The sequence below is a fragment of the Jaculus jaculus genome, chromosome 14 (assembly GCF_020740685.1).
Source record: "Jaculus jaculus isolate mJacJac1 chromosome 14, mJacJac1.mat.Y.cur, whole genome shotgun sequence".
Lineage (NCBI taxonomy): Eukaryota > Metazoa > Chordata > Mammalia > Rodentia > Dipodidae > Jaculus > Jaculus jaculus.
This window is the reverse complement of record NC_059115.1, coordinates 24,098,475-24,386,832: the sequence shown is the minus strand read 5'-3', so window position 1 is coordinate 24,386,832 and position 288,358 is coordinate 24,098,475. Positions and strand designations below refer to the sequence as shown.

At 44.1% G+C, this 288,358-nt stretch overlaps 4 protein-coding genes, 2 non-coding genes and 1 pseudogene across 11 annotated transcripts; 2 read left to right on the top strand and 5 right to left on the bottom strand.

The window, feature by feature from the left end:
* Nucleotides 1-10,006: 10,006 nt before the first annotated feature.
* Nucleotides 10,007-30,723, bottom strand: Lyar (Ly1 antibody reactive). Of its 2 annotated transcripts, none has more exons than XM_045133862.1 (9): nt 27,683-27,721; nt 26,790-26,965; nt 26,077-26,191; nt 18,548-18,655; nt 18,355-18,438; nt 13,344-13,770; nt 13,000-13,086; nt 10,800-10,885; nt 10,007-10,319 (listed from the first exon to the last, which is right to left on the bottom strand). In XM_045133862.1, exons 2-9 carry the CDS (start codon nt 26,909-26,911, stop codon nt 10,185-10,187), a joined length of 1,164 nt encoding a protein of 387 aa, XP_044989797.1. In that variant the 5' UTR covers nt 26,912-26,965; nt 27,683-27,721; the 3' UTR covers nt 10,007-10,184. The 2 variants fall into 2 exon arrangements, with proteins under 2 accessions (XP_044989797.1, XP_004669883.1); XM_004669826.2 differs by lacking the exon at nt 27,683-27,721 and adding an exon at nt 30,610-30,723 and having other exon boundaries at nt 10,008-10,319.
* Nucleotides 30,724-30,825: 102 nt separating this feature from the next.
* On the top strand, nt 30,826-65,126 carry Zbtb49 (zinc finger and BTB domain containing 49). Of its 2 annotated transcripts, none has more exons than XM_045134359.1 (8): nt 30,826-30,903; nt 44,432-44,598; nt 47,692-48,779; nt 52,525-52,571; nt 59,222-59,295; nt 60,435-60,517; nt 60,605-60,766; nt 64,128-65,126. In XM_045134359.1, exons 2-8 carry the CDS (start codon nt 44,447-44,449, stop codon nt 64,796-64,798), a joined length of 2,277 nt encoding a protein of 758 aa, XP_044990294.1. In that variant the 5' UTR covers nt 30,826-30,903; nt 44,432-44,446; the 3' UTR covers nt 64,799-65,126. The 2 variants fall into 2 exon arrangements, with proteins under 2 accessions (XP_044990294.1, XP_004669885.2); XM_004669828.2 differs by lacking the exon at nt 30,826-30,903 and adding an exon at nt 30,969-31,362.
* On the bottom strand, nt 37,128-37,305 carry LOC123454982. Its single transcript, XR_006633618.1, has one exon. It is a non-coding gene; the product is annotated as a small nucleolar RNA SNORA81 (small nucleolar RNA).
* Nucleotides 65,127-76,722: 11,596 nt separating the features above from the next.
* LOC101614548 lies at nt 76,723-77,450 on the bottom strand (annotated as a pseudogene).
* A 34,162-nt stretch (nt 77,451-111,612) lies between these two features.
* On the bottom strand, nt 111,613-111,716 carry LOC123454906. Its single transcript, XR_006633558.1, has one exon. It is a non-coding gene; the product is annotated as a U6 spliceosomal RNA (small nuclear RNA).
* Nucleotides 111,717-128,114: 16,398 nt separating this feature from the next.
* Nsg1 (neuronal vesicle trafficking associated 1) lies at nt 128,115-152,278 on the top strand. 3 transcript variants are annotated; one of them, XM_045133451.1, is made up of 5 exons: nt 128,132-128,423; nt 129,523-129,677; nt 132,898-133,014; nt 144,719-144,829; nt 150,992-152,278. In XM_045133451.1, exons 2-5 carry the CDS (start codon nt 129,549-129,551, stop codon nt 151,190-151,192), a joined length of 558 nt encoding a protein of 185 aa, XP_044989386.1. In that variant the 5' UTR covers nt 128,132-128,423; nt 129,523-129,548; the 3' UTR covers nt 151,193-152,278. The 3 variants fall into 3 exon arrangements, with proteins under 3 accessions (XP_044989387.1, XP_044989386.1, XP_004669886.1); XM_004669829.2 differs by lacking the exon at nt 128,132-128,423 and adding an exon at nt 129,087-129,172; XM_045133452.1 differs by lacking the exon at nt 144,719-144,829 and having other exon boundaries at nt 128,115-128,423.
* A 1,153-nt stretch (nt 152,279-153,431) lies between these two features.
* On the bottom strand, nt 153,432-283,795 carry Stx18 (syntaxin 18). Of its 2 annotated transcripts, XM_004669830.2 has the most exons (11): nt 283,557-283,795; nt 211,054-211,121; nt 192,826-192,941; nt 190,867-190,944; nt 190,638-190,704; nt 175,831-175,943; nt 169,704-169,792; nt 159,325-159,383; nt 157,725-157,794; nt 154,555-154,635; nt 153,432-153,907 (listed from the first exon to the last, which is right to left on the bottom strand). In XM_004669830.2, the coding sequence occupies exons 1-11, from the start codon at nt 283,722-283,724 to the stop codon at nt 153,812-153,814; spliced, it is 1,005 nt and encodes a 334-aa protein (XP_004669887.1). In that variant the 5' UTR covers nt 283,725-283,795; the 3' UTR covers nt 153,432-153,811. The 2 variants fall into 2 exon arrangements, with proteins under 2 accessions (XP_004669887.1, XP_044989385.1); XM_045133450.1 differs by lacking the exons at nt 211,054-211,121; nt 283,557-283,795 and adding an exon at nt 205,559-206,100.
* Between the last annotated feature and the right edge of the window lie 4,563 nt (nt 283,796-288,358).

Here is a 288,358-nt window from a genome sequence, read left to right as displayed (position 1 = left end):
GAGGCAGGAAACTGTGGAGAAGGGACAATGACAGTGACAATGTGGCCCTCACAGAGCACTTTACACATTGAATCCTCACAGCAACCAGATGAGATCTTCACTGCTATGATTCCAATTTTCCACATGTGGAGACTGAGGCACAGAATGTTTTTTTTTTAATATTTTTTTGTTCATTTTTTATTTATTTATTTGAGAGCGACAGACACAGGGAGAAAGACAGATAGAGGGAGAGAGAGAGAATGGGCGCGCCAGGGCTTCCAGCCACTGCAAACGAACTCCAGACGCGTGCGCCTCCTTGTGCATCTGGCTAACGTGGGACCTGGGGAACTGAGCCTTGAACCGGGGTCCGTAGGCTTCACAGGAAAGCGCTTAACCGCTAAGCCATCTCTCCAGCCCACACAGAATGTTTTTTTCATGAAACCTAGAGCTTTCACTAAATCCCTTGGTCTGAGGGATCAAACTGCATCTTTGGACATCTGGTTATAATTGCCAAGTGATCCCAGAGTAGGTCAGTGTTTGAAGGTCTTTTTATCAACAAGAGATCAAGTGAAAGCCAGGTGTGGTGGCACATGCTTTTAATACCAGCACTTGGGAGGCAGAGGTAGGAGGATCACTGTGAGTTGGAGGCAACCCTGAGACCACATAGTTAATTCCAGGTCAGAGACCTTACCTTGAAGAGAGAGGGAGAGAGAGAGAGAGAAAAAAAAAAAAGAGAAGAAGAAGAGGAAGAGGAGGAGAAAGAGGAGAAAGAAGAAGAGGAAAAGAAAAAAAGAAATTAAAATGACGATGAATGTTGATGACATTGTGGGGGAAGAGGAACTCTTATCTATTGTGATTTGGAATGGAAACTGGTGCAGCCATTATGGAAATCAGTATGGAGATTTCTGGCCTAGTTATGCCACTCCTTGGCATGTAACCTAAGGACTCCACTTTTATCAAGTCACTTGTTCATGCATGTTTATTGTTGCTCTATTCATAGAAGCTAGGAAGTAGAATCAGCCTAGGTGCCCATCAACTGAGGAATGTAGTACATGTATACAATGGAGTTTTTAAAAAATGAAACAATGAAAGTTGAAGAGAAATGGATGGATCTGGAAAAGATTATACTAAGTGAGGTAATCCAGGCTCTGAAAGACAAACACTGCATGTTCCTTCTCATATGTGGATCCTAGCTTCACATTTTTAGATTTCTATATAAGTTGGAGTAAAAGTCAGTCAGTAGTAGGGCCAGGTGTGGTGGTGTGCCTTTAATCCCAGCACTGGGGAGGCAGAGGTAGGAGGATTGCCATGAGTTTGAGGCCAACCTGAGACTCTATAGTGAATTCCAGGTCAGCTTGAGCTAGAGTGAGATACTAGCTCAAAAAACCAAACAGCAACAACAAAAAGATTTAGCAGTAGAGGCTATGAAGCTAGAAAGGGGCTATAAGGGAGGTGGGAGAGGAGAGGGTGAGGGTTTAGTAGATATGTATGTGGTGGGGTGGAATACTGGGGTGGATGGTCTCAGTGGGGTCAGGAAAGGAGAATGGAGGAAAGAAGGAGTAGAAGAAAGGTTAATCCAAACTGGGGACATTATGAATAAGTAATTTAGAAACCTACTTTTTTGCATATGTGTGTGTGTATTTAAAGGGAGGGAGTTTGAGCAAAATTATCCTGTGGGGGTAGATAATGCTGCACCTAGAAGCCATAGATTGTTTCAAAAAAATTTCAGTTCCAGCAGTGGAATACTTCCCAGTGAATTGTTGGTCAGGGAGATCCTTCAGGGCCCCCAAACAGTGCAGGCTTTTCTCAAGGCACTAGGTTACCCACCAGAGCTAGATGGCAAGACCCTATTGCTGAAGATAGCACATGCTTTGGTTTTAGAACATTGAGAAATCAAGCTAGAGCTGAGCTGGAAGCCTCCACCCTCTTTAGTAGCTGTCTTAATGCTTCTTTGGAAGAAAAGTCATCAGCGGTCTTAACCAGCAGTGGACCCTGCAAGCTACACAACTGGTCATCCAGGAAAGATGTACCAACTCATGCCAATAGTGGCATGTCTGTTACAAGAAAAACCAATTGCTCTCTGATTGGATTTAAGGCCCACTCAATGGCTGATACTGGAAACCTAGTCAAAAGCCTATGGCAGGCATGAAGAAATCACTCAGTGGTTAAGGTGCTTGCCTGTGAAACCTAAGGACCCAGGCTCAATTCCCCAGTACCCATTTAAGCCAGATGCACATGGTGGCACATGTGTCTGAATTTTGTTTGCAGTGGGTAGAGACCCTGGTGTGCACATTCTCTCTCCCTCTCTCTATCCCTCTCAAATAAATAAATAATTTAAAAAAAAAAAAAGCTTATGGCTTGGGAGATCATAAGCCCAAGAGAAGTTATTACTGTTGCCTGACTACACGGATATGTCATGCCCACCAAAATGCCCTCTAAATACTTATGTTTATGTCCATGTGTTAGTGCTACTCTCGCTTTTAGTTAAACAGCTCTCTCTTTTTAGATTATGGTGATTGCTGGCACACTCAAAGCTCACATCAAGCTCTCCAGGTACAGTGGTTGCTGTCGTGACAATTGTAGGGGACTACTGCCTGATTCTGAAACTCTACCAGACAGTAGTGGGCAGGTGCTTTTGTGAGGCATCATGCAATATGGACACCTTAAGCTACAAATAAACAAGTGCTATACATGTTTATACCACCTGTCCTAGCACCTCAGCCAGTACCAACAAGGGCTTAGGGCATATTGTGGTTTAAATGTAAAATGCCTGTCCCCTATACACTCATGTGTTTGAAGACTAGGTCTCTTATGATACTATCTGGGAAGGGAATGGAGCTTTTAGGAGGTAGAGCCTTGCTCGAGGAAGTGGGTTACTGGGGACAGGTTTTGAGGTTTTATAACCTAGCCCCTACTTCCTATTCCCCCTCTGCTTCCTGACTGTAATGTGATGAGCTGGCTCCTGCTTCTGTTGCCTTGCCTTCTCCACCATGAAACTTCCTCACATATTTGCTCACAATAAGAATGAAACTGATAAGGAAAGGGAATGCATTATACAGGAACATATTAAAATTGCAAAATTCTCATGACCTTAGTGTATCCCTGAATTCTGCAACTGAGATTGCCATTCAGGTTTAGGGGCTTAATACCTCCCTATGTGCATGGCACCAGTGTGCACTGATATCACAGGGTTATCCTATGACATGACTGTTAGTCTCCCAATTCAAAATTGATGGCAAATCTCCAAAGCTGCAGCTAGACACTACCCAGCAAAACTAGATCTTTTCCTCCCTTTGATCTGCAATGGAGAAATCTAATATGTGTGCCTCAGACAGAAGTCGCCTTGAGGTTACCAGAAAGGGTGGAGAGAAGCAAGGGAGTATTTTACCAGTTCACAATAGCTGCTCTGTGGGCCAACAAAAACCTGACCTCCTGAGCGATGTCTGACCTTTCAACTCCCACAAACATATGTATTTACTCAGCAATTACACTTTAAACTACCAAAGGGACAGTGTAATCACATGTACCAATGGGAATAAATTAAAGCTTGTCAGGATCTCATAACAAAAGAATGCAAAGTAACATTTGCACTCCAAAGAAAACAATAGAACACCTCTCTTCACTGGTGTATGTGCTTTTTTTCCCCTCAGTTTCCCTGTTTTGTAACTAAGGCAGACAACAATAAAGCCCAAGCACAAATCCCAGAAGCTGAAACACCTAAGCCAATCGGATGAGCAAGATCTCAAGTTTCTTTCTTTTTTTAAAAATTATTTCTATTCATTTATTTTGAGAGGAGGAAAGAGGCAGTGTGTGAGAGAAAGAAAGAGAGACAGAGAATGGGTACACCAGGGCTTCCAGCTACTGCAAACGAACTCCAGATGCATTCGCTACCTTGTGCATCTGGCTTACGTGGGTACTGGGGAATTGAACTGAGGTCCTTTGGGTTTGCAGGCAAGTGCCTTAACCACTAAGCCATCTCCAGCCCCTCGAGTTTCTTTCCTTCCTTCCTTCCTTCCTTCCTTCCTTCCTTCCTTCCTTCCTTCCTTCCTTCCTTCTTTCTTTCTTTCTTTCTTTCTTTCTTTCTTTTTTGAAGTAGGATCTCACTCTAGCCTAGGCTGACCTGGAATTCACTATGGAGTCTCAGGGTGGCCTCAAACTCACAGCAATACTCCTACCTCTACCTCCTGAGTGCTGGAGCTAAAGGCGTGCACCACCATGCCCAGCTTTCAAGTGTCTTTAAATATGAAAAGGACCATGGTAGTGTGTGCATGCACGTGTGTTATATGAACGTGTGTGTGCAGATGTGTACATCCTGTGCAGAGGCCAGAAAACTTAGAATGCTCTTTCTTCACTCATCTTCATGTCTCCCTTCTTGAGACAGAGTCTCTTACTGAACTCAGACTGGTTGACCAGTGAGCCCCAGAGTCTCTGATCTCTGCTTCCCACAGGACTGGGATCTCAGCTGTGTGTTGCCACGCCCAACTATTTCCACTGGTACTAGGGAATGGAACTTAGGCCCTCAGAGGCCCTCATGCTTGCATGGCAAGCTCTCTTACCCACTGAACCATCTCCCCAACCCTATTGTCTCATTTTTAACATCACTCAAGAAAAATGTGCTGGAGACATCCCTTTCCTCACAGCATAATGATGTTCCCGCCCCATGACTGTATATGGCAGCATTCAAGAACAGAGCTGTTTTGAGCAGGTAGACATGAAGATGGAAATCTGAGCACTTCTAGATTTGGAGGCAGGCAAAGTTCCCTCCCAGTGTGAGGATAATAAGGTAAACTGGTAAAAAAAATCTACCAACCGACCATATTTGGTGAAGCTGACATGTATCTGAGACTCAGCATTGCCTCACTTGGTCATACTTGGCAACCAGGAGGCTGTACAGGGTACCAGATGTGCCAAGGCTGTCAATCTTATTGGAAACCCAGACAGAAAGATCTGGAGGTCTCAGTCAGAGCAGACAGGATCAGTGAGGTACTGCACTAAGCAAGTGTGAACTCTAACTACAGAGCCACATAGATGGATCACATGGGATATTGGGTGAAAGATAGTAGCCACAATGGGTACATGTTAAAATGGTGATCCAGGGCTGGAAAAATGGCTTAGAGGTTAAGCACTTGCCTGTGAAGCCTGAGGACCCTGGTTCGAGGCTTGACTCCCCAGGACCCACGTTAGCCAGATGCACAAGGGGGCGCACACATCTGGAGTTCATTTGCAGTGGCGGAAGCCCTGGCACGCCCATTCTCTGTCTCTGTCTGCCTCTTTCTCTCTCTCTCTCTCTCTCTCTCTCTGTCACTTTCAAATAAAAATAAAAATAAATAATTTAAAATGGTGATCCAGTTGGGCTGTGAGTTCACCCTCCACTCTCACACCTGGTAGAAATGACCAGTCACTGTAACACACTATAGCCAACATGACTTGTGCTTGCCTCCCACTTCCTGGAGGTTTCTATGCCAACTACCTGGCACAGAGCCTGGCCCAGGGTAAGTATATTTTATGAGGTCTGTGACTTGAGACAGTTTTAGTGACAAGGGAACCCATGGACTCAGTACTGAACATAGATCCCTGAGGAGAAGTGAGGCTCAGTGTACACGAGACAGAAGGGCTTTGAAGAGTACGCTCCTGCCGCATGCTCATGATCACTGCTCTCAAATGGACAGGGGAGCAGTCTCACGTGGACCAAAGCTTTCACCTAGTTCTACTCTACTGGAAGGAGAACAAGGACTAATCACACCAAGCTCTTACCATATGTAATTTAGGAATCACTTTCTAGTAAATGGGAAATATAATCTCACTCCTTGGCTCAGCAAGCACAGAAATATAGAAGGCTTATTTCATCCATTTCTTGAAAACTTAATTGGAAGATGAGATAAGGGCTGAATACATCCTGAGACATAGTAACCACAGGTGCTGGTAGAACATGCCTTTTCTCTTATCTTAGACAAGGCCAATAACGTGTCTCTGGTTTCCTTGTACAAGAAAAGGACTCACAATTGGGTTTTGCCATTGTTATGACTACATGAAGGCAGAAGTCAACAACATGCATTTGTCTACTTTATGCTGGAGTCAAGGTTCGTCATGGACACGAAGAATTAAAACAGTGGAGAAGCTTTCAGTGGCAGAATAAATAGCGACATGCTATCCACAGCTTTCATTATGGAGATGACCTGTATGAAACACTCACCCCCAAACTGCTCCTTATTCAGGCACAAGAAGGCTTGCTTCAAAAGATCGTGTTTTGTCCTTCCTCCCATCTAGAAATCTGTTTTGCAAAAGGAGTAATCCTGTGTTAGTGAGATTAGCAGAGGAAGCCATTTACATAGGACCCAGCTAACTTGTTTTTGCTTTGAAAAACAAAAAATGAGATGCTCAAGACATTGTGACTGCTTTTCAAAGCTCTTCTAACAATGTGCAGATCTGTAAAGACACTCTTCATCTAGGCTTTTATTAACTCGTTCTCATAAGCATCCTGTGAGGCAAGTTTAAATAGAGAAGAGCATGGTTCTGGAAAAGCCATCTCCAAAGAGTGATCAGCCTGCTTTGCTGAGGAAGAGCAGAGGTTTTGTAGTCTTCCAGCATTCTCCATACAAATGTCCCTCTGCCGATAGCTGCCAAAGCTCTTTGATTTTGGCATCAGCCTGAATCTGTCTGTCGCAGCAGCTATAGAGGGGAGGGCAGCTTGCAGTGGCTTCCATCCATTTTTCTCACCACAGAGCCCAGTGCCACCCCCCAGGCCCACTGCCCCAGACAAAGCCTATCTCTTCCAAGTCTTGACTAATGCCAGGAACAAAAAAAAATTATATATATATATATAGAAGGACAAGGGATGGGGAAGGGCATTAAACTTCAGTGTGTCAAAAGGGTACCAGACCCAGCAGATGAGCCTGAGAATGGGCAGAACATGAAAGCATCTAGCTTTATCTTCAACTTGGGCAAAATGGAGCTCCAAAGCCATACAGAATGCCACCGGACTATTGCTAGGGTCCCCAAGAGCTTTAACGTCATGTATGTGCAAGAGTCCAAGTCAGACAGGTAATCAGAAAAGGGCTGTGTAATGACCATGGGGACATCCTGTGGGTCTGCCTGCTGTGCAGCCAGACCCGGGGCAGGTATAAGACCAACTCTTCCCACCATCAACTGCAATGTAGAGACACCTCATGATGTCAACTACCAGAATCACCATAGCCAGCTTTGCTTTGGCCCACGAGATCACTGATCTGCTTCAAAGCCCTGGCTTTTGAGGGCCTAAGTAAGGCTGAGAAAAAGACAAGGACTGAAATACAGTATCAACTTCATGTTCTAATTGACACATTTGACTTGATCTTTGGTTTTGTTTTTGTTTTTCAAGGTAGGGTATCGCTCTAGCCTAGGCTGTCTTGGAATTCACTATGTAGTCTCAGGGTGGCCTCAAACTCACAAACTCCTACCTCTGCCTCCCAAGCGCTGGGATTAAAGGTATGCACCAGCCACCACACCCAGCCTGACTTGATCTTTTTAAAAATATATATTTATTTAAATTTACTTGAGAAGCAGAGAGGGAGAGAGAGAATGGGCATGCCAGGGCCTCCAATCACTTCAAAGTCCAGACTCATGTGGCACCTAGTGCATCTGGCTTATGTTGTCCTGGGGAATTGAGCCTGGGTCCTTAAGCTTCACAGGCAAATGCCTTAACCACTAGGCCATCTTGCCAGTTCAACTTTATCTTCTTTTTTTTTTTTTTTGAATTTTAAAAATTTATTTGCGGTCTGGAGAGATGGCGTAGCGGTTAAGCGCTTGCCTGTGAAGCCTAAGGACCCCAGTTCGAGGCTCGGTTCCCCAGGTCCCACGTTAGCCAGATGCACAAGGGGGTGCACGCGTCTGGAGTTCGTTTGCAGAGGCTGGAAGCCCTGGCGCGCCCATTCTCTCTCTCTCTCCCTCTATCTGTCTTTCTCTCTGTGTCTGTCACTCTCAAATAAATAAATAAAAATTAAAAAAAAAAAGTGTGCACCACCACACCTGGCTTCTAAAAAAAAATTTATTTGCAAGCAGAGGGGGATAGAAGAGAGACAATGTGTGCTCCAGCTGCAGCAAACAAATCAAGATGCATATGCCATTTTGTGTACTGAGAATCAAATCCAGATCATCAGGCTTTGCAGGCAAACACCTTAAGTGCTGAGCCATCTCTCCAGCCCTTACCTTTTTTGAAAACAAAGAAATTTTCTATGGTTTTATTAATTTAAAAATATTTTTATTGCCGGTGTGGTGGCGCACGCCTTTAATCCCAGCACTCAGGAGGCAGAGGTAGGAGGATCGCCATGAGTTCAAGGCCACCCTGAGATGACAGAGTTAATTCCAAGTCAGCCTGGACCAGAATGAGACCCTACCTCGAAAAACCAAAAAAAAAAAAAAAAAAAAAAAAAATTATTATTTGCTTGCAGAGAGATAGATTTAGAATGGGCTTACCAGGGCTTCTGTTCAGGGCCACTGTAAACAAATTCCAGATGCCTGTGCCACTTTGTGCATCTGGCTTTACATGGGTACTTGGGAAATGGACCACGGCTGGCAGGATTTACAAGCAAGTCCCTTTAACCACTAAGCCATCTCTCCATCTTCAACTTTCCCTTTTAGAAAAAAAATGTGTGTGCACGCATGCATTTACAAGTCATGGCATGCATGTGGAGGTCAGAGGACCTTGAGGTGTCTGTGTTCCACCTTCTGAGACAGGGTCTCTTGCTGCTGCAGCCAAAGCTTCAGATTGCCAATCGGCTTTATGTAGGTGTTGGGGAATTGAACCTGAGCCATCAGATTTTGCAAGCAAACATCCGTAACCAATCATCCATCTCCCTAGCCCCAACAAACTTTACAGTATCACAGTGAAATGGACAGTTTTGACAGAAAAGTGAGAATACACCATTCATAAGTCAAGGTGTGCATGGATATAATTACTGACTTCTGCCCATCATGAGGACAGTGGGGTACACCTCTGCAGGAGTGGAGCAACATGTTGGCTGGCCTCAGCAGTTACAGTTGAATCTGGCTTTTGTTCCTCATTGCGTGTGTGTCATCTAGGCCAAGCTCCACTTTATTGTTCTCTCTGGAGAGTGCAAGGATTCTAATAGTTCAACAGTAGGTCCTGACAACAGCCACCAAATGTAGGCTTTGGACCAGCTACCAAATTAGCCCATTCAGTATAAACTGAGAGGATCTTTATACCCCACCACTCAGAGGACAGGTTCAGCAAGGGTGACTGGCATGCCAGACCCTGACTCTGTTCAGGCACAGGACCACCCAATTCTTCCCTCAGTACCCAGGAAGACACGGGTCTGCCTGCCTCTTCCGTGCTATACACCCTGTCATAGCACTTCACTTGCTTTCACTCCTAGGATGTTACTAATGACACTGGTCAAGGTGCAATTCTGCATTAAGTTTAAGGGGTTTGTAGGCGAAACTTTAAATAAACTCTCACTAGGGGGTGGAACAGGGTTCACTCCACACAGTAGGCCGGTACTTAGGATGCCAGGGTAAAAAAGCTTTCAGTCCAATGCAAAGCAGCAGGCAGCCTAACAATGGATTCATCTCAAGGAGGCTGTTTTCTGTGCTCACTGCCTCCCTCACAGGCCTCACTTTGCAATGTTGTCCCGACAGGCTGGTTCAAAGAACAGTAGGCACAAAGTGCGTATATATTAACCTATCATAGATACCTCCTCTAGAGTGTCCCCTCTGGGCGTGGGCTAACCTGTCAGAGATGCCAGCATCCTCTAGACTGTCCTCTCTGGAGAGACAAAGATCTTTCCATGCAAAAGAATCATCACAACCATTTGTGGATCAAATGTTATGACTCATGTATACATTTTAACATAGAAAATAGCACACAAGTAAATCTTTAACTGTAAACATATAGAATGATGTGGTTAATATGAAGTTTTTAGCCCTTATCAAACGAGGGATTAATTTCTGACTTGTACTATATGTTTAAGTTTTCCACAGTTATTTTCTTAAAGTACAATAATTTTTGTTAACAAAAATTTAGAATTTGACAAGAATATATTTTATTTTTTCATAAAAGTTCTTAACAAAAATATATTGTTCCATTAGCTTAAAAATACAGTTTTAGAAAGCAAAACTTGAGTTATTATATTATAATCCATTACAGGTTTTACAAACAGCAGTGAGAGGAACACCTCAAGAGAGTGGATTTCCTTTAAAAACCAAAATGTTCATTTCAATAGCTTGACTTTGTCTTTTAGTATCTTAAAGGCAGGATTCTTGCTGATTTTCTTATTGAAGATGGCCAAGAGCTCCTCTTCAGACATGTGCTGGTCCTTTGTTACTGTGTGATACTGAGCTATAACCTGTGCAAAGAAAACAAGTGTCACCTGGGTATGTTTACTCTAGAAATTTACTCTCTTTGATTCTTCACCCAGAAGTGGGCTAACACTGAAAAGCAAAGTAAGCGGGCGCAGGTCCCACAGGACTGCTGTTTGTGCAGACAGACCCGGCAGCAGCCCGCATATATGCACATAGCTATGGCACAGAAACATGCAGCTCTAGCCTCATGGAAGACAGCAAAGTATCTTGAATGGTAATTTTCAAACAAAACAAAATTTAAATGAATATGGAGTCTCCCTTCCAAGAGTCCTTAGGCAAGACCAGAAACTAAGGGCTCTCCTGGCTGTTGTGCAATGGGCTTGGTCCTATTCTGGCCCCAGACCCTTCCTGGGGTGGGAAATATGAGAACAGTTATGAAAATTTCAATGTGTGTGTGTTTTAGACTAAAATGACACAAATACAGATTTGCAAACAAACCCTCCCAAGCTGTTCTATACCAGTACCTTTTTTTTCAGCTTTTTGATTGCTATTTTGTTGTCCGGGGCCTGTTTGAGAACTGCTTTAATGGTTCCCTTCCAGTTGAATTTACCTACAATGTCAATAATAAATACTATGTTAGATGTTTTGCTGTGTCACCAGAATGAATGACAGAGAAGCATCTACACATCTGTCTGCTTCCTGGGAAATAACCCAACCCTTCTGTGCCAACTGTCCTTCAAGGCGCTCACCACACAAGCACCACCGCTGGGAAAGGTCACGTGTGTAATGGACTAACCCAGACGTACCCAGCCGCATCAGAGAGCAAACAAGGTATGTCCAAGCTGCTCAGTCTGTTCCTGCTCTTCCCACTAAGCCCAAGGAGTCACTAACAGATGCATACTAAACCCTTTAAGCAGACTTGGAAGGTGGCAGGAGGCAGACAACCCAATGACAGTGACCCAAACGACTGCCAACAAAAGCCCTGAAAGCTTGTGGCAGTGATGGTGTCAAAGAGGCTGAGGAGAAATTTTGGCAAGTAATGGGTAATGGCAGACTGGCTGTGGTGTCAGGGGCACAGAGAGGGCCCTGCCAGGCAGTAATAAAGAGCAGTCATCTCTACCAGTCAATGGTAATGCCTCTCCAACCCATCCAAGTTCTGACAAGGGCCAGTCATTAACAAGAGTAAATAAGAAGCAGGGTGTGGTGGCACAGGTCTGTCATCCCAGCTACTTGAGATAGGAGGATCATAAGTTCAAGGCCAGTCTGGGAAACTGTGAGACCATTTCAAAATGAAAATAAAAGGACCTGAAGATGTAGCTCAGTGATGGAAAGCTTGCTTGGCAAAGGGAAAGCCCCGAGTTCAGGGTCTGGTACTACAAATATTTTACATTTGGGCTGGATAGATAGCTCAGCAGTTAAGTCACTTGCTACAAAGCCTGACAACCCAGGTTCGATTCCCCAGTACCCACATTAAGCCAGATGCACAAAGACACACATGCATCTGAAGTTTGTTTGCAGCTGCTGGAGGTCCTACCATGCCCATTCTCTGTCTGTCTCTCTTCTATCTCTTTCTGTTGCAAATAAATAAATATTTCACATTATATATATGTGTATATCTATGTAAGTGAAAGTCTCAAGTCTCAACAGTAAAATCTTGCCAAATTCCAAATAATACAATTGGAAAGGATCCAAAAAGCCAAAAACAAAACTACTAAGTTTATTTAAAGCCTGCTGTAGGGCCAGGGAGATGCTCAATGAATAATCCACCTCACCCAAGCTGGAGTACCTGAGTAGTTCCAGGTCAGCCTAGGCTAGAGTGAGACTGTATATTGAAAACAAACAAACAAAAACACTTTGAAGCTTGCTGTCTACAAGCCTGGGAGGATTTCACGCTTGGACAGTGACTGAGCCTCTACTGATTAAGGTGTGACTCCCACGTGTGCTCTTGAGCTGTTCTTGCTGCCGAGATAGGGTGGGGAACTACAGGAGAGCTCTGGCCTCATGAAGCAAGAGCTCTGTGTGAGGCAGTATTTAAGAGAGCCCACAAGGCCAGAGCTTGCATTGTGATAGTCCACACAAGGGATTAAGGGGTGGGGACCATGGAGCTCCATGCATAGAGACACTAGGAACAGACTGAGAGGTGAGGGGACAGCCACAACTGCTTGCACCACAGGGCATGTTTGTAGAGCGACGAGGTAGGACATGAGAAGTGGGGAAGATGGGGAGAAAACAAGGTTTCAAAAAGCAATCCTGGGTTTCTCTCCAATACATATTGCTGTAGTTTGGATCTGGAGTTTCCCCTAAAGGGGCCCCGCTTGGTGCTGTTGGAAACAGTGGAACCTTTAGATATGAGGAACTGAGATCCTCTGGTCACTGGGGCCGGTGTGGGGGGGGGGACCTTGAGGGGAAAGGTGGACCTCAGCTTTATCTATTTCACATCCTGGTCATGGGATGAGCAGCACAGCTCTATCATATTCCCTACCATGAGGGCCTGTCTCACACTACCCACATACTTGAAAGCAAGGTGGGCCTGAACTATAACTTTTCAACGTCTAAGCCAAAATAAATTGTTATTATAACTTCATTATCTAGTTTTACATTGAAATTCTTACATATCCTTCTGGAGGGCATGACCCTGGCAGAAGTGTCAGGTCTATCTCTGGAAAGGGGCATCTTTCCCCCAAACTAAGTAAAGCGGTGCTTTGAAAATCATGGCAGTGCTACCTTTTGCAGGGACTTCATGGTCTCTGGGCTCTCCATCCTCAGGATGTCGTGGCAACTTCATCTTTTTCTTCTTACAGTCTGATTCAACTATTTGGGAACATTTAAAAATTAGAAGAACAAAAAGTTTTGGCCATTTTATGCTGACTGCTATTATTTAATAAAAGCCTTACTTAGTTAGACACACACAGAGCACCTTCTCCAAGCACCCTCTCCCATCATTCATGCTACAGACGAGGAAGGGGGTGTTGAGGGGCAAGGTCAGAATGTCCACAAAGCTCACGTTCTTTCCTGTAACTGGCCTAGCTTTCCTGTTCTAATGCAACAGCACACAAGGGGCCACACACCTTCCGCATGCTTCCGCTTCTTCCCCGCAGTTGTCTCCGTGTCTTCCTTGTCAGCATCTGCAGGGCCACCACCTGCATCTGGTCCCTCTGCCGAGGCCTGGACCTTCTTGGTCTTCTTCCCCACCCAGCCATTGGCCTTCTCAATTTCTTCCCCATCAGCCTCAAGTTTGGCCTCCTGACCCTTCTTACGCTTCTTGGCCTTCTGGCTGCTTGAGTTTCCTTGATGGTTTTCTAACTTCAATTCTTTCTTTTCTTTTTTTCTATTCTTCTGCCGTTCTTCCTTCCTTTCCCTTTTATTCTTCTTTACCTCTGCCTGCTCCTCTGTGGTGCCATTTGCTTTTGAGGATGGAACTTTGGGAGGAATTTCTGCTTGGGTCTTGGTTTCTTGGCCCAGTGGCTGTTTATCTTGCTCCCTATTGGCTGGCTCCTTATTGAACAAATTAAGAAATATATTCAGTATTTAGTCTAAATATACAGAGAGAGATATTCAACTCCACTGTGTGAATCTATGAGATATAAATATGGTTTATTGAATTTTATAAACTGTGACCCCCAGCGGCTAAAATTTAGCAGTAAAAATACAAAATGGGGAAAAAATTTCCCCAAGCCCACACCCCTCTTTATATAGCTCAGATAAATTTTCTTATACTGGAAGATCAAAGAATGAAGAAATCTTGGCCTAGGGAGATGGCTTGGTCAATAAAAAGCCAGGAGTGCCAGCTTGTGCATGCATTCCCAGTACTCAGGAGGTAGAGAGAAGGATCCATGGGATTCACTGGCCAATTAACTGGTCTAGATTACTTAGTGAATTCCAGACTGGTGAGAGAACCTATCTCAAACAAAGGTAGACAGCATTGCTGAGGAACAAGAGCTGAGGCTGTCTCTGGTCTCCATATACACATGTATACGCACACAAACACAGAAATCTGAAGTCACTTAAGCCAGAGCTTTGGTTCTTGCTCACTACGCATCTTTCACCTAGAGAAAAGAGCACTGAGGCATGTTGTCTGTAGGCCAAGGCTCAAGATGTTATTCTGTTCTTTGCTCCTCAGGGAAAGTTATTATCTGCTCTGAAACTACTTCCACCTACTGCATTACCTAAACAGACACCCGTGAGTGATGTGAGCATAACTCAGTCCTATTTCCTGCTGTACCACTTTCCTAAGAGATACAGAAAGCAATGTACCATGAGCCCTGGACCTGTACAGGTGGGCATAGGGCTACTCAGTGCTTGGAACCTCTGGGTTGAGGGTGATCTCCAGTATCACTCCTACCAAACAGATGACATATGATACACCAAGTTACACAGTCTAAATAAATAAAGACAGATTGGCTGTGATGGTTAATCTGTTATCAACTTGTGGGATTTTGAATTACCATGGAAATAAATCTCAGGGCATGTCTGTGAGGGACTTTTTTTTTACTATTAGGCTAACTGAGGTGGGAGGACCCACTTGGTGTCATTCCATGGGTTGAGTGTACTGTATAATGAGGAACTGAGCTGATCACCAGCACTTTTCCTTGCTTCCTCACTATGGACTGAATGTGACCAGTAATTCATGCTCCTGCTGTCATGCCTGCTCTACCGTGGCAGACTGTGTGTGTCTTCTGGCAAGGTATTATTATAAAGCATTAGTCAGTTTCCCATTGCTACAATGAATACTTCGGGCATCTTATTTAGAAAAGGTTTATTTTTTAAAATATTTTATTTATTTGCAAGAGAGAATGAGAATGAGAATGAATGAATATGAGTGGGCACATCAGGCCCCCTAGCCACTGCAAACGAATTCCAGATGCATGTGCCATCTCCAGTCCTATAGAGATTTTTTCTTCCTTTCACTAGGCCCCTCCTCTAAAGACTCCATCACAGCATCACACACTGACAATGCACCATCAACACATGGGTGTTTGGGGACAGTCAACATGCAAATGATAGCACACAACTGTGGAGAGCCAAAGTCCTTAGCCTCTCTTTACCAGCCAAGACCACATTTCCATTCATCTAGGCATCCAAACCAGCTGGAATGTGCAGGACATACAAAGGCACACAGCAGTGACTATTTCTGCCAATGTCCTCTCTGCTGCAACACCCCCCAGTGATGACGCCTTGTCTAACTCTACCCTAGTGGACCACCCACCTTCCTTTCCTCTACAGCTACCACCTCAGACTCATCACAGTGCTTAGCAAGACCTGACATTCTATGTGAGTTCTCACGTGCTGTTGCTATCTCTCACTAGATTCAGCTCCATCAGGACAGCCTATGGCCTGATCCCACAGTGCTCTGTGCTAACTGCCACAGAGGACAAGTAATACGGTAGAAATGAACAAAACCTGTCCCTTGCCATGCCTGGTGCAGTTACAGGATCGGAAGTCTGGATGATTGAAGCCACCAGGTCTTTTGGTCCATATGAACAATTACAAAATGTGCAGAGGCATAGTGTACCATACCAGCCATGATTCAGAGCTCAGACCCCAGAAGATGTCTGCTAACTGTCTTCAATTTTGAATGTTTCTAACCTCTAAAGAACTGGAAAAAAGAAATCTTAAACCCTGCAGTTTAACTAAGAAATGTCAAATCTTTATCTTTTTATTAAAATAATGGAAATAACACAAAATAGGTGCCAGGGTTGGAGAGAGAGCTCACTGGATAAAGTGCTCACTCTGAAACTATGAAGATTCGAGCTTGATCCTCAGAACCCATGTAAGAAGATGCTGGATGTGGTGGTGAATGCTTGCAATCCCAGGACAAGGAAGGTGGAGACAGGATTCCTGGGTGTCGGTGGCCAGCTAGTCTCGCTAAATCTGAGTTGTAGGCCAATTAGAGATCCTGTCTCAAAGGAGGTAGATGGTGTTCCTGAGGAATAAATCTAAGACTCTTCTGTTATCTATATGCACTGCACACATGTACTTGCATGCAAACATGTATGTGCATACACAAACACAATGCATAAAGAAGGTGACACATATAAATTAAATGATACCTGGTGATAAGGTTTCAAAGGTCCAATTTATATTCTGTGAGGCAAACAAATGCTAGAAAGACTGCCAACATAGCTTCAGTTGGATCCCAATTCACTACCCAAACTACTTCCTTCATTTTATTTATTTATTTATTTGAGATAGGGTCTTGCTCTAGCCCGCCTGACCTGGAATTCACTATGAAGTCTCAGGGTGGCCTCAAATTCATGGCAGTCCTATCTTTGCCTCCCAAGTGCTGAAATTAAAGGTATGCACCACCATACCCAACACTATTTCTTTTTTCTTTTTTTCTTTTAATTATTAGAGAGAGTGAGAGAGAGACAGAGAGAGAGGGAGAGAATCAGCACACCAGGGCCTCAGCCAGTGATATTGAACTCCAGACCCTACTGCCACCTAGTGAGCATGTGTGACCTTGTGCTCACCTCATATTTTATTTACTTATTTGAGAGAGACAGAGAGAATGGACACACCAGGACCTCCAACCACTGCAAACAAACTGCAGATGCATATACCACCTTTTGCATCTGGTTTACGTGGGGACTGAGGAATCAAACCTGAGTCCTTAGGTTTTGTAGGCAAGCGCCTTAACTGCTCAGCCATCTCTCCATCCCCCAAACTAGTTTTCTACATAAAACAAATAACTCCTGAAAATAAGATTCCTCAGGGCTAGAGAAATGGTTCACTGGCAAAGCGCTTGCTGCACAAACATAAGGACATCAATCTGATCTCTCAGTACCCAGGTAAAATGCTGAGTGTGCCAGCTCACATCCATAATCCCACAGTTGGGGAGGGGAAGACAGGAGGACTCTGGGGCTTGCTGGCTAATTTGTTTAGACTGATGGGGCTGGAGAGATTGCTCAGTGGTTAAAGGTACTTGCTTGCAAATCCTGTCAGCACCCACATAAAGCCAGATGCAAAAAGTAGCACAAGCATCTGGCATTTGTTTGCAGCAGCAAGAGATCCTGGTGCAGGTACACAGACACATATGCAAATAAATAAACTAAGGTGAAGAGTAATGTTGATACCCAATGTTGACCTCTGGTCTCCATATGCATGTATACCCACACATATCACATGTAGCCACACACACATACCTTCCTTCCCCCAAGACCAGTCAAAACCCCACTGTCTTTTTTTCTCTTTTTTGGTTTTTCAAGGTAGGGTTTCACTCTAGTCCAGGCTGACTTGGAATTCACTATGTAGTTTCAGGGTGACCTCAAACTCACAGCAGTCCTTTTACCATTGCCTGAGATTAAAGGCGCACACCACCACAACCTGCTGTTTTTGTTTTTTTTCTTCAAACTATTGACATAAGCTTCCAAATAAGTATGTTAAGAGGAACTGAATGAATGTAACCAACAATGTGGGTGAAGACTAGTAAGCAAAGACCTTTTGCATCTATAACCCTTATCTGTCATCTCTGACTACACATAATTTTCACTAACTGGCGATTAATGTAATGATTTGATTGGAATTCTCCCTCAATAGGAAATGCAGGCTGACCTACCATAATGCTTCAACACTGAGAGGATTTCAGTGGCCCCTCACTCCTAGCTGAAGGACCACCTAGTATGATGCCCTCAGCCTTTTTTTTCCTCTTTTCTGTCACCAAGCCACTCCTCAGATATTTGAGGTCCCCGGTAAGTAAGGAGTAAATGAATAAATAAGTAATGTCACTCACACAATTTGCATTCAAAGTCTGGGGCTCAGAGGTAAATACATGCCTTACATGCCTATGACTAAACACTCGGATAACAGCATTACAAGGGCTGGAACCAGGTCTGTCAGAATCCACACCCTCAATCTCACAAATGCACCCTGCCTGACTCATGCACCTATCATTCTGTGCAAACTGGTCCCAGTGCTGTGCATGGGGACTCTCTGCCCCCAAAGATCCTGGCCCCTGCATTACACTCAGCTCAAGGAGGCATACAGAGGCTATTTTTTTTTGGGGGGGGAGGGGTCTGTTCTATCCTCCAAAGACAGAGCATTCCCATTTTGTTATTAACAATTGTCTCTGATGCGACTTACACTGCTGGAAGCTTCTGAGAAGATATTCCACACCTGCTCCAGGATAGATTCATTATGAACCTTCAAGCTGTTTTTCATCCAGTTCTGTAAGTAACAATAACAAAATAGTAACTTAGCCATCTTGACAAGTGCATAAGGGCCTAGTCACACTGATGAGCCAACCCCCTATTAGAAAAGTCGATCACATCCATACCTGAAACTTTGCCTTTTTTCTGGGAACGTTGTCAAAACCACCAATTTGCTGTAAAAGTTCTCTTACTTTGGGGCTGACATTGGGTTTCTTTATTAATTCATTAATTTTCTATTAAGAAAAGAAAAAGGATGATTGTGCACAACTGACACATGACTTTCATGAAGCTGAAGGAAGGGTTTCTAGTCCAAGCCCAGGGTTTAGACTCATGTCTATGCCTAACCACACATATTCTCTGATAAACAATGTACTGGAATCCCAGCCAGAAATATGACTCTACAAAGCAATATGGTCTCACACGTAGAAACCTCACATGGAGAAAAGGGTCTACACAGATTTCTAAAGATAAATTTATAAGAAACCAATTCAGCAACATTGTAGGGATACAGAATTAATCCTTAAAACATCAAGCTGCATTTCTATATACCAACATGACTAATTCAAACAAATTTAGGAATATAATTCCATTCACAATACAACAGAATTAGGAGGCTGGGGGGATGGTTGAGTGGTTAAAGGATTTTGCTTGCAAGCCTGCCAATCAACATTCAATCCTCACCAGCACCTACATAAATGCAAAGTGGTGCATGTGCTTATGATCCCAAAGCAATGGGAGGTAGAGTAAGGTAAATAGGTAAGCTAATGGGCTAGCTAGTATGACACAGTGGCAAAACAGGAGAAACCATAACCTCTAAGAAGGTGAAGGAGGATCCCCTGCTCCAGAGGGTAGAGTGAGTAGGCCAAATCTTCCTGTTGCCCGCCCCCCCATACCTCCCAGTTCCCTGGTCCCAGTCAGTTCCCCTGCTGCTGGCTTGGGGCTGCCTAGACCCTGCAAGCTGGCTGTGGAAGCAGGCTCCCTGCTCTGCCTTTCCTGATTGAAGGGCCCCTGGTTCCCCAACTCACAGATGCCCTGCTCCAGAGGGGGTAATGCGCTGAGGGAGTAGGCCAGATCTCCCTGTTCCCTTCCCCAAGTTCCCTGGTCCTGGTCAGTTCACCTGCAGCTAGAGCAGGCCCCTTCCTCCACCTTCCTGATTGAAGAGCCCTTGGGTTCCCAAGCCCAGATTCCCTGCTCCAGAGTAGGCCAGAGCTCCTAGTTCCTGTCCATTTCCTTGGTCCTGGAATCCCAGCTGTTGCCTGTGTGTGGGCTGCCGAAGCAGGCCTTTTGATTGGGTTTCCTGATTGATTGGCCCGTGGGTACCAAATCCCTATTCCCCTGAGTTAGAGGGAGCACAGGCCACTGCAGGAGCTGGTCTCTTGCCCCTGGCTGTCCAGCTTCCTGACTCTATTCCTGTGTGCTGAAGAGTACATGCAAGTGGAGTGAATAAGCCACAGCTCCCAGTTCCCCACCTCCCAGTTCTCCAGATATCTCTGATGTACTTGCAATCTCCACTATCTGTGCATCTGAAGTTATAACCCCAACATACACCAATCTGTTTCGTATTTAAAATAAAACACCCACTGAAGAGCCTACAATGACAAATACTTACTTCCCCCCTCAACAGAAAAAGTCTCCCCAAGATGGGTACAACAAAATGCAAAAAAAAAAACAACAAAAAAAAAAAAACAATGAAGGCCAGAAAGCTGAGAGAACTTCACCAAGGATGCCTAACCCCACAATGGAAACCTCCAATGAAATCAGAGAAAAAGCAACAGAAATTGAATCCCAAAATGAAAACACAACAACCAATGTGACCCTGATCAAAAGAACAAATGCAGAAATGAAACTGCGCAGGATCACTTCTTAAGAGCGTTTAGCTTTTGACAGTAGGTTTAACTTAATTGAAGAAAACCAGAGAAGATATATAAGAGATATAAATGAATTGAAGATGAGTCAACAAATGGAAGATCTCAATAGCCAGTTGATTAAGCTTAACAAAGACTTCATCAAATGCAATAATGAATTTCAGGGAGCATCAAGAAAAATCAGACCTCAAACTGAAAAAAATTATACCTCAAAAAAGGGATGGGCATACTGAAAACACAACAGAAAACAAAAATCAAGTAAGAAATTATAAAAACCTCACTAGAACCCTTCACCAAAAGTTACTCATGTGGAAGACAGAACCTCTGACCTGGAAGACAAGACAGAAGAAACTGATTGGGAGGCAAAAACTTTGCTAAGTTAAAAAAAAAAAAAAAATGAAATGAAGTGAACAAAATACAAAAGTCTGTGGGATATCTTAAAACGAACAAACATCTAGATCATGAGTATATTAGAAGGAGAGGAAATCCAGGCCAGAGGCATAGAGGACATAGTCAACAAAATTACTAAAGAAAATTTTCCTAATCTCTCAAAAGAGAAGCTCATCCAGATACAAGCAGCTCATAGATCACCAAATAGACAGGACTGAAAAAACTCTCCAAGGCACATCATAGTTAAAACTCTTAACAATGAAAGCAAAGAGAGTACTAAAAGCAGCAAGAGAAAAACAACTCAGTACACACAAAGATAATCCCATCAGAATTACCTCACATTTCTCAATGGAAACCCTGAAAGCCAGAAGGGCCTGGATGGAGTACTACAAAGTCTAACTGACTGCTGCTCCCACAATGCATAGGCCACAACCCCATAGGGAATACCTACAACTCCATTGAGGAGGGTCCCCAGTGGAATGGGGACAGGGAAGAGGGTACCAGCACAAGATGTATCCATATAAAATATATTATTGATAATAATAATAAAAGAAGGTGGAAGGAGAAGATGGACACCTTGAAGTATCCTCTGACCTCCATACATATGCCAAGGCATGTACATATACACACACAAATAATGCCAGATGTAGTAGCACATCTGTAATTCCAACGCTAAAGAGGTGGAGACTGGGGTTCACTGACCAAATCCATGAGCTCTATGTTCAGGAAGAGATCCTGTTTCAATAAAGAAGGAATCTGAGGAAGACAGCCTGTGGCTTCCACATCTACCCACACACATATGTGCACATATATGCATATGCACAAACACCAAACAAACATATACATGCAAAAAAGTATGAATCACTTAAAAGAAAAACAGAAACACATTTCATGTTCTGGATTGGGACTTAACAGTAAGATATCAACCTGCAAGTGCTGGCACACTCCACTGGGGAGTGGGTAGTCTTTAAGAGGAACCCGTACGAAAATCCACATGGGGGCTGGAGAAATGACTTAATCATAGTTACGGCACTTGCCTGCAAAGCCAGTGGCTCAGGTTCAATTCCCCAGGACCCACATAAGCCAGATGCACAACGAGGTACACGCATCTGGAGTTCATTTGCAGCAGCTGGAGGCCCTAGCATGCCCATTCTTTCTCTCTCTCTTCCTATCTATTTTTTCTCTCTCTCAAATAAATAAAGGAAAAAAAATTTAATTCACATGGACTCTAGGTACTAAAATCCTGAAAAAGAATCAAGTTTTTTATTTTAGAATTTACTACATAAAGGTACAATTATCAAAACAGTGTGGCCCTGGCCTAGTCACATAGCCTCATAGATAAGAACAGAAAATCTAGAAATAAACCCTTGTATGTATGATCAAATGTTGTTGTTTTTTTTTCCCCCTTGAGGAAGGATCTCCCTCTATCCCAGGGTGCTTTCAATTCATGGTGATACTCCTACCTCAGCCTCCCAAGTGCTGGGAGTATAGATGTGAGTCACTGGGCCTGGCCAATCAAATGAATTTTGAGAAGGATGTCAACAAACAGGGCTGGGAATCATGCATCTTCACATGGAAAAGAAAGTGGACTCTACATTGTGTACACAAATTACCTCAACATGGAATAACGACCTAACTTAAGACGTAATAATTTCTTGCATGTTAACACTAAACATACAGACAGCAAAAATTTAAGAATGAATTAACTAAAGAAAAACAGAAACAAAAAACCTTGTGCACCAAAAGACACTAGCTACAGAGTGAAAAGGCAGCCCAAGGAATGAAAACATTTGGAAACCACACTGGCAAAGACAGGGCTGGGGATGGTGCCTGTGGTAGTCTTGCCTAGCATGCAGTGCTGAATTTGGTTAGCAGAACTGTAAGGAAGGTAAAGATCTACAAATGGCAACTACACACATTTAAAAAAAAAAAAAAAACATTCATTAAGGAAACACAATGGCTTGTATAAAGAACCAAAAGAAACAGAAAATTGTAAACACTGGTAAAAACGTGGAGAAACGGATGGAGAGATGGCTTAGAGGTTAAGATGCTTGCCTGAGAAGTCACAGAACCCAGGTTCAATTACCCAGTACCCATGTAAAGCCCAATGCACAAGGTGGCAGACGTGTCTGGAGTTCGTCTGCAGTGCCTATAGGCCCTGGCTCGCCCATTCTCTTTTGTCTTCTTTCTTTCAAATAAATACATAAATGAAACTTTTTTGAAAGAATGTGGAAAAACCGAGGCCTTGGTAGGCCCGGCAGGGTGTAACCGGTGGCGCTGCACAGAGCAGAGCAGGAAGAATGCGGCCTGCCGTACGACCCTGCCGTTCACCTCTAGATTTAAGTCTCAGAAGGCAGGAATTTGGACAGACTCCTCCAATGCCTGTTCTCAGCAGGCATGGGTAGAAGTAATAAGGCGCTCACAGCAGATGGATAGATGAGTACAAATATGGCATATCCATACAAGGAAACAAAATCTTAATTCTAGGAGGAGGAAATTTGGATACATGCTAGATCCCGGATGAACCTTGAAAGACATGTTAAGTAAAACAGAGACTGAACTGTGTGTTTCTACTAATGTGAGAGAGATGGCAGTAATGTCTACTTAACCATACATTTGCTGTCCACGCTCCATTAAATAGCCCCCACCCACATTCATGGCAACAACCCTAGCTAAACTCAGGGGGTCTCTTACACATACACACATCAAAGTAGACATGGGGGCTGGGGAGATGGCTCAGCGGTTAAAGGTGCTTGCTTACAAAGCTGACAGCATGGGTGTGATTCCCTAGTACCCACATAAAACCAGACGCACAAAATGGTACAGGGACCTGGAGTTCATCTGCAGTGGCAAGAGGCTCTAGTGTGCCCATTTCTTTCTGTCTGCAAATAAATAAAAAATATTTTATAAAAAATAGGGCATAAACTGAGAAACAAAAAACCTTTTTTGGCCCATTAAGGCATTATTTGCATGTGTTTTACATCGCTAGAAAAGAGTTCCAGGCCCTTCCTTTCTGTTTTCATCAGCGGAGTTCAGTACAATGAAACCACACTGACGGATAGGAGCAGACTGTGCAGCCTTTTCTCTAGGTCTGAGCCTCCCATCCACTTTGGGACTGATCACTCCACACTATTTAGACCACTTGTCAGGTTGATAATGGCGACCCAGCAGGTCTGGGACTATCAGTAACTTCAGAGCCGCTAGTGTAACATGCTCGTCTTCACTCAGACCTAGCAGCACCTCTCTTGCAGGCATTACAGATGCTCCTGAGTCCATCACCAAGTGTACACACACCATCATGGTGTCACTTTGACGGAAATACAGTAGAAAGAGCATAGACCTAATAGATAAGTTTCAGACAGCAAGAACAAAACAGAAATGAAACTAAATTAGTGACCTAAGTACACAAAACAAACAGGAAAAGCCAACCAAGGCCACACTTGCTAGAGTGGTGGTCAGTGGCACTGACCACAAAGCTCAGAGCCAAGCACCAGGAGTGGGCTACCGCCTATCTTCTGTGGTCCCCGTGAGCCTTGACACACCCAGAGGGAAACCCAGCAAATGCTTACTGGGCTTTTGGCCGGAAGGTTTTGAGATCATATGTCACTTTCTTCACTGTATTTTTCTGTTATCAATCAACTATTTTTAAAAATTAAATATCTATTTTGAATTAAGGTGATAAAGTTATAAAAATTAACAGAAAAAAGAGAAGCAGCAGGGAGTAGTGTTGGGAGAGAAAGTAGGTAAGGTCTTATGGAATATGACCTGGTTGGGAAATGGATCCAATGTGACTAAAGAGAGCAAATTTCTCAAGCCTAGGTAGAAAACAAAGTCAGGAGGAGCTAGAAGCACGATGTATCAAGCCTACCTGAAGAAAGCAAAGTCCCCTCGGCATGAGTGACTTTAGAATACCCAACTGAGTGATTACAAAGCACTTGGAAAACATGGATCCCTTCTGATTGAACTCTATTTTAAAACAAGGGGGTTAGAATTAATGGAAAAAAAACCACTCCTCACATCCACTTTGGTGAGTGTTTTCCTAGTATGACTCATGTCCTTTCACATATGTCTATCAACCCAGCGGAAATAGGCCAGAAAGCCCAACAGAACCAGAGTTCTGACAATCTAGAGCCAGGGCCAGCAAGCCTTTTCTATAAGGCAATAGCAGTCTAGGCTTTTCAGGTCGTCACAACTCCTTAACATTGCCCTTCATTGCACCAAAGCAGCCAAGACAATACAGAAACCAACAGATATGGCTGTCCTCCAACAATCTTATTTACGGGTGGGCAAGGTCCCACCTGGCCTGTGAGCTGTAATTTGCCCAGCCCTACTTTACAGCACTTCATACAGGCCTAACAGCAGCAGATAAAAAGCCATATACCCTCAGGGGCCCAAGAGTGCCATGTGGTCCCTAGGAAACTACAGCATGTGGCTCACAGTCACTAGCTTAAATATCTTAAAAGGTTTCCAAAGCTTCTCAAACTGCACTGAGCAGACACCATGAGGCCTCCGTGAAGGCAAGAATTGTCATCCCAGGAGTCTATGGCTTCAGAAATAGCCAACAACAAGCTCTTAGGCATAGAGGAGACTGTCAACACAGAGAGGAGCCATGAATTCATTCTTCATGACAACATGTCACTTCCACACAGATGACACTTGAACCCTCCTGCTCCACCCTCTCCCCCCAGCCTTTCCTCCTGCTTTCTACTCTGTATTCTGTATTGGTCAGCAGCATTTTGGAAGCTGTACTTCTTAGCCAAAGGGGGTTTCATTGCTTTCACTCTTTCTTTCTTTTTAATATTTTTATTTATTTGTAAGCAGAGAAAGAGGTAGAGAGAGGAGACAGACCAAAAATGAGCACAACAAGGCCTCCACCTGCTGCAAACAAACTCGATACACGTACCACTTGGAGCATCTGGCTTTATGTGGGCACTGAAACCCAGGTTGTTAGGCTTTGCAGGCAGGCACCTTAACCACCAAGCCATCTCTCCAGCCCTACTTTTGTTTTTTATATTGCACACATTTTCATTTTTAGTTATGTAGTAGAAAAATCCACTTAGAAAAATGTCTATTTTGCTCAATTCTGATGGCAGATTAACAAATGAAATGTTTGAAATGTAAGAGCTGCTTCTCAATGGAAGGAGAGATTTTTTTTTAAAACTGTTTTTCAGTTATATAGCCAAAAGAAAGTTAATGGGAATTCACAAATATCTTTGAGAGAAATCTGTGCAACATATCCATTGAAGACAAGCAGAAAATAGAGAACAACTCTTTAAGATGTTCAAATTCACCCTGAACCTCTACTGAGACCTGCTGTTTCCTGCTGTTCTAGGCCTGGTCTGCACAGGTGACAAGGAAGGTGTCAGACAGAGCGACATGATGGGTCAGGAAGATGGTACCTGGATCCAGGCCTGCTGCTTCTCATCTCCTTTATGGGTCTTGCCTTCATAGCTCTTACCGCCATACTTCTGATCTTCACTGATGCACTTCACATGAAGTTTGTAGTCATCACCCCTGCAAAGGGATCAAAGTGGCTCTTACTGCCTGTTTCTCTACTGCACAAATGCCCTGTTTCTGTTTTCACATTCCTTTCTTCAGAGTGAGGGAGGTACATCACAGCTCTGCTTTAACAAGACCACCCCAAAAGCCCCTCAGCCTTACTCTAAGTGCTACAAGTCCCTAGGCTGGGCAATGGTAGCAGCAAGATGCCAGCCAGCTCAAATGCTCTAGCCACACCTACCCTCCTTTTAAAATGACCTTAAGAAGCAGATGGGTGCTGAGTGTGGTAACATATGCCTTTAATCCCAGCACTCCAGAAGCTGAGGTAAGGGGATTGCTATAAATTCAAGCCCAGCCTGCACTACAGAGTAAGTTCCAGGTCAGCCTGGCTAGAGTGGGAGCCTACTTGGAAAAAAAGGTTCAGAAAGAACTTTGTAAAGAAGCACACCAATTTTAATCCTTGGATCTTGCAAGGCTTGCATCTTAGTTTTTTTTTTTTTTTCTTCTTCTTCCTTAAATCTGCCCTCTATTGTCCCAAGCTTTGTGGAATAAGGCCTTCCAAAACTGGTTGGGGACTTTCATTGTGGATCTATGTGAAGTACGCAGAACTTACCAGAAGTCCTTTCCACAGTCAATGCAAGAAAGACATTCACAATTTCTGCAAACAGACACATGCTTTTCCACTTGTATTTTCTTCACTGATTCGCCACATGCATTGCATGTAAAAAATACCATTTTTAGCTAAATGATTAAATATTCTATTATTTAAGATAGGTTGTAACTCTTATCCTAAGGGGAAAAGATAAGAAGGGATAATTATGGTAAGCTGAAACCTCTCCTCTCAACAAACACAATCCACATAAAAGCAGCAGGCTGAACTACACAAGTGAGCCACTAACACCCACACCAGCACTGGCTGAGGGCACTCAGCAAGCACCAGGCACTATTTGCAGGTATTTTCACCTATTATCATATTTAGCCCACAAAGCAAACCTATAAGGGAAGGAATGCTTTTGCTCAAATTTTCTAGGTGGTAATGAAGGCACAGAGATTACAGAACTTGCCCCAAGACAGGACTTAAGCCTGTACAGATCAGTTGTACACTTATGAGTTGATAATTCTTCTTTTTCTAATACCCCTAAGCTACCCCCCATGTAAAACACATACAGTGAAACTGGTAAATGGCATCACAAGGTACGCATGCACTGCACATTATTATTTCAAGTTCAGTAGGAACAAGAACAAGCCACTTTAGAATAGCGGAGAAGCCAATAATTCCAACAGGGATAGGCATTACAATGAAGCCACAGGTGCTAAAATGAAGACATCTTCTTCAGCCTGTGGACAGGGAGCTGATAAGGGTCATTTCATGCAGACTTTAGATCAACCAGGAAGAAATGGAGCTATATGTGGGCCAGCTGGTGCTCAACAGCAGGAGCTTCCAAACCCAGGTGAGCTGGTCCCCAGCACCCCAACCAGCATGAAAGTGGCTGCACATATACACACCTCCACTGAGCCTCCTCTCCTGTGGGGTACTACTGTGCTCTGAAAAACCAAACAACAAAAAAACACAGAAGCCACAGTAACTTTCCATGCCTGCTATTCTGCATTACAAATAAGCTTCTTGAGAGCAAAAACCCCAAGAACTGCTTTACCACGTACTTACCCACATTATTTGCTCCCCCACACACCCAATAATTTGTCAGCACAGAGACCTTACACTTGACTTACAGTGGATTCTTACAGATAAATTACCATGTCCCTCCACCAACACGTTCCAAATCACCACTGATGAGGTCACACCTAAGCAAGGACCAGGGCTGTTCTCTTCCATTTAGCCTGGAATGGAAATGTACACACACCCTGCCTGGGTGTCCAGGCTATTCAAAGGGCCAGCTAATCTCGCATGAAAGCTTATTTCCTTATGGGACACTATAGGATATCAGATTGTGTTATATGCTAGGTACAAACTACAGGCCCCTGACCCTGGTGTTCTGGGTCTCCCTCCTCAGCTCATAAAATGGAGCCAGTGAATGAGGGGAAATATATGGGCAGCTATAGCCTGGCATCTATGACCACCCTAGAGCATGCTCCAAAAAGTACCATCTTTCAGTCTGTGACAATCACAGCTCTAGGAATTGATACCACTTGTACCACAGCCTGGGCCCCTCAATGCTTACCACTTTGTGCAAGGCAGACAGAGTTCAGTAAATGTCAAGCAACAATAGCAACATATACAAGGAGAAAGAGGCTGGACAAGAGGGAGGTGTGCTTTTATGTAAGAACAAGAGAAAATCATTGATTCATTTCCATGAAATGGCCTGCCATCGTATGCACAAGGGAGAAACTAGTGCAAGGAGGCAATTATGTGCTGAAAAACTCTGCAAGTATTTTTATTTTCAGTTGACCCCAAAAAAAGAAAACAGCAAAACAAAACAAGCAGCCACGAGTTATCCATAGAACTTGTCCCTGTGGAGATTAGCTGCCTAGTGTGGACACCAATCTAGCAGTGAGTCAGAGATGAGCCATTTGTCCATCTGAAAAGTCTTTCTCCACTTTCATCTATGTATTTTAAGGTCTAAATAGGCAGGTTCTTAGTGCCTTCCTTGGGATTTTCACATTTGACATGAAGTGGAACAGTGTCTACCGGCTTGGTTAATGAGATAACATTTGTAAGGAGCTTATTCAGAGCTGGGGAGGACAACCTAGCACCTGCTAAGGTCACCCTGACATTGGCTCTCATCCAACCCAGTCCCCCTGGGAAAAGTGCTTTTCACTTATACAGTAAATACTTCATGCATGGGTCGGAGAGCAGAAATATCAAAACAAAACAAGTCCAACCACCCAGCAGGCAGGAGCCCACGCCTTAGTTCAGGCTTACTAGCTGCAGAAGTGTGAATGCTGTAGACTTCAAACTGCCATTATGAGAGTCAAAGTGTCAGGCACGAAGGTGCACACCTGTAATCCCTGCACATGGGAAGCTAAGGCAGGAGGTCTCTGGTTTGAAGCCAGCCAGGCTATATGAGGCTGTCTCAAGAAATAAAACTGGTGAATATTGTTCTTAAAAGTGTCATGCTTACCATTTATGCTTCTGAAGGTATGAAAACTTAAAACTGCATTGAGCACAGTAGGCTCGTATGTCATATATTTCAACTCTTAGCCCCAAACATAAAAAGACCGCAATTTTTTTTTTTTTTGGACTGTAGATATTGTAGTGGCTAAGTGTGCTTCCTGTGCAAACATGAAAGCCTGAAGGGATCTAAAATCACCCCAGTTTGAATCTCCAGAACTCAAGTTAACAGCTGGGCACCATCACGGGTGCCTGTAGGCCCAGTCCTGCAAAGGAGAGCAGAGACAGGGAATCCCCAGGGTTCACAAAAAGCAGCAAGCTCTAGTATGAGTCAGAGATTCAAACAGAAGTAGGATTCCCAATGCAAGAGAAGACAAGACAAATACACCTCCTCCCCCGGCCTGCCTGAACCTTTGCACATGGGGTGCAAAAGTTGCACAGCGAGTTCACACAGGGTCCTTGCTGAATTTCCACCGAGGTTCAGTGAAGTTAAGCCATGCCCCTGCCTCCTAGTTCCGCTCTCCCCAAGGCATCACCTACAGTTGCATGAAACAACAGAACTCCACTTGAGTGGGTCAGGCACTACGTTGAACAATGAGAACCTGGAACAGAGTAAGAGCAAGCCCTCTTCTCTACCTGAAAAGTCAGGTTTGCAAACACACACACTCTCACCTTCCTTCTCCCCCTTACTCTTCAAAGGTAGGCACTGTAGAAAATACTTAATTTGGGTTGCAGAGATGGCTTAGCGGTTAAGGCGCTTGCTGGCAAAGCCAAAGGACCCAGGTTTAATTCCTCAGTACCCATGTAATGCCAGCTGCACAAGGTGGTGCATGCTTCTGTAGTTCACTGGCAGTGGCTAGTGGTGCACTCATTCTCCTTCCTCCCTCCCTCCTTGTCCTTTTTAAAAATTAAGAAAAAAAAAAAAAACACCGCATTTACAGAGAACCTAAAATGTGCCAAGCCCACTCCCAGGGGGTCTGACCCTCACTGGTTCCCCTCCTCAGGTTGTACACTGTTTCCTTTCGTCAGACGCAGGACCAGGCACAACGAGGTTAGGTAGCTTGCCTTCCAGTCAGGGCTCGCAGTTCTCGATCTTTCGTCCCCAGCGCTCCCGACTTTGAGCCCTCAAAGATCGGGCTCCCGAGTGGGAGAGAAGGGTCTTGTCCTCAACAGGCAGCAAGCCTTAAGCTCAGTGCGGCGCAGACCAACCATCCCGGTTACCGGGACGAAACCGTCACCCCGACTCCTCCACTTCCCCAAGGGCGCCGGATTGAATGGATCTCCGTCCGGCTCCCACTCCGCGTGTGCACGCCGGGACGCAGCCTTCGGCCTCCCACCCTCCCTCCGAGTCGCCGCCCCTCACCTCCCAACCGGCGCCGCCAACGGCTTCAGCCGTCCTCGGGAAGCACGTGGAGCCGCGGCCCCGGCCTCCGCAGCCCGCCGCCCCTCAACTCCCTTCCCCGCCTCCGCGAGCGCCCGTGCGCCTGCGCGCCTGGGCCACGCCCCTGCCGGAAGTGACGACGCCGGAAGCCGGTAAGACTCGGAGGGGCGTTGTCGGGACGGTTCCGCAGCGGTTGGAGCCGGGCGGTCTTCGCTGAGGGCCCGACGTGGGGCGCGGAGCGACGAGGCGCGGCAGGGCAGGGGGTGGCCTCGGAGGGTAAGGTGGCTCTCAGCCCGGGAGGACGGCCTCGCGCGCTCTCGGGCAGGGCTGGTGCGGCCCCGACGAGGGCCGGCATCCTGAGCGCCTGGGCTGGAGCGCACGCGGGGACCCGCTATCACCTCGGCGTCGCGGGCGGACGGGGCTGGCGTGCTTCTGCTCTGGCCAGGAACCTGGGCACTTGGAGATGCAAAGAGCCGGGTTCCGAGCTTGGGAGCTGAGCCTCCTTTCCCGGGCAGCTCCCCAGCCTGCTACTCCACACCTGGTCCTCCCTGCCCTCTTACCCCGGGTGCTGATCGCTTGGTTCCTGTTCCCTGGGTCGCACCGAGGTATAGCGTGGTGCTAATAAGTTCATCTTCCTAACCTCGCTGGGCCTCGGCTTTGACCTTCCTGGACCTCCCTTTCACATATGTCAAATGGTATTACAGCTGCCTCAGGACCTTGTGTGAGTTGGTGAAGGTATGTTGGTGGGTTTGGGACAGCAAATCTGGTTGCTTTGGCTGCCATAGCTGTACACAGTAAATCAGATTGTGTAGACAGCAATATATTTTATCACAGTTTTGCCAGATAGAAGTCCAAGGTGGAGGTGTGATCAGGGTTGCTTGCTTCTGAGCAAGCTGGCTTCAGATTAACCCTCTTCCTGTATCCTCATATGATCTTGCCTCCATGCTCTTAAATCTGGCATTTCTGTTTGTATCCAGTTCTTCTTGACCGTGTATGGGGGTAAGAGCATGTGGGTGCATGCACATATGTGCATATGCATGTGTCGGCCAGAGCACAACATCGGGTGTATTTAATTGCTTCTCCACTTTATTTTTATGAGATAAGGTCTCACACTGAACATGGGGACCAAGCTAGCCAGCAACCCCCAGGATCCTACAGTCTCCATCTCCTCAAGCACCAGGATCACAAGACACCTCACCATGCTTAACATTTTATGTGTGTGCTGGAGGTCATACCTTAGGTACTCCATGACAAGCACTGTAACAGTGACTCATCTCCCCAGCCCCAGATCTCTAATTATAAGGACATGAGTCACATTGGAGCAGGGCATACCCTAGTGGCCTTAGTTTTGACCAGATTACCTCCTTATAGACACATTCTGAGGTGCTGGAAACACAAATATGCAAAATAACAGGGCTAGGAGGGAAACATTTTCCAAGGAGCAACAGAATGGCCAAGAGGAAAAGAGCAGGATACATACTGGAAATTCCCCCTTGTCTGTCTGTTCACATTTTCATTCACTCTTCAAAATGCTCAAGAAGGGTAAGGCCTCTTCATTCATTTGTTCTCTGGCCAATATGAGTTACAGGTTTCAGCACTTATGTCTCATCCTTCAAAAAGGTTTCCCCAGACCAAGTCCTCCCCCCCCATTAATCTTTTTCTTCTATTTAATAATGCTGATACATTGTTTCACTAGAATGATGGTTTTGAAGGCAGGGCTGACCATCTTTGAGTTGGTTACCATTACCTGGAAAGTAGTGGGTACTCTAAAGTTAAGGTGAATGATGAAAACCTGAGGCACAGCTGTCAGACAACAGCTTGTTCATTTTGCCAGCATTCCAGCCTCACCACAGTGTCTTGTATATATTGGCCTTAGCACATCTGCTTAACTGTAGCGGCCTTCCTAATGTCAAAGGAGTTCCAAGGTAAGACTGGATGCAAGATTTGTTTGCTTAAGGCTAGTGCTTCTCTTCATGTAGAGGGAGGGTGAGGGTTTAGGAGTTGCCAGTTGAAAAGTACAATGGACTGAGAGGATCACATTTGCTCCATTTTACAGCCAGGCCTAAGTTTCAGTTTCCTGGAGAGGCAGGCAAGACTTCTGGGAAAAACCATGAACAAGGGGCTATTAATCAACAGTGACCCTGGGGAAGATAGCCACCCAGGGGCCTGAGTCCATTCCTGCAATACCTCTTGATTATGACCAAAAAAAAAAAAGGACTTGCCCGAGATAGCGGGCTCCAGGGCTGAGTCAGTTCCTGAAAAGTCTCTAAAACATGTCTAAGCATGTCCAAGGATGATAAAATCTGGGCCACAGCCAAAGGGTACAAATGTAACTGCTGCTTGTTTAACCAATCACATTAGAAGATGACCTAACCCTCCTGAAATTCCCCTAGCTGTGCTTAAAAGGGGCCTGCGTGCTCCTCTCAGGGTTGCCATTTTGTATGAATGGTTGACCCCCGCATGCTGGCTGTTTCTGCAGAATAAACACTCTTTGATTTTACATACTATTTGAGTCCGGGGTCTTTTTTCAGCGATTATCGGACTCTTACAGGACAAAGACCCCTGAGGAGATGTGGGAAGTATGGCCCCTGAGAAATAATCACTTAACAGCTGCACTAAAAACTCCCATAAACCAGGCGAGGTGGTGCATGTCTTTAATCCCAGCACTCAGGAGGCAGAGGTAGGAGGATCACCATGTGTTCCAGGCCACCCTGAGACTCCATAGTGAATTCCAGGTCAGCCTGGGCCAGAGTGAAACCCTACCTTGAAAAAACAAGCAACAAAAACAAAAAAAAATTCCCATAAAGTTATTGGCCAGTAGGTGGAATCCAAACGGACCTTTGCATAGGAGCTTCCTCTGAAGGTTAAAATGTCACCTCGCTTTTTGTTCCCTTCAGAAGCCTCTTTTCTTACCAGCCAAACTTTATCTTTTGGTGTTTTTCCCCCTTGTATTTCCATTGTTTGATGCCATTCACACACAGCCATATTTTCTTTTGTTGATTTGTGTATGTCTTTGCATGTGGATGGTGTGTCTGTGTAGGGTGCATGTGTGAAGGTTCTTGTGGGAGACAGAGTTGTAATGGGGGAATTTGGGTTCTGGGGTGCTTTCTGGAACCTCAAGCCCTAAGTTCATTTCTGTAAGCTAAGCAAGGAATTGGCAATTCCAGATTCAAGAAAATGATTTAAAAAAAATTTTTTTTGTTCATTTTTTATTTACTTACTTGAGAGCGACAGACACAGAGAGAAAGAAAGATAGAGGGAGAGGGAGAGAATGGGTGCGCCAGGGCTTCCAGCCACTGCAAACGAACTCCAGACGCGCGCGCCCCCTTGTGCATCTGGCTAACGTGGGACCTGGGGAGCCGAGCCTCGAACCGGGGTCCTTAGGCTTCACAGGCAAGCGCTTCACCGCTAAGCCATCTCTCCAGCCCAAGAAAATGATTTTTAAAAGACTACATTTTATTCATATCTTACAAAGGAGTGGGGAAGGGAGAAAACTGGGAGGTAAGGGAAGATAAAGTGGGGAGAAGCGAGGTACACCATGTGGATCCCTGGGCTACCTAAACGTACACGGATCTTATGAAAAAGCATTAAAAACAAACACAAAGTGTACTTCCAAAAAAGGATTAAAAGTGAAGACAGTAATAAAAAAATAAAACATGTCTCTTCCCACCCTGGCATGGCTACCAATGTGGGTAGAGAAACCTTTCCCATCTGTCTGAGGACCCAAGAATGATGCACCTTACTCTCCTTAGATCCAGGGCCATATACTTTAGAATTTACCCCACTGTCCCTGGGCACACCTACACCAGGTATCCCAGCCCATCTGTCTGGGATTAGTGAAAAGATCCACCCACACCTGGGCAGGGTGTGTCCTCAAGAGAGATCCAACTGGATGGGATGAGCAAGCACTAAATCCCTCCTCTAACACAGGCAAGGTGAAGGAGTCACTTCTTAAGATCCCTCCCTTTAAGGTCCATCCTGGTCCTGCCTAATTAACTGCCTACTCTGGAACCCCCAGAGTCTCTTTTGTTTGCTTCTGCAAATAAACCCAAAGTACAGTGAGCTTTGGGCTTCTCCTGACCCGACCTCCCATTGCTGTATGCACATTTGCATTATAGAAATGTGTACTACTTGCATCCAACTTTATATGGGTTTTGGTCACCAGGCTTGTGTGCTTTTAATCACTGAGCCATCTCCCTAGCCTAAAGCCAGTCTTTCTACCATTATATTCTTGATTTTGATTGTTAACTTTAAGAACAAGCAGGAGTCTTAGGTCTATCTAGCTTTATTAGAGGCCACTGCACTTTTACAGATGAAGAGTTGAGGTCCATAGTGTCCATCCAAATGCTGCATATTAAGCACTAAGCACCTACAGAGTTGAAGACATTTTTAAGGTCAGACATGTGGTCCATGTCTTCACAACAGAAAACTGACTTCTTGTCACAAAGTGTGCTGTAGTTGGGGTTGTGTTGATGGTCTTCAGATCACTGGAGGTGTGCCCTTAAGGGTAGTGGGACTGTAGTCCCTTCCTCTGTTACATCTTGGTCATAAAGTGAGTGGTTTTACTCCATCAAGAGCCCCCATCATGATACACCCTTACAGGCCCAAACCAGTGGGCCAACCAGTCATTAACCAAAGCCTCTGAAACTGAATGAAAGTGAGCCTTTTTCTTTAAATTTTGTTATCTCCGGAAGTTCTGTAATGATAGAATGCTGACAAGCACAAGTTAGCTTCAGAGACTGAACAGAATCTGTTCTTTCTGTCACTCCAACACCTTGTATACCCTATGTGTATGAGTCAGGAATTCAGGCACATGTCCACTGGGTAGTTCGTGAGCTCTCTAGGGTGACTGGGGCCACTTCATGGTGTCCAAGTGCAGGAAGGGTTGCCCTTAAGAGCTCATGAGTTCCTTGAGAAGGGTGGGCCCAGATAGCTCCTCTCCTTTGCATTTTCTCACACTTGGACATCAATATAGGTGTCCCAGGCCCTCAGAACCAGAAGATGGAAAGTATAAGCTGTCGGCTCCTAAGCCCTATGCCTGGCAGTAAGCACAGCTTTATGCCTCACTGTCACTGTTCTACTGATGAGGGCAGAGCTTGTGTAGTATGAAAGGTGATGCCCTGAACCCCACCACCTCATGGGAATTGTGTCAGGGAACCTGAGCAAGTCTCACGATAAGATGCAGGTAGTAGTGTCCCCTGTCTCATTGTTCCTGTGGGAATTAAATGAGCTAAGTGTGAAGGGCTAGGATATGTCTAGCATATAGGAAGCAGTCTGAATAGTTGTAATTATTAGTACTATTAGGTACAGGTACAGTGCTCTTTGTACTAGTTATTTATAGGACACGTACAAAATGAAAGAAACATTCTTTTCCAGAGCTTTAAAAAAAAAAAAATTATTGGGCTGGAGAGGTGGCTCGCTCTCTATCTGCCTCTTTCTCTCTCTCAAATAAATAAATACAATGAAATTATAAAAGCATTTTATTTATTTGAGAGAGACAAGGTGGGAGGGAGGGAGGGAGAGAGAAAATGGGCACACCAGGGCCTCCTGCTACTGTAAATGAATTCCAGGTGCATGTGCCACTTTATGGCTACTTTTAATCGAACCTGCCATCATCAGAGTTTGCAAGTCAGTGCCTTAACTGTTGTACAATCTCTCCAGCTCTGATCTCCAGAGAATTTTTTATGACTTTATTGGGGAGTGGGATTGACATGAAGTTATTTAAAGAACTAGATGAGACAATATGTTGTAATTAAAATGTATAGTCAAAGTCAGTTCTAGAGCAGTTCATGATTGCTTGAATATCATAGCTCTGGGACACTATTGCTAGAAAATGTGTTGATTCAGACTACTGGCTGCATTTTCACTATTAACTCAGGGAGGAAGATTGCAGATTTACTTGTCATGTCTTTTGTCCCACGGGAGATAGTACAGGGGTTAGTGTGGGCTCCCGGTCTTGGGAACCAGAATTCTAGGCCTGGCTTTGGCAAAGAGAGTTGAGGTCCCTGTAGAATTGTTTGAGCTTGTATGTATACTATGCTTAGCACAAACCTGCAGTAAGAGGTCTGTGGAAAAGAGCTAATGATGGTAATAAATTAGGAAGTAATTTTTTAATTTGTAAATTTTTATTATTGACAACTTCCATAATTATAGACGAGAAACCATGATAATTCCTCCCCCCCACTTTGTCCTTCACAACTCCACTCTCCTTCATCTCCCCTCTGCCTCTCAATCATTCTTTCTTTTATTTTGATGTCATCTTCTTTCCTCCTATTGTATTGGTCTTGTGTAGGTAGTGCTGGGCACTGTGAGGTCAATATCCAGGCCACTTTGTATCTGGAAGAGTGCATTGTAAGGAGTCCTACCCTTCCTCTGGCTGGTACATTCTTCCCGCCACCTCTTCCACAATGGACCCTGAGCCTTGGAAGGTGTGATAGAGATATTTCAGTGCTGAGCATTCCTTTGTCACTTCTTAGCACTATGGTACATTTTTTTTCTTACAATATTGCACCAAATCTTAAGACAAAGGACACTGTACATTAAGAAAGAGGTCCACCCCAGTCTTGGGGATCTTGTGCAGTTACTCTTCTTCCTGTGTGTACTCTGCTAGCATTATTACAAAAACCATGATAGGATCATAATTTTTATAATTTTAGCACAGTGCTTATACAAGAAGGAACTATGGTGCATTTTGAGTCATCCTAGAGGTCATTGCCATCTGAAAAGAGAAGCTTCTGAAACCAAAAATGGGAGTAGCAGTGATATATGGGTATGAACACTAAGAAAAGTGCTTACCTGGGCAGTTTGGTGAGCATAATAAATGTCTTTAGCCAGACACCAGCAGGTGTTGCACCACTAGGGCTTATGACTTTCCCTGTCATAGGTTTTCAGTATTAGGCATGTATTCCCTCCTGTGGAGTGAGCTCCCAGTCCAATTCGAGAGTAGTTGGTTTCTTCCATAACAGATGTGTCACTATTGCACCCATTGGCTCATTTGGCCTGACTGGCCAAACTTAAGGCTTGCAGTGTCCACTGTTGTTTATCTCCACTGATGACTTGTCTTTCCCATGGAGCTGCATGCAGCATAGCAACTATCTATGCTAGGAAGTCTTTTTGCAGGCAGCCTGTGGGTCAGGCTAAGGAATTGACCACTCATTTGCTGTTTACTTCTAGAGGATTCAGCTCTGGAGACAATGCCCACCACTCAGCATAACATTCAGCACTCACTCAGCGTAGTGTTGACTTCTTTTTTTGTGTTCTTGCTTGGAGCAGTGTGAAGCATGCCATGCCTCAGTGGTACTCTGTAGACAACTCCATCTGTAGTTCCAGTTCTCACTGAGTTGTAGCCTGATCTCATGCCAGGAGATTGTGCTAGTTTCCAAGCACTGCACATCATAAGTGGAGCTTCCCACAGAGAAATGGAGTTGTAATAAGCAATAGATATGCAGGCTGAGATGATAGGGAGGTGTTAGAGACTCTACGTTGAGGGCCATCAAGGATTGTAACCTTGAAGGCATTCAGCAAAGAGCTGGAGATTGGAACCCATGTCCAGTAAAACTTTCCAACTTAGGGACTGGAGAGTTGGCTTAGTGGTTAAGGCACTTGCTTGCAAAGCCTAACAATCCAGGTTGAATTTCCCAGCGCCCATGTGAAGCCAGATGCACAAAGTGGCATGTGGGTTTGGAGTTTGTGTCCAGAGTTTCCAGATTAGTATCTGTGTATCAACTGCTTAGAACTGAGGATCCATGGGATGGTTAGGGAAGAGGTGAGAATGTGTTACTGCCCCAGAAGGAAGAGAAGTGTCTGCTGGACCTGAGGGGGGAACAGTAAAGCACAGAGTGCACAGATGGGCATAGGGAAGAGCCCCAGGAGAGCGGGAGGCTGTCGAGATGGGTCTGTGGTGGTGTTGGGGATTACTAGCTAGAAGACTATGCTTCAGATATGGTAAAGTAGAAGAACAGATTAATGGGGGTGAAAAGGACTGAGTGAGGTCAGCGGAAGAGATTGAGTAAAGGAAAGGTGGAGGGAAGGCTAATTAAAGTCTAAGGATATAAATGAGTCTTATAGAAACCTACTTTTTTGGACAATGGAACACTCAGGAGCCATAGATTGTTACTAGAAAATTTTCAGTGCCAGGAATGGGATACCTTTCTGCAAGTTACTGGCCAGGGAGGTCCCTGATACCCTCAAAACATTACTGGCCATTGTTGCGGCCCTTGGTTTCCCACCAGGAATAGATGGCAACTCTTTTGCTGAAGACTCCACATACTTGGACTGCAAGGTCATTGAGAAACCCTGCTGGAGCTGAGCTGAAAACAACCTCCATGTAGACCAGCTGACAGAAAACTGGAAAAAGCCATGCTGCATGCAGTTCAATGGAGAGGGAGAAATCACCAGTGAAGATACCTAGTAGTGGGGGAAACAAACTGCCCTCTAATTTGACTGAAGGCCCTCTCCATGGGAGGGAATACATCTCTGATACTGAAAACCTACAACAGGGGTAGTCATGAGCCCTGGGGATGTAACGTCTGCTGCTCTCTGGCTAAATGTATATACTATGCTCACCAAACTGTCCAGTAAGCACTTCTCTTAATGTTCATACCCATATATTAATGCTACTCTCACTTTTGGTTAGAGAAGCTTCTCTTTTTCAGATAGCAATGACCTTGGGATGACTCAGAAGGCACCATGGTGCTGAGAAGAAGTGACAGAGGAATGCTCAGCACTGTAAGATCTCTATCACACCTTCCATGGCTCAGGGTCCATTGTGGTGGAAAGAATGTCTGAGAAGAAGTGACAGAGGAATGCTCAGCACTGTAATATCTCTATCACACCTTCCATGGCTCAGTGTCCATTGTGGAGTATGTGGCGGAAAGAATGTAAGAGCCAAAGGGAGGGTAGGACTCCTTACAACTCCTGCAGACATAAAATGACCTGATTATGACCTCAATGCCTGATACTACCTATACAAGATCATCATAATAGGAAGAAAAGATCAAGAGATCATGACATCAAAATAAAAGAGAGACTGATTGAGGGGGGGGGATATGATGGAGAATGGAGTTTCAAAGGGAAAAGTGGGGGATGGGGTGGGAGGGAATTACCGTGGGATATTATTTACAATTATGGAAGTTGTCAACAAAACTGGAGTCAAGTTTGGGAGCACACACTAAAAAGGTGCTTGGAAAGCTAATGCAGGATGATAGAGATTTTAAGGCCATCCTTGGCTACATAGCCATACCCTATCTCAACGGGGGAAAAAAATTGCTGGCTAGCACTCATAGCCAACAGAGGTTTGCCAGTATAAATTTTAATGGTTACGTATCCTCTGTGTGCCATGCCAACGTGAATCACATCTTCACAGCAGAGTTGGAGATGCTAATAGGACACTATGGTAGGATACCACATGGAAGTATGTATGGGTGCTATGACATTACAAGGTAATGACTGTAAAGTCACATGTAAGACTTGAGGGAGTATGGTGAGAATGTCTGGATAAAAGGTGTCAGTTAAGCTCAGCCTGATCTGGAAGATGGAAGGGTCGGGTGTGAGGAAGAATTGCCAAGACTGAAGAATACTAAGTACCAGAGCCAAAGGCTTTTTGTTTGTTTGTTTTTGTTTTTATTTTTGTTTTTTGAGGTAGGGTCTAGCTCTAGCTCAGGCTCACCTGGAAATCACTATGTAGTGGCCTTGAACACACAACAGTCCTCCTATCTCTTGCTCCTTCTGAGTGTTAGGTTTAGAGATGTGCACCACCACTCCCAGCCAAAGGCTTTTCTTTAGCAGTTCTGGAGATAAAATCCAAGGCCTTGGGCATGCTAGGCATGCACTCTCCCAAGTGACTACACCTCCCAGCTGTAGAGCCGGTGCCTTGGAAGAGAGAACAGAGGATACAGACATGCAGACCACCTGCTCCAGAATCAGATGTGTAAGATGCAGGTGCCCAGGCCCTATTGCAAGACTGGTGTGGCCTTCCAAAATCCATATTGCATAGTTTTCCCAGGTGATCCAGAGAGATTACTTATAATGGCCAAATACTGTTGTTAGTTTTGACCTGGGTTGGCAATCTGTGAGGCAGTATGGGGATTATAGGACACAGTCATTGGCCCAAAGTGATTGGTGCAGTCAAGGCTTCAAACCACTGGCCAACAGCTAGTGTGTCTGGTGAGTTGCAAGTAGTTCATTCTGGCTACCATGCATGAGCATGTGTTAGCTGCTTTTAATTACAGCACCTGAGAAAACAACTTAAAAGGAGAAAAGGTTAATTTGGGCCCCTGAGGTTTGGATCCAAGGTCATCTGGATGTATTGCATTGGTCCTAAGGGGAGGCAGAAATATCATAGTACAAGGTCTGTGTGTGTGTGTGTCAGAGGAGACTGCTCAATGAAGACAGACAGAAAACAGAGAAGGGGCTAGGATAAAACAGACCCTTCAAAGTCAGGCCCATAATGATCCCCGTTTCTGCAGTTGGGTTCCACTTTCAACATTCCATTCAGCTATGAATTCATCAGTGGATTCAACCTATTGCTGAGGTTGGTGCCTGTGGTAGTTTGAATAGATGGCCCCCAATATATTTAGTGTTTTATTAATTTGTAGTTTGCATCTACAGCCACCTGGCTAGAGGCAGTGTCACTGGGTGGATCTTTAAGGTCCAGCTGTAAGGTGTGGTGGTGGGTTTGAAATTCCAATCTAAATTTATGCAAAGTGCCTACTTTCACCTTGAGTGCCTGAAGTGTGCTACGTGGCTTTTGGCTTTTGGGCTTGTGTCTTCTCTCTCTCTGCTTAGGCCTGTGAAGGCAGGCCAGCTTCTTCTGCCATTATGGAACGTCCCCTAGATCTGTAAGGTTCATTAAATCCCTTCCTCCATAACTGCCTGGTCTGGAAGTTCATCTCAGGGACCTGAAGCTATGTGCTACAGAAATTGGTACCAGGAGGTGGGGTGAGATGAACCTGACCATGTGGAGTTTGGTCTTTTGGAAATTTTTTGTCTTGGAGGAATGGGCATGGACTTGGTACTTACAACTGAAGACACCTTCTGGAGTGGTAAGCCAAGTTATATGGACTATTTGGATGAGAATTTGAAAGTGTTATATGCGGAGAGAACCAAATTTGGAGGCTTGGCTTATGGAGGCTTGACATAGGAACTTTCTAAGGGGAAGGAAAGATTGCAGAGAACTTTGTTGGAACTGTGCTCCTGGCATAAGGGCTGGCTGCATTCTGCTGCTAAGGCCCAGAGAGTTTGATTAAGGTTAAATTTGTAATGGACTAACGTGCTTGGCTAAAGATAATTGGACTGAGGGGCTGGAGAAATGGCTTAGCAGTTAAGTGCTTGCCTGTGAAGCCTAAGGACTCCGGTTCGAGGCTTGATTCCCCAGAACCCACGTTAGCCAGATGCACAAGGGCACGCATGCGTCTGGAGTTTATTTGCAGTAGCTGGAGGCCCTGGCACGCCCATTCTGTCTCTCTCTTTTTCTATCTGCCTTTTTCTGTCTGTCACTCTCAAATAAATAAATAAAAATAAACAACAAAACAAATTTTAAAAAATTGTCCCCAGTCATTTGAAAAATAAAAATAAAAAGAGTATGGTTGTGTTCTGCATACCTGGTATTAGTTTTGGAAGCATGAGAAATGTGTGGAGTAGTCATGGTTCCAGGAGCTGCTGCTGAGACATGGTATATAAGTGGGTTTTAGGACCCTCATTTGTAGGCTGGAAGAGCCTTTGGAAGATGGACCTCATTTGCATGGCAACCCGAGGATATTTTGGATATATCAGGTGTGATGGTTAAGGTGTTGTCAACTTGATCTGTTTAGTAATCCACAGAAATCCCTTTCGGGTGGGTCTCTGAGGTTGCTTCTAGGAAGGATTAACTGCAAGAGGAAGTCCTTCCCCCAGAGTGAGCCCTTCCCCCAGAGTAGGCCTCTCAGCTGGGAACTTTATACATATAAGGAAGCTCTGGGTGAAAAGCACCCCTTCTTTTCACTTGGCTGCCAGAGCTGCTTGCTGCCTTCCAGCATGGACTGAAGACAAGTGTCAAATGAAGACCTGTGTGGATCGAAAACCAGTGGCTCCTCGGGAAGCCTCCAGGCTTTCAGTGCCAGGTTGGGACTGCTGAGGCATCTGGCCACGTGGACTGAACAGCTTTCGGGTTCCTTGACCCTTGGGCCTGCAACTGTTATTGGACTACCAAAAGCTAATCCAATAAATTCCTTTATAATATAATTCATTCTAGCAGTTATGTTCCTCTAGAGAACCCTGACTAATACACCAGGACTGTGCAAGGGCTACCATGGAGCTCACTGTTGTCCTGGGATGGAAGTGTTCCCTAGCTACTCTGCCCAGCTGGAGGGGTGGAACTGGAAAATCTGGAGACTATCATTCTCTGGTTGTATTGAACTTGAACTGCAGAAGTTTGATGTTTGTTTGATGCTGGTTGAGTTTGCATTGTTATAGTCTCTCTGCTATGTATTATACCAGTTGAAAATGTTTACTGTGTACCCTTATATGTTGGAAGTATTTAACTTGTTTGATTTTACAGGACTCACTATCTTAAGTTGGTCAAGACTGTGGGGACCTTTGAAATTGGACTGAATACAGTTCATAATGTGTGATGGTTTATGAATCAGTTGGGGGCCAGGGGTGGAAAGTGGTAGTTTGAATAGATACCCCCAATATATTCATTGTTTTATTAGTTTGTAGTTTGCATCTTCAGCCACCTGGCTGGAACCAGTGTCACTGGGTGGATCTTAAGGTTCAGCCGTAAAGTGTGCTGGGTTTGAAATTCCAATCTAAAGTGCCTAGTTTCACCTGGAGTTCTTGAAGTGTGCTGTGTGGCTTTTGAGCTTGTGGCTTCTGTCTCTGCTTGGACCTGTGAAAGCAGGGCCAGCTTCTGCCATTATGAAATGTCGCAGGATCTGTAAGCTTCAATACAATCCCTTCTTCCAGAACTGTGCCTGGTCTGGAAGTTCATCTCAGGGATCTGAAGCTGTCTGCTGCAGTGCCCTAATAATCCAGTCTGCTCTGAACTCTTTGCTACTTGGAGAGCCAAGCTTAAATCCATAGTCTTCAGGGAACATTTCATATCCAAACCATGAGTGTGTAACAGGGCTAGGGGAGAAGCAAGGACCTTGTTAAAAATCAGTATTTGGCTTTGTGTGCTGTGACTTTTCCAATTATAATTATGCACTGAGTGTGAAGTTGAGGGAACCCATAATGATGTTAGAGTTTTAGTGTACCATGCTGCCTGTAAACCCCCATTGTCTTCCCAGTCTGATTTGATTTCTTCCCACTACTTCTCTTCTATACATCCTCCCCTGTAGCATTGTGCACGGCAGCCACTGAGTAAGAGATGGGAAAGAAGACTCTGTTCACATAGTGGCTTCCCAGTCCCCTTTGGAGTCAAGAGTCAGAGTTGTCATAAGGGCCTGTGAGGTCAACATAGCCTGTCCCCCTGCCATTCTAGTATGCCATCTTCTACTCAGCCATGTTTTGGAGCCCAGCAGGCTCCTGCCCCTGAAACTTCTGTGCCTACTGGTCAGAGGCCCCAGAAACCTGTATTCCCATTCCCTTGCTTCTTCCAGGTTTGTGCAAATGTTACCCCTTGTCAGAAAGCCACAAAGGTGCATTTGAACAGACATACTGCTTCAGGACACCTCTTTGCTCATTGTCTAGTAATGCCAGTTCCACTTATATCTGAGCTGTAACCGGAGGAGCACCATTGATAGCAGCACAGGGCAGTTAGTGAGTGTGAGGACTTTTTATCCCAATTGTGTCCTTGAGAGAATCTGACCTGTGTTCTTTGCCACAGGTCTCATGGTCTGACATGGACCCTGTTGCTACCCATAGCTGCCATCTCCTCCAGCAGCTACGTGAGCAGCGGATCCAAGGCCTGCTTTGTGACTGCATGCTGGTGGTGAGGGGAGTCTGCTTTAAAGCACACAAGAATGTGCTGGCAGCATTCAGCCAGTATTTCAGGTGAGTACCACATGCCTCTTCCACTGCAGGGAAGGACTGGGCCACACATCACTGTTTTCATGGATTCCACAGTCCTTATCTTTGGAGTTCAAACAGACATGTGGATTTTCGGTTTTCTTACTCAGTTTTTTTTTCTTAGTTATTTTAATTTTTAGTGTATTTGCTTGTGTGTTTAGACTGACTTAAAAGGACAAGAGACTAAAAGAGCTAAAATGTATTTGAGGTGATTGAAAGTATGGTGTATTGGTCTTTCATGTTCCTATTTTAATTAATTTCAATCCTCTGTGTTTCTCTTTCTTTTAGGATATAATGATTGAGGAGTTGAATATGTGGTAGGAAGGTTTCTGTGCTGAGAAATCAGTGTTAATGTTGGGCATGGTGGTAGACAACTGTGATCCCAATAGGAGATCTCCAGGCCAGCCAGGGCTACAGAGTGAGATCCCGCCTGAAAAAGACAAAGAAACAGACAAAAAATCACAGTGGGGAAAGCATTTTGTGTGCTGTGTTCCTTTTTTTTTCCCCTTCTCTATCTTTTTTTTTTTTTTTTTTTTTTTTTTTTTTTTTTTGAGGTAGGGTCTCACTGTAGCTCAGGCTGACCTGAAATTTACTATGAAGTCTCAGGGTGGCCTCTAACAGAAGTCCCTCTACCTCTGTCTCCCAAGTGCTGGGATTAAAGGTGTGTGCCACCATGCCCAGCCTCTCTCTCTCTTTTTAAATATTTTTTTTTATTTTCTATTTATTTATTTGGGAAAGAGAGAATATGGGTGCTCTAGGGCCTCCAGCTGCTGTAAATGAACTCCAGACACTTGTACCACCTTGTGTGTCTGGCTTATGTGGGTCCTGGGGAATCGAAGCTGGGTCTTTTGGCTTTATAGGCAAGTACCTTAACTGCTAAGTCATCTCTCCATCCCTTCCCCATTGTCATTTTTTTCCTATTGTCATTTTTAAAAAGTATTTTATGTATGTATGTATGTATGTATTTACTTGATAGAGAAAGGGGGGCAGATAGAGAGAATGGGTCCCCCAGGGCCTCCAGCCACTGCAAACGAACTCTAGACTCATGTGTCACCATGTGCATCTGGCTTTATGTGGGTACTGGGGAATCAAACTTGGGTCCTTGGCTAAGCCATCTTTCTAGCCCCCCCCCTTTGTCTTTTAATTGAAGCATTTTCATTTTTGTTTCCCATTTGAAGGTTCTAAGATTATTATTGTATTTATGTAGTTTCAGTAACACCAAGCACCTGTGTTTTTAGCATTATTACAGTTGAGTATTCTTTTTTTTTTAAAAAGCTGTTTTTGGTTAGCAGGTTTGTTTTTCTTTAAGTACTCTGCCTCTTCTGTAAACATTTTTTTATTTCACAACATGTGTTGTTGTGTCTGAAATGTGACTTGGGGGCTCCAGTGGCACAATCAGTTAGGGTGCAGTACTTAATATGAAATGTTTTTACCCCAATGATCCTGAATCAGGATATCAAGCTTCTGTTCCTGTACACACTACACCACTTATTATAACAATTCAGCTCAGTGAGGCAGTTTTTGTCCCTATGCAGAATGATCCTAGAAAGAACCTGGCTCTGCTGTGGCCTGTTTCTTCTATCTTTCTAGGAGAGTTAGTTTGCCTGTTATGAAACATTGTCTGCTTTGAACTGAATTAAAGGCAAAACTGAAGGCTGTTTGGGTAAATGGGGAACTGAATTGACAAAGTGTCTTCCACAAGCTGTGAGACAATTTACCTAACTCAGCTTGTGAGGTTTTTCCTAATACCACTTCTGTCTGAACCTCATGGGATCTTTTTTACCTTCTTTAACTTATGTGGCACTTCTTACTGTTGATGTCATGCACCATTGAGTTGCTAAAAAAAAAAAAAAAATACAGTCAAATCATTTAATGGTTACAAAGTAAGTACATCTTGAAGGTTTATTATAGCTAATTTTATTTTTAGATGTATTTGAGGCACTTAGGTATAGAAATATTTATATATGTATTCTATGACCCAAAATACATAATTTATCAAACTAAACATGAAATAACAAAGTGGGTATCATTTAGTTTTCTTATCATTTATTAGTATATAATTAACATGTAGGGATAATTACATTTTGAAAAATTATTTATAGTAAGCTTACATATGTTAAGTAGATTGCGTGCAGAACAAACTTTGAATCTTCTTGATTTGTGGTTTATAAACTATGTTACTACTGTGGTCTTTGCCTGACTGTAAGTTTAATAAGCACATAAAAATTTACTTTGACATCTGCTTTGGAAGTTTGACTACTAAGGTAGCTGCTAGCTTTGCATTGCTACAACAAAATATCTTAGGAACACAGGTTTAAAAAGTGGGAAGGCACTTGGGAGGCAGTGATAGGAGGATCGCCATGAGTTTGAGGCCACCCTGAGACTACATAGTGAATTCCAAAAACCAAAAAGAAAAAAAACGTGGAAAGGGCTTTTTGGTTCATAATTTCACAAATTTCTGTCTGTGGTTGTTTGTATCTGAGGCAGGGCAGTAGAAGTATGTGGTGAAAGTGGGTGCTTACTTCATGGCAGCCATGAGGCAGAGAGAAGGGGCCTGAGATAAGATACAAGATCTTCCAGAGTTACTCCCCCAGCCAATTAAGCTATCAACTAGGCTAGCTAGACCAGCCTGAACCATAGTGAGACCCTGCCTTAAAACAACAAGGGCTGGAAAGATGGCTTAGCGGTTAATATGCTTGTCTGTGAAGCCTAAGGACTCAGGTTCAATTCCCCAGACCAAACACAAGCCAGATGTACATGGCGGCGCATGTGACTGGAGTTCATTTGTAGTGCCTAGAGATCCTGGTGTGCTCGTTTGCGCGTGCGCGCGCGCTCCCTCTCTCTCTCTCTCGTTCTCCCTCTCTCTCTAATAAATAAAAATAAAGACTTTTAAAGAAAGAAAAAAGACAAATAAAAATAATACATAAAAATAAAATTACTAAAAATATGGGATTAAACCATTTAGACAAATCCTTGGCATTCATTGATAATATTTTTAGTTTTTATAAATAACTTTATACGAAGAAGCAGAATGTCAGAATTGCTGACTCTGAAAATATCTATTCTTTCTTTCGTCAGGAGCCTCTTTCAGAATTCATCAAGCCAGAAGAATGATGTTTTCCATCTGGATGTTAAAAACGTCAGTGGTATAGGGCAGATCCTGGACTTTATGTACACATCTCACCTAGATCTTAACCAGGACAATATACAAGTAATGCTGGACACGGCACAGTGTTTGCAAGTCCAGAATGTTCTGAATATGTGTCATACATTTCTGAAGTCAGCTTCCACAGGACAACCACCTGGCATCCCTTGTGGTGGTGTTTTCTCCCTGCAGAGTGCCCTGACCCCAGACACCACCTGTGCAGTGAATGAGCACTGTTCTCCTCATTTACAGCCACAGTCAGCCGAGGCCCCTCAGGGTAAAGTTCTGGATCCATCACGTCCTCATGCTCTGTCATCTGGACTTTCTCAGTCCACAGGGGAAGTGTCGAAACAAGCTCCAGATGCTGTAGGTGGCCCTGAGCTGCCTTGCAAACAGCCCAATCACTATTACAAACTCAGAGCCCTGTACAGTAAGCAGTACTACAAGGAGCTAGTTTGTCCCAGCCACAAGCGTGCTGTGGAGCAGCCACTTGCTTTCAGTGCCTCCACAGACCTCACTGTGGCTGACTCACAGCCTTGTGCTGTCAGCCGGTCCGAATGTCTACTGGAGTCTTCAGAGCATTTGCCTTCCACCTTCCTGGTCCCACCTCTGAGTGACTCTGGCCCTGACCCTGAGGCAGACACTCCCTGCCAGCTGCCTGTCAGGCAGATGAGGCTCAAGAAGGCCATTCACCTGAAGAAACTAAACTTCCTCAAGTCCCAGAAATCAGCTGAGTATGCATCTCCTTCTAAGTCAGATGATGGGTTAGCAAGGAGGGAGGAATCTGCTGGGGACAATATAGGAGAGAGAGCTGGCAGCCAGGGCACTGAAGAAAAAGGAGGTAAAGAACCGAGCTCCAAGGGCTTTCATGGTATCAGTGAAACCAAGATGCCCGAAGCCCCAGCCGCACCTGAGGACCCATCCCAGACCCTTCATTCCCAGAGACATTACGCGTGTGAATTGTGTGGGAAACCTTTTAAACACCCAAGCAATCTGGAGCTGCATAAACGGTCTCATACAGGTACACTGCCCCAGCCCATAGGCACAGGGAAGGGAGCAGCACCGTATCCTTGTTTGTAAGGGATTTGACTCCTTTATGGGGTTGTCACTATTGTAGCAAGACTCAAGACCCTCTCTTCCTTTCACTTTTCACATCTAGTAATACGTCTTCAAGTTCTATAAGTGGTTTTATAGAGCTGCTTTTTTAAAAGATGGCATTCAGCCGGGCGTGGTGGTACACGCCTTTAATCCCAGCACTCGGGAGGCAGAGGTAGGAGGATCGCCATGAGTTCGAGGCCACCCTGAGACTACATAGTGAATTCCAAATCAGCCTGGGCTAGAGTGAAACTCTACCTCAAAAAACCTTTAAAAAAAAGATGGCATTCTTTTAGTTTTTTATTCCCAGTTTTATCTGATAAACTGTCCTTCTCTAAAGAAGATACTCAATTACTTTGATGTGCTCAGCACTTCTAACCAATTAATTCTAAGACACATAAGCTATATTTAGTTGTCTATTTAGAATTAGATTAGGCTTATTTTTTCAAAGCATAATGTGGGCTAACTGTGGACTAAGACTAAAGGTTCTCAGAAGTGATTTGAATATATGAATTGAAAACTTTTTTTTGGGAGGCAGGACTTAACATAAGAATCAGCTTTGGGCTTGAGAGATGGCTTAGTGGTTAAGGCACGTGCCTGTGAAACCTAAGGGCCCAGGTTCAGTTCCCCAGTACCCATGTAATCCAGATGCCCAAGGTGGATCATGTGTCAGGAGTTCATTTGCAGTGACCAGAGGCCCTGATACACCCGTTATCTATCTGCCTCTCTCTCTCAAATAAAACATTTTTAATTTTTTTTAATTATTAGAGAGGAAGGGAGGGAGGAAGAGAGAAAGATAGAATTGGCACACCAGGACCTTAGCCACCGCAAACAAACTCCAGATGCATGAGCCACTTGACCAGAAGCAGCTGATTGGAGAAAAGGGCTTATTTCATCTTACATGCTCAAGGGGAAGTTTCTTGATGGAGAAAGCATGGGAGAACAGAGGCTAGATGTCACATCTTGCCATTGTTACTTGGCAGCTGGCAGGAAGCAGCAAAAGTGAGGTTGCTAGCACTGGCTAGCTGGCCTAATAAATAAACCTCAAGGCCAACCTGCAGCGAAATAACTCTTCTAGCGAGGCTCCACCTCTCAAAGGCTCTACCAGCTGGGGATTGAGTATAAGGCTTAATCACAAAATGTGAGGCTGTGGGGTCATTTTACGTTCATACCACCACACTGTGAATTACCTTCCTTCTATAATGACTTTAGTAACACAGAGCTTATTAATAATTTTCACATAGTTACGAGAATAATAATACAAACAGGATGCTTTCAGAATAACTGTTTCAGTGTCTGCCCAATTGCTTTCAGCCTTCATTGGTGTGATATTTTCTTATCACTTTGGATTCCCAGTTTGCTCCAGTGATTACCACCTCATTGCATCATTGGAGACTTCATTAATATTTATGAAAGTCTGTTATAAATGCCAGTGTATTTGAATATAAAGGTCTGTCATTATTATAACTACTACTTCAAAGTTATGCCATATGAAGGCACCCCAGACTGAGTTGTGCTATGAAAATAAATTTTCATTATTTCCTATAGTTTAATAAATGCTATGTTTTTATTTTATTGTTGTTTTTAAACAATAAAATTACTGATTTTGGGATGGGAACCCTTGAGTGACAAATATAGAAATATAGTTGTATGGGAAAGATGCTTATTGGGATGTACATGTTGTATTAAGAACAGCAGCAGAGTATGTTAAGAATCTGAGTCCAGAACCTTTTTTTTCTTTAAGTTTTTTTCAAGATAGGGTCTCACTGGAGCCCAGTCTGACCTAGAATTCTCTATGTAACCTCAGGGTGGCCTCAAACTCACAGTGATCCTCCTATCTCAGCCTCCTGAGTGCTGGGATTAAAGGTGTGCGCCACCACGCCCAGCCAGAACTATTTTTAAGTGCAAGATTTGACTTGCCTTGCCTTCTCTTGTGAGTGTGCAGTGCAGGTTGCCCTTACTAAATAGTGTGTGATGTCATCACTTGGTGGCAATGAAGCGTGTATCTATGGATCTGAAAAAATGACTGCTTTAATTTCTGATGTAGTATATACTGATAGATAGACCCCACATAGTCAGAAGCTTCATAGGGCCCCAAGTATAACAGTGTGAAGGGGTCCTGAGAACCATTGGAGCAGGATTGTTAACCTTGGTCTCTTGTGAGTCATAGTGTTCCCTAAGTTCTCTTTTTACTGAACTCATTTCTCCTACAGGGTTTTAACTTATCACTACTTTTCATCCCGATTATCACAGACATAAAGGCAGCCCAAGAATGCAGACTTAATGTGATTAGACTCACTTAGAGCCAAAGAAACCATTGGACATGTTCAAGAAAAAATAAAAGCAAGGATGGTATGATCCCAGAAAGCTAACAAGTTGGAGTCTTCAACATTGCAAGCCCTAGCAGTATAGTGGAGGCCAGGGACAGAACATTGTGTGTGTGTGTGTGTGTGTGTGTGTGTCTCAATGATTCTCCAGTCTGTCTGCTGTGGTCTGGAGCTACAGACATGTGTCTCCGAGCCCAGCTTTTTACATGGGTTCTTGGGAGTTGAACTCTGGTCTCTGACTTAGGAGGCCCTCATGATTAAGCAGCAAACACTCTTAACTTCTGAGCCACCCCTCCAGCCCCTGTGTCATTATTTTTAAGGAGGATCTTAATAAAATTACTTGATCTGAAAGAATTGGGTTTATTGAGTAATGTAAACTAAAGACAACAACTGCTAAAGTATACTTGCCACCAGATACTGACTGCAAAGTGTGTCCAGAACAGCCAAGGCTTCATGTAGCAGTGTTATCTTCACTATAATCTCTTCTGTGCCAGAGTCTGATAACTTAGTTACTGAATTCAAAGGGGCAAAGGAGACAGCAAAGCCATGTGTCACCTCTCCACCGTGAAAACTCATTTCTTCCCCCACACAAACCTGCCAGCTTAATCACTTTACTGTACCTGTCATTGACTCCTTGCCTCCCCACACTTCCTGCATGTGATCTGCCCTGTCATCTTCCTGACAGATTGAACATCCCTCCAGGACCATCCCCACAGTACACAGGGCCTTTTCTTGGGCCACTTATGTTCAGGAGGTCCCACCTTTTGGGGCTCCCATGCTCACTGCTCATGTGGTGTACCTGGGATACCCTCTGTACAGGGAGTATGGTCAAGTGGAATCAGGCTGAAGAACAGATGCACAAGGCTATGTTGTACTATAAGAAAATGCCTATTTGATTTTTCGGCCAAGGAAAATTGGCATTTTTTGTAAGCACACATTTGCTTTCACTAGGGTTTATGCTTGGAAAACAGTTTGAGTTTTAGAGAAAGATAGAGATTTCAATTTATCTTTTCTATGTAAGATCTTAGGGTGAGAGTTGGATATTAGGAAGTAGAAATACCCAGTGTTCTGCTTTGAGGGTGAAGAATGGTTGGTCTGGGTGTGGTGACTTACCTGTAGTCCCTGCACCTGGGAAGCTGAGACAGCAGGATTGCTGAGAGTTCTGGACTAGCCTAGGCAACAGAGTGAGACCCTGTCTGAAAGCAACGACAGAATAATGTGATGGTTAGCTTTAAAAGGGAGAACACAGGGGATCTCCAAACATTTTAAACAAAAGAAAAAATACTGTGCAAAAATCTAGTACTGACTTGACAAATTGTTCTATTCTGTTTTGCTTTGTTTTAGGTGAGAAACCTTTTGAGTGTAACATTTGTGGGAAACATTTCTCTCAGGTGGGAATACTCTTATTTACTGTTAATAATTGGAAACCCAAACCCAAGTGTTTATTTTTATTACTGATAAGACACTTTGTACTTAGAAACCTCTGGTGATAACTGATTTAAAGACCTCAATCTGAATTTGGAAGTATTTTTCAAGAATACAAATCTAGCTCATTGGTGAGGGAACACTGGTTAGATGAGTGGATTCTTGCGGTGCCTTTTCTTTTTGTCCATTAATGTCGGGTCCTTCCCTAGTGTGTGTGTGTCTTTTCTTTTGTGCATGAGGTCTCCAGTGGCACATACTGAGCATGGCTAACCTGGAGCCACAGGTTATGTTGGGCTAGGTCTGAAACAAGTAGCCTTAAGTCTCACTGGGTCAAAAATGTTGGGATATTGGGCAAAAATAGACCAAGCACTTTGACTCACACTTATACTTATGCCGGTTAGATGGTTTCTGTGCGGGGCATTAGGACCTGTATCAGTTGACACACACATGTATTGTGCAGGTACTGTGCCAGTACTATAGCAGGTACTGTGCCAGGCACTGGACACAAAGACATCCAAAGTGTCCCCTTCTACAGAGTATTTCTAACCTGGCTTCCTAGCAGCAGCTTTTTTTCTCTGACAGAGATAATCCTTATGTTCAGAACCCTAGGCTTGCAGAAGTAAATCAGATGACAGCTGCTCCTTGGGCAAGAGAGCACGGCTCTTCAGGGGACAGAGCCAGCACTGCCATCCTGCTCCGCACCATAGAGCTGTAGTGATGCTATGTGAAATACTGTTCAGCCAAGAAAATGACTTGGGGCTGGTCTCCAACCGGGAGACCATGGCCTGGTTCTGGTATTGGTTGGAAAGGCCAATCATCTTATCAAATACTCCTTTTTCAGTTCTTCCAGGACCCCTTGCATCGATCAGTTGTCAGTTCAATCTCCCCCCACCAAACCTGCCAGCTTGATCACTTTACTGTACCTGTCGTTGACTCCCTGCCTCCCCACACTCTTCCTGCATGTGATCTGCCCTGTCATCTTCGCTGAGCACCTGACAGATTGAACATCCCTCCAGCCCATCCCCACAGTGGTTCCCCCTGCCTCCTATCATCCCAGTCTGGAGTGCAGGGGTTGTGTTTGAACCCACCTCTTTCAGAGCTTATTGCCTTAGGACTTTGAGCAAGATATTCTCCTTATCTTAAAAGATTGCCTTCCCCAGTGCAGTGCACAGGAGTAAAGATTGATGAGGCGAGTTCTTAGTAGAACAGGGCCCACATATAGACAACATTTGCTATGGAGTTGCCCTTTTCTCTCAACCTTCTGTACCCCAGCCTTACTAGACTCCTTCCTGCCCCCACCAGTTTCATCCTAACCACTTTGATGTGGCCAGAAAACCCAAGACTGGATTTATGACCATTGATAATGAGCGGCCATCCTCCTTTGGGCCTCGTTTCATTCTACAGTAGGCATACTACTACTTTGTGAGGTATTAGGAAGGTGAAGTGAAAAGGCAGGTGCCAGAGCCCTTCTCCCTTTCAGTTGTAAGTATAAGTTCTTCAGTCTACTCAAAGCCCTTTTCTGGCTCCCATTGGTAACTAGAGTAAAACCATATGCTCGGACATCCTCACAGCTGCCCCTTGCTTCTAGCCTGGCACTGACACCTATGCCCATCCTCAGAAATACCTATTCCTTCCTTTGGGGTGGGACTTGTGTTGGTTTTTAAAGAGTGATTTTGATGGGCAGCCAGACATAACCCCGCTGTAGACTTGCCTGTACTCATCCTCAAGTCCTCCAGAAGGTGGCCCTGTCTGGTTGGCCCCTCCTCTTTGTTTCTTGGTGCTGTATGTCTTTCTGTTAGGTTTCTGTGAGTATAGTTACCTGTAGCTGTGATTTTCATATGCATCCTGCTCCTTTATTTTCACACTGCACTGATGAACTCTTTGTGAACAAGGATTGTTCTAAAAACTATTCGTCTGTGTTGCAACTTCAGTGTGACTAAGCTGTCCACAAGCTCTGCCATGTGTTGGGATGGACCCCAGTAAGGAAGACCTTGAGGAGTTTATCCCTCAGAGGAGGAAATAAATGGCTGTGTGGGCAATTGAAGACAATGACATGCTGGAAATAGTGTGCCAGCATCTGTTTAGGAACAGTGTGGGCAAAGAGAAGAGGCATGGCGATTGGGGCAGGACAAGGGCAACTTCAGTGCACCTCGGCAAGTTCTGGAGGCAAGGGACACAGGTGGTATTTGCATGGAGATGCTTGGAACACAATGCCCCAGACTCCAGTACTTCTGCCAGCTGTCCCTCTGGGGATGACTGGAGAGAGCTTCAGTGCTTGTGGTGAATGGCAACACCCTCTTGGTCTGAGTGTTCGGCAGCAGTGAGTTTCTAAGGATTTTCCTCTGAGGAATCAAGTTAAAAATCATTTACCAGTAAGAATTTTCTGATTCTGTTTCCTGAGGATTGGTGTTTAGTAGGGTTAGTCTTACAGTGACTCAGGCACTGTGACACGTCGGCTCATGCGAGCCAGCGTCATCCTTGCTTGTGGTGATGGAGCACTCATCTGTCGATAGAATATGCCATGTGTGCCCAGGCCTTAGAGTAGCTGTGCCTGTTGTGCTGCACGTGGAGGCTGCTGTGGATGCAGAAGAGAGAGCCTGGCCTTGAGAGGAGCGGACCTGTTCCGTCCTCTCAGGAAGAGAGGTATTGGGCAGCTAGTTAGGGGAGTGTCGGAGAGGCAGAGGCACGGCTCAGAGGCAGTGCTATCTGGATGGGGGTGCTCCCTGCACTGCCCTGCATGCAGGGTGCTTGTGAAGCCCTCTGTGGTGGCCCTCAGAAGCAGGGTCCCAGGTTGCCAAGCTGATGCCTGAGTCATCCTTAGATAAACCAAAAGTAAGGACATTTTAATTGACCTACTTCTGAGTGACAGACTTTCAGCCCATAGTGTGATTTGTTGTGACAGTTTATCAATACGATTATTAATGGAAGTCTCTGTGTTAATCCTTAGATTCTTTCCAATTTCACTTTGTAAAATCCTAAAGTCTTAAAACTCCTAAACTATTTGTTAAGATTCAAGGTGCCTTTCCATTTGACACTAAACTACCATTGAAAGAGTTCTTGTGACAGAAAGTAGAGGCTGGGTGTGTTTTTATTGAAATGCTGATGTTCAGATCCATACCAGAAAGTTGTTGATGAGAATTGTTCAACACAGGTGTCACTTTTCTCTGGCAGAGCTGTTCTGTTAAATACTCTAATTTAAAAGTGTTTGCTTGGTAATAAAATTCCTGTCTTGCTAATATGCTTTGCAAGGTTAGCAGCACAAGCTTTGGAGTCAGCACAGAATCCTGAACTCATATTCAGTCCCAATCTTGTGATCGATCCAAGACCAGTTACTAAACTTCCCAGGCCTCAGCTGTCTTCTCTATAAAATGTAACACTCCTTTATAAGACTTGTGGCAGCTGAGTTCAATACTGTGTGAAGTTTCTTAGCAGCACATGTCTACCATCAGAAGCTCTGAGTGGATTTATGCCACTTGGCACAGTTTCTACAAACACAAAAGCACAGGTGGCTTTTTTTTTTTAATGCAAGAGTGGGAGAGAGAGGAGAGAGCTAGTGCACCAGGGCCTCCAGCCACTTCAGTTGAACTACATTTGTATGCAGCCCCTTGTGTTCATGTGCGACCTTGTGCGCTTGCATCACTGTGCATCTGGCTTATGTGGGACCTGGAGAGTTGAACATAAAGTGCTTAGGCTTCGCAGGCAAGCACTTAACCGCTAAGCCATCTCTCTAGCCCACAGATGGCTTTTTTATTGAATTATTTCTTTTGCACACATAGAGGGTTTGATTTGTTTCTTGACATTTTCATATTTAGATATTACATTTTGCTCATATATATCTCACATTACCCTTCCTTATCCCCTCAGTCATTTCTTACTAGTGGCTATGCCTTGGAAGAGAATGGCTACCCCTCCCAAGCAACCTTAAACTGTCATTGGCTCATTAGGAAGGGGAGGGGCCTGTATATAACGGAATGGCTCTGTCATGTGCAGATCTTATATAGGGAACTACTTCTGATCTGAGTTCACAAGTGCAGTGGCCTTGTCATGGCCAGACACCAGAGTCATTGATAGTTTTTAAGGCATAGGGTCATTAGATGTAGAGTATGGTAAAATAACAATGCTGAGAAAAGCTGAAATAGTTGCAGGCCCAGATCAAGTTTGCTGTGTGGCCTTATATAAATTATCTGAGTACCCTATGTTTTTCTGTTTGTTTCACCTGAACCATTCTATAGCCTATCAGTTTTACTTAATGTGCTTTTATAGTGCTTATCACACCAATGTGTGCTGCTCTATTAGGGGAAAGAACATTATTTTATTACATATTTACAGTATGAAATAAAGAAACATGTTAAGGTTGTTTTTTTTTTTAACTACTGATGTTTAGTTTTTGGGGTTTTTTGGTGACTTTTGTGTTTTTGCCTTTTTTAAAAAAATTTTTGTTTTTTGTTTTTTTCTTTTGGTTTTTTGAGGTAAGGTCTCACTCTAGCCCAAGCTGACCTGGAATTCACTCTGTATTCTCAGGCTGGCCTCGAACTCACTGTAATCCTTCTACCTCTGCCTCCTGAGTGCTGGAATTAAAGGTGTGTGCCATCATGCCTGGTTCTATAACTACTGATGTTTTGAAGGGAGGGGGAATGTGGGGGTTGTTTGATTACTTTTTGAGATAGTGTCTCCCTACTTTGCTAGCCTGGTACTTGCTGTGAAGCCCAAGACGCCCTTGAACTCACAGCAGTCTTCACAGCAGTCTTCCTGCCTCAACCTCCTGAGTGCTGGCATTTCCTTCGCAGGCCTCCATACCTGTCACTATGCTGATTATTATACTATTAACTAGAAGACCCTTGGATTAAATTTGCTTTGGAAACAATGCCATTTTCAAAAATGAAGCATTACTAAGAATTGGCTCAGACCATATTTCCATCATAGCACATAATGTACAAAACAACTTGAGCTAGAGGGGTCTGCTCTGCATTGAGCAGGTGGTGCTGTTCAGGTGTGTAGCTGATTGGCATTTCTGGAACTGTGACACTGCCAGTGAAGGGAGTGTGCACAGCCCACCTCTCCAGGGAACCCAGTCCCAGGTGGTAGTGATTGCTGTGCTGACTGCAGAACATCCCAGCTTCTTGTGGCTTTCTTCACCAGTAGAGAAGACTTGAGCCTCACAAAACCATTACCAACTTCTGGCCTAACCATGTAACTGGTGCAACTGCCTTGGTCACCTGAATCTTAGTTTCTCTTCTAGAAAACTGAATACCATTACCAATACCATGGCATGCAAAAACATAAGTAGCACTTTAGCAAGTAGGTGTTGCTGCTGACATTCGCTGTTATTTCATTGTTGCTGCTAGTCATCCCGTGAAAGGCAGGCCATTCTCCAAAGCTTCGCTAAATTCTCTTCGGTTATTCAAAGTTTCAGTTTTCTGTAAGCTGTTTTTATCAGTCTTGAATGTTGTATTTAACTGGGTGTGATAGACATTGAATTATCTTCAAACAGCAATTTTTGGTAATTGTGAGTTTCTACTTACAGATAGACATCAGATTTCCAGGTTAGGCCTATAACCACAACTGTTTTTGCATTTTACTCAAGATTTAGTTTATAAGTGTAAAGAACCAAGTTTCTCAGTTGGATGTCCATTCTTACTTTTGGGTGTTGTGTATTGTGCCTGCAGCAGAGTATGCCCATATCAGTGCTTTTTCTAATTTATGGTCTCACTCTAGTCCAGGCTGACCTGGAATTCACTATGTGGTCTCAGGCTGATCTCAAACTCAGAGTGATGCTCCTACCTCTGCCTCCCAAGTGCTGGGATTAAAGGCATGTGCCACCACACCCAGCTCAGTGTTTTGGGTTTTTTTTTTTTTTTTTTTTTTTGGTTTGTTTGTTTTCATTTGTTTTTGTCTTTGCTTTGTTTTATTGTTTGGCAACAAGGCACTATAAAGAAATAAAAGATGAAAATGATACCTTGCAACTTTTAAACTATAGCAATGAAAGGTTTTGCCTCAGTCCTTATTTAAAGGGTTGCTGAGGAGCTTTTAAAATATGAGGTATTTACAGTTTTGATCTCATTGTACTTTTAGCTCATTTAATATTGACTTCCTACTGACTAATACACAGAAATCTGTTTAGTGGTCTCCATCTTACTGTCACTCTTTTTCAAGTCTGCTCCTTTTGGGCTCACAGATGTTCCTTCAATGCTGCTGTTCTACTGGTTACAGTTTTTGCACAAAAATAAAAACAACAAAGTCTGCCAGGCAGAGTCAACTTCACTGTCAGATGAAAAATGCCTTTTGTAAATATTTTCCTTCTTTAGGAACAAAGCTATGTTTTTATAATGCTGTATCTATGAGGTCCAAATAAAAGTGCCTGAGGACACATGTAAGGATGGCCCCTTAGAGTGGACACTGCCATTCAGCCACAGCCAGGGGTCCTTATGCCACAGGTTGCGGGCAGAGGTGGAACTGGCTCCCTTTGACCTTACACATGGCTGCTTTTGAGTTATGCCACCCCCTTCTTCATTTGAAGTTGGGTAGGAACCTGGCTAAGTCTGTCAGTTTTCGTTTTGAATTTATCTAACCTTTAAGCTTTCATTATTGTGTGCTTTTTTTTCTCCTCTTTTTGCAGGCAGGTAACCTGCAGACGCATTTACGCCGCCACTCTGGGGAAAAGCCATATATCTGCGAAATCTGTGGAAAGAGGTCAGTGCCAGGCTTAATCTACTCATGTGAGGGTCCTCTTGCGGTCCCAGCATCTTTGCCAGCATTGCATTATCTCTGTGCTATAATGGAGCACAGGTACATCCCTCCCTCTGGCTGTTCACATGGCAAGTGAGTGAGAAGCCAAGTTCATTGAAAGAAAGAAAGTCCAGGTCAGGAGTCTTGGGACGGGCATGCTGCTTTACATGAACAGATTATTTTATTTTACTTATCATGCTAAGACATTCATTCATTTTAAAATGCCCAGGAAAGTGGATTAATGTCCCCAAGGAGGGGGCTTTCTAGTCAATGGAAACAGCACTTATAGACTAAGTGACTACACGTCCTATGAAAAGGTGATGGGAAGGTGCCTGAGCTGTGGATGAGGCCATCATTCCATAATAGGATGGTTGCGCTAGGACTTGGTGGGTGGGTTTTGACCCAGAAAATGAACGTTGGCATGGCAACAGAATCTGCTTCTTGGTGGGATGAGATGTGCAGTAGGTGATTCCCTTGCATAGCCTAGTATCCACAAGGAGCTCTCCCACTCCTCTTGTGTGTGCCGGCCTCAGCCTTGCAGCCTTGGCCCTCCTTTCCCTTGCTTAATAATGTGCTGGTAGATCACATCCCACGTCTGTTCCTTGTGCTGGGACTGCAAGCACCAACCACAGCCATCTTGGGCCTGGCAGGTGTCCCAGTTGGACCATTTGGATCCCATCATTCAGTTACTCGTCCACTCGACATTTGTTATGCTCATGTTGTCACAGAAAGATAGAAGTGAACAGTGTAGATTACCTGCCTCTGACAAGTGCGTGCTGCAGCACGTGGTCAGAGATGGACACAGGAGCATTGAGAAGTCAGAGTCCTCCACCACAGTGTACACAGCACATGCTATGAATGCCGCACAGGGACAAGAAAGCTCCCAGCTGGTTTCAGACCTGCTGGCCTCTGTGAAGGTGGAAAAGAACAAAATGAAGGCTGCCACATAGCAGAGCGACATAAAAACAAGATGCTCCATCATTTCTACTTTTCCCAAAGAAGGGGAGGAAAGACTTTTGCAGTGCACACTTCTGGTGGTGTGGGGCAAACCGTCCTCAGCAGTGTTGCCAGGCTTATGGTAGATCTTTGCAATTCCCTTGCAGGTTTGCAGCCTCTGGTGATGTCCAGCGTCACATCATCATCCACTCAGGAGAAAAGCCACACTTGTGCGACACTTGTGGCCGAGGTACAGTGGAGCAGCTCCCTTTCCTCTTGACAGTTTTTGCTTCAGGTGTCTCCACTATTCAGCCTGACCCTGTTGTGGTCTGTCTAGGGTTCAGCAACTTCAGTAATTTGAAGGAGCACAAGAAGACGCACACAGCTGACAAGGTCTTCACGTGCGATGAGTGTGGCAAGTCTTTCAACATGCAGAGGAAGCTGGTGAAGCACCGCATCCGGCACTCGGGGGAGCGGCCCTACAGCTGCTCCGCCTGCGGTGAGCTCACGGGCCCAGGCCAGGCTCTGTGGTGGGAGAGCCTCCCTGCTCCCTCACTAGCTAGTCGGTGTCTGCACCCCATCTCTTGCTTGCTCACAGGTCAAATGAAAGTGACTTTCCTTCTCTGCCACCTCACGTGGTCTCATAGGAATGCCATCACTGTCTTTGAAGGATCAGGAACTTCCTGATGCTCCAGATACAAAGATGAGTCGGGGCCAGAGCATGGCAGTGCAGGGGGATGTTGTGGGTCGTGGGAAGGAGCTAAGGTGTGTGGAGCGCACAAGGAGGATCACAGTGATGAAGCAAGGGCCCTTTCTAGGCTGTTAGCAAGGGCTTCAAGGGTAGAAATTGGAGAGCAGGTAGCCCTTCATCTTGGCATGTCTTGCTGACAAATGACATGGGGATAGAGCTGGCGACTCCAAAGCCTATGACCAGTAGCACTAGGCCAAGTCTCACACACCCTGACCCCTAGAAGAATAGGTGCCTAAGACAAAGGCTTGGTGATAGAGATGGGATTGTGGGGGAGTAACAGTGGCACAGGTCTTCTCATGGCTATTGTGTCCTGCTGTGGGAGCCTGGGCCAGGCTCTGCGGAGGGCTTGGTTGTAATTACATTTGGCAATTCACATAGGACTTTGGGGGTGCAGGCAGAAGGCAACTTGGAGTCTGCTCTCCATTCTAATTTATGCAGATTGGGGGAAGTCTCTGTTATTCTATCACTCCTAAGAGTCAAGTTTCTTCACTTTTAAATCACAAATTCACCTCGAATCAGTAACTTGAAATGTCAGTTCTAGCCAGGTGTGGTGGTGCACGCCTTTAATCCCAGCACTCTGGAGGCAGAGGTAGTAGGACCACAGTGAGTTCAAGGCCACCCTGAGACTACATAGTTAATTCCAGGTCAGCCTGGGCCAGAATGAGACCCTACCTCGAGGAAAAAAAAAGATGTCAGTTCTAAATAAGTCCCCCAACTGTGGACATGATTTAAAGTTAAATTTTTCCCTTCTCTCTCCAGCTAGCACTTAGTGCTGCTCAAACTTTGGTAGTAAAGAGAGATTTTCTTTATTCTCATACCCCCACCTTATGCTTTTACTCCTCCCCCCTCCTCACTAGTTGACCCACCCCACAAGGTCAGCTGTGTGGGAACAGGGGAGCAGTAAAGGTAATAGTAGTATTCTTACAAGACAGGTTAAATTTCCCCCCAAATTCTGAATATCAAACCTATATCCTGTGTATGCTAGGCAAGTCCTTCTACTACTGATCCCAAGCTTAATGTTTTATTTTTGACAAAATAATACCATAAAACACACCCATTTACAGTAGGGGTTACATAATTACCATATAGCATAATTCACCACAATCTGCTTTTCAACACTCCAGGAAGAAGCCCCAAACCCATTAGCAGTTACTCCCTATTCCCACCCCCAACCATCAGCAACCATTGGTCTACTGTCTCTATAGATGTGCCTGTTCTGGACATTTCTATCCATGGCATCATATGGTGCAGGGCCTTTGTAACTGTTGTCTTTGCTTTGGTAAATCTTCTGCAATCATTTATGCAGTGTTTTTGCCTGGATGTGTGTTTTCATTCCTGGAGTCTGTAGACAGGCTTGGAGCTTTGCAGTCTCTCCCTATCGTTCTTGGTTCTCAGCGTTGCTGTTGCTCCTCTACCACTGAATGACACGGACAGGAGGCAGATGTGTGCTATCCTCATGGCCCTGGGCTTTTCAGTAACTTCCTCCAAAAAGACTGGTCTTGGCTCTGCAGCTGTCTAGGCACTGCTGGGGGTGGGGTTGTCAGAGCAGCCTGAGCTTTGCTGAAGGGTATATGCCGCCCCCGCCCCCAACCTACCTGCCCCTTTCCCCACACAATCACACACACACACACACACACACACACACACACACACACACACACCAGCAGCAGCAGCACAGAACCTCCCAGTAACTCCATAGGCAAGAGTAATTGTGAAGGTACAGTAACGACACAAGTGTTTGGCCCAGGGATGGAGGGGAAGGAGAGAGTATCTTGTCTACATCAAGGGTGGTAACAGACAGCCAGAAGTAGCTGTGATGTGTAGAAGTAACTGGAGAGCTGACCCATAAACAGTGCTAATTCATGACACACCATGAACCAGAACAGAGACATCACAGAGAAGAGAGCTGTGCGAGTGTGCACACTGCCACGTGCAGAGCATGGCACGGCGTTAGCCAAAGGAGGCGGTGAATACAGAGCAGGGAGCGTTAACAAGCGGAGTGCTCTTTCAGGTGTTTTCTGTAGAGTCCCTCATGTTTCATGCATGGGCAGTCCCACCGAGCTCGGTTCTGGGCATCCCTGCTCTTGCTGCTGCTTGATGAGGGGTAGAGAGCTGGGAAATCAGGTAGTGGCCTACAGTAAGAAAGAAGTTCCCCTAAGTATGCTGTGACCTCTGCTCAGTTATTTACCCAGCTCTCATTTCTCATCATCCTTTCTGTTTTAATAGTAGAACTAGAGCTTCCTTTATCATATGCACAGAAAGGGGACCAGCTTGAAGGTGACACCAGTGTAGTGTTACATGTGAGATGCATACACACCTCAGGAAAAAGGCTTCACACTTCTAAGTTAGCCTTGTTACATGATTGCATTGGTTACTTTGACACTTACTGAGCACGGTACCTCTGGAACAACTTGAGGGAGGAAAGACTTGTTTTGGCTCACGGTTAATGAGGTAAGGTTTGGTGGACATCTCAGATCACGACAGCAGGAGTGTGCTGGAGGCTGTCAGAGCTCTGGATTAGGAAGCCGAGACAAAGAGACAGGAATCAGAGGCCAGGTCTAAGCTTGAAAGGTTACCCCTAGTCACTTCACTTTCCCTACCTCCTTGCAGTTTCACACCCTGCCTAAATAGCATCCTCACCCTCAGCCAGGGGACATATGTTCAGAACACGAGCCTGTACGGAACATTTCACAGTCACAACTATGTACATGTGAAGAGCTTTGATGAGAAATGGTTGCACTTCCCAGCTGGATGGTGGGAGCAGGCACACTGGCTGCCTGGGCGGACCCTGTGCAGAGGACACAGTGCTGAAACTCATACCTCACTACCTCCAAAGTTGAGTGGTACAATCAGATCACAAGCTGCCCTTACATAGGTCATTGAATATCTTAGGAGGAGAAGATGCTTCCAGAACGGTCTTTTTTTTTTTTTTTCTGAGGTAGGATCTTGCTCTAGTCCAGGCTGACCTGGACTTCACTATGTAGTCTCAGGATGGCTTCGAACTTATGGCGATCCTCCTACCTCTGCCTCCCGAGTGCTGAGATTGAAGGCATATGCCATCATGCCTGGCCAAAATGGTCACTTCTAAAACCTCCCTATGTCTCTGCAGGGAAGTGCTTTGGGGGTTCAGGTGACCTGCGCAGGCATGTCCGCACACATACCGGGGAAAAGCCATACACCTGTGAGGTATGTGGCAAGTGCTTCACGCGCTCCGCAGTGCTCCGGCGGCACAAGAAGATGCATTGCAGAGCTGACACCAGGAGCCCAGATGCACAGGATGAACCAAGCCAGGCCACGGAGCCCTCTGACCTAGACAAGTCCCAAAGCTCTGACTCCCTTTCCCAGGACATGTCTGTGACTCTGATGCCAGTGCCAGTCAAGCTTCCTGTACATCCAGTGGAAAGTTCTGTGGCAGAGTTTGAGAGCCACTCTGCTGGCTCCTACTGTAAGCTGCGCTCCATGCTCCACCTTCCTGGTATGAGTGACCAGGAGAGACTGAGCATGGGTTCTGCCAAACTGGCCAAGCCGCAGGAGCCACAGAGCCAGCCCCCAGCCTATGCTTACACAGACACCTCAGGGGGCGGCGAGCCACTGCATGCTGATGGCACAGGCATGATCCGCTCCTCCTTGGCCACTCTAGATAATCACTGCCCTGACTCGCTGGGTAGCAGGGCGCCTCCTGTAGCTTACAGGAGTTCTGAGGGGCAGTTTTTCTCCAGTATGACTCTCTGGGGGCTAGCAATGAAGACACTACAGAATGAAAATGAATTGGACCAGTGATGTGCGCTGTGGTCTTCCCAGTGTGGCCAACTGGTCTCAGGCCACAGGAGAACCATTCTGTCCAAGCATGTTCCCTCCAAGCCCTGGGAACTTGTACATCTTTCCCTCCTGATGGCTGGACTGCAGCACCATGAGCTTGGGAGTCAGCAGAAGGGCTGTGCCCCCAGAAAGGTGGACTCAACATGCAAGGTTCACTGCACAGTAGCCAAGGGGGTGGGAAACAGCTGGTGGATATAGTCAGTGGGAGACTGTGTACACCCTATGTCAATTACTGGATATTTTGGTCACAGTAAATGAATTGTATGTGTATAATAATAGAAATATTATTTTTATAAGATTGAAATTCATAGCATATTATATTTTTAAATATTTGCACAGATTCTATTTGTATATGAGACTCATAACTTAATTTGAATAAATAAACTTGCTTTTCTATATAATAGTATGTAATTACTCCAACATTTTTATTTATTTATTTATTTATTTTATTATTATTTTGTTTTGTTTTGTTTTTCTAGATAGGGTCTCACTGTGGTCCAGGCTGACCTGGAATTAACTATGTAGTCTGAGGGTGGCCTCGAACTCCTGGCAATCCTCCTACCTCTGCCTCCCGAGTGCTGGGATTAAAGGCGTGCACCACCACGCCTGGCTTTACTCCAGCATTTTTATTAATCTGAAGATGATAGTGCTATATAAAAAAAGTTAGATCAGTGCACAAAGCTCTGGGTTTGATCCTCAACACCCTAAATCAAGATAAAGATCAGTGATGACTCAGCCATAGGATAAAGATGGGGTCCAATCACCTGTCCAGCCAGCCTTAGCAGCTACCCAGCCCCTCAGGAACTGCTGTCAGCATGCGTGCTACATGTGAGGGAAACACCTATCAAGGCTCAAATGGCCTGGTGCCCACTTGCAAGTCTCTGCCCATAACAGAGCTCCTTAAGCATGCATTTCCTTATCTCCCAGGACCTGAGGGCTTCTATGAGATGTGAAGTTTCTACAGCACTGGCGCTGGGATAGCCAGGTGAGAGCCTAGCTGTGGAAAGCTAGCCACCTTTTAGCACAGCATGGGTCATCTACTAGAACATCTGAGAGCAACCTAGAGTTCTCTGGTTAGCAGCTGTAACTCAGTGTGGGAGACTTGCTAAGCAGTAGCAGCAGCTGACAGCCCATCTGTCCTATGTCAGGCATGGTGGTGACTGCTGAAAACCTGTTGTTTCCAGATGGGGGAGCTGACAACACCATCCAATCAAAAGTAGCAGTTAGATCCCTAGGTACCAGGATGCCTTTGGATGGCAAAGTCCACAGTCAGTGTCAGGTCCCAGCCCAAATGGAAAGCCTGGCCACCTGTTAGGCAGTGACAACTTGCTGTTGTGATATACTTGAAACTCATTCTCCTGCAGGAGTTGTCTGCTTGCTTTCTCTGGAACAAAATGTCTGAGATACATCAGCTTATAAAACAGAAACATGTATTTATGGTCATTTGGCCCCATCACCTTTGAACCTGTGGTAGGACAGAACATCCCTGTGCAATGGAGTAAGTAGCTTACCTCGTGGCATCTGGGGAGAGAGAAAGGGGAATAGGGGTCCTCATATCACCTTCAAGGACTCACTCCCAGTGGCTCTTGCAAAGTTCCACTACCTCCCAGTAGCACTACCAGAGAGCTTCTGAGGGGCATCTCATCTTACAACCTTCAGCTTTAGTTTAACTTCTTTAAAAAAAAAATCACTTACTTACCAACGCATGTGTCACCAGACAGCTGGACGAGGCTGCTTTTGTTCTGCCTGGATAGCCATTGTGGTGGGCCAGTAGAAGCTTTTTAAATGCTGGTTTCTGGCAGCTGTCATTTCCTTCAGTGCTTGGCAGCAGAGGACTATGTTAGCAGGTGGTCAGAAGCAGTGGAAGTGGCGCCCTCAGGTATCAGGACCCTTGGTCCTTTACAGTGACCCGTGTTACAGCTCTTAGCCTGGGTTCTAAGACGTAACCCCACAGATTTGACAGATTACCACAATTATTCTGGCTCCTTACAGCCCATTATCCATTTGTCAGATCTCTGCTCACACCCATCACCTCTCGATGTCTGCTTCCCTTTTTCTTCCTGTCATGATCACTCTCCAATTGTTTGCTGCCTGACTCATCATACCTACTGCTGGAATAAGGTACCTGCCTCTGTCATGACTACATTTAGAAACTGAAATGCTAGTTGGGGTATCTGGCAGGCCATCCAGGAACTGGGTACCAGGTGCATCTAAGATCTCTTGGGTGGGTGCAGACATAGGCTCCTTGTGGATGAGGAATTGCTAGGCAGCATCAACAGGTGGTTTGGAGCTGACTACCACCTATGTTACTGGGCTGATCCTATTCGTAGATACTTCTGGGTGGGTCTGAGGCCTCTGCTGCACTTCCTCTGCCAGGCGCTGCCTGCCTCAAGACCTCTGTTGCTGCTTCAACAGTAAGATGAGTATTGCCTAAGCTCTGTGCTGAGAAGCCAGGGCCGGAGGCTTGGACACAAGCTCCTGGTGGCAAACAGGGCTGTTTGGGATCCTAGCACTGGGGATTGGAAGCCAGTGTGAACCAATCCATAGGGATTGCCTTGAAGGTTGCTTGGACCTCTTCAGTTGTCAAGCCGCTGCTGCCACCAGCAAGTCACTGTCCTGCTGTCATTTGTACTCATCTCTACCCTCTGTGGCTTCTTTATTTTGCCAGCTCAGCTTGAACATGAAAATAGGCAAAGAAAGACCATTTGAGAAAAGTCTACTGGACTTGCTGTCCCAACACCTGGGAAGGTAGCATTAGATGTTTTCTAGCCAACTCATTGCCAGCCCAAGCCAACTACAGAACCTGACAAGGGTGTTTTGACCAATCATAGCCTTTTGTCTCAGCACCAATCAGTTATTGAGGCTTATATTTTAGACCAATCTTGGCCTTTTCTCTCAACATCAGTCACTCCTCCAGGGGAAGTGCTGCCCCTCTGGCCAAGGTTAAAACGGTTCATTAAGGTCAGTGATTGCAAAAGGTCTGCTGTACACTCTTTCAAACAGCTCTGGTAGGGACTGTGCCTTCAAGAGTCAAGACCGTCAGCTGCCATCTTTACATAGTGGTATCGAGGCATCTCCGGGTTATGGAAGATGCCTGGCACTGGCATAAGAGTAGCCTGGCTAGGACGTAGATAGATAGTCCGTTTGCTTTAGCAAGGGAGAGTCCAGTAACGCCAATTTGGAGTCAAATCCCCCCACTCCCAGTGTCTTTGCTTATTTATGGAAAAATGAACATCAGGAGTAAGTACAATATAAACAGAATAACAGAAACTATAGTGATTTTAACAGACCTTAACAATGCTTAACACTTGCCCAGTACCCAGGGAGAAATGGGTCCCCTGGCCTATCTTACAGGGATAACAGAATAAAAAAAGAGGAAGTATAAATAACGGAGACTAACTTCACCACCCAGAGATGATGATGGTGACCATATGGTACTAGGACTTCTATCAACAGCTAGGACTTGGTGACCCACCGGCCATCTTGCGCATGGCCTCATCAGCCCAGCTGACACCCTAGTGAAGCAATCCTCTGCCCACATCTGGGTTTCATTTCTTCTAGGCACTTTCCTTGGTAGTCACATATCAATGTGTTTAGACACACTTTCCCAGGTGGCTTGTGTCTTTCGTAAGCTTGGCCTGTGTGCAGTCGCCTTTTCATGTGGCGAGCTATCATTTGTCATCTTCCCTCATCAAAAGCGCCTGTGCATGGGCACGCACATCAAGGATGAGAATCTTAGGGACCATATGCTTACCATAGTTGCAAAATTATAAATTTGTAAAATTATAAATTTATATTTTTAAAAAAATCACTAATTGTATACTTGCAACAGGTAAATTTTATGATAAACAAAACTGTTAAAAAAAAAAAAACTTGAAGCCGGGCGTGGTGGCGCACGCCTTTAATCCCAGCACTCGGGAGGCAGAGGCAGGAGGATCGCCATGAGTTCGAGGCCATCCTGAGTCTACATAGTGAAATCCAGGTCAGCCTGGGCTAGAGTGAGACCTTATTTCTAAAAACAAACTTAAAAAGAAAACCAAAAAATATCTGTTGACATCATCTTTCTGAATGCTACTGTCAAGCTCCCACTCTGTGTCCCTTCAGTTTAGGGTGCTGTGATAACCAAAGCCCTCCTCCCTGCGTGATCCAGCACTCTTCCTGCTTTGTGCAGGTTTCCTTGTAGCCAGCAGGTGGCAGTATCACCACTCATCGTGGCACGGTAGCCAGCCAGTATAGGCCTGTGGAACTGCCTCCCTGGGCCATATGACAAAGCACATTCACACATCTTAACCTCCATAAACCTTCTTGGAAGCCTGTAGCCAGCTTGCATTCCTATACCCAGCCTGGAGGAATACATCCCCCCAAAAATGAAATTACTTCTGTTATTTGGTTGTTTTGCAAGCAAAACAGAACAGAGGTGGAAAGAAGAAGGGGTCCATTGGAAGGGAGCAGGGGAGAAGGAACAAAAGAAGGTAATAGGAGGGAGTCATGATCAAAATACATTGTGTGCATATACATGCATGGAAGCTGTCAAAAAACATTTTAATGAATTGTTATTTATTTTCGAGAGAGAGAATGGGCATGCCAGGGCCTCTGTTTACCTGTTGCAAGTATACTGCAAATGAACTCCAGACACATGTGCCACTTCATGCTTCTGGCTTTACATGGATACTGGGGAACTAAACCCAGGTCATTAGGCTTTGCAGGCAAGCACCTTAACTGCTGAGCCATCTGTCCAGTCCCCTCCTAAAAAAAGATTTTTTATTTATTTTTTTAAAAGTTTTTATTTATTTATTTGAGAGCGACAGACACAGAGAGAAAGACAGACAGAGGGAGAGAGAGAGAATGGGCATGCCAGGGCTTCCAGCCTCTGCAAACGAACTCCAGACGCGTGCGCCCCCTTGTGCATCTGGCTAACGTGGGACCTGGGGAACCGAGCCTCGAACCGGGGTCCTTAGGCTTCACAGGCAAGTGCTTAACCGCTAAGCCATCTCTCCAGCCCCTACAAAAAGATTTTTTAAAACAGAAATATTCCAGGAAGAAAAGGCCATGCAGTATTCAGCTCCAGAGAGAGCAAAAACAGATGAGTGACTGTGGTGGTTTGATTCAGGTGTCCCCCATAAACTTAGGTGTTCTGACTGCTAGGTTCCCAGCTGATGGGTATTTGGGAATTAATGCCTCCTGGAGGTGGTGTATTGTTGGGAAACTGGGTGTTATACCAGTTTCCCCATCCTAGTGTTTGGCACAGTCTCCTGTTGCTATGGTCCACCTTATGTTGGCCGGGGGGTGACGTCCCCCCTCTGCTTATGCCATCATTTTCCCTGTCATTGTGGAACTTCCCCTTGAGCCTATAAGCCAAAATAAATCTCTTTTTCCCAGAAGCTGCTTTTGGTTGGGTGATTTCTACCAGCAATGCGAACCGGACTGCAACAGTGATTGCCAGGGCCTGGGGTTGGGGAGGACTGGAAAACTTCTTAACAGATACTAGTGTTCTATACAGGAGGGTGAAAAGGTTCTGAAATTAGTGGCTGTCAAGGGCTGAGTTGTGATCATTCATATGCTGAAGCCCCATCCCCAATATATTTGGAGACCGGGCCTGTATTATGGAAATAAAGTTAAATGAGGTATCAGGAGTGGAACACTCGCCCAGTGTACTTTGTGACCTAGTAACAGACACCAGCACATATTCTCTCTCTCTTTCTGTCTTTATATCATGGGTTTAGGTTGGGCAATAGGTAACTATAGACAAGTACTTAAGTTGAGATCAGTTACTGCTGGACAGCCCTGGTATGATGAGCTCCGAGTACCCCTGCTGTGACCACAGCCCCCTCCCACTCCCGGCTTTCCTCCTCTGCAAGATGCAATGGTGTTGGCAGCCCACCTCACAGGGCTACTAATGATTACAGACAGTGAGCTGGGGGCCAGAGTAGAGCCAGCGGGGCAAATAGGAATCAGACATTTTGCCGTTACAGAGTCACAGGAGTGACAGGAGAACAGCACTTTCACCTGCTTTTCAGCACATAACAGGTAGTCCTCATGAATGGAGGTGGAGATGGAATTTGTATTAACCAACAACCCTGGCCATTACAGTTGTTCAAATGGCCAAAGATCAATTAGTGTTGTGGCTTGTACTACTTGCCCACTCTTCTCAGTTCCTACATTGAAGTCCTAACCTCCAGTACCTCAAGAGTGGCCTTGTTTGGAAACTGGGTCACTGCAGATGTCATTAGTTAAAACGAGGCCATGCTGGAGGAGGATGGGGTGTGCTTCAGTGGCTGGTGTCCTAGGAGAAGGACATTTGGACACAGAAACATGCACACAGCTAGATCCTCTGAGGATGGAGGCAGAGCTGGAGAGGATGTGCACCAAGTCAGGGAGCCCAGATGGTCACCCTAACCCTGGGAAGAAGCCAGCCCTCCCTGGCCTGGGCCAGGACTCCAGAGGCCACTGAGTCCATGCTTCTTAGTTGCAGCCACCCTAGCAAACTAAATTCCTGGTGTTTGAGAGACTCTGACTCACAGTATGCACTGCTGTGAAGAGAATTACAATTCCTTAATTCTTTTAGAAGCAAGGCAGGGCAGAAAAACAAAACATAGTGTCTGGCCCAGTTACCGGCTTGGGTGAGTGTGGAGTCTCTGCCCTCCCAGAGCTCCCCACTCGGATCCTGCTAATACGCACTCAGGGGCTGGAGACCTATGACTTTGCCACATCAGTGTGAGGAATGAGGGTTCCTGGGCCATGCCTCTGGTACCCATGGTGCTGCTGCTATTCATGTCTGCAGTTGGTGGTACATGCCTATAATCCTAGCACCTCAGGAGTCAGAGGCAAGAGGATGAGAAGTTCAAGATTATCCTTGGCTACCACAGCATGTTTGAAGCCAGCCTGTCAGAGGAAGAGGGTTGGTGTGCTCTTCTATCGGCTCATTCTAGGCTCACCATGCTCCCCTCCCCTCCCCTTTCCCTACATGGAACCTCCAGAAAGCACATGCTTCCAGGGACACCCCTGTGTGTGTACATGCAACAGAAGGCCATTCCCAAGCTGACGTTTGTCAGTGGCATTGTTGGAAACAGCAACACAAACCTGCCCTCCTGATATGGAAAAATGGGCTATTGGCTCCAGCCAAGCCACAAGACCTGGCAACCCTGTTTCCCAAGCACACTGTGGGAACTGTTCCTAGTTCAGAGGATGTGGCCATCAAGGGTGCAATGGACCAGGAAGAAGCCATGTATATGCTATGGACTGACCTCCCCACTTGATGAGAGAAATGTCACCCATGGTTTGTTCTGCTCTGTCCAATGGTGGAAACTTGGCAAAAGCCCCTGCCCTCTCTGGTCCTTGCAGACTTTCTCTGCTGAAGCCTGTAAAACCCGCATCCATCCAGGACTGCCACTTCCATCCCAGTGTCTTCTCACAGAGCTGAGGTGCGCATGGGGATCCTTTTCAATCCTGGGCTCCTTCTGGCAGAACTTTCCAACCTGACCAGAGGTTTGGAAAGGCCTGCACAGTCAGAGTCTAAGTCATATCAACAGCTCCTTTGGGGGAATATTCTAGAATGCCAGAATTTCAGTTATGAGCCACCAGACCTTGACTGTCACACCATTGGTGGTTTTGTTCTGGAAAGGGTAGGTCTTTAAGCACCTATCCCTCTCACTGAGCAATGAGTGTCAGGGTGGCTCTCCATCATGCCTTCAGTATGACAGCCTCTAGCCCTAGACTCTCGAAACAGAGCCCCTGAGAAGGTTCATGGAGGTCAGATGAAGCCACGGTGATTCTGGCTCTCCTGTCAGTGATGCTCACCGGTACTTGGTATAGGGAAGAGGCTGTTCTTCCTCCTCCTCCTCAGGTTAGTAAGGTCCATAAGAAGTACTCCCGCAGTTCTTTTCCATAGTTCCCCCTCTTTATGCATTGAAAAAGAAGCGAATGTGGGCCATCTCAGGTTGAGACGGTCTGGCTGGGCTGGAGGCCTCACCTGGGCAGCTCATCAGGAGAGGCAGCAGAGGCTGGGCAGGACTGTGACTAGGAGGCAAACAAATAGAGCCACTACTCCTGGGAAGAACCACATCTTTAAATTTAACCCAGAACATCAAGCAGATGGGTTTAGCCAATCAACAACTTTTTGAAGTTTGGATAAAGACACATTTTGTGCTGTTTCTTTAAGATTTTGAAGTTGAATATAAAGGTTTTTTGTCTAGAATGGAGATATTTCTTTCTAAAGGATAACCAAACACCATGGTGAGATGTTTAGAGATATTATTCCATTCATGAGTATAATTGGCAGGGAAGAGAGTGTCACACATACAGTGAAAGCCTGCGTCACACTGGGCTGTCCTGTACTTGGTGACGCAGTGAAAGCCTGCGTCACACTGGGCTGTCCTGTACTTGGTGACGCAGTGAAAGCCTGCGTCACACTGGGCAAATATATATATATTTGAGAGAGAAGGAAGGTGAAAGAGAGAGAGAGAGAGAATGGATGTGCCAGGGCCTCCAGCCACTGAAAATGCAATTCAGATGCATGCCTTTGTGCATCTGGCTTACGTGGGTCCTGGATAATCGAGCTGGGATCCTTTGGCTTTGCAGGCAAACACCTTAACTGCTAAGCCATCATCTCTCCAGCCCAAGTGTTCAACTTTTAATAGTAAGCTTATCCCTTTTTTTTTTTTACATAAGCCATATTTGATTTCCATTTCTAAAATGAACAAGACTTTACTGAGTTAATATTTTAAAAAATTTTTTGTTCATTTTTATTTATTTCAGAGTGACACAGAAAGCGGGGGGGGGGGGGAGAATGGGCGCGCCAGGGCCTCCAGCCACTGTAGATGAACTCCAGACACGTGCGCCCCCTTGTGCATCTGGCTCATGTGGGTCCTGGGGAATTGAGCCTTGAACCAGGGTCCTTAGGCTTCACAGGCAAGTGCTTAACCGCTAAGCCATCTCTCCAGCCCCTGAGTTAATATTTAAAAGATAGTATTTCTGTAAAATTATGTCAGAAAATAGACATTTGTTAAGATACATACAAGCTGCTGCGGAAAATCCTATTAAGTTCTCACATAGGTCTACCTAAGACTTGCCTTTCATGGCTTCCCAACCAAATAAGTCATTTTAGAATGAAAGTGGAGCTTGATGAGAATCTTAGAAGAAAAATACTTGCCAACTGTTTTACAGCCTTACAGATGCTTTCTAAGGATTCTCACACCATGTACCTAATCACAGAAGAATTTCCTAGCTACAGTGCCTTTCCTTGCCTGCACTCTATTATCTAGCAAAGTATGTGTTGAATAATGATGAAAACTAACCCAAGAATCTTAAGTGTCCCATATACATTAATGTGTCAAAGTGTGATTTTTGTTTGTTTTGTTTTTTTGAGGTAGGTCTCCCTCTAGCCCAGGATGACCTGGAATTCACATGTAGTCTCAGGGTGGCCTCAAACTCATGCATTCCTCCTACCTCCAGAGTGCTGGGATTAAAGGCGTGCGCCACCACACCCGGCTAAGAATTTTTCATTTCTTCCCTTATAAAATCTTTTTTTTTTGCGCAGTTTCACGTGTTTATCATTATTATTACTATTATTATTATTTTGGCAGGAAGGAAATCATTGATAGTGTTTGCCTCTGGACTCCTGCACATTCCACACATAGCATTTTCCAGGTTAGAGCTTCATGATCACATTCAAATTTCCAGCAGAAAACCCTGGCTCTCCAGTCACTAACACCTTCCCTGCTGGGGGTAGGGTCAGCAGTCTGTCTTCAGAGCAGCTCCTGGGAGACCTGAGGAAGAACAGAGCAATCGGATTTACAGGGCCGCAGGTCCAGAGGCAGCCAGACTGCGCAGTTTTGTTGGGCCGCACACCTTCCTCAAACCCCGGCTTGCCCACTGTCCAGCACAGAACCTTTAAAAGCACAGGCACAAATGTCACGAGTGTTTGACCATAGGGCTTGTGTGTTTCTGTATTTTATTAGAAATCCACCTTTAAAATACAGGGTGGTAAAAATGCCGCCAGGTTATAAATGTACAGAGCTCGTTTTTTTTTCCCTACCCAAATGCTGCAACCATGACAAGTTAGTGTCACGTGGACACCACATGCTTCCTCCTCCCGCCAGAGTCATCTAGCTAACTGACTTCGCACCACGTCAAAGGAGCGTCCCCACCGACTGCCATCCGTATGACAGGTGGTGTTTTATTTATTTACTTTTATTAGTATACAAATGCATTGTTTATACACAGCTAGTAGTGCGTGAAACCACAAACCCACACAAAGGATTTCAGAGCAACTGGAAGACTGCGTATTAACACACTCAGGAGTCAGGAGTCCAACTTGGGACTTGACAAGAGGTACCACAGCATCTTACCTTTGGGCTGGTGTCCACAAGCCCAAGTGATCCCGTCTCAGCTCTTAATGTAAAAAAAAAATAAAAACACTGTGGTGGTTTGATTCAGGTGTCCCCCATAAACTTAGGTGTTCTGAATACTAGGTTCCCAGCTGGTGGAGATTTGGGAATTAATGCCTCCTGGAGGGAGTGTATTGTTGGGGGTGGGCTTATGGGCTTTATAGCCAGTTTCCCCATGCCAGTGTTTGGCACAGTCTCCTGTTGCTGTGTCCCACCTTATGTTGGCCAGAGGGTGATGTCCACCCTCTGCTCATGCCATCGTTTTCCCCTGCCATCGTGGAGCTTACCCTTGAGCCTGTAAGCCAAAATAAATCTCTTTTTCCCAGAAGCTGCTCTTGGTTGGGTGATTCCTACCAGCAATGCGAACTGGACTGCAAAAAGCACTTGTCTAGAAATCCATTTTAACCTCCTACTGAGAGGACCATGTTAACTTGGGAGGTCAGATTTCTCTTTTGGCTAAAGAGTTTGATGTGTTTTGGTAACAAGGGAAATATATGGCACAGAGAAGTAGCAAATTAGTTTCTTTAGGTTTTCAAACCCATGATTTAATAAAAAGGTAACAATTAGAAACAGTACCCATATTTACCTTAAGAAAATAAACCCCAGACATTCATCTCATTTCTTGGCCTATGTTAGAATGCTATTGCTTCATTTACATGTAGATGATTAAAAATATATAGATATATAGATTTAATTTGGATGATGTACATAAAGCAGAATTAAGGGCTAAAAGGAAAAGAAAATGGCTTTTTTTTTTTTTTTTGGAGTGTGGTCAAATAAGGTGCCCAGACTTTTTCATTTCTTCCCTTATAAAGTCTTTTTTTTTTTTGAGGTAGGGTCTCACTGTAGAGTCCCAGACTGGCCTTGAACTCACAGGGATCTTTCTACTTCTGCCTCCCCAGTGCTGGGATTAAAGACATGTGGCATGAAGTCTTATTTAAAAGTGATTTAACTGCTTCTCAAAGAGGAAGTGAACTTAAAATCTGTTGGGGAGCAATTTAAATAGGCTAACTAGAAGAACATTCAAGGAAGTCACCGAATAAAGACCAGATTTCAATTATGAAAGACCACTGTTTCTTTGAGGGGAGAATTCAAAGCTGTTTTGGCTTGTTTCACGTTTGATTCTGTGGGAGGCAACAGAAAACAGCTAAGCAGGATATAGAAAAACCAGCCATGTATAATGATAATAAGCACATGGCCCTCTTCTGTAAAAAGTCTGCATAGATGCTGTGTTATGTTTTAATGTCCATGAACCTAAGCTACTCATGTGCAACTAGGATATGGATGGGAATTGGAGTAGTGTTCATGATTTCTATCTACATCATCATATGGATGTATGCTTAATAAAAAGTAATTACTTTAAAACAAACTAAAAAAAAAAACAGGAATAGATTCAACTGTACCCTAAAAACAAGGGTTTGCCTTCTCCCGATTAGTTTGTCAGTGTAAAACTGCAGCTTTAAACTATTGGTGACTTCAGCTCTCTGCTGCCACCTGTGGCTACTTCACGGGGTGTCCATAGATATGAGGCCACACCAGAGCCCAGGACAGGGGTGCCTGGATGTGCTTGAGCTTAGAGAAGCTGGCCTGCTCCAGGACCTTCCAGCTCTTTCTGGTGAGGTTGCATCCATCAAACACAAGGTACCAGACAGGATCCAGGACCTGTTGCCAGAAGTAATTCCATGTGGAGTGGTCAGCAGCTACATGCTCAATGAAATAAAATGCCCCTCCCGGCCTGAGCACCTGGAGCACCTCACGGAGGATCTGTTCTGGGCTCTCCACTGAGCATAGCACCAGGGTGCAGACCACGACATCCACTGAGCTGTCGGCCACTTGGTGCATGTCCTCCCGGCCACCAACACGAAGCGTTCAAACTGCAGGTGCCGGCTCTTGGCACTGCTCTTGAACAAGAACTTCTTAAAGTTGGGGTTCAGGTCAACACATGTCACTGTGCACCCAGACGGATAGAACTTGAAGTTGGCCCTGGTGCCACAGCCCACCTCCAGCAGGGAGAGCTTCCCGGAGAGACCCCCCAACTCCTGCAGGTTGCTGAAGAGCTCCCGCTTCCTGCCGGCCATCTGCTTGTTGTATATCACCGTGAACTGCAATAAGAAGTGGGGGAACCATTTTTTGCATATCCAGCTCCACAAGCCCAGAAAGCGGAGCACATAAATGGGAAGGGCCAGGATGCGGACAGCCAGCTAGAGGACTGAGATGGCGAGCTTCATCTCTGCACTGGGACCCAGTAAGCTTATCTTGATTGAAGAAAACATTAGAATCCTCAAAAGAGAATTTTCAACATCCCTAACCATTAGGGAAATGAAAATTAAAACAACTATGAAATTTCACCTTTCTCCAGTAAGGATATCAAACATTTAAAAAGTCAAATGAAAACAAATGTTGGCAAGAATGTTGAGAAATAGGAACACTCATTCACTGTTGGTGGGAATGCAAACTGGTACAACCACCATGGAAGTCAATATAGAGACTCCTGTAAAGGATAACTATAGAGTTACCAACAGTCCCTGTTTTCCCCTTACTGGGCATTTACCCTAAAAGCTCCACACCTCAATTCAGAGACATTTGCTCAACCATGTTCAATTCATAATAGCTAAGAAATGGAATCATCCCTGTTAGACATAGGCAGGGCCTTGGGTTAAAGCAAACCTAAGCTGTCTGACACAAAGGCTCCAGGCTAGGGAGAGGTTGCAGTAGCTTGAACCCCCGCTGGTCATATATCAGGGACCTGATGGGCAGGGGAGCTCCTCCCCACCATTCTCGGGGGTTGCAATGAGCCTGTACCCCCAGACAAAATCTCAGACCCCAAGATTGGCAGGAAGTAAGGCCACTCCATCTCCAAGCATGGGATACCTGGACATTCAGATAAGACTTGGGCTTTGCCCATAACCCTGTGGCCTTTGGCCAGATGCCTAGGAAACTCGTTGTCAGCCAGCAGCCTTCACCCTCTCAGGGTGTCAGCCCTGAGACCTTCTGTAGATCACCTGACTCTCTCCCTGTGTGCTGCACTTGACTCCCTACATGCTGGAATGAACGTCCCTGGGCATAGGCTAGTCACCTTTAAACCCATCAATCCCCTTAGGATCCTCTTCCCACCTTCAACTGCTTATAAACCCATTTCCTTGACAATAAACTGAGAGCTGTTCACAGAAACTTTCTCCCAGAAGTCTTTACTTTTGCACCCTCACCACCCTGGTTGTCTGGATGCCTTTGGGACTACCATGGCTGGCCTCAGAAGGAGGACCCAGGAATCCACAGCTGGTGCCTGAACAGTGACCCCATAAGATGGGACAGGATAGGTGAGTGCTCACCCAGAGGGACTGAGATACATCGGCCTATGCGGCCTTGCCTCTACCTTTTTGAGGGCTGCCAGGTTTCTCTTTTTCCTCCTTTATTTTTGGTTCACATCATCATGAGGGATCAGACACAATGCCTGGCAACTGACATCTCTTGGTCGAGGCCACTCTTCGGTATTGACTGAAGGCCAGCCATCCTCTGCCTGGACCCTGACAGCCCTTTGGGTATTGGCAAAAACCTTCTATCTATTTCTCTCCAACACAAAAAGCTGGTAACACATAGACCTCTTAAAAGCCTGTAGGGTGTGTTGCTGGTCTCTTGAACTTGTGGACAGGCTTATGTCCAGACTATTGGGGAATCCCCCATGGTGCTCTCCATCCCTTGGAAATGTTGCCCTCTGGTCTTGGCATTTCCACTCTTTTTCTATCATGGATAATATTGTCTGCCACCAAAAGGAATCACAGATTCATAGATTAAGGGTTCTCCTAAAAGTTAGGGGAATTAAACCCTCCCAGAGGGATGCTGGCTCCTTTTGGGAAAAAGCCCTCCAGGTCACCCCCTGGATGATTTCTGGGCATCCATGTGGCCCAGACATGTGGATCTGCATAGCTTATCTGGCTAGGAAGTGAAAACTTCAGAAGATAAACTTCCCCTCACTCCCTTTACATCTCCTTTCAAGTTTCTCCACTAGGGCAGCAGCGAAACTGCAAGCTGGCTTTCCAAGTGCTCCAAAGCAGCTTGGGTCAGGCAGCAGGCCGGTGGGCTGGCAGTCGTCTTGGCCATTCCCTCCATGTGTACCAGACCAGACTCCGGGTGAGTGCCCAGGAGCAGGGCGGGGCTATCTGAAGGTGTATGAGAGCCCCGCCCAGCCGCCGCAGTGCTGGCACCATGCAAAAAGAAAGGTCATGTTTAACTAAAGCCTATGGTGAATTGAAGTTTTATGTAAACAATGCCATATTTTATTACGTGATATCATAAATATAATTTCTGAGTGTATGTTCTAGGTCAACTTCAACGTACATAGAGTATTATTGAAAACAACAGAATTCTTTCTGAGGTGCTGACTTATAATTTGTCAGGTATTTTAAAATAAAAAAGATTATAATGTCCTGTTACTTAAAAGGAGGCAACTGACCTGACTTCTAGGCTACCTGCCTCAAGATAGAAACAAAAATTGCCTTAGTTACTCCTAATAAAATCATTTTCAAGTGTGTTATTGGTACTAATGACATAAAATTGTCTTTAATATAGACTAACTGCTTGTCAGAGAGTAATAGTATTAATCAGTTTGGTGTAGTTTCTCTTAATAGTCTTATAAAAAAAGATCGATAATTATGGGGTGAGATGAGTTGATAGAAGGAACTGGGAAAGAATTTGTCAATGTTGGATATAGAATGCTCGTTAAAAATGCTTTTTGAGGGCTGGAGAGATGGCTTAGCGGTTAAGCGCTTGCCTGTGAAGCCTAAGGACCCCGGTTCGAGGCTCGGTTCCCCAGGTCCCACGTTAGCCAGATGCACAAGGGGGTGCACGCGTCTGGAGTTCGTTTGCAGAGGCTGGAAGCCCTGGCGCGCCCATTCTCTATCTCTCCCTCTATCTGTCTTTCTCTCTGTGTCTGTCGCTCTCAAATAAATAAATAAAAATTTAAAAAAAATTAAAAAAAAATGCTTTTTGAGTGGTACTTAGATCAAAATGTTAAAGTATGTGGATAAAGATGTGTTTGTGTAGGAAAGAATTTTCAGGCTAAACCTAAACACCATGTCTAAAGTTAAAGATTTTTCAACTGTTTACAAACTTTTAAGGAATAAAAAAGTAACTGTTTCATTTTTGGCATATTAAGTCCAGTGCTTATAACAAAATTAATTCTTAAGACATAGTCCCTAATTTAGGGTGCGGCCTCATGCTCAAACAATGGTCCTCATCTGAGAGAAATAATTTCAGGTTCTTTGGTTCTGTTTCCGATGTTTTCAAACACAGGTGCTAAGACTTTATACTGTCTTACTGTTCTTTTCTACAAATTTCTAGGTTTATTAGTTTGTTTGTAAATTAACTGGTATTATTTTCAAGACTGATAACAAGTTCTGCCTGTATTTATAGCTATTAGCTATTTAAAGTGTAAGATAAGCATCCCTTCTATGCCTCAGATATGGCTTATGCTGCCACAGTACAACAAAATTTTAAAGGATTGGCCAAATGATTTTAGAAGCTCTTGTGCCATTTTTTAACTAAATCTATTTCTGTAATCAAATATCCCCTATATGTACATATATCCAGGCTGGCATAACTTCATTTCTAAGGGTGTTAATCACCTATATAGAAGCCAAAGCCAATTGGAATCATCGGAGCAAAAAGCGCCAATAAGCCGGGCGTGGTGGTGCACACCTTTAATCCCAGCAGTCAGGAGGCAGAGGTAGGAGGAGCACCATGAGTTTGAGGCCACCCTGAGACAACATAGTGAATTCCAGGTCAGCCTGCACTAGAGTGAATCCCTACCTTGAACCCCTCCCCCCAAAAAAATCTCCAATATTTTGGCCTGTGCTCCTGGGTCATGAGGCCACTGGAGATGATGGGACACTTCTATATTGGCCCCCTGGTAAGTCACCTGACTTCCTGAGCAGGGAGGATATGGAGCACCAAACAAAAAATGGTGTACAGGGCTGGAGAGATGGCTTAGCAGTTAAGCGCTTGCCTGTGAAGCCTAAGGACTCCGGTTCGAGGCTCGGTTCCCCAGGTCCCACGTTAGCCAGATGCACAAGGGGGCGCACGCGTCTGGAGTTCGTTTGCAGAGGCTGGAAGCCCTGGCACGCCCATTCTCTCTCTCCCTCTATCTGTCTTTCTCTCTGTGTCTGTTGCTCTCAAATAAATAAATAAATAATTTTAAAAAATGGTGTACAGTCTGAAACAGGAGAGTCACAATTGAGGAGCAATCAGTCCTCCTGACTTCCCAAAGAAGGGAAAACTACTTGGCCAGCACAGCTCTGACTTATCCCAACAGACAGAAAACAGTAAGCTATAGGACTACTTCTGGGTCCCTAAAGTCATTAGTGACCTCCAAAGTTAATCCTTAATTAAATTTTGGCTATCTGCATGGTATTAAAGCCTCAGAGATAAATGTATAACCGAAGATAAAAAATACCTTAAATATATGACTGGCCTATTAAGTAATACAAAAAGAGCTTTCCAAGAGAGGAAACAAACAAGACATTAAGACATTTTCCCCCATAGTTCTAATTCTATAATAAAGAAAAACAACTATAGATGTTAAAAGGGTTATTTTCAAATCCAAGAATATATAAGTAAATTCTGAGACCAAAAATATATATTTCCATAACCAGGACCACTTGTGTCAGGACACCCATTCTCCTATGGTAGGAAGGGCTAGCCACTCCATGCATAAATATTTCCTCTCCCACTCATTGTTCAACAGTCTTGATTGTTCCACAGGTGTATCTCTGTGAGGAAGAGGAAGCTGCCTATCAGCTCCACCTGCACCAACCAAAAGAGATTTTTCATCCCTCTGCTGGTGGGCCTCGGCCTGATGCTGTCCCTAGGTGCCTCTAGTGCTGCAGGAGCTGCTCTTGCCCAGACCAACTACCTCGCAGGAGACTTCGAAGACAAGCTTGACCAGGCCATGATACCCACCACCAATAGCTTCAAATCTCCTCAGAGACCATTGAACTCTTGCGGGTGTGGTACTTCATAACCACAGAGCCTTAGACCTCATTATTGCTGAATATGGGGGACATGTGTGGTCTTGAGAGAATATTGTTTTTCTGTTAAGGAATCAACTGTTGTTGAACAAGGTATTAAAACTCTCAAAAAACTCCACAAGGAGCTGCTTGACCACTACAATCCTGAGGACCCCCTCACCTGGTTTTCTAACCCTTTAGTCACTTGGCTTCTCCCCCTCCTTAGCCCCTTCTTTGCTGTAGGAACCCTGTATACTTGTAGCCTCCTGCCTCATCAAATTTCTCAGACAACAAAACTAATATTTCTAAGGTTGCTACTAATCAGGTTCTCATGCACCATCTAGCCCTATCTGAGCCTGAAAATAAGGATTTCACTCAATATGATGACACCTTCCCATTATAAAAACAAAGAGGGAGCTGTTGGGCATAGGGAGGGCCCTGGTTTAAAGCAAACCTAAGCTGTCTGACATGAAGGCCCCAAGCCAGGGAGAGGTCGAAGCAGCCTGAATCACTGCTGATCATATCTCAGGGACCAGACTGGGAGGGAGTCCCTCCTCCCATTCTTGGGGGTTGCAGTGAGCCAGGATCCTCCCCCATTCTTGGGGGTCAAAGTGAGTCTGAACCCCTGGAAAAAGTCTTGGAACCCAAGATTGGCAGAAAGTAAGGCCACTCCCTCTCCAAGCATGGGATACCTGGACATTCAGATAAGACTTGGGCTTTGCCCATAACCCTGTGGCCTTTGGCCAGTTGCCTAGGAAACTCCTTTATCAGCCAGTAGTCTTCATACAGCCCTGAGACCTTCTGTAGATCACCTGACTCCTCTCCCTACGTGCTACACCTGACTCCCTACATGCTGGAATGAATGTCCCTAGGCATAGGCTAGTAACCTTTAAGCCCATCAATCCCCTTAGGATTCTCTTCCCGCCATCAACTGCTTATAAACCTATTTCCCTGACAACAAACTGAAAGCTGTTCACAGAAACTGTCTCCTGAACCTCTTTACTTTCACACGCTCACCACCCCAGTTGTCTAGGTGCCTTTGAGGGGACCGTGGCCAGCCCTGGAGGGAGGACCCAGGAATCTACACATCCCGGGTGCCCATCACTGGATGTGGTATATCTACCCTATGAAATTTTACTCTGCAGTAAGAAAAAATGACACAATGAAATCTGTAGAAAAATGGTTGAACTTGGAACAGATCATACTAAGCAAACTCACACAATCAAAGAAAGACAGTTGTCGCATGATCTCACTCATCTGCAGTTCCTAACCTGGATTAGCCCAAGATGCCGACATACCTAAATGTCATCTTGAGGCTTGGACAATAGGGAGAGTTGGGCTTGGGGGAAGGGAAAGCATGGGGGGCACAAATGAGCCCAAATTAAACAGGTACCACAGAATCCTAATATCCTGGAAGTTAAACTAAAAGGTTGAACCCTCAATAGGACCTTAGGGGAAGCACCTGAATCAAAGGGCCCTGGTGAGGGTGAAATGAAGCCTAACCTTAAATTTCTCCTATTTCTTTTTTCTGTCTTTTTATTTATTTTTTTCTTTTCCCTTAGCGCTGGCCTGTAATTCCCTGTACCAGCATGTGGTTAACATCCACAATGAGCAATGGATCAGAGAAACCTACAAGGTCTCCCAAAACAAACAAGACAGACTTCTGTCAGAGCACTGGATTACCCATGAGAGGTTAATGGTAATGGTAAGACCCTACTGCTGAAGACACCATACACTATTGGCACAGAACATGGAGAGACTTGGTTGGAATCCGGAAGAAAGCCAGTCCCCAGACAGTTAGCCCATCTAGTGCTGGAAAGCACTACATGAGCAACCAGGGGAAAGTGGCCAACATCTGTCCAAGCAACTCAAAATCTAAGCTGCTCAGAAGCAAACAACCTGACATGATGCTCACAGAAGTGCAATAGTGGCACACAGCCATGATGGGTAACCAACTGCTCTTGGCTTGGCTAATGGATCTACTCAGTGGAAAGAAAACCATATCTGGAACTGGAAACAAGTCAGAGTCATCTCCAGATAACGGTTTGGCTTTCCAGTGTTAAGCTCCCATTAATCTTAGGCTATAAGAGTGTCTAGTGTCTATACCCTTAAATTCTCTCTAAATTAATAATGGTTATCCCATTTAACCAGTGCTGACTTCACTCTCCATTGGAGATTCTGCTGATGGGAGTGGTACCGGAGGAGATAAATGACCCAGCACACTTCATCCCAGCCCCACTGAAACCAGAGAGGAATTGGGGAAATGAGCAAGAGTGCTGCTTTCTCAGTGAACCTGATATCAGCACAAGGGTGAAGGAGAAATACACTGAGGACACTCAACACCTACCAAACCAGAGACCCAGAGACTCCTAGGAGCCCATCACTTAGGTAGACTTAAAATTGACCCAACATTGCTCAGGGAATTTTGTGGAAGAGGGGAACAGAAAGATTGTTAGAGTCACAAGTTGGAACATTATGCACAGAGACATTGCATCTCCCCCATAACTTACTGCTGCCCCCACAGTGGATGAGCCACAATCCCCATGGGGTTGACCTACATCCCCAATGAGGAGGACCTCTTCAGAAAAGGGGCAGGGATGAGGGAAACAATGGTACCAACATGTGTTGTTTGCATACTAAGTATGTCCATATCTAATAAAAATCTATTTTAAGAAGTATAATACTTTCCTTTTATTAGTAACCTAGAGCACAGAAGAAGAGCCAGGCACCAGAGAGAAGTTTTAGGGGAGGAATCATGTGATAGAAAGGTATCATTATAGTGAAGATGAAGTACAGGTCCAGAGTCCTGTATCCCAATGAGGGTCGGAAGAATTGTAATGATAAAGCTTTATGTAACTCCAGAACTCCAGGAGTCATCATTGGGAGAAACAAGATTCAAATTATCAGGTCACCTGTTTTCTGAAAGTTCCTTATTAGAGAGTATTTGTTCTTCATATTGAGGCAAGCTACAGAGATCCAAATCAAGACCAGGGTAGTGATATTCCTTTAAATTGGATGGAGGCAAGGCTGGAGAGATTGCTTAGTGGTTAAGGTGCTTTCCTGCAAAGCCAAAGGACCCAGGTTTGATTCCCCAGGGCCCACATAAGTCAGATGCACAAGGGGTACATACATCTGGAGCTCATTTTCAGTGGCTGGAGGCCCTGACATGCCCATATTCTCTCTCTCTTCCTCAGACTGGTCTGAAGTGAAGAGATTGAAGAATATGAGCCGAGTAAAGGTTTTGAGCTGAAAAGAGGTGATAGACAAGTGAGTAAAGCAAGAGAAATATCACCTATTTCAGTTACGAGAGTAGTGACCATGGCAAGAGAGAGATTTTCAGAAGTCATTTCAGATCCAATATGCTCAAGGATGCACTCAGTTGTACTGGTCAGGCTTTCGATGTCTCCTCAAATTGGCTGGTGAACTGTAGGTAGGAGCTGTTGATGTCACATCATCTCTTGTGGCAGCTCATCCCAGGTGGTGGAGCTCATTTCAGAGAAGGATCCTTTTTCTATTGCCCAGCCATGGTCTTTGGCTTCCTGCCAAAGTATGGCTTTATCAGCCTTGCTGATCCAAAAATGACCTGTGGGAGAAAGCAAAGAAGCAGAGCGGAGGCCCCAGGTGATGAGGGGATCAGGACCCAGTCATTGGTTGGGCCCTTGAGTAAGCTTATAGAAAACCATGGATTTTGGTAAAAATTTGTTATTTTATATGATTTTTTTTTTACAGATGTCAATGAGGGTAATTGAGAAGAGCAATTAAAAATATTTAAAGTATAACTTGCTTTAGAAAGTTGTTCTTTAGCAGTCTCATTATTACTATTACTATTATTTTAAATATTTTATTTATTTGAGAGAGAGAAGCAGATAGAGAAAATGGGTATATCAGAGGGACATACATGCCACCTTGTGCATCTGGCTTTATGTGGGTACTAAGGAGTCAAATCTGGGTCCTTTGACTTTGCAGGCAAGCACCTTAACCACTAACTCATCTCTCTAGCATGGGTAGTCAGTCTCTTACTACCTCCTTTTTTTGTTTGTGTAATTGATTTTGAGTAATAAATGGGGTCATTTTTGCATGTCTTATCCTTGGGAATGCCATGAGAGATATGAACTTCCCAGTTGACAAAACAGGTAAATTCTAGATATGTAACTAGGACTATTGTCTGTCTTAATTTATTATGGAATTCCCATAACAGAAAAATCCATAAGTAAATGTTTGCAAACAGTTCAGGCAGATTCATGTGACAGGAGTAATGAAAATGAAACCTGAAAAGGTATCAACACAAACATGAGTAAATTGAAAACAATCAGAGTAATTAACATGAGTTACATCCATAGGACAAAGACCTCAGGGGGTTACCTACCCCTGGGAGGGTGGGTCTTAACACTTGACAGTCAGGACAAGACCAGATAGTTTGTTGAGCTTGAATCTATGATGATTGAAATTGTTTTTGTAAGGCTTTGGCTCTTTGGTGTCAAAAAAAAAAATGAATGAGAAGGGGTTCCTTAAAAAAGAGGCATAACTAGTCTGTAAGGGGGTCAGGCAAGCCTGTATGGGATTGAATGTGTTAAATAAAAACAAGATCAGGGAGAACTTCCAGGCAAGATGGTGGCATAGTAGCCACACCAAAGCAGCCTAGGGAGGCAAATAAGCAGAAAAACAGCAACATACACTCTTCTACTGAACAGTGAAGGTGTATAAGTTATTATAAACCATAGCAGAGAAACAGGAAAGGTTCAGATCTTCTAGAAAGGAGGAAGCTGGCAGAATCCCACCAAGGCACCTGTGACCCAATCCATGTGCTCACCCAGCTGGTGCGGAGTTGCAGGAGCAGAAACCAGGTGGAGGAATTTTCCACTCACACCAGCCTCCTCAAAAAGTTAAGAAACCTGCAGGGGAAAAGAACAAGGACCAGGCAAGCAGCTGCTGAAGGAGAACACATATGGGACCAGCTGAGAAGCTCTGGTACAATTCCAGGCATCTCGCACAGCCTTCCATTCCCTACCCACCAGTGCCTCAGTGGACCACTGGAGAACTCATTCAGCCTCAGGCTGCACGGCATCTAGCACAGCTAACCAGAACACCAGATCTAGTGACCCAAGCAGCCTAACCAATCCACAGTGCAACAGAGAGAGATTGAGGTGGTCGCTCAGCATTAGTGAGCTTGGAAGCCACCCTCAAACGTAATAGGGCCTACTTAAACAAAGGCAGTTACATAGGCCTGCACTGGAAGTGCTAATCTCCTTTCCATGTCAGGGCAAGTTATGAGTTATATATTCTTGGCTGGCTTTACCATTCTCAAATAAGCTATATTTTCATTATCATTGCCTTTGATGCTTCCTGATTTATAGGGCCTTTGTCTTTTTCTTCTGTCATTACTGGGACAGGATCTGACTCAGCCCCAGGCTGACGTGGAACCCATTTCAGACCAGAAATCTCTACCTCCCTGTTGAAAGGATTAAGAGTGTGAGGCAACACACACCCTCAGGAACTTTGGCTTTATTAGATTATCTGTTTGTTTTAATCCCCACACTTGCATAAATGCTCTGTGCTGGTTTGAATGATTATGTATATTATTCACTTGAATTTTACAATTTGCCAGTAAATTGCACTACCCAGTCTACTACAATACTTGAATAGCGGGCAAACTCAACACCTAAGGTTACTTCTGCTGTTTCTTTTGGAGTATAAGAGCTACACGTGGCACCTTAAACACCTACACTGAAGATATATAAAGCTGGATTTACAAGGGACTTCCAGGTAATGTGGTGGCATAGGAGCCACACAAAACCAGCCTAGTGAGGGATTTAAGCAAAACCACAGCAAAATACATTCTTCTCTGTAAAGTGAAGGAGTATAGGTTATTCTTAGACATAGCAGAGAAGGAGGAGGGACCAAGTTCCACCAGAAAGGAGGAAAATGGCCAGAATCCCACTGAGGTGCTTGTGAGACCAATCTGCATGGTCTGCACACCTGCCCAGCGCTGCCTGCCTGGTACCGAACTGCAGGAGCAGAGACCAAACAAGGGGATTTTCCAACCTCATCAGCCTCCTTAAAAACTCAAGAAACTTGAAGGAAAGACAGCGGAGATAAACTAAGGAGCCCCTGAAAGAGAAACCGGTGGGACCAGCCGAGCAGTTCCAGTACAACTCCAGGCTTCCTGCACTCTCCCATTCCAACCATCAGAACTGTAAACCTCTGGAGAACACATACAGCCCCCAGTGAAAGGGCATCCAACACATCTGATCAGAACACCAGCTCCACAGCACAACACTGAGGAACCAAGGTGGGCACTCAACATTGGTGAGATTTGAAGTCTCCCCAAAAGGTAACAATGCTGACTGACAGAAAAGCAGGTCCATAGGCCTGCACTGGAAGTGATAATCTCACTTTCCATGTCAGGGCAGGTTATGGGTTACCTATTCTTTGTTGGCTTTACCATTCTCAATTAAGCTGTATTTGGGGGTTGACTATTGTCTTTGATGCTTTCAGATTTACAGGGTCTTTGTCTTTGCTTCTGTCATTATTGGGGGCAGGGTCTGATTTAGATCCAGGCTGACCTGGAACCTAATTCAGAACAGAAATCTCAACCTCCCAGCTGACAGGATTAATGGTGTAGAGCAACACACATCCTTGAGGATTTGGGCTTTATAAGGCTATCTGTTAATTTAAATCCCCACACTTGCATACTCTGTGCTGGTTTTTATTGAATGTGTATATTGCTCAGTTGAAGTTTAGAATTTTCCAGTTAATTGCTCCACCCAGCCCACTAGAATACTCGAATAGTAAGCAAACTCAACACCTAGGATTACATCTGCAGGTGGATTGGAGTCCAAGTGCTACACTTGGCACCTTAAACTCCTACTCTGAAGGTACATAAAGTTGCACTTCCAAATATGAAAGCACTGCAGATTATTAGAAAGCACAAGCATCAAATCATTTCAGGATGCAAAAATCAAAACATTATGATATAAGAAACACAAAGAATCAAGACAGTACAATCCCATGGGGGGAAAAAAATTAATTCCATCAAAAAGGGGCCTGATCAGACTATTTTAAATGAAATGCTTCACAAAGACTTTTAAAAAATGATTTATCTCTACTCAAAGAAACCAAAGAAGAAATCAAAGGGATCACAGAAGAAAACAAAGGAATTAAAGAAGAAAACAAGCTGGGCATGGGGGCACACACCTTTAAGTTTAGCACTCAGGAGGCAGAGGTAGGAGGATCACCGTGAGTTCAAGACCACCCTGAGATGACATAGTGAATTCCAGGTCAGCCTGGGCTAGCACGAGACCCTACATTTAAAAAAAAAAAAAAAAGAAGGAGAAAGCAAACTCCTGAAGGAATTCCAAGAGAACACAAGAAACCAGCTTAGTGAAATAAGGAGGCCATTACAAGACATGAGTAAGGAAATATAAATACTGAAGAAAGACCAGGCAGAAATTCTAGCTCTGAAAAACACAGTCAAATAAAAAAGTCTGTGGAAAGTATCACCAGTAAAATGGAAGAAGGAGTGAACAAAATAGCTAAACTAGAAGACAGGTGGCAGATTTAATACAATCCAACAAAGAGAAAGACAAGCTAATAGAAAGGTATGAATGAGAATTTCAAGATATCCAGGACAGTATGAAAAGATCAAACATAAGAATTCAATCCAAAATTTCAATCCAGAGGTGTAGTAGGCATTTTCAACAAAAGCATAGAAGAAAATTTTCCCCAAATTGCCAAATTGAGAAAGCAATGCCAATGCAGATACAGGAAGCTTTTAAAACACCAAATAGACAAAACCTGAAAAGAACCTTTCCTTGCCATGTTATAATCAAACTACTAAACATGCAAATCAAATATATTGAAAGCAGTTAGAGAAAAAAAGCAAGTCACCTACAAAGGCAAGCCCATCAGGATCACAGCAGATTACTCAGCACAAACTTTAAGAGCCTTCTGGGCTTGGAATGATGTATTCCAAGTTCTGAAAGATAACTATCAACCAAGATTACTTTATCCTACAAAGCTATGTATCGAAATTGAAGGTGAAATAAGGACATTCCAAAACAAAAAAAGGCTAAAGAAATGTATGAAAACTAAGCCAGCTCTCCAGAAAATACTTGAAGAAATCCTTCATGCTGAAAAGAAAGCAAAATATACACAGGAGGAAATAGGAAAAAATAAACCATACTCAAATAGCAGTTAAAACAAGCAAGTGAAGGGAGAAAAGAAAGCACTACAAACCAAGAAGAATGGCAAGAATAAATACATACCTTTCAATAATAATAATATCAATGGCCCCAATGTCCTAACCAAAAGACACAGCTTGCAAACTGCATTAAAAGGCAGGATCCTGCCATTTGTTGGCTCCAGTCATCTCTCTATTTTTAAAGTTTATTTATTTATGAGAAAGAGACAGAAAGAGAGAATGGGCACAGCAGGGCCTCTAGCCATTGCATTCAAACTCCAACCACATGTATCCTCTTGTGCATCTGGCTTATGTGGGTCCTGGGGAGTCGAACCCAGGTCCTTAGGCTTCGTAGGCAAATGCCATAGCTACTAAGCCCTAGTCCCCACATGCAGTCATCTCTTAATAAAAGATAAACACTGTCTTAGGGTGAAAGGATGGAAACCACTATTTTAAGCAAATGGGCCTAGGAAACAAGGAAGGGTTACTATCTGACAGGATAGACTTCAACATTAGTGAGGAAAGATAAAGACAGCCACTTTATACTGAGTAAAGGAACACTCCAACAGGAGGACATTACAATTTTAAATGTATATGCACCTAACATGGGGACTCCCAATTTCATCAAACACTATCAGGCTTAAGGTCACAGATAACACCAGACACAGTTGTAGTGATTGACTTCAATACCCCACTCTCATCAATTGGCCAGTCATCCCAGCAAAAAATAAACAGAGAGACACTGGATTAAATGATGTCATGGAACAAATGGACCTAACAGATATCTATAGAACATTGCATTCTAATGCTGCAGAATATACATTTTTTTCTCAGCAGCACATGGAACATTCTCTAAAATAGACCATATATTAGGACACAAAGCAAATCTTAACACATACAGAAAAACTGAAATAATTCCTTATACTCCATCTGACCACAATGGGATTAAACTACAAATCAGCAACAAGAAAAACTACGGAGTATATAGAAATTCATGGAAACTAAACAGTAAATTTTTGAATGATGAATGGGTCATGGAAGAAATCAAAAGGAAAAATATAATCAAATGATGATGAGAATATAGCATACCAAAAATTTTGGACACTATGAAGGCAGTCCTAAGAGGGAAATTTATAGCTATACATGCCTACATTAAGGAATTAGAGCATTCACGAGTAAACAATTTAATGCTTTACCTTAAGGCCTTGGAAAAAGAAGAACAAAGCAAACCAAAAATCAGTATATGGGATGAAATAATAAAGATTAGGGCAGAAATTAATGAAATAGAAACAAAAAAAATCTAAAGAATCAACGAAATGAAGAGTTGGTTCTTTGAAAGGATAAACAAGATTGATAAGAATCTTAGCAAATCTGACCAGAAGAAAGAGGGAAGGGACAAAAATTAATAAAACAAGGGATGAAAAAGGCACCATTACAACAGATACCAAAGAAATTCAGAAAATCATAAAGACATACTTTAAGAATATATATGCCTCTAAGTTTGAAAATCTGAAAGAAATGGATGATTTCCTTGATTCATACGACCTACCAAAATTAAATCAAGATGAGATAAACCAATTAAGTAGACCTATTACAAGTTCAGAAATCCAAGCAGTTATAAAAAGTCTCCCAATAAAGGAAAGGGGGAAAGAAAAGTCTCCCAACTATAAAAAGCACAGGCCCACATGGATTCACTGATGAATTTTGCCAGACCTTCGTGGAAGAACTGACACCACTGTTTCTCAAACTTTCCCTAAAATACAAAAGAAAGGAATTCTGCCAAACTCCTTCTAAGAAGCTAGCATCACCCTGATACCAAAACCAGACCAAAGAGAGAACAACAGAAAAGATAATTATAGGCCAACATCCCTCATGAACATAGATGCAAAAATTCTGAACAAAATATGGGCAAGTAGAATACAAGAATATATCAGAAAGATTATTCATCCCAACCAAGTAGGCTTTATCCCAGAGATGCAGGGATGGTTCAACATATGCAAATCAATAAATGCAATACAGTATATAAATGGACTGAAGGACAAAAATCACATGATCATCTCAATAGATGCAGAAAGAACATTCATCAAAATTCAACATTCCTTCGTGGTAAAAGTCCTACAGAATTGAAGGAATATATCTAAACATAATAAAGGCTATTTATGACAAACTGATAGCTAACATAATACTAAATGGAGAAAAACTTGAAACTTTTCCATTAAATTCAGGAACAAGACAAGGGTGTCCACTGTCCCTACTTTTATTTAACATACTACTGGATGTCTTAGCTATAGCAGTATGGGATACAAATTGGAAAGGAAGAGATCAAATTATCATTGTTTACAAATGATATGATTCTATAAAGGACACTAAAGACTCTACCAGCAAACTGTTAGAGTTGATAAACACTTTTAGCAATGTAGCAGGATACAAAATAAAGACACAGAAATCAGTAGCTTTCCTATATACTAACAAACATGTGGAGAATGGATCAAGGAATCACTCCCATTTATAATTGCCTCAAAAGGTAAGTAAATAAAATAATGTTCCTTGGAGTAAATCTAACCAAAGAAGTGAAAGATCTCTACAATGAAAACTTGAAAACACTCAAGCAAGAAATTGCAGTAGACACTAGGAAATGGAAAGACATCCCATGTTTTTGGATTGGAAGAATCAATATTGTGAAAATGATAATCTTACTAGCAGTAATCTACACATTTAATGCAATCTCCATTAAAATTCCAATGGCATTCTTCACAGAAATAGAAAAAACAATCATAAAATTCATTTGGAACCACAAAAATCTCCAATATCTAAAACAATTTTCAGCAACAAAAATAAGGCTGGTGGTATCACCATACCTGGTTTTAAGCTGTATTACAAAGCCATAGTAACAAACACAGCATGGTACTCACACAGACATGTAGATCAGTGGAACAGAATAGAAGACCCAGATGTTAGTCCAGGAGCTACAGCCATCTGATTTTTTACAAAAATGCCAAAAGTATTCATTCGAGAAAAGGTAGCCTCTTCAACAAGTGGTGCTGGGAAAGCTGGATATATATTTGTAGAAAGATGAAAACAGATCCTTGTCTTTCTCCACACACAAGAATCAAGCCCAAATGGATCAGGGACCTTTAATATCAGACCTGAAACTCTGAATCTGCTTGAGGAAAAGGTAGGGAAAACCCTTCAACATGTTGGCATAGGTAATGACTTTGTGAATATAACCCCAGTTGCTCAGGAAATAAAACCACTAATCAACCACTAGAGTCCTAAGGACTCTTCTCACTCACTGCCTTAGGGATACTTACACAACCATGTTTATTGCTGCTCTATTGACAATAGCTAGGAAATTGGAACTAGCCTAAATGTCCCTCAACAGATGAATGGATAATGAAGATGTGGTACATTTACACAATGGAGTTCTATTCAGTGTTTAAAAAAAAATGACATTATGAAATTTGCAGGGAAATGGATGGATCTGGAAAGGATTATACTAAGTGGGGTAACTCAGGCCCAGAAATCCAAATGTCACATGTTCTCACTCATATATGAATCCTAGCCACAAATGTTTAGACTTGTGTGTGAGCTGGAATGAAAAATATCAATAGCAGAGGCCAGTAAGATGGTAAAAGGGTATAAGGGATGGAGAAGAAGGAAGGACTTTGGGGGATAGTATTATACAAATTTAAGTAGAACAGGTTACAGGGAGTGGAATGGCCTAAGTGAGGCCAGGAGAAGAGATTGAGTAAGAGAAGGGTGGGAGGCAGGTCAATCAAAATTCAAGATATTCTCAACAAAATATTTGCAAACAATACAAGAATATATCAGAAAGATCATTCACCATGACAGAGTAGGCTTTATGCCAAGGATGCAGTGATGGTTCAACATACGCAAATCAATAAATGTAATACATTATATAAATGGGCTGAAGGACAAAAATCACATGATCATCTCATTAAATGCAAGAAAAGTATTTGACAAAATCCCATGTCCCTTCATGATAAAAGTCCTGCAGAAAATGGGAACAGAAGGAACATATCTCAATATAATAAAGGCTATTTATGACAAAACTACAGCTAACATAATACTAAATGGAGAAAAACTTGAAGCTTTTCCATGAAAACCAGGAACAAGGATGTCCACTGTCCCACTTTCTATAGGAAATCCTAGCCATAGCAATAAGTCAAGAGACACACATAAAAGGTATACAAATTGGAAAGGAAGATCAAATTATCATTACTTGAAGATGATATGATTCTATACATAAAGTACCCTAAAGACTCTACCAGAAAACTGTTAGAGCTGATAAACACCTATAACCATATAGCAGAATACAAACTAACATAAATCAGTAGCCTTCCTAAATGCTAACAGCAAACATGCTGAGGATGAAATCAGCAAATCACTCCCATTAACAATTGCATCAGAAGAAAAAGTACTTTGGAATAAATCTTTAAATTTTTTGTTTATTTTTATTTATTTATCTGAGAGCGGCATTCAGACAGAGAAAGAGGCAGATAGAGAATGGGCGCATCAGGGCCTCCTGCCACAGCAAACGAACTGCAGGCACATGTGCCACCTTGTGCATTTGGCTTACGTGGGCCCTGGGGAATCGAGCCTCGAACTGGGGTCCTTAGGCTTCACAGGCAAGTGCTTAATTGCTAAGCCATCTTCCCAGCCCACCTTGAAATAAATCTAGCCACAGAAGTGAAGGATCTCTACAATGAAAGCCACGCCCAATCAGATTTGTAACTTTTTTTCAAACAACTAGATTTGTACTTTTAGTAAATGAGGCTAGCAAAATATCATAATCCATGTGATGAAATATGTAAAGACTGAGAAAGTTGTCTAGCAGGATGCATTGCTTTATTTACCCACCACTGACAGAAGGTGGGGCTATTGGCCATACCTTCAGGAAGAACTTTCCCTTGAAAGTGTTTATGGTAGGCACTGAAAAAGCAAACCTTTATCATGAGGGTATAAGGAGATAGTGAAAAATCAATTTTTTAAAGTCAATAACAATAATATGATAATTTTATGAGATTGTGGTAGGAAAAGGAACACCAGGTTGAATAGCTCCATTGGGATGGAGGCAAGCATTAACTGCATGGAAGTCTTTGAAAAGTTGCCATTTGCCAGATTCTTTTGAATGAAAAAGATAGGAGTGTTCCAGTCATTGAAAGATAGTTCTGTGTGGTCAGCTTGAAGCTGCTTTTGAATTAGTTGCTGTGGATGTTTAATTGGCCACTGATCTACCCAGACTGGGGGACCTTCTACCCAAGAAAGTTTAGGTAGATGTTTGTCAGTGGCCCTTTAGCAAAATAGACTTTCAGCTATAGAAATGTCACCACTCCACTGAGACAGAAGAGCTGTACCGCAAAGGGAGGAAAGCAGAGATAAAATGTATGGTTGAAAGGGGGAAGTTTCACTTTGATAAACTGCACATAAAGTGTTAGCACTTTTTAGGAGATTACTTTTGCCACTGACCTCCCGATCCACCTAACTCTGTCTCCTGAGTGCTGGTATTAAAGGCATATGTCACCATGCCTGACTTTTCTTTACTTTCTTTTTCTTTTTTGGGGGAAGGGCTAGTATTGATTTCAACATTGTCTTAGTGTTTTAAGAAGGCCTAAGACCTGCCTGGGGTGGTGGGACCAGATGGGAATCTAAGATGCTCTCAGGTCTTGAGGGCTGTGTCTTCACGAGTGAGCTAGTCCATTTCTGGAATGACAGATTAGTGGTTGATGGCTTGATAGGTTGTCATGAAAGTGATATAAAGTTTGATTCTGTCTCTTGTATGCCCTCCTTTTGCTTTGTGGTATCCTTTGCCCCAGCTTTGTAAGCTGTGGGCTGTGCCCCATATGAGGTTACACAATTAGATGTGACGATCCTAAAAACTTGGTAGTAGTAAAAAGTTCCCGTCGGGCGTGGCGGCGCACACCTTTAATCCCAGCACTCGGGAGGCAGAGGTGGGAGGATCTGCCCTGCGCATGGCACATGCCGGATGGCAACAGCAAATGCTTCCTGAACTCCTCACCTCACTGTGACTACTCTGGATCTGAATATGAATTTGTGAATTTACAAGGTTGTTTTGCTATACAAAGTTCCCGGCTCTTATAGAAACATAGTTGTCCAATTACAGAAACCAAAGACTTAAGACTTTCCTAATGTTAGCAACTAAGTAGCAAGTCAGCCTTTGGATTGTATTGTGTCAGAATGTTTGATTTTTAAAACTGCTCACTTGACTTTCATAACATATCAAACAAATTTTGGCTTAGGGTTAAGACAGAAATTGCAACAGTTTCTGAAAAGGATTTAAATGTATTTCTGCTGTTTTGTACCTAACCGCTAAGCCATTTCTCCAGCCCGTGTACCACACATTTTTTATGAAGCAGAATTCTCAGCACTGACAATTATAAAGTTAAAATATCAATCATCTCTGAAAGACCCTGAAGATGTTCTAAGACCTGAAGTATCAACTGTAGCCAATATTTAATTCCTTAAACAAAAATAAACAAACATGAGCCTGGCTCAGTTGGCAATGTTCTTGCTTGCAATCATGAGGCCCTAAGTCCATTCCCCAATATCCACGAGTGGCATGGTAGAATGTGCCTATAACCCAGGCCTGCAGAGTCAGAGGCGAGAGGATTTCTATAGTTCCTGGCCAGCTGACCTAGCCTAATTTGTGAGTGCTGGGACAGTGAGAGACCCTGTCTTGAAGAATGTAACAGCATGCCTGAGGATGACACTTGGGGTTTTCCACATGCATCCGTCCACACACAGGCACCCACACATGCACACACACATACACCAACACACAAACACACATGCAAAAATTATAGATAAATAAACCAGCACATCCATCTGTTTAAAATACAATTTTGCTTTTCATCTTTAATTAATGGAAAAATTATATGTATACCAAAGAATTATTTTAAAATAATTTTCTTTATGATTACCAGTAAATGTACTTATTTTTTATACCTGTACACCCTGGATCATGTAAAAAGTTTTGGGGCAGGGATGGAGAGATGGCTTACCCATTAAGACATTTGCATGCAAACCCTAAGGACCTGAGTTCAGTTCCCCAGGATCCACATAAAGCCAGATGCACAAGGTGGTACATGCAGCTGGAGTTCATTTGCAGTGGCTAGAGGATCTGGTGCACCCATTCTCTCTATTTACCTATCTCTCTCAAATAAATAAATAAATAGCTAAATAAATATTTTTTTAAAATTTGTGGTGCAAGAGGGGGTTGCAAGTGAAACTAGTTCAAGATGCCCGGTCCTCTGCCACCTTGAGACTCTAGAGAGTGTCATCACCAGGAAGAAGGCTCTTAGCATCTGTGCCCCTGGCCCTGGAACCCAGCCCTCTAAAACCATGAGCTGAACAAACCTTTACTCTTCACAAATTACCCAGCCTGCAGTAATCATTGATAGCAACAGACAACAGACAAAGCCACATGGCTCCTCATAGGCCCTGGTGAAGACTAGCAGTCTCCTCTAGAAGTTATATGAAAAGCTTGTCCGAGTCTTCGGGGACAGTTCTGTATTGGACAAGTATGTATACTTTTCCTTTGTGACCTCTTGGGCTCTGTTTATTTTGGCTTTGACAGAAGTGACTCTTTTGGTCCTTACAGTTTCCACACAGATGAGCAGACAGACGAGGAGATGCACAGGCAAGGCATTCTCCTGTGCCTCCAGAGCTCAGCAAAGTTTTTGTTGCAAGTGTCCACTATCCACCTTCCCAAAGGACAGTAGGAGGGTTGAAAGCTACAGTCTTTGTCTCTCTAAGTCCAGCTCCATCCTTAGCCCTTTGGGAACTCTGCCCTGAGCCAGCTCATTTGCATAAACTCAGCCTGTCTGAAAGGGCTCCAAATTAAGAACAGAAAGCAAATTCCAAGGGTTATAGGCAGTCTGAGAGAGAAACCTGCACACGGAGCCCCACACACCTCCTGTTCTAGCACCGGCTCATGTCTGTCCGCACAGCCCGGCTGCCCTGCCAGCTCTCCCTTGTCTGGGGAGACGCGCCATCCTTTAATGAGGTCCATCCAACAGCACCTCAATAGCCTTTCCTCTGCATGATTCCGTACACATTTGTGGTCCCATTGGGCACATAATGTGTATCCTTTTTCGCAGCATAAGCATTCTCCCAAGTTAGTATAAACTCTTTGAATACTTTCCTTCCCCATAAATATGTTGTTGTTTATTTTAGTCATCCCTTACAGTTACACATTCAAATTATCTCTAATTTGTTTTAACCACTATTATTTTTAATGTTGTAACAACATCATTATGCAGAAATTTTGACCACATTTTCAATGATTTCTTTTTGGAGAGATTTTTAGAAGTGGAATCATAGAATCAAATGGAATGAGTCCTTGGGATACCCTTGGGGAACATGATCAAATCACTTTCTCAGAGGGGTTACAGCAATAAAGGAGAGTGATTTTATTGGTTTATTTTTGATTTTTGAGACAGTGTTTCACCATCTAGCTCAGGCAAGCCTGGAATTTGTGATCCTCCTTTCTCAGCCTCCTGAATGTTAAGATAACCCAAAAGAGGGCTTTTAACATCGAATTTCTAGCATTAAGCACAACCTTATTAAAAGCTAAGAATTATTTCCACTAATTTCAAGGCAAGAGATAACCTTTGGTATCAGCTTGTGTGCCTCTGATCTCCTAGTGCTGAAGACAGCTCCAGTCAGTTAATAGCAGTATTGCCTTGCTGCCCACAGGCCACGCTGGGCCTGCTGGAGAAATTCAAGAAAGGACAATGAGCGGGCCAAGAGGTTAAGTCCCTGTCCCATTAGGATCACAGCGCACAGTAGGTCCCACATGGGAAGGAGGGCCAGGGACTCACTTGGCCTCCCCATCTTCTTCTTTCAGGCTAGAACCAGATGGAGCATATGAGAAGTGGAACCAAGCAACCACAAGCCAACCAATGCCAGGAGGCTCCCATGCTGACAGGCAGGGAAGGGATCACTAGAGCCACTAGTAGGAACTTGGCTTCAAAGACACCTTGAGTTTGGACTTCTGGCCTCTGGAACTGAGGCAGAATGACTTTGATGTCTCACGCCTGTAGCAGGAATAGGTGGCAGGGGGAGCAGATCAGTAGTGGGCCAGTCCACTGGGAGACTTCAGCCCAGTACTCAAGCTTGATCCTAGCTTTGCTACCTGATTCTGACTGGCTTTGGGTCCTTTCTCTGCCTCAGTTTCTCCATCTATAAATTAACAATAGCAAGCACCCTGTAGGACTATTGTAAAGGAATTCAGACTGACATATAGCAGTCCAATGAGATGGATAGTCTTTATTTCCTTTGCTGCTTCTTTTTTTTTTTTTTTTTAATTTTAGCCTGGTGTGGTGGTACATGCCTTTAATCCCAGGAGAGGCAGAGGTAGGAGGATCGCTGTGAATTCAAGGCCACCCTGAGACTACATAGTGAATGGCAGGTCAGCCTGTGCTAGAGTGAGACCCTAACTCAAAAAAATTATTTTATTTATTTATTTGAGAGGGGGAGAGAGGGAGGGAGATAATAGATGTGCCAGGGCCTCTAGCCACTGCAAACAAAACTTGTGCATGTAGTTTATGTGGGTCCTGGAGAATCAAACTTGGGTCCTTTGGCTTTTTTTTTTTTAACCACCAAGCCATTTCTCCAGCCCCACTGCTTCTTCTTCTTCTTGTTTTTAAGTAAGGTCTCTTATAGACCAAGGTGGCATCCAACTGGCTATGTGGATAAAGGTGACCTTCAACTTCTGATCTTTCTGCCTTCTGGGATTACAGGTGTGTGCCACTACACCCAGTTTTCCTTTGCTTTCTTTTCTTTCGTGTATGTGTAATGTGGGGTGGGGTGAGGGTGTATGCACACGCATGTGTGCATGTGGTACCCTATGCATTGCCTGCAGTAGGATGCTCTCATTTGATGTGGCTGGAGAGGAACATCAGGCATCAGCTCCCATCACTGTTGCCCATTCTTATTTGAGTCTTACTGATCCTGGAGCTTGTCATTTTATTTATGAGCTCCAGCAATTCCTGGTCTCTGTTCCTCTACAACACTGGAGTTACAGACTCAGCTATTTATGAGGCTCTGGGGTCAAACTCGAGCTCTCAGGTCTCCTCAGGTCCTCATGTTTGCATATGAAATGCTCTTAACTGCTGAGTCATCTTTCCAGCCCTTCCACTGCAACCAAGATTCTAAGGTCAGCCTCATACATCTTAGTTCTGTGATTTGGCAATTGCTAATTTCTCTAAGCTTCTGTCTCCTTATTTGCCAAAGGGGGCTATGGAGAGATCAAATGAGATGTTTCATCCAGCACCCTTAACACATTCATTTCTAGCTCTTAGGAAGTGTTCTGCACAAGAGCATGGTTTAAGCACACCAATGCTACTGTATGGCAAGGGATGTAAGTCTGGTTCGTAAACCATGGATGGTGCGCCCACTTGCAACTCACATGCACAACAGAGTGTAAGAAGTCAGGTGTGATGAGGTGTTCCAAAGCATCCCCTTTCCTTAAACTTATCCAAAAAATGGGCTGGGGTGACAGATGCCCAGGTCACTACCCTGTACAAGATGTTGTGGCCCCCTTGGGTATAGACCAGAAAGCTTCCCAGCAGATTCTGTCACTGGGAACAGCTGAGGCGATACCTGGCCATAGACCAGAGTTTTTCCTCCAGCAGAAGGAGGCTGGCTCAAGAGTGGAGGCTAGGCATTTTGCTAATGGTGACAGTCTGCCAAGTGGATGGGCCTGAGAACCTGGGCTGAGGAATGAGGAGCTCAGAGAATGTGACAGATGACAAGTTCCCAACACAAAGTCAAAGTCAGAGTCCCCAAGAACTTTTTGTTGCTCTTGCTGACCAAATAATAACCGAAACCCAGAGAAAGCAAGAAGCCCTTCAGGAGTCCTGCGAGAGTGCTCCAGTCCCTCAGGAGTCCTGTGAGGGTGCTCCAGTGCCTCAGTTGTCCTTTGAGGGTGCTCCAGTTCCCCAGGAGTCCTGCAGGAGTGCTCCAGTCCCTCAGTGGTCCTGAGAGAGTGCTCCAGTCCCCCAGTGGTCCTGAGAGAGTGCTCCAGTCCCTCAGTGGTCCTGAGAGAGTGCTCCAGTCCCCCAGTGGTCCTGAGAGAGTGCTCCAGTCCCCCAGTGGTCCTGAGAGAGTGCTCCAGTCCCCCAGTGGTCCTGAGAGAGTGCTCCAGCCCCTCAGTGGTCCTGAGAGAGTGCTCCAGTCCCCCAGTGGTCCTGAGAGAGTGCTCCAGTCCCACAGTGGTCCTGAGAGAGTGCTCCAGCCCCTCAGTGGTCCTGAGAGAGTGCTCCAGTCCCCCAGTGGTCCTGAGAGAGTGCTCCAGTCCCCCAGGAGTCCTGCAGGAGTGTCAGATATAGGTCTGGGCAACATGTGAACTGTAGTTGTCTCACTTATCTTGGAGATGTTTTATTTACACACCTGAGCCATGTTTGGGGACATTGTGAGAGGGGGTACAGTTAGAGTGACTGGACCCCTGAAGGTAAAAAGGGCAGGAAAGTTTGCACTTGCTAGAAATCAAAGATGATTTGACTTCTTATCTCTTGCCTAGTTCCCTAGACCTGTTTTTCTATAAATAATGAGGACCCCTCCTGGGAAGGAGGTCTTTCATGGGACTTAAACATTGTGGTTGGTCAGTTCAGCCCCTGGAACTTGGTGTCAGGGCTAACCTCCTCCTGAGACAGCCCCTAGTCCTGACCAACCACCTGTCCCTCTGGTTCACTTGAGCAGGAAGACAGCCCACCACCCCTGAAAGGTTGTAAATAGCTTTGCAAGGAGAGGGCAGCTCTCTGACCACTTGGGAACTTCCAGCTGTGGGTGAGTTTTCCCTCTGCTGGGCCCAGGCTGGCTTGGACCAGGCCCAGGCCCAGCCAGGAGAACCCCTATCCTTTACTCTCCACATGGGTTCTTTATCTCCTCCAGCTCCCCACATAGCAGGAGCTTCTTGAACTTTCTTTTCTCTTTCTTTCCTTGCTTTTTGCCAGGCCCACCACATGGGTGCCTTTCTTTGGCTCCATACTTCCCTTAATAAATATAATAATTTAGTATTATCCTTCCCAGTCTTCTTTTTTATTCAATTCTTTGATTAATATTAAAAACCTAAAGTTTGGTGTTCAAACTTTCTTGGACCCCTAGCACAGCATTAGTGGGAATCTTGATAGTCTTATCAGTGCAGGGGAGTTAGGGAGTTAGAAACTGAAAGGTACCCTAGCAGGCGCCTTTCCTCTCATGAACATTTCATCTATAGGAAGCTTCACAGTGACTGGTGGCTTATTCTGGCCTGAAGGTGCATAACCAACCATAACTGCTTCAAACAGACCTTTTCATCACAAGCCTCAGTCAATATTTCCACCCAGCCAGAGGGGAGCATGTCCCCTGGTGGTCTAGAAGAGGGACTGCTATGGCTGGTGCAAAAGGGACAATGCGGTGATGGTTCATTTGCATGAAGGGCGTACCATGACTGTGCAAACACTCCTCTGGTCTGTACAGAGGCTGCTTGCTCAGCCTCTGCACTGCCTCCTGGTGTTGGAACTCGAGGCCCAATTAAAGGCTCTCCAGCGTCTTTCCTTGCCTGCTTTTAGTTGGCTGCTGGAGCTGGGAGCGGGAAGAAGTGGTGGTGGACAGTGAAGCTGCGGGATCCTCTGACAGCTGAAGGAGACGCACGCTGTGGAGGGAAGCTGGCGTGTGGAGCAGCGGCTGCTTGATAGCAGTGAAGAGGTGGCAAACCTCTCCTCCGGCTTGAGGCTGCAGTGGTGTATTTACAGCTGAGTAGACGTTTAGACAAAATGAGGGGTGAGCAGAACGTAAGGAAGGATGTGAATCGAGGAAAACAAGACAGGAGCAAGACCATTTCCTTTGCTAATGAGACAGTTAACTGGCCTTTCACTGAACAGGCGTTTGTTTCTCAGGCCCGAGCTCTGGGAAAATGTTATTACCAAGGAATGTGACCTTCATTCCCAAGCCTTTGTTTTAAGGCCAGCTTGTCTCAGAAACATAAAAACTTTATTAACCCTTTACTTCCAATCTTTTCCCAATTTCATGCCACTATACGAAGAATTTTATTTTTGAATGCCAATGAATGGAGCGTTTGAATATTTCAGCCTTGGCCTGCAGTTACCTGCTCTGATTCTGTGCAGAGCTGTCCTGAGGCGTTCGCTCTTGCACATGCAGTCCTCTGAGAGGACATGGTTTTCTTCCCATCCTTAACCATCAGAGCATGGAAGCCTGTCCTGCGTAGGGCACGCTGTCCCTTTCCCAGGGATTGAAATCACTGTTCAAGGTCGTCCATCTAACTAGTGCAGGATGCAGCTAGAGAGGTGAGCATGGCCCCCTGGACTCTCGCTTTATTTCCTTCTGAGGGCAGGACCTTCACTGACCTAAGGATGTTCCACTAAGACCCACCTCCTGAAAGCTCCAGACTTTCCACCTGGCCACACTAGGGACCAAGCCTCCAGCTATGAAATTATGGGGGACACATTCAAAAGACATTAGCCAGCTGGGTGTGGTGGCGCACACCTTTAATTCCAGCACTCAGGAGGCAGAGGTAGGAGAACTACTGTGAGTTCAAGGCCACCCTGAGACTACATAGTGAATTCCAGGTCAGCCTGGGCTAGAGTGAGACTCTACCTCAAAAGAACCAACAAATAAAAAAGATGTATTATCCAGGTGTGGGATATAGCTCATTGGAAAACTGCTTGCTTTTTGTTTTGTGTGATTATACGCTTAGGAGGTAAATTGTTTGGTAATATGGTGCCTATGTGGAAGAATTGCCCAGTCACTTTTCACTGTAGCTGCGCAGTGTGCATTCCCCCAGCGGTGCACGAGCGGCCTGCGGCACTTGCCACTATCCATGCGCCTGGTGGGTACAGTTCTACTTCAGTCACTTCAAATTATATTTCTTTAATGAGTAATAATGTTGAGATCTCTTTGCTTTCTTATTGACTATTTGGATCTCTTCACTAAAGTTCTTCTCAGATCCCTTGCCCATTTTAAAATTTCTTAATTTTTGATATATAGTGGTTCTTTATGTATTCTCCATACCATCCCCTTATCTCTATGATTTCTATGTATTTCTGTACATTCTTCCATTCTGTTTTAACATTGTCACTTACTTAACCACGTTATATGGGTGCATGTGCATGATTATGGAGGTCAGAGGAGTGTCTGTGGCTCCACCTGTTTGAGTCAGGTCTCTTGTTATAAAAACATGTCTGAGCCAGGTGTGGTGATGCACGCCTTTAATCCCAGCAGAGGCAGACGTAGGAGGATCACTGTGAGGTTGAGGCCACCCTGAGAATACATAGTGAATTCCATGTCAGCCTAGACTAGAGTGAGACCCTACCTCGAAAAACAAAACAAAACAAAAAACAAGTCTGGCCCAAATAAGAGCACATGGGCACTGAAAGGGCATGTAAACGTCCATACATGCACATACACGCACATGCACACACACGCCGTACTCCGCAGTACGCACATACACACAGTTACACACGAGCACAGAAAAGAGTCACTCACTGGTTTCTGAACTTGCAGCTTGGGAATGCTGGTGGTTCTCTGGGGCACATCCCCACAGGACTAGGGTTACAAATGTCAGGGTCTACACCCTGCTATTTGTGTTCTGGAAAGTCAAACTGAGGTCCCCTCAGGCCCCCTTCCTTGTGTGGGAATTGCACTTGACTGCGGAGCCATTTCTGCACCCAGTCTCTATTTTACAGAGCACAGACAGCAAAAGTGTATTGCAAGTGCCCTTTCTGATGTATTTTTTGTCTTTAAAAAATATTTTATTTATTTATTTATTGGAGAGAGAGAGAGAGGGAGAGAGAAAGAGGCAGATAGAATAGGTGCACCAAGGCCTCCAGCCACTACAAACAAACTCCAGATGCAAGCGCCCCCTTGTGCATCTGGCTTATGTGGGTCCTGGGGAATTGAACCTGAGTCATTAGGCTTCACAGGCAAGCGTCTTAACTGCTAAGCCATCTCCCCAGCTCTTTTTTTGCATTAACATTGAGGCTGTGCTCATTCAATTTTAAATAAAGACCTTCTATCTGGGTGATCCACTTTTGTTGGCTAATACTTGTCATCTCAGGAGGCAGAGGCAGGGTTGTCCTGAGTTCATAACCATCCTAGGCAGTGAGTTCAAGTCTAAACAAGATTATATAGCAAGACCCTATCTCAAAAAATCATAACAGGGCTGGAGAGATGGCTTAGCGGTTAAGCGCTTGCCTGTGAAGCCTAAGGACCCCGGTTCGAGGCTCGGTTCCCCAGGTCCCACGTTAGCCAGATGCACAAGGGGGCGCACGCGTCTGGAGTTCGTTTGCAGAGGCTGGAAGCCCTGGCGTGCCCATTCTCTCTCTCTCCCTCTCTCTGTCTTTCTCTCTGTGTCTGTCGCTCTCAAATAAATAAATAAAAATTTTGAAAAAAAAAATCATAACAAAACAAGAGTCCATGTTGGTGAAGGCTGTTTAGATTATTCTATAAAGTGATTTGACCTTATTTCTCACTAGTTTCTCAGCTAATAGTTTGGTGTTTCACGTGAGCACATTTAAGAAAGTATTGGATGAAGGGATTTAAATATTGGCAGCAACATAGTACAGTTGAACAGTGGTTTTAGTTTGTTCCTTATTATCTAGTCCTTAAGTTTGCTGCTTTGCTTAAATATTATAGTGATAGTGATGTATGAGTGCTTGAAGACTGTCCAGGAAATAATTCACGAACATAACAAGCTTGCTAAAAATTCAGATCATTGAGTATAATCTCAAAATAACTGTCTTCAGCTTCTAATTATATGCATCTAATTGGAATTATTTGCAATAATTTTATGTATTTCTGTGGTATTCCCCAGAATTCTCTACTGATGCAACAAATTAGTCTAAGGCTTCAACTTTCATCAATTTTTTTATTTTTTGCATTTCCCCTTGCACTTTGAAATATTCATTTTTTTCATAGAAAAGATGATCTGAAGGCTAAAATAAGAGATAAATTTATATTTATACATACTTGTTTTGTAGCTTATTCTCAGTCTGTGTCACAATTTTATAAAATGCACAATTTAGCTGGGCGTGGTGGCGCATGCCTTTAATCCCAGCACTAGGGAGGCAGAGCTAGGAGGATTGCTGTGAGTTCAAGGCCACCCTGAGACTCCATAGTGAATTCCAGGTCAGCCTGGGCTAGAGTGAGACCCTACCTCAAAAAACCAAAAAAAAAAAAAAAAAGCACAACTCGAGGAGGGTGGCATTAATCAATGCATACCAATTCAAAATATAACAGCTTGGGCTGGAGTGACGGCTCAGCAGTTAAGGCACTCGCCTGCAAACCCTAATGACTTGAGTTCAATTCCCCAGGACCCACGAAAAGCTGGTCACAAAACATGGGGCACATGCATCCGGAGTTCATTTGCAGTGGCTAGAGGCCCTGGCATGCCCATTTTCTCTCTGTCTCTTTTCTCTCTTTCTCTGCTTACAAGCAAAATAAAATAAAATGAAATAATGAATGAAAAAAATAACAACTCATTGTATTGTGTGACTTTTTAAAAAATGTAAGCTACTAAAAGGTGAAACATTCTACCTTCTCAATACACACACCAGTATTATATATGATCAAATGTGTGAAGTTTTCCCACACCAATCAATTCTCCAACTCTATGGGCATCAACTGGGTGTCTGGAAATTCAGTTATGGCACTAATTTCCTGGAGTTAGTGCAGACTCGTTAAATTAAGAGCTCTGTTCCTCAAAACTGCATCCCTCCTTCCCTTCAGACACCATGTTCCTAAGTTTTTTATTTTTTTTTTACAAACTCCAGACACATGTGCCACTTTGTATGTCTGGTTTACATGAATCCTGGGAGTCAAATCTGGGTTGTTTGGCTTTGCAGGCAACTGCCTTAACAGCTAAGCCACCTCTCCAGCTCTCAGACACCGTTTTCCATCCCAGTGAGTCCCCAAGGTACTCATACTACCTGTCCAAATTGCTTAACTATCTAATGTTCCTGCCACCCTCTTCTCAAGTTTGAGAGTTTGCTAGGATGGAGGCCATAAAAGTCTACTGGTGTATTATAAAGGATATAGATAAATGGTCAGATGCAGAGGTAGATAGGGAGAGTCCCGAAGGTTCTCAAGGGCAGACGTTTCTGTGTCTTTGGAGGTGAGCATGTTGTCTTCTCAGCAGAGGGAGGTGTTAGCCCTCCTGGAAACTCTGAGCCTTACTCTAAGAAGTGGTGCACCAGGGCCTCCAGCCACTGCAACTGAACCCCAGACACATGCACATGCGCAAACTTGTGCATGCGTCACCTTGTGCGTATGTCTGGCTTCCTTGGGATCTGGGGACTGGGGAGTTGAGCATGGGTCCTTAGGCTTCACAGGCAAGTGCCTTAACCAATAAACCATACCTCCAGCCCTGCTCTGGGACTTTTATGGTGGCTTCCTATAAGCGCCATTGATGCTTGTTCTCTGGACCTGCCTCCTACCTAGAGGAAGAGGAAGAGGGGTGAAGCTAAATGGTCCCAATCGCCTTGGCTCTTCTGGTGATCACTGCCTGACCCAAGAGCTGTGGAGGATCCACAGCTTCCAAGGACAAAAGATATTGTTAACAACCCTGTTGCTTAGGAATTTATTAGGTATTTTGAAGCTCTGTGCCAGAAATCAGGTTCAGGAACCAAATATATCTCCTGCTGTATCACAGCCAATAAGGACATATTTGGGACAAAACAATTGAACTATAATATAGATTGAGCAATTATTTTTTCCTTAGACAGAGGAAGGCACTATTGTTATGAGTAGGATTACTCTTACTAGAAGTTTATCCAAGTATTTAAAAGTGCCCTTTGCAACTGACTTACAAGTGGCTTAATAAGAAAAAAAGATTGTACATATACTTAGGTACCTGTAGAGAAATGAATGTAGCTAACAGTGAATAATATTTGCAATGTATTATGTATAGTTTTCATTAAATAGTGTACTTGCAAGTTTTCTGTAGTCTGAAATTTTTTGAATAAAACGTTGGGGAAATTTTTGAGGACTGTCAATCTTGTGTTCTTGGAAACAGTCAATTATAGGTAACAGTTTAGTATCGCCTGCTTTTATTCTTAGTAAATAAAGACAATACACATATGTTCATTCTCTTTGTGACTGAGAGGGGGGTATAGTTATGGTGACTGGACCCCTGTAGGTAAATGTAAAAAAAGGTAGGAAAGTTTGCACTTGCTAGAAGTCAAAGACATCTGTTTTCCTTTCTCTTGCCTGATTCCCTAGACCTGTTTTCCACAAGCAACCTGGACCCCTGGGGTGGGGGTAGGTCTTTCATAGGATTTAAACATTGTGGTTAATGAAATTTATTCCTCAGAACTTGGTGTCAGGGCTAGCGTCTTTCTGAGACAGCCCCTAGCCCTAATCAACCAGCTGTTCCTTTGGTTCACTTGAGCCAGAAGACAGCCCACCACCATAAGGTTACAAATACCTTTGCAAGGGGAGGGCAGGCTCTCTGCCCACTTGCGAACTCCCAGTCTGGGTGAATTTTTCCCTCACCTGGGCCCCAGGCCCAGGCCAGTTGAGCTGAGGCCCCCTACCCCTTATTCTCCACATGGGCTCTTTATCTCCTGTAGCTCCCCACATGGCAGGAGCTCCTTGAACTTTCTTTTCTCTTTTATTTCCATGGTTTCTCCCAGGTCCTCCACGTGGGATCTGTAGCCACATGTGTACCTTTTCTTGGCTTTGTACTTCCCTCAATACATGTAATAATTTAATAATTACCCTTCTCAGTCTTCTTTTTTAAAATTTTTTGTTTATTTTTATTTATTTATTTGTGAGAAACAGACAGAGAGAGAAAGAGGCAGACAGAGAGAGAGAGAGAGAGAGAGAGAGAGAGAGAGAGAGAGAATAGGTGCCCCAGGGCCTCCAACCACTGCAAACGAACTCCAGACGCATGTGCCCCCTTGTGCATCTGGCTAACGTGGGTCCTGGGGAAGAGATCCTCGAACTGGGGTCCTTAGGCTTCACAGGCAAGTGCTTAACTGCTAAGCCATCTCTCCAGCCCAGTATTCTTTTTTATTCAATTCATTGATTAAAATTAGAAATGAACCTAGAATTTGGGGTTCAAAGACTTTCCTGGATCCCTAGCACCCTGCTACAGTGACTATTGTGAAATTATATTAATTATAATAATTTTCTTGATTTTTATTCTTTTTAAAATATTTTATTTATTTATTCATTTATTTGGGAGAGAGAGGAAGAGGAAGAAGCAGATAGAGAGAGAATGGGCATGCCAGGGCCTCCAGCCATTGCAGATGAACTCCAGATGCTTCTGGCTTATGTGAGTAATGGGGAATTGAACTTAGGTCCTTAGGCTTTGTAGGCAAGCACCTTAACTGCTATGCCATCCCTCCAGCCCCTGATTATTATTCTTTAAACACAGAGAAAGCTTAAGTTCTTGCATGTCATTTATATTTATGTGATTGTTTATTGAATGTTTATGCAAATATAGTAACTATACACTGTAGCTATTTAGCTCAGAGTATTAACATTAATATCATAGTCACATACTGTTTTAGTATGAGGTTTTAGTTTACTTGCCTAAATTCTTTTTTAAAAAAACTTTATTTATTTGTTTATTTTATTTGACATAGAGAAATAGGGAGTTGTGGGGGGGGGAGAATGGACACACCAAGGCCTTCAGCCACTTCAAACGAACTCCAGATGCCTGCGCCCCCTTGTGCATCTGGCTAACATGGGTCCTGGGGAATTGAACTTGGGTCCTTTGGCTTTGCAGGCAAATGCCTTAACCACTAAGCAATCCCTCCAGCTCCTAAATTCTTTACAGTATATATTCTTACATTTTAAATGAAAAGTTGCTTTTCATATCTCATGCAGACTCAAAAATGTGAATTGATTCATACCTATCCAGTTTGAAGATAGCCTTATAGCAGATCATTCTAAAAAGAAGTAAATGTAGAGCTGAAGAGGTGCCTTAGCAGCTAAGGCACTTGCCTGCAAAGCCCAAAGACCTATATTTGACTCTCCAGATCCCATGTAAGCCAGATGCACAAAGGTGAGGCAAGCACAAGGTTGCACATGCCCACTAGGTAGCATAAGCATCTGGAGTTTAGTTGCAGGGTCTGAGGCCCTGGTATGCTAATTCTTTCTCTCTCTTTCTCTAAAAAATATTTAAAATGAAGTAAATATAAAGAAAAAATGGGAAAAAAGAAGTAAATGTAGCCAGTGTGGTGGCACACATCTTTAATCCCAGCACTCGGGAGGCAGAGGTAGGAGAATCACCATGAGTTTGAGGCCACCCTGAGACTACATAGTGAATTCCAGGTCAGCCTGGGTTAGAGAGAGACCCTACCATAAAAAAAAAAAAGAGTAAATGTAGATGTATTGGAAGAAGAGATCATTCTGAGTTATAATTAATGTGGATAATGGTAAGCAATAAAAGTTTCTGCTAATATTTCTGCCAGTATTTTCTGCTTAGAAAACATTTTAAAATTTCAAAGCAGTCCTGTGTGGGAATCATGTTGGTCATCAAACAAAAAGGGGGAAGAAAACAAGAACAGACTGGAAAGAATAATACATTTACATGTTCCTAGATAAAAATCCTGGAAATTTAACTTTTCTCCCTTCTAAAGCTTATGTCAATTATTAGCCTATTGTTTTTTGTTTTGTTTTGTTTTTACCAAGCAGCATTCCTTAGTATGTTTGTAAATGTCCTCCATGCCCACTCTTCACCTCTGGCTAGACAAGCTTTGGGAGTGCTTGTGCTGACCTTGTTTGCTCTGGTTAAGCTTCATGAGGTCCTGCCTTGCTAGTCCTCTTTCCCACCCTATCCTAGCTGTCCCAGGTTAGGAACCACAGATGAGAGAGAACATGTGTGGCATTTGTCTCTCTGAGTCTGTGTGATCTTGCTTAGTATGATTTTTTAAAAAATATTTTTTGTTCATTTATTTCTTTATTTGAGAGTGACAGACACAGAGAGAAAGACAGATAGAGGGAGAGAGAGAGAATGGGCGCGCCAGGGCTTCCAGCCTCTGCAAACAAACTCCAGACACGTGTGCCCCCTTGGCCAACATGGGACCTGGGGAACTGAGCCTCAAACCGGGGTCTTTAGGCTTCACAGGCAAGTGCTTAACTGCTAAGCCATCTCTCCAGCCCACTTAGTACGATTTTTTTCCATGTCCATTAATTTTCCTGAAAATTTCATTTTTCCTTAAAAATACGGCATGCTTCATGAATTTTCATATCATGCTTGTGCAGGGACCATGCTAATCTTTGTATTGCTCTAATTTCAGCATATGTGCTGCCAAAGCAAGCACAGAGTTTTTAGTAATTAAAGTTTACTAAATTAGCAAGGTTTGTTAAGATATGGGGATCTGTGGGGGTTTGAATGAAGTGTCCTCCATAAACACATGTGTTCTAAATGCTTGGTCCTAGCTGATGGAAATTTGAGAGATGGAGCCTTGCTGGAGGAGGTGTGTTGCTGGGGTGGACCTCGATGTTTATTAATCCCTAGTTTGCTAGTGTTATTTGTCTCACTCTCCTGTTGCTGTGTCCACCTGTTGTTGGCAAGGAGGTAATTCCAGGCTCTGCTCATACTATGTTTTCCTCTGACCTCAGCAAGCTTCTCCACAAGACTGTAAGTCAAAATAAAAACCTTCCTCCCTTCAACTGCTTTTGGTCAGATGCCTTATCCTAGCAATGAGGAGGTGACTAAAACAGCACCACTAAGTAAAGTGAAAGAATCTAGATAAAATCTTAATGAGGTAAATAAAAGCCTATTGGCATCTCATTGCTGACAGTTAATCTTGCTTTTATTGAACAACCACAGAAGGCAGGTTCCAGAGTCACATGCTTCATTCATATACTTAGCTACAGAGGAGAGGGTCATTGCGTGTCCTAAGCAGTTCTCGGCCCATTCTAGAGGAGTTGCCTTCAATTAGTGAAGGAGTGTTGCACACTACTGGATTGCAGTAAGTCTTGTTTTGAGACTACCATCAATTGGTAAGTAGTTATTGTGTTGTTTTGTGCTAAGATTAATGGGAAAGTGATTTGAAAGAAGTTGATTATTATTTCAAGTAGGTGAGTTTCCTGCAGTCCTTCTCAAAGAACTCTCTACCACTATGTACTCTCCTGTAGTACATCGTGAGTACGTACTGACAAGTGCCTGGGCTATCCTGAAACTCTTTATGCAGTTCACAGATGGGCAACCCAAGGCTCAGAGTGGGTGGTCGCTTGCCCAGGATGCATGGCCAGGATAAAGCAACAAGATTGGGACTGTACTTGGGCTCTTGGGTGTCATCCTAATTTGACTCCAGAATCTCTTGGCAGCCCATGAAGTATGCTAGGCAGCCCCCCACCCCCAAATGACAATAGGTGCCCCACAGAGCTTTATGGAGGCAGTAGCCACAAGGTACCTCTTCCTCAGATAAGGAGGGTGGGGTCCTTTTCCTGCTTTATTCTTGGCTCACTGCTGCCCCCTTGTGTCCTCATACCTGAGATCTATAAACCTCAACTGCTAGCCAAGTCCTCTAAGCATCTGAGGATGCCTCGTTCAAGGTCCTAGCTGAGACACTTGGGAGCTCCCTGCTTCACAGCTGCACTCCAGAGACTGGAAGGCCTTGAGTCAAGGGCAAATCTCTGATGGACTACCTAGCCCAGGAAGAGAAAGTGCATTTGTTGAATTCTGGAGTGTTTTGCACCAGGGTTGCCAGCTACTGCAAACAAACTCCAGACACATGCACCACCTTGTGCATCTGGCTGTTCTGGGGAATGGAACCCAGGTCATCAGGTTTTTCAGGCAGGCACCTTAATAGCTGAGCTATCCCTCCAGCGCCCCTCCCCCCATAACTTCTTACTGGGACTTCTGTCTGGCTCTTCTTGGCAAGAAGACTGACTCTTCTAACCCTGACAGGCTGTGTCCAAGAAAATAAAAAGCTGCTGCAAGGTGCTCGAGCATGTGAGATGCAGCCTGCAGTTTCTGAGCTGAGATCTTGTTCTGCCTCCACTCAGCAATGAGATGACTTCCTGTCCCTCCATTCCAACCACTTCTGACATGCCTGGGCCTCTCAGACAACAAGCTTCAGGATGATAGTGCCAAGATGCTATGTAAACTGCTTCCTGAAGAGGTTGTTATGTAGAATTGTCATCTTACAGAAACCTGTTACCAGGGGCTCTCTTCCACACTGACACATCTTGGCTTGGACAACACAGGCTGACATATCTTTGCTTGGCCAACAACAAATTTGGCGATGGTGGGTGAAAAATCCATTATTAGGCTGTGCTACATTGGGTGTAAACTACAGATCCTGGTGTTTCAGCAGTGCAAAATAATGAGCCATGGCTGCAAACATTTCTCAAAGCTCTTCCACAGAGGCTGCAGGGTGACCTGCTTGGATCTGGGTTCAAATTTCATAGCTATTAGACTTTGGTTGATATGCCTTAAGGAATCCAAATTTTATCTAAAATTCTTGGGGCTCTGGGGATGTTCCCTCAGTCCTTTGTACTGTCATGAACTTGCACCTGCCTTGCAAGCAGACAGAAGCTGGAAACTCTGGACCTGGGCCATCACTGGAACCAAGGTCCTGGAAGCTTTGAAAGCTGGACCCTGACTTTTCTCTAGCTTTATAGTAAATTCTGTATGTAATGTTCACTTCTGATCACAATGTATTCTCTCACAAGCAAATAAAAATTAAAGCACATAAAAAAAAAAAAAGCCCAGACAATACCTGGGCCCTTCAGCACTCTCTGCTCCAGGGACCCTCTGCCCTTTTGGCAGTGTATTCAAACCTTCACTATCTCTTGGCTACAAATAAAGTTTCTTGCTGCTTTACTACCTGTGTGCGCCTTTCTTAAATTCTTTGAGGAAGATGCCAAGAACCTGGAAACACTCAGACAGAGACCACTGTTAACTCTTTCATCCCTTTCTTCTACCACGTGCTCTCTTTTCCACCAGCCAGGAACAAAATGAACCTCCCACTGCTATCATGTGCAAAGCACCTCATTAGATAGCTCTGCACTTGTTGGCTAACTAGGGGAGTGTCACTCTGCCCTCTGGTCCACGGAACCATTGCATGCTGCCTACCTGGGGGACAGGATGGCTTGCACTGGCTTTGAGGCAAGATATCCTTGGTCCAGCTCCATGATTAGGTGGCTTCGTGTCCTACCATTCTGCAGAGGTGAAAGCCAGCCTTCATATTTGTGAAATCAGTCATGGTTCCAACTTTTTCCCCTCCTTGTCATCCCCACGAACACAACAGCAGCAATGACAGCACTAAGGCAAGGGCTGTTCTTGCTGGAGGCTTTCCTGGCTGATGGCAGGCAAGCCCAAGTGGGTAAAAGGTGACCTAATTGTTAATGAAAGCTCCAGAGAGGAAAGCCAAGGCATAAGCCACCCCTGAGTGGATTGAGATGGAGCAGATAATCAGACAGTAAAATTAATCTTGTAGAAAAACACAATTAGTGGTATCATTTATAAACCTCGTCTTCCACAGAGGGCAAGGCAGGGAGCAGGCTGAGCCCACTATCAATGGCACCGTCTCCCATTTCACACAGATGGATGCATCTTTTTCTGGGAAAACATTTCCATTTCACATTCAAGGGTCATTGTTGGAGGTTTCAAAACAATCTTTGGAAGCTTGATGACCCAAGGAACAAAATGATAGCAATGTGTCCCATTCTTTGTACTTCTTACCCATTTCAAGGTGCTTCCTTCCGTGTGATGGAAGCTGGCTCATGGAGAACATACCCTGCATGTGAGGTCCAGGGTACAGAATAAATGAGACCTCTTCTCCCTGTCCATCTCAGAGCTCACAGACCAGTGGGAGGACATCTGAACATGGAAGACCAGAGACAGACATCTCACCTTTCTGCCAGCTGTGCGACCTTAAGTGAATACTTAGTCCATCCTCCCTCCCCAGCCTCAGTGTCCATAGAGTTTACACACAAGAAACAAGGGGCCTTCCTGCCAGCCAAGAGGTTCAGTGATCAGAAGTTCACCATCATTTTTGTCCCTGCTTCTCTTGTCTCCACTTATTCTACCCCTGGCCAATGTACTAGTTACTTCTCTTGTGGCTGTACAAACTAAGTTACCAAAGCAGTTAATAAAGGGTTTATTTTTATTTTTTTATTTCAGAGAGAGAGAGAGAAAGAATTGGCGTGCCAGGGCCTCCAGCACTGCAATCAAATGGCAGATGCTTGCCCCACCTAGTGGGCATGTGTGACCTTGCACTTGCCTCACTTTTGTGTGTTTGGCTTACCAAGGGATCTGGAGAGTAGAACATGGGTCCTTAGGCTTTGCAAGCAAGTGCCTTAACTGCTAACCCATCTCTCCAGTCCATAAAGGGTTTTATTTTGACTCAGAGTTTGAGGACATAGTCCATCATGGCAGGGAAGGCATGTCAGCAAGAGCATGAAGCAACTTTTTTTTCTTTTAAAGATTTTTGTTTATTTATTTATTAGAGTCAAGAGAGGGAGAGAGAGACAGAGTGAAAGAGTGAGAATGGGTATGCCAGGGCCTCTGGCAACTGAAAACAAACTCCAGATGCATGCACTACCATGTGCGTCTGGCTTACGTGGTGCCTGGAGAATCAAACCTGGGTCCTTAGGTTTCGCAGGCACGCACCTTAACTGCTAAGCCATCTCTCCAGCCCATGAAGCAACTTTTCACATCATGTCTGTAGTCAGGAAGCAGAGTGATGAATGCTGAGGTTGACTCAACTTCCTTTTTCTTTTTATTTAGCCCAGGACCTCAGCAAAAGAATGGTGCTGTCTGCATTCAGGATGGGTTTTCTTACCTCAGTTAAACCTCTCTGGAGTCACCTCACAGACATGCCTAGAGGTGTGCCTCCCAGGTGATTCTCTTTTATTCTTTCTCTTTTTTTGTATTTTTTCTTGAGGTAGGGTCTCACTCCTGCCCAGGCTGACCTGAAATTCACTGTGTTGTCTCCGGGTGGCCTCAAACTCATAGCAATCTTCCTATGTCTGCCTTCTGAGTGCTAAGATTAAAGGTGTGCACCACCACACCCAGCAGGTGTGATTCTCAAGATAATGAAGTTAACAGTGAGGATAAACCATCACAACCCACTTTTTTTATAAAGACACAAGGCTGGGAAGATTGCTCAGTGGTGAAAGTCACCTGCTTGCAATGCCTGATGGCACAGATTCAATTCCTCACTACTCATGCAGCACTCACATAAAGCCACTTTGTGTATCTGGCTTTATGTTGACACTAGGGAATCGAACCTGGGCCATTGAACACAGGCCACTAGCCTTTGTAGTAAGTGCCTTTAACCACTAAACAATTTCTTCAGCCCCAAAGAGTTTTTTTTACTGACAATTTTTTATATGTGTAAGTGTATTTTTATCATAATTACCTCCCATTACTGCCTCATTTTCCCTTTCCCTTCCACTAAACTAGGCCTTTTCTTTCTTTCTTTCTTTCTTTCTTTCTTTCTTTCTTTCTTTCTTTCTTCCTTCCTTCCTTCCTTCCTTCCTTCCTTTCTTTCTTTCTTTCTTTCTTTCTTTCTTTCTTTCTTTCTTTCTTTCTTTTTCCAAGGTAGGGTCTCACTCTAGCCCAGGCTGACCTGGAATTCACTATGGAGTCTCAGGTTGGCCTCGAAGTCATGGCAATCCTCCTACCTCTGCCTCCCAAGTGCTGGGATTAAAGGTGTGCGCCACCACTTTGGGCTTTTGTCCTTTTCTATTTTGATGTGTATCTGTGTGTGAGAGAGACCCAGTGGGTTTAACTAGGGTTGCTTACATAAGCATAGTTGCATATGGGGGTGGGGGGTATTTATCTGAGCAAATGCAATTTACCAATAGGTCCACCACTGAAGAAAATCTCTCCCCCAACTCCGGCAATCATTAACTACCAGTAATTCCTCAGGGAGGGATGGAGCCTCATCCTCTTCTCCACCATCTATGATGGAATGTTGGTGGGTTCAATTGTTGTGGCAGATACCCACAAGGATCTTGTTCTTAATTTTTTGTAAGGATTTCACCATGTAGCCCAGGCTAACCTCAAACTCACAGTGCCCCTGCCTCAGCTTCCTAAAAGCAAGGATAAGTAAATTGAACTCACCTATACCCAGGATGACCACATCATAAGGTCCTCACAGTTTTCTGCCTGCAAAAACCTAATTTCAAAATTGCTATGAGGTTGTGGATGTGTAATGGGGTGTTAAAGTCCAGGAAAGCCCTTGAAACCTAGGTTCATTTATTTTCTTTCCCTCTTCCTTCCTTCCTTCCTTCCTTCCTTCCTTTCTTCCTTCCTTTCTTTCTCTTCCTTCCTTCCTGCCTTTCCTTTCCTTTCCTTTCCTTTCCTTTCCTTTCCTTTCCTTTCCTTTCCTTTCCTTTCCTTTCCTTTCCTTTCCTTTCCTTTCCTTTTCTTTTCTTTTTGGTTTTTCAAGGTAAGGTCTCACTCTAGCTCAGACTGACCTGGAATTCACTATGTAATCTCAGAGTGGTCTTGAACTCATTGCCATCCCCCTACCTCTGTGTCCTGAGTGCTGGGATTAAAGGCATGTACCACCATGCCTGGCTTTCATTTCTAATTTTTTTTTTGGTTCATTTTTTATTTATTTATTTGAGAGCGACAGACATAGAGAGAAAGACACATAGAGGGAAAGAGAGAGAATGGGCGCGCCAGGGCTTCCAGCCTCTGCAAACGAACTCCAGACACGTGTGCCCCCTTGTGCATCTGGCTAACGTGGGACCTGGGGAACCGAGCCTTGAACCGGGGTCCTTAGGCTTCACAGGCAAGCGCTTAACCACTAAGCCATCTCTCCAGCCCTTTCATTTCTAATTTTAATCAAAGAATTGAATTTTAAAAGGCTGAGAATGGATGGAGAGGATGGCTTAGTGGTTAAGGCATTTGCCTGTGAAGCCAAAGGACCCAGGTTCAATTCCCCAGGATCCACATAAACCAGATACACAAGGTGGTGTATGTTTCTGAAGTTTATTTACAGTGGCTGAAGGCCCTGGCATGCCCATTTTCTCTCTATTATCTATCTCCATCTCCCTCTTTCTATCTCTTTCTCATAAAGTTTTTTAAAAGACTGAGATGGACAATTATTAAATTATTATATTTATTGAGGGAAGCACAGAGCCAAGGAAAGGCGCCCATGTGGCTAGAGATCCCACGTGGAGGGCCTCGAAAAACTGTGGAAAGAAAAGAGAGAAAAGAAAGTTCAAGGAGCTCCTGCCATGTGGGGAGCTGTAGGGGATAAGGAATCCATGTGGAGGGTAAAGGATTGGGGCCATCTAGGCTGAGTCAGCCCAGGCCCCACCGAGGGAAAAGTTCATCTTCAGCTGGAAGTTCCCAAGTAGAGAGCCTGCCCTCCCCTTGCAAAGGTATTTAAAACCTTATAGTAGTGGGCTGTCTTCCAGTTCAGGTGAACCAGAGGGACAGCTGGTTGGTCAGGGTTAGGGGCTGTCTCAGGAAAAGGCTAGCCCTGACACCAAGTTTCAAGGGCTGAATTTGATCAACCACAGTGTTTAAATCCTATGAAAGACCTCCTTCTTGGGAGGGGTCCTGATTGTTTGTGGAAAAACAGGTCTAGGGAACTAGGCAAGAAATAGGAAGACAGATTAGGGCTTAGCAGTTAAGACCCTTGCCTATGAAGCATAAGGACCCAGGTTCAAATCTCCAGGTCCCACATAAACAAGATGCACATGGTGGCACATGCATCTGGAGTTCATTTGCAGTGACTACAGGCCCTGGTGCACGGATTCTTTCTCTCTGTCTCTAATAAATAATAAATAAATCAAAAAGCATTAAAAACAAAAGAAGATAGATTATCTTTGATTTCTAGCAAGTGCAGACTTTCCTGCTTTTTTCTTACTTCCAGGGGTTAAGTCACCCTAACCGTACCCCATCTCAGGTGGTTTGAGTTTTGGAGGACATTGCAGCACTGGGAAAGGGTGGTGAGGGGCACATATTACTCCACCAGTTCCAGTCCGAGCGGAAGACACAGGTGGCCACAGAAGCCCTCAGCAGGCCCTGCAGCCTTGGGTGTGGAGTGAAGGGTCCGAGCCCGCAGTACCTGGTCTAGCTTGGTAGCTATAGGATGTGGGAGACGAGCTGGTGACCTGAATTTGCAGAAGTGGCGACATTCTTTTCAAGATCCTCTGACTTGGAAGCAGGGTAGCATGCTTTGCATCTTATAGTAACTACTTCAAAAGGAGGAAGTCAGACCTCAGTGGCTCAGAATTTAATCCTCAGAGCATCTGCTTACAAAGGACTGACCTCACTTGTGAAGCTAGACCAGAGAAACAAGGTTGTACATTGGGGTTGTTCAAAAAAAATAAACAAGGACACCGTGGCCAGGCATTGCATGCTCATGGACTAGGGCTGGCCAGAAGGCAGGTGTTAATTTTCCTCTGTTGCAATGACCAAAGCTTGAGCTCCAGCTGCTGAACAGAAAAGCCCATGAGGTCACGGGCAGGCTGCCTGTAATGCAGTTCAGCCCTTCACTGTGTGATCTCCAGCACACTTTGGGGAGCCTGTGCCTTCTTCACACTCACCCAGGGACCCCTGTTCCTCAAAGCAGGCATTGAATTGCTATCATCCATCTGTGGGCCTTTAAGAAAGTCAATAATTAATTCAAGCATGTGGTGGTATTATTGTTATTAGAATTTGGCCTTTCTGTGGTTTTTACTTTGGCTCTGCACATTTCTAATCATTTACTGGCTAAATAATTTAATACAAGTTATTGCTCCAAGCTACAAACTGGTGCTTAGCTGGTGCAGGCTGATATTGGAATGCCTATGAAAAAAAGCAGGGAAGAGTCAAATGAAATTATATGGTGCTTGTAATTTATTCCTCAGGCTTCTTGCACTAGCTTGCCTGACCTCAGCAAGTTCTCGGTTTTGTTCTGCTTTATCCTAGGCCAATCTTGCCATGGTGGCCGTGAACAACATGACAGGAGACTGAGCTGGAGGGAGTTAAGTATATTTGAGCCCAACCTTATTTAGGAGAAAACTGAGGTCTGCTGGCTACATTTTGCCCAGGCCACGTGGCTAGCATTACTATCCTATCCACGATGAAAAATTTCATGGCTTGCTGGCAGATAGGACCAGGGAGAAGTATTTATGTACAGGGTATTTGCCCTCTCCATTGGGCTTAGATGGAAAAATTGTGTTGCAGGGGGTGGGGGGTATGGCAGCCTGAGCAGAAGAGTGGGGCTAGTCTGGGGAAGACTGGAGATTGTATATCTTAGCCCAGGAGTTCCCACTTAGATCAAGTTCTTGGTATGTCTGCTTGATTTCTCCAGTGTTGTGTATCACCTCATGTTCACAGTCCACCACAGAGTGTGGTGGAGGATCATTTCAGTGTCTTCTGTACTCACTGCAGCTCGGTTTCTGTTAGCACAGTCTTTTCAGCTGATTGCTGGTGCTCATTTATCTGCAAAATGGGTATGATCAAATCTGTCCCCTTCACTAAAATGCGCGCGCGCGCGCGCGCGCGTGCGCGTGCGCGCGCGTGTGTGTGTGTGTGTGTGTGTGTACAAACTTTGAGTCTTCACAGCTCCACCCCATTTGAGGCGGAGCTGCTCATGAGCTCACTCTGCTGGTGGCGCTCTTTTTGCTTCACTCATGGAGACCTTCTGGGGAATTCTCCTGTGTCCACCTCCTGTCTGGAGTCAGTAGTGCCGGGATGACCAAAACCTGCCAAGGCTTCTGGCTTTTTATGTGGGGTCTGAGGATGAAACGCTGGGACTCAGGCTTGTGCTGCAAGCACTTTATTCACTGAGCCATATGCCCAGGCCCACTTGACTGAATTTTTGTAAGGAAAGGAAAGAAAGAGAAAATATGGGCTGGAGAGATGGCTTAGCAGTTAAGTGCTTGCTTGTGAATCCTAATGACCCCGGTTCAAGGCTCGATTCCTCAGGACCCACGTTAGACAGGTGCACAAGGGGGCGCATGCATCTGGAGTTTGTTTGCAGTGTCTGGAGGCCCTGGCGTGCCCATTCTCTATCTGCCACTTTCAAATAAATAAATAATAAACAAAAAAAGAAAGAGAAAATATGATCAAAGGATTTTATGACCGGGTGTAGTGGCACATGCCTTTAATGCCAGCACTTAGGAGGCAAAGATAGTAGGATCACTGTGAGTTCGAGGCTAGCCTGAGAGTATATAGTGAATTTCAGGTCAGCCTGGTGAGACCCTTCCTCCAAAACCAAAAGAAAAGGATTTTATCACCTCACTTGGAAGTGGGTCTTAGTTTTCTTTCTTTTTAAAAATTAATTAATTAATTAATTTTTTATCTTTTCACAATTTTTATTAACATTTTCCATGATTATAAAAAATATCCCATGGTAATACCCCCCCCCCCGCACTGTCCCTTTTGAAATTCCATTCTCTATCATATTACCTCCCCATCTCAGTCATTCTACAGTTTTCTTTCTTGAGGGTCTATGAGGTTCCCTGTGTGCATGTGTGTGTGCTCAGTATTTGCATCAATCAGTATGCCAAGAAGGGGTTGCATGCTAAAATGGAGTGGCCGTGTGGGACCTTGAGGCGTGAGCCACTGCCATCCCTGGACCAGCAGGACAGGAGAGCACTGGACTTCAGCTGGGACTAATTGAGAGCCCACCAAAGAAGGCTATAATTCTAGAGCACAGACAGAGGGTCTGAGGACCTGTCTCAACACAGCACTGTTGGTCCATCCAGACAAGTGAGGTACTAGGGAAGGTAGCAAGAGGCAAAGGGAGTCATTTATCTGTCTGATGGGTAATTCTAGTGGTCAGATGCCTGGGTAAGGAATCTTACTTCTGCTGTGGGGGAGGCTGTGTGGGTGGGCACCTTACCTTGGTCACACAGAAGTGAGAAGGAGTTCTATCCTCTTACTTGCCCTTGGCCTATCTGGTTCTGGGCTCCAGGACTTGCACTACCACTCTTCCCACAGGTTCTCAGGCCATTGACCTCTAAGAGTCGCACCAGTGGCTTCCTGGGTCTGGGGGCTGTGGACTTGGACTGAATCATTGTTCCAGCATCCTGGGCTCTCCAGCCTGTCCATTAGGGGACTTCTCAGCTTCCACAATTTCCTGAGGCAATTCCCTTGAGAAGTTCCCTCTATCTTTTCCTACTTATTCTGGTGTTTCTCATTGCTTCTGGCTCACCTGGAATTCCTTATGTGGTCTCAGGGTGGCCTCAAACTCACAGCAATCCTCCTACTTCTGCCTCCCAAGTGCTGTGATTAAAGGCATGCACCACCACACTTGGCTTATAAATTTTTATGCACTTTTAAAAAATGTGTGTGTGTGTGTGCATTCATGTGTAGGCTAGAGGTTGATGTCAGATATCTTCCTCAATTGCTCTCAATCTTAGTTTTGAGACTAGACTAACTCTGGAGCTCCTCGATTTGGTTAGATGAGCCCCAGGAACTCCCCATTTAAACTTCCCCAGTGCTGTGATGACAGGTACAATCCATCTGGCTTCTCTGAGGATTCTGGGGAATCAAATTTAGGTCCTCATCTTGCCTGGCAAATGCTTTACCACTGGGCTGTCTCCTTGCTCCTCCATGTATTCTTTTTTAAAAAATCATTTTTAACGAATTATATACTTTTATCCCCTATCTCATGTTTCTGTTTCCCTGAGGCCCTCCTCAGTGGGGTTATGGGATTCACTGTAGGGTCATGAAGATTTTAATCAATTCCAATGGGATAGTGTGTGTGGGGGGGGAACCATGTCTCAGGGTATTCCCATCTACTCTGAGGCTCTTAAAATCTTTCTGCCCCTTCTACTACAATGATCCCTGAGCCATGGAAGGCCTGTTGAAAGTCCGAGTTAGTGTTGAGTTCTTTGTTGCCTCTGGATTTCTGCTTAGGTTTTGTTTGATCACCATGTCTACCACCATCTCCCTGAAGCTGGCTGTCAGGCTAGCGCTAAGAGCAGTGTTCATGGTGCTGCTTCCACTGCAAGTTCTCCTGGGCCCTGGCAGATGTGGAAGAGGTGGCAAGTCTCATATTGGGCAGTCAGTTATCTTCTTGTCTTGTCAATGGATCTCAATTCTCCTCCATTTTCTCTGCCATCTGTAATAAAGCAGATTCTCCAACCAAGAGTGAGAGCAGCCTGGAAATCCCCATGCATCCCTCTCTGAATGCCATTTGGGATAGGGCTGTTTCTCTTCCACCTCCTCCTGCTTCCAGCTAATGGAAAACCTCAGGATCACTAGCAGGGTAGGGAATACCTAGAGGGTAGTGAAGTCTCACTTCCGGGTTCTCTGGAGGAGGCTGTGTGAGTGAGTGGACTAAGTGGAGAAGTTCTCCCCTCAGTGTGGGTGGGAACTCTTTCCAGCTATACAAAGGTGACACTTCTTGTCCGAAATTCTTTCCTATTCTAATGTCCTAATTTGGGGCAGTTGGAACATTGGGAAATAGCCTGGCGGGTGAGAGGGTGACTGAGCAGACCACAGAAATGGAAGCTCCCAGCCTATAAGACAAAAACAAGCTGCTGCTGATGGAGGCTTACTGATTGCACACAAGCCATGGCTCTAACCTCACCCCAAAAACGGCTCAGGCTGGGGGCATCTGAAAATTCTCTTGCCTTCATACAAAATCTTGGAGCTGAACAAATCCAGAACACCTGTGTGGCCACTGCCACCAATGCAGAGAAAAGGAACCTGAGGTCCATAGGAGGCCTCTTACCACAGCCATTTGCTGTGTTTGTCTTGCTCACCATCCCCCAAAAGGTCAAGGGTCTCAGAGTCAGACCAAAACAGATTCTTTAAATAATGTGGGAAATTAACAATTATAGATTGGTTCATTAAGTCTATGACAAAACAACAAAAATAAGCAAAGTCCCAAACCCAAGACAAAGCACACTTACAGCCCACTCAGCATGCCTCTGGGCCCCATAATATTTACTCAGCTTCTCTGAACATAAATGAAGAAACACAAATCCTATTTATGTCTCGATCCCTTACTGACTGCTTTGTATGGCCAAACAGTAGGTAGTAAAGGGGGAAATCAAACACTAGGGACACTAGCAATGATATTCAATTTTCTGTCTACATATTATATATTTATTGTTAATTTATTTGAGAGGGTGAAAAAGAGGGAGACAGGGGGTAGGGAGGGAGAATGGGCATGCCAGGGCCTCTAGCCACTGCAAGCAAACTCCAGATGCATACACCACCTTGTGCATCTGGCTTATGTAGGTATTGGGCATCAGATCTGGGTCCTTAGGCTTTGCAAGCAAGCTCCTTAATCACTAAGCCATCTCTCCGGCCTTATATTATGTATTTTTAAATAATGCTTGGAGTTTTCCATGAATTAATACTTTCTATTTTATTTTTATATGTTTGTAATGTTGTCTGGTGTAAGCATGTGTGTATACAGATATGCACACCCGAAATACATGAGTGTGGAGACCATAGGAGAGTATCAGATGTTCTCACTCTGTTTACTTGAAGCAGAGTCTCTCACTGAACCTGGAGTTGCTTTTTTTTTTTTTTTTTTGGTTAGACTGGTTGACAAGCCTTCCCAGTGATTGTCTTGTCTCTGCCTCCTGTCCCTGACACTGGAGTTACAGGCATGCTTGGTCACACCAACTTAAAAATATTTATTTTTATTTATTTAGTTAGGAAAGAGAGTGGGGAGGGAGAATGGGTGTGCCAGGGCCTCCATCCACTGCAAACAAACTGCAGACGCATGTGTCACCTTGTGCATCTGGCTTATGTGGGTACTGGGGAATGGAAACTGGGTCCTTATGCTTTGTAGGCAAGCACCTTAACTGCTAAGCCATCTCTCCAGCCCAAACTTTTTTGTGTTTTGGTATTTTGAGGTATGGTCTCACTCTAGCCCAGGCTGACCTGGAATTCATTATGTAGTATCAGGGTGGTCTTGAACTCATAATGATCCTCCTACCTCTGCCTTCTGGGAGCTGGGATTAAAGGCATGTGCTACCACTCCTGGCTATGCTCCAGTTTTTACATGGGTGCTAGGGATGGAAATCAGGCCTTTATGCTTGCACAGCAAGCACTCCTACCTGCTGAATCATTGCCTCAGCCCCACGAAAGAGGATTTTTTTTTTTAGTAAGGTTAAATCTAGGAGAAAGAGGGAGAATGTCAAAATGGCGTCATAGGCAATTTTGCCTCATTTGAATTGGATTGTGAATTTCCTTATTGTATACTTGAACTTGGCTTACATACCTGACATCTAAGCCTGAATGGACTGAATCTAAAATACAAAGATGCAAATCTAATCACTGCCCAGTAGACAGAAGATATTGAAAGATGAAGTGGTCTGTCTGGATTTGCTCATGGTCTAGAATGAGATGGACTCACCCAGACCTCCAGAGAGAGAAGGATGAAGAAGGCTGCAGAGGTGGCTTAGCACTTAAGGCCCTTGCCTGCGAATCCAAAGGACCTGAGTTTAGTTTCCTAGTACCTATGTAAAACCAGATACACAAGGTGGCACATATGTCTGAAGTTTCTTTGCAGTGGTTGGAGGCCCTGGTACACTCATTCTCTCCCTCTCTGTCTCTCTCCCTCCCTTCTTTCTCCCCTCCCTCTCTTCTTCCTTCCTTCTGCCTTTCTCTCTCTCATGTGTGTGTGTATGTGTGTGTGTGTGTGTGTGTACACACACATATAAGAAAGGCCAGGTGCAAAGAGGAGGCACTGTTGGGTTTGGGGTTTGAAGGGTGTGGATTTTCCGAAGGCAAGGGGAATCATTGGGAAGGTGCTCTGGGCAGAGGAGACAGCACCCAGGGAAGGCCTGAGGCAGGTGGCACGTGGTGGGGAGCGGGCTGAAGACCAGTGAGATCCAGGGGAGTCATGGCTGACCCAGTGGGTTGATACAATGGATGGAGAACTAGTCCTTTCTTTACTTTGGCCTGGAGGATCGTGTCAGCATGCCCCAGCAAGTAGACTGGGAGCTGCCAGGAGCTGGGGGTGCACAGAACACAGGGGACTCTAAATCTAGTTTTCCAAACAGATCCATGGATAAAGGATCTGGTTCAACGCAGCCAGGCTGTAGAACATGGGGCAGGGCCTTCAGTAGGTGCTTAAGCTGCCAGAGCCTTCACCGCTTTTCTGGGATTGGGTGGGAGGAGACTGCCTGCTGGAGAAGCAGAGAGCCTGTAGTTCGTCCTAACCCTGCCAGGAACTCTGCAACCAGGAACCAGTCTTTTGGTATTGCTAAATTGCAAAGAGGATCACAGGACTCTGAAGGGCTCCTTAGCTCCTATGAATGCTAACAATACATCCATAACAACTGCCCATCACTTTGCCCGATTCCAACAGAGGCAACTAAAAATAGCTGTCCTGAGGGCACAGCATTATAAGTCAGAGCAGTTAATAACAGCCCTCAGACGTGTTGGTTCAAAAACTCATTTCATTCTCACAATACCACTGTGACGGAGGTATTACTTATTATTACCTCTATTTTATCAGTGGGGAAACTGAGGTACAGAAGTGTGGTAATGTTAGAGGTGGCGGGACCTTTGAGAGGTGGCCTAGTGGGAGAGTCACTGGGGCACTGTGTGGGGAGTGAAACAGTTCTACTGAGCCCCTGCCATAGTTTCTCCTGCTTGCTCAGCTTCCTGTCATGAGATCTTTCCCTTTGCTTCTGAGTCCTGCCATGACCTGTAGTAGTTGCTCTTCTCATTGTTACGACTAGAAAACCTGATAAGAACAACTTAAGAGGGGAAGGGTGTATGCGGGTTTACAGTTTAGGGGACACAGTCCGTCACCGAAGGGAAGGCAGGCAGCAGGAGCATGAGAGGGCTGGTCACACTGCACCCTCAGCAAGGCCGGAGTAAGAACCCAGGGCCTCATCTCGCTTTCTATCGTATTCAGTCTGGGACCCCCGCCCAAGGGATAGCGCCTGCCACAGGGTCTTTCAGCCTCAAGTAATTTAATCTAGCAACTCCCTTACGGATATGCCTAGAGGCTTGTCTCCTCAGCCAATCTAGATCCTGTGAGGTGGACACTAAGATTAACCTCACTGTGCCAGCTCACCTGGACTGCTTCAGCAGGGCTTAACCGATGTTGACACTACACTCTCAGAACTGTGGGCTAAATAAACTCTTCTTCATAAAATACTGAGTCTCAAGGATTTTCTTATAGTAACAGAAAAACATGGTTGAGCACTGTCGCTCTGACTCTTGTGATAGCATGGGCTTCAACCAGTATGGCAAGGGAGCCACTTACAGTTCAGTCTTGCAAAAGTCAGGGTGGCTCTAGGTGCTGAGCAGTATATGGAGGTCCCCTTAAAAGTCTAAGCAGTGATAGGATCAGGGTCCCTGAAGTATACCTAACACCCTCCTCTGGTTAAGCCAGTGACAAGATTCTGTGTGGCTCTTGAAGTTAAACTATTGGTTCACTTTAATCTGGGGTATCATAGCTCAGCTGTGCCCGTTCCTGGCCTTGGCCCCTCAACATAATCCCTCTTGACCTGTCCAAAAACATATGCAGCTCCCTGTAAATTATTTTGGTCCCTCAGCCACTGTGTTCTTGTGGGCATGTCTGCATGGAGCCCCAAAATATCTGCCTATGTCCTAATCTTGAGGCCCCGTGAACCTGCGTGGCAATGGAGGTTGAGCGGACCCTCGCTCCCCTGGGTGAGTAGCCTAAGTGCAGTGGGAAGAGACACAGAGGGACACCCAGGCGGCGAGGAGGGCTCTGCGGGGAGCAAGGCGGACGCGGAGAATGAAGTGATCCGCCCACCAACCAAGGAACGCCCAGGGCCAAAAGAGAAAGAGGCTCCGGGTTCTCTGGGAATCCTCGGGACCCCAGACCCTCCATAACGACATCGAGGGACATTTCCTCAGCGCCAGGGAGCTTGCAGAGCAGTGGGTCATAAGTGCGGGTCCTCTCCCAGTCATAGCCCCTCGCTCCCATTTTGGCCTCTCCTTCATCTCTGGAGCTTTTTGCTCCCACGTTTTGTTTTCGCCCAGCAGTCCGGCAGGCAGGGCTGCGTAGAGGTCTAGAGCAGGGCCTTCCCCGGGCAGCTGCCACAGTGGCCCCGCCGAGGGTAGGACTGCGGGGTCGGGAGGAGCGCTTGCTTCCGTCTGGGTCCAGGTAACCGTCCGCGTCGCCCTCCGGCGGCCGTGACCGCTGCGCGCGTGCGGTGGCGGCGAGGGAGGGGTCCCACCTCCGCTCCCGGCGGCCCGGCTGGGCTCCAGCGCTGCCCGGCTCCCCAGGGCCGGCTTCCCCCGGCGCGCTCCCATCGCACCCTCGACCGCCCCATTTCTTCAGGGGCGCGCCCTCCCCACACCTCCGCGCCCCGACCGCCGCCCCCAGCTTTTCATCTTCCTCCAGGGCCCGCGGCCCGCGTCCTCCCGTCTCCTTCCACCGCGGGGCTCACTCCTCCCGACCTCTCCGCTCCCCTCGCCTCGTCCTCTCCCGTCGCCCCCGCGGCCGCCGGGGCAGCGCAGGCCGCGCCCGTGGCCCCAGCCTGCGCGCGCGCGCCGCCCCGAGCCTCCGCCGAGCGCGCCCCGCCGCCCGCCCCGGCCCGGCCCGGCGCGCGCGGGTCCCGGGGGAGGTCCCACCCCAGCCCCGCGCCCTTTGTGCGGCGGCCGCGCGGGCGGGGCGCTGCGTCAGGAGGCGGCGCGGCCGCTCGCGCACCCGCACCCGCACCCGCCCGCGCGGAGCCCGGGCCGCGGCAGGAGGAGGCGGCGCGCGGAGGCGGGAGCCGCGGAGCCCAATCGCCGCTCCCCCGCCCGGCCCGCCGCGCCGCGCCGCCTCCGCCATTGCTGCGCGCGGGAGCCGGCGACGCGGAGGCTCGCAGCGCGCTCGGACCGAGCCGAGGTTCCCGAGCCGGGCGTGGGGTGAGTGCGGGCGGAGAGCGGGGTCGGGGCCGCGTACCCCGTCAGCGGGGGGCCGGGATGCACTGGCGGGTGGCGGGTCACCGCGGACCCGGGGCCAGGACGCGTCTGAGAGGAGGGACGGGGCGGCGGCCCCCCTCCCGGCTGCGGCGCGCCCTGCGCCAGGGGCTGCGAACCAAGGGCCGAGGAGCGTCCAGACGCCGAGCCCCATCCCCTCACCAAACCGGGAGGCGTTCGCCGTGGCCCCCCACCCTTCCTGGGAGGCGAGGGGGGACCCGCGAGTGCGCGGGTGGGCGTGCAGAGCCCGCCTCCCTTCGGCTAGCCTTGACCTCTTGCTCGGGCTCCCTCCGCAGGCGGTAGCCTAGGGTCTCTGGCAACCATGGTGAAGTTGGGGAACAATTTCGCGGAGAAGGGCACCAAGCAGCCGCTGCTGGAGGATGGTTTCGACACCATTCCCTTGATGACGCCCCTCGATGTCAATCAGCTGCAGTTCCCGCCCCCGGATAAGGTACGAGCCCTCGGCACTCCTGCGCGGCCGGGTGCGCACCCCTAAATCTTGGGCTGCGGCGGCAGCAACAAAAGGAAGGCGGAGTGGTGCGCTGGGGATGCGAGGTAGGGGTGGGCTCGGGCCTGCGGAGGAAGGCAGGGCGAGAACAATGTGCATTTGGTGATGCTGGAGGCTCCCTGCCCTTCATGACACCTTCGTAATGACAACAGAACTCTCTGTCCAAGGCCCCCTTGTGATTTTTGTGGGAGTCTTGTGAAGAGCTTTGCTCACTGGTAGCAAGAGCCTTGGGGTCTGAGGTGAGCCCAGGCGGTGCGACTACCTCTGGTGTCTTCCTGCATGGTGCAGTTCCAATCCCACTGGGTGTGTGTGCTCAGACGAGCCTCTTCTCTTTGTTCCTTTTGTTGAAATCTTCAGATCAGTGCCCTGCCTCCCTCCATGCATTTTGCTCCAGTCTTTCCCTCAAGCCTTTTTTTTTTTGAAACGAAATTTAAAGAATCCTTTCATCTTAAGTGAATCCACTGGAGTACTGTTTGTCCCTAAGATGATGTTTCCAGGAATTAAGACCTGAGGGTGAATCTGATCGTGAAGAGTGGACACTTCTGTTGCAACACCCCAATCTGAAATCACACACAGCACCCATTCCCTCCACGCTGCTGCTGCTCAGCCTCCTCCCCCCAAACACAGAGGAGCTGGTCTGCTATTCCCCAAAGTGCCTTTACATTTATAGTCTCATTTGGTCCCTGGTGAAAAGGCTCCGACTGTTAGACTCAGGGCTTTGTGTTCACTGGGTGCCAGGGGTTAGTGAAGTGGAGGATGTCCCTGTGATGGGTGGTTTCTGGTAGAGGCTTCCTTTATTCCCAAGATGGACGTGGAGAGGCTTAGCTCCTCAAAGTGGTTTTTTCCTCCTAACTCCATTGTTTGTGTTTTGGGTTGGGGGATCAGGAACAGGAAAAGGGCTGGGTGTTTGAATATGGCAAAAGGGGATCAGCTGGTCACACCTGTGCACCCCAGGCCACAATGGGGCCACTTCAGGGCACTGTTGGTCCAGAGTAGGCTTCTCAGGAGGTCGCCTAAATTCTTAGCCTCCACTCTTCCCCTCTCTCTGTTGTATCAGACTTGTCTAGTTAGCAGAGCCTGGCCAAGAGGTCCCCACTACTCCCTCCTGCCTTGACATCCCCAGCTGCTCTGCCTAAGATAGCCCAGCCTGTGCCAGGAGCTCTTTGTTCCCAAGCAGCACCTCTGCCAGGTCATTCTATCTGTGTGGCCTGAGCCTACTCTTGTGACCTCGATCTGTTCCATTCCAGAACTGTCTGGCACAATTGGCTCATATAGGTCGGAGGGATTCAGGTAGGACCTAGATCCTGTCAGCTGGCTACAGTGCCAAGGAGTAGCCCAGATGACTGAGAAGCAGACTTCCCCCTGCCTGGGACTGTTCAGACCAAGAGAATTAACTGGCATACATGCTCTAGAGAAGAGGGCTCTAGTGGGGACAGATGCTTGGGCTAGAAGGCTTCCAAGTTCACAGGATGTGCCCAAGGTCACTGTACTGAAGGTCACAGTCATCCAAGATACATAAGCTTCTGGTCATGCCTCTTCTTCCACTGTGCTTGTCGTCAGACACCTCTCAACTAGACCTCTGTCACCCTGAGCACCATGCTTCTCTGATGGCCAGGCCGCACAGGGAATGAAGCCATCTGAGAATGTGCACCAAGTGCCTGGCATTGCTGGGTGCATGTGCTGCACTGGGCACCATTCTGTGCACTTCATGTGTTGGAATTCTTTAACGTGGTGATGTGACTACCACCACTGTCCCCATTTGGCATAAGTGGAAATGAAGGCATAAGGACTTTAAAGTTCCTGCCTAGGGTTATCTGCCAGTTAGTGACAGACACAGATTGAATACAGGTGGCCTGGGCTAAGGGGCCACTGATTTCCTGTCTTTAGGCCTTATGCCCTTAGTCGGTGGGTGAGACAAGCCTTGGTAAGCAAAGTGGCTCCAGTGGCCAAGTGTGTGCTCAAGGTCACAAGGCTGCACAGTGACACACTGTGTCAGGGTGACATGCAAATGACTCTTTAAGAAGAAGGTGATGCCTGGAAGTGTGGACGCCTACCCTGTCCAGTACAGGAGAATTTCATGTAAGGGTGAAGACCTTGAGTGTCCAGCCAGGCTCAAGGATTCTGGCAGCCCTGACTGATGCAGGTTACTCTGTCCCCTGGGTCCTCTCCCAGAAGATGCTACAAGTCACAGCTGGAACCGAGTTTCCCAGCCGCCTGCCTAGGGCTGCCTCTCCCGAGTGGCTTGATTTGTCTTGTTTTGGCTTGTGTTACTGTTATGGAGAGCTCATGTCTCTCCCAGACATGTTCAGTGTTCAATGTGAGCAGTATGCAGTGGTTGGTGATGTCCTGTCTCACAGCCGCTACTGAACACTTGCACTGGGACTGAGTTTGGGGAGTAGAAGTGAGTAAACCCTTGGTTCCACTCTTGAACACCTCCCCAGCTAATGGGGACAGAAAAGCAACTAAGTGTTGAAGTCAGAAAAGCTGTGGAGGTCAAGCTGAGAACATCCTGGGAGCACAGAGCTCCTGCACTGAGGCTGGCAGGGCTGCCAGGAAGCACTTGTGGGGGCAGAGGCAGGTGGGTTTCCAAGTTTACAGGAGACAGTGGAGGAGGAAAAGGCAGGGGCAGGGCAGGAGAGGGCAGTCATTGTGGGGTGGGGTCAAAGAGGTTCTTCAGGTCCATGTCTGCAGGCTCTCTGGCTGAGTTCTGGGGTTGCTGAGTGATGTGTTCAAGTTGTTTCAGGTTATACTCACCATGAGCAGACAGATAGCACAGGGAGAGCCGTGGAAGAGCACAGTTGTCCTCCCCGTTCCCTGTGGCAGGGCTCTGCTGGGGGGGGGGGGCAGAGCCCTGGAGTAGGAGCCCCTGACCTGCCAGCCATTGGCCTCATGGCCTTGGCCAATAAGCTCAACTTCTTTCTTTCAGTTCAGTTAGGCTGTTTCCCCCAGGGCTGGTGTAGGTCTATGATGGTCAATTTCTCTGGGAATGCCTGCACAGAGGACAGTTTCTGTACATGGAGGCTGGTCTTATTTTATTTCCAAGTTACTACCTGGAGGAATAATGACTTTGAACTTGACAGTCCCAGACCTACTGGCTTAGAGAAAATGTATCTGAGAGCATCTGGCTTACTACGACTGCTTCCTTCTCTGTTTTCTGGCGAAGGTGGTTGTGAAAACGAAGACGGAATATGAACCTGACCGCAAAAAGGGCAAAACACGTCCTCCCAAGATAGCTGAGTTCACGGTCAGCATCACTGAGGGTGTCACCGAGAGGTTTAAGGTGAGTGGCCAGGGTCCGAGCTGTCATCTTTGCCCCCACCCGGTTGCAGAGAGGACCCCCAGAGGGAGAGAACAGGATGTAACATTGCTTATCTGCGCTGGCGCAGCTGTGCAGGCCCAACGGCTTCTGGCGCTTGACTCGCATGTTTTTCCCTGCAATGTTTGTTTTTCATTTCTCTTTTCTTCATCTTATTTTAAAAAATCACATGCTGTTTATTTTTTATAACAAGGAAAGCCCACCCATGAGTTTTCTTTTTGACAGTGGTAACACACATGAACACAACACTTACCGGACACTGTAATGGTTCTCTGTTGTAGTAAAGAAGCAGACAGTATTGAAAAGCTAACACCTGGTGGTACTTGCTACATGTCACCCAAGGCTTGGGGTTCCCCATGTCTACGGGAGTGCCTTTGAGGAGCACCATGCAACCTACTGTAGTCCTATAGCCTATATCACAGAAGGGAGATGCTGGAAATACGGGGACTGTTCGGTCCCAGCTTGGTGTGGTAGAACCTCAGTCCTGAGCCCGCCTGGCTGGAGTCCCTGTGTTCATCTTCCTGCCACCAACTGGTGGTCGGGGGTTGCCACTGAAGGAGGTGGCCTTCCAGCCTGCCTAGGTGGCCTCCCAAGTGGTGTCAGTTGAGGGACATGTTTGGTAAACACAGAAGGGAAAATGGAATCTGTCGCCCAGATTCAGAGAGGTGAATTGAATGATATCTGTGGATCCTTAGGCCTTGAAAAGTGGCCCTGGCTGACTTAGATATGGGAGCAGCTGGCTCATGGCTGTGCAGGCACATACCTGCTTCCCTGCAGATTCTAGTGTACCTCTGAACTGTCTCCTGTTTGATTTCTATAGCCTTTATTTTATTTTATTTATTAGAGAGAAAAAGAGAGGGGGGAGGATGGGAGAAGGGAGGCAGATATAGAAAGAGAATGGGTATGCCAGGGCCTCCAGCCACTGCAAATGAACTCCAGATATATGTGCCACCTTGTGCATCTGGCTCTATGTGGTTACTGAGGAATCAAACCTGGGTCCTTTGGCTTTGCAAGCAAGCACCTTAACCACTATGCCATCTCTCCAGCCCTATGATAATCTTTAAAAGTGACCCTTCCAGCAACCTTCCACTGCCTGCTAGTAGCAGGCACTGTTTTCTAGATGAGGACTTGGGGGGGTGTCCTGTGCACTGAGATGCTCTTCCCATAGTTCCTGGGTAGCTGGAAACGTGTGTTGAAGGTTCCTGGCCAGGATCAAGATGGTGCCTCCTCTGCTGCCACCACCCATCTGCCCCACCTACACCTGGGATCCCATCTGCAGGTCAGGGTTACAGAATCTGAGCGTAGCTTGGTTTCCCTGCTTGTCTGACTTTTGCTCCTTACTGCTGTTATTTCAGGTTTCTGCAGAGCAAGGAGCAGTGTGTCACCTGGACAGCCATTCCCTCATCTGTTGAGTGTCCTTGTGTGCCAGGCTCTGTGCCTCCTGAGGTCCTTGGTTTGAGCTTTCCCCACATGCTTACCTGAAGCAGGTCCCTTGGTCCCTTGCCTAAGGCATGGGTGACGTACATTTGTCCCCAGAGCCCTTGGCAGCCATGGCTCGGCTTCTGTGTAGTTACCTGGCTCCTGTTTCCCAGAACATTAGGGCTCAGAAGACCTGGGAAGACCGCATGCAATCTGTGTCATCCCCATGACAGGCTGGTTCTGGTGGCAGGAGTCCTGCTTTACCTCCGCCGCCAGCTGTTGGAGGGTGGTGGGTGCAGTGGGGACTCGAGGGTGGCTCTTCACTGGGCCGTTGCTTTAGTCTCAAAATGCAGCTGCCAGTATGTTCCTGGGCTTAGCTTCTGCAGCCTCTTTTATGAGTTACCCAACTCGTAGGGATGTTACTTGTCCTCTACAGGCGATATCACCGAGGCTGGAATTCCCCATGACTTTGGCTCAAAACCAGTGCCTTTCATGACTTCTAACGGCCCTAGCTGTACCCCTGTCAGAAAGCCACCCTGCTCTCTCCTGGGTGAGCTCACCTCATGTTCCCTCTGCCAGAACTCTCTGTAAGCAAACTCTGTTTTAGCTGTTAGCTTATTATCTCATTGACTCATCATAAACACTTCAGGAAGTAGGCGCCAGCACTATCTTATAGACTAGGGGAAACTGAGGCAGAGAGCCTGAACGGGGCAGCCTGCTTTTGGCTGCTGTACCAGAAGCCACAGGTTTTCAGGTGGTGTGTCCGTGTCAGTTACCCTGTTGGGCGGGTAAACTGCTCTTCTGTACCCTTTCCCTACTGGTTCAAACCCCTTCCTGGAACTGCCTGCTACATGCCACACAGAATCCAGGTCTCTGTCCTGCCAAGCTCCAGCAGCCCTGGTTGTGTGACGGACGGCTTAGCCCCAAGGACACCCTGTAAGCATCCTTCGCCTCTCCTGTTCTGTTTCTGTTTCTGTTTTGGGCTTCCAGGTCCATCCGGAAATCCCTGAGGGATGCTCTCCTATGGGGGGCTTGGTTGAGCCCATGACTAGGTGTGGGTATCTGTGACTGGGCTTCCCAGCCAATGCTCTGACCCAGCTGGTGACCTTGGGAAGGAAAAGAGGCCATAACAAACCCCTGAGACATGAATGTGGGCCAAAATGCAGGCGTGCTGGGTCTCTGTGTGCAGACAGCACTTACTCACAAGCAGCCGTGCCAGCGCCATTGGCACTCCAAATACCATCTCTCTGGCGCTTACTGCACACTCAGTAAGAGCTGGCTAAGTAAATGGATGACTCATCCATCATGCTGGTGGCTCCTGTGGAGGGGGCTTGGGGAGATTTCCAGGGTGTCCTCTTGGTCTCCTCAATGGCAGGCAATTCTCTCCTGCCCCAACCCAGCCTTCTCTCTGGGTGGGGTAGAGGTGTGTATTCTCTACAGGGGACACTTCACAGTTCGTATGGAGTTGGACAGATGATGAGTTCAAGTCTCAGTGGCAGAGCCAAGGTGGGCGGCAGGCAGCTTGTTGCTGTGGGCATGCTGAAGTGGCCAACCTCCTGGGGCACTGACGACAAGGCAGCAGCTGTACGGCCTGCATTCTCAGGGCACCTCTTGACCTTGTCAACTCCAAGGCTGTTCCAAATTGGGAAGTGTCACTTCCTCATGAGTGCCTGGGGCAACCTGCTTGGAAGTCCCCCAAAGCTCCACCCTGGTGACATACATTATAGGCTGCTGTCTAGGTGATTCCATGTCTGCTGGGACTTTGCATCTTTCTGGATGGGGCCATAGTCTAGCATAGCTGCAGGAGAGCTGGTGCCCTTTGGAAATGCTGCCTTTGGGAAAGCTCTCCGGGCCTTTCATGGCTGGGTGATGTTTGTGCTGTGCATGCACACTGATGCGCACATACATACATGCACACGCGATGGCCTATGTGGTTATTGTATGAAACTAACTGATTAAAGATTGGGAGCCTCTTCCTGAAACTGAGGCTAAGGGTGGTGGTAAGGAGCAGGAGCTTGGAATAGAGGACCTGCTCTCCTATCTGCAGTCAGTCACAGTCGTGGTGGGGACAGAACACCTTCCTCTTTCCCTGTGGATCCTGGGAAGGAGACACTGGTTTAGATGCTGAATCAACAAATAAGCAGCACGCGTGTGCCCCTGTGCTCTATAACGTGTAATTCAGGTGTGCGCACCTCTGCACCTTTGGATGGCATCCTTGAAACAAAGTGTCTTTTGGGATGTTGCTTTATGATTATCACTGGAGGATTAATCTCCTGGCTGTGAGGTTGCTGGGTTGGTTGCTAGGTAACCACTGGTGGGGAAGGCTTTGAAAGGCTGCCACACAGGGATAGCAGGAGGAATCACTCCATGGCTGCCAAAAGCATAGGCTTCTTATGTCACTGAGGAAAGCAGCCATTAAGTTAATTGGAGGGGCATTTATGCTAAGACTAAACATGGCCTAAGGTGTTCTCCAATTAACTAAATGTAAACTTTAAAAAAATTGTGCTTGCCCACTCATCCACACAGTATGTCAGTGCTTCTTGAAGGAGGGCATTACATAATGAGTCAGGATGTGGTTATTGGGACAAAAAGTGCTGCTTCTGAGGTCCACCTACCATCTGAGGGCCACACCCCTCACCTACCTTGTTGCCTTCCTGGCGTTGGGAAATTGTAAGGCTGGCCTTGCACTTGAACATCTTTCAAGGTGAGCACAGAGTTGAAGGATGTCTCAGGGAGAGACCATGTTGGTCTAACTGGTCCTCAGAGATGTCAGTCGATGCTGCAGGGGAGATGTTCCCTGGCATCCTGTCATAAATGATTCTGTGGGTGGTTTGTTTCCTTTTCTCATGTCCTTAATGACCTTGAGCTTCCTGTGCACCTGTTTTGCACACTCTGATAATCCCCTGGTGTGTTGAGTCACATTTGTTAAATATTTATGAATGGTAACTAAATTTTCCTAGTATTCAGCAATGTGTGGGGCTTCACTAGGGATGGCACCAGAGACTCTAGAAGCGGGCTTAGGACTCTGGAAACCTTTGGCTCGACTCTATAATCCTTTGGGATTTGGCCACCCATGTCTGTGGTGCAGAGTTCATGGACTCCAGGGCCAGCTGTGAGGGGGGGCTTCATCCAGACTCAGGTAGGACGTGGGTTGAGTCATCTCAAGGTGTGTATGTCTGTGTACACTTCTGTGTAGGTTACCTAAAATATTTAGCACTAAACACTTGAAGATGTCAGGATTCGTCTTTTTCCCAGATTTTCTTTTGTACTGCATTAGTCAGCAGAAATGCTCATTTCCCTTTCCCTCCTCCGAGGTGAGGAAGACAAAGCCAGCCAGCAAGCCACCAGCACCATCGACCTGCTCAGCCTCAGCGCTTCTTGAGTGCTTGTCTTTGCCCTTGGTAGCAGTTTCTGAGAGTTGACCTTGCTTTACTGTCCTGATTTTCCAGGTGAAGAGTTAGGGCTGGAGAGATTAAGGAACAGGCCCAAAGTTATCACCCTGTTTCAGTGATCAAAGTGGGACTCAAGCCCATATCCCAGGATAATGTCCTCCATGACTGTGAGAACACAGGTGGCTCTCTTGCTGTGGATGTCCCACTTCCCTGACCTCCCAGTTAGGCAGTGACCCTGGGAAGAGGCCCAAAGCAAAGAGAAAGCTCAATTCATCCATTCCTGGAGCATCTTGTTGGCCCACTGGGGATTTTGCTAATTCCTACCTCCTGGTGAGTGAGTGCTCTGAGAACTAGTCCTTAGCTAACACCTTGTCAAAGTCAAGTGACTGTAACTTGTGCAAACTGGGACACTGTGGTGAATGACAGTGGAGAGAATGGTTGGGTGGGATACTAGGCAGTAAGTAGCCGCTGGGCTATCCTGAGTATCATATCTCTTAACACCATCCAGACCATGTCCTGTTTGCATTTGTAAGTTTCTGGTTGTTTTATCCAGAAAGCTTTTTTCACACTCTGCTATCATTCTGCATAAGGCTGCTCTAGACTGGCTCACTGTCCCATGAAGACTATTGGAAGCTCGAGACACCTGCAGATGTCTGCCTCCCTCCTCTGGCCACTTAACATTGCGGTAAAATAGACGTATTACAACTTGCCCTTTCAAAGTGTGCGGTTTAGTGCCATTCGTTAGTAGCCACCACATGGGCCAACCTCATGCTGTCTAGCTACAGAACATTTTCATTATCTTGAAAGCAGACCCCACTCCCACTTCCCCCAGACCTCAGCCACCACTGATCTGTCTCTGTGGATGTCCCGATTCTGGAAATGACAGACATGTGTGGAACCGCGCACTGTGTAGCTTTAGTGAGCATGGTGGTTTTTGAGGGTCACTCATGTTGCAGCAGGTGTCATGGCTTCATTCCTCTTCACAGGCGAGCAGTGCTCTGTTGTGTGGATGTATCACATTTTGTTTAGCAATTTTTGGACATTTGGGTTGGCTCTACCTTTTGGAAATTGTGACTGTTTCCGTGTATAAGTTTTTTTTTTTTTCTCTCAAGATACAGTCTTGCTGTAGTCCAGGCTGACCTGGAATCACTATATAGTCTCAGGATGGCCTTGAACTGTCTGTGATCCTTGTACCTGTGCCTCCCGAGTTCTGGGATTAAAGAAGTGAGCCACCATGCCTGGCTGTATAAGTTTTTGTTTGAACCCATGTTTTCAATTGTTTTGAGTATATACCCAAGAGTAGAATTGCTGGTTGACATGGTGATTCTATATTTAATGTGCTGTGGAACAGCCACTGTTTTCTATAGCCGGGGAAAGCACCATGTTATATCAGGAATACAGAAGGGTTCCAGCCTCCTCATCTTTCCCTAACACCTGCTGATCTAGTTAGTCATCACAGCAGGTGTGGTGGTTCAATTCAGGTGTCCCCCATAAACTTAGGTGTTCTGAATGCTGGGTTCCCAGCTGATGGAGATTTGGGAATTAACACCTCTTGGAGACAGTGTATTGTTGGGGTCAGGCTTGTGGGTGTTGTAGCCAGTTTCCCCTTGCCAGTGTTTGACACACTCTCCTGTTGCTATTGTCCACCTTGTGTTGGCCAGGGGGTGATGTCCACCTTCTGCAAATGCCATCATTTTCCCCTGCCATCATGGAGATTCCCCTTGAGTCTGTAAGCCAAAATAAACCTTTCTTTTCCCACAAGCTTCTCTGGGTTGGGTGATTTCTACCAGCAATGCGAACCTGACTGTAACAGCAGGTGTGGCATGGGATCATAGTGTGGTTTGATTGGTATTTCCCTGATGCCTAATGACAGACTTGTCTTCTGAGATTTTATTATACCCAAGACTTGTCTGGGCTCTGGCCTCTTGATGGGGCAGTTGGACATCTCTGTCATGTACTTCTGGGGGGACATATTCAAATCGTAGCATAGATTAGGACCTAGTCATTTTTGAGGGCTGTTAACTCAGCTAGCTGGTCTTGTTCCAGTCATTTACATATCTAAGTCTCAGTTTCCCCATTTGTAAAATATAGTTGGAAACAGTGCATTCCCTGGACTCTAACAAAGAGCAAATAGACTGCTTAAACTGTCACGCAGGGTGGAGTTTGGCAGTCTGCCAGGCTGTGTCTGTTATTTGTCAGGAGCGTATGATGTCTGGGTTGGTAGCCATGTCAGCCACCTTCTCATGGCTGTGAGAATATAATGGAGAGAAGCAACTTAAAGGAGGAAGGAGTCATTTTAGCTCATAGTTTCAGAGGCTTCAGTCCATGGCCCCACGGCTGTGGGCCTGTGGAGAGGCAGGTTGTCAGGTAGAGAGGGTGAGTGAGGCACAGCTGCTCCCTCGTGGTGGCCAGGGAGCTGAGGCAGACAGGCAGAAAAGGACCAGGGACAAGATAAACTCCTTTAAAGGTGCTTTAGTACCCACATCTGACCACTGTGCAGTAATTCTGATGTCTGGGTCTCACCCCTGATGTTTGCTTTGAGTGGAGTGGACGCTGGGATCTTTAGAAATTCCCGCTATTCTAACATGCAGCCACAGCTGAAACTCTTTCATGTCCAGGCTGGGGCCATCGTGAGGGGCTGCTGCTGCTTTTCTTGTGTGGTCCCACTAGACTTTTAGGCCCATCTGGGTGTCCTGCTGGTCCCTCCGAAGGTGCTGTCTTTTTGGTGCCTGGCCCTTTGTCATGTGCCAAGGAAAGACACCATGATCTTCCAACAACTTCGATGTGGTGGCTGCAACATTGTGGGTAGAAGGGCTCTCTTTGCCCTGTGTGCCTTCACACTATTCTTGTGCATCCCACTGTGTGTGTGGCTGGGCTTGCTTGGCTAAAGGTACCACTCTCTCCATGGCGCTCTTCCTAGCCTGTGTCCACATGTCCCTTTCTGTAAGGACGCTGGTCAGGCTGGATGAATGACCACACTAGTGACCTTAACACTGACCACATCTGCAAAGGTTCATGTCCAGTGGGCTGGCTTCCAGTCACTTGGAGTTAGACTTCAGCATATACTGGGGGGAGAGCAGCCTGTGGGGCTAGCAGCATGTTCTCAAACCTGCCTCATTATTTTCCTGATTTAAGGGTGTGAACTATTGTTCCCTAACTTGAGATGAGCTGGGGCACCCAGAGAGGTCTGGCTGCCTCCTCACTCAGGAGGTCACAGAGCTAGGGTTTGGCTCTGAGCCATTTGGAGAGCCTTCTAAAGGTTGAGGCACTCTTTCTCCCCAGGTCATGGCTACCACGGGGCCTCAGTATACAGAGAGCACAGGGGAAGAATTTTGCCCACTTCACACTGCCTGCTGCCTCCTCAGGTTCTTCCTTTGGTCTTCTTTGTTTCAGGGACCTCCTGCTTGCATCCTTGCTTCTGTGAGACCCTTGACTGTACACTGGAATTCCTGAAGAAAGACCCCAAGCAAGTGGGCTCCTCATAGCCCTGCCCAGAGAGCTGGGGTTATTTTTAAACTCTGGTAGCTGGGGTATTATCATTTGTACTCCTCTGTGGCTCCCAAACTGAAGGGCACTTAGTGATATTGCTCCCCAAGGATTCTTGTCAGGCTTCATGACCTGTGATGGATATGGGCCTTTTTTTTATTTATTTATTTGCAAGCGGTGGGGGGGGGCGCAGATACAGATAGAGAGAATGGGCACACCAGGGTCACTAGCCACTGCAAATGATCTACAGATGCATGTGCTCCTTGTGCATCTGGCTTATGTGGGTCCTGGGGAATTGAACCTGGGTCCTTGGGCTTCGCAGGCTAATGCCTTAACTGCTAAGTCATCTCTTCAGCCCTATGGGCCTCTTTAGAATAGTGTCTTTATTTGTACAAAACAAAGTAGGGATGGGTCATATGGAGCCAATTAGATGGAAAAGCAGTTCCTCCCCACTGCCCACCCTTAGCGGTGCAGCCCTTTGGGTGGGGACTGCAGAGAAGTAGGTGGCTGGGTCCCTAAGCAAGGTGGATTTGGGCAAGGAGTGTTGGGTTGTGTAAGAGTCCTCTCTGCCATCTTTGTGACCTTGGGTGAGCCATGGAATAGCATTGGTGATAATAGCAGCATCAGGGGCCATATTCCCTTAGTGTCCATCATGCCAGGCACTATCCTCACTCCTAGACCCTCATGCTAACTCTAGGAGGTGGCTGCTCTGGGCTCAGGCATTGCCAGGTTTAGCAGCTGTCACTGGCAAGCCTGACTGTGTTGTCCCTTTTTTTCTCCCCTGCAACTTATAGCTTCCTTTTCACCAAGTTCCACACTCAGCCTCTGTATTAGTTACTTTTCTCATTGCTGTGTCAAAATACCTGACAAAACAGTTTACTTTGGCTCACAGCTTAAGAGGACTCTTATGGTGGGGGAAGGCATGGTGGCAGATGAAGCAGCCAGCTACTTTACATCTGTAGTCAAGACCGAGAGAGACGAATGCTGGCACTCAGCTTACTGTCATCTCCTTTTTATTCAGTGCAGGACCCCAGGCCCAGCCCATGGGTGCCCATATTTAGGGTGGGTCTTCCCACCTCCGTTAGTTTAGTCTGAAGAATTTCTCACAGATAATACCCAGAGATTTGTTTCCATGTGGAGTCTAATTTCTGTTCACAATGGAGATTGACCATTACAACCTCCTAGAGGCAGCTGCTGCTTGTGAGCTCTCACTGCCCTCAGACCCTGGTTGGTGCCATGGGCCCCGAGGCAACCTGGTTCCATCCTGTCTTTTCCAGCATCAATAACAATGTAGATTGTCCAGACACATGGGCGTCTCTAGGACCTTAGAGAGGGTGACAGGCCCAGTGATGAGTCACATAGGCTGGGGCAGGTGGGGAAGGGAAGGGGTGAAGTGGGAGCCAGCATGGCTCAGGGACAGTGGGAAGGGCCTCCTTTGAGGAGATGTAGAGATTGTCTAGGGTCTGAGGATCCAGTCTCTAAGCTGAAGAATATAGAGGAGCCAGATCTTGTTCTGGCCATAGTGGCTGAGATCTGGAGCTGGATTTGGCAAGTGGCTGTGCCAGAGGTATGCAGCAGGCAGATCTGTGATCCAAAGGTTCTTGGCACTGCCTGATCTGGGGAAAGAGGAAATCTGGGCAGGGTGGTCTGTATGCCTGGAAGACTGGCTGAATCTAGCAGCAGAGGGCACAGTAAGCTGGGCAGGAAGGTCCCCTTAGACATGGTCATGTCCCTCAGCTCAGAACTGCCTCACCCAAGTGGTCCTAAAGCTGACATTCCTCATAACCAACAAGATGTGACAGGCCCAGGTGCAGTTCTGAACAGTGGAGATTAAGAGCCCCTGGCTATAGAGATCAAAGTGCCTACAGCAACTGGCTGCAGTGTGGCTCTTGATGGTCATCTGCTGCCTTGTGGGGGCTGTGGATCTGTGTCCCTTCTTACAGGTGAGGAGACTGGCAAGGAGGTCGTAGAGCTTCCAGAATGGTACAGCCTAGAGAGCTGCAGGTGGGTGGAATTAAGCAGCTGGCAGGAGGCTGCAGGGGTCCCCAAAGTGAAGGCAGCCATGCGCAATGTCCTTAGAGCTCATAGCAGAGCCAGCATCTATCTGACAGGTGAACATGTCCTGTGTTTGGAACACACCTTCTTCCTATTCTTCCTGCTACCTCAACATCCATGGCCTTGGTACTGGAATGCTGGAAGGAGGGTCATGAAAAGGTGCCAGGGATGCTCAAAGGAGAGACATAATAGAGCATCCAAGGGTTGGAGAGAGAGGTTAGTGGTTAAGGTGCTTGCCTGTGAAGCCTAAGGACCTAGGTTTGACACCCCAAAACCCACATAAGCCAGAGGCACAGGGTGGTGCGTGAGCACAAGGCCGCACACACAAGGTGGAGCACACAACTGGAGTTTGATTACAGTGGCTAGAGGCCCTGGCGTGCCAGTTCTCTCTCTCTGACATATATACACACACACAAATAAATAAATAAGTAAAAAGTGGATCTAAGCATGGGAGCTACCTCCCAGGGCTCCACTGGATCCTCCAAAAAGCCAGGGTTTTTGAGGGTAGCTGAGCTCATGGTGCTTTGCTGAGACTGCCCAGATAAGCTGGGGCACACCTGCAGCGGAATTCCCTAGCCTCACATCCTTGAGGCTATGGGCTTCTGTATGTGAACAGGGTGGAGACAGGAAGCCAGCAGCATCTCTGCTTATCTAGACTTGTGTTCATGGTGCCTGGGCACTGTGCAGGGCCCGTCAGGGCATCTTCTGCTTCCCATCTTCCTTTCTACGTCATGACATGTTCTCACTCCACCAGGCTCCCAGCAGCAGGGTTAGCACCTCAAGGCCAAATGCAGTGCCACTTTGTGATCTCCAACAGTGGTGGCTTTCCCACCTGCGGTCTCTTTGTGCCTACAATCTTGGTTGACTTTGGCAGTAAGCATTGCTGCATCTGTGCTGGGTACTCTAGTGTGCAGCGTGCAACCTAGAGTAATTGCAAAGCCAGTTTCTGTCTTTTCTCATGGCACTGAGTGACCCAGAGGAAAGAGAAGGCAGAGTTGACAGGCCTGCAGTGCTTCTGTTTTGTCTGTTTAACTGGTCCCAACAGGATGGTGTCCTGGAGTTGAAGTGACAGTGTCCCAACCTGAGCCCGGGTTTGGGAAATGTCCGAGGATCAGATGCTTTGCAGGTGAGAGGTGCCTTAGTTCAGTAATCAGGGCCGTAGCAGTTCCTCTGTCAGTCACAGGCCCAAGGTACTGGTCAGCCCAGGTGGTCAATACCAAGGCTTTATTGTGCCTGTGCCCAGGCTGTCCTGGAATCCTAGAAACACATAATCTCTGTGAATGTGACATGTGGATATGATGTGTCTCTGCCCACAGGTGTCTGTGCTGGTCCTCTTTGCCCTGGCCTTCCTCACCTGTGTCGTGTTCCTGGTTGTCTACAAGGTGTATAAGTATGACCGTGCCTGCCCTGATGGGTTCATCCTCAAGGTAAAGCCCTGGGACACATTAGTATCCTTCCCTCTCTGGCCTTTGGAGCCCCAGAGCAGCTGGATCTTGGCTGTGCACTTAGGGCAGGAGGCTTCTAGCCGAAGGCCCTGCCAGAGAAGCCAGGCTTGCAGGCAGAGTACAATGTGGGAAGAAAACCGCTGGTGGTGGGTGGGAGGTGGAGTCAAGAACTGACTTGAATGTAAGGAAGGGTTTCCTGGAGGCAAGAGGTACCAGGCTGACACTTCCCTACCAGAACTCAGCTCTGGGGTAGTGGGAGGGGGTCCACGCTGGGAAGCAGATGGTGGGGAAAGAGCAGAACGGCCTGGCTCAGGTCACACAGGGCGCATGTCGGCCCTCCTGCTTGCAGTTGGTCGCTCTTCTGTTGGTCTTACCACAGCAGCTGCACTGGCAGCCAGACTTCGTGTGCACATGGAAATGCTTGCTCTGCTTCTATCGTCTTCTTCCAAACAATGTGTGAGTGGCATGGAGGCACAGACACGGGCAGGACACAGCACAGAAGAACCAGAATCAGTTGGAGGGAAGATGGGGTGGAGGCCAAAGTTGGGGAAGGCTACCAGGCTGCCATGTCCCAGTGTTTGGTTCAAACTTTTCAGAGCCAGTGGGAAATAGTCCTGTCCAGGCTTAAATGTAAATACAGCAGAAAGTGAGCATGTGTGAGCCGGTGTGGCTCACGGGCCTTCAAGGGGAGTTTGGACCTGTCTTGCTGAGGACGAGGATGTGCTGCCCTGGCACAGCATGTTGGCTGGTGAGTTCTTATGTCCCAGCCCAGGACTTCCTCTTCCTTCCATGCCATGAGGTCCTTCAGGGCTTCTGACCTTTAGCCCTTCCTTTATTAAATAGCACTTATGTGGGTTCTCCCTTATGCCAGGGTGCTGAGCCATAGTTAGGAGGGTGCTTGGGCAGGTAGGCTTGTGCTGCTAAAGAAGGATGGGGTATAGGGGCTACTCCTTCTAGAACGTGGCCCGTGCTGGGGCAACCCATAGGACATGGACCCAAGCTGGACCAGTCCTGTCCCTGTGGAAGCACAGGAGCAGTGACGGGAGTTACAGGTGGAGTGGAGCAGGCTGAAGGCAGCCTGGGGGCAGCAGGAAGCAATAGGAAAGGGGCAGGCTCACGGGCAGACTGTACAAACCCCTGAGTGCCAGGCAGTGAGCGTAGGCCTGGGAAGAGTCGGTCTGGATGGCAGGTGTGTCAGGGATAGAGAGGAAGACCCATGTGATGATGGGCAGATAGGAAGCCCGAACTAGAAAGACTGGGAGGGATCAAATGGAGACCTGGTCCAGAACTGGGTGACTCAGAGGCTGATGTCATGGGAAGGAATAGCACCTGTGTGGGAATTGTCATGCATAGGAGTTTCCCACCCCAGCCACTGCTCACAACTTGCCAGCACCCCATCAACCACTGAGCTGTCCAGATGGGAGGCTAGCCATCCACCACCTCATGCTGAGCGAATATCCCAGCACAAAGCTGAGTGAGGGAACACAGGCCTTGTGATCAGCTCCGCTCACAGGAATGGCTCATTATCTTTCCGGAACCCACCATTGGCGTCTCTTCAGTGTAGCCAGCACTCGAGTCCCTGTCCTGACAGACACGTGGCTCACGAACAGATCGCAGCATGTCCTGACTGCTGTCACTTCCTAGTGGTTCTGCAGTACCTGTGTTGCTGGCCCTACCTGGCAACCCTTGGATAGATACAGTGCTCATTTACCAAGGGAAACAGCACAGGATGGCTGAGATATACCTGTCCATCAGCAGTGTGAATGGATGCAGGACACAGGAGATGTCTACATAATGTGCTCCTTGCCCAGCCAGAGGCCACCTGGTGCTGGGTTGGAATGTCATCCTCTTACTTCAGATTCATGTGATGTTGCCCAGCTGCTGCTGGGTGTCCCAGGGCTGAAAATGAGGGGGCCAAGGAGCTGCAGTGTTGGAAAGCAGTCCTCTCGGCAGATCTGGGGGCTTAAATGGACTCAGTGTATCCAGTTCTTTCACTGAGCTCCTCAGTGGGATCAACCCTACATGTGGGCCCCGCCCTGTAAGACAAGGACGCCAGGTCCTAGGACAAGGAGCAACACAGAAAGGTCAGCAGATGGGCTTAGGCTCTGAGGGTGTTGTACAAACAAGGGACTGCTGAAATCAGCCTGGTTGGTCTCTCAGAAGATCCAAGCTCAGGCCTCTCCAGCAGTGGCAGGATGGGCATCCTCTGCAGAAGGGCACTGCCTGCTTTGAATGGTGTGGAGGAGCTAGATGCTGGTCCAGCTTCAGCAGGCAGAACTGACCCCTGGCAGGTCATCCCTGCAGGATCTGGAAAGCAGTGGAGAGCAATGGAGACAGGACAAGGGCAAGGCAGGGGCTAGAGAGCACTGGGGATCTTACTGCAGCATTGTAAGTGGATGCCGCCAGTGAAGCCACCCCCTTGCCTGGTGCTACTCCATTGGTATCTGTGGGTTGCTATACCTACTGCCCTTCTTCAGAGACGAGTGACTCTACTGCTTCTGATAGGTGACAATATCAAGGGATCAGTCCCAGGTGCCACTGTCCCTGTGAAGAACTGAGCCTCCTTACTGGTCACCAGCTCCTGAAGTGTGGGAAGTGCCTGCAGGCCCCTGAGTGCTGAGAAGTGGCCTCAGAAGAGACAGCAAAGCCATGGAGAGCGATCATCATTGACCTTGTCTTTGTTCCAGTGCCTAAGGCACTGGTTCTGGCTGAGTGTTGGTACTGCAGACAAGGTCCAGCTTTGGAGTCAGACCCCAGCTGAGTTTTTAAAAAATATTTTTATTATTTATTTGAGAGATTGAGTAAGAGGCAGAGAGAGAGGAGGGAGAGGGAGGGGGAGAGAGAGAGAGAGAGTGTATGTGAATGAGAATATGGGTGCACCAGTACTTCTAGCCGCTGCAGACAAACTCGTACATGTGCCCCCTTGTGCATCTGGCTTTTGTGGGTCCTGGAGAATTGAACCTGGGTTCTTTGGCTTTGCGTGCAAGTGTCTTAACCACTAAGCCATCCCTCCAGCATCCAGCTGAGTTCTTGAATGGTCTTTCTCTTGCAATCTCAGTCCTCTCATCTATAAAATGAGGGTAATGTGCCACAGTCAGGCTGCTTGCTGTAAGAACTTAGGCTATAGCTGGATGGAAAGAAGCCAGGATGGGGCCAGGATTACACAGCAAACAGAAAACATCCAGTCCCAGCCCCAGTACAAGGAGCCTTTGAAACTTGCACAGGGATACATGGACATACTCTGCAGGTGAGCCAGCTCCTTCTGGCCTACATGGACACCACCCTTAGTGTGTCCTCACCACTTGCCCCTCTTCAGGCCTCAAGGAAGGAGGGGAGGAGCATCAAGTTCCCATCTTCATCCCATACAGTCTAGCACCCAGCACAGGGTCCTGCAAAAGCTTCTGATGTACCCAAAACCTATGGAGCAACAACTGCCCAGGGCAGGCATGGGCATCCAGAGGCTGCTGGTAATCGCCCTGGCCTCCAGGCACCTAGCCAAGGAAGGACAGTGGGTATTGTCTGATACCTTCCACACAACATGGCTACAAGATGTGCTGGGAGGCCCCATGAGGAGCTGACGGTGTCAGGAGTCTCAAAAGTGGACACAGAAAGTTTCTCAGAAGGAGCACTGAGCACAAAGTGTACCTACCAACTTTGTCCATTTGGAGGAAGGCTGGACAGAGGAATCTCCCTGGCTTCCAGCCTGCTTGGCTCTCCCTTTCATGCAAAGAATTTACAGAGCTTTGTATCATTTATGGAAGTGTCCTGGGAGAGGTGTAACTGACACACATCCGGGGCAGGAATTACCACTGGGTTCCAAGAGAATATTGCTGTGTAGCCCAGGCTGGCCTTGAACTCCTGTCTCTGTCTCCTCAGTGCTGGGAGTGTAGGTGCACGTCACTACCCAGCGCTGTCTACCTTTACCTCCACACTGTCCTCAGGAAGGGCCACCTAGAGGAGGCTGGTGGACTTGCCCACTGGAGTACTCCCCTCTCCTATTATCTTGTCCAGCTGGATTCCCAGGGCCTTTTGCCAGAACACCGTAGGAACTGAAGGGTGTGACCCTGGGCATGACAAAGCCTCTCCTAACCCTAATTTCCCACTGACGAAAGGAGAAATGACAGTATCTGTGTCCTAGTGTCTCTGGGCACAGCTATTGAGAGCTTAGCATAAAGACTTTGCAGGCACTGGTCCATCCTGGGTAGATCCATGATGTGTGCACATGAACACAGGGAAGGAAAGGGCTCTGTTTCTTCCCTCTGTCCAGCCTAGCCAATGAGAGATGGATACAGGCCCTTTCCGGACTCTCCCGGCCGGGTCCTCCAGAGAGGAACCCTGTTAGACTCTCCTGAAAAATGCTTGTGTCCACCTATTGGGGCTCTAAGATACTGAAGGAGGCTGCGTCTTAGAATCACCCATAGGGCCTTTGTAAACACACAGATCCACTGGCGGCACCCACACCTATTGGAATCTGATCTCAGCCAGATAGGGACAAGGATTCTGTTATCCTCCTGCACCAGCTTCTCCCATGGGGATTGGGCTTGCTGGATGACCTTGGCGCTTCACCTCTCTGGGCTTCCCTAGTAAAATGGGGTGACATGCAGCACACAGTGTAAAGAAGGTGCCTGAAGAGCACCCTGGATTGCTGGGTCCATGGACAGCATCGAGAGAAACCTGACTGTGGACGCCCAGCATAGCCTTTACTTATTTGTCAGGGAAAGGGGAGATAGCCACGGTTCCCATATCATCCTCCAGGGGCAAGCTCCTCAGTGGTATGCCTGGTGAACCTACCTTTAGAGATGAGAAATTTGGGCAGGGAAAAGGAGGCTCCTGGGAGCCACTCTCTGGGGTCTTGGGCTGGCTGCTCACTGCACTGGCACAGCTACACTGGGTCACCTGAGGGTGATTCTGCCCCTGCCTTGAGTGAGAGCAAGCCTGCCCTGTCCATGGTGGGGGTGGAAGCTGCAAGGGGTTTCTTGTCACAGACAGGAGTGTGGACTTAGCCATTCAATGCTGGACCCTTAAATTCCTCAGGGAGATTCTTGAAATACAAACAGTGAAAGCACCGATCTGCCAAGCCAGACTCTGGGATGGGAGGTCAGGAATTGCTGAGAATATGCTCTTAAAACTCTCCTCAGGTGACAGACAGAGGCCAAGGTAGGAGCCTAGTTTCCTGTGGAATCTCATGTTTCTGTTCACTCTGAGAGCCAGCACTAGTGTGGAATGCTGATCAGGATGGCATGTTGGCTTTAACAGGGCAGGCGGGAGGTTTACTGCTATTACTGCAGAGTCATTCTGAAAAGCAGTGTGGGGACCGGGAATCATCCTGAAGTGCCTGTTCTGTGTGTTGCTGCCCTGTGGCTCCTGAGATGGTATCCTCTGAGTAGCTGGAGGTGGCTGAAAAGGGGACATGTGGTGAGGACAGGTGGGCCTATACTTATTTGAATGGCCTCACCTGCATACAGAGCAGGCTGTGAAATGTTTAGTCATTGGCTGGAGTGCCTAGTTCAGTTCTGGGGGACACTGGTGGTGAAAAACAGCAGGCGTGGTGGGAGCAATGCACACACACACCATGGCATGCCCTTAGTGCTCTGCTAATGTCAGGCTGGGTCTGGGGTAGTGGTCAGTTGGCTCCTGTACTGCCCAGCACCCACCTTGGGTGAAGGACCGTGGCTTGCAGGGGGCAGTTTTCTGTTTCGTTTTGTTCTAACCTGAGTCTTCATTGCCGCCTTTTCCTTTTCATCTAGGCCATGCCTAGAGGACCTAGTCTCCTAGAAACCTTTCCTCCCTTATTTGAACTGGTTTGTCTTCTTGTTTTCTAGTAGATTAAATTTAATCAGTCAACTAGATACCTTTGATAAAATGACATGTGCTGCCCTGTTAGATACATTCTGGAAACCCAGGTGCCAGTCTTTCATGGCACTTGCTACAGCCAATTCTTTTGAGGTTTGGTCACTGCCTGTCTTCCACATGGTTGTTCCCTCCAAGGGTGGGACACATGCCTTTGACCATCATAGTGTTTATTCCTGTAAGTCCAGGGAAGGTGCTCAGGAATCGTGTGTGTGAGGTGGGGGGGGGGGTGGTAAACTGGAGACACACACTGGCATCCTCTGATGATAGTCTCCATGGCCTCTTATCTTACAGAACACTCAGTGCATTCCAGAAGGCTTGGAAAGCTACTATGCAGAGCAAGACTCGAGTGCCCGGGAGAAATTTTACACGGTCATAAACCACTACAACCTGGCCAAGCAGAGCATCACCCGCTCTGTGTCACCTTGGATGTCAGTTCTGTCAGAAGAGAAGCTGTCAGAGCAGGAGACTGAAGCAGCTGAGAAGTCAGCTTAGCAAGCTGGGCAGGTTCCTTACAGTGTCACTTGAAGGTAACAAAGGGACTTTGAGGGACATTTCATTAAATATAATTACCAATAATTTAGAGGTTACTCATTTATGGTGCAATTGCTTCTGTTTGCTAATGCTGCTTTACAAATAAAACGTGCTGCCGACCACCCATGGGCATAAGACCAAGTGCATATCATATCAGCATTACTCTCCATGTTAAGACCAAATGCATATCAGCATTGCCTAACAAGCTCTGACACCACTATCCATGTTAAGGATTCTTCATGTAGCTCCTTTACTGGGATTTACTGGATGCTGTAAAAAAAAAAAAAAAAAAACACTGGATATGTCAGGGTCTGGATTTCAGAGGAATAGTGCATTTTGTAGGTTTTTTTTTTCAAGCCACATTCCTATCTGCAGACCTTCCTCCATAGCCATATCTGGAGTGGTCTCACTTTGCTGACAGCAGTGCCAGAGAAGGAAGGAGAGCACCGGGGCAGGCCCGCCATCCGTGCCTGTGCCTGTGTCTTATCACGGCCACACTCAGATTGTCACCAGGTCCCTTCTGGCTGTGGTGGTGTCTTGAAAAGTGGGGTATGGGGTGGAGGTGGCCAAGACAGTGGGGTTCTCTCCAGTGTGTGGCCTGAGCAGAGCACAAGAAGGGTGGGGTGGGGAAGGGACGGCCCAGGGGCTGTGGGTGGGCTGTGGGGATGTGCTAGATGGAGGGAGGCACCATGAGCCCTCTCTTCCTTCTGTTCTGAATACATTTGCACGTACAGCCCTGGATGCGACTTAGTTTTTGATTTTGTTTTTTCCTTTTATTAGCTGGGTGGGAAAGTGAATGTAACTGCTGGTAAGCCAGGGCTACTTAACTTTTATTCTGTGAAAAGATGTAACTCCTTTGATGTAGGAAGTGGGTGGGAAGGCTGGTGTTGGGGGGGGGCGGTTATGGCACCTTGCAGATATACTATTTCAGTCCACAATCTTTGTAAGAAAATTGTTTTAATCTGAATCTTGACATTAAAGTATATGTTTACAAAGTTGTCAGTTAGATAAATTAAGTGTGTAAGACAATTAAATAGAAAAAAGATATTTGCAGTTGTTTTCTTCCATGTTCTTTGAATGTGCTGTTTCCGGTGGACTTGTCACAGGTCTGAGTAGATTAGAAATAAATGACACAGTGCAAGATCTGCTGCAAACAACAAGGTGATCATGGGCAGCTCTGCAGCTCTTTCCTGAAATGTGCTTCCAAGACATAAAATCTATTTTATTACCAAAGGTGCTTGGAAGCAATGACCAGGAGGGAGCTCAGCAATGGGTGGGGTCACAGAGGCGTGTGCTGTGGAGAACATTGTTAAGCTTTGAGGAAGACATAGAGCAATAAAAATGTGCCAAAACCTGTCGTGCATATAAATCTACAGATATATGGCACCATGTCCACAGAGCCCAGGCAAGCAAGCCCCATAGTGTTTCCTAGTAGACATGTACTTGACTGTGAATTCATACCTGTGTAACTTCTCACTTCACTCTGCAAATAAAGAACTCAAGGAACCCTGAGTTGCACACTGGACTGTCTGTCCACACATGTCTGAGCTGCAAAGAGGACTATACACATATGTGTCTGAACCATGCACTGGACTGTTAACACATGTGTCTGAGCTGCACACTGAACTGTATTCACACATGAATCTGAGCTACACATGCGACTATCCAGATACATGTCTGAACTGCACACTGGACTGTCTAGACATGTGTCTGAGATTCACACTAGACTGTCCACACATGTGAATGAGCTTGACACCAGATTGTTCACACATGTGTGTGAGCTTCACACTAGCTGGTCCACACATGTATCTGAGCTGCACATGGGTCTGTCCATACATGCATCTCACCAGGAGCAGTGTGAACTGGCCCTTGCCCAGTGGATACCAGGGTACTGTGTAGAGACGTGGTCTCACGTGCAGTGCTTTCAGTCCTCACCAGGTTGTCCTGAAACCTTTCTGGAGGGACAGGTGCTTAGCTACAAGGGCAGCAGGCCTGTTCTTGAGAGGCCCACTTCCTTTTTGGAATACATGTTCATGGGAACCCTTGGCAAGAAACTGTGCCCGACTTGCCCCTTGCCCTGATTTTGCCATTCACATGTTGGAGGCTACACCTGGAGTCAGGCTAGGAGGAAGGTCCCTGGATCAAACTGTCCTAAAATGTGGCAGCCAGAGCTTCTCAATGGGGACTCATTGACAATGTGTAAGTGGCTGTAACTACATTTATTAGATTGGCAAGGTAAATATGAATGTGGTTTTCTGACACCATGAGTCATTTGACTCAGGCACAGTAGACAAGGGAACAAGAACAAGTCACATTGGAGAGAGCTGTTGGGTAGGACAGGGAGGGCAGGACTTCTTTGAGAAGTAGAAGCACAGGCTGCGCTGTGCTGCTCTCCTGCTCCGCCTGCCACACCGGTGCTTCAGCAGACGGCCGCTGGAGCCACTTCCGGAAGCTGACAGGCTCGACATGTCCCAAGTGCCCTGCCCTCACATGGCTCCGTGAGAAGTCAGTTGCAGCCGTAGTCTAGCACCAGACGCGCGCTGGTCCCTGTGCAGAGCGCAGGCCGCAGCCCTGGGTGGGCTAGCTGTCGTACCAGTCAAGGAAGAGCAAGGAGAAGGAGCACATCACAAGGAAGAAGAGGATCCACACACGGAAGCCTGCGTTGTTTTTAATCGCCTGGGTGGGCAGAAAAGGCATTGGCATCACACAGGTCTGGGCTTTAGAAGCCACCAAGTGCCCCACTCTTCCCCTCCCCTCCCATGGCAACTATGGCTCAATCCTGTGATCCCCTTGAATAGGAAGTAGGGTTCCGGGAATTCCACTGAAGACAAATGCATTGTATTTGCCTTGTGCTAAGTGGTCAACTGCAAGTCCTTCCCAAATCGCCCAGGATACCCCAAAAATTGCTCACATGTGTTAAAGATGTGTGAACAGTCTCAGCCCTGGCCTTATGTTAGCCAGTGATAACCCAGGGTCAGTTCAAGGCCTGAGATCAGGAAACAGTCTATGCATAGGGCCCGCATGTCCTCCACAACCAAAACCTTGAGTTACAGCCCTCTCTGTCTACCCTTGGCGTCAAGTCGTCCTGGCCCTAGCCAGGTACTCTCCTACCCACCCTTCCCCTTGGACTTCAACAGTAGGCTAGCAGATACCATGAATAGACTATTAGGCTGGCCCTGACAGTAACCCTGTGGTCACAGTTGCAGGATTGGCAACTGAGTGTTACCCTGCAGGGCTCTTGGACAGCCCTGACAATAAGAATAATGCTGTTGCTGGGATTCAGTGCTGTGCTAAATCATACCTGGGGGCCCCAGAGCACCCACCTCTCGTATGTCTTCATTGCCCTCCTTGATATTTTCTGTTGCCCCAACAACTAACTGGTGAATGTTATCAATTTCAGTTTCCTGTGGAAGCAGAGCGTTAGGTAAATACAGCTGCCACCTCTTCTTCTCCAGGTGCACATCTTGTTGCAGACAGCAGCTGCCATGTACTGAGGGCTAGAGGCTTAACTCAAATAGCCCATGACCTCTCACCTAAGAGGTAGGTAGTACCCTATTTCTTAGGGCTCAGAGAAGTTTAATAACTGACGCACAGTTACAGAGTAAGAGTGGTAGGACTGGGATGTCATTGCCATCGTGTTGACTCCAGCTTGTGCTGTCTCCTACCAACCATCTTTCTTGTGTCATTTGCCAAATGATACAAAGATAACCAAAGAACTTACCTCCAGTCCCTCATTTATTTTTCCTAAAGAATAATCAAGAAGTAAGCTTCAAAATATGCTTGAATGTTCTAGCTTCATCATGTGTGCTTGAACACCCTGCCTTCAAAATGTGTGCTTGGGGGCTGGAGAGATGGCTTAGTGGTTAAGGCACTTGCTTGCGAAGCCTAAGGATCCAGGTTCAATTCTCCAGGTCCCACGTAAGCCAGATGCACCAAGTGGCACATGCAACTGGAGTTTGTTTGCAGTGGCTAGAGGCCCTGGCACACCCATTCTCTCTCTCTCAAATAAATATTTAAAAAATGTGTGCTTGGATACCCAACCTCCAACATGTTTGCTTGAGCACTCTACCTGCAACATGTGTGCTTGGACACCCAACCTCCAACATGTTTGCTTGAGCACTCTTACCTCCAAAATGTGTTTGAGCAAGGTGTGGTAGTTCACACCTTTATGGCTTTTTTTTTTTAAAATAAGTTTATTTACTGGAGAAAGAGAGAATGGGCATGGCAGGGCTTTCAGCCACTGCAAACAAACTCCAGATGCATGCGCTACCTTGTGCATCCAGTCTATGTGGGTCCTGGGGAGTTGAACCTGGGTCCTTTGGCTTTGCAGTCAAGCACCTTAACTGCTAAACCTCCCCTCTAGCGCAGTTCACACCTTTAATCCCAGCACTCAGGAGACAGAGGTAGGAGAATCACTGTGAGTTTGAGGCCAGCCTGAGACTACACAGCCTGGGCTAGAGCAAGACCCTACCTTGAAAACAAAACAAGACAAAGTGTGCTTGAAGCCAGGCGTGGTGGCACACACCTTTAATCCCAGCACTCAGAAGGCTGAGGTGGGAGGATCACCGTGAGTTCAAGGCCATGTGAGACTGCATAGTGAATTCCAGGTCAGGGCTAGAGTGAGACCCTACCTCAAAAAAGACAAAACAACAACAGCAACAAAAAAGTGTCCTTAAATACTAGCTACCCCTTCCCTCTAAAAGGCTAAAAGTTAAAATGAGGGCTGGAGAGATAGCTTAGCAGTTGAGGTGCTTGCCTGTGAAGCCTAAGGGCCCATGTCTGACTCTCCAGATTCCACGTAAGCCAGATGCACAAGAGGATGCACACTCAAGGTCACAATTGGAACCTGGAATTCAATTACAGTGGCTGGAAGCCCTAGTGTGTCAATTCTTTCTCTCTTGTGATCTCAGTAAAAAAAAAAAAAAAAAGAGATGTGTGCTAAAAAAAAAAAAAAAAATGTCTCCTACAGAGTTTGGAAAGCTCAAGCAGTGTGGGATTCTAATCTTATACCTGGAGCACCTGGCTTGTAAACCTACCATTCCTGAGGAGATTGAACAATGTCAGCCACCTTCCATGTGGTATTAGTCTTGGTTTCTCTGTTGGGGTGGTAGGCCTGCTTCCGTGTAAGTTAGGGAGGTATTTTTCATATGGCTTTTTAAGAGAGACTCACCCGAAAGAACACTGTAGAGAGCAGCCTTTGGCTCTCTGATTTCTACCAGTGACCACCACTTAGCTGAGGCACATGTGGGTCAGGACTCCTTTGCTCTGTAGTGAGACCTTTGTGGAGAATGTTAGGGCAGGGCATTCCTTTGAAGCATTTGGTGTATATAACCTGCAACACTGATGTAAACATGGAAAAAAGACCTCAGAAGTTTAAGAGGACCCAGACTGAGTGCTTCCACTTGGGGCAGCTCTCTTCTCTCTTTGGGCCTTTCTGGCCCAGACAAACAGAATCATGGTGTTGTGCACTGGAACTCCTTCATGTGTGTATTGAACACCAGAAACTATGAAACACAGCCATCCACACTTCTCTTTGCTCATGCCACACAGAGGAAATGTTCACTTTTTATTACACTTAGAAGCAATGGTGGTTTCTACCTAAGAGCCCATGAAGGGCAGGAGTGGCTTGGCACTTTGTACTCATTGCCTCTGAAAGTGAGTAGGACCATCAGCCTCACATCACAGGGAACAGGCCATACTATAGACACAGGATGGGGAGCCCAAACTGTAGCCAGGCCAAGCTCTTCTGAAACAAGACGATATGCAGGAAGGAGTCTGCTTTGGCCCTGTGCTGAGCCTTGTGCGCACAGTCTTGCCAGGCTTCTCAGTGTTCACATGCTACCTGGGTAGATCCTTCAAGTTGCTTGTGAAGGGGAAACTTATGATCATGAACTTCCAAATTGCTGTTGGAGTCCAGTCTACCTCACCCACACTGACTTTACTCTGGTTGTGGGGTTTAGGAAGGTCGTTTCGTGAGTGAACTAAGAGCACAGATTAAAGTAATGGTTCAAGCCTTTCCAGTCTGGATGGGAAAGTCAAGCCTCCTCCTTGAAAGACAGTGGTCCTGAGGTGGCATAGACAGCACTTGGATAGGCCATCTGAACTCCGGGAGCATAGCTACTTGAAAAGCTGTCATTCCTCCCCTCCCTGCCCCCAGAACTGCTGTGCTTACCTTTGAACCAGCAGCACTCCTGCTGTGCTGTCCAGGGTTCGAGCTGGGTAACCCTGAGCTACCTGACTTCTAGCCCTCTCATGTGCCAGTACGTGTTCTACCTCATGGGTGGCCACTCTGCCCAGGCCTGTCCCTGTGCAGAGCCTCTGCTCCCTCACAGGGGTGCTTTGGGGTGACAGGCTTGTTTAAGGAACTCTGGGAGTGTACTGGCTAATACCACAAGGTGCTGCCTCAATCCGCAGAGTACAGAGCTGTTTTGAGTTCTCAGTATATTCCTTTAAGGTAGGACTTAAAATTCCTGGGCCTTTTGTTTTTGCTTACCTGTTGCAAAACTTTTTCAGTGAATATCTCTTGGAGCCTGGAAATTTCAACCACTTTCCCTTCAATTTGCCTTCAACAAAAGAAAGGATAGGTTATATGTTAACTATTAGCACCCCATAATTCAAGAGGAAGACTACACATTTCTAAAAATTATTTTGGGTGAAGCAGGAGAGGTGGGACGCCACGCCAGAATGGAAGAGGTACCAAGCAGGGCTGGAGAGGTTTCACAGCTCAGCCCAGTATACTAGAAGGAGAGTGGCCTTCAGTCCCAGTTAGGCAGGTGGACAGTGCCCTCCATATTTGGGTCACTCTCTGGGAGTACTGTGAGTACTGTGTTATGCCCCAGTTTCAAAATGCATGGTTTCTGGCCCTGTGCTAGCCTAGTCACCTAGGAACACATGGCATGGACTCTAAAGACAAGGGAAGCACACCTGGAAAGCCTATCGTAACAAAGCACATTTCCCATTCAAAACAGCTCCTTGTTGCAAAAAACGCGAATTCAGTTTAAAGGATCACATCTGGGTTTGGCAACTGTTTTCCTGGCTGAAAAACAGTGATCCCTCTTCCAGCTTCATGGTGGCACAGGGCAGCCTAGGGGCAGACTGGGACTCCTATGTGTCTGAAAACAGAAGCTGACCCAAGCACAAGTCAGTCATTGGTAGGAGGCAAAGGTGACAGGATGACATGAGGAGCTGTGGCTTCCTCTAAAGCAGGAGGGGTAAAGGAAAAGAGGAACATGGGAGGTAGCAAGTGTCAGGACTCAGGAAAAGGAATGGTGAGAGGGGTGTACATGTGGGCATGGAGAGTCCAGCTGGGCAGAGGGAGGACTTACAGGTCTATCTCTGGGGACAAAATGGCAAGAGTCCTTTGGGGCTGCCCAAGGGGAGTGCCCCTGCCCCAATCAAGTCTACAGGGTAGGTGAGTGTAGAACCAGGATTTTACTATGCAGCAAGGTTGTGCACAGACCTAGGCCCTCACTATGAGTCCTCAACTTCTAAGTACTTTCACTGTAGGGCCAAGGATGGTGTGTGTGTGTTGTGATTTGAATGTGGAATGTCTCCCACAGACTCCTGTTTTAACACGTGGTCCCCAGCTGGTGGTGCTGTTCAGGAAGGAAGTTGGAACCTTGCTGGAGAAGTGGGCCACTGGGGTTTATAGCACAGGCCTACTTCTAGAAAGCCCTATGCTTCCGTACTCTGGATAATGGACTGTATTCCCTAGAACTCTAAGCCAAAATATACCTTTCTTTCCTTAAATTATTTATTATGAGGTATTTGGTCACAGCAAGAAGAGTACTACAGTGTCTACTTCATGAGGCCACCACTGCGTGTTGGAAGCACTGCCTCCGAACAGCCCTATTTTGGTGGTTGTGGTCCTAACCTTCAGGGTGACCTGCTCTTCTAGGGATGGTGCAGCACCTGTGAGCCTGGTGCATGACAAGAGGACGGGGGCAGTGGCCACTCAGTCCAGCCTTTCCTTCTCTGCCACAAGGGCTCAGTTCTGCCTGGGGCCCACACATAGATATGTGGGCAACAATGTAAAGGAATAAAGTTCTCAGTTTCCCAAACTCCTGCCATCAGCTCTTCAAGCTCATACGTACCTCACTTCATCAAATAAGTTGCTCATTTCACCAATAAGTCTCTGGTTTTCTTGTTCAAACTGCAAAGAAACACACACACACTCAGAATGACATCACGACCTCAGACAAAGGACTAAAGGGACCTTTCTTCCACCTGCCAAGAAACACTACTGCATCCTGTTTATCAGCATGGTGCACCTGCTTTCAGAAGGAAACATCAAGTGCCTCAAATAACCGCTGCAGGGCCAGGGCCTGCCACCTCCTCCTCACCTATGAGCTCAGAGATGCAGCTCATGCTTATGAGTAGCTGTGAGGCCGAGGAAGATAGAGACAGGCACCTTCCCTTGGGTGCACACGGCCTACCTCTAGTGATGTCATTTTTAGATAGAGGAGCTGGAATGGGCAGGGTTTGAGAGGAGAGGGCAGAGGCTGGCCAGGGCTGAACATTCTGGGCTTGTAACAGGGACACAGGCCTGTGAGCCATATGTGGCAGTACTCAGGCTGGGTGAGAAGGACCACCTTGTGCCCAGGAAGTCCTTTGAGAGCTAACTCAGCAGAGCCAAGTTTCTCTCCCAGGTACTCTTGGTAACTCAATGTGGAACAAAGCACAGAAGGCAAACATCCACAGCTTCCCATGGGGTGTGGCTGGAGCCTTCCCTCACCTGCACAGGTGTGGCAGCCCTGCCTGCTATGACAGCCCAGGCCCCTGCAGGCTTCCTCCGTCTATGCCTACATGTCCACAGGGTCAGCTTATCTAGACTTGCCCTGGTGTCTGAACTCTAAGGCATTCCTATTTTTCTATCCCTGGCTGAGTGTTTTCTAAAAATACTTCAGGCTACCTGTCATTTCCTGCCTTGTTAAATATATTGTGCATGTTCTAAACTCACTGTGTGATTCTGAGCTTTTGATGGTATGTGGGGGACCAATCCAAGTCTGAAAAAGCATTTCAGTTGTTCTTTTGTGTCTGTAGAAAGCTGGCATCAAACCACAAGTATGTCCTGGGGCTCATGCATAGCCCATTGAGGGAGGGAGGAAGGGCACAGCTGTAAGCACTTTTGTCCTCTAGAAGCTTCCAATCCACTGAAGACTTGGCTTTGTCACTCACATGACCTGTCTACACCACCTCCATCTTCTCTGATCCATCTTTAGCCTGTCTTCCACTACTGTCTCAAACATGAGTCCTGCTGAGGCAGGAGAGGACAGGGAAAATCAAAGGGGCACAGGAATGGAAGGAGTCCCCTGCTCCCAGGGTCTGGTTAAGTCTCTTACTGGCTGAGTGTCAAGAATTTTGACGTAACTAACAACAAAAATCACTGTGAAGACTGCCTGAATGGAGACAGTGCTTCCCTTTCTGAGACAGGGTTCAAACAAGAATGCTGGAACATCCAGTGAGGTGTGCTTAAGGCCGAACTGTATGTGACCCCTGAGTTTAAACCTCCTCATACTCCCTTCTGATCTGCAAACCTGAAATTTCTAGGAAAAACACACAAACAAGATTGTGAGCCATGTTTGCAGTGGAAACATACATTCTGACCCTTTTGTGACCTATATATGTAAGAATTACTATGACCTTTTTGACCCATTTTTATCTTATTAATACTCCTTCACTATCTGTAAACCCATACAGCATACCTCATAAACCACGATATACTCACACAGAAGAAAATTTCTTTAGGTAAAAATGAGTACATCTAAATATTTCCACTTAATCTCAGAGCAATTTCTAAAGCCATAAAATCATATGTATAGCTACTATTGACACTTATATGAGACACCCTTTCTTGAGAAGCCCAAACCCACCCCTTGGGTGTGTACTTCTGTTCTTAACAAACCCCAGCTCTGCTTTACACTGATGCTTCCCCACAATCTTTCCTGTGGTGCAAAAACCTCAGCTGCACCTGAGCAGAGGTGTCTGAAAAGAATTCTGGCTACACCATTGACATTGTTGAGCTAAATCCCCCAGTGCAGCAGACTCCCCTGCTTGCTCTGCCTGAGCCCTGTAGACTAGGTTTAAGTGCCTTCCAGGATCCAGCCACAGCCTGCCCCTGTGTCAGCACCCTCTGAAGTCTCCACAGGTCAAAGTGACACACCACACTTCCTGCTTTTCTGCACAAGTTAGCTCTGCCTGGTTGAGGGACTCTGGCTGATCCCCATAAGACCCAGCATAGACATCATGGCAGAGGCTCAGCCTCAGAGCTGGTGGACCCACTTTCTCTGGAGTTCCCCTGCACTTGGTTTCACTGTGACCTCTCTCAACTTGTGCAGGGCCTGGCTTCCCTCCTGTGGAGGTGTCTTTCTTCTCCTGTGCAAGGCCTGACACACCACAGAGCAACAGCTCTCAGTCCTGCTGCTCATCAAAACAAAGACCTTCACTCCATCCCAGACCCACCAGGGTCAGAAAGAGGGGGTAGCAGAAGGGCTGGGCAGCTGTGGACCCCGCACTGCAGATGCTCCTTCTCCTTAGCATCAAAGCGGCTCTCTACTTAAGAAAACAAGCTTCACTTTCCAGTCTACAGCATCAGCTCTGCTGTCAGCTCAGCAGTAAGTTCAGAGAAAAATGCTTAAGGAGAACATGTAATGTAATTACTTCACCATGTAGGTGCTAATTCACCACCAATTCCCTGAGGTATGCCATGGCTGTTTTGAGGAAGGCATCTTCTTGGTGTTTTCTCATGATGAAATATGGCCCTGCTCTTTTAAATCCCATCATTTATACTTTGAAACTGTTCCTAAATAAAATTAACTGTAGTTGAGGTGACTTCTACTGGAATGTTCCCTGGGAACAAAGATTTTCTCTTTCTTCCCAGCCCCGGCGCATGCGGTAGAGTTGTACTTCCTATCTAGCCCTTGGCATGGTGACCTGAAAGCTCTAGTACAGTCCAGACAGGCTTTGATTTCATTTGTCATCAGGGTTCTGAATGCTATCTGAGAAATGCTCAGCCACGAGAAGAAGAGAAGCAGATGCTATAGGGACTCCATATGGATGAATATGAATGGGGAAGATAGTACTGCCATTGGCCACTATCATTGGAGAACAGCCTCCATTCAGAGTGGGCCACAACCAAACAGTTAAAAACAAGAAGCCTGCTCCCAAGACAAGGGCAGTATCACTAGTTCATTTGTCCCAGAAAGCTGATTAGGTAATGTTTTCTAAATGGTGTGCCTGCCTCTATGGTCAAGTAACAAGAGACTGTAGCAGATGTGCCTTCATTTGGGTGAGCCTGGCTAGTCACTGGCTTCTGGATAGCTTGGAAGTTTCTTTGTGGATAGCTGTGGGAAGTCTTATCCTTTCCTGGTTCCAAGAGTGTGGAGCCCCAGCTGGAACAATCTGAAATGGGGGATAATGGTACGTAGGCAGTAAGGTTTTCAGAAGATCCACAGGACTTAAAGCACACAAAACTGACAAAATGTGCACATTGTTATTATTTTGCTTTCTCTGGGAGACAGATTCTAGATATGTAAGTGCATGGAAAATGCTCAGAAAGCCCCTTTCATGTCTCACGTTGGAATAAAGAACACAGCATGGCCCTTGGCTACTTCACTCTATCAGGCACTGAGAAATTCTCACAAAACCTCTGACTGTAGCCACCTCACCTCCCCAAACATGCAGGGACTTGAGATATGGGCTGAATGAAAGCTTTGTTTTCTATGGTCAGTACCACAACAGGGTGTCATCTATGTGTCCAGGTACATGGAAGAAGTAACTACTTCTCCACTTATATGTGTTATGTCTGGATACAAAATATCTCCTGAAAAGGCTCATGGGTTAAAGGCTTGGTACATAGCTGAGTGAGAGGTAACAGGATCGATAGGGTAGGTAGAATTTGATAGAAACTTGACAGCGGGACATCACTGGAGGACGCTGGTCACTGGGAGCATGTACTTGTCTAGTTGAGCCCCTCTGTGTGTGCTGCTTCCTGGCTGCAATGAGATGAGCAGTTGCGTTCCACTTCTGCCCTGATGCTGGCTCCCCACAGGCCCAGAAACAAGGGATCCAGCCAGCTATAACCTCTAAAACCATGAGCCAAAATAAAACTGTCCTCCCTTTAGTAGCTTACCTCAGGCAATGAATAGCTACTGACAGTAGCTGGAAGGAAGATAAGAAGGTAGGCATTTGAGGTGGCAAGCAGGGCCCGTCAAGCACAGCAGTCAGTGGCTGTGAAGCTGGGCTCAGTTCGGGCCCATCTGCTCTTTGCTGTTTAGATCTCCCACCACAATATGATGCCTCACTTCCCCTGTCCTTCCAATCACAAGTATACACACCATCCTAAAGAATGTAGAGCTTGGAAGATGGTGGCTTAGGAGCCACGTCAAACCAGCCCAGCAGGGATTTAAGCAAAACCCCGGCAAAATACACTCTTCTGAAAAGTAAAGGAGTATAGGTTATTCTTTTTTACAAAAACGATTATTTATTTATTTGAGAGTGACAGACAGAGGGAGAAAGAGGCAGAGAGAGAATGGGCGCGCCAGGGCTTCCAGCCACTGCAAACGAACTCCAGACATGTGCGCCTTGTGCATCTAGCTAATATGGGTCCTGGGGAATCGAGCCTCAAACCGGGGTCCTTAGGCTTCACAGGCAAGCGCTTAACCGCTAAGCCATCTCTCCAGCCCTATAGGTTATTCTTAGACACAGCGGAGAAGCTGGAGAGACCAAGACCCACCAGAAAGGAGGAAAACGGCCAGAGTGCCACTCAGGCGACCACGACTGCGATCCGCGCGCCCACCTGGGCAGTTCCGCTAGGCGAGCCGGCGGCAGCAGCAGCTGCAGAGCCCAAGCAACAGATGTTTCAACTCCATCAGCATTCTTGCACAGTTAAGAAATCTGAAGGGAAGACAGCTGAGATCAACTAAAGAGCTACTGAAAGTGTGAGCAACTCCAGAAGTCTGAACTCTCCCATTCCCCACCATGAGAACTGCGAACTTCCAGCATTCCGGCCCCAGTGGCAGCACACCCAGCAGAGCGGATCAGAGGTACAGCTGCACAGCACAACACGGAGGGATTGAGGCAGGCACTCAGCATTGGTGAGATTGGAAGCCACCCCAAAAGGTAATGAGGCTGACTGACAAAAAAAAAAAAAAAAGAAAAAGAAAAAGAAAACCCAGGTACACAGTCCTGCAAGAGCTAATCTTTCTTTCCCTGTCAGGGCAGGTTATGGAGTATATATTCTTGGTTGGTTTTATCATTTTCAAATAACCTGTATTTGGGGGTTGAATTTTATTGCCTTGGGTGCTTTCATATATATAGGCCCTTTGTTTTTTTGTTTCTGTCATTATTGGGGGCAGGGTCTGATCCAGATCCAGGTTGACCTGGAACCCAATTCAGAACAGAAATATCTACCTCTCAGCTGACAAGATTAAGGGTGCAGAACAACACACACCTTTAGGGATTTTGGCTTTATAAGACTATCTGTTGGTTTTAATCCCCACAATTGCATACTTTGTGCTGGTTTTTATTGATTGTGTATGTTACTTGTTTGAAGTTTAGAATTTGCCAGTAAATTATTCTACCCAGTTCACTAGAATACTTGGTAAGCAAGCAAACTCAACACCTAGGATTACTTCTGTGGCTTGACTGGGGGACAAGGGCACCTTGAACTCATATCCTGAGGGTATAAAGTGGGGTGCTATGTTTGAGAACACTGCAGATAAGTAGAAAAGCAAGCATCAATTCAGGATGCAAAAGTCACTACAATATAATACAAGAAACTCAAAGAATCAAGACAATATCAGAAATGATCACCAATGAGACTCTTTTGGTTGAAATGCCTGACAAAGATTTCAAGAAAATGATGGTATCTATGCTCAAAGAAATCAGAGAAGAAATGAAGGGCATCAAAGAAGAAAACAAAGGAATTAAAGAAGAAAACTTCTGAAAGAGAACACAGGAAACCAGCTTAATGAAATAAAGAGGTCATTATAAGACATGAGTAAGGAAATAGAAATACTGAAGAAAAACCAGGCTGAAATCCTGGCTCTGAAGAATACAGTCAATGCAATAAAAAACTCTGTGGAAAGTCTCACCAGTAGAATGGATGAAGGAGAGAAGAGAATATCTAAACTAGAAGACCAGGTGTCAGATCTAATACAGTCCAACAAAGAGAAAGACAAGCTTATAGCAAGGTATGAATGGGAACTTCAAGATATCCAGAACACTGTGAAAGATCAAACATAAGAATTCAGGGTATAACAGAAAAGAAGAATTTGAATCCAGAGGCTTAGTAGGTATTTTCAACAAAATCATAGAAGAAAATTTTCCTCAAATTAGGAAAGAAATGCCAGTGCAGATACAAGAAACTTTTAGAGTACCAAACAGACAAAATCTGGAAAGAACCTCTCCTTGACATTTTATAAATAAACTACAAAACACAAACCAAATAAAATATATTGAAAGCAATTAGAGAGAAGAAGCAAATCCCCTTCAAAGGCAAGCCCATCAGAACTTTGAAAGCCAAAAGGCCTTGGAATGATGTATTCCAAGTTCTGAAAGATAACAACTGTCAACCAAGATTACTTTATCCTGCAAAGTTATCTGTCCAAATTGATGGAGAAATAAGGACATTCCACAACAAAACAGGCTAAAGGCATTTATGACAACTAAACTAGCTCTACAGAAAACACTTGAAGGAATTCTTAATGCTGAAGAAAAAGCAAAACATACACAGGAGGAAATAGGAAAAAATAAACCACACTCAAATAACAGTTAAAACAAACTAGTAAAGGGACAACGGGAAACACTACAAAATAAGAAAAAATGGCAAGAATAAATGCATGCCTTTCAATAATAACTCAACATCAATGGCTTCAATGCACCATCCCAAAGACACAGGCTTGCAGACGGGATTCAAAGGCAGGATCCTGCCATTTGTTGCCTCCAGGAAACTCATCTCTCAATAAAAGATAGTCACTGCCTTAGGGTGAAAGGATGGAAAGTGATATTTCAAGCAAATGGGCCTAGGAAACAAGCAGGGGTTGCTATCCTAATATCTGACAGGATAGACTTCAAGCCAACATTAGCGAAGAAAGATAAAGAAGGTCATTTTATACTGATTAAAGGAAAACTCCAGCAGAAGGCCATTACAATCCTCAACATATATACACCTAACATGGGGGCTCCCACTATCATCAAACAAACACTATTAAGAGTTAAGGTCACAGATAAGATCAAATGCAATTGTAGTGGGAGACTTCAATACCCCAGTCTCATCAATTGACAGGTCATCCCAGCAAAAAATGAACAGAGAGACATCTTAGTTAAATGATGTCACGTAACAAATGGACTAACAAATATCTACAGAACATTACATCCAAATATTGCAGAATATACATTTTTCTCAACAGCACATGGAACATTCTCTAAAATAGACCATAAATTAGGACACAAAGCAAATCTTCACAATTATAGGAAAATTGCAATAATTCCTTGTAATCTATCTGACCACAATGAGATTAAACTGCAAATCAGCAACAAGAAAAGCTACAGAGCATACAGAAATTCATGGAGAGTAAACAGTATACTATTGAATGATCTGTGGGTCATTGAAGAAATCAAAAAGAAAATCAATACATTCATAGAATCCAATGATGATGATAATACAACAACATACCAAAACCTTCGGGACACAATGAAGGCAGTCCTAAGAGAGAAATTTATAGCTCATATGCCTATATTAAGAAATTAGAGAGTTCACAAATTAACAATTTAATGCTCTACCTTAAGGCCTTGGAAGAAGAATGTAGGGCTTCGGAGTGAGGTGACCTTGGGCAGGTGACTTAGGCTGTCTAGGAAGTGCAGCCTACAATATTCCCTCATATATGATGTCACATGGAGTGTGGCACTTTAGTGTCAGGTGATCTCATCACTTAGCTAGCTATCTTACTCTATTTAGAGATCAGCTAGATTCACCAACTGTGCTCTGTGGAAAGGGCTTTGAATCTGGTTTAAAGGACACATATCCACATTGTAACATACTGTTACAGAAATCCTTTCTAATCTCATCCTCTTTACTAAGGTTTTAAAAAGAAAATTATCACTGACTGCAAAGGCCTGAGTACACAATGAGACTGAGAGAAGTAGCTACGTCTCAAAGAGCACAGAGTGGCGAAGTGAAGACTTAGGGGCCATCCCAGAAAGCTGCATCCCCACTCCAGGGCCTCACAAGCCAGGCCAAGTTTGGCTTTTTCAGATGTGCTTTCTCTGTGAAACCCTCCACCTTTAACTCCGGCATGGCAGCCCCCTCATTGATCCCCACCTGTGCCCTGTGAACCCTGAACCTCCCTAGGGTCTACACTTCAACTCCTGAGCACTGTGTTCAGGTTCTAAGAACACCACACTTTTGACATATGAGCTGAGTACAGCCCATGACCAAAAGCTCTGCCAGTCCACTTTCTGGGGCTTCCAGCAGACCTGGGCTACAGGCACCATTCATGTAGATTTAAGAAACAGAAGTCATACTCATGTCTTTCAAAATTATCTCAAGGATTACATCAATAAATGCGGGTAGTTTTGCTTGAGAAAAATGAATGAAGCTTAGGAAGTAGAGGTTTTCTTGAGGTTAACATCAGGAAACAACTGGGTTGTACTCAGCCTGGCCACAAGGCCTTGGTTGACTCAAAGGCAGTAACCAGCCTGCATTATGGTTGTACCTTGGAACTTACTGTGCAAATCAGACAACGCCCTTCTGCCCTCCTGCAGTACAGAGCAGTTGCTCCTCTGTGAAATGAGTTACACTGCTATTAAATCATTATTTTCCCCTGAGGAAAAATTCCAAACAGTGATTATAAATTATGACCACAATCTGCTATGTCACTTTCCACTTCATTTTCAGGGCTGAGCCTCTTAAATAAGATTTGGGTTAGTAAGATGATAAGATGTGGCACTTACCTATTACTCCTAATTAAGAAATTCATTAACTGAACATTAGTAGCCTGTTAGTAAATTCTTTGACAGCCTTCTGCCCACCCTCTTGTAGACTTCCCAGACTGCTTTAGTCATTGACACCATGAGGCTGAAATTCCTAGTATTATCTGAATGGTCTTGGCATGGTTTTCGATGATGGCTAGGTCAGAAGGAAATGGAGGTGCTAGCAGCAACAGTCCCCAGGGGAGAGCCTCACACTCGACACAGTTTTTGGTGGTATAGCATGTGTGGGCCATGTGTGTTGAGAACTGTTCCTCTCTGGCTGTGCTGAGCAGCTGCCTGCTAGCCTGCCTCTGTCTAGAATCTCACACTCACTACAGCTCTACAGGGCATCTGTTCTGATCAGGCTAGGCTTAGTGAGGTGGGTTTGCTTCAAAGTTACAGAGTAGTGATACCAGGGGATTCACTGACAGCTCTGCTTGGACCCAGAGCCTTCATTCTCGTTACCTCAGAAGAGACTGTGGCAGAGGATGGCAGACAGCCCCAATGCCCCCTTCCTATCTAAGTCATGTGTTTACAAAGGTGAACTGACTGTTGCCACTCACCACTGTCTCAGGAGAGAGGCAAAACCCTCTGGCCCAGCACTTAGTATTCTGGCTGTCTCCTCGTGAAGAATGGTAGAGCATAAAGACAAGAGGTGCCACGAGGAGTTTGCATTCTGCTGCAACTTGACAAATGTGTGCTTTCTTAGTGAGGAGACAGAACTGTGCTTACATATTGGTGCCTCCAGTAAAGCTGCAACATTTGAGGCAACATAACTCAGCATGTCATTTTGTATAAATGATAAAGACAACATTTTAGAAAGTTTTTGACATTATTTAGCTACCAGAAGGGAATGTGATACAACCTCTTTGATGTTCATTTGTGGGCTTCCCTGCCATGGCCTGCCTCTAGTGCAATGTTCTCCAGTGAGCTAGAAATAGCCCTACGTCTTATTGGTGAAGAAGCTGCTCTTTGGGAGGCCAGCCGTGAGGAGGCACCTGCGTGGCTCAGGGCAGTGTGGCTTAGTGAACTCCAGGACACAGCTTCCCTGACCCACCAGGGACAGGTCAGCAAATGGAGGTGATGGGTGTTGTGGGGTGTTGCTTTTGTCTTTCAGTTATCATAGATACTTTCTTTTCATTTCCAATAGCTCCAGTGACTTGGGTGATAATATCTTAGCAATTATAAAAGATGCATTTAATTCAGAAGACTACTGCACTGCTGGTAAAAAAAAAAACATGTTATTACCAAAATCATCCTGAGGTAACTTCTTCTTTAATTATGCTACTGGAAATTTAAACCACATGATAAATACATCAGGAATTAGGAAATGAAGCAGGTAAGTATATTATGTATGTATTTGTATAAGCATGTATGTATAATTTTTAAAACTCAGTATAAACTTAGGGCAAGGGCGCTTAGCATGACTTCCTGCTCAGTGAAACTGCTTTAGGACAGCTAGCAGTAAAGCCACAATGAGGCAGAGGGTAGGTAGCATTACCATTTGGATCTCTTCTGGAGACAGCTCATCGTCACCCTTGCCATCTCCCCAGCTTCCCAGTTCCGGCTGTGCTTCGGCCAGAGGCTTTTCTGTTAACAACAAGAAGTCAGAAAACAAAATAAATGCAGAAGGCAAGTGGGACCACACAGGTAGGCCCACTAAGACACAGCCCCTGGCAGCAGGTTCCGACAATGGCGCCATGCCTAGACCACGCTGTGTGCAGTCTTTCTCTAGGACAGCTGCCTAATGCGGAACTACTTTGGGGAAGGTATGGACAACTGAATCTAGAAAACTGTTTGGTGATGACATGAAGACAAGGTCCTGTAAAACCTACTGGGTGTGGTTCTGTCACAGTGCCTCTGGGATCATCACTCAACTGCATGCCAAGGACTCAAAGGCAAATTCTACATTGTTTTCCTATGTGGTGGTTTGAGTCAGGTGTCCCCCATAAACTTAGGTGCTCTGAAGGCTATGTTCCCAGCTGATGGAGATTTGAGAATTAACAACTCCAGGAGACAGTATATTATTGTTTGTTGGGGGTGGGCTCATGGGTATTATAACCAGCTTCCCCTTGCCAGTGTTTGGTACACTCTCCTGTTTCTATTGTCCACCTGATGTTGGCCAGGGGGTGATGTTCACCCTCTGTTCATGCCATTGTCTTCCCTGCCATTGCAGAGCTTCCCCTTGAGCCTGTAAGCCAAAATAAACCTCTTTTTCCCACAAGCTGCTCTTGGTTCGGTGATTTCTCCTAGCACTGCGACCTGACTGCAACACCTGTCTCCTTAGCCTAAGTAAATTTCCCATAGTTGACTTCAAACCCACGAGGTGGGTGAAAACTCGAGGTATTGTCATAGAGAAAAGTGTATCACGACGGCAGTTTCGAGACAGCACATCAGGCCAACCATGCACAAAGGGCATGCTGGAAACACTTCATGTCATCATACCTCAGCACAGGCGAACATCCCAGACTGCCATTACAGAAAAGCACACCCACATGGCAAAGACCTGATGAAAGCATCCACACAGACTGGTGCTTTTCTGAGTGCTCCTGTTTGCAGGGGAGCATGTGTACTTTTCATTCATCTACCTCACCCCCACCTCTGGGAGGTCTATCTCCCACTTGTCTTCATTTCAGACTCTTACTGTTTCTTTTTTTTTTTTTTTCTTCTTTTTTGAGGATAAGAAAACCAAAATTGAAACACACAAACCTTATTCCGAAAGGATGAGTTTGCTCTGAGCTAAGATGGAAAAAGTTCTGTTAAGTCTGTGGCCACCTGCAACCATCCTGACCTGCTACTCTGGTAATCAGCCTGAGGGGCAGCACTCACAGTGTGCTCTGTGCCAGCAGGGTCAAGTCCAGGTGCTTGCGCTGACTCTCAAAGCTGTCTCTGGCCAGGTCTCAGCCAGTCTCTCCAAGCATCCGTCCTCCTCCTCCCTTCTGTGTGCTTCACTGACCTCTGGAGTCTTCTTTGATGACATTTCATACTAATTTCCATGCTTTGGGGCCTCTCTGCATTCACTCAGGCTGTTCCTTCTGTGTAGAACTTTCTAAGCTTCCATCTTTTCAGGTGCCACCTCAACTTCTCAGGGCTACCTCTTCTTGTGGTCCCCTTGACTCTCTGCCTGAACTCTGTCCCCACCTCTGCCTTCTCTTAGGGCAGAACATGCTTTCTCTTGGACCTAGACTCTTATCCTCTCTCTGGCAATGATGACCTTCCTAGGGGCAGGAACTCACTTGAGAAAAATATTTGAGTGCTCAGGAATCAAGATGGGGAGAAGGTAGAAAGAAAAGGCATCTATTAGTCATCGACAGGCCAATGGGAGCACAGAGGTTTGACCGTGTTGACTAAACAACAAGTACCAAATGTCATGTCATTTCAAATGACAGAGTACAATAGGCAATCAACCACCTTATTCTCTACCAAACACTTGTCCAAGTGACATCTTGGGCCTTGAAAGGGAAAACAGTGAGAACACATAAATAAAAGATCATACAGACCAGGTGTAAAAGCTCTTTGTCAACTGCAGCACACTTAGCAGAATGTCTATACACAAGAAGATCCAAAGGAAAGGACAGATACAGAGCCCTGTGAAGTGAAGCTGGCTCTAGGGATAAGAGATTTACTGTCAACACCAAGGCTGGGATGGACAGAAGGGTCTATAGCCAGGAAGGCAGGCAGCACTATGGAAGTCTTCCTCACATATACATACATATATCTGGGTAGTGGCTCTAACCTTGCCTAGTGCCTGGGATTTCCAAAGTTCACAGCCCTAAGCTCTCCCTGCTCACTCCAATGGTGACTTGGTTTTCACCTGCACACTCAGCAGATACTTCAGACTGAACACGTGTGGACAACATGTGGAGTCCCTTCCCAGTGCACTCCTCCAGGCTTGTTGCCAAGTCTCACCTCCAGCTGTGCTCATCTTAGGCAGTGATGCCCCTTCTGCCAGCTGCTCCATGCACTAGCTGGCCTCAGGACCCAAAACAAGACCCAAATGCTTTTACCTGGCTCCACTGTGAACTTCCTGGCAATAGATGTTATATGTCTGGGTTGCCGCAAGAGATTCTTGCCATGCCAATCAGCCTCCATCCCAACTCCCTATCAGGAGTCACAGAGTTTTTCAGATATAAGCCAGAACCCGTCATGCCCCAGCCTCAGAATATCCATTGGCTTCTCACTGTGCTGAGATCCAAAGGCGGTCTAACTCAGCATATGCGCCTATGTGGTACTGCCACTGTGTGTCTCCCTCCTCCTCCCCGACAAGGATATGAGGTGGTACCCTGGGGTTGGCACTTGCTTCTCCCTGACTGCTGATGATACTGATTCCTTAAAGGACTTAACTGCCTTCTGTAGATACTCCCTTAACAAGATCTTACAGATAGCCTTCGCCCCTTTTTCAATTGGGTTGTCTTTTAGTTTTCAGTCAAGAGGTTTTTCAGAATCTAGATAAAAGTCTCTTACAAGGTGGTTTGTGAATATTTTCTCCTATCCCATGGGTTATCTTTCCACTTTAGAGTACAAAGGCTCTGAGTTCTAGGGACTACTATTAATCTCATCTCACTGCAAGGTGGGTATTATTGCCCCCATTTAAAAATAGTCAAACCTATGTATGCTCAAGTGCTTCCACAGAGTGCCCTCCATGTGCCCTCTGTTTTCTGCACACTGCTCAGAGCTCAACTGGGGAGTGAGTTCCTCCTTCACAGCTGGGGGCTGTGCAATCAGGGACAACCTCATGATAATACTGACTGTCACGTAAAGCACTTTTTCTCTACCAGGGTCTTCTTCCCATGGGGAAATAACCACACAGCATTCAAAGCAACCTGCACTCTAGGCAAAGCCTTGTACATATCCATGCTTCCCAACATGCACTTTCTGAGTATCTGCTGGGGGAGAGTGTTGATCTGGGGCTGGAACCACCACTCTGTGGTAAGTGCACAGAACGCAGAACCCCTGATTTGTGGAACTTGCATGCTTGCAGGAATATGGGGAGCAAAGAACACAAATAAATGCTGGGACAAAGAGCAGGAAGACAAGAAGTGTAAGGAAGGCTCAGCCCTCTAGCTTCTTCTTTCTGTCAAACTTCCCTCTGGACTCACTCCACTTCCCTCTACAACATTCCTGTTGGCACCTCACCTTCACAAGTGCTACAGCCAGCTCCTGACCTAATCTTCTCCTCCCCAGCCTGCAGTTGCTGGTTCCTTCTAGGTGCTCCAGTACAGCACCCTCCATCACACTCTGCAACTCCACATATAGGAGACAAACTAGCTCTACAAAGACATGCATCTTGATGCTCTATCATGATTGGTGCATTCCACCCACACCATGTTGTGGATGACTACCTTACCACCCACACCTTGTTGTGGATGACTACCTTACTAGCTCATCTGCCTTAACAATCTATTTCAACAGCTGGAGGGTGTGACAGTCTTTTGTGCCATGCCCCATGGCCCTGCTCCTGCCCTGAGGGCTCTACCCTGCCTGGAATACTCCTGTCAAGGGGGCCACCAACTTTCTCCCTTGCTTCCCTCATGACTTTACCACATAACCAAGCTCACCAGCCTCTTTTCACCTCACCCCCAACTCCATTCACAGACACACCATAATGGAAGGGCCTATGTGTAATGACCTAACCACTGATTCCCCTCAGTGCTTTAGAGCCCCTAGCACCCAACTCAGTGTTTGGCACAATATTCAGGGTAAGGAGAGACCTGGCTGGAATCTGGAAGAGAGTCAGCCCCCAGACAGTTAGCCTATCTAGTGCTGGAAAGTGCTAGATGAGCTACTGGGGGAAAGTGGCCAACAACAGTGTGAGCCATCAGGGGCCTAAGCTACTCAGAAACAACCAGCCAGACAAGAAGTACACACTAGTACAATGGTGGCTCACAGCCTTGGTGGGTAACCAATGGCTTTCTGGTTGGCTAACAGATCTGCTCTGATGGGGAATACCAGCAACCCTACTGAGGAGGGCCCTCTGTGGAATGGGGGCAGAGAAGAGGGAAAAGATGGCAACAACACATGATGTATCCATATAAAATATATTCTTAATGTTAAAAAAGCCTATTAAATTAAAAAATTAAAAGATTTATTTTAGTTTTTAATGTGAAAATATATTTCTTTGTGTTTAATGTAGAAAAATGATATATGATTATAAGGAAAATAGCCTAAGCTAGGGTTAGGGATACAGCTCAGTGTAGAGTGCTTGCTTATGAAAAAAATTCATTGTGAGCTTGGGGCCCAGACTGGACCAGGTACTTAAACATCTTCCTATGAGATCCTCTTCTGGCAGTCCCCCAAATCAATACTGGTTTTCCCCGCTGTGATCAGTCCTTACAGTACAGTATTCCTTGAATGAATGAATGAATGAATGAGTCTGACCTCAGTAAAGTTATGATGCCCCTCCTATGTATGATGCCCCTCCTATGTCCTATATCTTCTGAGAAGCAGTGCTCCTGGCCTTGTGGGTGAGACTTGGGCAAAGAACATAGGAGGCATGCAAGGCTCTGCCCACAGGACCAAAGTAGGATAGGCTGAGGCTCTGCAATCAGAAATTAGCCATGTGGAAGGCTTGGACTATCCCTTTCTTGTGCTGAGCTTTGAGCAGCTATATAAGCTCTGCAAACCCCAGCTTTCGAAAGACCTGGTGAGCCACCAGGCCTGTGGCACAGCCAGCATAAGCGGCACAATGAAGGGCTTCACAAGCATTTGTTCTCACTTGAGGACGGGGCTCTGGCTTCTTACAGGCTGCTAAGCCACAATGCACAGGAAATACTCTTGCTTATAATGTATAGGAAATCAGGGCAATAAAAGAAACCTGGGTGTAAGATGGGCTTCACAGCAAACCTATCCACAAATGAATCCTACTTGCCACACATGAGCTTTCACCTTGGTCAGGTGACCCAGCCTTTCAGTGGGCTCCTCTAATAAAAAAGGTTCATGATACCCACTCTAGGGCCAAAGTGAGGATGTGATGGTAGAACATATGTTCAGGCCTCTCTCAGGCTTCAAATACTTCCAGGAGGTAACACTCCAGCTATGCAGTGCTCTGAGCAGCATTCCCCACCTGAGGCATGCAGGAGTTATGCCCAGTAAATGAACCACAACAATTCATATACATATGTTTTACTGTGCTCATCACCATGGGCTGTGTATTAGGAACTGTTTTAAGTCATGAGCCAACCAGAATCCATGACAGCAGGAAGCAACCCACTCTTGCATCATACCCCATTGGCTTGCATAGCTATGGGCAACTCCTGAGAAAGCATGCCCCACCCTAGGGCAGTAAGGCTTCTGGTGCTGGTAAAGAGCTCCACTGTGGCAGGGAGGGCACATCCCTCTCCAGAGACTCTCCAGCAGACAGCTCTGGCAGTGCCTCCTCAGTCTAGGGCTCTGGTTCACACCTTGCCCAGCACAGGCCAGCAACCCTCTCTCCTGGGCCCCACCAGCCTCCAAGTGATCTTGTGACTCCTCCCACCCAACTGACAAGTTGCTGCCACCTCCTGGCCTCCTATGCTTTATGTAGCTGCACACCACCATGGGCCAGGACTGTTAGCTTTTTCCTGCTTTGTAGACTTGCTAACAGGCTATAGGGAAGAAATGCAAGGCAAGATTTCCATTTTAATTCACACCTGGGTATTCTTCAGTCACAGGTTTTTCTTCAGAGTCTTGTGAAGCATTTTCTGCCACCGGCTCAGAAGATGTGGATTCTCTCTTGGTATTTGGCTCTGGTTCCAGCTTAGATCTAAAAATAAGTCATTAGCAGCAGTCATCTAATTACTTCCCAAATAGGATTTCTTTTTACAACAGAAGGGGTCATGTGTGACTCCTACATTTTTGTTCCATGTTCCTCCACTGGGGAGCAGTTGCTGTCTTGGTCTCAGAAGTCACATTGATATATCTCACAGTATACTTACTGAGAGGACTAACATGGCAGTTTGCTGGGGGCTAGGGGAGGGGAAGTAGGTACCACCCTCTGCATTCCCAGCCACAGCAGGGTGTCCAGCTCAACACAATGCCAGTGCAGGCTTATGGCCCTATACACTATTCCAGAAATTTCCCACTAGTGCAAAAACTTGAGTATAGGGCTGGAGAGAGATGGCTTAGCAGTTAAGGTGCTTGCCTGCAAAGCTAAAGGTTCAATTCCCCAGTGCCCATGTAAACTAGATGCAAGGTGGTGCACATGTCTGGAGTTCATCTGCAGTGGCTAGAGGTCCTGACATGCCCATTTTTTCTCTCTCTCTCTTTACCTGCCTCTTTCTCTCTCAAATAAACAAGTACCATTTTTACACTGTTGAATATATGTATAAATGTATACATACATACAAACATGTAAGAAATATCATAAAATTATCTGTGAAAGCACAGATATTTAACAGGTAATCAATACAACTGACTTGATCCTTCCTCCCATTTTTTCCCACAGGTTTCCTCTCATGAGGTGGCATCTTTCATGAGAGGCTCCCCCTGGATTTATCTGAAAAGGCCCTAGCAAGTCGGTGCCCCATCAGCTGTGAGGGGGAGCCTCCTGCCCTCTGCGCCCTGTTTGCTGCTTAGCTCTAGCTCCTGCATTAGTGCTGGCATGTATGCAGTGCCTATATGGTTTGGAAAGAGGCCTCTAAGGCCATGTGTTGAAGGGTGTTTGCAAGTGCATGGCTTTACTGGGAAGTGGCAGCACCTTTAGGTAGTAGGGTTATGAAAGGAAGGGAGGGATGGAGGGAGGGAGGGAGGGAAGGAAGGGATGGAAGAGAAAGAAAGGAAGGGAAGACCCCTTCCTTTCTCTCTTTGCTTTTTGGCTGTTATGTAGAGCACAGGGTTCTTTTGCAATGGACTCCTGCCATAGATATAATGTGGCATCAGGGATATGTAACCACAGGCTGAAACCTCTGAGACAGTCAAAATTAACCTCCCCTCTTTAAGTTGCTAATCTCAGGTACTTTGTTAAAATAATGGGAAGCTGACTACGTATTTGATAAATATATGTTGAATGAATGAATGCTTTCTTAATAGCAACAAATCACTAACAAGAAAGGAAAAAAATAGCTATAAAATAATGATAGGAGATAGAAATTGGCTAGGCAGCTTGGGGGTTTTACAGGCCCAAACTGATAAGCTTTCTCTTGGCTAAGTGCAGGAATTATCCTTGGGCTTATAGGAAAAATCTAGGTTATTGTACTTTATTGCAGGTCAGAACTCAGAAAGGTCTGGTCTTTCCTTATCTCTGCCCCCATCCCAGGGTGTCCTTATACTCCCTACCTACAGAATTATCATTCTGAGAAGACTGCCCCTTTCCAAAATTCCTGACCAGCCCCAGACTCCTGATATCAGGAATAAAAAAAAAAAAAAAGTCACTCATCCATGGGGCTCATAAAAAACCCATAAACCTGGTCTTTCTCATATAGCCACGCCCTATTAAAAATACCCACACAAGTTGGGCTTCTCCAACCCCCTCTTGCCTCAATGGGCAAGAGCTCTACCTGGCTTCCTTCTCTTAGTTTTGGGCTTAAGCCCGTCCCCCCCCCTTCTCACTCCCTCCTAAAGTTTTAAGCTATAATAAAATCTGTCTGAACTATATCCATTGGTCTGTAGATTTCATTGTTTGAATTCCTAAGACAAGGATCTGGGAAAACCCCAAATTATTGGTACAATGTTGTACAAGAAACCTCCAAATTCCTGTATCAATATTGGTGTTTATGGGTTGGAGAGATAGCTTAATGGTTAAGCACTTTCCTGTGAAGCCTAAGGACCCCGGTTTGAGGCTCGATTCCCCAGGACCCACGTTAGCCAGATGCACAAGGGAGCGCACACATCTGGAGTTTATTTGCAGTGGCTGAAGGCCCTGGCGCACCTATTCTCTCTCTCTCTGTCTGTCGCTCTCAAATAAATGAATAAAACTAAACAAAAAAATTAAAAAATATTGGTGTTTAGAATTAGGCAGAGTGATATACAACTATAATCTCATCAACTGGGAGGCAGAGACAGGTGGACGGCTATGAGTCTGGGACCAGGCTAAGCTAAAGCATATTTGTTTCAAACAAACAACCCTAACACACAAACAAAAGAGATCAAAATAAAATAATGGGCTTTGTAACAGCTTTACCAAAATTTTTATAAAACTAAGAAAATTACAGGCAGAGTGCTAAAAAGATCTATGACCAACTCCATGTCATCAGGCAGTAGACCGTAATGAAAAGAACCCGTAAACACATATTAGGATGACCTACTAGTGACAGTTAAAATTTACTGAAGACTCCGTGTGTATTAGGCATTCCTCTAAACACTTTTTATTTTTAGTTTTTTGAGGTAATGTCTCACTCTAGCCCAGGATGACCTGGAATTCACTATGTAGTCTCAGGCTGGCCTGAAGCAAATAGTGGTCCTCCTACCTCTGCCTTCTGAGTGCTGAGATTAAAGGCATGTGTCACCATGCCCGGCATTGTAAGCACTTTATATAGGTAAATTTATTTCTAAAATATTCCTCTAAGGAAGGTAATAGTATTAATGATCTTTTTTTCTTACTTCTCTTCCTCTTTTTTTTTAAACAATCACTTTGTATACTTATTCTTACGTAGTAAATGTTTTGTTCTTAATTTTTTTAAATTATTTATTTATTTGAGAATGACAGACACAGAGAGAAAGACAGATAGAGGGAGAGAGAGAATGGGTGCGCCAGGGCTTCCAGCCTCTGCAAACGAACTCCAGACGCGTGCGCCCCCTTGTGCATCTGGCTAACGTGGGACCTGGGGAACCGAGCCTCGAACCGGGGTCCTTAGGCTTCACAGGCAAGTGCTTAACCGCTAAGCCATCTCTCCAGCCCTTCTCTTCCTGTTTTTAACAGAAGGAAATGAAGGCCTATGGGTGTTCAGAGATTTGTGTGGGTCATACAACGCATGAGTATGTTCAATAATATATGTTGGTGAAAGGATCTCAGGACCCAGCTCCAGAATCCATGTTGAGTCAGTCAATGAGGAAAGCCTTAAAGTCTTCTTGTATAGATAGAATTACTTTAACTATTATTGTTGTTTGGTTAAATGGATGGGGATGTTAAACCCACCAGACTGTTCATTAAATACTTAAGGAATTTCTCATATATTAATGCTATTCTCATTTTTGGTTAGAGAAATCTCTTTTAGATGATAGTGATCACTGGGGAGACTCAAACCTCATAAAATTGCTGAGAAGAGAACTAAGTGTGGTGGTACATGTCTTTAATCCCAGCACTTGGGAGGCAGGTAGGAGGATCACCATGAGTTTGAGGCTACCCTGAGACTACATAGTGAATTCCAGGTCAGCCTGAGCTACAGCAAGACCTTACTTTGAAAAACCAAAAGACAAGTGCTGGTGCTACATAGGCGACTGGGGGAAATGACCAAGATCTGTCCAAGCAACACATTGTTTAACCTAATTAGCAACAAATAACCAGATGTGATACCCACACAAGTGCAATACTGGTACACAGCCATGGTGAGGAATCAATTGCTCTTGATTTGGCTAACTGATCTACTCAGTGGTACTAGACCCATAGCTGCAGCTGGGAAACAAGTCAGAACCATTCCCAAACACAAGCCCACTCTACAATATCAAGCTACCATCAATCACGGGGCATAAGAGGGCCTAAACCTACCATACTGTCTATCAAAAAAGTAAGTGTTATCTCAATTTTCCGGGTGCTAACTTACTCTCCGTTGGAGAATCTGCTTCTCTTTTCCAGATAGATGCAGATCCTAAGAAGAGAGCTGCCCCAACATACCTTAAAAGGGGCCCAACTGAAACTAAGGACAACTGGCGAAATAAGCAAGGGTGATGTTTTCCTGTGAACCGGATACCAGCACAAAGGGGAAGGAGATCAACGCAGAGAAAAATCAACTCCTACCAAATCAGAGAGCCAGAGCCTCAGAGGCCCCCAACACCTCAGCACTGAAGCAGACCAAAAATGAACCCAACATGGCTCAGGGAAATTTTGCGGAAGAGGGGGCGGAAAGAATGTCAGAGTCACATGTTGGGTCATGATATGCAGAGACATTTATCATACCAATAACTGGGGGCTAACTCCACAATGCACGACCCATTTTCATTAACAAGGAGGGTCTAATGGGAGGGGGTAGAACACAGATGAGCCTAAATACCTAAATAATGGTACCAAACTGCCCGTATTTACTGAAAAGAAAACTAATAAATTAAATTAAATTTAAAAAAAAAAGACAAGTGCTGAGGAGATAGGAAAGTATTCAGCACTGAGACATCTGTATCACAAGGTAGGGGAGGAGTGCTTTGCAATACTGTCTTTGAGACACACAAAGTGACTGTGGCATTAATGACCTCACAGTGACTGATGCTACCTACACAGGACCTGCATAACAGAAGGGAAGAAATGATGATATCAAAACAGACCATGGACTAGTTGGAAAGAAGGGATTCAGTGGAGGGGTAGGGAGAAGGACAAAGGAGGGTGTTAAGAAGGGATTGTGATCATGTTATATTGTATATATGTATGGAGGTTGTCAATAAAATTTTAAAAAACTAAAAATGGAACAAAAGGGGCTGGAGAAATAGCTTAGCAGTTAAGGCGCTAGCCTATGAAGCCTAAGGACCCAGGTTTGATTCCCTAGTACCCACGTAAGCCAGATGCACAAAGTGGCTCATGTGTCTGGAGTTCGCTTACAGTGGCTAAGGGCCTGCCACGCCCATTCACTTGCTCTCTCTCTATCTGCCTCTCTCTCAAATGAGTGAAAAATGGAAAAAAGGAAATGGGTAGAAGACTTGAACAGACCTTTTAGAAGGAAATATACAAATGATCAAACAGACATTCATAGGTGATTAACTAATCAGTGGGAAATGCAAACTAAAGGCACAGTGAGATTATTCTGCTCATCCTTCAGAGCACCTGAAATACAATCCTCAGCAACACCTGGTGAAGAGAGAGGTGTCAGCACTCTTTCACACAGCTGGAAGGTGTATGAACTGGTGTGACTGTTGTAGTTAGCTTCTCATTCCTGGGACAATCACCTGACTAAAAGCAGCTGATGGGAGACAGGGTTTATTTTGATTTTGTATTCTCAAGGGGAAGCTCCATGATGGCAGAGGAAAGATGAAAGAAAAGGCTGGACATCACCTCCTTGCCAATATCAGGTGGACAACAGCGGAAAGCCAGTGAGTCAAACTCTAGCTAGGGGGAGCTGACTATAATACCAATAGGCCCACCTCCAAGAACACACCTTTTCCAGTAAGGCTCCAGGTCCCAAACTGCCACTCGCTGGAAACTAAGCATTCAGAGCACAAGTTTATGGGGGACATCTAATTCAAACCACTATAGTTGCCACCTAAGGAAATTTAAGGCTATGTTTCACTAAAACTATAACAGATTAACTCCTTTTAGGTATTTACCAAAGAAAACTGAGAAGGTATATCCTCATGAAGGCTTATAAAAAGAATGTTCACAGCTACCTTATCTATAGTAGTAAAAAATAAAAAGTGTAAACAACCAAAATGCCTACAATATGAGGATAAGGAAGGCAACTGTGGTACTTAAGCAATGCAATACTATTCAGCAAAAAAAGCACAAATTTTTACTAGTAGATACAATCACCCAAATAAGTTTTAACAATGTGTTAAGACAATAAGCCAAATAAAAACACAACTAAGGGAAGGGAAAACAGCTCAGAGGTACAGTGCTTGCCTAGCATGCTGGAGGCCCTGGGTTTGATCTCCAGCACCACCGAACAATCTCAAAAGAGAATAGGCGGAGTTTATTCCATATTTGACATTAGGTATATAAATATGATTAAAAGATTTAATACTTATTATATTACTTCAAATTAATTTTGGAATTTAGTAATTGAGAACCTGACACATTAGTCAAATTTCAAAATGCCTTGAAATAAAACATTCATGTACTAGAATTTTCAGATTTTTCCCAGACAGTAAATGAGAAATGGCTTACTATTTCTTAGCCTGCTTCCCACCTGCAAATGGGATTACCCTTCTTGCACTACTGGTTTATCTGTAAGAGCTCACTCAGCACAATCAATAGCCCACATTAACAGCCCCAATCAGCTGTCATTACTACTATACTGCCGCCTTTGCCATTATCACTGTGTAGACAAGAAAAGGCAGAGTGTTTTGATAAAATGAACTTTTTGAGACATGGTGTACATTTTTTTCCAGTAAGATGTACACTGCACTTCTCACATTGTTGTGACAGAGTATCTGACATAAACAACTTAAGGGAAAAAAGATTTATCCTGGTTGCCATTCAGGGGATAGAGTCCTTCATGGCGGGGAAGGCCTGACAACTGCGCTGCAGCCATGGGAGCACAGGGCTGCATGTTACATGGCTGTGGTAGTCAAAGCAGAGAAATCACTGGAACCAGAGACTGGCTACAACCCTCAAAGCCTCTACCCTTACCCATTTGTTCCAGCTAGGACCCACATCCTAACTGCTCCATAGCTTCCCAAAACAGCTCTACCAGCTGTTTTGCTTAGACATATGAGTCTGTTGATGACATTTCCCCTTTAAGCCACAACACAGAAGAGAGGAGCTAAAACAATCTACACATGATTCTTAGAATGCCTTTGGAGAGAAGGATACATGCTGGCACAGTCTACCCAAGGGGACTCTGTTAGGTCTCCAACTGCTGGTCTAGGCTGTTATGGAGTGGGAAGGCTCTGGGATATTTTGATGGATCAGCCAGGGATAGGTCTGGTGTGGGAGCTGCCAGCCACTTCAGATGAGGCAGCCTTGTCTTGGCCATGTTGCTCAGCAGATGTCCTGAAAACTCACAGACTGTTTGGGCTGGCAGGTAGCACCAGCAATTCTACAAATTCCACAGGTTGAGACCTGAGCCATTCTGCCATTGACTGGATGACTGCTTTGAAAAAGACACATTTAGGTATGGAGAAAACGGGATTGATTCTAGACTGCCACTTACTTGCTATGCGATCTTTAGTGTATTTCAGTTCTCCAAGTTTTCTTCTGGAAAATGCTACCCTTCTCCAAGGACTCTTGCAAAGATGAAATGAGATCACCCAGAAGAAAGTGCCTAGTTCAGGGTGTGCCTCCAGCAGGTGCTCTTGGGCTGCCTCTAAGTTCCCAGCCTTAGTTTCCTCATCAGGAAACTACTATCTATACTTTCACTCCAATTCCCACCACATGGATCATTCTAGCCTTCTCTCTTCTGTTTTTGTGACAGAGAGAAACCTGTCTCCCAACTGCCTCCCACTACTCAATGTTGCTGCAACAACTTATTAACACAGAGTAAACAATTACCATGTAAAACAATGCTGGGATCTTCCCAGACAAGGTATCACCTAATCAAGATTTTGAGAGAGCTGTAAGATTCTTCAAAAGACATTCCAGGCTGAGGGACTCAGGAGGGGACCTGCTGGGTCAGTGGATATTTCTAAAGACACAGAATTCTCTGATAGAATCATGGTGCAGCTGTCAAACATCAGAAAAGGTACAGCATCTCTCTTTTCCTCAGCAAAGAGTTCAGGTCAGAATTACCTCTCCTATCTTCTTATTTCTCTTTAGTCTCCTCTTTTGAGTGGTTCCTTTGGTCTCTCCTACAGTTTCTTGATCTTGACATTTGATAATGTGCCAGTTACTCTGTAAGACATTTCCCAATGTGAGTCCAATGCTTCCTTGTGGCTGGAGTCAGGTAACAGATCTTTGGCAGAAGTCCTAAGAGTACAGCTGTGTCGTTCCTGTGGCATCCTGTCAGGCTGCATGTGTCTCACCTTGCTCATTAACTAGACTGTGGGTGGGTGCCTGGACCCTTGTAAGGTTTTCCTCCCCTTCTGCCAGGAACAGCTGTGGGGAGAGTGCTTGTTTGTTTTTTTAAAAAAACTACAATTTTATTGACAATATTTATACACATATGTAATGTATTTTTTGTTCATTTTTGTTTATTTATTTGAGAGTAACAGAGAGAGAAAGAGGCAGGTAGAGAAAGAGAAAGAATGGATGCACCAGGGCCTCCAGCCACTGCAAACAAACTCCAGACGCGTGCGCCCCCTTGTGCATCTGGCTAACGTGGGTCCTGGAGAATCGAGCCTTGAACCGGGGTCCTTAGGCTTCACAGGCAAGCGCTTAACCGCTAAGCCATCTCTCCAGCCCAGGAGTGCTTGTTTTTATGTTGAAGTTGTCCATGAATCTATTCCTGTCCAGATGTGCTCTTTCACTAAATGGGTTATAATCTGCTGTATTGTGCAGTTTTTTGCTATCTCTATGTCAAAATTAGCCAACAGACTCTAGCTGCTGTGACTCAGTCACATCCCTATCATTCTCTGATACCCCCCTTGCTTTCTACGACAATGAATGTGCTAGGCTCATTTCATACTTCCTCTTCCCTAGCCCAAGAACAAACTCATTTCTCTAGGAAGGCTGGTTTCTTGAGGCTGGAATTTTTACTGAGAAACTAAGACCTGGACTATGATTGTTTTCAGGGCAGGACAAGAAAATGCAAATATCCATTGTTATACATACACTACTACCACATTTACTTTTATAATGAGCTGTGGAAATTAAAAAACACAAATTTATGCTATTATCTTTCATTCTAACCCCAAACCACAGGATTCATTCATCCTGGCTTCTTCCTAGTCCCTTCTCCTACAGTGAGAAAACTGGCCTCTGATCTGCCTCTGTATTTATTATGTGATCACTACTCCTTCTCCTGGTGAGGATGCACCCCTGTACTTGTGGGGCTCTCCCTGCTCCTGCTGACCACCTTGACCACCTGCCACACTCTACTGGACTGCAAGGGCTCTTTACCACTGCAGACACTCACCTCACCCATCCCATCTCATGGCTTCCAGACTGAGTGGTTCAGGAGGGGGAAGCATCCTTTAGTGTCTATCAGCCTTTGTGTCTGGGATACACTAGTGCCAGTTCTCAATGTAAAATCTGTAAGAGGCTGTGGAGTAGCAGACTGAAATAAAGGTACTTTTACCTAAGTGATAAAAACCAGTCTAATTATATTCAGAATGTCTACTGATATCCTCAGAGAAATTCCTAGCTAAAGGCAATTTGGGGGAGAAAGCAATTTTAAAAAGTCATCAGAAAGATCAGTTTATACACTATGAATTACTTAAATGGAATTTCTTTAACTAAAGGCTAAGTATTATATAGCTGCAAGAAACACAATTTCCACCTGACCAACATCTATTTCCAGGACCCTTACTTGAAAAGTTCAGGATTCTATTTTAAATGGATAGAAAGAGATAGGAGGAGGGAGGGAAGAGAGAGAGATTTTTAAAAATAAGAAAATACAGGAGAGAAGCTCTTTGTAAATCTTAAATAGATCCTATCCAAATATTACAGAAAAGGATTTAGTATTCCAGATATATGTATTGATCTTTCATTTCAACCCAAGAGGGTAGAAAGATGTTTTCTATGTAAAATATCAAAGTACTAGGATTTCAAAAAGCTGCATTCCTTCAGGCACAGATTCTGTGGATCTCCCAAATTACTACCATCCTGATTAAGCCTCTTTCTCCATCACAGTCACTCATGTAACAGATCTTTAATGGGAATCTACTATATACTAGGAATGCCTTTTTTTGTTTGTTTGTTTTTTTAAGTAAGTGCTACTCAAAGTGTGGTACACAGGCCAGAACCAGACCCCTGACTGCTCATTTCTGGTCTGTGGTGAAGAGCAAGAACTCAGAGCAACTTGACATTGTCTTTATTCAGAGGGTTCATCTTGCTAAACATGACAGAGACCAGCTCAGGTGTCACCAGACTGCTGTAGCAGGTCACCTGAGGCACAGCTGTGAATCTGTCATGCACAGTGGACTATACAATACTCTGTGACAGATGGTGAAAACTGCAACAAAAAAGTGACCCTTCCCTTCAGGGAGTATGTTTTAGGCGAGGGTCAGCACACTTTTTCTGCAAAAGGACCAGAAGGAAAGTATTGTAGGCTCTATTTCACATTCTTTTTTACTTTTCTAAATCTTTAAAATATATGTGCATGTATATAGATAGTATATAAAACCATGCTTAGCTGGAAGACTGTACAAAAATGGAACAAAGTCTAGAGTGGGCCCCAGGCCAGGTTGCTGATGCCTTTTGTAGACAATGAACAAGGTTCCTGTTATAGACAGTGAATGGAGCAAAATTAGCAATGTGGGCCCGACACCACATCTGCTTATCTTCACTACTACTGTTGCCACCATTACTACACCCACTGCCATGACACTGGCTGAGCGCTTATGTATGTGGGATACTGAGTAAAGGCCTTGGCATGAAGAGGCAAGACACAGCCCTGCCCTCATGTTTCTTCAGAATAGCTTAGGAAATACTCCTCTTTAGAACTTATATTATTATTTACAGTTGGGCATACTCATATAACTGCTAGCTACAGTGACAACTCAGCAAGTGCCGAGAAGCTGTTCAGCCTTCTGATAACATTCTGTAACCTGCTCAATATTTGAAGACATTATCTTTGACTAATAGGTTTTGTTTTTCTTAGTTCTCCCATGAGACAGGGAAAGCAGCTAAGTCACCACTCACTAGAACCCTGTGCTAGAAAAGCAAAGGGTCCAAATGACAAACCAAACCTGTCAAACCTTAAAGTAGGGTTAAGCTGAGAAACAGAAGCAGCCTCAGACCACGCACTGCAGGGCAAAGAGGAACGGAGGGCAGGACCCTGAGCCTCAGTTCAGGTGACTGTGCCCTTAGAAAGGAATCCTCTGTGTCAGCAGAATAGAGCCTCAGAGGTTGGTCTTGATTTCTAGATTGCTACCTGCCTCCACTGAGAGCCAACCACATACAACCTGACGATCGTCTGGAGAGAGAACATGCTTCTGATTATCTCAAATGGTTTTGATGAGAATACATACCAAGGAGGGCATGTAATGACTATGCCAAATTAAATCAGAACCAAAATATTAGTGCTCAGGAAGAAGACAGGGTGGATTTAAAATGCTTTAGTGCCAGTTATCCCAATGTTACACCTAATCCTGCCCATACCTTTCTAGTGTACAAGCCTTTACTATGCATGCCAAATGAGCCAGGAGTGAGCCCCCTCTCAGCAGCAGTTCCTTCATTCAAGAACCAGCAGCTGAGCATCCACTTGTGACAGGATCAGATTAACATGCACAAGACTAGACATAAAAGACACAGGCCCCTACCTTCAAAAGACTTACAGTCTTCCTCAGGTGAAAACAGAGAACTGGGATGACAACACTTACAGCACTCTTCTCTAGCTGTGGCGGTAAGTATCACTGTCAGCTATACAATGGGCCAAGGTGGTGTGGGGACATCTCAGTCAATGTCAGCTGTATGGGTGTGTGTTGCTCCCAACTGTGAACAACATGCAGTGAACTTGCTAAGAGAAACATCACTCTGCCTGCAGGAGCTGGGAGAGATTATGCCAGATGCACAGGGCAGGCATATTCAAAAGGAACATGGAGGAAAAAATAGAGAAATCTGCAAGGATTAAGGTACAAGAGAAAGGTCTCTACAGAACAAAGGCCTGACAGAGTAAACATCACTAGGGACTGAGAAACAGGTGATGGTACAGCCGAACAGCTTGAATGTTTGTTATATGTGATCATCCTTTGTGAGACGTGGGATTCAAGCAAGGGATAAAATCACATATTATGTTTTAGGCAGATGCCTTTTGCCCAAATGTGAGGAATTACAGGAGGTCAGGAGTGGGATACCTGCTTGTGATCCTACAATCTCAACGCTTAGGAAGCTGAGGTGGTGTGACTGCAAGTTCAAAGCCTGCCTCAAAAAGACCCCCCCCCCCAAAGAAAACCAGCCCCAAAACAAAACAAAACAAAAACTTAAACCTAGAAGGAGAGGGCTTGACTACAATGGGTAGGGTCACAGAGTTATTCCCTCAAGTCTTCTGCTCAAAGTTAATGAGGGCAGCTGTTTGGCAGGAGGCAACCCTATACTTCACAGTCTAAATGAGAACAATTCCCATCTGACTGATTTCAATTTGTATTTCAGTGGGAATCACTGTCAAGGACCAGGAACTAAGGCTGTAGACACAAACACCTCTTTTTGATTTACCTGGGATGTGTGCTTGATGTGTACCTGCAACAGGGCAACACACAGCAACTTCTCCTTCTTGGTGGATGTGAGACTCAGTGACCACATCTTGAAGCAAATCACACATCATCAGAGTCTGACTTGCTCTCTTATTTCCTGCCTGGGACACTGTTCACCCTCCTCCCCATGCCTGGACTGCTTTCTTTTCAAATTCACCTGCCCAGATGGGATTCTTTAAATAGCTAAGAGGAATTGCCCTCCTGGGAGAATCTACCCATAACCTTCAGGATCAAACATCAGTTCAGCTGTAGTAGTGCTGGTCAGCTAACCCAAATTTGCTGAGCCAGTTTCCTCATCTATGAAATGGGATACAGTATCTCTTAATAAGGTTGTTCAAGGACTAAATGAAATAAATTAATGCTGCCTGGCACATGATAAGTGCTTAACAGCAGATAAGCATGTAAGTTAACATCTACTAATTCACTGCAAGTGTTTTACCTGTACAACTCATTTTGTCAAATCACCCTACAAGTTAAGCACTATTAATTATCCTATGTTACTGACAAGGAAAATATGCAGGTATTCAAAGTCACACAGCTAACAGAGCCAGGATTCAAACATATGGTTACAGATTCTGGGCTCCTTGCACTGATAGGCCACTTACCTGTACTGTTTTCCCTCTCCTGATCCTGTAGCTCCTTTTTCATGCCAGCCCAGCTCTCAGCAACCAAACAGCCCTAGTGTTTCTCTGAAATGCTACCTCAGTGCATTATATCATGAATCATAACTGTCTGCTGCCAGGTAACTCAACTGTCTACTTACTCACTTCCACAAATGCTTCTACCTGGTGGCATTTCCAATGTCCAGTCTGTTCAGAAGAGAGCTCATGTGGCAGCCTTTGACTGTCACTGTTAAGGGTATGCTCATATCTGAAAACTTCGGCTTTGGAGAGTTCACACCGTCTTATCTGAAAGAACAGCTCCCATGTCTGAACTGTATGTTCAAATAGTGTGGTCTCACAGTGGCTTAATGGGGAGTTCTGGGAGTTTTGAATTTTCATGTGTTAGGTATAATTGTCCTTATGCTACCAGTCCCTAACAGAGAACTGTCTCGTATCATGTGCTGTGCATAACTCCTCCAGAAGATTTGTGGAAGCGAGCCCTGGTGTACTTGGTACTTTTTAACAAAGACTTTGTCCTTTTGCTGCTCTACTTGATATCATTTTCCTGTGAAAAGCCATAACCAGGAACTGGCTATATGCTATGTTCTATAAGTCTTCCCAGCAAGTCACTGAACCAGAAAATTGTGATAGGAAACCCAGACACAGTAAGAATGAAGAAAATGTATCTTGAAGTCTTACATAAAGCAAGTGGCTTTCCCCACAGAGCCATCAATCCAGCCCCTTGAAGCATTATGAAAATCTAGTTCCTGAAAGAATGTCTTCAACTAATAACAATGCTAGTTTAGAAATGGTTCAGATCTGGCATGGGGACAGAATCCTCACTGCCTCATTGATTTGTTTCATTGTCCAAGCAAGCCCACCAGCTGTAAAGAAGTCAATGAGTGAACACAGAACCTATGCTGTAGAAGTTGGCATGCAGCCAGAGGATGACAGATACACAGACAGGTGTCATGGCAATGACACTGTGCTGGCTCTGCTGCTGATGGCTCTTATGGCTGTATAGTCTTGAACACGCACTCCAACCTCCTGGGGCCTTTATGGTACCAAGGGTGGGGGTGCTCAGAACAGTACCTGCATGGAACGGGTGCTGGGGTGGGGGAGGAATGTGTTCAGAGCGCAGAGTAACTTGCAAGTGTTCCGTCATACTGCCAGCGACACAAGGAAGCTCATGGAGGAAGCACTGGTCTCAGTGAAAGCTCTTCCCTCAGAAAAACCATTCAGAGAAGGTGGTATGGAGGCAGAGGCTCAGGTAAAATGGCTACAAGTGGCCTACCTCATTGGGTAACTGAGAAACAAAATGGGAAGCTGGGTGTGGTGGCACCCACCTGTACACCCTGTACTTTGGGTGCTGAAGCAGGAAGACTGTGAGTTCAAGGCCAGTCTGGACTGCAAAGTGACTTTGAGGCCAGTCTGGGCTACATAGCCAAACTGTCTTAACTTGCAAAAAGAGAGAGAAACAAAATGGACAGTTCAGCCACTATTATATGTGGGATCACCATGAGTTACCAAACCTGCAGGATGTCAGTGTCTTTAACCAGAGAGCAACAATACCTGCATCACTGGGTTAGTGAGCTTAGCGGAGTGGCCAACACTGTGCCTGGCACATGATGAACACTCAGTAAGAACTGGCTACACTAGTTTGTGAAGAAATTCCAGCACAATTCCCCACACTGAGGGAATAATCTATAACCCTGAGCTGCCATTACTATGATTCCTCTTAGCAGAGGAAGAGCCACAAATGCAATACTTACAGTCTCTTCTTATCCACCACTCGTTTCACTCGGATGGCTCTTTGTTCTGAGTAAAGTTTACACACTCCTGTTGAAGGGGAAATACCAGAAGAGAGACTATTTCAAGTGGCTTCTCAGGAAAGGTGTCATTAAATCTAATGAGACACAGCGGTTTTCTACTAGCAAAGCTGTATTCTGAATTACATCTACTATAAAACCCCACATTTGACCTTTAGAGAAAATGAAATACTTTTTAAGTAGTCTTCAACAAAATCCAAAACAGCAGTCCTGTGCTCCTTTACTTGCTGGGAATGGATATCCTTGTGGGCTGTAAGAGAAAAGGACAACACTCAAGCCTCTGTATTCAACAATTTCTGAAAAATAATTCATCACTTTTCTTAGAGCAGCTTTTTTATTGAAAGTAATTTTAAAAACACAGCTATAAAACAAGACTTGTGACAAGTGAGACTACATTTTTATTTTGAGACTACATTTTTAAAAGTAAGATTTATTAGGCTTTACCAAGTGAAAGATTAAACTCATAAGAAACTCCAGTCAAATAATTTCAGTTTATGACAGCAGTCAGGGAACAGATGCATACAGCCCACAGTCCTTTCTCTAGATCTGATCTGGCTGTATTAACAGCAGCTGGCATTCATGCTGACCTCCATCCAACATGCTTAAATCACACATGCTGAACACGTACTCCACCTGCCTATGCTTGCACTCGATCCCTCAGATACTGAATTACACTATCCCACTCTCCATGATCCTTCTATGATGCCAAGCCACAACAATGCCTTTCTCGCTTGAACTACCACAAAGAAGTCTGGTAAAACAGACCTAGGAGTTCTAAAGTCTGTGTTACTGATTTTGGTAAGATGATGCCATATGTGGAGAGGGTGGGTGCCTGTGTGCAAGCAAGTGTTTAACAATGCACATATGAATTGCAAATGAGCCAAATGGCAGTTTTCACTGTGTCTGCTTCCTACCTGAAGGCCACTAAGGACAGAGGTGCTACTACACAGCCTAAGATCACTTGGCTGCATGTATCCTTGAGTATTGGAGATACAGGTTATGTTTTTACTTTTTTAAAAATTTATTTTTTATTTTTTTGGTTTTTCGAGGCGGGGTTTCATTCTAGTTTAGGCTGACCTGGAATTTACTATGTAGTCTCAGGGTGGCCTTGAACTCATAGCAATCCTCCTACTTCTTCCTTCCAAGTGCTGGGATTAAAGATGTGTGCCACCATGCCGGCTCCAGGTTATGTTTTTAATACAGAACTGAATAACCTGAGATTCACAGAGGAATTGGGACTGCAACACCGCACACAGAAGAACTTTGTGTGCATGTGCATGCTTTTTTTTTTCCTGGCAAGATTGTCTACAGCTTTCATGTTTCACCCAGAAACTTCCCAAACTGAAGTGTCTGTCATGAGCACAACAGCATCCTGCAAGTCTGACCTCTGTAGTCTTAATGTATTCTACCTGCCTCAGAACACAGACAAGAATTAAGGAAGAGGCATGATGAGGAAGCCATTCTACCACCTCGGTGAGAGTTAAACTCAGTAAAGGAAGCTAATAACAGCCTCCTTACACCAGACAGGCTTCTAAGCATATAATAAGAATGTAATTGAATGCTAAGGTATATGCCCAATAATTGTCTACATTGTTTAAATGAAGAGCTTAGGACCAGAGAGATTAAGTGACTTGTCCGAGGCCATACAGGCAAAATGTGGCAGAGCTGGGGTACATATCTTGGCAACCACGGTTGCAAAGTTTTCCTTATGAAAGCAATATGAAAGTTTACTTAAGTAGGACATACAGACTCTTAGAGCACTCCCTTCCATCCTTAGCCACATGCCAGTCACCATGCCACATGAAGCATAGGAATATATATGCCCATGAACATACACAGCAATGCTGTACCCACATAATCTGTTTTTCCTGACCTTGGCCTCTTGGCCAATTTCTGATTCTGTTTTGGGGATGTTCTTTCCATTCCTGCCTCCCATGTGTTTAACCTGAATTATAGTCGTCCATGACTTTGACTGCTTAGGTTAAGTGTGTTTGAGGACAAGAAGGAGACTAAGCTTTAAGCCTGAGGATGGCAAAGAACATAAGAGGGAATCATAGGTGGCACGCCACATGAATCTTGTTTAACTACTGGAATTTTCATGGTTGTCTGCTTGCATCGTTCAGTGTTTCACCTTCAGTTCTGAGTTGATGAATTGCTTCTGAACAGGTCTTCATGAATATCTGAGCATCCTGGTCTATCTGGTCTCGCTCTGTGTCTGTCATCTTCCCATATTCAGACATGATATGGCTACAAAACAAAAAGGAAGAAAGTGAGGGCAGCAGCAAGTGACGACACACTGCAGTATGGGTGGACTGTAAAGAGAAGAAAGGTTTCCCTGACCACATGGCACTGAAGCTAAGACTTGGAGGAGGAGGAACTGGCCACTGGCCAGGCTGACAGGGGGAATCATCTAGATAATAGTGGAGCAAAGGTGTGAAGTACAGTCTTCTGATTTGCTTCAATGGAAGTAGCCAAGCTAATGGGCTGCAGCATGCAGACTTGTTAGGAACACAGGCTTCGAATCTGAGAACACGGGACCACTTCAGAATGTTATACAACTCACTGACTGGTTAGATTCACACTAGAACTTGACCCTGTGTGTTACAGGGACCCAATTTGGGCAGAAGCTTCTTGACTATACATACATACATACATATACGTGTGTGTGTGTGTGAGAGAGAGAGAGAGAGAAAGAGAGAGGGAGGGAGGGAGGGAGGGAGGGAGGGAGGGAGAGAGGGAGGGAGAGAGGGAGAGAGAGAGGGAGAGAGGGAGAGAGAGAGGGAGAGAGGGAGAGAGAGAGAAGGCAAAAGAACCTAGATTCAAGGTGCCCACAGCCCAACTGAGGTACCATTGCTAGGGTCCAAGAAGAGAAGAAGACAGGAAGGGTGTGCACTGTTCATGGCTGCACCAGAGTGACAAATATGAAACATTTACAGGAAACATGGGCTGCCTGGATATGGAGGCCTAAGAGAAAGCTGGGACACACCTCTAGTGCATGAGCACATAGCATGCTATGATGATGGAAGAAGACATAGGATTTGAGGGACAGATAACAGTGCTAGTCAAAAACAGCAGGCCAAACTTAGGTACATTTAGGGGATGGAACCCCTAGGAAAGGTTCTAGGCTAGAGAGATGGCTCAGTGGTTAAATGCACTTTCTGCACAAGCATGAGAGCCAAGGAGGCCCAAGACTGCCTGAGTTCAAATCTCCAGATGCCAGGTAAAACAGATGGATGCATCTCTGTGTGCCAGTAACCCCAGTCCCACGGCACAGTAGACTGCAGTTCGGAGCACCACAAGCTTTAGAAAAAGTAAAAGTATACTCCATCTCAAAAGCAAGATGAGGTGGCAAAATGATGAAGCAGCTACTACAGCTGAGTGACCCCTACTGTAGAAGAGTATACAGGGCACAGACACCCATACCACACATCACATTACACATACACACAGAGCAAAAACTAAAAGGCTACCATTTAACGTTCTGTTATATTTTGAAAACACCAGATGTACAGTAAGCAAAAGTCATGAGGCCTTGCTGACGACGCAGTCTCAAATTCAGTTGTAGTAACAAAAGTATTACTAACCTGAAAAGGTTAAATATCTAAATAATTCTAAAATAAATAACCTCATAGAGCAGATATATGTAACATAACAATTTAATTATTTCCTTGATTATTTGTAGAGAAATCAATTTATTGTGGTATTAGATTCAATTAGAGGAGACTATGTAAGGTATGTGTTTGGATCAGTACATTTATTTCAGGGAGAAAGGAGGAAAAAAGCAAGTAGTAAAAGTTTATTAATTAAGAAATGTAAATGAATATATCATCTTTATTTGGTTAACTGGTATATTAAGAAGGACAAGCTCAAAGTCAAAACATTGGCATTCTTCTGCCTATTAATCTACAAATATCTACTACCTGAGGAAGATAAGACGAGAAAGACAAATGTTTTCTATTCTCTTGTTAAGGTTATTAAAATGCTATAACAAAAGTTAGATGATAACTATATTTTTGCTATAAATATTATCTTAATAAATTAACTTCATAATACTGGACATGTTATAGTCAGTATGTGATATGAAATTAAACTGTTTATGCCTAAGTGAATATAGAACCAATTTCCAACAAACTGCATGGCAACAGGTAAACACTGACAGGCCTATGTATATGCATATGTTTATCTCATAAAATGAAGATTAATGGTTATTTACATTTTCCATGCATTGACATTGACCACTGTTCTAATCCAGGGAATTGCACATTTAACTACTTCATTCTCAAAACTCTGAGATATGTGCTATTATAGTCTCATCTTATACATGAAACAACTGAGGTAAAGAGAAGTTATGCAAACTGTCAAGGATACATAGCCTGTCATTAGTAGAGTTGAGGTGTGATTCAAGGCATCTGTGCTCTGGAGTATCTTATTTGCAAACTCCTGGGGGTATCTTAGGTTGTAAAAGGCAGAAGAATTCAGATGAGAGGATGCTTGCTTCCCACTAGTTGGTGGGGTGATCTATGAACTGATCTTGAAAGGCAGGCTGGCTGAGCAGGGTAAGTAACAATGGAAGCAGGACAGACAAGCCAGTGGTCCCGACAGGCTGGAGCACAGGTTAGGTGGAAAGGGGCCTTCAGAGCAAGTCAAGGAACTTTATTCTGCAGTTGATGGAAAGGCTGAGCCTGCTGATATGCAACAGCTTGTCACATGGAACAGGTGTGGAAGATCACATACTGGCTCACTGACCTTAGACAGAAAATCTTGCCTTATTCATCTCTGTGTTCTATTGTAACAGGTAATGGTACAGTAAATTTTCGTTAAACTGGAATTTAAGAAAAGGGCTGCTGAGTATGGTAGTGTACATCCATAATCATAGCATTGTGGAGGTGGAGGCAAGAGGCTCACAGCTTGGGCTACATAAGGAGATCCCATTTCAACCAAATGAAAGGAGGAAGGAGGAAGGGATCAATGGTAGAACTTGGGTGGCAGCAGGGGTTGGAAAGGGGAGATGAATCTGATTTGTAGAAATGCCTGGAAGAGAAGGACTATTGCAGACAAAGCATCTGCACACCTGAGCTCTGTGAACAAGAAGGCAAAATTACTACCATCACATCAGTACTCAAACCCATGAAAGGACAAGGAATAGTGGATACTCTTCAGAACAAATGTCCTGTGAGCAACACATTGCTTTGAAAAAGAAAACCAGGCAAATGGTCTTAGTCATTTGTGTTAAGGTCTTGAGGAACTTAGGGAGGTCTTAAGGAAAAATGGATCACTTTCTAAATAAAGGAAAGTGAAAAACCACTGTGATACACAGTACAAGGACAACAGACCTAAGCCCGAGCTAAGAATATCTCTAATGCAAGGACAATGGTCATCATGCTTAATTAACTTCATGAGCAAGAAACTGTTGCCATCTAAGCCCTTGCAGTAGCAGATGGTTTCCATAGTCTGGATGCTTAATGATATGTATTGCTTAGCTCTTCTTGGGTTAACTTGATCTTTGAATTTACTCTTCAGAGAGCTACCAGGAAAGTCTGGCCCCTTACAGAATGCCAGCAGTGAAGCCAAAGAGCCATGTGTCTCCAAACTTATGGAGGATGCCATAGGTTAAAAGCCATATGGAACGTTTTCTACTGAATCTAGTTTCTGGCCCAAGAAATGAGAGACAAAGATTAAAATATAGTTTTCCTATCATCGCCATCCTGAGTGGCCCTGATGGTGCCTGGCAGTGATGTCCATGTTCTTCCCCCAGAGGACCACATCTCTTTCCCCATCCTCAGGGTCAGGAGCCACTGCTCCCTGTCCTCCTCCATCTCTTGGCCAAGGGATGGCCACTGTCATGAATCAGCGTGTATCTCTAGGGCTTACATTGGGTCTAGCACAGGGTGAATACTAGTGCCTACTACTTACTACTGTCCACTCTTCTTTCTAGATAGTTCCTAGCACATAAACAAGGACTTTGTTCATCCTAAAGAACAAACAAAACATGATACACCTCCAATTCCATGCCATGTCTACCGGCTACTGCCCAATTTCTCCCCTGTTCCACAGCACTTTTTAGAGAGGTTTCCATTGCTGTCTCCCTTTTCCTGCCAGTGTCTCTTGAACCCAATCTAACCAGATCTCTTCCCCTCCTCATTCCAACATCATCAGTGCTCACCAAAATCACCAACTGTCTCCATGTTGGCTGAACTGCCCTTTTCGCAGTTACCTGATTTGGCAGAGCTCATCAGTGTTGGTTCGTTTTCTTCCTCCAGCTTCCAGAGCACCATGATGCCCTGTTCTCCCTCGCCAGCTGCTTGTTTTCTTTACACCTTTCAGCTCCCTCACTGTATATGATGGACAGTTCTTGGCTTATACCCTAAATCTCTGCTTTCTATACTTGCTCCCTTGGTGATTTCATTTAGGCTCATGGCTTTAAAGATCAGCCTCATACTAACAAGTCTTAAGTGTATATTTTCAGCCTGGATATTTTCTTCTTCCCTCCCTCTCTCATTCTTCCTTCCTTTTTTTTTTTTTTTTTTTTTTTTTGAGGTAGGGTTTTGCTCTCGCCCAGGCTGACCAGCCTACCAGTGTCTCCCATCTGGATTTAAGTGAGGTCTCTTATGTACGTAGTCTCAGGGTGGCCTCAAACTCACCGTAATCCTCCTACCTCAGTGTCCTGAGTGCTAGGATGAAAGGCCTGTGGCACCACTCCTGGCAGCCTGGACACTTTCTTGAACTTGAGACACATACCTGCTCAACATCTCCATTCAGATGTTTAATTTGCATTGCAAATACATCCAAGACTGGACTCTGTCTTCAAACTTGCTTCCTTAACAGCCTTCCCCATCTGTGCTGGGAGCAATTCCATTCCTTCCAGTTGCACAGCCTGCAAACCTTGAAGTCATCCTTAGCTCTTCCATTTGCAAATCTTGTTGGCTCTACCTCAAAAATTCCCAGAATCTATCCTCTTTCCACGCTTCATGCTCCCATTCTGAAGTAGGATACCAGTGTCTCCCATCTGGATTGTAAGTGAGGTCTCTTACAGGTCTGCTGCTTCTGACTGGCCCCTCTTCTACCACATAGATTCTGTACATATCTCTGCATACTTTCCAAAGGCTTCCCACGTAAGAGCAAAGGCCCAGCCCTTGAGAGAACTGGGGACCCTTAGGATGAGTAACAAGACCTGTACCCTATGCGTTCTCTGGTCTCACTTTGCCTATTCCAGACAGTCAGGCTCTGGGCATACTCGGTTACTCGACTTTCTAGAGTGTCACCTTTACTGTCACTGGTTGTCTCCTCTTTTGGAATGTTCTTTCCCCCAGGTATCTGCATAACCAGATCACTTGCTTCTTTCACTGGCACTCTTTAATGAGACCTTCCCCTAATCCTTCTTCATAAACTTGTACCCTCCTGGTATTTGCTACCCATCCCTGCAGGATGTTTCTTCTCTCATATCTCAACATGGGGACAAGAAGACAATGTATTGATTTGTGCTGCTTTTTTGTTTGTTTTGTTTTTTGAGGTAGGATCTCACTCTAGCTTGGGCTAATCTGGAATTCACTATGTAGTCTCAGGGTGGCCTCTAACTCACAGTGATTCTCCTACCTCAGCCTCCCGAGTGCTGGGATTAAAGGTAGGTGCCACCAATGCCCAGCAATTTCCACTGCTTTTTGTCTGTGACCTCAAATGAGTTTCACAAAGGAACAACTTTGGTCTGTTTGGTCTTTGCTATATCCACAAAGAGCAATGCCTAGCATTTAGCAGTCTGAATCCCAATAACCAAATGTCTTTTGAATGAACTGAATCAATTAGTAAGCCTGAACTCAAAAAAGGGGGCTGATACAGAGCTGCAGTTGAAAACATAAGGCATATCTATGCAGGGAATATATCCACCAAGGACATTTCTTCAGAAGAAAAGGGACCCACTAAGCTTGGGCTCCTCTGCCCAGTCTCAGACGTCTGGTCAGCATCATTGTCTCCCTCACAGAGCCCTTCTGTATTCCTAACCCACTTCTGAATTTTGCACAAGGGCTAGAAGAAAATAAAGGCTACAACCTCTGTGGAACAGGTATTCCTCCTCTGGATGGGATCTGACCAGTAAGCAAGCTTCATCCTATCCCAGCACTTGCTCTACTTTGTTCTGAAGTAAGACCCAAAAGCAGAAGACCCAAAAATGAGATAAAGGGACAGCAGGGCAAATTCCATTCCTTCTCTTCAACTCTGTAGTCTTAGTGGCTCTAAAAAAAAAAAAAGCAGAAGTGGTGAAAGGCTTAGAGGAGACACACCACACTTGTTCCATGGAGAAACAGAGACAAAAGGAACCTGGGTCTCCCAAGTCAGAAAGGTGCTCACTTCTAAATAAAGATGCACCCTGCTGCAAAAACATAGCAATCCTTTACAAAGGTTGTTATTCTTTTAAGTAACAACAAAAACCAAGAAAACTTTCTCCTAAGTGGTATTGTCTTGTTGCCAGGATATTGTGGAAAAGGTATATGGACCAGGAGTAGAGAAATTATTTTTAATTAAGGTCATTCAGAGATGCAGCCAGAGGCTGCCCATGCTACATGCTGTTCTGCTCTAGTAAAATGTTATTATTAAAAAATTAAATGGGTCAATAAAGTCTTGAGCTCTACATTCTGGAAAAAATTATAGCTTCCTAATTATGTCAAACTAACAAAGCCTCATGGTCCAAATTGCAATATTTCTACACATATTCTTTCAATCCATGATTATATTGCTTATAAAATGTTCCTAGGAGCAGGCCAAGGCCAGCACGTTGTACTGGGAAGAAGGGAGATGAAACAGAAAGAAGGAAAATCTACAATCTAGGGGAGGGAGGGCTTGGTGGGAGCTAATGAGGGCAGTCTCTCCCTCCTGCAGGGAGTGCCTACTCACTCATGCTCCTGTCTCTGTACCAGCTTCCCTAGAGTAATAGAGGACCACCTCTTCCTCAGCACCCCCAAGGGAGGAGTTAATGAGGGTGGCCTCTCCTTCCTGTAATTATGGCTAGCACAGGTATGTGTGCATGTGTGTGTGGGGGGGGGGGGCAATGCCTACTCCCCTGTGCTCCTGTCTCTGTATCAGTTCCCCTAGACTGACAGAGGGTTATCCCTTCCTCAGCCTCCTATGGAAGGATCAAGAACTTCTCTGGTTGATGCCTTGTCAAAGGCACTGGGCATGCATCTAACCACCACTTCTCTCTCTCTCTCCCTCCCTCTCTCCTGAGGATCTGCCTGCCTACAGACAGCAGAGGTTCTGCTCTGTTCCCCGATTTCTTATACTATAAAGAAGTCTGGCTCTGCTATCCGTGTATCAGGCAGTGCACCTGCTCAGTGCTGTTAAACTTGACTGATTCTACCTAATTCCAAGATCAGTGTTACAAGATTTCTCACTGACCATCCTAAGGTCTGTCCACAAGCTAGATTTTCCAAACAATAAAGCTGCTCATTCTCACTACAACCTGGCAGAAGCTAGAGGGGCATTTTGTAATGGTGGGCTTACTGCACCACATATCATATGGAGCCACAACTCAATCATCATTCACCGAGGGACTTCTATGTCCTGGGAACTTACATACATCTCATTTAATCCCCATGTGAACATGACCCATATTTCATCAAATAAAAGCAGCACAAAGAAGTGTGCCATGCACACTAATGTGACTGATGCATAGCAGAACTGGACTGAGGTGTGACGGGCCCCTAACCCATGCTCTTTCAAAGGGACAGACCAGTACTCAGAGGAGAACTCAGGGTGTGTGGGTTGGCAATGAGTGGTTAGCACCAAGAAAAAGAGCAGACTTAGTTTCCATAAGACGGTGGGCTGGTTAAGACTAAGAAAACCTCCAGGGCCCAGTTCTATGTGATACACAATGAGGGATAAGTGACACGCTTAAACCACCCAGCCAGCAAATAGCTAGGACTGGCCCCAGGGGTCTCAGTCCTCAGACCTAGCATTTGATGCTGTTGTAGTTGAAAAGGGGAATGCTTGGGCAATGGTAGACCAGACTGAGATGCTATCTGAGCTACATAAGTATGGAAGCACTGGAGCCAGTGTGGGGCTATGGGGCTGAGTGTGACCTGAACTGCCTCAGTGGTGCATCACAATCAGCTAGGAGAATACTTGCAGGACTGGAAGATGACTCAGTGGGCAAAGTGCTTGCTACCAAGCACGAAGACCAAAGTTTGGATCTCTAGAGATCATGTAAAAAACAGGTATGGCCAGGCATGGTGGTGCACACCTTTAATCCCAACAAGTAGGAGGCAGAGGTAGGAGGACTGTCATGAGTTCAAAGCCAGCTTGAAACTATATATGAATTCCAGGTCAGCCTGGGCTAGAGTGAGACTCTATCTGGGGGAAAAAAAAAAAAGCAGGTGTGATGGTACACACCTTTAATCCCAGCAAACTTGGAAGGTGGAGACAGGAGGATCCTTGGGGCTTGCTGGCAGCTAGTCTAGCCAAACGGGTGAGCTCTAGGTTCAGTGAGAGATCCTGTCTCAAAAAATAAGATGGGGGCTGGAGAGATGGCTTAGCGGTTAAGTGCTTGCCTGTGAAGCCTAAGGACCCCGGTTCGAGGCTCGGTTCCCCAGGTCCCACGTTAGCCAGATGCACAAGGGGGCGCATGCGTCTGGAGTTCGTTTGCAGAGGCTGGAAGCCCTGGCGCGCCCATTCTCTCTCTCTCCCTCTATCTGTCTTTCTCTGTGTCTGTCGCTCTCAAATAAATAAATTAAAAAAAAAAAAAGAAGTACTTTCTAAAAAAAAAAATAAGATGGGCAGTGATTGAGGAAGACACTAGATGGCAACCTCTGGTCTCTATACATACATGCACATGTGTACACATACACGCATGCCCACAGACAAATACACACAGCACACTACGATTGCAGAATTTCGCCCTGCTGCATCTGCACTGCTCTTCTTCCATTACACTTCAATTACATGGTCTCCTTTGAACCTCACAGCTACTTGCTGGGGTGATTATCACTCCCATACTCAGAGCAAACTTTTCCTGAAAGGGGCCATAAAAACATGCTGTCAGCCTTTGCCATTCGTATAGCTGATCTGTGACAGCCACTCAACCCTGCAGATGTGGCACAAAAGCAAACAATATACACATAAAATTGAGTTCCCAAAACTTTCACATGTGGTAACATATTATTCTCCCCCTGTACACCAACTTAGAACTGGATCACTTGACTCTTTCTCTTGTCTCTTCTAGCTCTCTTAACCGCCAGCCAGCATTCTCCTAGAGCTGCAGCTGGATCAGTGTGGTGCACGAAGCCGCTGTAGCTGTAGCCACCTTCGTCTGTGCCCCACAGCTACTCCGCTTCCTGTCAGAGTGTCGCTTCCCTCAGCATGCAGGGGATTTATGCCTTTCCCGCATAGGGCCACTTTGTGGGATTGGTTCTCAGCACACTTCTTACCTTCAGAAATGTGGCGTGAGCACTCTCTGCAGGGTAAATAAAGGACTTTTATGCAAAGTCTCTACATATGTAACCTAAGTTTTCAGAGACTGGAAATGGACAGGCTTATACCAGTTATAAAGTTTTCCCAAATTACTGTGTTTTCCATTATAACAGCCCATCAAATTAGTATCTGATACACATAATAAAATCTGATACACAGGAAAAAATTTATACTGCCATCTAGTGTTAACCATCTATTTTAGTCAAGAACTTAAAATGATGACTTTCTTAGCACTATCCATCCGGCTATTTCAGTGTATTTCAAACTGTTACAATGAAACAGGTTTACAAGTACCAATTGCTGAGGTTTAGAGAGGCATGGAGATCATTAAAACTCACCAAGGATATAGTTATTTTCTCTGCTGGATTGCTGTTAAGTATTTCCATTTTGCATATTGACAATTTTTTTGTAAGACTTACATTCCCTAACTCAGAGAGAAGGAGGTGTTGGAAGTACAAACAGCCCTTATTTCATAAAGATGAGGGCCTAGAAGAAGGCTTTTCATTATGTCATTTTCTATGGTCAATATGCTTGGCCATAGATTCTCCTAAAGTGATTACTAAGCTTTAGGGTAAAAAAAGTACCACATTACCATTTTAAATGATAAAAAGTTCTGGGGACAGAAATAACCTTGGGAATGTATATAACTCCAATAAATTGTACTTGTTTTTGAGATGAGGTCTTGCTTTGTGGTCTAGGCTGCTCTCAAACTTTCAGCAATTCTGCTACCTCTTCCTCTAAGACTGCTGGTATCACAGGCATGCCTCACCAAGCCTGACTTTAAATTCTACACTAGGGCTGGAGAGATGGCTTAGTGGTTAAACGCTTGCCTGTGAAGCCTAAGGACCCTGGTTCGAGGCTCGATTCCCTAGGACCCATGTTAGCCAGATGCACAAAAGGAGTTTGTTAACAGTGGCTGGAAGCCCTGGCACACCCATTCTCTCTCTCTCTCTCTCTCTCTTTCTCTGTGTGTCTTTCTCTCTCTGTCACACTCAAATAAATAAAAATGAACCAAAAAAATTAAATTCTACACTAGAAATTGCTAAAATGATCATTTTTATGTGACATAGAATAAAAACTTTTGCTTAATTAAGAGGTGTAAGAGCCTAGGTTTTTTCATTTTTACTTTGGCTTGTTAAGTCTTGAGGGAATGCTTCACAATGACAAGGCAGGAGTGACTGAGGAGACAAGATACCTCACCACAACATTCCAGAGTATGTAGAGAGGAGGAATCTACTCCAGAAACAGTGTGTGCAGAGCTGGAATCCACTTCAGGAACAATTTTAGGAATTTTGGTCAAAATGCTTGCCTTCCTTCCTTCCTTCCTTCCTTCCTTCCTTTCTTTCTTTCTTTCTCTATCTTTCTTTCTTCCTTCTTCCTTCCCTCCCTCCCTTTCTCTCTTTTTTTTCCTTTAAGTTGACATCTTTCTAAATGGTGTTTAGATGACTCACAGCATCCCTTTGGTTGTTTATTAAACACTTCTTCAATGTTTCATCTCTGCATGCTTCACATCTGTTCAAAGCAAGATTTCTCCATGGTGGAAAACCATGGTAAGAACAGATAGCTGGTATCACATTTCCGTAGAAGAAGGGAGGAAATACAGTTAAGCTTCCTAGCCCTGGCAAGTGGGCCTGGAATATAAATTTTCAAGGCCTGCCCCAGTAACACACATTCCCCAGCAAGGCTCCACTAACTGGGGTTAAGTATAAGGCTTGATCACAAACACATGAGGCTACTGAATATTTTACACTCAAACCACCACATTCCACCCATGGTCACCTTTGACTCATGGCTGTCTCATGATGTAAAATTCACTCAGTCCAACAAGTTCTCATATTTGTTATGAGTCTCAACACTGTTTAAAAGTTCAAAGTCTCATCTGAGATCCAAAATATTCTCTTAACTGTGAGCCTGTAAAATCAAAACACACGTTACATATTTCTAACACATATTCCCAATCCAAAAAAGGAGGAATGGGGGCATAGCAAGGAAAAACTGGACGAATGCAAGACAGAACACCAGCAGGGCAAACATTAAGTCCTGCAGCTCCATGTCTGGCACCTGGCATGCATGATAAAATCCTCTGGGCTCCAAGATGCTTGGGCAAGTTCGCCCCTCTAGCTGTGCTGCTTGTTTCCTGGGCAGAACCTACCCTGAGCCAGCTTTCTTTAGCAGCTGTTCCATCGTCCTGGCATCTCCAACATCCTGGGGTTTCTACAACCCATGGTTCATCTTCACAGCTCCATGCTAAGGCCCCCTCAAGGCCTCCAGGCAGGGACTTTGACCCTTTCTCATGTCACCTAGTGGCTATTTCCAGAACCATGTTTCAATCTAGTGACTCTCTACATTTGTCATACTTCTGAAACAAGTACCAGAGGATGATGGTGGCAAATTTGTTAATTCATGGGGCATACAGCCTGACTTTGAGGAACAGGAGACTGCTTCAGCATTCTTCCTTCCAGCCCCTTCCTTTCAAGAGTCAACACTCCTCCAGCTGTCCCAGTTCAGATCAGCTGGCCCATCCTCAGCTGCCAAACTTCATATTTTCATACCCTTCTGCTCTATACTTTCTCTGACAAACACCCCAGTCCACTACCTCCAAATTTGCTTTGCTCAAATTCTCAGGACACAGGCAGAACACCCTCCCCCCATCAGAACATCACAGAAACTTCTATTAGCCCAATTCTCAACAAAGTTCTCTTTCCTTTCTGAAGCTTCATAATCCAAGCCTTAGTCCACAGTTCTCTCTACACTGTGGTCTTTCAAATTTTTTCACCAGAATGGCCCATTGAGCTATGTCTCTCTAGTCCAATGTTTTAAATCCTTCCATATTCCTCCTGCAAATCAGTTCCAAAAGATTTTAAAAAACCCACAAGATCAGGTTCATTGCAGCAACAGCCTCATTGTCTTCCCACCCCACTCAATTTCCTGTAACAGTTTCCTCTCACTACTGCAACAAAACACTGGACTAGAAGAAGCTTAAGGAAGGAAAGGGTTTATTCTGGCTTATAGTTTTGAGGCAAAGTTTCATTATAGAAGGGAAACCACAGCAAAGCAGACAACTGGGAGTTACATCTCTACAGCAGTAGGAAGGAAATAATGCATGTATTGGGCTTGAAGTTGAACTACATTATCTCAAAGCCTACCCCTGGTAACATACCTCCACTAGGCAAGACTCCATCTCCTAAAGACCCCACAACTTTCCCAAATTTGCAGCAGCTGGAGACCAAGTATTCAAAACATATGTGGCTATGGGGACATTATACATGCAAACCACCACAAGCAGGTACATGAATTCCCTTCCTTCCTCTCATTACTTGGGTAATTCCTGCTCCTTCACACCTTAGCTCAGGTATCACTTCTTCAAGGGCACTTTACACAGAACTACATGTGCAGTATTCTTGCAGTACCTTTATCTGTAGTACTTCCTTGCAATGCTGCTGTGATTCTTTAACTGCTCCTTCTAGAAGACAAGTTGCTCACTGAAAGTTCCACGTCTGCCATGGGGTGTTGTCACATGGCAGACACTCATCATAGGCATGCCAAATGAATGTGAAGAATAAAACAAGACAAAACACTCATTAGTACTGAGCAGCATACCTTTGAGCATAACCCTTCAGGGTGGACAGAGAGCAGGTGAATAGGTGGGTGTGAAGTAGATAACTGTGAAAGTGTTCTCCCCAAAGGCTTGTGCTTGGTTCCCATGTGGTTGAGGCATTGAACAGTAGTGACTATTCATTAGTGGACTACCATCACCCATGGCTATCAGGAAGCAGGACCTGGCTAGATGAATCAGGTTACTGCACACTATCTTGGAAGGGTATATTCTAGTCCTGGTCCTACCCTACTTCTCCCTCCCTGTTTCTTGGCTGCTATGAAGAGAGCAACTTTTTCCAGCTACAGACTACTGCGATGTCCTTCTGCCTGATGTAAAACCCAGATCCAGAGCAGTAAAGCAAGCCAACATGAACTGATGCTTCTGAAATCAGGAACCAAAATAAAAGATTCTTCCCTGTAAAGTCACTTTCCTCAAGTATTTATAACAGGAATGAGAATCTGACTGACAAAATAATTATAGTAATTTTCAAATGTAAAAAAGAGACAAATAAAGCAAAAGAGCCAACAAGACCCTGAAGTTTTTATGGGGTAAGTTAAGGGCAAAGAAGCAAAACTCGAATAGTCAAGAGAAGTTGGAAACATAGTTGGTCTTTTGTATTTGCATACATATTCACATAGGTAGATTCAAAGAGTGTACTGAAAAATCTGGCTACAGATAACCATGTCTACTGAACATGTGTGGACTCTTCCATTCATTTCTACATGGTACAACTTTGTAGCATATTAACTATTCACAAAGCACTGACATGGCACTGGTCACTCCAAGTAATGTAGAAGTGATTTAACATATAAGCATGGGAGAATGCAAACACTACATCATTTATTTAAGGGTCTTGAGTATCCATGGATTTTGGTTGTCTCTGGAGTCTTGGAGCCAATCCCTGTGGAAACAAAGGGCAAAATGCACTGTAATGAAAGTCATAGACTGAGGGTTGCAAGAGCTAACTTAAAACTCAGTGAGCTACTATTTCCCACTAGTTATAATTTAAAAGATTGCCCCTACCAAAGGTTTGCAAGGATATGCAGTAACTGTAAGTCTCCTTCTTATGGCTGACTGTGGAAAGTTGTTTCATAGTTTACTTTAAACTTGCTGACCTGTAGTCAGAAGCATTTTCCACTGTACTGCTGCCCCAGCATGGTAGTTTGTTGTAAAGCTAAGCACAGACCTGACATATTTATGACCTAGCAATTTTACTTCTAGCTACTTATCCAGGGAAATGAATATTCATGTCCACAGAAGACTTGTCAAAGATGGTCAGTCACATCATCTCCATTCATAATATCCCTAAACTGGATACAACCCAATTTCCATGTTATATAAATGCATAAATAAAATATGGTTATTTAAACAATGGTCACTACCAATAAAAAGAATAAAAGAAAATAAATATTTGGTACACGAGAAGGAAGGCAGAGGTCATGCGCTAAGGGTTAAGAAAAAGTACACCCCACAGGCCACATCTAGCCCTCAGGGCCGGCTTTGTATAATCTGGGAGATAAGAATGGCTTTTATTTTTTCAAAGTTATAATAAAAAAATAAACAAAAATAAAGCAATATGCAACAGAAAGCACAGATGGCCCACAAAGTGTAAAGTACTAACTCTCTTTCAAAAGGTTGGCAGGCCCTGAAGTTCAGCAGTTGATGCAGTCAGGTTCGCATTGCTGGTAGAAATCATTGAACCAAGAGCAGCTTGTGGGAAAAAGAGGTTTATTGGGCTGGAGAGATGGCTTAGCGGTTAAGCGCTTGCCTGTGAAGCCTAAGGACCCCGGTTCGAGGCTCGGTTCCCCAGGTCCCACGTTAGCCAGATGCATAAGGGGGCGCACGCATCTGGAGTTCGTTTGCAGTGGCTGGAAGCCCTGGCGCGCCCATTCTCTCTCTCTTCCTCTATCTGTCTTTCTCTCTGTGTCTGTCACTCTCAAATAAATAAATAAAAAATTAAAAAAAAAAAAAAAAAAGAAAAAGAGGTTTATTTTGGCTTACAGGCTCGAGGGGAAGCTCCATGATGGCAGGGAAAACAATTGCATGAGCAGAGGGTGGACATCACCTCCTGGCCAACATAAGGTGGACCACAGCAATAGGAAAGTGTGCCAAACACTGGCATGGGGAAACTGGCTATAATGCCCATAAGCCGGCCCCCAACAATACACTGCCTCCAGGAGGCATTAATTCCCAAATCTCTTATCAGCTGGGAACCTGGCATTCAGAACACCTAAGTTTGTGGGGGACGCCTGAATCAAACCACCACGGAAGTGAAATGAGGTTGTGTGGCTTAAGAAGGAAGCAAGGTGTAAGCAGAAGGCAGTAAGAGATAAGGCTTGGATCATCAAAAGTAGACGGGAGTCATGAATGTGGCATATTTCAGAAGTACTGCAAGCAATAAGATAAAGAACACAGTGGCATAGTCGGCCTTAAACACACAAGGGATCTGCTGCTCTACAAATGAAAGGAGGCTGAGGCAAGGCAGGAGTAAGAGATGCTACCAGAGGGTTCCGGCTTCCCAGAGGAATAGAGTAAGTGCAGGAGGCCAACTCAAAGGGCGTCTCCTAACCATTCCATGTAAAACCAGGACTACAGAGACAGCTAAATGGTTTAGGCATTTGCTTGCAAGGCCTAAAGGCCTAGGATAGATTCCCCAGTACCCACAGATGCATAGAATAGTACATTCATCTAGAGTTCATTTGCAGTGGCAGAAGGTCCTGGCTCACGTTTTCTCTGTCTCTCTTCCCACCCCCTTGCAAATAAATACATAAAAATACTTTTTAAAAAACCTACAAACCATTCCTATACTTCCAACTCCCATACCTTGTTTTAACTTTTATTTATTATTTTGCATGTGCATGGATACCAGGACCTCTTGCTGTTACAAATGAACACTATACACTTGTACCACTTTTTAACTTTTTGAGTCCAGCTTATGTGGGTGGCTTGAGAACTGAGCCCAGTAGTCTTTGTAAGCAAGCACCTTTAACTACTGAGCCATTTTCCCACAACCCCCTTTGCTCCCATGGCCTTGTTCATTGATCCCTAGAGCAAATGACCTACCATACCATAAACTTAGTGTTTGTCTCTGCCAGTTCACTAGAATGCAAGCTCCATACAGGCAGTAGTATTTGTCTATTTTATTCCCTGAAGCACTCTAAAAATTGAATATTGAAGGCACTGGCAGGCATGTAACAGGTACCCAGTGAATGAATCAGTATGAGAAAGTGAGCAGGTCATGCTGGAGTAGGAGTTCTCAAGGGTTAGTACAAACTGGCATCTTTTTGTTATTGTTGTTGTTGTTTTTATTTTTTTATTGACAAGTTCCATAATTATAGACAATAAGCCATGGTAATCCCCCTCACTTCCCCCTTTTGCAACTCCACTCTCCATCATACCCCTTCCCCCTCTCAATCAGTCTCTTTTTTATTTTGATGTCATCATCTCTTCCTCTAACCAGGCCATTTTGTGTCTGGACGAGTGCATTGTAAGGGGTACTACCCCTCTTTTCGCTCTTACATTCTTTCTACCACTTCTTCCACAATGGACCTGAGCCTTGGAAGATTTGATAGAGATGTTTCAGTGCTGAGCACTCCTCTGTCACTTCTTCTCAGCACCATGGTGCCTTCTGAGTTATCCCAAGGTCACTGCCAACTGGCATCTTGTAGGATGTTTAGCACAAACTGCTTCTCTACCTGCTAAATGCTATAGCACTCCTCTCTGCAGCTATAACAAAGAAAAATGTTTTCAGATGTTGCCAAGTATGCTCTAAGGGGCACAACCACCTGTGGCTGAGAACCAGTGGGTGAGTCAGTGATCTTGGGGTTGAGAGGGGATCACTCATTTACTCAATTTTTTTAATTTAAAAAAAAACATTTAATTTTTAAAATTTATTTGAGAGAGAGAGAAAGAATGGGTGCAACAGGCCCTCCACCTATTGCAAATGAACTCCAGTTGCATGCACCACCTTGTGCATCTGGTTTACCTAGGTCCTGGGGAATCAAACCTGGTTCCTTTGGCTTTGCGGGGCAAGCACCTTAACCACTTAAGCCATCTTTCCAGCCCTTAACTATTTATTTTATTTTATTTAAGAGAGAGAGAGAGCGAAAGAGGCAGATAGAGAATGGGTATGCCAGAGCTCCCAGACACTGCAAATGAACACCAGATGCATGTGCCACCTTGTGCATTTGGCTTGTATGGGTATTGGGGAATCAAACCTATGTCCTTAGGCTTCACATGCAAGGGCCTTAATCACTAAGCCATCTCTCCAGTCTTCATTTATCCTTTGACAAATACTTAAAGATGGTAAGGTCTCTAATAATGTTACTGAATAATTACACAGTGTGATAATGCTATGAAAAAATAGGAGCAATGGTAGAAACAAGATACCAACAGGAGAGATATTTTACAAAGGGTAGTCAGAGAAACTTCTAGAAGATGCAGTAGTAAGCTGTGAAGTGCAAAAGGTGTGGGAAGAGGAAATAGAGCGTCCATGTGCCTTGTGGCATCAAGGGCCTCAAATATCCCAGAGAGGCTGGAATGGCTGGAGCTCCATGGCAGGAAGTTCCTGAGAGGCATGGTTTGAAATGAAGCCAAGGAAGAAGGTGACTCATATCCAGGAGATGCATGTTGAGAAGCTTGCTAATGCTGACTGCAGTGGACAGTCACAGTGGTTTACTCAGGTGTTGACCAAATAGATGCTTGAAAACAGCTATAGCAACTGAGCAGAAATGGGACCTTGCCATCAGGAGGAATGTGACCATGAGTTACATTGGCAGATGAATAAAGGACTCATGGCAAAAACAAAGTGGGCTTGTTTCTGTCTCTGGAGATGGCCATCAGGTTGAAGAACTGACAAGGCAGGTAGGACCTAGTGACACAAAGGTGAGGGGAGAAAATGGCCTCACAAGAATACCACCGACACAGAAAAGCCAGGACCTCAGGCTGGGACAGACAAATATGGGCAAAAAGTAGCCCCAAAGAGCCTTCAAAACCTGTTCCTACACAGGTTCTGGTGACACAAACATGTGTCCCCAACTTCATACACTGCTTTATCTATATTTCTGGAAGTGAGTGCCATTTTTCAGGAAAGAATAGTGCCTACAGAGAAACATACAAGACTGCACAATACTGCTCTTTCGATCTGATGATTTTGGGGACCCGGCACAGAGGTACCTACCCTGGCTCTGGGAGCTTTGTTTTACTCTGTAGGTCTGAGTTTGTCAGTAAAAAATAAGGACAAAAATATAAGAGGAATATAAAATAGAAATGAAGTCACCCAAGTCATGGCACAAAAACACTACTTACCTATAAGCATTAATATAATCCTTCCTGTGTTCCAGGAGAAAATCTCTCAGTTTTCCAATGTGGGAAATCTAAAATAAAAAAAGGAAACACTTTACATATATATGTAATTTGTGAATGTAGTTTCAGATAAATAGTAAGCAAAATACAAGCCACAGAATGATTCTGCAGCTACAAACTGAGAAACTGGTTTTAATTTCTTTACTTTTAGTTTTTCAAACATATTTTATTTATTTATTTTTATTCTTTTATTTTTTCAATGTTTTAAAAACTTTTTAAAAATTTATTACAAGAGAGAGAATATGGGCACACCAGGGCCTCCAGCTACTGCAAACAAGCTCCAGGCACATGTGCCACCTTGTGCTTCTGGCTTTCCATGGTACTGGGGAATCGAACCTGGGCCATCAGGCTTTGCAAGCAAGTGCCTTTAACTGCTGTGCCATGTCCCAGTTTCCAGCTCCTGGTTTTAGTGTTTTTGAAACAAGGTCTTACGTGTAACCTGGCTGTCTTGCAATCACATCTGCCTCTCTACCCAGAGTGTTGAGACAACAGGCATGTGCACCATGCCCAGTTTATAAGGTTGATCTTGGACTCTCTTGGTCACTAACTTGTTAAGCTCTGTCTCTCACTAATGACTGCTTCTACCTCTAACTACTATGATCTGTGACATTAGGAGTAGATATGTCTAAAGATTGTAGAGACTAAAGGAGAATGCACATCTAGTCACTACACTGCCCAACTCAATCAGTGCCAGTTCCTTCTCTGTGTACCTGTATCTCAATTCAGACAGACCTTCCTTTTCTCCAGTGTTGTAGGGGTGCACCCTGAAGTTGAAACTGTAGGTGTGCAAATAGGACCTATAATAGGGGCAGCAGGGATAGAGAGAAAATTCAAGGATTGATTTAATCCTACCTAGCCAATTTCCACCCTTTCTGGCTGCTCCCATGGATAGCAAAAGGGTATTGGTGCAAAGCTCTGAACTATGGGATGGCTGACTCAGAGTATACTAAAAACCTCCTTTGGGGGTAGGAGTGAAACTAAGTGGTAGAACCCTTGCTCCAGGCCCTGAGCTCTATCTCCAGCATCACAAACAAAACCCAACTTCGCTCTAGACCATCTATCTACATGTAAAGCTAGCAATTTAAAACTAAATGAAGAAAGCTCAGGTCATGGTCACTGGGAACAAGTGTTTCCAGAGGGAGAGAATTTGTGACCTGCTTCTGTCCCCTGACCACTGCTCACTCTACTTTCCCATGAATACCCTTTGCGCTCCTGCCAAACACATGTGGCTCAGCCTTGAGAGGTCTTCTGAACTTTTTTCTCTCCAAAGTTTTTCTGTCAAGGCCAGTTCGGCCTAGTTTTCACTTTGCTCTGAACTTAAAATGACTTTTATATACCATCTAGTTGGTATTCTGTTATACCAACTTAACTCTGACACACACATGCTTCCCTGTCAGTGTAATTCTGATCTACTTCATGGGGCCTGCACTGCATCCCCACAGGTCTAAGCCCAAGCAGCACAGAAAGTGATCAGCAAACTCTGTGGCTGAGCACATGTGCATGTACAAAATAGCACTCACTGTAGAAGAGAGCCACTGCTAGTTGGTCTAGAGATCAGTAGTAGGAGTTAGCCAAGCTTCCCACCAACTTTAGAGTAATGTTATAAATGCAGTCCAGAAAGGTACCCTAAGACATTAAAAAGCACAAATAAAAATGAAATATTACCACAAAACTCATTTAACAGACAATGATGGAGGCTGTCTAGCACCAGCACTGACAGCCCTGTTCTCAAATAAAATCTCTCTTCAAGGGCCAGTTGTGGTAACTGAGCACTCTCCTAACTCAACATTTTGGGACTGTGGACCTCTTAGAAGCTAACTACTTTGTACAAAGCCACACATGCACTATGCAGCAAAGTTCAGGCTCAAGCTCAGTGTTTCCTAGCTGCCTCACAAATAGTCCTCTTCCTAGTTCTCACTTGAGCAACACCTTGAAACTCTACCTTTAAGTCTGCTGGGGAAAAACATTCCAAGATATACAAGCAAGGTTTTATGGCATTACATGTAAGATGTGATAGTGATCCTTCTGCTTCAAATGCTTCAATGGTTTCCACACCCTTTCCCCATTCCATCTGTTTAGCAGGGGTCAAAACCTGTTCAGGGGGCAGACAAACTATGTAGAGGAAGCAACAAGGAAAGAAGATCGTAGGATGCATTTTGCAGTGATGAATTCTAGCTAAAAACACTAGACAAAGGACACAACTCTGCTTGGTAATTTGCCATGGTCTTTCCTTCCCTGGATTGTCTTCTGCTCCCTTCTCTCTAGAGCTCATCTCCCTCCTCGCCCAAAGGTCTGTTTTTCCACTCCCTCTCAAAGTGCTACATATATCTGCCTGTGCCTTCTTGATGACAGTATACCAGTCAGGAACTGACTTGCCTTCAGCAGACCACAAGCTCCTAGAAGGTGCAGCTCTTTCCTTGGAGCTGGTTGGCCATAATTCTTGGTGCCAAGTAGAGCCTCCAAAACTTTCACTGGATGTTAAATCAACAGGCAGTACTACTCCTGGAATGAACTACTGTGGAAGGCAGGATAAAGTTTTTCCAGCCTCCTCTTTCCTTGAAAGGTGACCAACGTGTAGTAGTTCTCTTTTGCAATGAGTGCTATTTCGTATGTGCACATGTGTTTGCCCACAGAGTTTGCTGATCACCTTCTGGTCTGTTTGAGCTTAGACCTGTGGGGACGCTGTGCAGACCTCATAAAGTAGATCACAATGCCACTGACAGAGAAGCATTTGTGTCAGAGTTAAGTAAGTGTAAGTGAGTACCAAGAACGTGTAATTAATGTGATCACAAGAGTACTTAAACACTAAAGGAGGAAGAAGTGAGTCTGGTGTGAAGCAGACTGAATCTAACACAGCCAATTCCAAAGATGGCTGAAGTGAGTCGAGGCACCAGCTCAGCCTCTAGGGGCTGGGGAAAGGTGAGGGAATGGGGCCTCTCAAGGGCTGCAGAGCATATGTTCTGCCCACATGCACTAGGGAAGCCCCATTTTGGACATTTGACCTATAGAACTGCAAGATGTTATATCTGTGCTGCTTTAGGCCATGAGTTTGTACTAATTTGTTCTAATGATAGTACATCTACTTAGAATCTTCATCTTTTATGATAGTTCCCCCTCTGACCCCTAAGAAACCAGAACACTTCCCATAAAAATTTTTTTAAATGGTCCAAAGGAATCCAACACACAGGCAAATCCAGCCACTACCCACATTCAGCTCATTCTGGTTGGCAAGCAAGGGTGGTACCAGGGATAATAAGTGCCAGGAGCAAGCAAGTTCCATGAACAACTCACCAAAACATACTCACAAGAGATTTCAGTTAAAGCATAATAAATGTGTCCCACATAACATACATTTGTAATGGCAGGTTTCTGTAAATAAATTTATTAAAACAAAACGGGCATGGTGGCGCACGCCTTTAATCCCAGCACTCGGGAGACAGAGGTAGGAGTATCGCCATGAGTTCAAGGCCACCCTGAGACTACATAGTGAATTCCAGGTCAGCCTGGACCAGAGTGAGACCCTACCTCGAAAAACCAAAATAAATAAATAAATAAATTAATTAATTAAATTAAATTAAAAAAATAAATTTATTAAAACAAAGTTTAGCTTATTTGGGAAAAATTCCTGATAACTTCAGAGATGGTAATTACTGACCCAACAACAACAGCAGCAGAGCAGCACAATACTGAGCATCAGCACACTGCAGGACATACCTGAATGCCAAGAATAAAAGAAAGGAAAGCAGCATGTCTCAAGAATTTGAAATTTCTATGAGATTCCTTAAAAATACACACAAAACTTCTAAAAAAAAAACACAGTAACAAAGAAAACATTTCAGTAGGTCTTGGATTTACCTAAATAAGCACATGTAAGCCCCAACAGCACTGCATGCTGGGGTTAATCTTTGTAAAGAATGTGGCAACAGCTTAATCATATGGGCTTGGTCACAAATCTCTCCAGTGGTGGCTGCAGTCTTCATACAAGTATGAGCTGGGTTCCATGTAAGAATACCTGTACATATTGATCTAAAAACATCTTTCTAAAGTTAAAACAACCTACAGAGTAGGTCCCATGCTAATCTTATTTCATATGAGAAGGTATGGAGATATAGCATATTGCAGTATAAGTGGTTTAAAAGAAATAGAACACTTTCTCTCTTTGTCTCTTGCTCACTCTTTCTAAAAATAAAAAAAATGAGAAAAATAAAAATAAAATAAAGAAAGGGCTGAAGAGATAGCTTAGCAGTTAAGGTGCTGCTTAAGGACCCATGTTCTATTTCTCTTCAGATCCCACATTAGCCAGATGCACAAAGGTGAGGCAAGAACAAGGTCGTACATGCCCACCTGGAGGCACAAACATCTGGAGTTCAATTGCAGTAGCTGAGGACCTAGCATGACAAATTTTCTCTCCCTCTGTCTGTCTGTCACTCTTTCTAAAAATAAAAACTAAAGGTAAATAAAAATAGCAAACACTCTGACAGAATGTACATGCCAACGCAATAGTGGCACACTTCAATTTCTAAATATTTTCTACACATCTCTTTCTTTCTGTTGTGTGTGGTGTATGCATGTATCTGTGTGTAGATGTGTGTGCCCTTTATGTTCAAGGAGGCCAGAGGAGAACATTGGTGTCCTCTTATGCTCTTCTACTTGCTTCCCTGAGATGGACTCTGTGGTTTCTTGAGACAGGGTTGTGTTATCTTACCTCAGCCTAGAGAGTGTTGAGATAACAGGCATGCACCACCACTTCAGTTAAGTTTCATGATTACAATTCTTTTTACAGTTAGTACAATTCATTTTACAACAAATATGTATAATTTAGACTCAGACAGAAATTATTTTAAAGAAGAAAACAAGTTGTCTTCTGCTATCTCCAGGCCAGGTGAAGGATCCCTGGGACAAGCTCAGAGATGGTCTCATCTGTTTTGCTGTTATGTCCATTAACAGAACTGCTGAACCATATGCCTTACTCAATAATTTTGTGCTGCAATTTGGTTTTCTTCTGTGTGTGCAGTGCACACACATGCGTGTACACATGCAAATCCATGTACATGAACGCACAGGCCAGAAGAGTAGAAAGTCTAGTGCCCTCCTCTGTCACTCTTCCAGATTCTTTTCTCTCATTGAACCTGGAGCTCTTGGGTTTTCATTCAGATTGGCTGACCAACGAGCTCCAGTCTTGCTTCCTTCAGGGGTAGGAAGCATGTTGATCATACCTGGCTCTTTAGTTGGGTGCTGGGGATAAAATGCAAGTCCTCATGCCCAATCATGCTCGTGTGGAAGTGCTCTTACCTGCTGAGTCATCTCTCCCCAGACTGGGATTCGGTTTTCTAACCCTGGAAGACTACACAGAAGGTGCAATCAAGTACAAACTTGTCAAGTTGGCTGTACACTTCCCACTCTGCTAGATGGCAACAGCAGCAGTGACAGGTGTACATTCAAAACTGTCGCCATTCTCCGGTACTTTCTTTCCATTTGGAAATCAAAGGATTTGTCAAAGCCAACTGTCCCACATGGGCTGAACACAAAGTCATACTGTTTTATACCTGCATTGTACTCCAAATAAGTCCAAGAAGACTTAAAAGTATGGCACTGGGCAGAACAGACACAAAAAGAGCTAGGAGCATGGTTGCCATCTGCCATCATGGGCAGCAGGCCCAGCTTTGTTTAAGAGCATCTCCTACAGAACAGCCTGACTAGCTGCTCCCTCATGGGTGCTTTATAAATTACCCAAAGAAAGATAAACTGTAAAACAAAAGCCCTGAACAGAATGATGGGATGCCTCTCCAAGAATGGCTGCATTTTTACTATAGGGCAAGTAGACAAGTGTCTTTTGCTGATCACAGCAGTGGTTTGACTAGTAGCCCAGTTCCCTGCCCAATATATAGGAATTCTGTTCTGCTGGCACTCATAATGCTTTCAACTAAGATCTGATTGATTATGAAACACTAAGTACCGATTTGCATAATTTGCCTCTGCAAGAGGCATGCATTGTCCAAGATTAAAGAGACTCCAGTAGGACCCTCTGGCATACTGTAAAAAGTTCCGTTACTCAATCAGTTGACCCAGCTTGCTGTTCAGGTTAGTATGCAGCCAAAACCATAGGCAGAACAACCACTGGTGTGGAAATGTTTGCCAACTACTGATAAGCTAAAATGATTTTTCACAAGGGTCATGTTCCCGAGTTTAACTTGGGGCCCACTAACTAAATTCTAAACCCACTTTCTTCAGTTCTAATTGAAAAATATATCAATACCAATTACTAATGATCTGAATTAAAGTTCAGACTATAAGGACCCTGCTGAAGTCACAATGGGGGATGTCCGAGTTCTATTCAACACAAGAGCAGCTCCCTGGGACTAGTCACCTACAAAGTCTGGTCTGTTCACTGGCATCTATTGTGACTAATATACACTGTTTTTCTTCTAGCAACAGCTGAGTAAGAAGTCCTGTGGGCTTGGCCTGCCTCCTGTCATTTTCCTGCAGTTCCTATGGAATGACGCCCCTCTGTAAAGGAAGGGCCTGCAAGGGTGGTTCGCTCCTCTCCAGTTCTCACAAGCGCCCTCTCCAGGCTGTAGCTTCAGAGTACCACTCCCTCCAGGCCCTTTCCTTAAACCTCTTACAGTATTTCTTTGCCAACGCTAACCTCTAGAATTTGCTTCAAGTTCAACAGGGGCTTGTTCCTTTACACTTCCCTCGTAGCATACTCATTTAATCCATATCTTTATTTACTAGCTCCATAAAGTGCCTATCCGGCTTTACCATCCTCCACAATCCAAATGTCTCCTAGACACACGATGGGTTCTTCAAAAACTGCATGTGAATTCCGGCACTTGGGAGGAAGAGTTTAGGAGGATCATAGTGAGTTCAAGGCCACCCTGAGACTACATAGTGAATTCCAGGTCAGCCTGGGCTAAAGCAAGACCTTACCTTGAAAAAAAATTGAGGCCAGTCTGTTCTACACACTGGGCTCCAGGCCACTCCAGTATACCTAATGAGTTCCTGTCTCAAAACACCCAAATTAGGGCTGGAGAGATGGCTTAGCAGTTAACGTGCTTGCCTTCAAAACCAAAGGACCCAGGTTAAATTCCCCAGGACCCACGTAAAGTCAGATGCACAAGGTGGCGCATGTGTCTGGAGTTCATTTGCAGCTGCTAGAGGCCCTGGCATGCCCATTCTCTCTTTCTCTCTCCCTGCCTCTCTCCCTCTCTTTCAAACAAACAAACAAACAACAACAACAAACACCTATGTGGGGCATAATAGTGCATACCTCTAATCTCAGCACTTGGGAAGCAGAGGTAGGAAGTCAGCCTGAGACTACATACATAGTAAGTCCCAGGTCAGCCTGGACTAGAGCATGACCCTACCTCGAAAAACCAAACAACAGCAACAACAAAATTACTGGGCATAATGTTAGCCTCATAGCAGGTGTCAAGCCCCTTGCATATCAGCTCTCTTTGATCTTACTGACCACCAAGGCTGTGCTTTGTTCTGGAGCTAGCTGTTTGCAAAGGTCTCTGAAATCTTTCCTCTCCAGGTGCTCCTGTCCCACTGGTATAGGCTTTTGTTCTGAAAGTAAGCAGTTATCTACAATTTCCGATTATACATAACCCCCACCCCCAAACACACACAGATGTGTGCATACACACTGCTTTTTACAAAAATATTTTATTTATTTCCAAGCAAAGAGAGACAAAGAGAGAGAGAGGGAGAGAGGGAGAGAGGGAGAGGGAGAGAGAGAGAGAGAGAGAGAGAGAGAGAGAGAGAGAGAGAGAGAGAGAGAGAGAGAGAGAGAGAAGGAAAGGGTACACCAACTGCTGCAAACAAACTCTAGATGCATGTGCCACTTCATGCATCTGGCTTTACATGGGTACTGGGGAATCAAACTCAGGTCATTAGGGTTTCACAAAGTTTTCTTGTTGTTAGTGTTGCTTGTTTGTGAGACTTGCTCTTCCTATGTATCCCAGGCTGGCCTCAAACTCACTGTACAACTTATGAAGGCTTCAAACTTGGGACCCTCCTATCTTAGCCTCCATAATACTGGGACTATAGGCATGGGCTACACCTGGCTTTAACAAAGATTTTTGTCCTAAATATTTTATTTATTTGAGAGAGAACGAGAGAGGGAGAGAATGGGCATACCAGTGTCTCCATCCACTACGAACACACTCCAGACACTTGTGCATCTGGTTTTACATGAGTACTGGGGAAACAAGCCTGGGTCCTTTGGCTTTGCAGGGAAGCACCTTAACTGCTAAGCCATGTCTCCAGCCCTGACAAAAGTTTTTTGTTTTTTTTTTTAAAGAAATGGGCAGCAGTGCTGAGGGGATGATTCAGCCATTATAGGTATGTACTTAAAGAGCTTGCTGGCTTGAGTTCAACTCTCCTGTACCCACATAAACTGAGTTCATCTGCAGCAGCAAGAGGCCCTGGGACACACATACTCATTTACTCACACACTAAGTAAGTAAATAAATAAATAAGTTTTTTTTTAAGAAAGAGAAAGAGAGAGAACAGCATGTCCCAGAGAGATGCTAGTCACACTACACGCTGGTTTATTCCCATATCCTCTGTCCGTATTATCCCAAAGAAAGAGCCTTGATCCAATCTCACCTCCTACCCGAGTCAGAAAATCAGAGGCTGTTTTCAGCTCCTTCCTCTCTTTTACCCACAAACACAGCAGGTCAATTAATTCAGCCCTCTCACCTTACTAAGCATCTGCCCAAAGGCTGCCTGCTCCATCCCTCGAAGGTCTTCTTCCTGCCTCTGCACTCCTACCCTGCTGCCTCTGCCTGCAGAATTCTTTCCCACCAACGACATGGACTCAACAGGTAGGTCAGTAAGGGGTCCTGTGGCATTCTTTTTTTTTTTAACTTTTTATTAACATTTTCCATGATTACAAAGTATATCCCATGGTAATTCCCTCCTTCCCCACCCCCACACTTTCCCATTTGAAATTCCATTCTCCATCATATAACCTCCCCATTACAATCATTGTAATTACATATATACAATATCAGCCTATTAAGTATCCTCCTCCCTTCCTTTCTCTTCCCTTTATGTCTCCTTTTTAACTTACTGGCCTCTGCTACTAAGTATTTTGGTTCTCACACAGAAGCCCAATTATCTATAGCTAGGATCCACATATGAGGGAGAACATGTGGTGCTTGGCTTTCTGGGCCTGGGTTACCTCACTTAGTATAATCCCTTCCAGGTCCATCCATTTTTCTGAAAATTTCATAACTTCATTTTTCTTTACCGCTGAGTAGAACTCCATTGTATAAATGTGCCACGTCTTCATTATCCACTCATCTGTTGAGGGACATCTAGGCTGGTTCCATTTCCCAGCTATTATAAATTGAGAAGCAATAAACATGGTTGAGCATGTACTTCTAAGGAAATGAGATGAGTCCTTTGGATATATGCCTAGGAGTGCTATAGCTGGGTCATATAGTAGATCAATCTTTAGCTGCTTTAGGAAACTCCACACTGTTTTCCACAATGGCTGGACCAGATTGCATTCCACCAGCAGTGTAGAAGGGTTCCTTTTTTTCCACATCCCCGCCAACATTTATGATCATTTGTTTTCATGATGGTGGCCAATCTGACAGGAGTGAGATGGAATCTCAATGTAGTTTTAATCTGCATTTCCCTGATGACTAGTGACGTAGAACATTCTTTTAGATGCTTATATGCCATTCGTATCTCTTCCTTTGAGAATGCTCTATTTAGCTCCATAGGCCATTTTTTTGATTGGCTTGTTTGATTCCTTATTATTTAACTTTTTGAATTCTTTGTATATCCTAGATACTAATCCTCTATATAGCTGGCAAAGATTTTTTCCCATTCTGTAGGTTGCCTCTTTGCTTTTTTCACTGTATCCTTTGCAGTGCAAAATCTTTGCAATTTCATGAGGTCCCAGTGACTAATCTGTGGTTTTATTGCCTGAGCAATTGGGGTTGTATTCAGAAAGTCTTTGCCAAGACCAATATGTTGAAGGGTTTCCCCTACTTTTTCCTCTAGCAATTACAGAGTTTCCGGTCTGATGTTAAGGTCTTTAATCCATTTGGACTTAATTCTTGTGCATGGCAAGAGAGAAGAATCTATTTTCATCCTTCTGCAGATATATATCCAGCTTTCAAAACACCATTTGCTGAAGAGGCTGTCTCTTCTCCAATGAGTATTTTTGGCATTTTTATTGAATATCAGGTGGCTATAGCTACTTGGGCTTACATCTGGGTCCTCTATTCTGTTCCACTGATCTACATGTCTGTTTTTGTGCCAGTACCATACTGTTTTTGTTACTATGACTCTGTAGTATACGTTAAAATCAGGGATGGTGATACCACCAGCCTCATTTTTGTTGCTCAGTATTATTTTAGATATTCGAGATTTTTTGTGATTCCAAATGAATTTTTGGGTTGTTTTTTCTATTTCCATGAAGAAAGCCTTTGGAATTATAATAGGGATTGCATTAAATGTGTGGAGATTGCTTTAGGTAAGATTGCCATTTTCACAATATTGATTCTTCCAATCCAGGAACAAGGGATGTTTCTCCACTTTCTAGTGTCTTCTGCAATTTCTTGCATGAGTGTTTTGAAGTTCTCATTGTAGAGATTCTTTACTTCCTTGGTTAGGTTTATTCCAAGGCACTTTATTTTTTTTTGATGCAACTGTGAATGGGAGCGATTCTCTGATTTCATCCTCTGTGTGTTTGTTGTTAGCATATATGAAGGATACTGATTTCTGTGTATTTATTTTGTATCCTGCTACATGGCTGTAGGTTTTCATCAGCTCTAACAGTTTGCTAGTAGAGTCTTTAGGGTCCTTTATGTATAGAATCATGTCATCTGCAAATAATGATAACTTGATTTCTTCCTTTCCAATTTGTATCCCTTTTATGTGTGTCTCTTGCCTTATTGCTATGGCTAAGACTTCCAAAACTATATTAAAGTGGGGACAGTGGACACCCTTGTCTTGTTCCTGACTTTAGTGGAAAAGCTTCCAGTTTTTCCCCATTTAGTAATATGTTGGCTGTAGGCTTGTCATAAATAGCCTTTATTATATTGAGATATGTTCCTTCTATTCCCAGTCTCTGTAGGACTTTTATCATGAAGGGGATGTTAGATTTTGTCAAATGCTTTCTCTGCGTCTAATGAGATGATCATGTGATTTTTGTCCTTCAACCCGTTTATGTAATGTATTACATTTATAGATTTGCATATGTTGAACCATCCCTGCATCTGTGGGATAAAGCCTACTTGGTCAGGGTGAATGATCTTTTTGATATACTCTTGTATTCTGTTTGCCAATATTTTGTTGAGAATTTTTGCATCTATGTTCAAGAGGGTGATTGGTCTGTAATTTTCTTTTTTTGTTCTATCTTTGTCTGGTTTGGGTATCAGGGTGATGCTGGCCTCATAGAAGGAGTTTGGTAGAATTCCTTCTTTTTCTATTTCCTGGAAAAGCTTAAGAAGCAATGGTGTTAGCTCTTCCTTAAAAGTCTGGTAAAAATTCAGCAGTGAATCCGTCCGGGCCTGGGCTTTTTTTAGTTGGGAGATTATTGATAACTGTTCGGATCTCCATGTTTGTTATAGGTCTATTTAAGTGATTAATCTCATTTTGATTTAATTTAGGTAGGTCATATAGATCAAGGAAATCATCCATTTCTTTCAGATTTTCATACTTTGTGGAGTATATGCTTTTATAGTATGTCCCTATGATTTTTTGAATTTCTCTGGAATCTGTTGTGATGTTACCTTGTTCATCTCTGATTTTATTAATTTGTGTCTCTTCTCTCTTTCTTTTGGTCAGATTTGCTAAGGGTTTATCAATCTTGTTTATCCTTTCAAAGAACCAACTCTTTGTTTCATTAATCTTTGGATTGTTCTTTTTGTTTCTATTTCATTAATTTCTGCCCTAATCTTTATTATTTCTTCCCATCTACTGATTTTTGGTTTGCCTTGTTCTTCTTTTTCCAAGGCTTTAGGGTGAAGAGTTAGGTCATTTACTTGCGACCTTTCTAATTTCTTAATATAGGCACTTAAGGCTATAAGTTTACCTCTTAGAACTGCCTTCATTGTGTCCCAGAGATTTTGGTATGTTGTGTTCTCATTATCATTTGACTCTATAAATTTTTTGATTTCCTTCTTGATTTCTTCATTGACCCATTCATCATTTAGTAGTGTATTGTTTAGTTTCCATGATTTTGTGTATGCTCTATAGCCTTTCTTTTTTTTAAAAAATTATTTATTTATTTATTTGAGAGCGACAGACACAGAGAGAAAGACAGATAGAGGGAGAGAGAGAGAATGGATCGCCAGGGCTTCCAGCCTCTGCAAACGAACTCCAGACGCGTGCGCCCCCTTGTGCATCTGGCTAACGTGGGACCTGGGGAACTGAGCCTCGAACCAGGGTCCTTAGGCTTCACAGGCAAGCGCTTAACTGCTAAGCCATCTCTCTAGCCCCTCTATAGCCTTTCCTGCTACTGATTTGTAGTTTAATTCCATTGTGGTCAGATAAAATGCAAGGAATTATTTCAATTTTCCTGAATTTGTTAAGATATGCTTTGTGTCCTAATATATGGTCTATTTTAGAGAATGTTCCACATGTTGCTGAAAAGAATGTATATTCTGCAGCCTTTTGATGAAATGTTCTGTATGTATCTGTTAAGTCCATTCCTTCTATGACCTCATTTAGTCCAGTTGCTTCTCTGTTTATTTTTTCCCGGGATGACCTGTCAATTGATGAGAGTGGGGTGTTAAAGTCACCCACCACCACTATGTTTGGTGTTATCTGTGACCTTAGTTCTAATAGTGTTTGTCTGACGAATTTGGGAGCCCCCATGTTAGGTGCATATATGTTTAGGATTGTAATGTCCTCCTGTTGGAGTGTGCCCTTAATCAATATAAAGTGACCTTCCTTATCTTTCTTGACTAACGTTGGACTAAAGTCTACCTTGTCTGATATTAGGATAGCAACCCCTGCTTGTTTTCTAGGCCCATTTGCTTGAAACACCGTCTTCCAACCTTTCACCCTAAGATAATGTCTATCCTTTGTAGAAAGGTGAGTTTCTTGGAGACAACAAATTGTAGGATTCTGCTTTTTAACCCAGTCTGCAAACCTATGTCTTTTCGTTGGGGCATTGAGGCCGTTGATATTAAGAGATATTATTGAAAGGTGTGTATTTATGTTTGCCTTTTTTTTTTTTTTTTTTGTGGTTCTGGTTCTACCTGTGCTCTCTTCAGTTAACTAGTATTTGAGTATTGCTTGTTTTTTCTAGGTTCCTTGTATGTATGCTTTTCCTTTATTTCAGCATGGAGGATTCTATCAAGTATTTTCTGTAGAGCTGGTTTTGTCTTCAAATACTCCTTTAATCTGCTTTTGTCATGGAATGTCCTTATTTCTCCATCTATTTGAATGGATAACTTTGCAGGATAAAGCCCTTCTGGCTTTAAAAGTTTGTGTTGAATAATCTGCTGTAATCCTGATGGGCTTGCTTTTGTAGGTAACTTGATTTTTCTCTCTAACTGCTTTCAATATTTTTTCTTTGGTGTGTGTGCTTGGAAGTTTCATTATAGTATGGTGAGGAGAGGTTCTTTCCGGGTTTTGTCTGGCTGGGCTTATAAAGGCTTCCTGTATATGCATTGGCACCTCTTTCCCAATTTGGGGGAAATTTTCTTCTATGACTTTGTTGAAGATGCCTACTATGCCTTTGGAGTGGATTTCTTCTCCTTCTGCTATGCCCTGAATTCTTATATTGGACCTTTCCATAGTGTCCCAAATATCTTGAAATTCCCACTCATACTTTTCTATAAATTTGTCTTTCTCTTTGTTGGAGTGTATTAGATCTGCCACCTGGTCTTCTAGCTTAGATATTCTGTCCTCTCCCTCATCCATCCTACTGGTGAGATTTTCTACAGAGTTTTTTATTTCATTAACTGTGTTCTTCATTGCTAGTAATTCTGACTGGTTTTTCTTTATTATTTCTATTTCCTTATTTATGTCTTGTATTGCCTTCTTTATTTCATGAAATTGGTGTCCTGCGTCTTCTTTGATTACTTTGATTTCCTCTTTGATTTGTTCTTTGTTTCTTTTGATTTGTTCTTTGACCTCTTTGAACATATTTATAATCATTCTTTTGAACTCTTTCTCAGGCATTTCCTCTAACTCGTTCTCGTTGGAGGAGGACATTTCTGATGCATTAATACTTTTAGGTGGATTTATATCGTCTTGCTTTTTAGTGTTTCTTGTGTTATAATGTATATATTTTTGCATCTTGGATTAAGTTCATGCTTGGATTTTCTAGCTAGCTGGGTATTCTTAGCTGTATCAATTGATTTGATGTAATATATTTTCAGGGCAGGAGCTTAAGGTGTTAGGTGTGGCTCTTAAGACTCTCAGAGTATCTACAAAGATGTTTTTAGGGGTTGAGTTTCCCTGCTATAGGAGTATTCAAGAAGGCTGAGTGGAATAAAATACAGGTAGATTCTAAAGTTTAACTAAACACTGTACACATTCAATCAAAAACAGCCCCGAGTATGTATGCAAGAGTAGTTATTATAACGACCAGATCCTCTACCAACAAAGAGGTTAAGATTTCTGGTCTGTTGAGGGATCCAAGTCAGCTTGCAACCAAGTGAGACCTTTCCCTGGTGCAATCCCAGTTACCTTGGATGATTTTGGTCTCAGTCAATTTGCTGCCTGGGTCGTCGGGCTGCTGTTCTGATTTCTGGAGCTGGGCACTGGCTATCCTGTGGGGCAAACTGAGCCTGGCAAGTGTGGCCCTGCAGATCAGCACCCCTGCTGCTGGAACTGCTGCTGAAGCTGCCGCTGCTGGGTCTGTAGCCGCTGCTGCTGAACCTGCTGCTGCTGGACCCACCACTGCTGCTGCCTCTGCTGCTGCTGCTGTAGCTGCCACTGCTGGAGCCACCACTGCTGCTGAAGCTGCTGCTGCTGCTGCTGTGTCCACTGCCGCTGCTCCCACAGAAGCTGCTGCTGCTGCTGCTGTGTCCACTGCCGCTGCTCCCACAGAAGCTGCTGCTGCTGGGTCTGCCACTGCTGCCACTCCTGGGTCTGCTGCTGCTGGGTCTGCCGCTGCTGCTGCGACTGGAGTTGCGACTGCTGGGGCTGCTGTTACCAGTGCCGGAGCCTCTGATGTTGCTCCCGAACTCTGCTCCTGCTTGGGTCCCGCTGTTGGCTCAAGTTGGCGTGTCCGTGTCCCGGGACCGCTGCTCTATTGGCGGGAGCTGGGCTCAGGCGGTGGGGGAGGGGAGGGAGCCGCAGCTGCTCTGGTTCTCTTGCTGCTCCACATGTTCTTCTACCTCGTGGTCTGCTCCTCCGTTGCTCATTGCCGCTCTCCCTTCACGTTTCCTGAGTTGCGGAGAGTGCGGTGTGAGGGGAAGCTCCCGCACCTGGCTTTTCCTGCGGCTGAAGCCGAGCCTGGTGGCTTTCTGGTGCGCCGCCGCAGTTAGCCGAGCTGACGGAGCCGCTTTTGCTGGCCTGTGCGGGCTCTGGATGCTCTGTATCTCTTCTACTTCTCCGCTGCCGCTTCAATTTCCTATACACCTCATTTTTTGGTAAAAGTGTATATTTTGCTGAGTTTTTTGGGTCTTTTTTCCCCCCTCGGCTGCTTTGGCGTGGTACCTACGCCGCCATCTTAACCCAAGTCCTCCTGTGGCATTCTTGTTCATCTTCCTCCTGGTCTGCACGAAGACTTCCTGAGGCACACTGGATTTTTGCTGAGAATCAATACCAATCTAACTGGACAGCAATTCCTAGAATTCAGTGTGCTTTTAAGGGACACAGAAGGGAAATGTGTGCACAAAGGACCACTTTTTGTAGTCCCATCCTTGCATTCTAATTTCACAGCATCCTGAGCAGCACAGCAGAGAGCTGGTTAAACACTGCCAGGCTGAGTAACACTAGGTGGATATGGTGGCCTAACTCATGATACTAACCATGAGTTTTGTTTCTTTTAAAGAAGTATGCAGACACCATTTATTTGGTCCGTAAGTACAGTATATTTGTTATGAGTCTTACAAAACATCAAATATAAATAACCTGAAACTGTAACAAATACACAAAATTGGTTTCTTACAGACACCCCAGGCAGTACAAACTGAAATGAGCAAATTAACATTGTTTAACATTAATATGCATAGTGTCAGTTGACATTTAAAAACAAGTCTCAATGCATAGTACTTCTTTGAATCTGTTCAGTTAAGAGTATGAAAATGGTTAGATCTAGGCTAAAAATAACTTCTTTTAGCCAAAAATAAAGGCATAATACTTATAACCAGGTACCAGCTTTACTAAATCACAATATTTTAAACTCTCAAATGATACCTAAGGTATTTACATTGAAAGGCAACATGCACGGTGTTGTTTCAACGCATCACTGGTTGTGCACAACGTGTTCATGGCACCCGGGAGGCTCAAGAGCTGCTGGCCGAGGTGGAAGAAGGAGCCACCTCAGCATGAGTTTCTGAACAAGCTCAAGAGTACTGCTTCCTTCCAAAGCTACTCTCCAGGAGGGAGGGATTGGCAAAAGAAAATCCTTTATTTTCAGTGTGAATGATAAAAGAACTCCTTACTGATTTTCACAAGTTGATTTAGCCCAGACAGTGCATAAATTTCCCATGAATCTTAAGGTAGTGTCTGTTTTAAAGCAGGTCTGTGATTTTTTTCAACTTGAAGAAAAGGCAAATGTCTTCCATGCTCTGCACTCTTTCTCTTCACTTCTTCTGGGCACAACTTTTTCTGATAATGTTAATAGAATTAGCCACTTTTATTCTCATTCTTCTAGCTCTCCAAAGTGCACTCTCTGCATTCCAAAGCTCTGGACTCCCAGGCAATGTGACCTTTCTATTTTCTTAGCACAAGCTGCAGAGTGCAGTTTAAACCAAGTGTATGACTGCTCCTGCCTGAATTCTCAAGACTAGCACAGCTCTGGGTGACACCTAATTGTGAAGTTTAGCAAGAGGGAAAACCAATGCTCCTCTGGGGATGCCATTCCACTTCAAGTAGCACAACATTCTTTTTCCTTTTTTAAAGGGCTGGGAGTATAACTCAGTGGTACAGCACTTGCCTAGTATACAAACAAGGTCCTGTGTTCAGTGCCCAGCACTGGAAACAAACAAATAACAAATAGTTCAACTACTGTATTCCCTACCTGAGGCTTTCCTCCTCTCTAAGCTAAGCATTTCCAGTCTTCATACATTCCTCCCCTAAAGTAACACCTGTGGATTCCGGCCACATTAATTATCTCTGCATACAGCAGCAAGTCAACCTCGATTCCCAGAGTGGACTCAACACCGTGGGTCAGTAGGGACCACTGCCACCCTGATTCCAGATCAGGGTCTCCACTAATGCCACATCAGAATGCCACCTTCATGTTACTGAGTTGGGATAACTTTACAGCAACTGAAATGTCTTTTGCAGGAGTCTTACTGATAAGTGTGGCCTTCATTATGTTCACCCTTTCCTGAATTCTGGTAATTTTTAATTCTGATCATTTTGCTATTACAGACATCTGTAGTTAAAAATCATCAATAAAAAAAATTAAGAGCTTGGTGTTGTGGCATACACCTATACCCCAGCACTTCAAAGGCTGAGGCAAGAGGATTACAAGTTTGAGACCAGCCTATGCTACATCTCGAGACATAAACAAATAAAACAGAAAAAAGGGGGTGTGGGGGCTGGAGAGATGGCTTAGTGGTTAAATCATTTGCCTGCAAAGCCAAAGCACCTCGTTCGATTCCCCAGGACCCACATAAGCCAGATGCACAGGGTGGCACATGCATCCGGAGTTCATTTGCAATGGCCAGAAGCCCTGGCGTGCCCATTCTCTCTTTATCTCTCTGAAATAAATAAATAATTTTTTAAACAAGAGGGATATGGGAAAAGAGAGACATGGAACTATTAACCCTCCTGCCCTATAGTCACAAGAGCTCCAACAACTCAGTTTTTAAAATATTCCCTCCACAAAAGTATCACAGGGAGCTGGACTATGTGGCACATGCCTTTAATCCCAGCACTTAGGAGGCAGAGGTAAAAGGATTGACATGAGTTCGAGGTCACCCTGAGACTACATAGTGAATTCCGGGTCAGCCTGAGCTAGAACGAGACCCTACCTCGGAAAACCAACCAACCAACCAACCAACCAACCAACCAACCAACCAACCAAACAAACAAACAAACACCTCACAGGGAGATCTGGCCAACTACTGCTTCTGTCATTTTATGTTTGGTTATGTGGTACATAGCATTAATGACTCCATTTTTAGTTAGGTCTGGCTTCCTAAGGCCTAGTGTGAAGCTCAGTCCAAAACAATGGCCTCATGTAAGTTTATTTAACAGTGTAGAAGTGAGCAGAACATACCACCCCAGTGGCATGGATTTCCTCTACAGACAGCAGAAGAATGCTGTTTCTTCAGGTACATATCACAGACAATGGCAGGTTTAGGTTTAGGAACTGAGTGCAGAAATGCATATTCTGATGCTATAGTCATAGACAGTGTGGTATGATAATTTTTAGAAGAGGTCTTGGGAAACTAAGCCCATGATGGTTCAGGAGTAGGGGTTTTAATGCTTCATGGCACTTCATGCACAGCCCACACACTGAGTGGGCAAAAGTCTTTTTAAAAAAATGGTTTTCATTTTATTTATTTACTTATGAGAGAGAGAAAAAAATATGAACATGCCAGGACCTCTGGCCACTGCAAACGAACTCCAGATGCATGAGCCACCATGCACATCTGGCTTACATGAGTTCTGAAGAATTGAACCTGGGTCCTTAGGCTTTGCAGGCAATAGCCTTAACCACTAAAGCATCTCTTCAGCCTACAAAACACTTTTGCCAAGTACACAGGCAGTTTGCATCTGCCGAATAAGTTCATGTGGGCTGCAACTTCATTTGCTTGCCTATATCCAGCATGATCTCTTCAGAATTTTTCTCTTTGTGCCTCTACTCTACTGCCTTCCTATTCTCAGCACGGGACTCTTCTCCACAAAACAGTCTTCTAATTCCCCATGCTTTCTCTGGGGTCAATGATTGTATCTCAACTCCAGAGCCAGCCTTTATCCCTCTGTTTTCTTGTACATAGGAAGAGCCTGCATTGTACATTGTAGGCAGAGTGTGGAGCACCACCTCTGGTGCAAGTGACTCTAAGCTAGTTCTCCATGCAGTCTCAGGCGCATTGCTGTGCCAAGAATCCTCATCTGAAGTCCCGAAAGTCAGGCAGGAATGTACATACAGTACTTCTTGTTCCACTTCAAAACTCCTAAGGCCCAGCTCAGGTGGTCCCTCCCACTCCTGCTTATGCTCTCCAGCACCATGCTAAGGCTTTACATACATAAGATCCTATTTGTATGACCGAATGCAACTCAGCTACAGAGCTCTGGGCATGTAGAAAAGAAGACAATAAGAATTGCTTTGAGCTAGAAGATGGCTCAGTGGTGAAATGGGGCTTGCTTGCAAAGCCTGAAGCTCAAGTTAAATTCCCAAGCCATCCTTGTACGCCAGAAGCAAAAAGTGGCACAAGTGTCTGGTATTCATTTGTAGCAGCAAGAGGCCCTGCTATTCCCTACCCCCCACAAAACAATACATTTTAAAAGAAGAAATGCGGGCTGGAGAGATGGCTTAGCGGTTGAGCGCTTGCCTGTGAAGCCTAAGGATCCCGGTTCGAGGCTCGGTTCCCCAGGTCCCACGTTAGCCAGATGCACAAGGGGGCGCACGCGTCTGGAGTTTGTTTGCAGAGGCTGGAAGCCCTGGCGCGCCCATTCTCTCTCTCTCTCCCTCTATCTGTCTTTCTCTCTGTGTCTGTCGCTCTCAAATAAATAAATTTAAAAAAATTTAAAAAAAAAAGAAGAAATGCCTTGAGAATTTGTAAAGATAAATTTGGACATGTTACACCCATTTCTGGGTGAATGTGCAAAAGAACAGATGATCACAATGACTGATGTAGCATTTACTATCTGCCAAGAAGAGCTTTGGGGTGTTTTACAGAGATAGATGAGAAAACAAGAGCTGACTCAAGGTCTCACCAGTAAATGGTAGAGCTGTCTCTCAAGTGGACCTGCATTCTTTACCTCTTCTTGCTCTTAAAAAAAAATTTTTTTTTCTGAGGTAGGGTCTCACTCTAGCCCAGACTGACCTGGAATTAATTATGTAGTCTCAGGGTGGCCTTGAACTCACAGTGATCTTCCTACCTCTGCCTCCCGAGTGCTGGGATTAAAGGCGTACGCCACCATGCCCGGCTCTTCTCCTTGTTCTTAATGGTTCTTACAACCTTAACAAGAAGGCTAATGTACCATTTAAACTAAAAGCTTACTGCTATCCTTTAAATTACTTGTGTGTCTTAAAAAAGAAAATGCTGGAATGGAGAAATGGCTCAGCTGTTAAGGTGCTTGCCTGCAAAGCCTAATGACCTGGGTTCAATTCCCCAGTGCTCATGTAAAGCCAGATGCACACCCATTCTCTCTATTTCTCTTCTATCTCTCTCTGCTTGCAAATAAATACATACAAATATTTTTTAACAAACTTTTTTAAAAAAGCAAATGGTGTACAATAGATGTTGAATTTTACTTTCTAGGAAGGATGATATTTTTAATTCCTTTAGTGGACTTACAAAAAGAGTTAGAAACATCTAAAGCCCATTTAAACCACACACATACACACACACACACACATACCCACACACACGTGAATAAGGAAGAACCTGCTAGCTCAGCACTGGAGACAGCCTCTGTCCTTGGATGGCTGGTAGAGCTTAAATGCAGAAGAGACACATCATGCTAAAGGGGTCAGTGGGGCAAACAGACTGACATGTCTGTCTTCTAACCCATGGAAAGGGGGGAGAGATGAAGGGAGATCATTATCACCATAAATCACAATAAACACCCACTACTCACTGTGTGTCAAGACACTCGGCAAAGGCCATGTAAAGTTATCTCATTTAATTCTCACCATAACTGAGGAAGCAGATGAGGAAATTGCCCAAGGTTACTATGGTACTTTGAATGTGATAGTTTGAATGTATGGCCCATAAACTTTGGTGTTCTATTAAAACTGAGCTTGTAAGTAGCAGGCAGATTCCTGCTACAGGGGGCATGCCACTGAGGGCAGACCTTGGAATCCAGCCTAAGGTGTTTTGGGGTAGATCTTAGGCCCAGCCCTACTAGGTGTGCGGGAGCAACTGGAACTTTTGCACTTCCTGCCTGCTGATGTTGGTGTGTGCTGGCTGTTTGATGATATCTCTCTGCTTGGATCTACTGAAATAAGCCAGCTTGTTCTACCAATCACTGATGGTGTTCCCCTTAAATTTATAAGCCTGAAATAAATCCCTTTCCTCCCATAGATGCTTCTGGTTGGATGTTTGTCTCAGCGATGAGGAGCTGACTGCAACAGTAAACTGTTACTAGGAGTAGGGTCACTGCTACAGTGAATATGACCATGTGGATTTTGGTCTTTTGGAATATGTATGCTGGAAGAATGAAGAAGGACTTGGTACTTGGAACTAGAGAAGCCTCACAGTGCAGTAAGCCAAATTTTAGGGGACAATCTGGTGAGAGTTTGAAAATGCTAAATGCAGAGAGAATTGTGAACAGTGAAGGCCTGGCTTATGAACTTTCAAACAGGAAAGAAAGATAGCAGAGAACTTTGTTAGAACTGAGCGACTGCAGAAAGACTGGCTGCATTCTTCTGCCCATGCCCAGAGTTTAATCAAGGTTGAATTTGAAAGTAATGGCTTGCTATGCTTGGCAGCAAGTATAGAACAGAAAAATAAGAGGATGTATGGTTCATCACAGAAAAATTTAAATAACTTTAAAGTTCCATTATGCTTTGGAACTATGTAACATGTTTTGACTTTACAGGACTCACAGTTAAGAGACACTTTTGAACCTAGATGAGACTTGAGAGTTTTACAATGTTAAAGCTAATAAAGATTATGGAGACCTTTAAAAAGTTGAACTGAATGCAATTTGAATTATGGGATGGTCATGAGTCTATGGGGGTCAGGGATGAAATGAGGTAGTTTGAATATATGACCCTACAGACTTCCATATTTTATTAAAATTGAGCTTGTAACCTGAACCAGTAGCAGGCATATCCCTGCTATAAGGGTGATATTACTGGGGGCAGATCTTAGAATCCAGCCCTAAGATGTGTTTTGGAGTGGATCTTAGGTCCAGCCATACTAGGTGTGGGAAAAGCAATTAGAGCTATGGTGGTTCATGCTTGCAGGTATTAGTGTTTTCTGGCTATTTGGTGAATCCTCTTTGCTTGGATCTATGAAAATAAGCCAGTTTCTTCCACAACTGACAGTATTCCCCTGAAATTTGAAAGCCTGAAATAAACCTCTTTCATTCCATAAGCTGCTTCTGGTTGGATGTCTATCCCAGCAACCAGGAGCTGACTGCCACAGTCACAGAACTGAAAAATGAAAAGCCAGGATCCAAACTCCAGAGTAGAACATAAAGTGGACTCTAGTGTGTTGGCTTCTGGGTTCTTCACTGTTCATATCTGTTCTTTCTGGGGTGAGCTGTGACCTGAAGAAGCAAAGCAGAGAGGAGCACATCGCCTTCTGCTTCCTTCCACTCCAAGCTCAAGAAAACAATGCATCAATGTTACTTCTTCCAAAGCACATACTAAGGGTTAAAATTTTCCCATCCATGGTAGAAAATACTAACCAAACAAGCACAACTACACTCTATTAAAATGTATTCCATGGATATGGTTACTCCCTTTGTGGTAAAGATTTAAAATATTTTTTTAAAGTTTAAGTCCAAAAAGAATTGTATCCTGTTAATTCTGGATTCCTAAAACTTGGCATAATTCCCCGAACAATCTCTATGAATATTCAACAAAATGGAAGAGTGATAGATATTTTATCAGAATTTATTACTTTAAAATACACACAATGAGCTAGTTGTTGTGATGTATAAAGGTTGTTTGGAAATTAAAAAAAAATAGTTTTAAAAGGGTTGGAGAGATGCCTTAGCAGTTAAGGCACTTGCCTGTGATGCCTAAAACTCAAGTTTGAATCTCCAGGTTCCATGTAAGCCAGATTCATGTGACATAAGCATGTAATGTTGTACATGCACACAAGGAAGAGCATGTATCTGGAGTTTGTTCACAGCAGATGAAGGCCCTGCTGTCCCCATTCTCTCTCTCTCAAAATAACTAAAAATAAATAAATAAATAAAGCTTGTTTGGATACATATCTTTCATAGTTTGTGAAGATGTTTCAGATATAGCAAAGGTACACAATCAGTATTCACAGAGTCAGCCTCTGACTTACAGCTTAGCAGTAGCAGTTCCTTCTCAAGGACAGTACGGAGTGTGCAGTGAGGCATGATAAGGCCTCACTGAATGAACACTGCCCCGCTGACATTCTTATTTTCTTAGTATAGTTATAACATCAGTTATAAGGAGGAGGAAATCTTTGTGAAGACAGCAACGACCAGTACAATGTAAAATTCAGGTGGGAAAGCCACAAATAAAATTTACATGCTCACAATCTCATTTTCAAGGAATCTTGGCCATGAGTTAAAATTAGGCTAGGAACAACATGGAAAACTTCTACTTTGAAGTCAATGGCAAGATTTAGAACAATTCTCTAGTCTTCCACCCAGAGTAGCAACTGTAGGCCCTGTCCACTAGATGGTGCTCTTTGCCACTCTGTTCCTCACCAACATCAAAATGACAACAGCCTAGTTCTGAGATGATTTGTCTCTCGGGGATATACATTTGGTTTAAGTTTCCACAGCAAAGTTAAAGTTCTTAAGATAGGTCATGCAGATCAATTGCTCCTGTAATCTGAAACTCAAAAGAGCAAGTATTATCTAAACAAGGGGAGGGAGTGGCTTGAGCTTATAAGGGTCTCTAAAAGTCAGGAGACAGTCTGCCTGGCTACCTCTAATCTCACCATCAAAACTGTTACCTTGTTCAGTTTCTGCTTCACATCAGCAAGAGAATAGCGAAAGTAACTGTGAGCAGTACAAAGGAAGGACAGGCATTCAGTGTCTATACTACTTGATAGATGCCAATAATTTACACTCAACAGAAACATTGATTGATAACATTCTAATCCCCAAAGTACAAGAATTCTGCTTTATATGAAACTAGTCTTTTCCCCCCAGTTTAAAAAAAAAAAAAAAAGCAAAGGAATGAGATGTTCATTTTATTGTGAGGCTCTGAGGAAAGAGTTTGGTAACAAGATATACAATCTTGCCTCCAAAGCCATCTTTCAGCTGAGTAAATGGGAATAAAATGCAGAGTATGCTGCCTCCACCAATCCTGCAAACGGCTGGATTCCAAGAAAAACCCAGGGCCTGTTTCATCATTCCTCTTTTCAAAAATATATAGATTCCTTTCTCTCAATATGATATCCTTTGGAGTAAATAAGCCATGACTTAAGTATTTCATTAAATGTGTTCACACACATGCACATACATACACACAGTGCAGAAAGTATTATTGTAAGGAATAAGTTACAAAACATTCTAACATCCTCTCTGCTTGAAAAAATGAAAATATGAAACTTGGTAGTATGTACAACAAATTGGCAACTGTGAAATTTTTAAAAATGAGAACTTGCCCAATAAAAACATACTGTTTCCTCAGTGTTAAAATAGTATACAACAATTACTCACTAATACAATATCTGCTAGGGGAAAAAAAAATCTGTGGATAAAAATAACCAAAAATAATGGTTACTCCTGAGCAGTGTATTTTAGATCTTAATTTTCAGTTGAACACAAAATATTTGAAAGCCTGCATTTGAATTTTGTATTAAAAATTCAGTTGGAAAGCTTTCAAAATAAAACCAGTATGTACAATATATATTCCTTTAAACAACTTTTCAGATCACTAACATACAATTTTCCATTATTATCATAAGATAATATAATCATAAGAATGAATGACACTTAAAATTACCTATCAATCTGTTAGCAAAAAAACTTAACAAAGTCACAAGATAAAAACACTAACTGCCCCCAATGACACCCACAGGCTTTGCTGATTACACATAAGAAAGTGAAATGCTACAATGTTTAAGAAATGTTGCCCTGGCTTTCCAGGCAGCAGCTCTGTCAAATGTTAGCCTGACCAGCACTTCACAATGTGTGTGTGCAGCTGGCAAAGGAGGCTCTGCCTAGACTGGGGACGCCTAGGGGGAAGGCCGGCAACCTCCCCCAGAGGAGGAGTGTAAGCATCTGAACGAAGATACACTGGATATTGTCAGATCAACCATATGATAAACGTCACATCTGAAGCAAATTTCACATTAAAGTTTTTTTAATCTATACCTAGATTATGGTACATTTTAATAGCTAAATAAATGTCACTTTTTCCCTCATTGCAATATAGAGAATCTCTACATAAGCTTATTTTGGAAAAAAGTTAAATTTTAAAATTTAAGATATTTTATTGGAACTATTTTGTTTTTAAATCAGAATACACACACACACACACACACACACACACACACACACACACACGCGCAAGTATCTATCTGCCGACTGTGCTTGAATTAGAGAATGGCATAGTGGAGCCTCCTGTAACAACTACTAAAAGTCTAAAAAACAGACTTCTTCCATGTTGAAAACTTCATATTTAGCTTTCCTCTGAGTTCCAGCCAGGACCTTTGTTCCTAATCCACATGAATCACTACTTCCCTCTCTAGAGTAAGTTTTTACAGAAAGCATTATTAACAGTTGCGTCTGATTTGGAGAGAGTTTCCCAATTTGCTTCTGCATGTTTATTATAATGCTCTAATCATGACATTCCAAAACTTACTTATACTTCACACAAACTTCCAACGTTTCCCCAACTTAAATAAAAAGCCACAACAACCATGGGAAGAGTTTCGCTTGAAAGACAAAAGCAAACTGATCCAGTGTGCGTTTGCAACAATCAGTGTTTATTTCTGTTGTTCAAACATTCAGCATACAAGCACTTTCAATAGTTATATTCAAGTTGATTTCCTTGTCTCCTAAAAACAGGAGAGAAAGTAGTTTTCTTTTCCCTACTTTGCTTTCAAAATATAAACTGACTTAATGGGAAGCATTCCTAGACCAGGCCCATCTTACCAACAAGCACATCCAGTCTCATCAGCATTTGTATCACATACACAATGCCATTTCCTTCACAACTTCAGTCTGAATATTTTATCAGTCTAAGTCTGCTTTTCCTAATGAGGATGTTTTACTATATGTGGTACAATTAAAATTTAAGTATTCAAAAAACAAAAAAATACCATATTATCTATGTGAGAAAAAAAGATAAACTATTTATAAACAAAGTTGAGGGTTTTTTTTTTTTCCTTGAAGTATTCCTACCATAGACTTTATGCTACATTTGTTAAAATTAGATAAGCCATTAACCTAGGGACAATTTTCTAGCTAGCATCATCTACTGAAAGAGGAAGAACACTTTGCATAAATAACACACCAGAAACAACTGACGCTATTCAAAACGGGGCCATGTGCTTTTGGAACAGTCCACAGGGATTTGAGATACCACATACCTGGGGCTTCCATCTAACTCAACAGACAGATATTCCTCTCACAGGGGATCTAATGCATCCATACAGTAAGACAAATGAAAGGTAATGAAACTAAAAATATTTTCTAACAAAATGAATATATTTCAAACACAAAACAAAACAAAAAATTTTAAAACCATTTTTTAAAAAGCCTTCTAACAAGAAATTCTAGTTTTGAACATGTCACACCCTAGTTCCCCAGCCATGAATCCCTGTTCATTTTTTAAAATGAGGTCTATTTCCTGTAATTTTAGATATTTTAGAGTACAATTATTTTACATTTTATGATGCCTTTGGGGTATCATTACAAATATTTTTATGTGTTTAAACTTAGGAAAGTAAAATTAAGTAATGGCTCCTCTTAAAGAGAGCTGTCAACTCTCTCTTGAACAAAAATCTTTGTTTTAAAGCAATCTAGAGATTTATATCCCTAGTAACCATAGAAATTAGTCTTAAGCTTTAGGGAAAAAAATTGCATAAATTGCTTTTTATTTAATTAAAATCAGAGCTCTGCTCTTAGAAATAAGGACCTTCTTTTGAACAGAAAGAATTTTCCATAGGGGGAAAAAAACTGTTTTAACTCAAGGTAGCAGTCTTTGTGACAAATTAATCAAACACATTTAATTAACTTTTGAACTTGTGTGCACAGAAAGTTAAATGCTTTATTGGAAAGACTCTGCTCCAAGACTATATCTACTGAAAAACTTTCGTAAGAAGAGAAAGTGAAACACACAGAATCCAAAAAGTACTTGTAGGTTATCTGAGCACAAGAAGGAGCAAAGAAATTAATGAAGAGTAGTGCTTCAGAGAGCCATTCACAGTGGAAGTCACTTGAGAGCACCATTCACCTCCCTAAATGTGAAGCTACATGCCCATAGCGAGCAAGGAGGTGACTTTCACTCTCCTGCCAGCAGCCACTTTCTATTTCACATGTAGGACAACAGAGTCATCACCTTCCAAGTAAAACAGGCTCAATTCTCAGTGAAAACCAGTCAGGAATGGCTGGGGGAGTCTCTCTGCCCAAATGGTCTGAAAGAGAGTATGCACTTGAGAGACGGTAAACACGAACTCCTTAAACATTTTTAAAATGTCAGCATTTTCAGTGCTTATGAAATTCAGATGCTGAGATATTATGTATACTACCAAATTTGATTAACTTATGAGATTAAAAATTTGTATTTTCAAGTTTTTCTCTTTAAAGTGAATAATTTAAGTTAGTCATATTCTGATTTTCATTATATTTTAAGCCTGCCTATTTGGGAAACAAAAATGTCGTAAGATAGACACTAATTATCTTTAGAGTGGTCAGAGAACATATTGTAAACTCCCAGCACAGTCCAAACTGAATAATTCAGCTTTTAGTAGTCAAGGTCTTTGAAAAAGACAGAAAGCACTTTTTCTTTATGTAAACTAAGACACTACTAAGCATGTTAAACATTTATTATCACCTTCTATAAGATGCCCCACTTGTTGGAAAAGCACAGGCATTTCTTCCTCACTCCACTCATGGCTAACAACCCTACATGGAAAATTACAACATGCTGGTATATGTAATAAGTCACAAAAATGAACGGAGCATCGTGAGGCATTTTAAATGGCAAACATAGGTAGTCCCTGGCTGGAGAGATGGCTCAGCAGTTAAGGCGCTTGCCTGCAAAACCTAATAATCTGGGTTTGATTCCCCAGCACCAATGTAAAGCCAGACACATAGTGGCACATGCATCTGGAGTTCATTTTCAGTGGCTGGAGGCCCTGGTGTACCCATTCTCTCTCTCTTTTCTTTATCTGCTTGCAAATAAATAAGTAAAAATATTTTAATATTTTATTTATTTTTATTATTTGATGGGGAAGAATGGGAGCACCAGGGCCTCCAACCACTGCAAATGAACTCCAAATGCATGTGCCACCTTGTACACCTGACATTATGTGGGTACAGGGGGATTGAACCTGGGTCTTCAGCTATGCTGGCAAGCACCTCAGCCATTAAGACATCTCTCCAACCCCTAAAAATATTTTTTAAAAAACAGGCAGTCCCATAGTGTGCAGCTGACATCACAGTACATCCACATTGGTAGTGCTAAAAATTATTCCTCAGTGGTCAAAAAGTTTTTTTTTTTTTTTGAGGGGAGTCAGAAATTTCTATTTGAGTAATACTTCTTCCCATGTTCATTGTAGCTTGTGCATTCCCACAGCAATTAGTCTCAAGCTAAACAATGCACATTATAGGTAGATGAAATTGCTTTTTTGTTTAGTTTTGTTTTGCAAGATAGGGTCTTGTTTTAGTCCAGGCTGACCTGGAATTCACTACATAGTTTCAGAGTGGCCTCAAACTCACAGCAATCCTCCTACCTCTGCTTCCTGAGTGCTGGGATTAAAGGTGTATGCCACCACATCCAGCAAAATTGTACTTTTAATTCCAATTATAATAATCAGCAGTGGCAGAGCTATAAGAATCTAAGATAAAACGTCTACTGAAAATATTTTTATAATGATTTAAAGATCACTTCAAAGCACAAGTCATTCAAAGCTCTTACAGCATGCTGGTTAGCACAACAGAATGTCAATGCTCTCCTAGCAGTGTGCCTGGAATATCTTCATTCTCTCCAACTTTGGGTTATGCATAAAAGAACTTATGTAAGACCCAAGAGCTTTTCATGGGAAACACAAGAACCGGAAAGAGCCTCCTGGGCTTTCAACCACTTGTGGTTTGTTTGCTTTTAACTCTTCTTCCTCTCATGCAAAAAAGAAAAAAATCAGTAAGGTAAATATTATTCTTTCCTTGTCTCTCCTAAGCCTTATATCACCCAGCCCTATTCCTTCAGAATCTTATAGAACAGACAAAACCTTCTACAGGGTTAGCTAAACTAGGTCTACAAAGTTCTGAAGATTCCCTAGCACTCCATTATATAGCACATGTGCCAGTGGCCAGCAGTGCCAACACTGTGAAATCAAAACTCAAATCACAGCAGCAGGAAAAAAGGTGGTTTTGGTTTTGTTTTGACTTTGTTTGGTTTGAGACAAGGTCTTACAGTGCTGCCATAGGCTTAAACAATACTATGGGCCAGTGCTATTACCTGGTTAAGAAAGCATTGTTCAACCACCTATTTGCACATAATACAGAATAAGCATTTTTATCTTTATTTATTTGAAAGTAGAGAGACAGAGAGAACAGGAGAGTACCATAGAGTACATTCCATATTTTATATAGCTCATTTGTCACACTAATTTTCCAATGCTAATACCTTTCTTATTTGACAATAATAAAACTGGCTGAGATGCTAGAATTGGTATTCACACCCAGATCTGCCCAATGCACTTTTCGTGCTATCTAAAGGCTTTATGGGAGCTCCCCTAATGCAAACCAACAACAATGCCTTGTACCAGATAAGCACAGGTGGGAATTAGGGCCCTGTCTCCATAGTGCCTACCCTACAGGGCTAGAACACCCAGCTGCTAAAAGCTATGAGGAACACCACCTGTGCCATGAGATGACAGGAGAGATTACAGTGACAAGTTAACAGGTGGTATGACCTTTGACATGGAAGAAAGAGAGGGCAGACTCCACTAGTCTCATCAGGGCCCTGTCCATAAGCACAAGGGGGCCTGCCTAACCAGGACAGATACAAGTGGCACAGAGATGTGACTGGGGAATTCAGCAGTCCTATCCAGATCCAGAAAGATCCAGACACTTGTAAAATGGGGAAAACAACACCACCTACATCATGGGACTGGAGAGGGGAAGGGGACCAGACAAGTACCTGGTCCACAGTGAGTTCTGTGTAACTTGAAAACACCACATAGTAAAACAAATGACCCAGTAAGGAAAATGGAATGGTAGGGTTTTTTTTTTTTTTTTTTTTCCTAAGGTTCCTACAGTTAGAATTCAAGGTCAAGTACAGAGCCTGTGGCACTATCTGTCTACACTCACAGTGTGGGCTCTAAGAAATTATCCACACCCAACACGGGAGGGAAATGAGAACATCTATGGTGACTGGACAATGCAGTGCAATGCTCCTATGGCTGAATTACATTTCCTTAAACAATGTACCTCCATTAAAAAGTTCTTTGCCATGTACATTTTCAAAATCAAGATTATTCTCCACTTACTCTCTACATTCTTAAGAGAAAAACAATGTAAGTGTTTCCATTTAAACTTGAAAAAAATGGGAAGTCAGAAGGACTTGTCCAAGGCCACTATTAACTGAGATAAGTACTGACTTCTTAAAATAGCAACATTGGTGGTGAGGCAAGAAAGAGAAGAAAGTTTTAGGCAGCAAACTAAATCAATGCTCAAAAATGACTGGGGACTCTTGTGTCCTCATCTCTTGTCTTTTGCATCCACTGCAATGTTGCCTCTGGAATACCAGTGTCACCCTGTCTTTGTTATGAGGTCACTGCTATCTGCTCAGGCGAAGACCTCTCAGCTGATCACTGTCCCCTAGTACACTTCTACAGCAAACCCATCACCCAGCTCTGCAGCTGGTGCATTGTGAAGGGCTCCTTAATTCACCTCTGCTAGCCTCTATGTCTCTCCCCTTCCTGTCCCATGTCTGCACTCTGCAACCCCCACACTTACCCAGATTTGCATTCTAGAGAAAAAAGCTGAGGTCTAGGATAGTCATGTTGTTTTTAAATTTCTAACTTCTGCATACCATTCTCAAGATGACTCATGAGGCTGCCCTACTCCAACTGTGGGTAGAAGACACACTTTCTCCCTAACCTTTTCTTGTTAAATAACCCTTGCCCTTGGAGTTTAGAGAAAAAATAACAAAAACCACTATCAGTCATGTTGTGCCAGTGTCGTGTGGAAGATGTAAATTCTCTAAGCCTTAAGCTCTTGGGATGCAAGAGAACAGATGTCTGAAGTAGCTAGATGAATCCTGTGAGAAGCAGTGATGTTACAGCCTTCCAGGAGATGAGAAAAGACTTGTAGACTGCCCCAAGCAGCCTGTACTTAAGCAGAACCTATCCGGAACACCTGACAATGGCTTCTTCGTGTTTCTACACAGAATCAAATTCCAGAAAACCCCATCTCAACCAGAGATGTCTATGACTAAGGACAAAGCCTCAGAATCTAAGTACTAGATTGGCAGAGAGAGGGCATTTCCCAGACCTCCCATCCCACCCTTATATAGCTGGACCTGATTTCCTTCTCAGAGGCTCAAGCTAAATTCCTGCGACCACTGCACAATATACCAGTGGGAAGCATACACCCATCAGGGGGCGAAGTCATCATTCAACTTAGTTACCAACGACTGCCCTGGCCCTGCCACTAAACACATAGCACATTGCTTTATTACTCTATGATTCATATCAAAAACATCAAGAATACTCATGCAATACTAAGCACTGGGCACAGTTTCATCCATTCCTACAAACATGAATTCATGATTCTTAATGAGTGATGTGTTATCACCACAATGAGGAAACCTATTATCACTGTTTCACACACAAGGAAACCAAGGCTCAAAAAGCCTCGGGAGTGTGCTAGATGGCCCCCAGGCAGTTAAATACCAGAAGTATATTCAAACTTAGTTCAGGTGGCTGCTGAGCCTTTGCTCCATCCCCGTTTGTACTGTTTATCACACACCTGTCCTCAACAGAAATTAAAAGGTCCACCAATAACAAACGTGCTCACTAGTCTTCAGAACCCTCTTGTCACGTCTTCCTGAGATCCATCAACTGTGCCTATACGAAAGTTGTCTTCTTTAGTTGTCAGTTTTGTTGTTGTTTCTTGAATCATGGACTTGCTGTGTTGCCCACAGCAATCCCCTACTGTGTAGTCCAGTCTGACCTCACACTAGTAATCCTTCTACCTCTGCTTCCTCTGTGCTGGGATTACTGGCCAGTGCCACCACGCCCAGCTATTATCATGTTCCTACAGAGTCCTCTGAGACACAAGAGTGTGAGGGAACAGAGCATTCACAGGTGTTCACACCAGAAGGTATATAATATCAGCCAAAGGAGTGTGGTTGCTAATTACTATAAGCAGACAGATGTGTTTTCCTACTTGCTAAAAAAACAAACAAACAAAAAAAAACCACTCAGCTGGGTGTGGTGGCGCATGCCTTTAATCCCAGCACTGGGGAGGCAGAGGTAAGGGGATCATTCTGAGTTCAAGGCCACCCTGAGACTACATAGTGAGTTCCAGGTCAGCCTGAGCTAGAGCGAGACTCTACCTTGGAAAACCAAAAAATAAATAAATAAATAAATAAACAAACACTCCATAAGAATATCATAATGGTATTAATGAAGAAATAAACAAATTCTTTCTTTTCTAGAAAGGGGAATTCTCATTCCAAAGAACTTCAGAATATACTGTGACCAAAAAACTGCAATCACTTATACAGGTCTTCCCGAATTTGACAGAGCTTTTTTTTTTTGTTTGTTTGTTTTGAGGTAGGGTTTCACTCTAGTCCAGGCTGACCTGGCATTCTGTATGTAGTCTCAGGATGGCCTCGAACTCCCAGCGATCCTCCTAGCTCTGCCTCCTGAGTGCTGGGATTAAAGGCATGCGCTACCATGCCCAGTTTTGACCTGGAATTCTTGACAGGCCTTTTTTATTTCATTTATTTTATGAGAGGGCAGGGGAAGAATTGGTGCACCAGGGCCTCTAGCCCCTGCAATCAAGTTGACACTTGCACCACCTTGTACGCATGCTGTGACATTGTGCATCTGGCTTTACGTGGGCTGTAGAGTCAAACCCGGGTTCTTAGGCTTCACACACCTTAACCACTATGCCGTATCTCCAGCCCCCTTTTTTTTTCTTAAAAAAAAAAAAAAGGGTAACTTTTCTTTCTCCTTTCCAATGGTAACAGTTACAGGAAAAAAAAAAAAAAAAAAAAGAAGCAGATTAGCAATGGCTCTCTTATAACTTGCAAACAGATACAAAATTCCAAATAATGAGGCTGGCAAGATTGCTTAGTGGCTAAGGCACTTGCCTGCAAAGCCAAAGGACGCAGGATCCATTCCCCAGGACCCACATAAGCTAGATGCACAAGGTGGTACTTGTGTGTGGAGTTCATTTGCAGTGGCTAGAAGCCCTGGCATGCCCATTCTCTCTCTCAAATAAATAAATAAGTACAATTTTTTAAACTTGTTAATAAAAAATTTCCAAATAATGATACTGTTGCTGCCATTGTACCTCTAATCATTGACACAAAGACTGGCATATATCCTGTAAACACTCCATAATAGTTACTGAATATATAATAAGTACATGTGTTTGGACTATTTGTACATTGTTCCAAACCATAATCAAAAGACTTTACAAATTCTTCAAGGAAACAGTTTGTGACACAATTTACTGTTTGTCAGAATAAGCTATCAGTGAATACAGGAAGTCACAATGCTTAATAAGTAGATAAAAAACAGTTTGTAAGAAGACAGGCATAAATTCACAACCCAAAAATTAGGCTAAGAAAGTAGTTTCAGTTTTAAGGAAAAGATCTAGGTTTTATAGTAGATTCAGAGTGGGAGGAAATAGATGTAGATGGTAAAAGTTGCTGAACACTGGGACAACTTAGATTTTTCTTTAAGAACAAGAAAGCCATCCATTGTCTATCTCATAATATACACCAACACGGTGGACTCCATTCCGCTCCAGAGCCCTGGGTCACGCCATATGAAACACACACAGGGAAGAAGCCAGAGCCGCCACTCCTTAGGGAAAAGACTCTGAGGCCATCTTAAGACAAACATCTCTAAAGTGAATCCCAGTTCCTAACAAACATTCCTTAGAAGAACCTTTCTTTCAAATCAAAAACAGTAGCTAAATTAATGCATGACCCCGTTCAAATTTGAAACACAAGTTCAAGCCATACCTTGTGGACTGGAAAGCTGTAATTATAATGCAAAATGAGATCAACTGAAATCAATATAAGAAATCTGAAGTAAGTAAATACTTTTTTCCTGGGGGTAGTATAAAATGTATGAAATTACACTAGTAAGCAGTTATTAATTTGAAATTATAAAGTAGAATTGAGGACTTTAAAATATTTTTACATTTTTCAAAGAATTCTGAAAGCAAAGAAAACCACACCATACTCTGGAAAAGCTTACCTTTTAGGAAAGCAGCCCTGCCTCTGCACAGCTGCTTGACAATGCTATACTGCATAGAAGTAGCAGTGTAGACCCCACAATATGAGCCCATTTTTCAGGTTTACAGGTATTCACTGACTGGCCTCTACAGAGCCATTCATTATTTAACGGCAAGCCCAACTTAATCATTAAACTCAAACCAGACAAGAGCAGGAACTGGGTAGAGTTACCCATAGAGTAAAATACTCTGGCAATCAGACTTATGAAAATTTCCATCACCACTGGGTAAAGAATTACTAGGTGCAGAATGTCATCCTTCAGTCAGAGGAGCTAACTTGTTGGCATTCTAAAAGGTCTGCTACACAAAGAATAAAGGAATGCTCATTCGATGGAGGAAGTACCTTCTTCAGTGAGATTAAAAAGTGACTTTTATTTCACTTTGTATTATAAAAAATAGCTTATTTTGCATATAGTGGAAAGTTTATGCAATATGCAAAATTAACCCATAATAACAGCACTTTGAAACAAATTCTTGGATTAACTATGTTTGCATTTGTATCTTCCATATAAATGAAATCACACTCTATATACATTATATCCAATTTTATTTTAATTAGCACCAAAAATTCTTCTTTAAAAGTTTGTTTCTTTAACTACTTAACATTTCATTGTTTAAACTGTTTCTCTGTTATTGGGCAATTGGGTTGATTTTGCTCAAGGACAAATTGTAGTATAATTAACACCTATTTTGCTATACCAGAGTATTCCTATACATCAAACCTTTGTCTGACTTTGGAATACATTAAGCTAAAGACTTAATGGGGGATTTACGAAGTACATAGTGAGAAGCATGTTGAAGTCCTGCTTCATTCACCAATATGTTTCCTGTTCTATTCGTCTCACAGCCCATCCCAGTCTTAGGTACAGGCAAACAGTGCTGCCCATACCACATTACTTTGCCTATTTAGTCAGGGTGACTGACAAGGCAACGTGATTCTTCTAACAGGATTAAATCCAACTTCTTTCACCTCCAATTAGTGTTCATTTTCTCTTTATAGGGCAAAAAAAGATCTCAGTTTCTTTATGTGTAAAATGAAGAGAGTCATAACAAATGATTCCTCAAGATGCTCGCTGTCCTCTCACTTCGTGGTTCTTCTCTTTTGTGGTGCACAGACCACGTGTTGGGTTTGGGGGACATTGGCCGAAGAACAAAGCCTGATTTAGTTACTTACGGCTGCTCAGTTGTTAGTTAATCTGTTTCTCTTGGAGCAGATCATGAACAATAACTCTGCAAATTGTAAACAGTTAAGTACAATTGCCACACTGTTTTATAAAAAGAAAGATAACATTAACTTCTCGTATTTAAATACATAACTTAGTTTTTGATTCTCAATTCAGGCTCCATAAAACTAGATGCCACAGCTGGAAATTCTGATTAAAAATTATGACTTCACAGAAAACCAGATGCTAAAGTGAAGATAAGGTTTCCTGGAGACATGTAGCATTTTAAAAGTCAATCGAGAAATCTGTGTTGGATTTTCTGCAGCAAAACAGACTGCTCCAGGACATTACTAAACACGAAGGATCCACACGTCCCCAGGAGGATAAGGCTGCTAAGCTGCAATTGGCATGTCTTAGCACAAAACAGCACACTTAACATGACACATGGAGAGGACTCTGATGTGCATGTACCTAAAACTAACTGCCAGAATCTCATAAGCTGAAAGAGAGCAAACATTAACACTCTTTTTAATTGTGTGAAAATTGCATTAGTATAAAAGCACCCCAAATACCCAAACATCGTTTTAGCAGAGAATTTGAAAAGGATCTTGTTACCTAAAAAACAGTGTAAGTTACCTAAAGCAATATAAATGGGAAAATAGAGTTTAGGGAAAGTGGCATTACTATTAAGTTAGCCAGAAGCTATTGAGTCAATAAAAATCTTACTTATAAAAGAATATTTTTGTTCCTCAAAATTAACCTCATAGCATAAAGGACTATTTAGGAATAAAGTATTTTCCCTCATATCTTTTCAAAGGAAACTGAAAAGATTTATAGATTTAGAGTCCAAATTTACATAGAAAGTTTTTCCCTATATTCAAAACCGTGAAAAAACTTTCTTACTGCATTCTTACCATATGCTTAGAGTTGTGGAAACGGTGGTTTCAAAACAAAACAAACCATACACAGCTCCTTACTCTGGGTAGCCTTCATCAGCAATCCCCCCAGTAGAGACTGGGCATCCCCAAGAGGAGATGCTAGCTGCCACAGTGTTCCTGGCACCCATAGTTTTAAGGGAGTAGCATCTTCTTCCCAACACAGCCTCCTTTCCCATCTCCCACTTCTGGAGAAAACAACAGATCATAGAGGTCCTGCCATTGGCTGCACTGTTCTGGATCAAATGAACACTTCCATCAAAGGAATGCCCAGCAGCCTGGAGAGCTGAGGAAGGGATGGCTCTAATGACTGGACAGCAATCCTTTTACAATGGAGTGACTCCTTTTTTTTTTCTTCCATTCAAAAGAATGAATGAAAAATCTAGTGGAGTTGTCATCTAACAGATTAAAGAATAAAATGAGTTTTAGTTTATGATAAAGTGAAAATTCCCATAACGTCCACTGACTTCTTTTTCATTCAAACAAGCTTTCTTAGCTCATCTAGCTATAAATAAGAAATGAAAGTTAAGAATTGAATTGAGGGCTGGAGAGATGGCTCAGTAGTTGAGGTGCTTGCCTGCAAAGCCTAAAGGTCCAAGTTTGATTCCCCAGTACCCACATAAAACCAGATCGCAAGATGGTGCATGCATCTGGAGTTTGTTTGCAGTGGCTAGAGCCCCTGGCATTCCCATATTCTTGTTCTCTTCCTCTTTTTCTCTCAAATAAATAAGTAAAAAATTTAAAAAGAATGGAGTTGAGGGTTGGAGTGATGGCCCAGTGGTTAAAGCACTTGCCTGTAAAGCCTGGTAGTCTGAGTTTGATGCCCCAGTACCCAAGTAAAGCCATGTGAACAAAGTGGTGCATGTGTCTGAAGTTTGTTTGCAGTGGCTCTGGTGTGCTTCTCATTCTCTCTCTCTCTCTAAATATATATATTTAAATATTTTATTTTTATTTATCTGACAGAGAAAGAGGGAGAGAGAGATAGAGAGAGGGAGAGAGAGAATGGGTGTGACAGGGCCTCTGGTCACTACAAAGGAACTCCAGATGTGTGTACCCCTTGTGCATCTGGCTAACGTGGGACCTGGGGAATCAAACCTAGGTCCTTTGGTTTTGCAGGCAAATGCCTTAACTGCACATAAATACATTTTTTTAAAGAATGGAATGCTTAGTATGGTGGTGCATGGCTTTAATCCCAGAACTTGGGAGGTTGAGGCAGTTACTGTGAGTTTGAGGCTACCCTGGAGCTACTAATAGGAGCTGAGGAGAAGTTCAAGCAGATAGGAGCACTTGTTCTGTAAGCATGCCCTGCGTTCAATTTCCCAGCAACCACAAGAATAGCTGGGCACAGCCACACATGCTGATATCCTCAATCCTGTAGGGAGCACAGACCAGAGAATCCTGGGGCTAGCAAGAACGCATCTTTAGCTTCTGAGAAAGACTCTGTCTCAAGGAAATTCTCTGGCACATGATAGAAGATAACACCCAGCATTTTCTTGTGGTATCTACATATGTGCAGGTATACACACACACACACACACACACACACACACACAGAGTGAGAGAGCGAGAGCGAGAGCGACAGAGAGAGAGAGAGAGAGAGAGAGAGAGAGAGAAACTTGGTATTGAACCTTGAAACACTCCAGAAAAAAAGTAATAGTTATCTGTAAGCACAGAATGTTCTTAAAAAACAAGTAAGTTCAACCCAAGCCTTGAGAGGCCTTTCCAGTGAAAAACCATGACCCTCAATAATTGTTACAAAGATAACATTGAAAGGCTATTGCTCACCACTGAAAATATTTTAAATTAAATTTCAATGCTTGCCTGGCATGTGTGAGACCTGGATTGATCCCAGAATGGACTACCATGAATGGATAGATGGACACACGGACATTTACATTTCAAGTTGCATGCCTGACATAAGTAGACTAGGACAATTACTGAACATCTTCCATGCATAAGCACAGATAGGATCTTACACAAGGGGAACATGAGTTCAATGAAAAAATAAAGGTTATAAAATTTATGACTACAAAAATGTGTTGTCAGGGAAATGTTTTTCAGCAAATGATGGTAGCTATCAAACATGGTATTCAGATTCCATGAGACAGCTTTAATGAGTAATAAAAAGTTTCACTTTAAAATGTCAAGTTTTATAGTATACTGGAAATTATAGCCTTTAGAAATATTTAAACTCATGATGAAAGTTATAGAGGTCAGTTTGAAATACCTGTAAGAAAGGTTGCCTAGTAGTTGCTTTTTGTTAGTTAGTTGTTTTTGTTTTTTTTTTTTCCTAAATTCTTTAAGGGTATAGTTGAACAAAAATGCTTAAAGGTCATTTATTGGTTTCCAATCTGGTAGGGAGTAAAACAATGAAAATATGTTTACAAATAATTAAAGTTCTCTGAAGCAAAAATATAGGGATAATGTGAGAGCATTAACCCAGTAGAGAAAAGATTGGAGCTTCTGCACTACATATGAACCTCAGGGGGGAAGGGCTGCAGCTTTCTATTCACTTAGTGGCAGGAGCTAAGAAACAGGTTTATAAGGAAGTTGACCCAGAAAAGACAGTGGCTGTGGGAGGGGGCTGGACAGAGGACAGTAATACACATAAAGACTATGAGGCAGAACATGAAATATTCAAGGATTCTGGCTACATCATACCACGCCTTATAATCCCTACAGAGATTTGCTGAACTTTCTCATAAGGTAACTAGAATGAGATACTCCAGTCAGAAAGTGACCTGATCAGGTTTACATTCTACACAGTATGTCAGGAAGAAACTCCCTTTGTAAGCCAGGCATGGTGGCGCATACCTTTAATCCCAGCGCTTGGGAGGCAGAGGTAGGAGGATCGCCATGAGTTCAAGGCCACCCTGAGAATACAGAATGAATTCCAGACAAGCCTGGGCTAGAGTGAGACACTACCTCCAAAAACGAAAGAAAGAAAGAAAGAAAGAAAGAGAGGGAGGGAGGGAGGGAGGGAGGGAGGGAGGGAGGGAGGGAGGGAGGAAGGAAGGAAGGAAGGAAGGAAGGAAGGAAGGAAGGAAGGAAGGAAGGAAGGAAGGAAGGAAGGAAGGAAGGAAGGGACAAACAAACAAACTCCCTTTGTTAATTAGCAAGAAGAAATTAATTCATTCACCCAGTGAACTAAGTATCTCTCCACTTTGTTTAAGACACTCCACAAGCCACTAAAGATACAAGATTAAACACATAAAATTTGTAATTAAAAGATGAAAAGACAAGCTAATTGGGAGACTTGAAAGTATTTCAAATCACAAGTATGACAAATGACCTATATTCAGAATATATGAAGAACTCTAAAAAAAAAAAAAAACTAAAAGAAGATCTCAATTTAGACACTTAGGTGAAAACGGGGGCAAATAGATACTTCCTTAAGGAAGGTAAATGGGCACATACAGATGCAGATGCTCAGTGTCACTGGCCATCACTTGTTAGCATACAGGTAGCAGTGCATGCCTTTCAATCAGCTGGAATAGGGCTGAGTGAGCTCAGTAATACAGCGCTTGCCTGGCATATGCAAGGCTCTGAGTTCAACCCCTAGCACAGGAGGAAAATGCTAGACTAGAACCACTGATAACAAGTGCTGGTGAGAATGTGATGGAACCAGAACTTGAATACATTGCTGGTGGAAAAACAAAATGGCATAGCCACTTTGGAAAACAAGTCAGCAGTCTTTTTAAAATAATAGGATTAATAAAATTTAATTCAACAGTTCAAATTTTGTCAATTTAAAGGTATTATGTTAATGTTTTAGTATATTTACAAATTGTACAATCATCACTCCATTTTGTTCTAGAATATGGAAATCATCCCCAGACTCTACACCATTAGCAGTCACTCCCCATCTATTCAAACCTTCGTGCCACTAGGCCACCAACCTCTTTCTGACTTTATGTATTTAAGACATTCCATACAAATGGATCATATACTATTTGGCCCTTGGTACCTTGGACGTACCATGATTCTGAAGTATATCCAGACTGTAGCAGGAATCATGCTTCATTTCTTTCTACTGATATTCCATTAATGGATATATTTTATTTATCCATTCAACAATCAATAGGCACTATGTATTCATCATAAATAATGCTCCTATGAAAATTAATTCATAGGCAATTTCTTAGAAAGTTAAACACCATATAACCTCTCAACCCTACTCCTGGGCACTTGCTCTAGAAAGATGGAAATTTCATGCTCACATAAAATATATAGCAGAGGGCTAGAAAGATGGCTTAGCAGTTAAGACACCTGCTTGCAAAGCCAAAGGATCCCAGTTTGATTTCCCAAGACCCACGATGCACAAGGGGGCACATGCATCTGGAGTTCATTTACAGTGGTTGGAGGCCCTGGAGTACCCATTCTCTCTCTCTCTCTCTCTCTCTCTCTGAAATAAATAAATAATATTTTTTAAAAGATATGCACCATCATGCCTGGCATATTCATTTATAAAAAATAAAAACATAAAGCAGAGCTCAATACAAAATTGATAAAAACCAGACACAACTCAATGTTTGTCCATAGGTAATGATATACTCAGTACCAAAGTAGGAAGGAACTATTGATAAACATACACCCTGGATGACTTTCAGGGGCACCATTCCTTTTGTCAAACAGAGGAGGAGTAGCTTCAAGGAGTTACATACTACAAACTTTCATTTTTGCACATTCTTGAAAACCAACCCACAGTAAGGAAGAAGTGGGTTAAGAAGGTGGATGTTGCTAAGTTAATGGGGGAAATGCAGAAGGCCAAGGGAAGGGAAGTCTAGGCAAGCTGGGAAGAGGAGGTGACATATTTCAATCAAAGTTTGTCAAGAGGCCTCACTGAGAAGATGGCCTGTGAGGGAAGGTTTGAATGGTGAGGTCAGAGTTAGCCAGGCACTTAACTTTGTACAACTACCTGGGCAAATGCATTCCAAGCACAGTAAACAACCAGTACAAAGTGCCCAAGACACCCATATGCCTAGTATGTGTGACACACTGCAAGGTAGGGAGACATCTCGGGATGATTCTAAGCTGGAAAGCTGGAGAGCTACCAGACTAGAGCCACTGGATTGTATGAAATCATACTTTATGAACAAACAAGTATTTGCTATACATCAACTATATGCCAATGAAGGAGAGGGAAAAGAAATTCAGCTTTACAAAACCCTCTGCCAGTTTAAGTCTAGTTTAAACAGAGCAGAGAGAGGGCAGATGGAAGAAAAACTGAGAAGTAGCTCCTAGTCATGGTATAAAAATAAAAAAAAACTTAGGCAATAAAGTTCTTGGTAGAAATAATTAAATAATACTAACAACAACAATAAAAAGCATGTAAGTAGGCAAGCATGGTTTATCCCAATAAAACTCTATTTACAAACACAGAAAAATACAAAATCAGAGCTGGAGAGGTGGCTCAGTGGATAAAGTGCTCACCACTCAAGCCTGAGTACCTGAGTTTGATTCTCAGATCCCATATAAGTAGTCAGATGCTGTGGTACGATTCTGTAATCCCAGCACTTAGCTAGTGAAATGGGAGTCAGAGACAGTAGAATTTCCCATGTTCAATTTGTTAAAATCCACACCTCTAGTATGTGTGACACACTGCAAGGTAGGGAGACATCTCGGGATGCAAAGAATGATTCTTTCCTAATTTTAATTTAGAAAACCTCACAGGGAGCCGGCGTGGTGATGCACGCCTTTAAACCCAGCACTTGGGAGGCAAAGGAAGGAGGATTGCCATGAGTTCAAGGCCTGTGACTACCTGGTGAATTCCAGGTCAGCCTGGGGCAGAATGAGACCCTACCTTGAAAAAAAAAAACCACCCAGGGAAGGATTGTGAATAGCCTGATTTGAGTTTGGTAGAAAGGTTAGTTGGAAATATAGCAGCTTCTACTGAAGCTACTTGGTTAAAATCAGAGGTAGGATCAGTTCCCAAAAGCATGAAGGTGTTGTTGACAGAGGATAATTTGGCAAAAATAGTAAATATCCTCACAATCCTTTAATTGTGATGACAAACACCACATGAAAGTAAGGTAAAGCGCCTGTGTGTCAGGAGATCCTTATAAGGAGCTGGACTTGCTTTTCTGCACTCCAGACATGCTTGTGGGTTGAGTACTCTAAGATACATTTGAGTACAACAGGAGACCACCATTGACTTTTGGACAAGTAGGTAAGCAGAGTACATAAAATCTATGCTTGAAGTTTTCTCACTGGTATCTGTTAAAAAGTGGATTTCTGGGTACAGATGAAATTTGGGATTATTATTATTACTAATATTGTTCACAGACAGATATATATGACAAGAGTCTGACCAGTTGGTATGCTTATATGGGCTCCTAACAAAGAACACGTTTAGCACGTGACTTTGCCTCAGTCAACAGAAGGCCATAGTTGAACAACTATGGCCCAATTTGTGGGCTAACAGAAAACCAAATGTTTGCCTTGAAACTTTCCAACTGAGTTCAAGAATAAAATTTAGAAATATAATAACATACCTATCAAATGGACATGAATGTATCAAATTCACAATGTAAAGAAAAGTTGAAGATAAAATTGTTGTGCCGGCCGTGATGGCACACACCTTTAATCCCAGCACTAGGGAGGCAGAAATAGGAGGATCGCCAAGAGTTGGAGGCCACCCTGAGACTACAGAGTGAATTCCAGGTCAGCCTGAGCCAGAGTGAGACCTCGAAAAACCAAAAAAAAAAAAAAAAAAAAAAAAAAAAAAAAAAAAATGTTTAAGACTTCCTAAAGACAGGAGACAGGAAATCCTCCCCTGAAATTCTCACCAGCAAATCCTAGAAATTATGTTCTGTGTGAATTAGAGAAGCATCTGTTCTTGAGCTCAGAAAGTAGCTGCCTTTGACCTGGATCTTCAACCTCAGCTTTGCTTTAGGAAGGCCAGAGGCTCGGGGCTGCCCAAACATCTCCAAACTTCTAATACAGATTGATCAAGCAACTATCCCAGAAACAGCCCCCATTTACCCAGCCAGGAGTCAATCTTGTGATTATACAAAACAAAGCAGGGTCTGAAGAAGTAAGGGAAAGTGTGGGAGCCTTCAACCTGCATTGTCATCCTGGCCTGCTTCTGGTTTTCCTTTTGGACAGTATACTGGTATTATGACCACGTCCTCTCTGTTCTTGGGTCTAATGACCATGCCTCTAAGTTCTTGAATCGTACTATGCTTTGGCTGGTTTAAGAGAACACATCCCCCAGTAGCAATTCATAAGAAGAGTATTTTCAACTAACACATGGCATATTGAAAATCTCTAAAATCCAAAATGTGGTAAAAAAAAAAAAAACACATTTCTACATTTTAAACTGACACCCAACAAAAGGGAAGGAAGAGTGAAATCCCCAGACCAGAGTAGAAAGCCCAACTTCGCCAGGCAGAGCCAGGCAGGTGTCCAGAATATTATTTTGGTATTGCAACAGCACCTTAACCAGCTGATAGTGACTGAAGAATTACAAACTTTTTAAAAGTTTGTAATCCATTGCCTACACTGAAGAGAGTCCAGCCTCAAGGGTCATCATGGTGAACCCCAGAGTTCAAACTCTACAGGCCATGCTCTTCTCAGTACAATCTCATTGCATCAAATAGCATCTTTCAAGTTGTAAGTACTCATTTTTTTAAAGCAATGGACTGTTACTTCTCTATAAATCAGGAAGACTTATAAATGTGCAACTCAGAGAAATGTCTCTCAATGTTTTCACTGAGGATGGGACAAGCTGTGGCTAAAGCCTTGCATAAGCAATCAATTTGTCATGCATGGCAGTAGCCAGTATACCTCAATGGGAACCAAGACTTCACAAGCACAATTCATTTTACCAATATCCCTTCAGAGTGGGATTGGCTAGAGAAAAAGACTGAGTGAGCTTAAGTGTTATTTAGATGTGACTTCTGTTGATGTTTAAGGATCAATTTGTCCTTCCAGTACTAAGAATTCAGTAGATTATTCACTTTGTCCCTATTCAGCCAACAAGGGTGGAGTGCCTGCCACAAGTCAGGCATTGTGCTCCAGTAACACCCATCCAGCCTTTGATCTGGAGGAGTTTTCAGTCCAGTGGGAGAAGCATGAACAGGTTTAATCAGCCAGCATGAAAATCCACACCACTCAGGTAGGTAATGAAGGCAGGAACAAGGAAGGCACTCTGCTCTGGATAACATGGAGACACAATCAAGACAGCTCTCTGAATAATGGGGTATAGATGGAAAAGGATCCAGAGGCTGTCGGCTCCCATTAGGAAGCCTCACCATCCACTTTCTCTGTGAAGACCTGGAGAAGAGTCTAATGGGACTAACTGTGAAAACAGTGCCATGAAATATGGAGATAGAAGGAAGGTAAAAAAAAGCCAACAGTCTAAGTGTTCCTAAGCAGACATCTCATGGAAATATTGGAGATAAGGTATTTGTAACTGTCTTAAGTTTCATTTTCTTTATATAATTCCCAGAAAGTACACTTATACAATCAAATAAAACTGTTTCTATCCCAAATGACAAGGTCCCTTAAAATTCAAAAGAAGGCAAGACCCAACTGAATACAACTATTAAAAAAAGAAAAAACAACCTAGAAATGGCCATAAAATTTCTAGAAGAAATTTCTGGTCCAATATGCAATAATACTTCCCCCCAAAGCCTCAAAACATTTGTTTCCAATGCTCACTGGACTGTGATAGCTGAACTAATAAAGGAGAAGCTTTGATATTGCACAGGTGAGTCTAAAAGTTGTGGTCAGCTCTTATTTGTTTCATGTCCTGAGAAAAACTTGAACTGTCGAGGATTTAAAATTATAAAAGTTAAAACTGGCCCGGAAGCTCAGGCTAAGTCTTATTCAAGGTTTCATCATTATTTAGAAAGGACTGGTGATGGATTCTAAATTCGACACATAGTGTTTTATAATGAATGAGAGCAAATGCAATAAAATGAGTACAGAGAAAAAATACTGAAAGATATTTCATAAAATAGAGAAGACAGTTTCTTTTAGTAATTCCCACATATTTTAAAAAACATTAAATGGATGCAGCAACTGAAAATTACTATTTTCTACATTTGAAGCAAAATAAATTACTTTTTCCTAGTCAGCTGTAACTTTCTTAAAGGCTACTTAAAAAAAAAAAAAAAAAACTACTACTCACTGGTAAAATTCCTTCCCCCACCCAAGACAGTCTTTCTCCAGCACAAATTATTGATTTGCAAACCAAAGTAAGTATTCACAAAACTAAACATCTAATTATAACATAAGATTCAGCTGATACAAAAGCTTTTGTGAGGAGAAAAGGTAATATCTCAAATCTAAGATGGTAAAACACCAAGTAGCAAAAATGAATCCTTTAAGAACTATCAAACCAAACAAAAAAACAAAATTAGATATAAATTCAAGTCTTAGACTGTGGTCAATTGAGGTCTAGACAAAACCCTATGTTTGTTCACTGCCGAGTCTCCAGTCTGCTCCAAGTTTGAAAAGGTAATTGAACACAGTCTATAATTACTGGATTAGACACAGATGGGCTCTGTACATTTCAGGGGGAAAAAAGCACTGTTTTGATTCATTTTATGATTGCCTGTAAGGTCAGACTTTTCAAAATGTACTTTCATCTGTTAAATGGTTTCTCAAATTCCCTAGGGTATATCTTCAATAACTGTGATGTTTTAAGCAATTTGGGCCTATCAGATCCTGTCTTTGAATGTAACTAGCTGCCCATTTTCTAGTATTATAAATGTGCATGTAGGTTAATTGCTACATCTCTTACGTATTTTCTGAAGTTGCAGTTTTGGGGGGAAATCTGAAAGATTGTGCTTCTTTTCTGGCAGAAACCAGTTATATCAATGAAAAGTTTTACATAAAAACATTACCTCTGTGACAATAAATGACTCTATCATTCAAAGTTCACAAAAAATACTTCCAAAGTGACTCAAGTGAGAAACAAAAATGAGCCTACACCATTGAAGTTGTGAAAATAAATTCAGGAATCTCCCAAATGCATAATTTATATAGAAAAGCATCATTGTCACTAAAATCTATAACATTTTTATTTAAGAACTACAAATGACTAAGAACTATTTTATCTGTGCTAAACAGAAAAAGTAAAACCATATCTAACCTAACAAAAAGAAAACCCCTAAACCCAGCATTCTCTATCACTTACGATAATAATGATGTCATTACATAGCAATGTATTATAAATTCATAGAGGAAAATAATATCTAACTTGGAGATTTCAGGATCTGCTGGTGCTATCCTATTTCCAAACATCTCATATTAAAACAATTTATTCAATAGCACTCTACAAAACATTTTTAATTATGAAAATCTGTAGTAGACTCAACAGCGTTGCTGAAATGCCACAATCTTCTTTAGTATGCTTAACCACAGAGAGTGGGCTCTCAGGCTAACAGCTCAGCCAAAGGACCCCAACTCCGCCAGACAGCCTGAGAGAAGAGCTCGAGTATTCCAAGGCCACCCGCAGCCAGCCCACGCATTCTTCACTGCTTTCCCACCCACATCATGCCACTGGGAGCTCCCACCTCCATTTCAAATGAAGCTTCATTTTCTATTCGTCAAATTCACTTCAGTAAGCCACTCTACAATACTGACAGAAGCACCCCAACACAAGAAAAGTAAAAATAGAAAGTACAGTATATTTCAAAACACTTTTTATACTTCAGGAAGTTGGTTTGTATGTATTGGGTTTTTACATAATGAAAGGAAGGATATATAATCACATATAAATCCTAAATTCATGTTATTCATGAAATCACATGCTATGTGAAGTATTTATACTTAAAACAGAAAAAAGATGTTGAATTTTTTAAACTGATATGCCCTACAAGACACAAGATAAAATGACTTACTTGTCACCTCTTACTGTCACAAAGCCAGTTTCTAAACCAGAGATAATCATGTGTTTTTAAAAGCACAGTAGTCAGGAAAGAGGAAATCATTTTGCAGAGATGAAAACTTGTCATAATAGACGTGAACATAGTGATCAACTTGCCATTTATAAATGTTCCTAGAAGATCTGCTGCAAATATGACCATCTTCTACGGTCTAAAATTAAATGGACTCTAAGTCATCTTCACACAGAATGAACAATTGCCCTATGTCATATTTCATGTGTACATGGATTTTTCTTAAGACCATTTGCTGAGCAAGAATCACACCTGTACTATGCATGCAGACTTCCATGGAAATGCTGCAGAAACATGAACAATCTCTGTCCCAGCTCTCATTCAAACCAAGAAGATACAGAACACAGCATCTGTACAGAAACCCATGGTGGAACCTGGGCCTGGTTACTATGCTGCTTTATACTTTCTTCATAATGCAGCATATAAACAGTGCAGCAAGCCAATTGCCATGGTCAACTGCTGAGGAGTAGTCTTTAAATCCCTCGGTGAATTTACAACACTGGTCACCAAGGTAATGATTTAATGTAGATTATAAACACACAACTACCTTAAGTGAATACTGAGGTTTTTAAAAAGGTATATGTACTATAAACTCCCCTCTTCCTTTCTCATTTCCTCCTCGTCCTTCCTTCCTTCACTTGATTTCCAAATCTTAAGATAATCATGAATTTGATATTTACTGCACTGCAATACTCAGTTTTAGTGTTAGTATAACTTGAGCTCACACTTATCTTCTACTTATACTCATGCATGCCCTATTTATAACACGATGCTCTAAATAAACTTTGAGTTTAAAATCATGAAACTCTCTATAAGAAACAAAAGAAAGCCTGGAAATATTTCATCTTGGTCTTTCTCAGAAAAGGCCTTTCTCTTTTTAAACAATTTACATGATGTTTTATGGTCCTTTTAGAAGAGAATTATAGTAAATGGCAATCCAAGTAGGTTGTGTGAGCCCACAAACCACTGCTCATAAAAACTGCTATAATTTTCCAGGACAGGGACAATAAAATATCATACATAAGCCAAAGCAAAATCAGTGTGACCACAGTAACAAACACATTATTTTCATGAAAATTAAGTAAGATAAAGATGACAAACAAAAAGACCTGCCAGAGGTTTTTCATCTTCTTAGTGTGCAACCTTTACAGAATGCCCCTCCACTTCTGAGTGGCCTGAAGCACAGGTGCTCTCTAGTACCTGAGCCTTCAGAATACTCACTTATGTGCGCTAAGGAAAGAAGTGACTTTAGCTGGAATTCAAAGGACACTTTAAGAAAATCAACTCAACTAAAATTACTTGTTTCTAAACAAAGGTGAAGCTTTGTAAAGGGGTTCTCATGAAATTTTCAAGAGATGCATTTCCCATTTCAGACCAGTAGGGACCAGTAAGTATCTTCCCTCAGAAGTGTAACTGTACAGTTAATAGACTTAAGAACTGCCTTCGTGGAAAAAGAGGAGCAATGAATACAACTGAATTCACTATCTGCAAAACAATTCAGAAGATTGGAACACTACAGGGAAAGTGATGACCAGGTAAGATTTTTGGAAAGGTTCTAATGGTGTAGGTGTTTAATCATTAGCTGGCCTGAGAAACTTCCTATTTTCCTTTCCACACGATAGAAGTACTGGGCATTAATACTGAAAAACCAGTTTGAAGATTGTGTTTTTCTAACCTAGAAACTGTAATGCCACATGGATATGGAACAGAAAGTCCACCAAATACAAATCCCTGTTGCATCACGGTAGCTTCTTGCTAAGTCAAACATAATACGAAGACTAGGATTTTTGAGGAAAGCCAACATATTTATAAATGAATATCATTTACTGAGAGTTATCTCACAATGCAGTCACAATAGTAAAGTCAAAACAGAACTTTCTACTTACATCTGTTAATAATTATGTATTCTGGTTAGCAAGAACTATGTAAAATATTTGCAACACGTTTTAATAGCAAAACATTGGTAGTGACTTGGAATGAAATAATATAAAGCCTAGAAAAACAGAAACTAACACATACAAGCCCCCTCACAGATATACTTTACTGCTTTTCAGATTCTTAACATTAAAACTGGGTGGCTTTTTCTGGAGTAATAAATTACACTGAATGTATTTTTTCACAGAGGTCAAAGTTCCAACTCCTTCCAACAGGGTGCTATTAGTTGTTAGCATTTCAAGCTTTTGGGAGAACATGGCAGTTACTGTGTTAAATCTGTGAAGACATCACATATCAACATGTATTCTCTTTCCTCCCCACAAAACAAAATTAAAATGCAAGAGTCCTTCTAAAAGAGCAAGCTGGAGAACACAGATTGAGCACCTGAAACTATACTAGTTTATCCCTTTATGTAAAACTCACTTCAAGTAGTTTTGTTTCTCAGTCAAACTTCAAGAAACAGACTGTCTGCAATGCTCTTCATGCTACTAACTAAAAGGACAAGTAGCTACAATGAATCCTAGCTACTAAAGCACATCCATTATTCTTGAGGTTGCATACAGCTTGGCATTTACAAATGCATAGTCATATTTGTTCAGACTGTCTGCAGGCCTGTGTTCTCTGAAAGCTCCTCCATGTCCTTCAGGCCCACACCAGGCTTTTCCACATGTAATCTGCAGACTGTACAAACAACACCAGCTCCAAGATCAATAAATCCACCCCAAGCAACAAAACTCTTCACTCAGGCTAATCAAACATGCCTGACCTGAGAAATGCATCATTCAGAAAACAGAAGGTGTTCACATATCAAAGACTCACCAACTAAAATGATGTCTAAATTTAAATTTTCATTGGCCTAAACACAGACATGTACAGCTTGATCTTACCACACAAAAAGATTTAAAGAATCTTTGGAAATGCAAAATATTTTTCATATTATTCCACAGAATCAAATCCACCTATTCATCTATCCACCCTCTACCCAAGCCTCTGGTCTATGGCAAAGTCCTTATAAACAAAAAAAATTCACTGAGTCTCTGGTACTCATGTTAGGGTTTCTATAGGTCCCCTCTCTGACATTTCTTGGCCCCACAGCATGGGGTACGGGCTGATGTGGATGACTGGCTATATAGATGTATTATGAAGCCTTTACAATTGACCACACAAACACAATACCACAATGTAGGTCAACTTCTGTACTCAAATGCCAAAGCAAAGCTTATATGGGAGGAAACTACAGACATAAATCTGCCGGGATAGAATTCCACCCAATGATCCTAAAATTATTTCAAGGACTCAATCTCCAAGAATGCATCATGAAATCAGAAGAGCCCCGCTAAGCTTCTGGGGCGGGGGTTGGGGGGAGCAAATGAAAGGCTTGAGAGAGGCAGTACAGGTCTCACCAGTTATTATATCATTGAGAAGGCTCAAACTACAGATGAAGTTAGATGCAAAAGATTGTAGAAAGGGTATTTAAAATTATTAACTGATCAAAAATTTGTAGCTGTCATTAAAAAAAATACAACTTAGCAATTCAGTTCAGAAAGAAGAATATCCCCAGGAACATACACATCTGTTTAATATTACAAGCCAACTGTCAACATCCTAAGTGAAGTTTTAATTTAATATTTTTTCTTTCTTGATGTTTTACCTTTAATCAATGCCTCATGAGAGTATCAACTTTCTATAAGAAACTGTTAAATATAAAGAAATGTTATTGTAGCATGTTTATAAAATCATAGTTCGAGAACTTTTTATTTTTCCAAAGCCTGACCACAACTTAATTATCTGCAGGACATTCCAGGCACACAATTGCAAGCTCCGGTTCCCAAGCAATTTTAGACAATCTCTACTGTACAGGACAGAGGGTACACAAAGACCGCAACATGGCTCTGGTTCCAAAAGTCAGCATTAGGTCCTTTCGACATGGTTTTTATTTTCATTAAACAGTATTTGTTTCCTCACTAATCATTAAATGGTTTTCATCACTATCGCCTTCTTTCCTTTTGCATGTCAGTCCTTAGTATCAGTGTTTGTGTTCATAGTAATAAAAAGAGACCTACCCAGTTACTTTAAAATGACACACACGATGCCTGGCTCAACAAGTGCTAGGGATTCAACAACATGTTCACACTTAGAATACTTTTATAGACTCTAAAACAACAACTTAATGGAGTAATAGACTGTATGATACAGTCCTTTAAATCAGATTTAAGCTTCATGCCTGCTTATGTTGTGGGCACACAGAACTCTAATCAGTGCTTCAAGACATCTACTCAGGAAAATGGAAGAGGAAGAGGAAGCCAGCAAGTTCAAATTCCTGACTCTGATGGAGATGAGTTGAGAGTACTGCCAGTTTCTACAGACAGGTGAGGAAAGTGTCCTAATTAAAAGTAACATACCAGAAACTGGCCAAAATTCATGGGAGCAACTAACAGATTCCACAATTTTAGTAATGATGCTGGGGAAGAAAATTTTATAAGGAGAGAGGGAAAGCAAAGGGGAGGGGGAAGAATATTAGGAACAATTTAAAATATGTAAAATATGGGAAAAAATGAAGAAAATCATACCTACGTCAGAGGTAAAAATGATAACCAGTAGAAAAATAAGCCAAAAGCTCATCTAAAAGAAAACCCTCCAAAACCCCAGATACTTGCATTATTATAGCAGAACCACTTTTTCTCGGGGAAACAAATTATTTAGGTCCAAATAAGCTAATTTTGGATTCCAGAGTAACAGGTCAGTGGGTATGGACATGCATGCAGAGAGATGCACATGTACAAATGCAAGGCAGCAATGTATTTGCTGGTTTCTATGCCAAGCATTTTAAAACTAAGATTACTTTCTTTGTATAATATGAAGACAGTGGGGTTAAGTAATTAGGTCACAGATTACAGAGGGGGTAGATGCTAGCATCCTTGTCCTTATCTACCATACCACAAACTATCTCAGATAACATTACCTTCACTGAGAAAAGAAATTAGCCTATTACTTGGAGGGATCCACATACCTAACTTCCCCAGAGCCACCCATCTGGCTGTGTATGTGTGTGTGTATTTGTGTACATATTTACACAGGTGAACATGTGTGATGTGTGTGGAGGCCAGAAGTCTATATTAAGTGTCTTCCTCAATCATTCTCTACCTTATTATTTTGGGAGGGAGGGGGACTCAATACAGGGTCTCACTCTAGCCCAGGCTGACCTGGAATTCACTGTGTAGTCTTAGGGTGGCCTCCATCTCATAGCGATCCACTTACCTCTGCCTCCTGAGCATGGGGATGTGTGCCACTACGTCTGGCACTCCCTCATTTTTTTGAGACAAGATTTCTCAATGAAACCAGAGCTCATTTATTTAGCTTAAGTGCTGGGATTACATGTACATGCTATCATTTGGGTGCTGGAGATCCAAACTCAGGTAACTCATGCTTGCACTGCAGTACTTTACCAGCACTGCCATCTCCCCAGCCCTCTCGCTAGCTTCTTATCTATTCTCTGATGGCCTCTCCTGTCTTTCCCTAAAAATTACTCCAAGGCCTTCTTTTCTTCTCATCTGAAATTTCCATTGGCCAACATTCCTGTAATCAAAGTTTCAGCCACAATTTACATTCTATATCCAACCGTTCCGCAGTCCATTTCTATCTTCACAGCCACCTAATAGATACGTGTGGCTTGCTTGTTCAGCAGGCTCTTCAAATAACAGCACCCACCTCATCACCTGCAACACAAACCTCACTGACTGTCCTTGTCTATATCCAGGAAATTCTACTTTTTAATCAAACAGGATTTTTGGCCAGACACTGTACTTAGATGACTAAGCCCTAACATCTGGATGGACAGAATAGGAAAGTGAGGTCTACAAATGCTGCAACCCTTTGACTACCACAAAGCAAGGGCTTGTGAGTACCTTATGTGGATGCCAACACTGAGAAAAGGAGAACAGAGGGAACAAGAAAAACTAGACATATAGTGACATTGTTAGGTCAACTGACTCCAGCTGTGCAGGAGGTCATATAAATCCATAAATTCCTCTGATCATTCAAGCAAATTTGCATTTGGGGTCTCTGTAACTGTTCGCTGGAGCTGAGCACTGGCAGTGGGGGAGGGGAGGCTGCTGATGCTGCTCTAGTTCTCTCGCTGTTCCACATGTTCTTCTACCCTGTGATCTCCTCCTCCGTTGTTCACTGCCGCTCTCCCTTCACATTTCTTGAGTTTATAACCATAAAACTTTTGATAAAGCAAGTTAATGTTTGTGGGAAGATTATCAGACTATACATTTAGAGAAATGCACAGGAAAAGAAAACAAACATGGAAAGGGGGCAAGTACATCCCAATTCACATCTGATAATATATGAGGTCGGGCAGGGAGTGGGAAACTGCATACTCCAAAATATAAATAGAAGAAATTTAAGATGTGCAAATAATTCCTTCCATTCCAGACAGCACAGCCAGGCCCTTGCAGGGCTACACTACAGTACAATTTTTTTTTTAAATTTTCAAATCTTTATTTATTTATATATCTTCAGGGTAGGAGCTTAAGGTCTAGGTGTGGCTCTCAAGACTCAGAGTATCTACAAAAGTGACCCTAGGTGTTGGGTTTGAAAGTATACATTGTTTAGTTAAATTGTACAATGTACACTTTCAATGAAAAACAGCTCAGAGTATTTATCCAAGAGTAGGAATTATGACAACCAGATCCTCTGTCTGTCCCTTAGGCTGTGTGGTGCCTCACCCACTCCCTTAATCCTGACAATAAGGAAGTTAGGATTTCTGGTCTGTTGAGGGTTCCAAGTCAGCTTGTGACTAGGTGAGACCCTTCCCTGGTATAATCCCAGTTAGCTCTGCTCCTGCTTGGGTCCTGCTGTAGGTTCAGGTAGGCGTGGCCAGGTCCCTGGACCGCTGCTCTGTTCGCTGGAGCTGAGCACTGGCAGTGGGGGAGGGGAGGCTGCTGATGCTGCTCTAGTTCTCTCGCTGTTCCACGTGTTCTTCTACCCTGTGATCTCCTCCTCCGTTGCTCACTGCGCTCTCCCTTCACATTTCTTGAGTTTGTGGAGAGCTCCTGCGTGAGTGGAAGCTCCTCTCACCTGGCTTTTCTGCGGTTCAAGCTTCTGCTGGCCTGTGTGGGCTCTGGATGCTGTAGATCTCTCCTACTTCTCCGCTGCCATTTCAATTTCCTATACACCTCACATTGTAGTAAAAGTGTGTATTTTGCTAGTTTTTCTTTCTTTCTTTTTTTTTTTTTTTTGCCTTTTCCCCCCTAGGCTACTTTGATGTGGTACTTACAATGCCATCTTAACTGGAAGTCCTCTTTATTTATTTATGAGAGCATATGGGTGTGCCAAGGTCTATTGCCACTGCAAACAAATTGCAGATGCATGTGCCACTTTGTGCATCTTTCCATGGGTACTGGGGAATGGAACCCAGGCCAGTAGGATTTACAAGAAAGCACCTTAAATTGCTAAGCCATCTCTTCAGCTCCCTAGAGAAGATGAGTTTTGACGATGGATAGGCAATGCTAGGAAGTGTTTCTAAAGTAAGGATTGCAGAATCTCAAAATTAATTCTGTAAGATGCAGTGCATAAGCCCTTGGAAGTTGGGATCCCCTAAAATGGATATCATTGATAAAATGAGCATAGAGTGATAGGAAGTACAAACATGTCAATTAGAAATGTCTATTAGAAACAAATTTTTCTATAACCAAAGTCAATTAGAGTTCATATTAATGTGTTTCTGTATGGTTTGTTGGACATAGCATGAAGGGACTAGAGAGAAAGTGTATGGTTTCCGGGGTTCATGGCACTAGTGAATCCAGCTTCTTCATTTCCACAGGACTTAGGTTTGATCCTATGGATGTTTTCAGGCACAGTATCTTGAACAGCTCTTTCCAGTATCCTTGAATATGCTTTATTTTTTTTAAGGTAGGGTCTCACTTTAACTCAGGCTGACTTGGAATTCTCTATGTGGTCTCAGGGTGGCCTCAAACTCAAGGTGATCCTCCTACCTCTGCCTTCCAAGTGCTGGGATTAAAGGCATGTACCACCATGCCAGGCTTGAATAAGCATTTTTAATGGCAATTACACAAATTGCATGAATTCACTTATTAGACCAATTTATATTTGTGGAATGTCTATCATGTGGCAAGCAAGAAGTACAATTATTTTTAAAAATATTTTATAGTTAGAAAAAAAAGTTTAAAGTGCTTCTTTAAAAAGCTTTTAAGTGGCTGGAGAGAGATGGCTTAGCGGTAAAGGTGCTTGCCTGCAAAGTCAAAGGACCCAAGTTCAATTCTCCAGGACTCATGTAAGCCAGATGCATAAGGGGTGTATGTGTGTGGAGTTTGTTTGCAGCAGCCACAGGCCCTAGTATGCCCCTTCTCTCTCTCTCGCCCACTCTCAAATAAATAATTTATTTTAAAAAGCTTTTAGGGCTGGAGAGATGGTTAGCGGTTAAAGTACTTCTCTCCAGGTTCCATGTAAGCTAGATGCACAGTGATGCAAATGCACAAGGTCACATATACACACAAGGGAATGCATACATCTGGAGTTCAATTGCAGTGGCTGAAGGCCCTGGCATGCCAATTCTCTCTCTCTTGTACCAAAAAAAAAAAAAAATGGGCTGGAAAGATGGCTTAGCGGTTAAGCACTTGCCTGTGAAGCCTAAGGACCCCGTTTCGAGGCTCAGTTCCCCAGGTCCCACGTTAGCCAGATGCACAAGGGGGCGCACGCGTCTGGAGTTCAATTGCAGAGGCTGGAAGCCCTGGCGCGCCCATTCTCTCTCTCCCCCTCTATCTGTCTTTCTCTCTGTGTCTGTCGCTCTCAAATAAATAAATAAATAAATAAATAAATAAATAAATAAATAAATAAATAATTTTTAAAAAAAGTCATTGTATTGGGCTTGCCTCAAAAAAAAAAAAGTTTTTTGGGCTGGAGAGATGGCTTAGCGGTTAAGCGCTTGCCTGTGAAGCCCAAGGACCCCGGTTCGAGGCTTGGTTCCCCAGGTCCCACGTTAGCCAGATGCACAAGGGGGCGCACGCGTCTGGAGTTCATTTGCAGAGGCTGGAGGCCCTGGCGCGCCCATTCTCTCTCTCTCCCTCTATCTGTCTTTCTCTCTGTGTCTGTCGCTCTCAAATAAAAATAAAATTTTAAAAAAAAAGTTTTTTTAAAAAAGCTTTTATAAAAATAAAAGGAAAAGATTTTGGGATAATTTAATCTGTATAGAGTAGTCCTACAGGCAATTTAACTTGTTGAAGGGTTATTTATAAAGAGGTGACTAAACAGTTGTTCTCCAATTTCACAGGGAAAAGAATGACAGGAAGCAGACATAAATTTCAGCCTAAGTCTGATAGCGGACAGAGAAGAAGGGTGAGGGAGAACTGTGGATGATGAAAATGGCTACATGAGACTGGATTTGTATAGCTTTTAGAAGAAGGTAAATTATCTGTGTTGATTCCTTTAGCTTTAGATCCAACAAATAAACAAATGTATGAGGAATGTCTTCTATTTCTTTACTCCAGAATTCTGTACAGAAACCCTTCTCTAGGCCCAACTCTGTGACAGGCCTTGGCCACATGAAGATGAATAAATAAGGTTTGGTGCTGGTCCTGTCTACAGGCTGTACTACTAGAGACAATAGCTCTCAAAGCAGATGCAAATGAAAATCAAGACAGAGCTCTAACCTTTCCTCTTCCATTCTCCATGTCTCAAAGTAAATAGTACCATGAACCCTAATAAAATAGCACTCTTCCAACTGCACTTAGAAAGTTAGGCCTCGTGTTACCATTAAATGACACATAGCAGTATTGCAAAGGATGTCAAAGGACATGCACATTTCCTTACTTAATAAATAAACAGCAATTGGTTTGAATTTAGAAGGACACCAGTATAGGCTAGACTATTCTTTGTAAGGTAAGCCCAATTTAAGAACATAAAGGAGAGAACAGACCAGGCAAGACAAACAACAGCTGACAAACAAGAAGGCAAGAAAGCCAATGGGACTTGCTACCAGATGGGACCATTGGCATGGTGTGGGACTTAATCCTGGGAAAGGGTAGGTAGCCTTACCTTCACAAAGACTCTAGGCAGTAGCTGAACAACTGAGAGTTCATACTGTGTGGGCAGTGAGTAATGCCTGAAGCTTTTGAACCAAAGAAACATGATTAAAATGATGTCTTCTACCTGGTGGTTCGGCTCAGGAGAGATGGAGGGCTCAATAGTACTATAGCAGCCCAGGCTGAGAGTGGCCAGGGCCTGAACACAAACATGTGTCTTCAGGGTCTGGTCACTAACAGGACAGGGGTGGCTAGGAAAGGGGGTTAATGAGAGACATGACTGCAAAAATGGTGGTTCCTGGGCACAGCTGACTTCTAGTCTTTTATTTATATAAGCATGAACAACAAAATGTCAAAGTGTGAACAGAAAAAAAAAAAAGACCTTCCAAAATATCCCTTCATGTGCATTATGGGAAATAATGACTTCAGCATCAGTTGGGTGAGTGAAATATAGAGTCAAAAATGCTGTGCTGACTGACCTGCACCAAACAGTGAGTAATGGAAATGACTTCTGGAGAGGTCTTCTCTCAAGCTGAAATGCTTCCAGACCCCATCTTCTGACAGAACTAAGAAGCAGCTGCAGATTTCTAATTGCTTACCCACAGACAGGTATCTAGAAGCTTTCAGAAAATTTACCACCTCTCCTTGATAGCTCTTCTTTTTCCTTCCTTCCCTTAATTTCATTTTGATTTAACTTCCTTTTGTCACTGCTTGCTTACAAATCACAGCCTATGTCTGGAGTCAATTAGGGTTATAAAGTACCCCATCACGCCTTCATCTGGGGACTCATTTATATATTTTTACTTCAAGAGGTACAGCTAAAAGTTGTAACTCTAAAAATTTCCAATCAACCATCACATTCTATTTTATACTTCTCTTCACAGTTAAGAGAAAGACCTCAAACTATTCATTTGGTAGGAGTATTACCTTTCTACCTATATAAAGATGAATTATGTTTTGGGAATTCACTTGCAAAAAAAAAAAGCACTGAGTGTGGATAATAAATGCTTAATGGTGATAACATTAAAAAATCTTTCTACCATTCAAAATTAAATGTAATTTCCTTATTACTTTAATGAAATCCCTTGGAGTTGAAGTATTTAACTAGTCTTTCACATCAAGCATTCATTATGTAATTCTCTTTTAATATCAGGGATGTAAGCTGTCCACTGACAGACTAAACACTTTCACTGAAACAAAGCTGCAGTAGGACACCGCAGCTAGAGTCAGAATCTGATAATGGGTTACAGATTCCATTTCAGTTCAGCTTTTCAGCCAGTGTGCCACAGAGCCATTTACTACCTCTAACCTTTCAGGTCATACTTGGAAGAAAAGTATGAACTGTGACATCACTAAGGGAAAGTATGCTGAAGCCTAAAATACTTGGCTTTTCCTGTTGTAATGTGGAACTAGAAAGGGAAAGAAATGCAGATCAAACACAATCCAACTTGATGAGAGAGGCAGAGATGAATTGTGAAAAATGCTGGTCATGGGAGGGTTACTCTTTTCACTGCTTTTCAGGGCCACTCCTGAGTGGGATAGTCATGTAGCCCTGCCTATGGCTGGTACCATCCTACTGGCTAAATTATGCTGATCCACAATATTCTTGACCTAAAGAGGAAAAATGCTAGGTTGTGGCAGACAATTAATAGAGTCATGGGCTACGGATGCAAAGCCTTTACCCAGTGGCCAAACAGCTCTTCTCTTTTAGCCCCTTCATCCCACGGGAGCAGCCCTGCTGGGGCCAGAGGACAAGGACACCCAGTATGTAATCCAGAAAGATTAGCCTTTTGGGAAAAGGATCCCCAGTGCCAAGGGATGACAGAGCTCACAGCTCCTTCCAGGTAAGATGAACTGTCATCAGTATATGTCACCATCCCTAACTTGCCTTGGAGTCTCTGCCCTGTGTTCCTAGCTTGTCTCTCCTTTCTTTATTCCCATATGTGGGAAATGTACAGAGTCTTTATAAATCACTCAACAGTCACTTCTTGAACTTCTTGAACAAAATCTCCTTTTAATATCAACTAGAAGCAATCTCTTCATTTTGTGATTTCCCAAAGTTCCTCTTTCAAAGATTTGTATTACTTATGAATGTGTCTTATGAGTTACTTACAAAATGACTTTTACTTCCTGATATAAGGATTGTTGTGCAAATTTGTTTGTTACATATTTTCCATTAGATTATAAATCCACAAACACAGAAGATATGCATGTCATTATTACAGTCTAGGCTCACCAAAAACTGCACGGCCAATAGCAGATGCTCAATATACACTGACTAAATGATTACCCCTCCCAAACCCTAATACAGATGAAGAAAAGAGTTACATTTATTCTTCCATCCCAAGAAGCAATCGAGGTGGCTTCAAATGCTGTCACTGTATGAGTATCTAGAATTTACAGATACAACACCTGCAAATTGGTATGCAGCATCTTGCATGCTATCCTACACACTAAAAGCTAGTGCATGATTGCACCTTCAGGATAGAGCCTCTCTTGCCCCAAGTGCTAGACCTAACTGATAGAGGCTCCCACTAGAGCCTCCATAATAAGGCCGAGCAGGAGGGAGCCTGGCCTGTACTAGGGACCTTCCCTAGAGGAAGTCTACATACAATGACTGGCTTGTACAGTAGTTGAAAAGGCCACTCCTCTTGCCTCATGGGGTCATTCCAAAAAGCTATCCTTGCCCCAGAGCTCTCTATGGGACTGATTGTCCCAGAGGCATATGAATTGTGCTTTTTTCAATAACACGTAAATTGGGTATCCTTCCCTCTCATTGATTTTTATCAACTAAAACTGCAAGGGTTTTCCCCCCTTTCCCCAAAGGCATATCTTAATACTATTTATAAGAACTGTACTGTATCACTAGGAAATTGTTGTTTTTAGAAAAAAGAGAGGATGGCTGGAGAAATGGCTTAGCAGTTAAGGTGCTTGCCTACAAGACCAAAGGACCCAGGTTCGATTCCCCAGGACTCATGTAAGCCAGATGCATAAAGTGGTGCATGCATCTGGAGTTCGTTTGCAGTGGCTGCCCATTCTCTATCTACTCCCCCCTTGCTCTCTCCCTCAAATAAAATATTTTTTTAAAAGAAGAAGGACTAGAGAGATGACTCTGGTGAAGAACACTTCTTGTGCAAGTATGAGGACCTGAAAAAGCTCCATGAACCTTTCGAGTTCAATCCCCAGGACACATATGAACAGCTGCACATGGCCATACACCTCTGTAACCTCAGTCCCATAGAGGAACAAAGACTGAAGAACCTTTGGGACTCATAAGCTCTGGGATCAGTAAGAGACTCTGACTTAAGTAAGAATAAGCAGAACAGCAATGAAGGGGGACATGCAACATTCCCCTCTAGCTACAACACCCTACCACAGTTGAGCACACAGGGTACCACATGGACACATACACTGGGCATATACCACACACAGCATCATCCCCATACACAACACCACATTATACATACATACACAACTTTGATCCCAGCATTCAGGAGGCAGAGGTAGGAGGTTTGCTATGAGTTGGAGGCCAACCTAAGACTACATAGTAAGTTTCAGTTCAGCCTGGGCTAGAGTGAGACCCTATGTCAAAAAAACTAGCAAGAGAGAGGAGAGAGGAAGGGATGGAAAGAAGGGAGGTAGAGAGGAATGGGGAGGGGATTGTTCTGAAGACATAAAATGTATTGGTTTGGTAGTATTAGCTGCATCTCCTCAAAAACTAGTCAAGCACTTTCAAATATATATGTGTCATGCACCCAACTCTGCCCTTAAAGACAACAGATGGAAAGAGAGAGAGAGAAAGGGGGGAGTAGATAGAGCCAATAAATACAAGAGCTGGCCCGTAGAATGCTACACAACGTGCAGCTCTACAGCCATGGGTGAGCAAACATGTACCCCTAAGTGCCTATAGTGGCAGCAATCATTCCAAGACTGTGGTACCCACTCATCAATTGCTACTCATCTCACCTGCCAAGGACACCATCTGAAGAGGTAACTTAGACTTCTGAACCTGTTTCTTTATGAGTAAAGGAATCTAGCTTGCAAGGACAGCTGTTGGCCAGGTAGAGTAGATACTCAGCAAGTGGTAGCTATTATTATGGTTTATAATTTTTAGAATGACAACCAAAAAGGCATCAATACAAAATTGTGGGAAATTTTTTTCTATTGGTTAAGAGAGTCTGAAATGAAAATCCATCTAGGTACAGGAAAATTACACCCTTTACAAAAGGCTGTCCCCAGACATACTTTAAAAAACAGAGACACTCTGCTGCACACTTACTATATGATTAGACACTACTTACTCATGACAATTTTCTAATCAAAAGCAATTAGTTCTTCTTTAATTCCAATCACAAGTAAAAATTCATCTGCTAAGAGTTATACTTGTTTCAAAGTAGCCTATGTTGACTGAGGAGATGGCTCACTGGGTAAGTTTGCTTGCTGCCCACACATGAAGGCCTGAGTTCATTCCTTAGCACCCATATCAAAAGCCAGGTATGGCCAGGCAGGTGTGTAACCCCAGTGCTAAGGGAGTTGGAAACAAAAGGATGTCCTGGGCTCCCTGATCAGCCAGTCTAACTGAAAAACAGCAAGTTTCAGGTTCAGTGAAAGACCTTGTCTCAAAAAAACAAGGTGGAAGAGTGATAGCAGAGGATGCATGTGTGTGTACATCTGCACGTGCACAATATCACATATACATACACACAAAAAAGTGGTATCTGTTCATTAAAGAAAGGTAAAAGAAGAAAAACTGGTAGGCAGGCATGGTGGTGCACACCTTTAATCTCAGCACTTGGAAGACAGAGGTAGGAGGATTGCTGTGAGTTTGAGGCCATCCTGAGACTACATAGTGAATTCCAGATTTAGCCTGGGTTAGAGCAAGACCCTACCTCAAAAAAAAGGTCACTTCATAGACCCATCACCCAGAAGTAGCCACGGTTGGCTGATTTTTGTATTTCCTTTTAACTGGTATATCCATGCTTGAAGTATGTAATTTTGAATACACAGTTTTAATTGTAAATAGCTTGAGCATTAATAATGTATACCATTCCTACCTACCAATTTCTCTATACTCATGAGGATGGTGTCTTTTGGCAAAGTGACAGCTAAAGTAGCTAACATCAGGATCCACACTGCAGTCATTAAGATAGCTGCTGCTTACTTAAATTCAGAAAGACACTCCCCCACATACACACACTTTAGGAAGGATGCCAGCATTCAATTTTCATTTTCTTGTTTTGCTTTTAGGATTAAATCTCTAGTCATTAAGAAATTTATTTTAGTGTATGTATACTATGAAATAGAAGTATGAAAACTTTCTTTTGCTAGGCATGGTGGTGTACTCCTTTAATCCCAGCCTTTAGGAGGCAAAGGTAGGAAGATTGCTGTGAGTTTCCGGCTAGCCTGGAACTACAAAGGGAGCTCCAGGTCAGTCTGGGCTACAGTGAGACTCTAGACGAAATTTTTTTTTTCCTTTTCTCCCTAAAAGTGCTAAGTACATTAACCCCTAAGCATCACTGAATAAACCTCTCCTTTATAATTGAGTTACAACGCATGAATAACTTTGAAACACACACACACCTCCCACTCCTGGCTTGCTAGGCCTCACTGAATAATCCATATATGCATGTATCTATATTTGGATATCGGATGAGGTCAATGCTTTGACTCTCCCAACACACAGCTTTTACTCTTTCTCAAAAACCAATGATGTATTCTTACACATACACTTTTATAGATGAATTTTTACTTTCAGGTCCTCTCCAAGAATTCTGTTGGAGCTTTGATTAAAACTGCATCAGATTTATAGATTAACTTAAGAATAGCTAATACAGCCAGGCATAGTGGTGCACACCTTCAATCCCAGCACTAGGGAGGCAGAGGTAGGAGGATCACAGTGAGTTCATGGCCAACCGTGGACTACATAGTGAATTCCAGGTCAGCCTGGGCTATACACTGAGACCCTACCTTGAAAAAAACAAAAAACTAAAATAAATAAATATAAAAGAATAGCTAATACTTTTGTGACCCATTTTTCCCCTTCTACATATAAAATATGTACTACTACCTATTTAAGTCTTCTATATTTGTCTACAAAATTTTGTAGTTTTTCTCAACTGAATTGTGGTGGTTTAAATGTGAATGTATGTCCCTCATAGCCTGAACTATTTTTGATTAAGCTTGCAACTTAAGTCTCCAGCAGTCTGCTGAAGGAGGTGTCACTGGGGTCAGATCTTTGAGTCCATCCCTACTGAAGGTAGATAGCATTTGAGCTCTGGCTATTGGTGCCTGGTGGTGCTGGCTTCCCTCTTTTTGCTGTGGATGCTGAAGTAAGCCATCTTCCTTTACCATTGATGGTGTTACCCCTGGAATCCGTAAACCTTAAATAAACCCTTTCCTTCCATAAGATGCTTCTGGCTGGATGTTTGTTTCAGCAATGAAAAGCTAACTGCAACATGAGTCATAGACTGTTATGTAAAAGTTATTACAAAACCCCTTTTTGTTATGCCTGTAAATGTTACGACGTTTGAAATATATACAGAATCCCCACTGGTGTCTGCATTTATTTTGCACAAAGGCCCTTGAGGCCTTCTATAATGGGTCAATCACTGGCTCCATGTCCCCCAGTATACTTAACAGGCTGACCACAAGACATCCATTGACCTAGTTAAGCCAGTGTTCTTCCTGTCACTGAAGTACTCATATTTATGTGGACCATTTACCTAACTGCTTGCTCTTCAAGGCCCTGCTGGCTTGCAACTCACTCTTATGGGCTTCCTGCTCCAGCCTCCCAAGTGCCATAATCATAGGTAAGAGCCACTAGGCCCAGCTAGCGACCTTTCCTACACTCACCCAATACTCACAGTAAGTTCTGGTGCATTCAATGCTTCCAGATGATTCAAAGATAAATCTCTTATCAGTATTATACCATTTGATTTCTACTCTATAAAAGATTGAACAGAAATGAATTTGTTTTTCCTTTTTAAGAAGTTATGATAAATATGGAACAAAGTTTGTAAAAATGTACTGTTAGGTTTAAAATAGTGACAAAATGGAAATAGTCTAAATATCTCTAAACAGACATTCAGGTAACTCAATTATGAGACATCATTTTTTTAATATTTTATTTTTATTTTTTAGTTATTTGACAGAGAGAAAGAGGCAGAGAGAGAGGGAGAGAAAAAAAAAAAAAAAGGAAAGGGAATGAGCACACCAGGGACTCCAGCCACTGTAAACGAACTCCAGATGCATGTGCCACCTTGTGCATCTGGTTTACGTGGGCCCTGGGGAATTGAATGTGGGTCCTTTGGCTTTGCAGGCAAGCCCCTTAACCACTAAGCCATCTCTCTAGCCTGAGACATCATTTTTAATGGCCATGCTGTCAAATAAATTGGTGGTTTAGAGGAAAATGCTGGCACTATAGCAGTAAATTAAAAAGGGGAAAAGGAGACTAGCATGACTCAGTGAAAGCACTTTCAGTACAAGTATAAGGGCCTGAGACTGTTGTGTTCAATCCACAGCACCCACATAAACAGCTGAGTGTGGCCATGCACTACTGTAGCCCCAGTCCAGTGGAAGGTAGAACCAAAGAATCTCTGGGGCTTGCTAGTCAGCTAATCTGACTGAAAACAGAAGCTACAAGTTCAGTGAGAGACTCCATCACCAAATGCCAACTTAGAAAAAAAAAACATTTTTCAGGGCTGGAGGGATTGCTCAGTTGTTAAGGCACATGCTTGAAATAAATCTTGTTTGGTTGTTTTTTTTTTTGTTTTGTTTTGTTTTTTTGGTCTGAATGAAACACTCTATATAGGGACTCACAGGGGAAAATATCACCAGACAATAAGCAACTGTCATCAATAAACATTTGAAAATATACCCTAGGGATTTCAGGACAAGCACATACACATGGAACTATCCCACTGAAAAGGTTCTCAAGGACCGTGCAGTCATACCTCTCATTAAATGAGAGCAGTGAGGTTCAGAGCGGATGGGGGGGTTGTTCCTCAAGATCATGGTTAATTACTGGCTAAGCTCAGAACTTCTAGCTCAGAATACATATTCCCTAATTCCTTTCCTGATTCCTCTGAGTTACAATGTGCTGTTAGTGGTCTCTTCTATCTGGACTATAGAAATCAGTGCTGGATAAGATGTCCAAGAAAAGGCAAACATCCATTTTAAGCAGCTCCTTATTTATTTGTAATAGGATAGAAATGTATGCAACTTTGTGAAATGAAGAAAAGACTAACTTGCTAAACACTGCTTATGAGTTCCATGATTCGAACATTTTGGCAAATAGGCATAGAGGTATCTTCCAGATTTTGAGAACTAGAAAGCCAGGAAGAACTACTATGTACAGCAGGTAACATTTCAAGTAAGCTCTGAGTTTTCATGTATAAGTTACTGGGTTCATTCAATAAATCACTCTCGTTTATTGGGTTTATTCACTTTCTTGTATAGAAATTTTTGAAAGAGCTTCTTTTTAAGACAATTTTTTACCTGCTGTGCTTTAAATCTAAAAAGGATTTCATGACATAAACAGTAATTAACATTTATAGACTTTACTGATAATTCACCCAGCAGAGGGAGCACATCTGAGATTTTCATATAACAAGCATCAAGTTTACATGAACTCTAAAAAATCATATATTTCTTGGACATCTTAGCCAGTAGTCCAAGTAGAAGAGATCACTAACAGCACATTGTGACTCAGAGGAATCAAGAAAGGAAATAGAGAAAAATCAACTCCTACCAAATCAGAGAGCCAGAGCCTCAGAGGCCCCCAACACCTCAGCACTGAAGCAGACCAAAAATGAACCCAACATGGCTCAGGGAAATTTTGTGGAAGAGGGGGCGGAAAGAACGTCAGAGTCACATGTTGGGTCACGATTTGCAGAGACATTTATCGTACCAATAACTGGGGGCTAACTCCACAATGCATGACCCATATACCTCAACAAAGAGAGTCCAATGGGAGGGGGTAGATCATAGATGAGCCTAAACGGTACCAAACTGCCTGTATTTGCTGAAAAGAAAACTAATAAATTAAATTTTAAAAAAAGGAAAGGAAATAGAGAATGTGTGTTCTGCAATCACTGCTGTACAAGCACTACGTATTGTATTTCTATCACCTTAATAACAGAAAAAGTAAATGACAGCAGTACATAAAGATGTTAGCAGAGTTCCTCACCTATAGCAGAAGCTCAAAAGTGATCAGTTTTCTGAAATTTGTACCTTTCTGCGAATCTGTTACAATGTTCAATGTAAATTAATGATCTGCTACAGTAATCCTTATGGTTCTACATAGGATTAGTTCCAGGGCCCTTAAACATACAGAACGCACAGACACTCAAGTCCCTTCTATAAAATGGCACAGTATTTGCACATTGTCATGTACATTTTAAATCTAAATACTTTATTTATAATGCCCAATACAACAACATGTTATATAATTGTTGTATTGCATTGACTAGGGAATAACAAAAAGGAAAAACATAAGTACACATTCAGGTACATATGCAATTTTTAAAAATCTTCTCAATCTTCAGTTGAATCCACAGATATGGAACCTATACAGAGAACGACTTAAGAATTGATGCAAGCTTGGCTGATATCTTCCCTGGCAGATGGTTCTACCCAGTATGCAGACAAATCTGGTTCTTGAGTCTCCAAGATAAGAAATGATCCACAACAAGAAGAGCTCTCTGAAGGTGTCACACTAAAGGTAACACACTGAACCATTCTGTCCTGACGGCTAGAAATGAAGGAACCAGTAACCTAATCCTGATTGCTCTTGGCATAAAAAAAGAAAATCAGCTGACTATCCCTGAGATATATTATTACTGCCAAAAAAGTTTGCCAAGAATAAAGAAAGCACCACTGAAACAAATAGGTCCCAAAGTCTCAATCCCCAGCCACACCCAGGTAGGGCAGATGGCTTCTACTTCTCAGCACCATAAAGCCCAGCCCAGTGACTACTGGCTGTGTGAGGTAGCCCTCAGTCTCTAAGCAGTTGACTTGGCACACGTACTATGTGTGTATTTGGTACTCAAGCGTCTCCAAGATCTAAGCATGGCAGAGTTGGGGGACCTCATTGGACTCCAGCTTCACTCTCCAACTCAGGGTCACCAAGAAGTACTACCTTGGGAGGACACTGACCACCTGCTGTCTTAGTTAAACACCATTGTTCCTGGGGCTCCTTGGATCTAGTCTCTCTTATTTAGAATTAAGAAAGCTTAAGCTGGGCATGGTGGTACACGCCTTTAATCCCAGCACTCGGGAGGCAGAGGTAGGAGGATTGCCGTGAGTTCGAGGCCACCCTGAGACTCCATAGTGAATTCCAGGTCAGCCTGGGCTGGAGTAAGACCCTACCTTGACAAACCAAAAAAAAAAAAAAAAAAGAAGAAGAAGAAGAAGGCATGGCTAACTGGCACCCTACTCTTAACTGAGAAAAGAAAATACTGCTATTGTGAACTAATGTCATTTAATTTTATTTTCCAACCAGAACTAGAGATCTTATTGCTTTCTCTTCCTAATCCCACCAAATAATTACTGTGTTGAATCTACCTACTAGATTCTAAATATAGGTTTACAGCATCAATTATTAGTTACCTTTCTTATCATTTTGACAAAAATACCTGACAAGAGCAACTTAAAAGAGGAAGGATTAGCTGGACATGGTGGTACACGCCTTTAATCCCAGCACTCAGGAGGCAGAGGTAGGAGGATCACCATGAGTTCAAGGCCACCCTGAGACTACATGGTGAATTTTCCAGGACAGCCTGGACTAGAGTGAAACCCTATCTTGAAAAAACAAAACAAAACAAAAAAATGAGGAAAAATTTATTCTAGATCACAGTTTGGTAGGGTAACCCATCATCATGAGGAAGGGATCTGTTCCCTTCCACAGTGGTGGGAGCACCAAATTTCTTGCTCACCACTTAGCAGATCAGGACTGGACAGGGATATAACCCATAGGCCTATCCTTCAGCATCCCATGTCCTCCAACTAGGCCCTACCTCCTGTGATTTTCACAACCTTCCAGCATAGCACCACCAGCTAGAGATCAAGTATTCAAACCATAGGCCATTTCACAGCCAAACAATAATAAGCCCTAATCCAAACAGAATGTGGGAGTTGCAAAAAAGACCAGCTACATAGGTGCCATACATTTGCCACTGCTGACAGTTTTCTCTTAATTCAGAAACACTGGTACCACTGCTGCTGTCTATATCTGACCAGGATTTTCAGGTATTCCTTTAAGCACTTCCTTGGCTTCTCTTTACAAAGCAAATAAAGTACAAACGTTAAATGGTTGGAGTCTGTAGCTTAGAGTCACTGACGAAAATATGGGGATGAGGTGATGGGAAGGGGAAGAATTATTATCATGCAGTTCTTTATATGGTCTCATAAGAGCCTGATTGCTTGTGAGGTCATAGACAAAGAACATGAAAGTCATATATGAGATTTCCAAGTTCATTCACATCTACATGAGCTCTCTTGCCAATTTCATGGCCTTGTCTAGCCCCATACTCCAAGTAAGCTAATTAAGCCAGTTTCTCATGGCATTGGAGTTGTTCAAATAATGCAAGTTCCTTCAAAATAAAGTCTGATATATCATTTCTATTTGTAATTTAATAAGTTGGCATGCATTTCAGTTGTATTTATTAATATAAACTACACTGAGCATAAATTATTAGCAAATGCATGTTTGCTAATATACATATAAATATAAATGTAGCAAAAATTAACATTAAAGTTATCTATTTGGCTGGGAGTGGTACGGTTATGTCTGTGATGTCACCACTCAAGAATCTGAGGCAGGAGAACTGTTTGAGTTAAAGAATTCAAAACCAGTCTGGGCAACATAGTTAGATACCACCTCAAAAAAAGTTAAATATTTTAAAGAATGATACAGAAGAATCAGCCTGTGAGGAAAAAAAAAACAAAACTCCAGTTTCAAACAAAATTTTAAACGTCATATAACTTTGAAACAATTCAGAGAAATGGAAATCTGGTATCAGGCATATGTTTTAGGCAAAATAAGGAGAACTGTAGTTGAACTAGGTAAAGTGTATTCTAGAACTAAATTAAAACAATGCTTCAAGGAAGGCATTTATCAAAGGCTATAACTTGTTACATTTCCTTAGATCTAACAAAGTTAAATCTGAATAGAACATGTGCTTCAGTGTTAGCCAGACTTTTATGGATAAGGAATCTAGGTCAAACAAAGTGCCAACCAGACTTCTGACACACTTGACTGTGGCAAAAGCACTGGAAGCCCATCACTGGCTCCATTCTGTGCCCTCCATTAGGAGTGGCAGAAGGGGAATGCAAAAATCAAAATTCCTCAAAAGAATCAAATGTTCATGTCTCTCCACACATCCTGGGACCCTGTTAAGTGGAATAATTAAGCCTTGACATCCTTCCACATACTTAACTAGCACAACTGGAACATTCAGAGACAGAGCAGTCTAACTCTGTGATGAATGAGCAAAGCTCTTATCAAACATTTTTATACAACCTTCTATAAAGAAACCACAGAAGATCAGGAATTAAGTACTCTAGGTCCTATTACCATCCCTGAGGCTCATTAACTGAACATAATCTACAATACATTCTAGTCCATCAGGGAGCAGCACAAGTAGTCACAGGATTCTCCAAAGGCCTTTCCCAATGCTCCTCATCTTTACCACTCCCAAGCCCCTACCCCTGAGCAGGACTGAAAGTTAGTGCAGTATTAATAAACCAATGATTTCAGGGCTAGAGAAATGGCTTAGTGGTTAAGGCACTTGCGTGTAAAGCCAAAGGGCTCAGGTTCAATTCCCCAGTGCCCATATAAAGCCAGATGCACAAGGTGGTGCATACATCTGTAATTCATCTGCAGTGGCTGGGAGGCCTTGACACACCCATTCTCTCACTCTTTCTGTCTCCCTCTCTCTCTCTCTCCCTCCTTCTCTCTCTCTCTGATAAATAAACACACACACACATACATATATATACACATACATACACACACACACACATATATATCAATGATTTCAGAAAGGGCCTTCCAAACACCAAAACTGCAATTTTCATGTAGTTTCATAAGACAAACCATAGAAGCTTGGGCCAAACTACAGGTATATATAGGAGTAAGAGTACTTTAATTTTCCTTCCTCTCATTTCAGCCTGGGAAGCACTCCCTTCTAAGTGACTGCTACATGGTATAATGATATGATGTGGTATATGATATATATGACAGGATCAATGCAGTTTTATAAGCCTTCTGTTTGAGATAAAAAGGAAGGGGCTACTTGTAAGCAAACAGGCTGAGTTCATAAAACTTGCTTAATAACATTGTATTGCTAATAGTTACAGGGTTACAATAACAATTTGGTCTCTTGGGTCTTCTTTAATGCTTCCACTGCTCATATAACATTTCTGCCTACAGGGCAAAGTGCAACCTCTACCAGATGATCTACAGTGCCCTTCAAGATCTCCTCCTGCCTGTCACTCTGGTCCATTCTTTTATCTGGCTGTCTAGTACTCTAGCCATATTCAAATGTTCATCAAATCAACTAAGGCCAAGCCAGTACCAACCCCACATCTTTGCACATATTACTGCTCTCTTAATCTGAGAGGACCTCCTTCTGCTCCCCTTTACCTGCACTAGAACCAACTCCTCTTCCAGGGTTCATTTTTGGCAGCATTGTCCCAGTATAGCCTTTCCCTCCTGTAGAGCTGATCCTATTCTCTGTTATGTCCTTAACACCTACAAGACTTACTCTCTCATCTCCTCTGTTTTTATGTCCATCTCCTATACCACTCCCGTGTCATGTTACCCTAAAACAGTGCTGGTCATAAGGCACTAAGTAGCTGTTTATTGATGGACTGTCTTCATCTAGTCCACTCTCTCCCCTTTTGACTTTGAAAACCATCCATTAAATCATGCATACATGGTTCATTCAAAAATCCTATAAAGTGTGAGGCATTGGGATATGTGTCAAGCAGGTGGATTTATTGGGATATCAATGAAACTTGGGCTTTAGGAAGCCTTCACTTGCATCATTGAAAACGTTGGACCTTTGTGTGTGTTTCTTAGAAATGTATATGCTTTAGGCCCCACAAAAACTGTATCTACCTTGTGCCATAGATACAAAAGTTCATACGGCAAACATTTCTCTTTTCATATCGAGTTGCCTTGTTTAGTGGTGAAATATGACAACTGTTCAGTCATTCAAGGGATATTCATTGAGCAATATTGTGAGTCATATATTCTGAGATGAAACCAAACCTGTTTCTGACCTTAAGGAGAAGGCTTCTACGTTCCGTTTGCAGAGCAGGACTAAAACATTGTGTGTTTGTGAAACATTACACCGAAGCAGTCTTAAGAGGTACTGAGTCCTACCTAACACAGGATGCAATGCAAGGGACAGGAGGCGAATATGGTGTGGTCACCACTGCGACAGGAAGCAGAGGACTGTGAGGGAAGTTTCCCTGGAATGCAAGTCTGCAGTGGCGGCGAGCTCATTACGTCTCAAGAAAACCCACAGACTTGGCAGTTAGAGGGATATCCTACACACCTTCTTCCTCGGAAAATCTTGCTTACTAGCGTTCGTTTGATACGCATACCTCTTTCTCAAAATAAGCCTGTTCCTTTCCCTAGGCAGCGGTGGGCTCGGTGAGGCCAACTCTCCTGTCCTGCTCGCGGACTTCCTGCATGCACTGCTTATGGGGCAGGTCGGGTTTGGGGTCTGGGAGCTCTGGCAAGGGTCCGCACCCTCCTCCCCTCTACTTAGCCCACTGTTTCCATAGCAACCAGCTCACCACTTCGCGGGCCCGGCTGGAGAAGTCGCCCTTGGGTCGCGGGCTCCGGCGGAACAGCTCCTCGCGGCTGCCGTCCGCCGCGCCGCACACTGCCACTCCCAGAGCCTTGTTGCGCGTCTTCACCGTCTTGACGCTAGCTCGAAACAGCAGTGTGATGTCCACCGCCATAGCGACCCTCACCAGGCGGCCAGAAGCCGGCCTGCACACGTCAGCAGCAGGCGACCCGGCGCGAACCTGTCCACTGAAGGACCGCTCCGTGTCTGCACGCCTCCGCCCGGCAACCGCGACCCGGGGAGAAAGGTTCCGGCCTCCGTCGGGCCGCCGCGAGCGAAGCAAGGTTCCGGCCTCGCGCGGCGCGCGGCGCGCGGCGGCGGGTCGCGGGTCCCGGGCGCCCGAGGGGCGGCCGCCCTCCTCCGAGGACGCGGTGCGGGCTCGGCTGCCGGAGGCTTCTGCGGGTTCCTGCGCGATCCCTCGCGGGAGGCTTCGTGGCGCGGGTGCCAAGCCCCACCTCTCTTGACTTAGACTTCTCGCGCCCACCTCGAGCAGGGCGCGGGCGGGACTTGGACCTTTAGCTCAGTGCAGGTGCCCAAGAAACAGGTAGAAGCCCGAGGCACTGCTTCGCCAACCTTCAGACATTTCTGTAAAGTGAAGCCAACCCCGTCCCGGGAGTTCACTGAGAGTGGAACCGAAGACACAAGTGAAAGGTTTTGACGTTGCTAGTAAGTGGCCAGTAAATGTTAGCCGCCGTTGTTCGTACTTAGATTATCACTAGTTATTACGTACAGTGGAGAAGAGGCTACAGAAGGTATTCCTGAGCAGAAAGTCGAAAAATGCGCAGGAATTGAATACAGGCAAACAACAGTGGAAAGGACTGACTACAATGCTACTGTTTCATCCCCAGTAGTTTGAAAAGATACTGTCTTTAGTCATATTTAAGTTGATTGCAAGTCAACAAGATTTTTCGGCAGTTTTGTTCAGTGACTCAGCTTTAACTGAAGATCTCATTGAGTTTGTTCTTTTTCTTTAAAAAAAGCACAACTAGAATATTAAAACAGTGGTTTTAATGGTCAGCAAGAAAATCTTGCCTTTGCACTTTCATTTTCTCATTGGTTGTATGGTTGAATTTTCCAGAGACATTGATTTTGCAACAGGCTAAATGCAGAGCACCTGTCTTCCATTAAGCCAGACTTTAAAGAAACTTGCAAAAATTTAAGTGCCAATTCCTCTCGCCAAGTTTTTTGTTCTTATTTTAAAAATATATTTTCCAATAAAAGATATCATTTATAATTTCAATTTTATTTCTAATATGGTCACTCTCAATAGATAAAAATCCAAGTGAACAAAAGTTGTTTAAGGCCTTGAGTACCTTTTTAAAAAATACTGTATGGCGGGGGGGAAGAAAGAAAGAAAGAAAGAAAGAAAGAAAGAAAGAAAGAAAGGAAGGAAGGAAGGAAGGAAGGAAGGAAGGAAGGAAGGAAGAAAGAAAGAAAGAAAGAAAGAAAGAAAGAGAATGGGTACACCAGAGCCTCTAGTCACCAAAAACAAACTAAAAATATGTATCCTACCTTGTGCATCTGGCTTACATTGGTCCTATGGAAATCAAACCTGGGTCCTAGTAAATGCATTAACTGCTAAACCATCTTTCCTGGCCCTGAGTAGCTTTTAAGAATGTAAAGGTTTTCTGATATCAGAAGTTTGAGAACCATGGTGTTAAAGAAATGTTTATAAGAAATATAAGAACTGGGCATGATAGTGCACACCTTTAATTCACAGGAAGGAAGTAGGAGGATCTCCATGGGTTCAGGGCCAGCCTGAGTAAATTCCAGGTCAGCCTGGGTTAGACTGAGACCCTACTTAGAAAAACCAAAGAAGAAAGAAATATAAATTTACACATTTACCAGAAAGGAAGAAAAAAGATTGTTCTCTGATTGTACCCACTTCATCATTTCTGCATGAAGAAAATAAGTTTCCATATAACTTGAGGAGGGAAGAAAGAAATGACAAAATCTGCCAGTGCTTCTGTTGCATAAATGGAACTTTGTTGTATGGAAACATTAATGACTCTGGCTATGCAAAGGTAAGCCTGGGGCAGAGTAAATGGAAAGGGAATTAAGTTGCATTGCATAATAATGTGAAGGAGTTGAATTAGGGGAAAGAAGGGAAATCCAGAATCTAGAGGGGGCTCAGGAAAGTAGAAAGTAGAGTGAGAAGGGATTTTGTGTGGGAAGGAGGACGAGCTACACCAAGCTTTTAGTGAGTTGTACCTAAGTGAACAGGATGCTTGGTACAGTGGAGGTTTGGGGGCAAAGTTTCTATATCTTGATACAAATCAAGTCTTACAAATTGCTACCCTGGTGTTCTTTCATTCCCCATATTGTTGATCTCACCATCCTCTGTCCTTGGAGAATTACATCTAACCAGGTGTTCCATCCTCAAAGGAAGGCTTTAGACCAGAGTGAGCATAATCTGGCTCCTTTCTTCACATGCGCAGTGAGCAGGCTATCCAATGGCCCTCAGTGTGTGCCTCACAGGAGGTTGCAAGTTCTCAGCCCTTGTTTTCAGCGACTCTCTTTAGGAGTTATTTGAATGCAAATGAAGAGTTTGTTTGCAGGTTGTGCAGCAGCTTCCAGTATCTGAAGCAGCCCTTGGCAATCTGGAAGGGCACTCTACTTCTGAGAAGTTCAAATAGGTGCAGAAAAAGGAGGAGGATACTTGCCACACATTCATGACTCCCCATTAGGTCAATGAAAGCCAAGGTGCCCCAAGAACCTGTGGTTAGAAAACAAGATAATAGAAGAAAAGCAGCACCTGTCAAAGAGCTGTTCAATGGTAGGAGTCTCGGAACAGGGGCAAATGGGTCCATGTGAGTGCATGAGAAGATGGGGCTACAGACAGCAGATTTGGCAAGGTGTGTCCTGTGCTTTGATTCTGCCAGTTATGACTCGGGCATTCAGTATGAGGAGCTTGACTTAACCAGAAAGGTATCCTCAGCCTTGTCCTTTGCTGATTTTCACATGGAAAGACAAGGGGTGTTTGTGGTGATACAGTGTCAACTAACTGGTGTTCAACACAGTATTCTTGTCATCTGCACTGACACTGGAAAAGACCCCTGTATCCATTTCTTTCTCATTACTGGACAAAATACCCAACCACAAGCAGTTTATGGAAGGAAAGGATTTACTTTTGGCTTATAGTTTCAGGGGGAGTCTGTCATGACAAGGAATCTATGAGGAACATTTTACATGCAAACCACCACGACCCCCTTCCCTCCTTTTCCATCAATGGAGAATTGCATCTGGATACTCCATCCTTGTAGGAAGACATATTGACCTATAGTCTCCTGCTACAGATAAATCTCCCGGAGCACAAGCACAACAAGGACAGAAATTGGTGTGTGGCACACACACAGCTCAGTGCAATCTAGAGTCCAGCCTTGAAGGCAGGCATTGTCAAAAGTAATCTTCCAGGCTGGAGGGATTGCTTAGTGGTTAAGCACTTGCCTATGAAGCCTAAGGACTCCAGTTCAAGGCTCGATTCTCCAGGACCCACGTTAGACAGATGCACAGGGGGTGCACACATCTGGAGTTCGTTTGCCGTGGCTGGACGCCCTGGCGTGCCCATTCCCTCTCTCTCTCTCATCCTATCTGCCTGTTTCTCTCTCTGTCACTCTCAAATAAAATGAACCAAAAAAAAGGGATCTTTCCCCAAGTTGTGATTCTTTACTCAGACTCTGCATGGTAGTCTTTAGAAAGGAGGCTGTTGCTCTGTCAGCCTGCATCCTTTACTGGGCCTGTAGCCTCCAGACACAAAGGTCTGGCCAGCTGCCACAAGATCACATACTTTCTCTTCTCCAGACAATGGGAGCCTTAAGTATTTTAATACCAAGGAAAAGTTTCTAGGGTATCTAAATGACATTGATCAGATCTCTGAGCTTTACTTAGTTAAACCAGAAATATAGGAAGTAGTTACCAGTGGATGACTAATTGTCGGAACCTATACAAAAACATACCAGTTGGAAAAGGCAAAGCAGGAACACTATTAGCCACTCTTAATTTCTCTTTGCAGATGTTCCCAGAAGCACCTTTCAAACCTCCCTGTGGAACTCACAGCACCTACTCCTTGGGTTTGGAGGAATATGATCTATTAGCATTTCTGAGTTTCTCGTCTTAGAACTTCTGCGTTCACCTCAGACCTGGGCCAGTGGGAGGCAAAACCTGATTGAGGAGTTATCATCTGCAGACAAAAGCCAATGTGGTAAAGGCTTGGTCCCCAGCCTGGCACTATTGGGAAGTGGAGGAACCTTTAAGTGAAAGTGCAGGGTGTGTTAATGAGGGTTCTTTGTGTCATTGAGGATGTTCCCTCATAGGAGACTTTGAGACCCCGAATCATTTCCTTTTTCTCTCTTTGTTTTCTGGCCATGAGCACACAAAAGGTCAAAAACAACAGGCCAGTTAGAACTTCCACAACAGGTAGCCAAAATAAACCTTGGCTCTTTGTAAGCTGATTGTTTCAAATGTTTGTTACAGTAGCAGGAAGGTGATCATGACACTGACCAGCAACCTTCATCCATGTGTAACTTCAGATCCCTGTGCTGTGTAATACACATATGCACACATTTGGAAAGCTGGGCTTGGGACATCTTTGGAGGAGCCATTATTTTGCTCCAGCCAAAAGGAGACATGATCATAAGCTGGCAGACACCCCTTGTGTATCCTTCAGCAGAGATCTCATGGGCCAACTCAAGGCCAGCTCTTTGAAATGCTAGTTTCTGTTGAAATACAGAAAGCAGGGACTTGAAGGAT

Excerpts from the sequence above, each read along its gene's own strand:
- Lyar (XM_004669826.2), bottom strand. The coding sequence starts at position 26,911 with ATGGTATTTTTTACATGCAATGCATGTGGCGAATCAGTGAAGAAAATA. Across the intron at positions 26,192-26,789 it reads GACTGTGGAAAGGACTTCTG|GGGTGATGACTACAAACTTC; the intron begins GTAAGTTCTGCG and ends ATCCCTTTGCAG. Across the intron at positions 18,439-18,547 it reads GAAAAAAGGCAAAGTTTCAG|AACTGGATGAAAAACAGCTT; the intron begins GTATGGATGTGA and ends TGTTACTTACAG.
- Zbtb49 (XM_045134359.1), top strand. The coding sequence starts at position 44,447 with ATGGACCCTGTTGCTACCCATAGCTGCCATCTCCTCCAGCAGCTACGT. Across the intron at positions 52,572-59,221 it reads GTGGGAAACATTTCTCTCAG|GCAGGTAACCTGCAGACGCA; the intron begins GTGGGAATACTC and ends CTCTTTTTGCAG. Across the intron at positions 60,518-60,604 it reads GTGCGACACTTGTGGCCGAG|GGTTCAGCAACTTCAGTAAT; the intron begins GTACAGTGGAGC and ends TGGTCTGTCTAG.
- Nsg1 (XM_045133451.1), top strand. The coding sequence starts at position 129,549 with ATGGTGAAGTTGGGGAACAATTTCGCGGAGAAGGGCACCAAGCAGCCG. Across the intron at positions 133,015-144,718 it reads GTGTCACCGAGAGGTTTAAG|GTGTCTGTGCTGGTCCTCTT; the intron begins GTGAGTGGCCAG and ends CTCTGCCCACAG. Across the intron at positions 144,830-150,991 it reads CTGATGGGTTCATCCTCAAG|AACACTCAGTGCATTCCAGA; the intron begins GTAAAGCCCTGG and ends CTTATCTTACAG.
- Stx18 (XM_004669830.2), bottom strand. The coding sequence starts at position 283,724 with ATGGCGGTGGACATCACACTGCTGTTTCGAGCTAGCGTCAAGACGGTG. Across the intron at positions 190,945-192,825 it reads TCATCAACTCAGAACTGAAG|CCCACAAGGATATCCATTCC; the intron begins GTGAAACACTGA and ends TTTCTCTTACAG. Across the intron at positions 154,636-157,724 it reads CTGAAAAAGTTTTGCAACAG|GAAACTGAAATTGATAACAT; the intron begins GTAAGCAAAAAC and ends CTGCTTCCACAG.